This window comes from Labrus bergylta, chromosome 18, assembly GCF_963930695.1.
Source record: "Labrus bergylta chromosome 18, fLabBer1.1, whole genome shotgun sequence".
Classification (NCBI taxonomy): domain Eukaryota; kingdom Metazoa; phylum Chordata; class Actinopteri; order Labriformes; family Labridae; genus Labrus; species Labrus bergylta.
Genome location: NC_089212.1, coordinates 1,687,117 through 1,975,474, shown reverse-complemented (window position 1 = coordinate 1,975,474; position 288,358 = coordinate 1,687,117). Strand labels below are relative to the sequence as shown.

The 288,358-nt window shown below is 39.7% G+C and overlaps 1 protein-coding gene across 4 annotated transcripts; it reads left to right on the top strand.

The window, feature by feature from the left end:
• The first annotated feature begins 92,054 nt into the window (after positions 1-92,054).
• Positions 92,055-233,647, top strand: lrfn5a (leucine rich repeat and fibronectin type III domain containing 5a). 4 transcript variants are annotated; one of them, XM_065966414.1, is made up of 11 exons: positions 102,723-103,709; positions 147,239-147,324; positions 163,551-163,664; positions 203,329-203,552; positions 206,204-206,332; positions 206,492-206,672; positions 207,227-207,382; positions 208,013-208,272; positions 209,500-209,967; positions 229,205-229,478; positions 231,629-233,647. In XM_065966414.1, exons 4-11 carry the CDS (start codon positions 203,356-203,358, stop codon positions 232,553-232,555), a joined length of 2,592 nt encoding a protein of 863 aa, XP_065822486.1. In that variant the 5' UTR covers positions 102,723-103,709; positions 147,239-147,324; positions 163,551-163,664; positions 203,329-203,355; the 3' UTR covers positions 232,556-233,647. The 4 variants fall into 4 exon arrangements, with proteins under 4 accessions (XP_065822487.1, XP_065822488.1, XP_065822486.1 ...); XM_065966415.1 differs by lacking the exons at positions 102,723-103,709; positions 147,239-147,324 and adding an exon at positions 92,055-92,175; XM_065966416.1 differs by lacking the exons at positions 102,723-103,709; positions 147,239-147,324 and adding an exon at positions 93,495-93,514.
• The last annotated feature ends 54,711 nt before the right edge of the window (positions 233,648-288,358 follow it).

Below are 288,358 nucleotides of genomic sequence, written 5' to 3'. Positions count from 1 at the left end.
AAGACATATATCAACATTCCATCCTTCCTATATTGTCTTTGGCACTAAGCCCAAAGCCAACTGGCTCCTTCTGAAGACCCAATTACGTAGAAGTCCTCCCCTGTGTACCCTCAATAAAATATATATTACTTCTTAGGTAAGGGAAACACTGAGATTTGTCTAAAAGACTACAATTCCTCAGAGTCAAGTCATACAGCTTGATACTGAATGGCGCCATAATTGTACTCTTTTCCGTTTCCAAAAAAAGGTTGTAACTAGGATTATAAAAGGCTTACAAAAGATATATTCACTGAATATGTCACAGATCATAGTACATATATGATCTATGTTAAAATAAAGTACATATATCAGTTCATTTCGGATATTTTGACTGTTATTCTAGAAACGGGAATTTTGGTAGTTATGTCTGGCGTTATGCACAAAGGGAACATAATTAGGGTTGTAAAAAATGTATATCTACCCACTATATCAAATATTTACTGAAGCCAAATGGGTTTTGTAAAATAATCTAGACTATATATATATTGTAAAAAAGTGGTCAAATCAAACCTGTTTTAAAAGATAGTATTAATCTGTCAGGATTATTTTGTTAAATAAAATCATATAAACCACACAAACTGTACAGTATTGTCTTTATGTATTGTTACATGTTATAGTTTATAATGTTGCTAATATGCATTGATCTGTTCCAATAGTTTTATTAAATTTGGTTGTAATGAAAGACATCCATAAAAATGTAACAGAAATCATTATTTATTGCATCGGAGTTTAGCTTGATGTCTAGGGTCTGATGTAACCCGTTTTAAACATAGACTGTAAAGAGCCGCGAACTGAACGTCCACTTCCTTCCGGTTCGTTGTTAATAGCGTCCATAGCGATCACCATAACAACAGTAGAAAACGTAATAGTCCAATGTTTCTTTAGCGAGACCTGAAAGAATCTTAGTATAAATGAACAAACTAAAGATCATAAACAAAAACCGAACAAAGATTATGAAGATACAATTTACATTTGTCGCCAGAAAGATTATCTAAACGACACTTAAGCCTCAAATTATCTTAAAATATTGCATTTTCCACCGAAAATAGAAGGGATGTCTGCCATGGTTTTTTTTTCGCCAGGGGAAAACTGGGCAGTCACATGACCTGAGGTATGCCTATACAAAAGAATAGGCAAAAGGAAACGTAGGCATGTCACAATTTTAGAGCCCTTATTGTGAAACTACTACGTTTTGCGCTGTGGACCAACATAGGTATTACACATTTCGACATAAGACTGGGTTGCCAGGTAACATGAAAGTGATTCAAAGGAATCATGTCCTTGCAGTAGTGGTACTGCAGCTGTAGACCAAGAAACTGTTCCTTCGACATTGATAGACGCGGAGGTGTTCCAAAAGTAGAATTATTTTCAATAGAGAGCATTCATGACGGCACACTGTGTTACACACACACACTGGGATATTCCATTCTGTTTATAACAATTAACAATACAATATTGTCCTAAATCCTCAATTATGCAAAAACAATATGTCTCACTGACAAAGGCAATACATTGGAATTTCTAACACACGCGCACACGCACACACGCACGCACGCACGCACGCACGCACGCACGCACGCACGCACGCACGCACGCACACACACACACACACACTCAGATGCAGGACACTCACACACACACACACAAACAGAGAGACAATGATGTATACACACAAGTGCACACATTTTGCTGCAACCTCTCACTCACGGCCTGTCCCCCCTTTCTATCCCAAACACGCAAACACACACACATTAAAACACACATGCTCACAAAATGACAACCTTGGCCCTGGTCAGCATTGCTCTCCTAGTCTGGGGCTCTGTGAAATTATCCAAGCTTGAAACACTGAAGCATACACACAAGTTCTTAGGTGTGTGTGTGTGTGTGTGTGTGTGTGTGTGTGTGTGTGTGTTGGCTGGTCGGTGACACACAGTTTGTTTGCAGGATTAATGCTCTGTCTCCTCAGGCCACTTTTTCTTTCCTCATCCTGAGAGGTGAAACAGTGTGTACATACATGTGTATGTGCCATGTCAAGGACATCTTAACAAAATTCAGATACACATTACCTTTAAGATGATGTTAATCAATTATTAATCAATTTATAAATATTAAGTTGGAGACATTATTTTTACCTGTTTGGACTATACCTTGCAAATTCAACTCACTGAAACTGGACAAATGCCTTTATAAAACTCCACATGTAAACTGAATTTTACTGACTGTTCTACCTTACTGTTTCATTAACAATGTTTAAAATACAGCCTTTCCTGTAAGAACATCTAGTGTTATATTTTCAAAGTATGTTTTCATATCACCATAATGTACTGTATGATGTTTTCCTTCTACCTCTCACACGACGGCTCAAATTGTTTTTTTACTGTCTTTTAATTCTAACAGGCTGACTTGACTTCATTTAATGAGGTCTACTTGGTTTTAAATATAGGAAATATGTGCTGTATTGCACATTTGTAAAATGTAATTGACATGTAGCATTGTGTGAATAGATAAGTAAGTTCCATCATTCTCATGGATCTGTTTCACAGGTTTCCTTCATCTAGAACATAGCCCTTAATTGTTCTCATCTCAATGAGAGATTGAAGCTCAAGGAGCTACTTTTCCATAAAGTAAAGGTATCAGGCAGCAATATATGCTGAGTCATCACAGCCACATTTGCCTTTTGAAACTTTAAACTATTCATGGTGCTTTAGATAACTTTTTTTCCAGATCTGCTGGATGCCTATGGCGGTGATGAACCTGTCCAGAGCCATGAAACATGCAAAGGATGCTTCTGCCTGCATGTTATTCCAGTGTGAGTGTGCATGCATATGCAAAAAAAAAAAAAGAAAAAAAGAAAAAAAGATGGATCAAATGGGGTTGCTTGATTTCTGCAGACTGATAGCCTTATCCTGACAGATCTGCTCATATTTGCTAGAAACACACATGTTCTTTCAAGGTCAGATTGCAGGCACTCAGCACAAGAGACAAAGAGGTTAAGTCATTTAAACATGAACTGAAATGTCCAAACATTCTCAGTCTGAGGCTCCTCCAGTTTGAGGATTTACATGATAAGGTTTTTACACAGCTGATTGGTGAGGGTCTCTCGTTTCCTGCAAACATGCTTGTCTTTGAAATACTTTTCCTAAATTTAATGGACTTTATGTTTTGTGGATAAATGTATCTGTCACATATTTTGTCAAATAAATGTACATCACAAGCCTCCATCTGCCCAACACAGATGAAGCAAATGTTTTTATTAATTCTTGAAGGTCATCGTGTTATCAAGCAAAAAGCATAAATGTCATCCTATAGCAGAGTGAATTGATCACACATCTTGCTTTTAGAGACTTCTGTTTTAGCAATATCCAATCTTCTATGTGTTCAGAATTTCAAAGACAGTAGGGAAGCTTAGAATGCAAATGATCGCTGGCTATTTTTAGCATGATCTCGCTGTGTGTGCTAAAGCACTCAAACACATGCACATGACTGCACACACGCACGCACACACCCACACCCACACATATGCACTGAAAGCAAAGTCTGGCATGTCCTAACAAAGAGGAATGGCTCCAACATCTGTGTGAGTGTGTGTGTGTGTGTGTGTGTGTGTGTGTGTGTGTGTGTGTGTGTGTGTGTGTGTGTGTGTGTGTGTGTGTGTGTGTGTGTGTGTGTGTGTGTGTAGGTGTGTGTGCTTGAGTGTGTGTCTCCTCCTGTGTGTGTTTGAGAAAGATGCAGTGGGAGACAGGAACAAGAACAGGAGAAGGTGGTCGAGATAAAAAGGAGAGGACGAGGATAAAAACCCAAGATTAAAAATGTTCTGCTTGTAATTTGAATAGCAAAAGACAGCATTTTGACTTTGTAATGAAAATGTCATCTGCGGCTGTTTCCTGTTTCCATCAAATGTTATTTGAATTTCAAATGAACACCGCGACTTATACAAACCAAGTCACACATGCAACATTATAGTTAAATCAATGTTGGTGCTGAATATCAAATACCACAGTTAGACGTTGTGTTCTTGTAATTTGTCAATATTGTCTAACCATAACTCCAGTTAGTTCACTCAGGGCCTTCTTTGCACATGCAAAAGGAATAATGCATCCTTGAATACGCTACAGAGCAAACTGCTCTGTGCCCGGGCGTTGTGTGCGAGTATTAAGAGTCAGTATGCAATATCTTGTATGCAAATTAGCCTCATTGCAAAGAAGAACCATGCCAAAATATTTATGTCACGTGAAATCTTTTCATTGTAAGACTTAAATATAAATCATCTAGAAAATAGTCTTTACATATTACATTGGCATTACAAATATTATAAGAAACAGTGTTTTTCTAAGGAGGTGTTCACACATCTCATAAGGTAGGTGCGTAGGGCGACAAACTATTAATTGAAAAGAAAAAACACTGCACACTACTCTTGCTAAGTATCATCCATTTATTAGAAAAATCACAACATTTCGGTCCCTCTGAACCTTTATCGTGTGTGAAGGTTCAGAGGGACCGAAATGTTGTGATTTTTCTAATAAATTGGTGCTAAGAAACAGTGGTAAAATCAGTCCAAGGATGCCAGAAGCACAACCCGCACACATATCCAAACATTTTGTCATCCTGTTAGGAGATGGTCTGGGTCATTATGCAGGACAGGTATGGGAGTGTTTTATTTTAATTTTAACTGGACAATATGCTCTCGCTGGCTCATTCCAGGTAAGAAGCATTGTTAAAAATGTTACAAGGTGTATCACATCTGTATGATGCCTTCTCCCTCAAGCTCATCATCTATGCACAGCACGGCTCTGTGCAGCAGAGGAAGGAGCATCTGAGGGCTAAGCTACACAATCATACGCACAACAAGAACAAACTGAAGAAAGGCCTGATTCACACAGCAGGTTAAATGCAAACCCTGAGTGTGTTTACCCTGACATGAGGGAAACTATGGGTTTTCCATATCAAGAAAAGGAGGTACGTCAAACCCAAGAAAGAGGGGTACTTCAAGTCCCTTTGAGAAATAGAGGTAACTTGAAGGGATACTTCACCCATTTGCATATATTTTGTATCATTACAAACCTGGTAGTATTTTTGAATGGTCTTGCATCCCGCCCTCTTTTTCCCCTGAGATTGGAAATCTTTGTATTTCTGAGTCTGATAAGGAGCTTCCAGTGATGCAAAATGACAATTTCTGCGTCACTGGAAGCTGTTGGGGTTAGCGGGGTGAAACTACAACGCTAGTTACTCATATTTGAGTATATTTGTACTGAAGCTACAGACCAATCACAGATCAGTGGGTGGGAACTCACTCCCAGAATCAAAACTTAACGTCCGCCATATTGCTTGAAAGCTATGCTAACAGGCTCTACGGAGAAAGCTGATAATGGCGAAAAAATGTAAATAAAGCGGAGAGACGGCTGCTGCTGACAGGCCGGTCTTGTGTTCTGGCTGCTGCGGGGCTGGCTGGGCGCTGGTAGCCGGCCTGTCGGCAGCAACCGTCTTGCTGCTATATTGCCGCTGCCGGCCGCTGCCAGCTCAGCAGCAGAGACATGAGGCCTACCTGTCAGCGGAGGTGAGGACGAGGAGCTGGGGCCGGCTCGAGCTGGGGCGGACTGGTAGTGTCGGTGCTCTCACTGTTTGCCTATGGACACAGACATAGAGTCTGTTTTCTGACAGGAATTTCCAAGATCAATTCTGGAAGAAATTTCTGAATCAGTTGAGGAAATGGTCTTATGTGTTGAAGGAAATATGTCTGTAAATGTTTTTAGTAATATATTTCTACTGCTATACTGTATATTTTTGAGAAACTGTAACGATCAAATTTCCCTCTGGGATTAATAAAGTATTTCTGATTCTGATTCTGAACTAGAGGACCTTAGTGGGAGTGGCCTGCGCTGCTGTGCATTCTGGGATTTGGTGTCTTTCATCCACATGAGCCAAAAAGACACTTTCTGCCTTTTCTCGGTCAAGAAGGCACCAACTTCAAAATGTATTTCACATTTCTACATATATGACCCAATGTCAATACAGATTCATGTTTCAACAGGTGAAGTATCCCTTTAAGGTTTAAGTCAGTCATACATCATCATATTTAGTATGGTTACTATGGTTACTGAGTCTGTAAACCTGGAAGGGAGAAGGTTTTCTTCAATAAAATCCAGGTTTCTCTCCATCTCCTACCTTTTACAGAGCCAGAGACATGGTTTCATTTCCTCATTCATTCATTCAGTCCGTATCATACATGAATAATAAAAATGGCTTGTTATTGCTCCACAGGAAGGTGCATTTTTGTCAGGAGAGGATTTTGAGACCTTGGCTAGATGTGATATCATATCCAGGTGACATTTGAGCGTTAATATTTTTCTTCACACTCTATTGTATTTCATCACCACCACCAACCTGAGCAGTCAAATAAAGACAAATCAAATGAGTCACTTTGAATTTGTTCCTCCTTACTTCCTACAAATAGGCCTACAAAAGCAAAAACTGTTTTTTAATTGTTTTACTAATTTACACAATCCACAAGTAATAATGCAACCATCTCTAACTCTTGTTTCAACATTTACGTTTCCAGGTCTGTCTTCTTTTTGTTGGCTGTGGAGGTTGTGAATTGGGCCTTAAGATGGAGCAGATAGTGACACAATTGATGCGCAATTCCTGGGGTTACAAGGGGCCACAATTCTTTCTATGTGAAGGGTTAGGGTTCCCCCATTGGTCTGGAAGCACTGCCTTCAGTCTTCCATTCAGCAAAAAGCATGACAGCCAACATGATTAACAAACAAATTCAGAACAATAGCCTGTTAATGGAAAGAATTAAGAGGAAAAAGATAGCATACAGTGGTTTTAATGCCCAGTATGTAAAGGTTAGCATCTCTCAGGATTGTGACTGTATCTAACCCTACAAGTTAAACTTTGACATACAAATTGAATCATGACAGAGCTGACCTTTCAGGAAGCAACCATGGAAGGTTTATTTTAGGCTCTTTCACTACATCACTTTCTAAAAACCTTGATGTGTAAACTGTTCCAAAAAGGAGACATTCTCTTGCATAAGCTATTGGTGATCTTATTTTGTGAGGATTGACTAAACTAACTCTCTTGAAGTTGACCTGGACAGCTTTTTGTTCTGTTAAGGGTTTATTTGTTCAGCTAGCAAGCCCGTTCCAGTTAGTTGTCAAGTTCGCTAGCACCACCAATTACACAAGCACATGCAAATGAAGTCAAGTTGAGTAGAGTCAAGGTTATTTATTAGAGCACATTTTAGCAAAAATAGAATTCAAAGAAAGATAGAAAATCCAAAAGAAATACAGAAAGACTGATATTAAGTGAAATAAATACATCAAAATACAATAACCTCAAATTTCTAATGGTAATGTTATATCGCTCTAAAGTCCCCATCTTAGAAGCTCTGCACGCATAAAGATTCTGGTACTCTGAAGTTGAATTAATTGAAGCCTTTGGTGTGGGTCTGCGCCATTAAAAAAAAATGTCACCAATTGCACCACAACTTTATAGGATAGGGGTAAAGCTTTTCAACATGTGTTTGCACACAAGTGTTTTGTGTGCAAACAACAAAGAGATGATTCATACACTCTTGTAGGACTTCTGAAAGAAACAAAACAAAGTATTTTCTCACCTGTTCGTGAGAGTAGTAGAGTAGAGTGATTACTTTTCATCATACATCCTTGACCGGTGTTGCAACCACGTTTTCCCAACCATACAGCTTTAATGAAATGTAATGCTGCTTGTGAGAAAAGTAAAAGTGAAAAAAATAAATTATTACATTTTTTAATTTGGCCTTTTCAGATGGCTAGATAAGAGCTCTACACCCTGACTGAAGTAGTTCATGGTTTTACCTACGCTGGTATGTTAGGCTCCAAACAAGAGGGATTCTAAAAAGAAACGATCTACAGGTACCTTATTGAAACATCCATTTAAAGGGATACTAATCATCCATTTTATTTACAATCATGTATTGAAAAAACTAAATGTACCATTGCATCCTCAATTTGTAAAGCCCCAGGTCCCATCATAAAGACACATTTGCATACTGCAGGAGAGGATTATGGAAAATTACAGTAACAACACTGGTATAACTAATTAAGATTATACGTAATTTTCAGCATTATGTTAATAAGTCTTTGCTTATAATTTCATTTTAAATAGATTGTTTCTGATTGATTTATCTGGCATGCAGGGATGCTATTGAAATGGCTCCTGGAGAACACTTCATAATACAAATATGCTAAATATTTAATTTATAATTATTTTTTCACACACACACACACACACACACACACGCACACAATAAAGACACACACAATAAAGACAATAAAGTTGAATCTCATCTCATTTTAAAAAATATCTTCATGTACCAATCTGTATTGTAAAATGAAATGAAATTTTGAACTGAACTGACGATGCTTCTTTAAAGGGAGCTTCACAGGACTTTATTTAGCCGAACATTAAAACACATATCCTTTCATGTGCATATTGATGTTGGACTAACTATGAGCGTCCACTGTGTGTGTGTGTGTGTGTGTGTGTGTGTGTGTGTGTGTGTGTGTGTGTGTGTGTGTGGTATAACTTTTTTATGTTTTTAAAATGACCAGAAACACAAGGCCACACTTGGATAGTGTAGACTGATAGTCCCCTCTTAGTAAGGTACGCATGTGTGTGTGTGTGTGTGTGTGTGTGTGTGTGTGTGTGCGTGTGTGTGTGTGTGTGTGTGTGTGAAAAAAGAGAGACATATGAGGACAAAAAAACAGTCTTCCAGTCCATCTCTCTCAAAAGCAGAGACAGTGTTGTTGAAGACAGGAAATCACAGGAGTACATCATATAAAAATCAGGTGCTTATTTTCCCTTTTTTAATTTCCCTCTCACATATTTCATTTTCAGAACATTGTCTTGCTGTGAGCACTTGTTTACAATGATCGCTGACATGAGCACCAAAATAAAATGGTAATGACTAAATGACATCTCCAGCAGTGATATTGATAAAAATCAAGCATTGTTTTCTTCCCTCTAGCTTATTATGTGTCATCTACTCCGCTGATGTGCCTCCTCTTGAAGTGGAAAGTGAAGCACGATGGGAATATTTTACGTAATTCCCATTTGTAGATCTTTATCCACACTCTTATGATTGGCATCGTTTTGAACTAGTTTTTCTACATTGGTAGAAGTTGAATTCATGCAAGTGTATCATTTGTTCTTTTAATATCCTATTCTTTTCATTTTAACACACAATCATTCAAGAAGATGCCTCTCCTACTTTGCCTATAGAGCAATAAAGATACCAAGTGTTCATAAACTATAAACTTTAGATCATTCATCTACACTGATCAACCGCCACACAGAAGATTTTACATTTTTTTACGATGTAGCACCCACCCGAATGTTGTGGTCATCTCCTACCGTTATGCTCCCAGTTTAAGTCACCTTAACCTCACAAATGTGAGCAACTGTTTCATTTCAAAGCTTCCAGATTGATGAGAAAATACAAAGCCATTGGATACTGATGAGCCAGAGCCAAAACAGTTCAAATTATGAGTTAACAAAACATATTTAATAACCTGTTAGCTACAGCTAACGTTAGCATTCAGACACTTCCTAGTTAACATCAGGGGCGATTCTCGAGTCTGTCAAAACGTGAAATTGTTGATCAGCACTCCAACACAGATCATTCCTCTTCTTTTTCCTTCGCTATCTTTCATCAACAAAATTTGGTTTGTAAATGCATGAGATGCTACCCAGGGCGTGGACAGGGAGTGATGTCAGATGGGGCCACTTTAGGGAGGTTTTCTGTCATGAGCCCCTGCTGTGGAAGATTTACCTCCAGAGAATCACTGATATAGTGAAACCTGCATCTGTCCGGCACTCTTCTGTAAACAGTGTATTTTTGATTTGAAAACGAAAATATAAAATCAAATGTAACATTAAAGTCACACTCCCCCAATGTTATTTTAAACAATCTGTTATACGCCCCCAGAACTGGACAGATAACCTTTAAGAGAACATCTTGGTTACACACACCACAGGTGTACTGAGCATGCTTAACTCCCTTATGTAACTATGGTCATTTAAAATTAAATTGGCAGTTAGTGTGTTTTGAGTGTGTTTTCCTTCTTATTTCTGAGGAAGTGAAGACTGAATTGTCAGATTTGTTTTATGTTGGCATGATATTCATTCATTGACTGTATTTGGACAGACCATCCAGACATTTATTGTTTGCTTTTTGAGTAAGGGGCAGGCAAAACAAGATTTATTCTTCTCCCTGCTCCTTTCTGTACATGGGATAAAGTGTGAATTGTTTTATTTCTTTTTCTGTTGTGTGTTTTGACATGTACTGAAAAAAAAAATAAAAAAAATAAATGAAGGTTTTGAGAAGAAAAAACACCCGGAATCACCTGTGAGCACGATACACCTGCGGAAGTTTGTTTGAAGTGGAATCTAAGCTTCTCCGACAGAATCTCTGCCAACAGTTGAGATGAAAAAAGAAAAGCATTTACTCAAAATGAAGCCACAGCTAATGTGCCAAAGCTGTGAACATAATGAAAGCCCTGGGTGAAATAAATAACGTTTTCCTTCTGCCAATGTCCATTAGCTCAGTGCTTACCTGAGCAGAGCACACTGCGAGCTGTGCACCCCATGTCATATTACTTATCACCTGGATGAGAACACATCTACTCCCTGTAGCAGTCTACGTTTACCACCCACACACACACAGTGCCTTGGAATAATTATACATTTAATTTAATGTATTTATCATATCATGTAATAACACTTTTAGAATAAAGAGACTATGATACTGTGAGGGGTGTTATTTTGTTCAGACAACAATGCCAAAGATGGAAAAGGATTGATATTTTGGACTGCTTATATTTAAATTAGATTAGATTAGAAAACTTTATTGATCCTCAGTGTGGAAACTCATTTGTCACCTGGTCAGTTCATAAACACAACAAACAATATCTACAGTACATCACAGTACACAACAAGTAAATAAATAAAAAACACCACTGAAACCATTTGAATAATCATGTACAGCCATGAGTCAGAAACACAAGTCAAAATGTTCATTAAATATCGGACTGCTGCAGGAACAAAGGAGCTCCTAAGCCGTTCAGTGGAACATTGTGGCATCACCAATCGAAGGAGCTTCGAAGTCCGTCAAAAACACTGTGTAAAGGACGGCCTTCAAAGATCAAAACAGTTTTCAGTTTGGTCCTCATTCTCTTATGATGTGACCTCAAATGAGTCTGGGGTAATGCCAATCACAGAGCCAGCTTTTTTAATCAGCTTATTGATCCTGTTTTTATCATCCACACAGATGCTGCCACACCTGTCCTGTTACTGTCCAGGAAGACACCAAGGTATTTATAAAACTGGACAGTCTCGATCTGCTGACCCTTAATGATCACTGGGGAGACCTCGTCCTTTTTTTTTCTAAAATCTATCATAAGTTTCTTTGTTTTTCCAACATTCAGTTTTAAGAAGTTTGCATCACACCAGCTGACCAAAGAGTCAATCTCTTTTTTGTAGGCAAACCCACAAATGCAGTATCGTCTGAAAACTTTTGAACATGACAGGACACCTGACCATGCCTATAGTCAGCAGTGTAGAGTGTGAATAAAAACAGAGATACGGTGCCCTATGGAGCTCCTGTGTTAGTGAGGATAATGTTTGACTTTTTATTATTAAGCATGACAAACTGAGGTTCAGATAAGAGGTAATATAAGACCCAAGAAATAGTTGTGTTGTGTAATTTAAAATATATTAATTTGTTTGCTAAAACATGTGGTTGAGTGGTGTTAAAAGCACTCGAAAAATCAAAGAACATAATCCTAACTGAGCTAGCTGTTTTTTCCAGGTGACTGTAGATGCTGTGCAGGGTTAATGCATCATCAACCCCCACACCTTTCCTGTAAGCAAACTGCAAGGGGTCTTGAAATACTGAAACCTGTCTAGTCAGGTGACCCAGGACAACCCTTTCAAAAAATTTCATAATGTGTGAAGTCAGGGCTATGGGTCTAAGATTAGTAAGGCAGCTGCTTACATTTGATTTTTTGGGAATGGGCACAATGCAGGACATTTTCCATATTAATGGAATTTTTGAAGAAGACAAAGACAAAGAAAAAATTGCATGCAGGACTCAACACAACTGGTCAGCACACCATCTGGGCCTGCTGACTTGTTGGCATTAAGGCGCTTTAACTGTTGTCGAACCTCATCCTTAGGTCCCATATTATGCTTTTTCTGGTTTTATATTCCTTTAGTGTGTTTTCCAAGTGTCCTGTGCATGTTTAGGCACATCTTTTTGCAAAAATTCAAAGTCCGTGGAAACGCGGCTTCTCCTACCTCCTCCTGTTAGCTGTAGCATTAGCCGCATGTAACGCTCGGTTCTAGCCCCCCTCGATAAAAATGTGTCAGTCCGGCGTCATTGTCAGTGTGAGATCACTGATCTAAGCCCATTGGCTCGTTGTGGCAAGCCCAGCAGATCATGTTGAAATTTCAGAGACGCGTGCTGAGCAACTGACCAATAATGACAGAGCGGATTGGCAGACCAATCAGAGCAGACTTGGCCTACGTGGGGTCTAACAGTGGGGGCACAACAGAGTGTAGCTGACGGACTCAGAGCGGAGAGGGAGCAAAGAGGAGCAGTACATGAAAACAGACACTTTTTTCAGACTTTAGCTATTGTGAACGTACAAAAGTAGGTACATAGATTAAATATACGAACCCCAAAAAGGGCATAATATGGGCTCTTTAATAACAATAGCTGAGCTACAGTCATCTGGGGTTAGGGTTAGAGCTGAGAGGACGTTTTCATGAGCAGAAGAGAAGTCAAATTCATCAAACCTGGCAAAGAACTGGTTTGCCTTATTTACATTAATCTCTGACCCAAGGAAGCCAGAGTTCCTGGTCCCATAGCCAGTGATAGATTTCATACCTTTCCAAAGGCCCCTTGTGTTACTATTAGACATCCGTCCCTCTACCCTCTCCTTATATTTACACTTACCTTGTTTGATCAGTATTTTCAGCTCCTTTTGAGCAGTTTTTATGTTCTCTTTGTCACCAGTATAAAATGCATATTTTTTCCTGTTAATAGCAGCTTTAACCTCCCCTGTCACCCAAGCTTTGTTATTGGGGTAAATGTGTACTTGCTTGCAAGGGATGACAGACTCAGCACAGTAATTAATATAACAAGCGACCTTGTCCGAGATACTGTCCAGATCATTGTCCTCATCAAAAAACACAGACCAATCGGTACAATCATAGCACCCTCTTAACATTTCACATGCGTCCTCTGACCACTCACAAACAGATTTCATCGTAATCGGCTGTATCTAGGATGTCTGTAACGTTTCATTCATTTCAAAGATATGTTCTGGTAATAACTTAAAGAATGGGACTTCAAACAGGTGAGACAATTGAAAATGATTTATTAAAATAGATAACATGGAAATGTGACTTGACAGATGGTCTTTGGCATTTAGACTCAATGGGGTGGTTGATGTGTCAATTCTGTGCGGCAACAGAATAAACCCACCCCATGGGGTCCAGACACTGGTGGTGGTGAAGCCACTTGTTGAGACCATAGACCAGGGGTGTCCAAAGTGCGGCCCGAGGGCCATTTGCGGCCCTTGAGGGGATTTTTTGCGGCCCGTGACTTCAAATGAAGAATCAGAAGATTTTATTGATTAAGATTGGCACGTTATCTTATTTTTCATGTTAACAAGGGCTGAACAATATTCCTAAAACAGAAAATGTTCAGTAACATGTATGTTGTTGTTTTTTAAAATTTTTTTGTAAACTATGAAAAAAAAACGTATGCAAAGTTTTTGCAAACAAGCGGACTGTTGTTTAACCATTTAATGACCTGAGCTGAATGAACCACGTTACAGGCTCTGAGAAAAAAACAAATAAAGTAGAACGAAGAAATCAAAATATTTGATTTCCTTTTATTAAAGGGTTTCTTTAGATTCTGATCTACAAAGCCTTACTATTTTTTCAACTATATTTAAAAAAAAAACCCAAAAAAAACCATGTGGCCCGCAAGTGTTTCTAACACGACAATTTTGGCCCGCAAGAAAAAAAGTTTGGACACCCCTGCCATAGACTGTATACTGTATTGATGGACAAAGCCTGAGTGACATCACTCATCTCTAAGGTGAGGGTTCAGGAGGCTCATCTGCAGCAGCCGCCATGCTGGAAATCCTGTCTCAGCTTAACTTTCAGTCAACCTGACAACAGGCTGAAAGCTGGAGCTGAGGCAGGTCTTAAGCGTTTTGACAAACCGTGACATCACGGCCAGCTACACACCTAAAGATGGATAACACGTATCTTTTATAAAATCAAAATATAACTGTTTTAAAAATATTTAACCCCCCCTTCCAGTGAGTGTCTATGATGACAATAACTAATCCGACATATTTAGTTTTTTGTACCAGGCTGTTAAAATGTATGCTGTAAAAAAGGGCTTTTTTGACTGTGTCATCCGCACTGGCTTCATTTATCAACACCAGAGGTTGTCTCTTGGTTGAGACCTGATTGGTGGGGGGCTGATGGATGATGATTCTGCTTAGACCGGCGGTGATGGGGAGGTGGAGGGGCACACAAAACATCAGCATGAAGGAGCTAAGGCTTGAGAAAGAATCATATTTAAAAGGGAAGCAGAAGGATGATAAGCAGACCATGAGGGAGAAACGCCATGCGATTGGTTAGATAAGTACGGCTGACCGAGACAGCTGAATGACAGCCCCAGAAAATGACAGCTCAAGAAGGACAGCAGAAATGGAAGTGAGCGTGCGTGAGACGGATGAATGAGTGATAGACACGATTGTGAAGGCTGATATTCTTTAAAACTGAACTAACGCCAGAGCTTCATTTAATTTTTTTTATTTAATTTTTTTTAAACTATTTGTAAATGTTCTAACATATTTCTACAAAGCCAGTTTAAAAACAAAACACGTATGCTGTCATCACTCTGTTGTTTTGATGTGTGAATGTGTTTCTGATAAGGAGAGACATTTCCAAATTTCCATAATGCTGTCACTTTAAGATTCCTGGAAAACAGGTTTTAAGGAAATGATTCAGCAGTGCTCTTCATCTTAAAAGGGAACACAAAATAATCAAGGCCCTCTACACACAAAATGTGAGTGCCACACAGAATTAGGTTGTCATAGTACTTTGAAGATCCTAGGCATGCTTTTACATACATCTGGTGCCATACAGCATGGCCTGCAGTAGTCGGTTAATAACCAGCCATAATATTTTTGCTGTGAAATAATTAATTCGTTCATTTGTCTCTGAATGTCTCGACATGTCTTCCTCCTTTTTTTTCTGTTTTTTCTACTTATGCTTTGATGTTAATGAGTGCCTGAGCCTGGAATCATACATGAATGATGATCAGTGGTTGCCGGTCGAACCCCTGCGTAACACAACACAGGACGGGAACAATGGCCGGAGGAGGAAAAAGCACCGCGGAAGACGAGGTGGTGTCCGAAACAGGCTAAGAACTCAGGCCCACCGCCCACCCCTGCCAAGCATCCTTCTTGCCAACGTCCAGTCCCTGGATAACAAGATGGACGATCTTAGGGGTTGTGTAAAATACCAACGGGACATGAGGGACTGTAACATCATCTGCCTGACGGAAACATGGCTCACTCCTGTGGTGCCAGATCAAGCCATCATGCCATCGGACTCGTTCTCTGTGTTTCGCAAGGACAGGACGGAGGAATCTGGCAAGTGAAAGGGTGAAGGGGTTTGTTTTATGACCAACAACAGCTGGTGTAACCCACAAAACATTAAAATTCTCTCCAACTCCTGCTCTTTACATCTGGAGCACATAACCATCCTGTGCCGTCCATTTCACCTCCCCCTGGAATTCACTTCGGTCATCGCTACATCTGTTTACATTCCACCACAAGCAGACATGGACACAGCTTTATCGGACCTGCATGACGTGCTGTGCCACCAAAACAAACATCCGAACGCTGCCCTCATCGTGGCTGGGGATTTTAACAAGGCGAACCTGAAGAAAGTTATGCCGAACTTTTTCCAACACATCACTTGCTCCACCAGGGGCAGCAATACACTGGATCATTGCTACACGCCATTCAAAGAGGGCTACAAGGCGATTTCCCTGCCCCCACTGGGTAAATCAGACTATTCCGCCATTTACCTTTTGCCAAGGTACAAACAGACGATTGTACGTGAAAAGGTAGTGACGAGGCAGTTTAGGCGCTGGAACGACCAATCAGAGGCTACGCTGCGAGACGCTCTGGATGACGTCGACTGGGGCATGTTCCGATCCAGCTCGAGTGACGTAGACGAGTTTATGGAAGTTGTGACAAACTTCATAGCAACGCTGGTAAACAACACCGTTCCCATGGTGTCTGTCTGTTTTCCCTAACCAGAAGCCATGGGTGGATAAATCTATCCGCACCGCTGTGAACAAACGGACCGCTTCATACAACTAGTCACTTCTCACCGGCGAACGGAGGAATACAAAGCGGCATCTTACAGACTGAGACGAGCAGTGAAAGACGCTAAGCGGAGGTACAGGGACTAAGTGGAATCACAGTTTCAGCAGCGTGATTCAAGGAGCTTGTGGCAAGGACTGCAGACAATTACTGACTACAGGAAAAGAGCCCATGTCTCGGTGAGTGCAGACGCTGCTCTGGCTGACGAACTTAACGACTTTTATATGCGATTCGAGGCTAGCGCTAGCACCGCTAACATTAGCATGCCAATTGATGCAGCCAGCAGGATCTCCGAGGCCGGAGCGGCACACTTGCACCCGCTCACTGTGTCAGAGCACGACATGAGGAGGGCACTGAGAAAGGTAAACACCAGGAAGGCTGCTGGGCTAGATGGTATTTCTGGAGTGCTGAAGTCCTGTGCCGACCTGTTACTTCCAGTGTTTACCACCATCTTCAACCTCTCCCTGAGTCAGTCTGTGGTCCCCACATGCCTGAAAAATGCCACTATTGTCCCTGTACCGAAGAATGCCTCTCCAGCTTGCCTTAATGACTATCGCCCAGTAGCACTCAACTCAGAAGTGATGAAGTGCTTTGAGAGACTCATCAAGATGCAAATCTGCTCCTTGCTCCCCAAGTCTCTGGATCCACTTCAGTTTGCATACAGACTAAACAGATCCACAGATGATGCTGTCTCCCAGGTACTGCACACCACCCTCACCCATCTGGACAGAAGGAAGGGGGACTATGTGAGACTACTGTTCATTGATTTCAGTTCAGCTTTCAACACCATAGTCCCCACCCACTTCCATTCCAAGCTGATCAAACTTAACACCTCCCTGTGTGCTTGGATCCTGGAGTTCCTGACGAACAGATCCCAGGTGGTCAGAGTGGGCAGACACACTTCCAGCCCCTGCACCCTCAACACCAGAGCACCACAGGGCTGTGTCCTCAGCCCTCTGCTCTTTACCCTGTACACAAATGACTGTGTGGCCACAAGCAGCTCCAACATCATCGTGAAATTTGCAGATGACACGGTGGTTGTTGGTCGCATCAGCAATAATGATGAGCAGGCGTATACAGGGGAGGTTGGAAACCTGTCACAGTGGTGCCAGGACAACAACCTGCTCCTGAACGTCAGCAAAACCAAGGAGCTGATTGTGGACTTCAGGAGAGGACAGCAGAGGGATTACACCCCACTGAGAATTGATGGGATGCTGGTGGACAGAGTGTGCATCTTCAAGTACCTGGGGGTGCACATCTCTGAGGATTTAACATGGACAACCCACATAGACAGTCAGGTGAAGAGGGGGAGGAAGCGCCTCTATCACCTCAGACAGCTGTGGAAATTCAAAGTCTCTGTGAAGGTCCTGAAGACTTTTTATTCCGGAGCAGTGGAGAGTGTGCTGACTGGAAACATCACCCAGTGGTACGGGAATAGCATTTTACGTGAACGAAGAGCCCTGCCAGGGCAAAGAGGATCATGAGTGATCCCCACCACCCAGGTAACGGACTGTTTACATGGCTACCCTCTGGCAGGCGCCTTCAACACATCAAGGTGAACACAGAAAGACTCAGGAAGAGGAAGACTCTCCTCAGTTAAAAACAAAACAGAACTGTGACTACACACACCACACATTCCAATCTGCACATTGCACTTTGACACCCTGGACACTTTACACACTGACACTTTACACTGTTTACATTATTCTGTATTTTATATTTTGTACATTCAAGTAATCCTTTTTATTTTATTTTTACATTATATTCTATTTTACTGGACCGTGGACACCCTGGACACTTTACACACTGACACTTTACACTGTTTACATTACTCTATATTTTATATTTTGTACATTCAAATAATTCTTTTTTTTATTTTTTACATTATATTCTATTTTACTGTATATATATATATATATATATATATATATATATATATATGTATTAGTAATTTGAGTGTTTATTGCATGGCCTTGCGGAACAGTCCTTACATTTCACTGCACATCTGTATGACCATGTGACAAATAAAAATCTTAAAACTTGAATACCCTTTGTTTCACTAATACACCTCGTCTACCTTTCCTTATTGGCAAAGACAGACAAGGCAGGAGATAAGCCTGGTGGCTTCAACAGCAAGACGGAAGGAAATGAAGAGGAAATATTACTCCTCTGGGGACCTGCTGTCCTCCCAAAAGGCTGTTGCTGAAATTGATGAAGACTGGAGTCAAAGAGCTTGAAGAGCATGCAATATACAGTGGGTACAGAAAGTATTCAGACCCCTTTACATTTTTCACTCTGTTTCATTGCAGCCATTTGCTAAAATCAAAAATGTTCATTTTATTTCTCATTAATGTACACTCAGCACCCCATCTTGACAGAAAAAAAACAGAAATGTAGACATTTTTGCAAATTTATTAAAAAAGAAAAACTGAAATATGACATGGTCATAAGTATTCAGACCCTTTGCTGTGACACTCATTTAACTCACATGCTGTCCATTTCTTCTGATCCTCCTTGAGATGGTTCTGCTCCTTCATTGGAGTCCAGCTGTGTTTAATTAAACTGATTGGACTTGATTAGGAAAGGCACACACCTGTCTATATAAGACCTTACCGCTCACAGTGCATGTCAGAGCAAATGAGAATCATGAGGTCGAGTCATGTGGCAAGGCACAGATCTGGCCAAGGTTACAAAATAATTTCTGCAGCACTCAAGGTTCCTAAGAGCACAGTGGCCTCCATAATCCTTAAATGGAAGAAGTTTGGGATGACCAGAACTCTTCCTAGACCTGGCCGTCCAGCCAAACTGAGCAATCGTGGGAGAAGAGCCTTGGTGAGAGAGGTAAAGAAGAACCCAAAGATCACTGTGGCTGAGCTCCAGAGATGCAGTAGGGAGATGGGAGAAAGTTCCACAAAGTCAACTATCACTGCAGCCCTCCACCAGTCGGGGCTTTATGGCAGAGTGGCCCGACGGAAGCCTCTCCTCAGTGCAAGACATATGAAAGCCCGCATAGAGTTTGCCAAAAAAAACATGAAGGACTCCCAGACTACGAGACAGAAGATTCTCTAGTCTGATGAGACCAAGATTGAACTTTTTGGCTTTAATTCTAAGCGGTATGTGTGGAGAAAACCAGGCACTGCTCATCACCTGCCCAATACAATCCCAACAGTGAAACATGGTGGTGGCAGCATCATGCTATGGGGGTGTTTTTCAGCTGCAGGGACAGGACGACTGGTTGCAATTGAAAGAAAGATGAATGCGGCCAAGTACAGAGATATCCTGGAAGAAAACCTCTTCCAGAGTGCTCAGGACCTCAGACTGGGCCGAAGGTTCACCTTCCAACAAGACAATGACCCTAAGCACACAGCTAAAATAACAAAGGAGTGGCTTCGGAACAACTCTGTGACCATTCTTGACTGGCCCAGCCAGAGCCCTGACCTAAACCCAATTGAGCATCTCTGGAGAGACCTGAAAATGGCTGTCCACCAACGTTCATCATCCAACCTGACAGAACTGGAGAGGATCTGCAAGGAAGAATGGCAGAGGATCCCCAAATCCAGGTTTGAAAAACTTGTTGCATCATTCCCAAAAAGACTCATGGCTGTACTAGCTCAAAAGGGTGCTTCTACTCAATACTGAGCAAAGGGTCTGAATACTTATGACCATGTGATATTTCAGTTTTTCTTTTTTTAATAAATTTGCAAAAATTTCTACATTTCTGTTTTTTTTTCTGTCAAGATGGGGTGCTGAGTGTACATTAATGAGAAATAAAATGAACTTTTTTGATTTTAGCAAATGGCTGCAATGAAACAAAGAGTGAAAAATGTAAAGGGGTCTGAATACTTTCCGTACCCACTATATTTTAAGCAGTTTGACATGGGAGTAGATGATAATACTGAGGGGGAGGGAGGAGGAGAAGAAAAATAATAAGATGACAGCAGAGGAAAAAAACATGCTGAGGACACTACAGTATGTTATGCGGTTGAGCAGCAATGCCCAAAATAATATTTCAGCTGTTTGGCTGTGGCTCCCGAGGCTCAGGGGATTTCTGCTGTGAACCTCCGGTGTTAAAACAGTGCTGCCGGCAGCGGCGCAAAGATAAGCGATCCTGTGTCGTTGTTGTTGTTTACCGGATGTTATGAGGATAAGCAACCATTACAATTCACAACAATATCACAAAGGTAGAGGTGAATGTGTGAGTGGGATTGTTTTTACAGAGCCCCCAAGCGGAACTTAACCTACACTCCCACTAAGGCTTTATTTCCGTTTAATACAATGCTTTATCGACCAGAAAGTGTACGTCACACACACACACATACACAAACACTATCGGGATGCTTTGTTAAGGATCCTAAAGAACATTGGAATCACAGCTTTGATGACATGCACTTTGACCTTACAGGACATCCGGATAAACAACAATCAAAAATCTGAGATTGTTTTCCTGTCTGCAGGAACAATGGCTATAGCTCAGTTTCAATTATCAGTGTTGCGAAAAAGTAGGCAACAAGGATGGTGAGAGGTCGGTGATCTGAAATAGGACATGGTAATATCCTTCTCTCTCGCCAGTGGATTGATAAAAGTCAGGTTTTTTGGAAGGCGACTCTCCTGCAACATGGAAACCTTGAGCCAATCAATGGCTGGAGATCGGAGTGTGTAACTTGAAAGAAGAGTGGAATGTCAAAACTCAGCATACAAATAATGTGTGTTGTTCATGTTTGTGTGAAAGCAAATTACCTTTCTGTTGTACAGTATTTGTGCTACATTGTGGAAACATGTTTGACACTGGGACTACCCCATGAGAAACTGGTTGGTTATTTTAGTTGCTGTGAAAATGTGCCTAATGCCTCTAAGGCCCCATGTTCACGTAGCGTTTGTTTCTGAGCGCCAGCTTTTTTTTTCAATTGTTTTTTCAATCGAGGCGGCTGCCTTGAGAGAAATCACACAGCCAAGCATCTTTTTTCCTCAGCTGCTCTGAGCGCTTTGGGTTGAAAATTGTTTTACTTTTCAGAAAGGCGCTGTTGATGTCACCTGCAATCCTTTCAAAATGTATGGTAATCCCTGTAGTTTTGCCTCCTACGGATTGTGTTTTGTACCCACATCATCATGTTCAGACTTATGGATCAAAGTCATTGCAGACTCTAATTCTCTCATGTTACATGTTATAGTTTTAACTCACATTGTAATCTGTGATTTATGTGGCTTTGTAAAGATTATGAAATGAGACAAACTCTACAAATAAATGAGTAGTTTCTCAAACTCCAGCCTCTCCCAAACAACCAGAGCTCCCACCTCCACCTGCCGCTACTTCCCGACCACCAACCTCCTGAGCCTCCGCCTCCAGTCATTTCTAGCAGCCAGCAGCCAGTCTAAACCTCTGTCTCCAACATTTTTCAGAAAAACCTTCTTTCTGCATCCTCCCCCTGCAGCCTAATGCTAATGACCATTGGTTTTCACCAGGAGCCTCCTGGAACATCTGAGAGCTTCCTGAAGCTCCACCTGCAGGTCTTCCACACAGCAGCAGCCATTCCTTCAGCTCTAGCCTCTGACTGAGACTATGAGCGTACCCTTTACCTACAGCCTTGAAAAAGTTGATTCCACATTTTAAACAAAATAAATAATAACTTAGGTTCACCTTAACAGAGGATAAATATAGGCCTACTACAGGACTGCATATGCCTGAGGTATTTTTAACACACGCACAAAGAAAATAACAGCGGCAACACAAACTACAGCCTTGAAAAAGTTGAGTCCACAATTTGAAACATTTTATTTTTTATTTTTTTTGAAGATTTATTTTTTGGGCTTTTCGTGCCTTTAATGCAGAGACAGGACAGTGAATAGAGTCGGAAACCAGGGAGAGAGAGCGGGGAATGACATGCGGAAAGGGGCCACGGGTGGAGGCGAACCCGGGCCTACCGCTCGAGACGAGACTCTCAATGCATGGGACGCACGCCCTAACCATTGTGCCACCAGCGCGCCCTGATTTGAAACATTTTTAACATAATAATAATAATTTACTTTAATAGCCTGAATAATAGTTATATTAATTACCTGGGCAGATACTTGTTAAGGAATATCAGCATATTCACGTTGTCGGGGAAGAAGCCGAGAGCATTGCTTGGACACTAGTAGGCTTGCAGCGGAGAAAACTCTCTCTGACGGCACTGAAGTAGCCGGAATGCTCAGAAACCTTTTGGCAAGCCTGGACATTACGGTATATTGCTTTTAAATTGGTTTTCCATCATGCAAGGGGGTCTGTGTCCAGGTGACATGCAGGGAGGGAGAGATACCTCTCTAACTCTGACTCGGGGTTCTCCTCTTCCTCATATGATGCACCTAAGAGGAAGGCCATGGCACTGCTTTTCTTTGGTTGTTTTGGAGTTGTAACATCGTCCCTGCTCTCCTCATCCTGCTCTTCTTCTCCTCAACTTGCCCTTTCCTTGTCCTTTTCATCTTCAAAAACCGCCTCCATGTGGTTCTTTGCCGCAGCTCGTATGTCAGGTGACAGAAACCTGAGCTTCTTGTGTCGGGGGTCGAGGACTGCAGCCACAACAGCAGGCTTTGATGCAGTCATAGTGTCCCACGGGAGGAACCTTTTGGCCAGTGATTCTCGCACAGTGTTCACAAAAGTCACGACTTTTTCATTACCACCTGATGGCTGCAAATGTTCATTCATCAGGCCGCACACCATCAGGTAGACCACTGAAAGTGAGACCGCCTCCTCACCGCAGGTCGCTGTGGCCATCGCCAATGCTTTCAGGACAGGATCCATCTCCTCCATGAGTCTCCAGTAGTCAATACATGGGCCTGCATTTGCAACTCCTGGTCTATATAGTGACAGGTTACTGTCATATAAGTCGTGGTCAGGGATGTCCAGCAATTGGTTGTAAGTGCGACATAGATGGTTTGCTCGAGCAGGCATTTAATTTTGGCCGAGCAATCGTGGTATAGCTTTACAACCCTTGAAGTAACTGGGCATTGTGTAGTGTGGCTCAAGAAAACTGATGGACCCTTCATCCTCAACTACTGACATTGGTTGCATTTCAAGGGCCAACCATTTCGCCAATTCGCTCCGTCCCTTCTCACACTTCATTAATGCGAATTGCCGCATGGTCGTCTGTCGTGCCCCAGAACCGCTAGCACCGACATTAGCCCCATCACCGGTCTCGGTTTTCCGACCACCTTGTTGGATGTTTCCAGCGCAGGTGATTATTCATTGATCCTGTGCTGTTTTTAAAAGCCAAATGTACACCACACAGTGTACATTTGCATTGGTCTCCTTTCTCATTGTCTTCAAAAAACCTCCATACCGCACTTCGCTGAGTAGTCTTGGCTGCCATCGCAAGTCAAAAGTGAAACATACTTGTTACGTGACGTAATGCCCGGTGGTCAGTTATCCAACATTTATCACGTGCATTTGTGAGCGCAGTAACGTTATCAAAGTGGAACATTTGTAGCTTTAATCATCTCTAAATAAATAGTATGTGTTATTTTTGATCAGTGATGATTGAATGCGTGTCTCTAAAACATTTTAAAATAATTAAAACAAAACAAAACAAAAAAACACTGTTTTCGTTTACTGATTTGTCCTAAACGGTTATGATTTACTAACCGGTTACACGTGTACACGTGCACACCCCTAATGCAAACTGGTTGGATTAGCTCCAAGAGGCTCAGTGAGAGAACAATTAATGAAAAGTCTGATGTATGTCATTTATTTATGGTGTTTCATTTCTATCGATAGTCTTCATTCATGCTTCGTCATTCATCTTGATAGTGCACACATTCTTAATTATTGTAAGGATTTGAAAGTGACATCAATGATTGTTTTCTGTTTTTTTTTGGGCCAGCTTACTCTATTGATACCGTTACACCGCACCCGCCTGTCAAACTGGTCAGCTACACGCCTTATTGTGAATAACTCTTATCCTTTATCAAATCAAACGACCCCCGTACAGTGTGTGTTGATAGAGACATGAGCTAATCACACCTATTTGTTTGTTTTGTACCAAGCTGTAAACATGTTAATCTCTGCTGTAAAAACAAGCTTTTTGAATGTGGTTTTTCAGATTAAATAAATATTTCTATATAAATGCACTCCTTTATGTCTACTTATGAGTATACATTTCAGATTTGAAATGACAAGACTAAAATGTGCATTAATGCTCAACTCAATAGCTTAGGGAAGGAAGTCTACTTTTACACAACTTTTTATTCTTTTGACATTTTTTTTTTTACCAAATACTAATGTAGTTAATTTCTTGGAGTCATTGCAAAATTTGCCCTTAAACACAGCCCCATTCTTAAATCAAGATACACCGAGAGTAAATAAGATCAATAACTTGTGAATAAAAACACAGTTAAAAATGATTTAGAAATGTAGTCTTCCCTGATCAATATCACATAATATCAACTTCTCCCATCTAAACTGGACAAAGGGTTTTAAAATGGGAAGAAAATGGTTTGAAGCATGAATACAGTCTTCCAAGGTGCAAACTCTCCTCCTCCTCCTGAAGCTTGTGGAGCTCCTTGATGTACTGCCGTCTTATCTGCTGGCCATCTTCTCTCACCAGAACTTTGACTGTTGAAATGTCATTCTAAAGAAGCTCGAGCATGTGACATGGATCCAGGAGAACATGAACTTTTAGTGAGGGGTCTTCAGGATGGCAAAGAAAGAGAGAAAATATCAGTTATTCATTAAATCATTTTTTTGTTCTCATCTATTTTTCTGTATTCATCTGTGTGTAAGAGCACATTTATAAATTCAACAGTGTACTACCCAGACAACAAAGGTACAGTATTCAGGTAATCAACGTCTATTTAAAGTTAAGAAGATAAACATTATTGTAATCATGCTGTTTTCAGCTCTCTCACTTGCACAATGATATTCCACATCAGATTGTCTCAGATTTTGTGAGGAAAAATGAAGCAGTTTATTGTGGATAGTACTTCATCTTAACATGAAACAAATACAACCTGAATTATTTAAATCATTAACAGGTCCCAACTCTCTGTGCTTTAGTACAGAACATACAGTAACTTATTTATTATTAACATGACCTCAGTACAAACTTCAAACTATTTCTTGTACTAATTGCTTTATATCTTATTTTCATTCCATATGTGATTTATATTTTATATTTCTACTGCTATATTCTTTGTAAGAGCATCTGTAACAATGAATAACTATATTAATAACAATATTAAATTTACCTGAACTCGTAAAAAGTGATTTTTTTTAAATTTGGTAACAGTTTATACAAATCTTAAGACACTACATCAACCATGTAACGTTAATGTCATCCTCTATAACCTACACAGCATATTAGGTTCAGTTGAATTTAGTTTGAGTATTACATTCATCATAATGTCAGATAAACATATTTACAGTCTGCTGTTAACCACCGAGGTGAACCTTTAGCTTCTAACATCACACAAACTCATTATTTTTTACAACAAACATTTCTAAACCATTGTAAATAATGAGCTATGTGGGCTACACTGAGTACAGTTAGCCGACTGGTTTACAAGCTAACGCTAAACAAGCTAGGTCCGTAAATATAAATACCGACACATGAGTATACAGTAAATATAACACTACTGTATCACTTACCGAAAAAAACTGAAGCATCAACTTCTTGGATGGTCTGTTAACCGCACAGCAAGCCATGTATGTTGTCAGATATGTGTTAAACAAACTCTTCAAATGAAGTAAAAAAGAGAAGAAATCAGACGGATCAAGCTGTTAGCCTCCTGACCTGACCTGACAGATGCAGCGCGCACAGCTGTCAATCAAATCTGACATAACCAAATATGGGCATAGCCGTTTTCCTTAATAGAATAAAATCCGATGAGTTATAAAAAAATTCACCCCCCCCCCCCCCCCACAGTGTGAGGAGAAGGGGCCGTCAACTTATCAGATATATCTCGTTTTTTGAACCAGGCTGTAAACATGTTAATTCCTGTGGTAAAAACGGGCTTTTTTAGCTGTGGGCTTATGGGACTTCCTGCGCTTCTGCAGCCAGCCTCAAGCGGAACCTCAAGGAACTGCAGTTTTTTGTACTTCCGCATAGGCTTCATTTTTCGAGACCGGAGGTTGCCCCTTGGGTAGGACACAGAGCAGGGGAGGAGCGGGCACACGTGCCAATCGTGTCCACCATCAAGGCAGGAAAGTAGCTTCCACAACAGCACAATGTATCGGTCCACTATTCAGAAGAAAGCCCTTTCTTCTGCCGAGGTGGAGGAAATGAGCAGCAAATAAGAATAGGGTTTGTGTTCATGAAATCCTCAGGGAACGACAGGATTCTGGGGAGTTAAAGTTTGTCCAGGTGCTGCAGCTCTTCATCACTTCACAAGCTTGCCCAAACTGTTAAAAATGTTCTTTCCAAACAAGAGCTTTCTTGCCGATGTCCCAGTAGGTCTTTAAACTGGTATTATATAGTTCAGGAAAGTGGGACACTGTACTGTATGTTGTGATATGATCCTCCCTCCTGTTGGATGTGCAGAGGTGTTGTCAAAGAGCGCTGCGCCCAATGTGATTTTTGTTTTTAACTTCTGCGCAGCGTGCACAGAGAGCAAGCGCAACCTTAAGCTGCACTCACTTCTGCAACACACACCCCACATTGCGTTTCTTGAAGATATGCATGTATGCGAATAATCATAGTGGAATTTATTTTATTAACTCAGACAAATAAAGAGTGTAAACCAATCACAAATTCATACATGAAATGAGTATATAAAATGTGCCTGAAGGACACTACAGCTTCTGCGAGAAACACAACAATCTGCTCTTTATTCTTTGTTTTTACCCCAGCTCCTGTTTTCCACTCATTCCCTGAAGAGATGAAGTCTGTGTTCTGGAGCTGGTGCATTCATGTAATTCAGTCAAAATGTTCCCCAGTTGGAGTATCTCAGGAAACCAGTTCAACCAGTACAGTAACTGAGACAGACGAGAACTTTTTAAAAAAAGCATTCAAGCTTATACATTTTAGAATATGAAGAGGCTCTGTAGTATCAAACTATCCTGTACTGTTGTATACTGCAACGTGTTGTAAATCAAACATTATGATATTCCTGAGTGCCACTTGTGTTTGTTTGTTCCATCAGATAACTCCACATAACTTCGGTTCTGAGCAATACAAATGTTTGTTTTTTTCACAATACTGTAGAGTCTTCCATCTTGAACTCATTAAATAGTTGATGTGATAGTGGGTGTACAACCAGACTATCTCCAAGACAGACTAAAAATGAATAAGGTTAGTGCTATGCAAATTCCTTTTTGTGCAGGTGAGGTAGGCCAAAAAGGGGATTGGAAATATTTATAGTTAATATAAAGACATGATGGAAAAAGGAAAATAAGCAAAACATTTCATCATCAAGTATTCTGTGTGATTTCGGGCTGCTTTAGACCTGACTTTGTTTGTCATGCAGTCTACACTGACTGAGCTGGTCCGATCAGCTGGTTCCGACCAATCGGAGGGTTTTCTGGCATGTTGAAGATTTTGGTCGTACGACTGCACACAGTGTGATCAGAGCCAGAAGCCGATTTCCAGACTCCCCTGATTATACTACTCCCCTGATTATACTACAGATAAATGAAATCATCATCTGAAATCACCATGGCAACAGCAGACACACCTGTTGAATCTGTTTTCCCCTCATATCATGAAAGAGACTATGGCAGGTGACTGTGGACCGCCAACTAAAGGCATAATTCTTATGATTTAGGTGCTAGTCAGCTTGTGTTTGTTTGGGATTCAAATCACGTGTGAGAGAGAGAGAAAGTGAGAGAGTAAGAGTGAGAACGTTTTTGCCGGTGTGTAGTCAATTTTAACTTGTAAGACATCTGAAAGCAAACCTCTATCTGTGGGAGTTATCTATCGACAATTGTCAATGCTCCATCCGATTAAACTGGTACAGCACGAGCACAGAACTCTCGAGCTTTGGTTGTGCATCGTAAACGATTCAGTTGTACGGTGTGAGCTGACATTCCACGACTTTTCTACAATCTCACAGCGTTTGTTTTGCGATTGATCTTCACCTCGAGCCAAGATTAGGGAGGACTATATGAAATGTTCAGTGTCTCCAGTCATTTGTCACCTGATCCTCTGTGCAACACTCTAGATAACAAGTAAAGGTCACAAAAAACCATTACAGTTTATCTTCATTTAAACATTAATATGCAAAGACTTCATGTGACATTTCCACTCAGTGAGAAACCCGTAGTGCTCAGGGTATTTCTGTGTTTTCTGCTCCAGATCTGCTGCATCACTCCCACATGAAAAACGATTGTTTTTACCAAAGTAAGTACATTTACCTAATGGGCAAGCAAGTTTTGTACAAACATACAGCTCATCATGCAGCATTGAAATCATTGAATGATCAGCTAGATGTACTTAATGTGTCGACAATAAAAGTACACTGAGGTACAACAGGTGCACACAAGGCTTGTGTTTAATTTCAGATGAGGAGATGAGCCGTCAGCATAATCCACTCTCTGCTCTCTTCCAGACAGAGCTAATTTCTGACAATTTACAGATGGTGTCCTGGATGGCACACACACACACACACACACACACACACACACACACACACACCTTTTTTCCGGTTTAATATGGAGCCCAGACTTGACAAATGTGATACACGTTTCACAGTTTATAAAAGCTTCCTCCCTGGAGCGGAGTTAGCAGCAGCAGCTCATCCAGATAGTCCATCTCTCATGTCCTTCTTGATTAATGCTTTCAGACCATCTTCACACGTGTGGGGAAAGTGTGCACCTTGTGCCATGGTTGAGCCTCAGAGAGCCCTGGATTTAATCTGTGACATAATTATCATGATGTCAGAATCATTTATACAGACTGTATTAACAGACAGTCTATTTTTTGGTCATGATCACTAAAAAATCAGATCATTACACTTCATATAATCAGCCAAAACTACCACTTTAAATCTATGGATGGTAGTATTTTCACTCTAAGGGTGCATGGATAATAATTCTGGGTCTGGTTGTCACCAACAGGTCTTAATAACAAAGACTTGTGTTAACTCCAAAGTCAGTTTTGGTTAAGACCAGTTTTAAGAAAGGATTTTAAGTTGGTTGCAGCAGCAGAACTTAATCCTAGGCTTAACTACGCCCAGTCTTAGCGAATTGCACGTTCATGTAAATGGCCATATTATGGATATGACCTAGCAGCGAGCATTGATACGCTCTTGAATCTCGCCACAGCTGGGTTGGTGCCAGTAGCATCCTGCTGATGGCCTAACAGGTTGTGGACTTGTAGATGCTTATCATGTCTTCAACATTGTTTTGAATAGCACAGTTTGCATGAAAACAAAGTGCTATCAGAAGCTGAAGCACTTTTGCCCATGTTACAATGCATTAGCACTTTGTATGTTTTATAAATTGGCTGTGCTTCATTAAGTATATGTGACTCTTTCTGCAACCAAATGAACCTACTGTTACACATAAAGTGACCTGAACTGATTCTCTTTCAGTAGAGCCCCCTATGCTTCCATCCCCTCATGTAGTCATCATTGACTCAGTAGCTTTACTCAAAATAATACCCTTAACTATACACTATTTTTTGGCCCCACTGGCCGAGTGGTTATTGGTATGAACATAGGCTATGATCCTACCTACATCCTACATGATTGATGACTGTTATGACTTGTTTCTTTCCAAAGGATAGTTTAGCAGGGATCGCAAGAAAGACCTTTAGAGCTTTGCAAATGACTTCATTAGCTATTTGTAATGCTAAAAAATGTATAGTAGTATGAAGTATAAAGTAACGGCTGGAAACATGAGAAAAACAAACAAACAAATAAAACCCATTTTGGACAAAAAACATGTTGGTGTTTGTCCATGTGTTGACATGTTTTGTAGGCAGAACCCAATTGTTGGCAGAGAGTTTACTACTGGTAGCACTTATCTGGACGCCCTTTCCAATTATTTTTTATGTTTGGCAGCGAAGACAGGCTAACCGCTGCCGATTGGTTGAGATGTCCTGACCCGTACTCACTGTTGGGTTAGTGGGTCAAAGATTAAAAAACATATTCCTACTTTTTTAAAGAATAACTCAAAGTATTTAAAACTCATTTCATACAATTTTGCACTCTGTGGTCATGTCCAGTTTATTATATCAAGATTTGTCCGATGTTACTGCAGCAGCAAGGACATAAAAGCTATGCAAGAGGGGCCTATCATAAACAAGTTAAAAAAAGGGGGCTACATACTGACAGTGAAATGCATTTCTATGGCTGGGTAAGGATTTACTCGTTTTACATTACTGAATCACTTATTTAATGTATGTGGGAACAATGCAAATCAGTAGAAGTACTGCTTATCCGTGTTTCTCTATAATTGCATCAGCTGTTTTTCTTCCACTGTGATGTGATGAAATCGTGAAGTTTACTCCAAATTGGTCATTAAGCTCAGTTGAGGCATCGGACAGTATGTGCTAACTTTTTCAGTGTATAACAAACTGAACTTTCCTTGAACTTGGCTGAATGATATCCCTTACATATCATCAGGGTACTGAGTGATTCAGTACCCTTAACATGTGAGACCACAGTCCCCAGTGACATTGTAAGTTAAAGGGGCACTACGGAGTAGTGTTAGTAGAGAATGTGAAACTTGGAGAAGTTTAATGATTCTGTTGTATATGTTTATATCTCTGTACACAAACTGTCCACAAAAATTCTGGTCCCTGTAACACTGTTAAAGATAAAATGCTATGCAAGATGTTAAGGTGGTATGCCCACAACAGTGAAACTGTAACTCTCCTGGTAAATGGTAAATGGAGTTTATATAGCACTTTTCTAGTCTTCAAACTACTCAAGGCGCTTTTACACCACATGTCACACCTACACATTCACACACTGATGTAGTATCATCCATCAGAAGTAACTAATGCCATTCATACACCACCACCAAAGTAGAGGGAATTTGGGGTTAAGTGTCTTGCCCAAGAACACATCAGAGATGTTGCCCAGCTGGGGATTGAACCCTCAATCTTCTGGCTGAGAGGCGATGACTCTACTAACTGAGCCACAGCCACCCATATGTAGCTGGTAGCTTTTTAGCTCCAGTGTTCCACTAGTTTGTGCATTCAGTTCAGAAAATATAGTATAGAATTGTTTCACTTCTCTAACTTTCAAGTTTCACTACCAAATCTCCATAGTGCACCTTTAACATTATCCTGTACAACCAGCTGAATACAGGCCCTGACGCAGAACACAGAATCAGAGGTGTTGATTGTAATGAGGTTTATTGCAGAGAAATGGAGATGGAGATGGGCTGATGATTCCACAGATTTGTAGAGGGAAGGGGAAGATGATTGTCCAGGGCAGGGCTGTGAATGTGGCTGATGGAGAGGCTTTGAAACCAGCCATCAGGTGAGGGAGTGGTGAGCATGAAGAAATATGGATAAGAATCACAGCAAAACTAACACAAAATCCTCTTTAGATTATCAGCGTGGTCTGCTGCAGTAGCTAACACACCGATCTGCCAATGAGTGGCTGCAGAGGCAGGGTATATGTACTGCTGAGTTGATGAGTTGACGGTGAGCAGTTGTGCAGGTGTCACAGCAATCAGAAGTGAGCCACATGCCCACACACACAACAACTTACATTCCCACAGACAGACCAATTGAAGCAATATGACCTGTTGAGAAGGCCAGAGCCGTGACACTTTACCTTCAATATATATTTGTTTTTAAATATTAAGCAAAACATTTTCATTGCATTGAGTAAAATTTAAAAGACAGGTTTGCAAAAATAGTGGAAAAAGTCGTATAGAACTAAACTAATCAGGTCAAGTTACATTCAAGTGTGTGCTGTATTAGTTTACTTTACTGCCATGACCAAAAGCTCAAACAAAACTTACAATGGAGATACCCTTAGGCTTCTTTATGTAAGAAGTGGTTTTCATTCTCTATATTGCATAATGACCTTTAAGCACGGGGAAGAAAATAATTGTTTTTTTCATGATGAAAGGATCCATGGTGACAAACCGGTTGTATTTTCACACTTTATGCCTCCTTTCTGAAATGGTGAAAGGACACATTGGTACCCCACAATAAACATTTATTTATCTGTTCTTTTTTTCTTGAAAAAAATACATATCTTTTTGTATTCCTCGGCTCTATGTTTTAGTGCATGCATGCATGCTGAGGTCCCTCAAGCAGAAGATTAAGAAAATAAGAATACAGCGTCTTCACTCATGCCTAAAAAGCACTGTGTTCCTATGTGAATAAACAGACATTTGGACATTTGGAGTCAGGTCTTTGCTTGGTTTGAAACTTTTATTAGCAACATACGCACGCACGCACACACATATACATATACACAACAAATATAGAGACACAAACGGTGACAAATTGTCACAGTCTTTTCCTCATGGAGGATTGCCACCTCCATGTAACATCGCAATAACACAAAAGTTTATCCGGAAATAACTTTTTCCCTGTGTTATGTATTATTTGTGTTCCACTTCAGTTCACATGACTTGCGATATGGGTCCGGTGACTCGTGCTTCCTAAAAGATCTTCTGCTTGAGCTGTGTATTTGTCTCAACCTGAACTTTCTTTTTTTTTAATATGAACTGGGTTGAGCTGTCCAGTTGTAATCATACTATATTTGTGTTACTATATTCTGTTTTGCATCCAAATGTGTGCATGTGCGTGTGTGTTTGCCTGAGTGCTCCGTTCCAGGACAAGCAGGAAAAAGCCTGGTCCCTCTTTTCATATTCCATTCAACAACTTTTATGTAAAATGCTCATATGAAAGTCTAAGTGCTGCGTTTATGTAAGACTCAACAGGCATTTATGGGCTTCAGTGTGTTCTAGTGGGTTGTGGGACATGGGACTGTGTGGTATTTGGCATTTCTTCAGGCTTCAGATGGAGATTTGTTTGCAGTTTGTGTCACTGAAACACCCTCTATTTTCATCTGTTTATTGTACAATCCACTTCCCTTTTAAAGCTGGTTGCAAGCCATGGACTAAAAAATGTCAATGTAATTATTTGCCTTGATGTTCAAGGTTTTGTTCAAAGTTTTTGAAGTTGAGATTTATCACACATACAAATAAGCATTAGCCTGCCAACCTGCAAGCACACCCAGGGTGAGTATGCTGCTTGGTCGAGATATAGAGGAGGTATGGCCACAGACAATGTTTTCCCAGCCTTTGTGTTGGCTTTTCAGTTTCCTCACTGCTTTATTTTGCCATTTTAGTGGAATAGAAACAAGGGAGACAGATGCACAAATTGAGAAAAGGGAACATTTGTTGACCATTTTACTGGTAAACATTGAAATAAAAGTGAGCAAAGGAAATGTTTTAGTTCAATCAACATTGAAATGGCAATGCACCCAGTGGTGGGCTTTTTAGTGCAGCCCCTTGCTGTGAATTTCCAAACAGCCCATGGCTTTTTTCTGTTTTGCCTTGGGAGGCTTTGCAACTGCAGGGGGTAAAGTAAAAGCAAATATCAGAGAGAGGGATATAATCAGACCGGAGAAGTCTAAGTACTCTGAGAAAATCAATGAGGGATGATATGAGGTTTATGTGTCTTGACAAGTTCATCGTCTCTTAAATTGACAACGCAAATAACCACTCCAAGTATAGACACCACAACAAAAAGTGATGTGATGTGAATACAGCGGAAAAGCGATTCCCAACCTTCTTTGGCAAAGCAAAGATTTTATATTCATGCAAAACTAGTGGTTCACTCACAGATTGAAAATTACATCGTTTTTAAGGCCCTAATAGCTACATGTTTTCAGTTCTATATTTATAAAAATAATTTACGCTAATTAGTCCTCTCATGGACTTATAACATTTACATCCAACAATAAGTTGTTTTTGACTTTCTGGTTGGGGACTGGTAATCTGCCACTGGTTCCCCATCCCCCAGTGTATCCACATCAAACTCCTCATCATCACCAAAAAACCCTCCATACCTGGCTCCCCCTTACTTGTCTAAGTTCCTCCACCGGCACAGTCCCTGTGGACGCAAACCTCCTGGGATTAGTTACTTCTGATGGCAGCCTAGACTAGTCCATTTACCTTTTATTAAACCAAACTGCTCTTAAAAGTAGATGCAGACAGCTGCTTAACTTTCAATCTGAACTGGACCATCAACAGCTGCTTTCTGCAAGATCAGCAATTCCTAAAAACTGGTCAGATACAAAAAACAGATCAGAAACTTGTTAGTCATGATAGCTGATCTTTGAGGCTGCATGTAAGCCAAGTGTTGCTTAAGCTTTATCAATAAAACCAGTCTGATGTCACTCCAATTGTTACCCACGATCTCTAAAAAGCATTTTATGTTAAGCATTTCTCACGAATGATAATTTATCTGTGTTACTACAGACATTCAATTCATTTATTTATGTTGTTCTTCTTGTCGACTGGCCAAAAAAGAGCTTGTTTTTTTTTACTTCACACTTTGTCTTTCATATAAGTGAAATTCAAAGTATTGGTGCCTTGCTTGCAAAGTGATTCCCACCAAACAAAATGGGGCAAGCTGTGCTGATGCCACCATTCTGCTCTCTTGACTGAACATATTGCAACAGTGGGCGAATAACAGCTGCTCTGCTGGTCAGTCTGAGTCCTGAAATGCAGAGCTGTTCCCCCTCAAGGTTTAACAAAAGTGCAAGCTCGAAGATCCTCTCTCCCAAACGGTAAACCCACCAGATGGAAACAAATCCTTACAATCTGCCTGCTGTGGTAAAGTTAAACTGTCCATGGCTAACAAGTTTTACCACTGTTTCCACAGCATTGATCAGGCAATCACAGGAATATATACTAGTGCTGATAATCCCTCCTCTTGGTTTAAATAAGGTTATTATTTTTTTTTAAAAAGCTCTTTTGTATACCAATTCAACAATAACATGTTCCATTGAGATCATTAGTGATCAGCCTGCTCGCCTGCTTGCTCATATCGACCCACCACACAAAGAACAACAACTTTAATTTGAGTGTTAACACACCAACCTTTTTGGGCTGTATATCGCTGTGCTGTGTGGATCATTATTCACAGACTGTTAGCCATGCATTGAACATCTTCGTCAATAGCTGATGAATGCTCTTGAGAGAACAACACACACTGAATCATCAGAGATGGTACGAAAGCTTTAATCATTTGCTTCAGTAACCATGGAAAAAAACCATATTAATGAGTATATTTAGTCATAAAATGATGTTACCAATGTTAATATCTCACACTAATTGATTTATTGAGAACACTGACATTATGTGAAATGAGCATTGCATGATAAGAAACAGTCCAGTCATAGTGGTGCAAAATCCTATCTGTCTATCCATCCATCAATCCATCCATCCAACCGTCTATCAGTCCATCCATCCATATATCCATCAATCTATCCATCTATCCATCTGTCTGTTTAATTGTGAATTAGAAGTATTTCATTGCCTGATGGACGATAACCACATCATACTGGCATTATATTAAATATTAATCTGATGATACCCTAAAGTAATACCACTTAACCTTGTTGGAGATAGAAGACTATATTCAGATGGATTAATGCTCAGCTGTCAAGTTATAATTACAGGGTAAGCTTTATCAGGTGAAACAAAATGTCAACTGCCTAATACAAGAACATCTACAACAGTGTGTTTGACTGTGAAAGGATTTGATTAGATAATAAGCAGTTACTGATTTTGAATGTACATCAGCATGGAAACCATTTCTATAGGTGTGTGTGTGTGTGTATGTGTGTGTGTGTGTGTGAATGTGTGTGTGTGTGTGTGTGTGTGTGTGTGTGTGTGTGTGTGTGTGTGTGTGTGTGTGTGTGTGTGTGTGTGTGTGTGTGTGTGTGTGTTGTGTGTTAAAATCATATGAATCTAGAAATTACAATGAATTCGTTGATTGAAGGGAATTAAATTGGAGAGATTAGGAGGCAAGAGTGGAGTTAATAAGATATGTTGGCTTGGTAACCAATCATTCTTTGGTAAAACCTTGAATATAAGTAGCTGAATCAAATTTTTCTTGAGGTATGTGTCTATTTTCCAGAGCTCAGTAATTATTTTGGGGTCGGATGATGGCCAATAGGCTACTCTAAAAACAAGATACCAATTTGGAACCATATTTATTTGAATACGTTATTCAGTCACAGCTTTTTTTTATTGCTGTAAGAAAATAAAAGGTTTCTCCTCTAATATTTGTGATTTCGTCATCAAATTGACAAGCTTGTTTGTGTGTGTTTTGTGCTTTGTTTCTTCAGGTGATGACAACTACAAAGAGTATGTACATGTCTAAGTTTTATCACATCAAACTTCTTCCAAAATCTTCACTGAGTCCCTGTCTTTAGTCTATCTAGAAATTGTTAATCTGAATCGTTTCTAACAGATTGTTAAAATTGACAAAACGCTTCTTTAGCCCTCCTCATGAGAATGATTTTGTTTGGTGGCCCACATATCTTCATAATGAGTCAACTTCAAGCAGCGGACTCACTGTTTTCTGATTCAGTTATAACACATTCTTTATTTTTGATTCCAATCCCTTCTACAAGCTTTCTCAAGAGGCATTTGTGTTACTGTAAATACGGAATTGCTTGTCAAATTAAAACTGCCCTACCTTGTTCAGTGAATGCTTAATAGTTCAAATAAATAGTAAAAGAAATTAAATCATCAACTCTTGAGCTAGTGTCTTTCTTTGTTATCGTGTGAAGTGTATGATGTCTGAGCTGTCCAGAAAAAAGATGAAAAGAATCTTGGATGAATAACTGAGTGATTGTAATGAGCAATGTGTGACGTTTCGGACAAAGCTTTAAAGTAAGACATACCTTCTCAACACTCTTTTCTCCACAGCTTGCATTTAAGAAGCATTGCATCTGATTGTTGTCATAGTGTGTGGCTGACAATTGCTCAGACATTTCCAGACTTGAAGGTATAAGAACGAGCATGTATGTAGGACAAATGTACAAATAGCAACTGATCTGTATACAATTTTCTTTCTCTTTTTACCAGCTCTGTATTATTACAATGTGGGTAGGGGGCTTGTAACTTGTGTTATGCCTACATCTGGAGCAATCAGCTAAAAAAGGTAGCAACTCACTTTTTTTCAGGCTTTAGGCTGTTGTTTGCATGTGTTATAAAACATGGACGTAATCTCAGTGATGTCACACATTGGTTTCTGAAAGGGGGGGAGGGGGGGGGGGGGTTCTGAAGCCAGAGGACAGCAGGAGCCATATTGGAAATTCTATCCGCAGCTAGGCAACAGGCAAAGTTGTGATCTGATCTTCCCTCTAATTGGACATGCGGAGTGGTCCCCACGGAGCACTGCACCCATGTTCAAAATGTTTTAGATGGAATTGAAAGAGGCGCAAATCTCCCACCACATCCTATCTGAGCCCCTTCTACCCACCACAATGGCCAATGGGCATATTCACCCAGCAAGCATTTGGCGGGAGCAGTAAGGCCAGTGCTGCTGGGGATACAGTTAAGCTTAAACACTAAGGCTAGCTGTGAATGGGATAACATACATTTATGTTGAGGGTCTTCATTCTCTTCCTCCACAACTTGCCTTAAACACTTGTCTGAATTTATACTGATTATCTTTGTAAAATTTTGTATAACAACGTATCCTGGACCATTAAAAAAATGATCTGATATTTAAACAAAAACTATGATGAACATGCATTCAAAAATACTCTCAGGGACAAAGAAGAGTGAGAAAAGAGCACATGTCACTCCGCTGTTCATCTCCTTACACTGGATCACAGTTACTGCTCACATCAAATTTAAAACTCTGCTGCTCACTTACAAAACAGACACAAAAACATCTCCTCCTCACTTTAACTCTCTCATCCAGGTCTACACTCCCTCCTGCCCACTACGCTCTGCCAATGAAAGGCGTCTGATCCAACCTTCACAACAGGGTCCTAAGTCTCTGACTACACTTTTCTCCTCTGTCGCCCCCCGGTGGTGGAATGAACTTCCAAACTCCATTGGATCTGCAGAGTCCCTCTGCACCTTTAAGAAAAAGCTAAAGACCCAGCTCTTTCATGAATACCTACTAACTTAATGATGATGGTCTCCATATTATTGATGATGATGATGGTAATGACGATGGTTTTTGTTTGATAACGACAACTTATAAGATGGTTTCTATACTGATTAGAGCTCTCAAGAACTGCCCTCAATGTTGTTATTTGCCTCTGGTCACTTCCTGTCAGCACCTGTGTGTCCAATCAGACTCAAAGCTGATCGTTTGCTCTTACTGACATTGTTCCCTTTTTTCTAGATCCTTGCTTGTGTTGTACTTACTCTCTGATGTACGTCGCTTTGGATAAAAGCGTCTGCTAAGTGAATTGGAGAATTGTAGATAAATAAATCATCTAATTAAAGTAGCAGAAGTATGGGGCATCTTGAAACATTTCACAGAGAGCTCAACTTTCCATTAATAAGGTCTGAATCATGGTATACAGTTTGTCCTCATTTTTAACTCTCCCCTCTAATTCCCCTTAACAAACTGACCTTGCGTTGCATTTTTCAGCACATACATGCTGTCCTCGTCTGTAACATAGTGCAGCAACAAACCCAGACCATCTGTACCGACATGACCAGAAGCTCTTGTTCTAATTTGTTTGCATCCAAGACGCTGAGACACGCACACACAGCATGACCTCAAGGACTAAAACATGAAAGAGGACAGAATCCATCTTTTGCATCTCATTAAATCCGATGTTTTATCAGTCTCTTATAACTGCTTCTCTGCAAAATGCTGAGAAAAAAATGTGTCATCTGCTTGTTCTCACCTCCTTTCTTCCCTCATTAGCTTTGTTTCCTCCTTCATCCTTCTTCTTCTCACCCTTTTCTCCTCATTTATCCCCCTCCTCCTCCTCACACTGTCTTTATTCTCCTTTATTTACATCAACGCCCCGTCTCTCATCTTCCCTCTATCCTCTCTGCCCAATTCTCCCTTACTCTCATCACCTCCCCGCTGCTGCACTTTCTTCTTCTCCTTCTCCAAAGACTTGTGGTCTTGGTTAATAATTGATTCTGGCTGTCACAGTGTGCTGACAAAGACAACAGCAGGGCCATTAAAAGTTCCTCGCCTGTTCTTTCTTCCTGTTCCCCCCCCTTCACTTAACAGACACACACATACACACTGACTCGCCCCTCTCCCTCTCCATTTTCTCACTTGGTTCAGCCTTAACCCCCCTTTTCTCTCCACCTCCTTGCTGCTTATCCTTCTGTTCTGGCTAAGTTGACTTCTCTCCTTCTCCTTAATTTTTTCCTACCCTCTTACTTATCCTCCTCCCTGCTGTTTATCCTTTGTTTCGTCCACTTTCAATCCCCTCTGTGTCACATTTCCCTTGATGGGTACATTCCAAGATGATACCATTCATTCTGCAATAGCTAAATTAAACTGGTGTAACAGATTATTCAAGTGTGTCATCACACTCATGTCATCATCTATACAGCGTCACTGCTCTTCTCTAGCATTTAGAGCTGAGCACTCTGGGGGAAAAGGAATGATTCACATCACTTTCATATAATTATCATTCAGTGCAACAGTGATTCTAATGTTGTGTAGATATGGAACAGCCACTCTTCATACCTATATTCTATCAGACTGAATCATGTGGCTCAGTTGGTAGAGCTGGTCGCCTCTTGACCAGAAGGTTGGGGTTTCAATCTCAAACTCCTGCAGCAACATGGCCAATGTTAACCCCCAATTACTTGAATGGGATTAGTCACTTCTGATGGTTACTTCACATATCAGCCTCTGCCATCAGTGTGTGAATGTGTAGGTGTGATATGTTGTGTAAAAACAATTTGAGTAGTCAGCAGACTAGAAAAGCGCTATACAAGCTCAAGTCCATTTACCATTTTAACATTTAACCATTGCCTGTGTAATTGAACATACAGTATCAAAATGTTGTTTATTGCACATTGAAAGCATATCATACACAAATCATGCTTTATCCTTCCAAAGCTGCCTCAAAGGTGGCTCTGTGCCATGCTTGTCCTAAGGGACCCAGACCCCAGATCCGAGTACACTTGACCCTAAAGTTCCCTTCGTTTGATCAGTGTGAACATAAGCGTACCATACTCTGGCTCCATGCCAGGGTCCCTTGAAGAGGTGGTTCCCGGGCACGATTCACTGTGTACATGGGTGTTGGGGTTGTATCAAGTCAACTTTGGTTATATTCTTTAATAATTATACTTAATTATTAATAATATAAATAAAATATCATTAAACTATATTTAATCTCGTTTTGGGGCACCACCCTGTAATCAGGTAAATATAACCAAAATATCACTCAAATCAGTCTCAAATTAGTTATTTAATTACTAATATTATTAATAATGAATAACTATATTTAATAAATTGAAGGTGTGAAATCCGTACACAAAGCCTTCACACCCAGCTTATATCACAATGCAAATACACCAGTAATCACAAACAACTGCTCTCTTAAATTATAACAGAATTTATTTAAACAAAGCAACATCAATCCAAAATCAATGAACTTAACCAAACAAATAACTATTATAAACTAATCTAAGCAACAAACATTATCAAGCAAGGCTTGTGGATGAGGTGTAAATGTGTGTGTGTGTGTGTGTGTGTGTGTGAGAGAGAGAGAGAGGGGGGGGGGAAGAGAGGGGGGAGATTGCTTCGTCCCACGTGGTCGCCCTTCCGATGGCGCACACCTAACAAAGACCTAATGTGGCCTTAATGTCTAAAAGAGACCGAGTTCGGCCCTACACGATCTGTGTCTCTGAGGCGTCTGGATGGCCGTGAGTGTATAGATCTGTGTGAGTGTGTGTGTGTGTGTGTGTGTGTGTGTGTGTGTGTGTGTGTGTGTGTGTGTGTGTGTGTGTGTGTGTGTGTGTGTGTGTGTGTGTGTGTGTGTGTGTGTGTGTGTGTGTGTGTGTGTGTGTGTGTGTGTGTGTTAGTTAGAGGAGGAGAAAAGAAGGAGAGAAATGCGTGCCTGAAGAGGCCGGATCACAGTCCGACTCCCGCGCCACAACTCGGAGTAATTCCCTTCATTCACAGAAACAAACTAATGGCCGAATTCAGGTTAATACGGCTTACACTGGCCTTTCTGATCAGAAGAGTAATACCCGGTTATAACGCTGTTACGCTAAACACATATAGGACGCAGCGGTCCGAAACGGGAATAACAACAGTTTTAAACAGTTAAAACTCAGGACGCAGGTCCAACAAAGAGAAAAATTACTGTTTCCGCATCAATCAAACAATTGTTAAAAACACTCTCTAAAGCTAATTCTGCCCAGACCTAATTAAGCCTCACTTAAATTGCTTATAAATAAAACAGATCAATAAAACAATAAAACAGATAAAACAGATCTTCTGTCCGTCCTGGTGCAGAGGTGTCTGATGGCAGCGAGGGTCCCTTACGGCGAGAGCGGCTTCGTTGGTTCTCCGTCGAGTGGAAAGATGTCCGTTGATGTCCTTTCGTTGCAGGACGGAATAAGACCGTTATCTTTCTGATAATCTGTTATAGTCTGACGCTCTCCGAGAAACTGAGATGCGTTCACTGGACAATCCGAGCTCCGAATTCAGAACACTGCCGGCCACAGATTACCTGCGCGCCAAAACTTCAAACAAAGGAAGATTGTTGCAGAAAACAGGAGGTGAGCTTGTGTCTCTGAACACTTGAAGTCAGCGCGTGGAAAGAGAGAGAGCAATGGAAGTCTCAGAGTTTTGTCACCTGGCTGCCTTCCTGTGGGGTCTCCCTCAGGTTCTGGTCCCCCCTTTACGTAGGTGTGAAGTACTGCAGGGGATTCTGGGATTAAGAGTCCTTTTAGGCCTCTTTGTGATCTCCGTGAATCACTCAAATGAGGCTTCTCACAGAGGTGCAGGCCCAAGTCCATTGTTTGACTGTCCTAAGTCTGCGTGGCCCAACATGGGGGATTGTGCTCAGCATGTTAGGAAACTATCTTCATCCATTCCAATTATCACCCTGCTTTCTTTTAACAGTCAAATGAATCACTCATCGCAAATCATTGTCGTAAATGTAAAATGTAAAGCTGTTGGCAGCAATCACTGTTCTTTCTGATGGTCCTATCTATTCTTGTAGTTCATAAAAATGCATCAGTATAAATTTCAGTCTGTTTATTGACTAGCTGGAGTTTACAGGAGCTTTAAGAAAACCACACATTCAAATTCTGCTCGTACTTTCCCTCCTGCATATTTTAAACCTGCAATGGTGGATTGTATGGCAAACAAACTCTGGAGGCTCAGAGCAAGATACTGTGTAAGGGAACATGCAGACGGACTGACAGATCACTGCTCAGTGCAGCATGGACAGGAATCTAGTGCTGAAAGTCAAACCTACCCAGCCATGAGCAGCTGATGTCACATCCTTTTTTTCTCAGCTTGAAAGAAGATGAGCAGGGTGGAGCTTTGACAGCCACTAGAAAAACTGGCATGTCCCTTTGAGAGAGTCACTGTCTGCATGGGTTATTGTGTTTTACCTGAGCTATGTCTACTTCAAGGTTTCTGTGTGTGTGTCACTGTTTTCCCCTAACCCTGTCCACACAGTTGATATTGGTTGTCATCCCTTAAGATATTGTTAAGCTATGAATGCAGCATGTGTATTGTCTATGTGATACATGTACTGCCTCTAAAATGTATAAATGTTGATGTACAACATGGCTTCTCCTCAATAGGTTGGCGGGGCTTGCAAACAGCTCCAGCAGCTGCATGTTACTAAATCTGCAGTCGACCATTGTTCTGCATTTAATACTAGGTGCTGGTGGCACTAGCATAGGAGAGCAAGGTCAGAGTTTACTCTGCTGTGTACTCAACATTGCACTGAACTGTTTTCTGTTGTATTTTAAGTTATTTTATACTCTACATGAACATTTTCTCCTCACATCAGTATATTTTTTTATTGAAATGTGTGTATTTTACCTTTCAGCAATTGAAAGCAGTATTTTCAAAACTTCCCGTGAATTAAATTATTATTGTAATTATTTTTTTATACAACTCTTTTCATCTGTTGAGTCCACAACCTCAGTGTGCTGGCAGGATTTTTGTTACAAAATTTCAAGCCAAAGCTTAAATGACTCGTTAAGAGCCAATTCATTCATAGAACCATTTTGATACTGTACTGTATGCATAAAGGTTGATGTTTTGCTAAATGCTTTGATTTAAAAATCATTGATTTTACAATTCCTTTTTACAAACATTTTTTTTTTACTTTGGTTCATTAGATGATTGATTTACATTTTTCCAATTGACGATTTGTCCTCTTTCCCCATAGCATTTATTTCCCTGCAGATCCTCCCTGTTGTCTTCAATTCTCACCTGTTGCATGTCAGTGTAGCCCCATAACACTGTCTACACATTAATAACCTTTAACATTAACGTCTGCTATGATCACAAGTAGATCTAACTGTAGCATGCACTAGATTAAACACACATCTTTCTCTCTTTCTCACAACCAAATGCTGGAATGCAGATGCAGACTGGCACTCACACACACTCCCCCCACAGTTCAGTGAGAGGTGTAACAGCACTAATCTGTCACGCTCTGTCTCTCCCATTCATTACTGGCACTATAATCCAGCACACCTCTGATGTGATCAGCCTCCAATTAGAAATCCATCAAGCCCAAGGTGCGTTTAATTGCCCTGTCGGCACCACACTTCCCAAACTGCCACCTTTCTCCCTCCCAACTCTTTGCTTCACCTCACACTGTGGTGCTCTCCTCCCATGCAGCAGGATGTAATTTCACATCAACAGTGCAACGCTATTTGCTGACAACAGTTGTACCAACAGATTCCGTACAAAAGTCCTCATAAATGAGCTCATTGATTGAAAGAGTGTTGCACAGTGGTTTAATCAGTCTGAATGTTTAATGTAACAGGGCTTTATGTTCAATGTTTCAGTTCCCTAAAAACATTACTTTTGGGCAATATTTGGTATTTTTGATTGTTTGAGTGCTTCTTTAAGAAGAATGACATTGGATTTTTAGGCTGGAAAAATGATCTTTTAGGTTTTTGTCTGGCCAAGGTACCTGAAAAAATATTTTTAGAACATTTTAAAACATTATGTGTTTGTGCCCCTAACATCAAATGCTAAATGGACTTGAGCTTGTAAAGTGCTTTTCTAGTCTTCCGACTACTCAAAGCTCTTTTACACCACAGGTCACACCTCCCCATACACACACTGATGGAAGAGGTTTCTATGTAAAGTGACTATCAGATGTAACTAATCCCATTCATACACAATCACACACCAGCGATGAAGCAGTAGGCGTAAGTGTCTTGCCCAAGGATAAATTGGACATGTGGCTGAAGGAACTGGAGATTGAACCCCCGACCTCCCAGTTGGGAGACAACTCTACCAGCTGACTCTACCAACTGAACCGCAGTTGCCCCCACATCACAGAAGTTTCCATCCAACCTGAGTCAGATCAGGTCAGCCATAACTGCTAATCCAACCACTGAACCACTTACAAATGGTAAACTGACAAATCACGTGACTGTCTGCAAACAAACCGTATGCATCTACAAGAAAATTATATTGGGGGTTAAACCGTATTATAAACATTAATACGGCCAGTGGCGATTCTAGAGTCTGTTGGGGCACTGGGCAAAAATCAATTGGGGGCCCCTCCAACCAGCGTTCATCCCCATCATGTCTGCCAGTGTCTCAGTGCTTACTTCTCTTCCTCTTCTCTCCTGTTTCCTGTTACTCTCCTATAGAAAGATAATTCCTCTTCATCCTTCTCTGTTGATTTCATTGACCATCTTTGGTTTTCACAGCAAGCATACATGTGACGCTTGGCAGGGCAACAAGAGTAAGTGCTGTCAGATGGGGCCCCTTAGGGAGGTTTCCTACTGTCGTTGCAAAATTTAGGGCCGCTGCTTTGGTTTCAGTTTGTCAGCCCTCATGGGGCCCCAAGCAGTTGCCTGCCGTGTCTGTTCATAAGCAGTGCCCCTGGATACAGCAGATATATAGCTAATTATTTTTTGAGTAATGACTTAATAAAAAAGAGTGAAGTCAAACTCCCTTTTGGCTTCTTGTTCTCAGATTTGTGTTTTCAAACTGACCTGAGAGTGCTTCCTTTAGTTCCCCCAGAGGCTCAAACATGTTTCCTTCATGTGGACCCCTTTCCAGTCCAGCTCTCATTCAGGGACGCTGTTTGTAAAGTCACAATGACGGTGTTTTATCGCAGGAGTGCAATTCAAGGCGACCCAACAGACTTTTCAACCAGAAGAACATACTTTTTCAAAGAAATACGAACAGAACCAACGTTTCGCTGTATATCTCAATAGAGATCAGTTGTAGAAACTGCACTCTAGTGGTCGGAACACTTAAGGAGGGGTGGTGGAGGAGGGGAAGCAGTGCGCTGAATGAACAGCTTTGTTTTGGTTTGAGAGACTTGTGCTTAAGTGCTACAGGTACTGGACATCTATTGTCAAAGTCACATACTATACCTTTTAAACAATTCACACTGTTGAAGTCAAGTGTAAGTTTTAAACATTTTCTCCATGTCTTTTTATTTTACTTAGGGATAGAAAATGTTACATGTTACATTTTCCCCTTATGCCGGGAGACTTTAATTAAGAGGTCTGTTTTCAGTATTACCCTGTTTTCATTACAGTGATATACACATACAATCTGACAAAGACAGAATATAGTGTATCAGTGTGATACCATTGTGAACCTGTCAAACAGTCCAAGTTTTGCAGTGTCTTGATAGCGCAGCTCTCTGACCGCCAGCCCTGTTATGATCTTAGACAGTTCAATCAATACTTTAAAACATGAACAAGCCTTTCCCAAAGCTAGAAAACCCTCAACCTGCTCTGTCCTCAAATACCACTTTTTCTGCTCCTTTGACAATGCACAAGAGGCTGAATTTATGAACTCATAAAATGTTTGCTTGAGTATTTACACCCGAAGGAGCTTTAGATCATAGTAGTGCTAACGGTTATGGTTGAGAAAATGTGCTCATATCCCCAGAAAATAACTCCACCACAGTGTCCACAAAGCCGCGCTTCAGAAAGCATTGCTTGATTATATAAGCCCCAATTCTCATATTTTTTATCCTTTATTTTCTCCATTTCTCAAATCCTTTTGATGTTTAAGCCTAATGTAATTTAACCTGGGTAACCTGATTGCAAGCTTGAAGACCTAATACTGGTACACAATATGAAAAGCACATTATACATTATTAACAAGTGCAAAAGGTCATTGGTGTCGCCTGAAGTTGCATGCCTGTTAAATATGCATAATGCACACCAATATGATGGCATCAAATACGCATACACATAGGCATAAAAGCTTTCTCTAATGTATGCAGCCTCACATGCAAAGATGTGGCTCCCTGGGCCTAAATGTACATATTGACAGTGCTATGCATCAAACGAGAAAGAATCTAAAAATGAAATGCTGCCTTCACAAATTATTTAAAAATATATACCTAGCTGAGCCTGAAGGCAAAGTTCTCGATTTTACCAGTCAATCTACATTCCAACCCTCACACATGTTCGCGAGCTGTGGGTAATGACCTGAAAGAAAAGCGGATACAAGCGGCCGAAAGGAGTTTCCTCCAAAGGTTGGCTCGGCTCAGCCTTAGAGATAGAGTGAGGGGCTTGGACATCCGGCGGGAGGTCAGAGTAGAACCGCTGCTCCTTCGCATCTGAAGGAGTTGGCTGAGGTGGTTCTGGGATCTGATCAGAATGCCTCCTGGTCACGTCCCTCAGAATGTCTTCCGGGTACCCCCAACTGAAAGGAGACCCAGGGGTAGCTGGAGGGATTATATATCCCTTCTGGCCTGGAAGCGTTTTAGTATCCCCCAGGAGGAGCTGGACAACGGTGCTGGGGAAATGGACGTCTGGGGCATCTTGCTTAGCCTGCTGCTACCACGACCCGGCCCCCGGATGAGCAAGATGTTGGATCGATTGATGGATAAGCCCCTTAATAAGTCCAATAGTAGTGAATTAGCAGGGGTTCCCAAACATTTCAGCCCGTGACCCCCAATATAATGGTGCTAGAGACTGGGCACTCCAATTGTCCCTGGAAGTGCTTAGAACATTTGACATTGCGCACAGCGACGCACACTATAAGGCCTCTCCAAACACAGGCATTAGAACACCACACAATATCTGAAACAACATCATATTTGTTTGTATTTTAAAATTAATGGTTGAAATATGCAATTTTAAATGTTTTTGGAAGGAGTCTCGCAACCCCCTAGGGGGTCCCGACCCCCACTTTGGGAACCATTGAATTAAAGTACAAGTTGAATTAAACTACTTTATACAAACACGATAGCCTAGCCTGTATGCCATAGTGAGACTCCACCCCAACTTTTTAGTTTAGGTAAAATCAGTGACTGAATATCTAAACCATTTCGCTTGACTGCTTTCAAAGCTGCAACACCTGCAAGTTTGTCGTTAGCCTGACAAGCCAACTTTTTAAAGTATCTGTGCTGTGCACCATACAAAATAAGCTTACTTTCTCTCTTCTCACTATTCTCTGGTTCTTTACATCAATCAGGAAACAAATTTGTTAAATGGGTTCAAAAAGAAAATCTCTTTGATTTCCCACAATATCACAAACAGACACAAATGTACAACATCTTATCTTACGGAGTGATTTTTATTTACCTAAAACACAGAGCGGCCAAATTCCTGGAATAAATTGATCTTAAATGCCAGTTAGGGAACTCCTAATTGGCTTATTTGCAATTTGGAAGGTAGAGCTCTGTGAAATCCCAACAACACCTCACACAGCCAAAAACAACAATACCTCCCACAGCATGTTCCCTTAATTATGTTTCTGGATTATAGACCAGGCTCAGAAACCTTATTTTTCTTTACTTTTTCTTTGAAATTCACAAGAACCCCCTTTTATTTATTTTTTTTTTTTTTGCAACATTTTATTTAGTCATGAAGTATTACTGAGTGTGTCATTGTATGCTTCTGCTTTACAATTGGAAAGTAAACAGTGATATCTGTAATAGTTGGCTTGTGAATGATTTTCCAAAGTAATTATTATAAATTCATACTGCCCTGTGATTGACTGGCCAACAGTCCAGGGTGTACCCGCCTCTCGCCCAATGACAGCTGGGATCGACTCCAGCCCCCCTGCAATCCCTAACAGGAAAAGCAGTATAGATAATGGATGGATGGACTATAGAAATAATAGTTAGGGTGTGTCCATATATTTAAATTTAATTTAATTTAAAAAACACCAATTTAAAACACAATTATATTTTAACCATTGACCTTGCATTGACCCACATAGCTTCATGGTGAAAATTTAAACTGCAAAAATTTGACTTATTCACCACTTAGGACAAAACAGAGTCAGAGTCAGTCTGTGTGGGGAGTGAGCTGACTGACAGTAGCAGGGATAAAATGCCTTTGGGGGAAACACCTACTCTGCTCAGTTGGCCAAATTGCTCTCTCTTTAACATCTTCTGGGGATTGTATCTGGTGTGGAAGCTCAGTCATCTCTGACTAATGTCTACTGAGTCCCTTTACTCTGATCTTTATAATGAAACATCAGTGTATATCTTTTTTTTTTTTAAACACGCACTTAGATTCTCCTAAACTGTTTTTATTTATCCATACTAACATATTTTTTTATTAAATGGAGCACAGTAGGGTTATTATATATTTCAAGTGTCTTATAGGCATAGTATCCCGATCAGCTTTTAAGGTCCCCGATCCCGATCCGATTTTTTTATATTGAGAATCAACCGGTACCGTGTCCCGATCCGATACTTATATTTGCCTAGATAAGAGATGGTCCACATTTTTAATATGACAAAAACAATGTTTGTAAACATTAAGTAACTACAAGATGTCTTCAGCTATTACATTCAACTTAGTCCAGCTGGTGTTGTTGTAAAACTCACATAAAATCAAATTTCTACTCAGAATGGTGTAAAAGCTTTTACCTTTAATATTCAGTCATGAAAACAAATGACACATTCACTTAGTGCTTAGTTAAATAACAAGTACACTTAAATATAAATTGTAGATCCACTTTAAAGTGGCATAACAGCTTGGCTGTAATAGGCACAAGTTTAACAAAAAATGAATTCTATTAAAACAAATTCAAAACATCTAATTTCCACATAAAAGTGGTGTAAACAGTTTCACTTGAATAGACACAAGTTAGAGAAAACATGAATTCTCTAAAACATATTCCAAAAATTACAATTCCTTATATAGCATCCTTAAGTCAATAAAAAACATAACTTTCTGTAGAAGTATTACAATAAAACCGGAACATCAAAATACAAGGCACTCTTAACAAAACAATTTCTTAAAAGTGCATTTGAAGCTTCTACAATGTTCTTTAATCTATTCATTGTCACTTCAAAATGAAATGAAGGTTCTTGTTTAAGAAAACCAGCATCTCTACCCTGTTGGCAGAGAGGCGGTTCCTCTTCTCATCAATGATGTTGGAGACAGCACTAAAGAGTCTCTCACTGTCCACACTGGTGCATGGGGCACATAGAAACCTAACTGCAATAGCAGCCAGTGAGGGAAATCGTGCAACATTTGCCCTCCAGAAATGTAGTGGATTGTCTGATCTGGGGATGGTTTGCTCTGTGAGGTAGGTCTGCACCTGAACAATAGCTGATGAGGCAGTCACAGATCCAATCTCCAACTCACTCTCTTTTAATATCTCATCAAAGACAGTGCCCAGGCTGCTGCTTTCAGTGTTTTGACGTGGTACCTTCTCCACAGGCTCTGCCTCGTCTGGCACATCACAGACAGCCGTCCTTACCACCATCTTCTCCACCTCTTTAATTAGAGCATCCTTGGCAGGCCCCAGGTTATGTGGATTTGTGAAGTATCTGGAAAAATAGACAAATGGTTTGTTATTAAATAAAGAAGTATCCAACCATTAAACTAAACTACATAAAAAAAACAGGCTTGCATGTATTTTATGAAATATGGAGAGATTCAATGAAACAATACCAAAAGGAAGTTAAAGACGCAAGAGCAGCATTTTATTCTAATCTGATTTTAGTCAATCATTCTAACCCCAGAATTGTATTTAAGGTTTTAGAATCAATCACCACCCCCTCCCCTTCTTATTTTACTGATCCTTCTCAGGATCTATGTGAGAAGTTTTTAACTTATTTTACTAATAAAGTCAAGGACATTAGGCAACAAATCTTCCCCCCAGACCGTATTTTAGACACCAGCAGGGAACTTAACAGTTATTTTAGCAGTTTTGAGCCGGTGTCCTTGACCTTTTTATCTGAAATTTTAACCCATATGAAATCAGCTACGTGCAGCCTTGATTTTATTCCCACAACATTTCTCAAAGAGGTTTTTAACACAGTTGGACCCAGTATTTTATCCATTATTAATAGTTCCTTGGCGGAAGGTGTAGTCCCCTCTGCTTTTAAACATGCTGTGGTCCAACCACTTTTAAAGAAACCCAACCTTGATCCCACTGATTTTAACAATTTTAGACCAATCTCAAAACTTCCATTTTTAGCAAAGGTTTTAGAAAAGGTGGTTTCAACACAATTTTTATCTTTTATGACTGAAAATAACCTCTTTGAGAAATTCCAATCCGGTTTTAGAGCTTGTCACAGCACAGAGACTGCCCTCCTCAAGGTAACCAATGACCTTCTTTTAGCAACAGATAGAGGGGAGGGCACAATTTTAATTCTTTTAGATCTTAGCGCAGCTTTTGATACTGTTGATCACACAATTTTAACTGATCGTCTCAGACATTGGGTTGGTTTAAAGGATACTGCGCTTAGCTGGTTTTACTCTTATCTTTTAGAAAGAACCTTTGCGGTCACCATCGGTAACTACTCCTCCTCTACCTCTAACATTACCTGTGGTGTACCGCAAGGTTCGGTTTTAGGTCCCATTTTATTCTCCATTTATATGCTGCCTCTTGGCCAAATAATTGAACGCCACAATGTCTCCTTTCACTGCTACGCAGACGACACACAGATATACCTTCCTTTGAGACCTGAGGACCCTAGGAGCCTAGCTGCTGTCAGAAACTGCCTAAACGATATCAACTGCTGGATGGCACAAAACTTTCTCCAACTGAACAATTCTAAATCTGAAATCATAGTATTCAACCCGCCAAACACCACTCATATCTCAAAGAGCAGCCTCGGTCCCTTATTCGCCAATGTCCAACCCACCGCCAGAAATCTAGGAATAACATTCGATTGCAATCTCACCTTTGAATCCCATATCAAAACAGTTGTCCGATCAAGCTTCTTCCATCTATGCATCATCTCCAAAATTAAAACAATTCTAACCCAACGAGACCTTGAAAAGATCATCCACGCCCTCATCTTCTCCCGACTTGACTACTGTAACTCCCTCTTTTCCGGAATCACAAATAAGTCACTGTCTCGCCTCCAGCTAGTCCAAAATGCAGCAGCTAGGCTTCTTACTGGTTGTAACAGATGACATCACATCACTCCAATTTTAGCTTCATTACACTGGCTTCCTGTACGTTTTAGAATCGATTTTAAGATTTTACTCATTACTTTTAAAGTACGGACGGGGCTGGCTCCAAGCTATATAACAGAGTTACTGACACCATATGAGCCAGCCCGCAGTCTTAGATCCTCAGGTGGGGGCCTCCTGGTCGTTCCGAAGTCGAGACTTAAAACTAAAGGTGACCGGGCCTTTTCAGTCAGGGCCCCTCGACTTTGGAACGACCTCCCTGAGGAGATAAGACTTGCAGATTCCCTCAATTCTTTTAAATCCCTTCTTAAAACATACTTTTACAGACTTGCTTTTATGTGATGTCGTCTTCTTAATGTCTTCTCTTACTGGTTTTACTATTTTTATCTTCTTTTACTTCTTACTGTCCTTTTATTTATGGTCTTATCTCGTATTTATGCTCATATCTTAATCTCCTCTTGTGTTTTAACTTGGTAATTTCTTATCTTACTTAGTCTATTTATGTTTCATATTTATATTTACTTTTTATTTTTATTAATATTATAGTTTTGGGTTTTTTGATCCTTTAACCACTTGTTTTTATTTCTTTTACTGCTCTTACCTTCTTATTGCTTTTTATTTGCTTTTATCTCTTAGTTTCTTACATCTTTTTAAATCTTTGGTCCTCTTGGTCTCAGCTCGTGTTGTTGGGTTCTTGTGTTGCCTGGGTTCTTATGATGGTTCTTATAATGGTTCTTGTGATGGTCTGGTTGTATATGTCTGGTTGTGTATCGTGCACTTTGGGTTCTTTTCTGTTGAATTGTATTTAATTATTCTTAGTATTTTGCATCTGTTATATTCTTACTGTTGTTAATGTTCTTCTGTGTTTGGTTTAGTTTGCTTTGTTCTTGCTGTTTGTCAAAGCACTTTGTAAACCTGTGTTTTTAAAAGGTGCTATATAAATAAAGTTATTATTATTATTATTATTACACAAAAAGAAAATATTTAAATATGCTAAATACTGCAGACTTAAATTTAAATCAGTATAAATTATTATATTTATTAACCATGAAGCAAAACAGACTTAATACGGTATTCAAAAGGTACATTATTTACTGGACTTGCCTGTCTTTGTATCTGGGATCCACCAATGTCGCAGCGTCGTATGCTGCAGACCACAACCTCCCAGCTACACTGACAGTAAACCAGTGGGCACTGATGGAGAAGGTTTTATCTCCCTTTGAAGAGCTGACACGGGTTGTGAGTGCAGAGACTGCAACTACAGCTGATGTGATCCCTGCTCTAACAGCCCTGAAACGTGTTCTTTCCCGAGAGCAGACCACTGACCAGGGAATCAAGATAATGAAAAGCGCTCTGCTAGAGGCAGTGCAACGATGCTGACGTAAAAGATCGGGGTGAGCTGATCGGCCTCAAATTCCCAATCACCGATCAGTTAATAAATGCCCAAATCGGCTCCGATCCGATAGTTGCGATCGGGATCGGGACATCCCTATCAGATACACATTACTGTCATGGAGAGATGAGGAGAGTATAATGACCGACGCCAAGAGCAGGTGCACAGACCAGTTAAATCCACTGCTTGAGGTGTAATACCTACTGGTCACATCCAAGTCAATCCTGTAATGACACCATAAGCTTATTAGCAGTTAAAGCCTTTGTAATCTTGACACACATGCTGGCTCTTAACCAGTGTTTCAAGGCTCAGGAATCATACACATCGTTCTTCTGGACAGACAAAAAGAGAGCTAATTCATGATAGACAATTCATTTGGGCCTTCTTTGATGAGGAGCATACACAGTATATTCGCATTTATGGAACTTGATAGGTTCTCCTGCCAGAGACAGGTTGTCTTTAATTACTTCAACAAAAGGATAATGTTGGCTTATTAAACTTAAAGTCAATAAGACAAGAACCAAGCCCAGAAAACAGTCTGTTTTATAGGTGAATTTGGAATCTACATAGACCATTTTTAGCAATGTTTTTTTTAATTACTAGGTTCCTATAGGTACCAACTTTGGTGATCTTTGACTTGTGAAACTGCTGACCAATCAGATACAAGAGGACAGAAAGCCAGAGATCAAAAAGATGGGTTCTATGTTAGCATTGTAGCTGTTTTGCACCATTTAGTTATGTTTAAACTCCTCTTTGTATCTCTTTGAACATTGTCCTTTTGATTATGCAAACTTGTTACAATATGTAGGAATTTCGGTTTGGTGCTTAGGTGCCCAACTATAGTTTTTATGGCAACTGCACTGTCATATAACACAGAGCTGATATGGCTCCCTTCATAGTCAAGCAGAGGGGTGGTGTTGTTATAAGCCAAAAGGCTCATGTCGACTGACAAGGTATGGTACTGTTACCGGATTTTGCACAAATAGCGTCTACATGGTGTAAGATGAATTTATTTATTTACTCAAATGCAACTCAACTTCCTACAGCTGGTGAAGCTGCTAAACATGAGAAAACAATGACGCAGATTACGATGCGGCTTAGCGTTACGCCGCAATCTGTTATCAATAGTATCTGCAGGGATGTAAACTTAGCTTCCTACTTGGTAACTGTCACTTTTTCTTTCTGTCACCGTCCTCTTCTGCCTCAGCCATTGAATCAAACAGAATCGAGACAACTACTGGCTAGCACTGTAACTATGATCCACTTTGAAACCAAAATTATAAGATGGACAAGTTACATATTGTTGCTTTAACTATCAGATGAAGACAATGCTATAACAGTATTGCTTAGTCAACCTTTGTTAAGTCTCAGTGAGATTTATTGTTTTCCTCTTAATTATTTTTTATTAAACAAAGTGGTGCGCAGTGATGAAAGAAAGGAGAACCTACAGGATGGTGTTAGCTACACAGTCATTTAGCTAAACCTTAGCTTGCCACCTGTAGCAGCTAACTATAACTAGCACTGGGAGTAGCCAGGACACCACAGAGGTTCCTTACCTTTTAAAATAAACAGGTGGTGTAAGAGCAGCTTGAATACAGATTTTATTTTTTGACAGATTTTCGAAACTGGCTCCGAGGAAATAGTAGGAAATCAAGACATTTGTTTTTTATTGTAAAATTAAATATCCAGTGACGCCTAAGTACTTTGCCCTTACAACTATTTAAATTGTCACCATTCATGGAGGTTGTCGGAGCTACGGTGAAGCAGTGACAATATTTGTGTCGAGTTCAGTTTCTGCTATATATCTTTTGGATTTAGTTATTCATTCATTCATCATGGGCATTAAGTAATCGCATATAGAGATTGGTGCATTTCTGTTCTGCCTCCATCTCGTCAACAAGAAAGAAAAGAAAATCATTTTACAATGGACGTCAGTCAAACTCTCAGTGAAGTTTAATTCTTCAAGAAATAAAGACTAACGACAGGGAAACAAAGGGAAAAGGAAGGTGTTTGAAAGGAGACGGGTGGCGAGACAAATGAATGATGGCTATAGAAAGAGATGAGTGGGCAAGGAGCAGACTAAAGGGACTGGTTTAGGAAAGTGAAATTATACAACTGCGTCATGTTTGAGAAAATCTGCTTGAGATGGATTATGCTTGGTTCTACAAATACAAATCTGAACACTTTTTTTTAAAAAAGAGCAAAACAATCTTGGGAATCAGTGCAAACAAACATCTCTATTGGCAAGTTTTGAGATGTTAAATCAATCAATCAAATCTTGCTTTTGTCTCAGTTAAGTTAAATAGAAAAAAGAAGAGGACAAACATAGAGACCAAACAGACAAAAAAAGCAAAATGCGAAACAAAAGCTTCCCTTTTTTCCCAAGTCTAAAAACAAAGAATATCAAAGTCCAACATAAAATCCAAAAGAAGGAACAGCACAGACCATGTGTCGGTAGACATATGAACTGACACAGAAGAAAAAGAACACAGAGGGTGCGTTCTAATTGTCCCTCCTATCTCCTTTCACTATCCACTTTACCTTAACCCCGGAAGCATTTAAGTGGCGGCCATGATAAGAGCCGCTCAAATTCTCTAAAAGTTAAGGAAAGGTGGGTCAATGCTTCCTTTATAACCTCCTTTAGCATAGGATGCACTGGACCATCCTTTACCAAAGGAGATGAGATATGACGTCCCACAATTCCTTGCAGCCGCAACATTTAAAGCGACTCGCGCATCCGACCGTTCACGAACATTAACAATGACAGAAAAGCGACACAGATCATGTAAGTTACCGTTGCAATAATATGCCTTGAACAACTTTCAACACTCTTTAACCCGTAGGCGAACTATGAACGTTATGCTGATGTTGTAAACGATCAAAGTGAGTTTAACTTTTATTGCAGCCTATGCTCAGTTTGCATTCGTTATTTATACACTTTGAGTGTTTTGGCAGCCGTAAGCAATATCATAAATAATGTTAAACCCTTGCCTTGATTAAGGTTCTTGAGATATTCTGCAAAACCATATAATCAGATTAGAATCACCATAAAAAACATGACCCTGTCTTTCAGGTAAAAAGGGATCAGAGACATTTTTATCAGATGATGTTTTATTCAACATATTTCATTCAATTCAGAATGTTTTGTGCATTTCTTCAGTTGTACATTCTTCTCTTGCATAAATGTAACAATTAATTTCATACTTATTTTGATGTTGATTTATGAGTGGACAGGAAGCTGATGGTTTCACTTTTGTTACTTGTAGCCTTGTAGTCTATATTGCTTTTATTTCAATCCCAACCTTGTGGTGATTAAGATTATTTCACTGGTATGAAGGCACAGGGGAAAGTTTTTTAGATGCGTTTTTTGTAGTCTATTTTCTGAACATTGTAGTTTCAACATGGTGAACCCACGTCATTAACCTCCGCCGACCCGTTGCATTTAATGACGTGGCCTAGTGGAAAATGTGGTTGGACTGTCAGAGCAACGAGATCGCCTTTCCTTATAAAGTCCTTTATGAATTCTCCTAACATCTTTCCTTAACCTCATGACGTTTTCCCCGGGGTTAACGTAAAGTGGATAGTGAAAGGAGATAGGAGGGACAATTCAAACGCACCCAGAGACTAAATAGACATGGGGTAATCAGACACAGGTGAGACTAACAAGACACAGGTGAAGACAATCGGGGCAATCAAAATGTAGAGGAACCAGACAAAGGGAGGAAGTATTGCTGCATTCATGTGCTGCTCGAGTGGTCCAAGTTTCCGAGTTGGGAAGTCGTTCTCCCGACTTCAGTGTGTTCACGTGATTTCAGTTCGGAAAGTCAGAATCTTGTAACAATAGCACAAAAAAGCATTGATGCTACGAAGATCTGTGAAATGTAACTGTTAAAAGTGATATTTGAGCAAAAAGTTGATGTGCAATACGTGAATTAATAAGAAATATGTTAACATTGACAAAATATATTTTGTCCCCATTTGACGACAATTCTGATGTCAAGTTGGGAAGTCGGGCACCTCTAATTCTTTTCCGAGTGTCCGAGTTGTTGTTCCGACTTGAGCAGGTGTTTATGTGCGTTTTACAACTTGGAAACTCGTTTTTATGTGTCCGACACCACATGAATGCAGCATAAGAAACAACAAGAAACACTGGGGACAAGAACTACAAAATAAAACAGGAAACACTTAAGGCACACAGGGAACTCGAGAATATAACTATTTACACTAGGACATAGAGAAAACCAAGGATAAAACAGGAAAACACAAGTAAGCAACAAAAACAAGGAATAATCTAACAGAATCAAGATCAACTCGTGACAACTTTTGAATACTTTCAGCTTCGTCAGGCTGCATTTGTCCAGTTGAAGAGCTTTCAGGTGGATATATTACAATATTGTCAAAAAATGTAAACATTAAAAGATGTGCAATGTCAAATTATAAAAAGATAAAGGCTGTCATCTCCATATTGCATCAGAGACAGCTGAAAAATGTCAACCTTCACTTGGCACTAGGGGAATTATGAGGATTTACCCTCTGGGAATAATGACTGACTGTACCTGTATAAATTACAACAATCATCCGATAGTTTTTGAAACAAATGTCACTAAAATCTATGATTTCAACCAGATGATGGAGCAACAGAAAAGTTTTAGGGTCACTAAAGTCAGAAGGGCAACTGGGAATGTTCTAACAAAGAATCATGGAAACTCACACAGGTGTATGATGCTGTAAAAAGAAAAAAAAACAAGGTGGAAAAAAGGCAGCAGGCAACAAAACTGGGCTTCAGTGTTAGTGAACCTTTTCCCCTAAACTACACTCAGCTGGATGGTAACAGTCACCAATGTCAATATTTTTGTAAACATGACACTGACATCATTACATTGACACTGTCTTTATCATTTTCAGATGTCAGCCCTACGGGAGTATTATACCGGGGAGCACAGCACAAGTGCAAGACTGATATATCTTACTTTATCATACTATGAAGGCACTCTCGATACAATTCTCAGAGGAACTTCCCTAACAGCCTGTTGAAGAAATGCGTTGAATAATTCTGATTGTTCTTCTTTTTTTTTTACTCTCATAGTTAATCCCTGTGTTTCCTGGTGCGCTATGGCTTTAAGAAATGTTTTCTCATTGTTTTAGACATCTGGTTCTATGGTGCCCTTTTTTTCTCCCCTTTTGACAAATAAAACAATTACAACGTACCTCTTTGGTAGCACTATACATAAAGCAGACTATTCTTGTGAGAACATTGATAGGTTTTTACATATTCACTTAAACACTGGAGGTGAAAACGATACCTTTTTTAATTATATTGAAGCTACTTATAGAAGTTAAGGAATAACTGATGCGATAAAGGTCCTAAAAAGTGTTTTCTTGTATTGCTTTCCGTTGCATTGAGTTTTATTTTGTCCCTTAAGGCTCACTGTAGCTAAGCCACCGAACAGACAGCAACATCTCCCCGTAGGAACAGTGATGGAAAAGAACAACACCTCACCTTTTGATATCTCCTTTCACTACAAAACAAACAATACAAACTAGATGGTACAGTTGTCAAGTCAAAAGTAATATCCGCCATGTGACATCAAACGTTTGACTTTTTTACTGTCCTCATTGCATTTACATTTAGATTGGTGACACATTTCTATTTTCCACGATAAAGTTAATGTGGTTTCTGTTGAAGACTTGACTCCATACAATAAGACTCAGTTGACTCAGATGGCTTACGTTGATGAAAGTTTACACATGAATACTCATGAGGAGACATGATTCAACATCACACTTGTAGCGCCTGCAGAGTCAGAATCCCCTTTGTACACACCTCCATTCATTGCTTCCTCCGTCATCCACCCACATTCATCTCACACTCCAATGAAAAACAGCCACAGTGCCTGCGAAGTCTGAATCCGTCCTCCAGGAAGGACATTTGTAGAGGTTCAAGTCACATGTGATCGGGGTGGAGAGTCTTTGAAAAAAGTCAGTGAAGGAGAAGTGTTACCTCGGCATAGAGCGTGTTTGAAAGTCTGTGTTATATCCGTTTGTTAAAATCTTCATCGCTGGAGGTCTGTTGCTGTCAGGCCGATTACCTGTTGGATTTGTTTATTTCCCTGTTCCTGGCAGATCAGCTGTTCCCTGGAGTCAGGAGATGCTGGTGGAGCAAAGCCCAACTCTGACTCTGACTACTGATTGACTTAAAAACTTCGGTACCGTGAGTACCTGCTGTGTCTTTTGTTTCTTTGTGTTTTGATTGACGCTGGCTTTCTTTTCAGTTTGTGTCCTTATTTGTTTTCGAGGCCGTGGTAAAACCCAGAGCGGAGTTTTTGTTTTGTAGTTTGAACATTGACCTGAAATGGAAAGAGACTGAACTTTGATTTACAAACAGAGACTGTGAACACGCACACACAGTGTGCACATTCATTTTGTTTGCAGTGTGGTTGATACCTGTGAAAATATATATTATTGAAATCGAATTGCTGTTTTGTTTGATTGTTTTGTGGCTCTTATTTAATATTTTGTGCAGGTTGACTATTTTTTGTTTGCATTTAATTTTTATTTGTCAGACTTGACTCTGACTGGCACCCCAAAATTAAAACCTTGTCAAACCCGCTACACACTTCTGTTCTCGTGTCTTGCTCAATCACATCTGCCAAACTTCTCGAAAGGCATCGCATGTATCCATAAAGATATTATCATTATCAGGGTCATGTCACATTGACCCACCTAGACTAAACTGTGACGTCTATAACACTAGAGCAGACAACAAGTCTACCAAACATCCTTGCAGATATCAGGAAGAACAGTTGACACTCTCTAAGCTGTACTTGGTGTTCTAATAACAGCTGAACTCTGTCAGTTCTGACTGACAATAGAGAACAGTGAATAACCCTAGTGACATCTGTACATTATAATCTAAATAACTACAGAAAATCCATCACAGTTTCCTTTGGTTTACCACAGGTTCCTTATAGTCTTTCAAAATAAAAGCAGGCATCCAAACAGGAAGTGAAGTAACTTAAGCTTGATACAGTACAAAAATACAAAACGAAAACATTTTTGAAATAATCACAATAATTAACTGTTGAATTTCAGCGTTTAATTGCAATTTTAAAAACTTTAATCGTTTGACATCCCATATTTAAATCAATCAATCAATCAATCACATTTATTTATAAAGCACATTTAAAAACCAAAGTGCTGTACATGAAACAAGAGAGCAATACAAACAAACAAAAATAACAAGGCAAAACTCACACTTAAATGTTTGCCTACACACATGCACACAGAATACTAAGAATATAATTAGACAATAATATTGTAAGACATTTGATAGAAGTACATTTGAAAGAAGCATAAGCAACCTAACTAGGACTCAATGGCCAACGTGTAGAAGTGTGTTTTGAGGCGGGACTTCCCCTCTGTGGGAAGATTCCACAGAGGGGGCAGACCTCACTGAGGGAGGAAGGCTGTTCCACAAGCGAGGGGCTTTGAGCGTAAAGGCTCGGTCACCTCAAAGTTTATAGTGAGAGTGAGGTACAGCTAGGAGGCCCATGTTAGAGGATCTGAGGGGCCTGGCTGTTGTGTAGGGACTGAGGAGATCAGTAATATAAGAGGGTGCCAGGCCATTTAGTGCTTTAAAAACAAACAATGCAATCTTAAAATCAATTCTGTAATGAATTGGAAGCCAGTGAAGAGAGGCTAAAACTGGACTGATATGCTCCCTTTTACGTGAGCTGCAGCATTTTGAACCAGTTGCATTCGTGATAGGGATGACTGGCTGATCCCCAAGTACAGGGAGTTACAGTAGTCGACAAGGGATGAGATAAGCATGGATTATTATTTCTAAATCATGAAAGGAGAGGATAGGTTTAAGATGGTTCTTAGCTGAAAGAAACTGGTTTTAACTACTGATTTGATCTGGTATTCAAATGTGAAGGCGGAATCAAATATTACTCCAAGGTTCTTAGCATGTGGCTTGATGAGGGAGGAAAGATGACTTAAGCTGCTTGGGACCTGTTTTATGGCTTTGGAGGGGCCAAAAAGAACCACTTTGGTTTTGTTCTCATTCAGCTGTAAGAGATTCTGGGCCATCCAGCATTCGATGTCTTCCTGTGTAAGAGAATTAAAGTCTGATTGATTTTTTTGGGGTTTATGGGTAGGTATAGTTGGGTATCATCTGCGTAACAGTGATAAGAAATGATTTTCCCAAGCGGGAGTATGTAAATGGAGAAAAGAATAGGGCCTAGGATGGAGCCTTGAGGGATCCCGCAGAACAGATTGGCTGTAGAGGAAAAGGAATTGAATGTGTTCACTGAGAACGTTCTAATTTTAAATAGGAGATGAACCAATTCAGGGCGGAGCCTCCAACACCAACCGTATGCTAAAGGCAATCAATTAGAGTGGCGTGATCGACGGTATCAAAAGCAGCACTCAAGTCCAATAAAACCAGGACAGCACAGTTTCCTGAATCGACTGTGAGGAGGAGATCACGGACTTTTAGTAAGGTGGGACTCAGTACTGTGAGCTACCCTGAAACCTGACTGAAATTTATCAAGTATATTATTTTGGTGAAGGTCGGGCAAAAGTTTGTGCAGAACAACCTTTTCTAGTATTTTGAAGAGGATAGGTAGTTTTGAGATGGGTCGGTAATTACAAAGCAGTAAGGGGTCCAGGTTTGGTTTCTTTAACAGAGGCTGCACCACAGCATGTTTAAGACAGGATGGGACTTTGCCGAATGCCAAGGAGCTGTTTAAAATTGAGAGGATACTTGGCCCAATGGAGTCAAAGGCCTCCTTAACAAGATGAGTAGGAACTATGTCATGCGGGCAGGTTGTAGATTTCATGTTAAAAACAGTTTCTTTAAGTGAGGCTAGGGAGATGGGCTCAAACCAGTTCAACTGGGCAGAGCGAATAAGAGAGACAGAAACATCCATCGTTGGTACTTGAATGCTGTTTCGAATGCTTTCAACTTTACCAGTGAAGAACTTCAAGAAGTTGTCACATTTACTTAATGGCACACCTTGGGTGATTCTGGTAGACGAACAGATGAGAGAATTTATGGTACTAAAAAGGACCTTAGGGTTATGGTAGTTCTTTGAAATAATGTCAGAAAAATGTTTTGCTCTTGCTGCCTTAACTGCTTGCTGGTACCTTAACAGCTGGTCCTTTAAGATATCAGAGGAAATCTGGAGCTTATCCTGCTTCCATTTCTGCTCGGCTTTACGGCAATCGCTCCTTAAGGCTCTAGTTGTGTCAGTGAGCCAAGGTTGAGATTTTGGTTTAGGTTTTGTAAATACATCCTCTGATCACCTTTTATATTTGAACAAAAGGGCAATCAGAATCCAACTTAATATCCTTGATAAGATATTTGAGTTTGAACCGAAGTGTTCTGACTGATCAACAGAGCATGATTACAACCCCTGGAGCCATGCTGCGAGCAAAGAAACAAACTTTAAAAAAAGATCTAAAAATAGTAAGAGCTTTCTGTCTTGCCTTTTTTGAAAGCACAAATGGGAAAAAAAAAATTGGATTTTTTTCCTTAGACATTTGCGATGCATGCCACTATTGTCATTCACAGTTTTTATTTGTTATATCTTCACATCCAAGCTGCACCACAGGTACCGCTCAGTCAACACATTTAAGCTGTCAAGAAGGAAGAGGGAGGCCTTCAGCTGCAAAACCTTGAAGCTCTCACTCCCACTGTTTTTCTCTCCAGTTTCCTCCTCCTGTCTGCATCTTCTGTCATTGCTTTTCATCAGGTATTGTCATTCTGTGATCTGCAGTGAAGGGAGAGTAGAAGACTAACCCCCTGCTTGTATCATCTTTATAAAAGACACAATACATTTAGAACAGAAAAGATGGGTCATTGAATGGAGCTTTATTTGCCACACCTTTCTGCAGTGCGGGTTGAATGTAAATTTGATATCAGATTTGCAGTGTGCCTCAGTTAACTTTGTGACAATATGTCACAATGACATTTTCAGTAAATAACTCTCACTGTTAGTTTCCACAGGATCTGACTGCAAAGCATTCCTCACTCAGCACACTGCAAGAGCCGTGGTCGTGGTCGTAAGTCTATTTTTGACAGAGCCCGTTGCAAACATGCGCCAAGCCGAACAGAGCAGATCAACCCAGAGAGGAAATCAAACAAGGGAACACTTAGAGATTTCCAGTCAACTTCCAAATAAATCACAATATACAGACTCTCGACTGTATATACCAGGGGTTCTCAAACTTTTTAAGACCATCGACCCCTTTCAGGTGAGACATTTTTCCAAGGATCCCCCTCATTATCATAACGTTGATAAGCATATATTAATGCTATGATAATGTACTATGTAGTACTTTGCCACATTAGAATTAGGCTACATTTATACTTTCCAAGTAATTCATTTTAAAACTTTGAGAAAATGTTGGCTCCGAGGTGTTCTTTGTTTCAAGTTTTTTTTTTTATTGTTACGCAAGTGACAGACACGATCACGATCATATCAGAATTGATCTAATGGCACAAAACTAAAGTGGGCAGTATTTGACAAAATAATTTTTTTTGGTGCAAGAGGTCCCAGTTTGTAGATATGCTTTTTCAATGAAATAGCACACTTTTATAATTGTTTGTAAATTATTCCACAGACTCCCAAGCTATGGTTCGCGGACCCCCCACTTTGAGAATCACTGGTATACCATCACTTTATCAACATGACATCAAAACAGACACCAAATGAACAGCAAATCAAAGACGAAGAAACCTTATGCCTGCTTGTTGTTCTTTTTATTTCTGTGATTTTGTAGTTCTCTTGTGATCTTGAGTGTCTGGGAAACCAGCTGCCCATGGCTGCGCCCCTCCAGGCTTATGAGGACCCAGTGTGGTAGGGCACCCACCCTGGATGGAGCAAAGCCACGGCGGAGATGGAAAGTTTAGCACACGGATCCTTTGTAAACCGCAGGTTATATGTTCTTAATTTTCAGTTTACCAAAGGATCATTGAGATAACACAAAATTAAGTAGCATGGCATGCATTTAGTAAATTTGGCAAAATCATAACAACGCACATTTAGATTTAGATTTCCAAGGAGTAGCTTCCTGACAGACCCTGTGCACTATGCTGTGAGATTACTGGTTTGCATGTCTTCTAGGGGTTTCAAACTCCTGATATTTCCAGAAGGAGCTGTATGTGTGAATGCACACAGCCACATTTTTCTGCTGCTGTGAGAACTAAATGAAAGTAAGTAAGTAGTAAAGTAAGAGTTGTCTTATACATCAGTAATTACACTAAATAACCCACGGGTCATTAACATTGATATTTCTATTACCTCTATAATCAGCTGGACTAGTTGGTGATAGCAGTAGTTTTATTGTCAACTCTTGGTTGTTACTCTTGTCTTAAAGCTCACTGGATAGAGCACGCTGCTAAAAAAAAGGCAGGACCAATTTACTTTTAAATCACTTTTCAACAAAGAGGCAATCCAAAATGCTTTACTTAAGCCATAAAAAGGTAATTGGGAAAGAGAAACCAGGCGAAATAACAAGGCACCATAAAAGGAACATTGAATAAAGATTTCACTGAGTAAACAAGAAGAACAGATGGGATTAAAACATGATTAAAAAAACTGAAGAAGATAGTGAAATAACAGGGTTGAGCAGAAATTTAAACCAGTGGTCAATAATTTTTTTATGGAGAGGAGCAAACAAAGAGGTAAGAGCCAGTAAGTAATCTCAATAATTTAACAATTAAAGTAATGAATAAAGCCACAACTGATTATACATTTAGCATGGTAATGCAGTGGTCAGCACTGTCCCCCTCAAAGCACCAAGACTCTGGGTTACTGGGACAGCCAGCTGGCTGGGGCCTCTCTTTCTTCCTTTTTCTTTAGATTTATTTCCGGGATTCTCGCCTTTATTCGAGAAGACAGTGGACAGAGTAGGAAATTGGTAGAAAGTGGGGAATGACATGCGGGAAAGGAGCCAAATAACATTAGGTTTTTACAATTATTTTTTAAGTGACTAATTTATTCATTACTTTTTGAGATATGTAATTAGTTAGGATATATTAGCCTAAAAAAGGTTTCAGGTTGTAGCATTACTGAAAGCAGCAATGCGTATGAATGTTGTTAGTTGCACATTGGCGCCCACAGAAGGTCTCTGAGTGCAACTGCAATGTCCTAAAACACACAGTGCTGTTAAGACGACCCCTCATAGACCTGCAGGTGATGTGAAGCCGGCAAAGATATTGTGAAAAGCTCAAGCTGTTCACATTTAGAGCATGTGGATGTTTCTCACTGTTCACATGATATGTTTGGCCTTGGCTAAATGGCTACATTATATGTTATTATGCTAGTTGAGATAGGTTTGTAAGATTCCAAATGTAAAAAGCTAACTTGAAGATCAAGAAGGAAAAAGACAGTCTTTGGTGTAAAATGGATTTATTTTCTTACTTTCTATACATACCTGAGACATAACTTGGGTTTGCACCTGGTAAAGCTGCTAAACATTAGAAAACAACATCGATCATGATACAGCCTAAGGTTAGGTCGTAATCTGTTGTGAATAGTAACATCTGCAGGGATGTACACTCTTCTTTCTTGGTCACTCCCCCTTTTTCTCTTCTTAGCTTAATCTGCCACGTCCTCTTCCGTCTCTTAGCCTCATCACATTAAACTGTACAGAGACGAGCTCACTAGATTCCTTTATAAATTTGAAGACCAGTGTGTGAATAAGTGCCGTACACACGTTTTTATAGACGACCTCGGCCCGCTTCCAATTACATAGGGCCGCGCTGTGAATATGGGGGAGACGCCATTCTCTCTGCTAAAAGTTATTTTACGATACGTATTTTGGTGCACTTAGCAAATAAAGATTGATTGATTGATTAATTCATTGATTGATTACCAAATATTTGAGACCCACCATTTTCTTGCTGATAGCACATGAAATGTGCAGAACTCCTAAAACACTATATTTTTGTGGTTATTGTAAATGGCAACCGATTTTCAGATGATGGCGCGTCGATTAAGCGCTGATCTACTTAAGTCATGGTCAGTAGCGGAGCGAGTGTGGGGGCAGAAGGGGCCCACTTTGAGCCAAATTTAACATGCATTTTTGTTATTTAGTTGAATTTTCTAATAAAGTTAGTTTGACTAGGTCTGAGTCTCTCTTTTCCTTTTGCCGCAATCAAGACACACAATGTATTTTGTAGAGCAGAGAGGGGCCCCCCCTCCACTGCCAAGGGGGTTCTCAACTTTGGCAGCAAACAGCACCAGCAGGGTGCTGTGGCCTGTTTGTAATGTCATTGATTCCACCTCTTAGCACCCCCTTTGCTGGGGCCCCCGCTGCTGTCTGGAGTTTTAAAAACCTAGTCGTCTGTCTGCTTTATTTCTGTTTACCTCACTGTTTTTCGTAACACTAAAAGTGTAAAAAACTAAATAAAAAATGTTTTGTCATTGACAACTCAACCCTCAACAACTCAACCTGGCAAGTCTCCTCCCGTTGCTAGCTCCACTAACCTAAACGCTACTAACCAAGCAAATAAACATGTTAGGAGGAGCACCTAGCTAGCTCCATGCAGGAAAGCAACAGTGCTGATGAAAACTTCATTGGTAAGTTGTTTCATCATTATTTGAGATTAGATGCTGGTCTTTTGTTTGTGGGTGTATGTGTTGTAGACCGCCGTGTCTGCTTGGTTATCGTACTGTATGAACGGCAGGCCATTGCTGTCACACTGTTTACAAAGTTTGTTGTCGTGCGTGGGTTGATAATGTGTGGTTTTATTGTATTGTCTGTTTGGCTGTGTGGCTGGATGAGCGTCCAACTTCACTGAATGTCAAACTGTAGTTGCCTTCTATCTTTGGTTTCCCGTCCGGCTAATGAAGTCTGCTTTACTTGTTTAATCGGTGGAACATGCACACAGACATATCAGCACTTGTTCTGCTTAAACATCAGCAGGTCACTCACTGATAAGTCCCTGTCACTGTAATAGCACCCTTTGTAATCTGCAGCGGCATTTCTCTTCGTCCCGCCCCGTCTTGTATCCCCATACAGCCGATATTATACCATAAATGCTATACTATATTACTATATAGGCTACAGCATATGCTATATAGCCTATAGACAGTGTAAGGGCCCACTATTGGTCCCCGCCCCCTCTGCAATGAGCCATAGGCTCCGCGCCTGGTCATGGTGCATTTCTGTGTGAATTTCAAAGTTTTCTCACGGTGCTGCTTCACAGTGGAATTCAGTGAAGTGGAACAAAAGCTAATTGACTTGTAGTTGTGTTGTAGCTCTCAGTATGCAGAGCTCTGATTGAGATGAGTTCTATAGGCCCCCTGTGGCTGCACTCACGGTTCTATCAGTTCCATATCTACAAATGCAATATTCAAAAAGTCAGGCTATTACTATACTCTAACTCTTGTGATCTTGAGATAAAGAAATTAAATACACAACCAGTAAACATTACAGAAAGTACTACAAGCCTAGCATAGCATCAAGACTGTAGAACAGACTGTTGTAGACTGTGGAGAAAACAGATATCTGCTTAGCAGCTCAGCTAAGCCTTGCTTCCAGATTTGCCTTCCTGGGTGAATGGCTTTAAGCTGAGCTCCCCATAGTTACAGGCTAAACAGTTATGAGTGTTGAGGAGGAAAGGCCATTGAACCGTATGCCCTGCAAAGTCTAACTGGCTATGGCTCAGAGGTAGAGTTGGTTGTCTCTTTACTATAAGGATGGGGGTTCTTGTGGGTTCATGCTCCTGCAGTCACATTTTGGAGTGTCCTTGGGCACTGAAGCCCAAGGACGCTTGGGACCAAATTGCTCCAGCTGCAGTGGCGTGTGATTGCGTGTGAATACTACCATTTGTGCACTTTACATATAGCAGCCTCTTTCCATCAGCGTGTGATTGTGGTGTGAATGGAAGAATATGAGTGTTTTGAGTGGTCAGAAGACTAAAGAAGGGCTCTTCAAGTCCAGGTACATTTCCCATTCCACAAGTTCAACACAACACAACACCAAGACACACAACTCTCCTCTGAAAAGAGTCAACGTTGAATAAAATACATTTATTAAAAAGGACTCTTCATGGAAACTATTTATTCTCATTTCATCATTTTTTTTTATTTTGTAATTAAAGAATACAATAATTACATTTCCTAAATGGTAGCATATACTTTTAATAGATGCTGTGATTGGTGATTGGCAACATTGATACTGGATGATTCAAATGCTTACAAGACTGTCTGCCGAAATTAGTATTGGTCAGGCCAACCCTGTCCAGATACAAGGACATCTTTGAGAACCAACTAAACAGCCAATTTTGTTTAAGCCAATTGTCCCTTGGAGGAATTTGCTCCCAATCATTCCATACCTGATTAAGAACAAAATGGTTTTAATTACATTTAATACCAGCACTCAAATGCAGACACAGAAAAAAAACACCCACTCTGGCAAAGCCCCACACACAAATGCATCAGAGCAAGTTTAATTTGACTTAAGGGCCTGGGGGAATCTTTTTGAGTCAGGTTATTCAGCACACATCCCTTTTCATGTGCTCGAAATAATGATTGTAATAATCTGAAACAAAATGATTCCCTCTGCCCAGTGGTTATAAAAGGTTGTGTGTGTGTGTGTATGAGGGCTTGTATATGTGCATAAGGTTTAAGTCAGAGAGGTTCAAAATGTGATATTTGTAATCCCTAGAAGCTCATTTATATCCAGCATACATTTTGAGATCAGGCATTCTGGTAAATTTCTCTTCTGTGAGTATCTTGTAAACATCTCACCATGTCCTGAGGGCAAAACAAGTGCAGAAGACTGCATATGCCTACCTGATGACCATTTTAAACCGCCTTAGCTGAGCGCATTACCACTGCGCGACTGGTTGTTATTCTGTGTCATCCATAGGGAGAGTTTAATGATCCCGCAGCAGTATAAATAGTTTCTATAAGCACTGATTTCTATGCAGGAATGTTACTTACACTGCATGAAGACAGGAAGCTGCTGTAGTCACCTGCTCATTGCTATGCTGATAACATGCAAAGAGAAGGCTTATGAGAGAGTAATATCTCCAGAAAACACATCATTTGGTGAATGCTTTCAGATTGTGTGCCTATATTAATCCCAACATATGGTTTTGGGTGAGTGTATTGCTAAATGGTTCAGTGGACCATTGCTGAACTCCCTATGGTGCTGGAAAAAACATGCTGGAAAACATCTGTAATTTTTTATAAAGTTCTAAACAGATGCTACATAGTTCAGACACTATTTAGCGATGTTGAAAATGAGCAGTGATTACAATTGTTTTTACCCTGAGGTCATTATGAAGTCACTTGAGTAATTTGGGTATGTTTGGACTCCAAAATTGGATGTTTGTTGTTTTCTCAGAGACCAGCTGTAAGTCATCTAATGATAGAGGTACTTAGTTTACTGGTGCTCTTTCCTTTATTTCATTAAAAAAAGTATATATTCAATATATATATTTTTTTACTTTTCAATAAATATGAAACAAGAGCCTGAAGGTCACCAAACAACTTAAGCATAACAGCATCGGGGAAAATAGTTCGGCTCCCTGCGGAGCTCTACAATATTCACAACCAGCACCTCAGTGTGCATTTTAAATCTCATAACCAAATGGAAATGGAACAGATTTTTCTTGGCACGATGCAGTTTAAATGTATGTAAAACTATAACAGCTAACTATAATGTTCAGTTATTTTAAGGTAAAGATGTTAAGCACTGCTGATACATTATGACCTAATTTAGAATTAGCCAAGAATCTCCTCATAACTCAATTTAAACTCACAAAATGGCTTGTTTAAGTTGATTCTGAAAATAATAACTCCTCAGAGACAAAGGGACAATTTGTCAGTGTAATATGTGTTAATATTTTTACAGTTCTTGTAGAACATAAAATACTTGTGGTGTGTTATGCTCTGTAACTTCAGCAAAAGTCTTAGTTATACAAAAGGTAGGTTCAATGTTATGTTAAGATAAGACAAAACTTTATTGATACCCCATTGGGGGACATTTCGTTGTTACAACAGCTCACAAAAAACAGGAATAGAAGCAGCAAAAATAACAAAAAGTTAAAAAAAAGAAAAAAAAGAAACATGTTTACATTAATTAAATATAGGAAGAAAAAATACTATACACAATTTACACTTCCATTTGTGGAAAGACAATGCTACACACAAACAGTGTGTAGCATTATTGATTTTGATGAACATAATTACAGTCACATGGTGGTGGTGCTGTTACACAGTCTGACTGCAGATGGGATGTTGGGTATCTGTTTACTTCTACTTACATATAGTCTGTTAAATGAATGTGGGTGTGATCATACAGTTCAGCATCCATTTGAGGTGTTGTATTGGACAATATCAGAGAAAGCTGATTGTGCACCAGTGATAGAGAAAAGTGGAGATTGACAGTGGAACTGACTTTTCAGACCGACTCAGACAGCATGGCGTTGGGATTTAAATGGGGGATGCAACTGAAAAAGACACGGCTCATGTTCATGATGTAGTCATCTACCACTAGAGACACTTTTACAATACATGTTGCATTTACAGTTTCAAACACATTGACAAACCGATGGCAGAGGCTCAACTGCAAACGTGCAAAAAAGACATAAACAAATATTGGACGGGTTGTAATATATTTATTAGCATATTAGCATCACATTAGTAGGCTGATTACAGCATTCATCTTACAGCTCTGCTGTGACTAAGTACCACCACTCATTGGTATGACTTGATGTTCTTTTATCTTTCCCAATAAGTGGGAACACAAATTGCAAAATATCTGCATGCTTTAGAGTTAAAAAAAAAGACACTAGGTGCTCATATCTATGCCACTAAATTGATTCAAGATGCCCCAAAGTCAGTTATCCACACCTCTTATGCTTCCATTTACTTCTTTATTTGTATGTTCCCTTCTCTTTTCCCCTCCATACTCTTCATCTGCTTGGATTTGCAGATAAATGAAGCATGGGGAGTTATACGACCAAGCTAATACACAGAAATGCCCTGAGAAAAATGGACAGGAAGTCATGAGCAGACTTATAAGCAGCTTTACTTGACAAGGACACATCCTTCGCTCTACATCCCTCCCTTCTATGTCCTTTCCATCTTTCCTGTGCCAGATTATTTTTTCAAGAAATAGTCAACTAGATTTTGGTTGACTTAAGGCTAAGCGAGAGATAGAAGACAGAGGAGAGAAAGAAGAAGCCGAGAGGGAGACCTGAGAAGGTGATAAGCAGAGAGACAAAAAAAAAAGCAAACGACTGAAGCATTGAGATAAAGAGTCAAGTTGCCTTATCCTGTCTCTCTCTCCACTCCCTCTCTCTCTCCACTCCCTCTCTCTCTCACCGTCTGTTGCAACATGAACTTGAAGTGGAGTCTATTATGTTTCATTAATTGGAGCTGTTTACCACACTAATGCTAATTACAGTTCTGAATGTATTCTTTTTTTAGCTTTAGTGGGAAAATATTTTTTTACTTCACCTAATTAAATACTATTTCACATCACAATGCCAAATAAGACCAAAAGAAGGCACCTTCATTTGCACCTGTTTGAAATTGTTACTCTATCACATGCTAAAATAGAAAACCCTTCATATATATATATATATATGTATATATATATATATATTTTAATTATATTTTAAGAGCAAAAGGGCTGTCAAATGATTATTTTTTTTTAATTGTGATTAAACACTGAAATTCAATGAATCTTTACTTTGTTTGGATACATTCCTGCTTTTATTTTGAAAGCAAATTACCAAAGATAACAACATTAACTACCCACGGAAAGAGGAACTGGTTACGGATATAAAAAGTAAACTGAATTAGCTAAAGAGGACGGGAAAATGTGATATTTGATGTCACAATGTGAATAAACATTTTCAGCTTGTCAATTGAGCTGCTTGGAAGTTTTTTTTTTTCCTGAATGAAATGAGCCATTCAAAGGTGCAGAGCTGTCATTCTTTTCCCCCTCTTTGTGGCCACAGGCTGCTGTCTGTACGGTTGCTTAGCAACGGTGCGCCTAAATGGAAAATATAGTCGTCTATTAATAGGCGTTTTCTGAACGCAGAGACTTTTTCCTAGGAACTGTTGGAACCCTTCCCATTTTTTTGTTGATTCTGCACTGCAAGAACTATGAACTATTTTAGTTCATAGAGGAACTTTTTTTCCGATACTCTCCCATTAGCATGGCAGTACAAATGCAGTCAGAAACATCCTCATGGTGTGTGGTTTTCAGGGAACTCCCTTGTGGATAGTTCCTCTTCAAAAAGTCCCTAGAACAGTTTGGTCTGAAAAACACAGAATACTAATAAAGAATTGAATGTATTAATTTTGGACCTTAATCCCATTGTCATTAATGTGTTAATGCTGAGAGCCCCCATTTTTTATGAATATAAATTCTGTGCTTGGGAAATCATCAGCATGGTCTTAAGAAAATAGAACCCAGACCAGTTTTAATTATCCGTGCTATCATCTTAATGAAATTGAGCCTGAGTGAACTTTTCAACTGGTAAGAGCATATTCAACTTAAGAAACTTTAACATCTGGTCTTACTTTTACTTCATCTTTGAAAAAAAAATGTGTTATCCAATGCAGAAAATGTGTTCCTGTAGATGCAATATATGCTATTTCCTATAACACAATATAGTAAGATATGACTCTGCATGAAGAAAAAAACAAGAAAGTAGATTGGGAAGGGGTTAGTCTCCGTACCTTGTACTTGTATCAGGCGCAGAGACAAACCTTCATAATTGTCCTCAATCATTTGAGTGAAGATTGTCTGCAGTCAATAACTATTGGATAAGTAGGACAGACATTCACAGAGATGGGAATGCTATTTTTAATTCAGTTTCTAACATAGTACTGCCTCCACAGAGAATTGAGAGTTGATATTGAATAAAAAGCTGAAAAGAATAACCTTTCATGATCATATAAGACAGAAATTAATTGTAAAATAACCTTTGTTATGTCTTTGCTTCTTAACATACGTAACATCTAACAAAGTCTTTCCACGGGAATGGAGGGATACACACCTATTCTATGGGTAAAATGCTTGATGAACTACTTCCTTTAGTCCGCTGAAGAGGGAAAAGCTGCAAGTCATCCTTATCACCTTATTGAAGAGATGGCTGAATTACCGAGCCCTACTGGTAAGGAGCAATACTTCATATACACAAAGTGATTCATACAAGGATAGGATTGGGGAGGCAGTAGCTCAGTCTGTAGAGACTTGGGTTGGGAACCGGAGGGTTGCCGGCTCAAGTCTCGGTGCGAACCAAATATGGAAGTTGGTCTGGTAGATGGAGAGGTGCCAGATCACCTCCTGAGCACTGCCGAGGCACCCCTGAGCAAGGCACCAAACCCCCTCCCCACCACCAGCTCAGAAGCGCCCACTGTGGGCAGCCCCCTCACTCTGAGACCTCTCCATTGGTGCATGTCCATAGGATCCTGTTTGTGCATGTGTGTGTTGCATGACTTACAGAGTGTAAAAACAGAATTTCCCCTCGCGAGATCAATAAAAAAGTAAATTTTAATCTTAATCCGAGCTCATGATTTAGAGCCGGAGAGGGTCAGGAAGCTTAATATAGGACCGGCCTCTGGAGAGTTAAAGATGAACAACAGTGTGTGGGTATCCTACCACAATGTTCTCTATGTGACAAATTAATTGGTTAGAAAGGTCACTCCCTCAGTGCTAACTACAAAGAGGCTCCTAACATTTAACCTGAGATATCTCTTCTCGTCACTTGTTATGTTTTCCAGAAGTCTTCAAAGTAAGATTTCCCGCTGAGAGTTGGATGTTAAAACCCTGTAAGGTCAATGGACTTAATCAAAGACCAAACTTCTATCAGCCAAATTAAAGGTACATTAGTCCACTGTTATGACTGTGAGTCACATGTGTATTAAAACGTGTGCTGTGTTTGTTATCATTTGATACGCCTTCATGGGGTTTTGTGCGATTTTCTTGTTTGTGCTTCTGTCTGTCTTTGGCTGATGTTGAGCGCCAGCAGCTGATTGGACGAAAGGTAATTGGAAGGTGGCTGAAGGGGGCCAGTTTTAAAGTGAGCTGCGGAAACTGGAATCCCACCCACCTTCTTCCTCACCTCCAAAGACAGACGTGTGGCGAGAGAGAAATTGTGTTTTATTTAATGAGATTTATTGTTAGAACCCTTTTTATGTTGTGCAGTCCTGGTTAGGTTGTAAGCAAGAGTAGCTGATCTTATCTCCTGTTTTCAGTAAGAGAAGTAGGTAAGATGATTGTATTTTCATGTCGGTATTTTTTATAGCTAACAATGACAATAACAACTTTATACTGTATATATATATATATATATATATATCATGTTTAAAAACTCATGTTTACAAAGTGCTTTGACATTCAGAAAAAAAACATTTGAAGAGCCCATATTCTGCCCTTTTTGGGGTTCGTATATTTAATCTATGTACCTACTTTTGTACGTTCACAATAGCTAAAGTCTGAAAAAAGTGTCTGTTTTCATGAACTGCTCCTCCTTGCTCCCTCTACGCTCTGAGTCCGTCAGCTACACTCTGCTGAGCCCACACTGTTAGACCCCACGTGGGCCAAGTCTGCTCTGATTGGTCTGCCAATCCGCTCTGTTGTTATTGGTCAGTTGCTCAGCACGGTTCTCGGAAATGTCCCGCCTCTTTTACCATTGAGAATGCAGCCACTGGCTCCGTCTGAAGGGAGCATAAACATTAGCACCTTAGCACTACTGTGCTACCGCAGGCTACGGCATATCGTAAGCGTGCTACAGAAGTTAACAGGTGTGCAACATGAGCTGCTGGGCTTGCCACAACGAGCCAATGGGCTTAGATCAGTGATCTCACACTGACAATGACGTCGGACTGAAAAAAATTTATCGAGGGGGGCTAGAACCGAGCGTTACATGCAGCTAATGCTACAGCTAACAGGAGGAGGTAGGAGAAGCTGCGTTTCCACGGACTTTGAATTTTTGCACATAGATGTGCCTAAACATGCACAGGACACTTGGAAAACACACTAAAGAGCATACAAAACCAGAAAAAGAAAATATGGGACCTTTAAAGAGCAAAGGAAAAGTACATAAAAACACAGAAGAACATAAACAACAATAAAAGAACACAAAACAAAAAACCCAACAAAGATAATTAACCCAACCATCACAAGAACTTCTTATCCAACCAATAGCCCTTCACCAATAGTGGTGGAAAAAAGAAAAACCTGCTCACTTCATTCATTGGCATTGTTCATTGGCAGAGAGTCATTGCAAAAGTACAACCGAAGGAGAACCAACTACTTTCTAAATTAAAGAAAATACTTTGTTTTGTCCAAAATCCTTCAAATAAATAACCACCTGATCATCTGTGGGATGCATACCAGAAGGGAGAACAATCCTACAAATAGCTGAACTCAGTTAGAACACTAAAGGAGAGTTGGGGGAGGAGGAGAGGCGTTGCGCTGACGGACAGAGGAGGTATGGCCGAAGAAAAGTTTTGTTTTGCTATGTGAGACTGGTGCTGAAGTGTAATATCTACTGGTCATCTCCTCCTAATGTATAAAATACCTTTAAGAAAAGAATCTGACTTTATCTACCACACTCCACCCAAGTGTGAGACAGCATATGCATCTTGGCAGGATCTAATGAAGATGAATAAAATACACATTAGCTGTAAAAAAAAAAAAAAAAAAAAGGAAATTGAGATGGAAGGTTGGGATTTAAGAAGGGTCACCGAAAAGGAGATGAAAAGAGGAGGAGAGGGTGGGGAGAACGGGAGAGAGAAAATCAGAAACATGGAGGACAAGCAGAGAGATGGAGTGAGTGGTTTGAAATGTGCCCCATGCAGAGTTTGTGATGGACTATTACAGCACGGAGCACAGCTTATGCTTCAGGCAGACACTGAATCGAATCCAAAAGTCAATGTTACCGATGTAGCTTCCATACAGCTGATTCTTTCTTTATCAACACTTTGAGGTTTTCATTCAACTCACAGTTACAGACTGCATCATTATTTTCAGTTGCAATGATGTTTTTCTTTTTCTCAAAAAGAGTTCCTCCTTTTATCACCAATGCCTTTCAGGTCAATATGTCTAACTCAAGGCCTCAAAACATTAGTACAAAAAAAACAATGGGTGAAGTAACTGGTGACATCCACTTAGCTGTGCAGTCATTGCATTGATTTTGAAAACGTGAGCAAAATTAAAACATACAGGAAACAGAGAGCTATTCAATTGGAGCCTTCTTTAGACAACTTACTGGGGCAGCAGTGGCTCAGTCTGTTGGTTGCTGGATAAGTTCACACCCTTGGCAATGCACTGAACCCTCAATGGCATTGCCTTCTTTGTTTGCAGATATCTTCACATTAGTGAATATCCGTATGATCCTGTCAGTACATGGTCATATGTTTCAGCCTATATGTGTCTAGCATGTTTCAACAACGGATTGAACAAAAAGGAATTCCCCCTAATAAAATAAATCTTCTTCATAGGTCCAGTATTCAGCTCTGCTGCTGTACTAATGTCTCTGACTTTAGTTGCTAAATGTTGACTTTATTAGCTACCCAGTCCCTATCCCTGTCTGCTTGATGTTGGTCAGGATCAGAGGTGCTGCTTGTCAACTGCTTGGTGCCCCAGACCCCTGAGAGCTTACAATCTTAAACCAAAGCAGTGGCCTAAAATGTGCAAATTTTGCAATGACAGTAGGAAGCCTCCCCAAATGGGACCCCATATCTGACAGCACTCACTCTTGTTGCCCTGCTAAGCATTGCATGCACTATTGCCGTTAAAACCAAAGTTTGTCAAAGAAAAATGAAGAGGAATGATCTGTCGATAGGTGAGAAAAAAAGAAATGGGAGAAGAATTAGAGAAGGAGTAATAGCTGACTGGCAGACATGATGGTGATGAACGCTGGTTGAAGGGTCGCACAATTGATTATTGCCTGGGGCCCCCACAGGCTCTAGAATCGCCACTGGTCAGGATGTGTTGTGTGGTGCATTTATATGACTTTTTCTTTGAAAACAAAGCATGGTCTGGCTAACAATGCCATTGCAGTGTGAAACAAACAGCATCAAATCTGATTCATTAAAAAAATACAATGAGCTGAAAGAGGCTAACTGTAGGGTTTATCAGCATTTCTAAGTGGTTCTCTAAGAAAGGACAACCCAATTAACCAACTGGAGCAAATGTGGCTCAGGCGGTAGAGTCGGTCGTCTCTCAATTGGAAGGTTTGGGGTTTGATCCTAAGCTCCTTGGCCACATGCCTGATGTGTCCTTGAGCAAGACACTTAACCCGAAGTTGCTCCCACTGCTTCGTCAGCGGCGTGATAATATGTTGTATGTGGTATAAAACTCTATATAGACCTCATAAACACATAAACAAACACACAAACGGTCAGTTTTCTGAACCGTTAAAACAGAGTGTTTTATTTTGAAAATTAACAGGATGTTTTACTGCTGTTTCGGTGTCTGACTTCCCGACCCGCTTGTTCTTTTCTGGGCTAAATTGATGCGTCGGGCTCCGGCATCCAGCAAAAATAGAAACCCTCCTTATCTGTTGCGGAGGGCACCGGACTGCCAGAGCTCAGACTCAGCACAGCGGACCCAGTGGAAGCACACACATTGAATAAAGTAAAACCAGCTCCACCGCCGGAACGGAGCAGAGCGGAGCGGGAGCGGAGCGGGAGCGGAGACGGACCAAAGACACATCTGGTTGAAGTTGGCCTTAGGTATACAAAGAAAAAGTGAAAGTGAAACCTAAACTTGAATAAGGGTGTAACACTACCTACAGGATTTGAGCCAGTTAATCTCATTGCCCCTAGAATCAGTCTTCAGGCCTCTGTCGGAGTGGGTCTAATTGCAGTCAATGGCAGGCATAGAATCCCATGTCTCTAGTCTGACATGGGGGAAACTCTGTTATTCCCTGAATGTGACAGCAGCTTGAGGACAGGGAAAGTCAGGAACATTTTTGTCGATGGAAAAAAAATGATGTATTACCATTATGAATGATGATCAAAATAAAAATAAAAAGTTTCCAAATGAGTTTTTGTACAGTTAGCAGCAGTAAGGTCTGACCCACAAAAACACTTGGAGCAGTGTGGAGAATGACATATGATTTGCCACTTGCACTATTGTTATCTGTCATTGTTGAATTTAAGCATCAGTAAAAGTTTTACTTCAAGAACAAAAATAATTTATTTGTCCAATTGTATTATGCAAACAATGTGGTTAATCAACATTATCAGTAAGAGAATCAAAAAATCAATTAAAATAAAAGTTGACAGCCAAAACAATCAACCCATCTTTGTAGCATGCATGAACTGAAAAAGAACTGAAACGTTTGAGAAAGAAAATAAGCCACTTCCTGCAAAAACTTCCAATTTTCTTTACAACAGTAATAGCAGGGACAACTAAATGCTTATTTTTCTTTTTTGATTTGAATGAAAAATAACCTTGACAGAAGACCATGTTTAATGAAAGAAAATATTTCTTGTGACCTTTTCTGGGGTTTTGATTTCCATATAACAATATCTGTCATTCATCCATTCTAATTGTTGTTTGGGGTTCTGCCTACAGCTCAAGGACAACCCATCAGTTTCAGGTCACTTTATCTGTACCCGTAAGTAAATGTGGCTGCACATATACTCAATAAATCACAGACAAAACATAATACATAAATGCATGGTGCATGGTACATGGGCAAAAGTGCAGAAGTGCATATAAAGTTTGCAGAATCCAGTTGTAAAATTTGATACAGAGGATGATATATACAATTTGCATAGCCTAGAACATAAAAATAGATAAATAAATGTCCCCATTGTTCCCATTTTAACATCAAGCATGGTTGTGCTTTGATTAGTGTATTATTTGGTTATGTCACCATTCTATTTACTGGATGTACATTCCCTTCTGACATTTTTAACAGTGAAAGAAAGCCAACATGTTCCCTTTTAGTCCTTCAGCATTTCTACTTTTATGATTGCTCTAAATAGACCTTGGCTGAGGAATGTGTAAGCAGAAACATGTAGGCGTTATTTGCACTACACTTGACTCTAAAAAAATAAAATAAATGAACAAATGTTGTCAGAGGATATTTCCACTAGTGTGACACCTTTCTCAGTTGTCAAATGTTAGGCGCTGTCACATCCCACTGTTATTTTATTTTAATGGTTTAACAGCTTAGAAAACTCGACAGGCCTGTTGCAATTTACCTGGACAACAACAGCTCCTTATTTTCCCATTTTTTAATCAGTAGACTTGTCAAACTTTCCTTAACTCACAACAAAGTTTGAAAGCACTGTTAAGGTGGAAAAGTTGCTCAGTAACATTGTTCCAGAGTGAGTCAGTTTGTACTGGGTATGCCCTTTAAAAACATTTCATATCTGACCTTTAACAGCAGTATAACAAGAGACAATCGAGGGCCAGTAGGGACTTTATAAGTCACTGAGCAAAATGGCAACGCCCTAACATGTCCTTTCTTGGAGAAAGAGACCATGAAGAACACAAACTGAATTCTAGTGTTGATATTTGAAAAATATCCAAACTGTATTAATCTGGGTTCTGCACTGTGCAGTGTAATCAAACACCTTGGAATGAAAAAGACGAATGGAGAAACGAGCTCATCGAAAGGAGAAAATGTCCTTTCCATCTAACCTGATTTTGAATGAGCACCATTGCTGATTGAGGTGTCAGAATAGTGAGTTAGTCTTTCAAATATGGACAAAAATGTGGTCAAACCAATGCTCTTTATTCTCTTGTATTTCACTGGGTGAAATCATGGGCAGACATGATCACAAGTCCACTCAAAACATTTGATCCACATCTGAGAGCAGTCATACATTTTGGATTGCAGTGATGGGAAGCTGATGCAATGTTTTCCGGTGAAGTTTTCTATGCACAGAAAGGCACCTTATTGATTTTTTAAAAATGTGTTTCACTTATTTTTAAGAATAAAATGCGCAATCAAAAAAACAAAACAGATGCGCAATCAGGACCAATGGGCAAGCATTAAAGGTCACATATTATTCTAAATCTGAGAATTCCCAAAAACATGTCTGTGAAGTATTTTTTGCCAAACAAATCCACTCTGATCCTGTATTTTATCATGCCTATAAGCCCCTCTATTTGAGCCCTGCTCAGAACAGGCTGTTTCTGTGTCTATAGCTTTAAATGAAAGTAATTTGAGTTTGACCGCGCCCCTATCAAAGGGGATGTGGCTTAGGCTTTCTTGCACCATGCCCTATCGTTTACGATGGAAAGGCAGAGGGAGGAACTGTGGGAGTGTCACCCACCTGAGGGAGGGGTTACTGCCCTTTGCCTCTCCTTTGACTTTGTATTGGTTAAAAGAGCCTCCTTAATTGTCCCTGTCTGCCAGTAAATTGACACTTCGCAGCTGCTTCGATGGTGGGTTTGCAAACATGTTTTTAAAGCGCTTTTAAAAAGCCAAATGTGAATTTTGGCATTGAAAAAGAAGCTTCAGCAGGCAGAGTGAACAACTGAGAGATCCAGTAATTTGGCTGGAAGAACCGTATGGATTCAATTAAAGCTATGAAGACCTTGTTTACATATTTGCAAGGTTACATAATGAGCTTTCATAGTAATTTGATAAAATAATTGTAAATACAAATGCATGTAGCTTCTGACAATTCAGTGGCATCATTAGTACAAGACATACTGCATATGGTGGATGCTGAGCATGGACTTTACATTTTGAGTTTGCTAGAATTGTTTGGCCTTTATGGTAGAGATAGGACTCTACTTGATCTGTTGACATGCTGAGATCTGTGGTTATTTTTGCTAACTGCAGGTATTTTGTTCACATTGCATAGTTTTTCCCATCCTGTGTGTGTGGTTTTCAGATTTTAAAATGTTGCGCTTTGCCTCAGTGTACAATGTCCCCATGGTTACTAACAAAGCAGAGACCCAATCTTATATAAAAACATATTCATGCTTATTAGAATAAAGCTTAAAATAGCTTTGAATTGATTGTGTAAATGGCAAATGGACTTGAACTTTTATAGCCCTTTTCTAGTCTTCTGAGTACTCAAAGCACTTTAACACAACAGGTTAAAGTACCCTTGAAAGTGGCAATCAGTATAAAATAATCCCATTCATACACATTTTTACACCGATGAAGCAGCTGGAGCAACGTGGGGTCGGTCACATAAGGCATGCAGCAGCAGGAGCTGGGGATTGAAACACCACAAAGCAGTTTTCAGGGTTCCTTGATGATTGGTCAACTTATGTACACTGAATGATAGATAAACGGTAGCATCACAGCACCAAGGGATAATTTCTCTCTGTGGATAATCTGACTGACAGCTGTCAGTAAAACTGTTTTGATTCCAAAAAATGACACAAACCGTAAGGTAACATTTATGACTGCAGGAGTTGAAGTTCTGAAGCCCTGATATTTTTGATTTAAGCATTTTTGAAAGTCACATTCAATACATTTGCACATTTCCAATAATGTCAGAAGAGCAGATTAAACTAATGCAGCAAATCATCAAAATGCTTGGGGGCAAGAGCCTCCACAATTTTCTGGCAATAAAGATAAATGCATCTTCCATTCTGCTGCATAAAAAGCACTCTTAGGCTTTAAACCACAAGTGTGCACAAGTGTGCTAATCATGCTGGACAGAGGTACTGTATGATAGGGGTTTGTAATGGGAATGGAAAGTAAGCTGTTTAGAAGTGTACCTGTAACAACCACTTCAGGTTCATCATGTCCTCTACGCTGAAATGTACTCATGGTCACGCTCTGGGCTGACAGCTCCATTATCAGAGCCTGGTCTTTCCAATTTATGAGGGCTGTGGTTGGTTTCACTTTGTTGTCAAGCTGTACTTTCATCATTTTCAGGCCATCTGCTAATTATTCTTAGAATCTCTGTGTTGTCATAGACACTGTCCTTGCCAAAATACCCTCACATATACAGTGATAGATGGGTTGCTTTCTAATAAGTTTACTCTGTCCAAATTGCACACTCAGCTGTTGTCATTAATCTCACTAAGGCCCTCCTGTTGAATTGTTCACCCTGAGAGCACTATTTGGGAGGAGAGAAGTGTTCATGGACAGAATATCTAAAACACTTTCAGAAAATTCAATGAGCTTACTACATTACAACCTAAAAGTGCTATTTTTAATATGTTGATTAAACAACCAAGATACCACATGTTGTTAGCGAGCTTTATGGATGCTGCAAGGCAGATCAGTGTACATTTTTAAGGAGCAAGGTTTCCAGTTTCCTTGCTTCACATTTTTAATTTTGTCCTTTAGATATTAATATGGTATCAATCTTCTCATACAGTATTAAAACTTTGCAAGACAATGTAAATGTGTATGCATGGAATTACACTTTACATAGCAGCATTGTGAATCGCTGTCTATGGGTAGGTGTGACCTGTGGTGTAAATGCGCTTTGAGTAGTCAGAAGACTAGAAAAGCACTATATAGGCTCAAATCCATTTTACCATTTATAGAACCTCCCACCTGATGGGCAAGAACGGCTTCCTACTGCTTCTCTTATGCCAATGGCAGTTTCCTTTCTCCTTGACCCACATGCAGTGTAATAAACTGAAGTATCCTAATGAATGATAGTTGGAGATGTTAATTTTGATTGAAAGAGAGGTGGTCGGGTGGAAAGTGATCGCATTGATGATGCGGAGTCTGGTGAGCTGAAGCTGGCAGGTTGGTGACAGAGATGATCCTGAGCATAAAGATGGATAGATTAGTAAACTGACTGCCCAAGAGATGAAAGCTGGCCTTAACATTGTACCACAGAAGAAGACTGAACTAACTGGTTTTTAATGACTGAAGAAACAGGGTATTTATGCACGGCAGGCTGATGACTTGATGTGAGACAGGTGAGCTGGCTGAACTAACTAGCTTATTAGCACTCACCTATTCTTTGATGGGGAAGAATTTCTTGCCCTTCACTCCCAAAATGTCAGCAGTATTGAACCAGCTACATTGTAAACGCATTCTCCACAAGATAGATATAAACGTCGTAGAAGTGAGACTTTGCTGTCTTTAGTGGTCGCAATGGATGTTGGTAAGAGTTACAATTGGCCAAAATTTGAAGTTAGCTTCATATCTCAGCTTTTCTATGGTTGTCATGTGATGTAGAGATGAATCGTTTGTGGAGTTGCAGCATAGGCTTTTTTCATTTGTCCATCTCCTCAGACTTTTTTCTGGTGGCAGCCACTCAACTATGTACACTTTGTGTGAACAATGCATCCATTCTCTGGAGCCCCAAACCCCATCACAACTTTGTCAATGTCTGAATAGCCTGCTGCTTTGCTTTAGCCTGGGAACAGTTAAATTATCTTCAACATATTCACTATCTGTACCAACAAATTATCCCATGAACAGTATATTTCATTGTCCAACAACTCAAAACAAAGGTGCAAGGGTTTCTGTAACAGTAAATATATTTGACAACATAGCTCTGTAGGTTTTTCTGTACCAGTCATGGATGGAATGAGACACCAAAATAACAAGCAATAATTTCTACAAATTTGAAAAGATACTTGGAGGAAACTGGCGAGCCAGCAGTGACAAATGTCTTCTAAAACAAACATAGTGGACCAATTTTCTGTTCAAAATGATGTTACTGGTAAATGTATTCATAAGGCATGATCGATGCTCAACATGTTTTTTCATCTTTAAACTTAGGTGGGGGTGTGTCTTCTGGAATTATCTATTCAGCTGAGGTCAGACAACAGCAACAGAATCCAAATGGCTGACAAACTTTCCATACGAACAGTCTTGCTGCTTATATTCTCTGAGCAGGTACAGCCCATAAATTCCTTTCTGTTCGGGTATGCCTCTAAAAAGCCATGAAGATGACCTTACCCTTACTTGTAAATGCCAAACCTAAATATTCTATTCTCAGCAACCATTTGTTTCCTGGTAAGCGCACAACATACACTTGGCTCCTATCCAAACATAGATCTACTGCTGTAAGACTCTTGCACCTGTTGTTACATCCCTTTAGACCTAAAGGAAGAACATCCTTAGATGGTAGACAGATTTAAAATAACACGCCACACAAGGTGAATGAATACATTTTGTTGATGGATATCTGAATCACCACTTAGAACCATGATACTTACATTACAGGTTTTGTCCAAAAGAGATTTAATGGGACTATAAAGGGGAACTCAACAAGAGCTAGATAGAGAAAACATTTGTTGTGACAAGGGATATTGTTCTCTTCTCTTTTCCTTTGTATACATCCAATGGCTGAGAAGAAAATAGACAATACTCTCACTGATAGAGTGAATAACTTCACAATGGCTATGTCTACTTAATAGTACTATAAAATCAGCAGTGTTCAAAGCTTACATGTAGAATTTGAGCAGTGGCATGACTTCCTTTGATTACTCCATTGTGCCAGTCTTGTGCTCAGAGCTGGCAGCTCAGGAAAAAAGACACAAATTGAAGAACTGATTGTAATTAAAAGGCTTACTGAAAGAAAGAAAAAATCCATAGGCTATGACCATGTCAACCCAAAGCTTTATACATGTTCTTTGTCAATATGCATTTTCTGACAATAACAAGGCAACTTCCTGAAAATCACAGTATTCTTTACAGGTGTTACACTGAGTGTAGGGTAGCCTTCCTTGGCCCCGTAATGAACAGAAGTCTAAATTATTGGTAAAATAACAACAACCAGCCCAATAATGCATTTTATTTATGGGTGCCTTTCACGTCACTCAAGGTCACCTTACAGACAAAGCAGTAAAACAGTGAATAAAAAACAAGAACACAATCAACTACATAAAAACAAAAACAGCAATAGAAAGAAGGGTGTGGTCAGATAGAGTAAGCTATTCTGAAAATATGTTTTGAGGTGTGATTTGAAGGTGGGGAGAGAGTTAATGTCATGGATGGTTAGTGGGAGAGAGTTCCAGAGACGGGGGGGGGGGGGCTGCGCGGCTGAAGACATGAGACCCATTGATGAAAGGCGGGCAGAAGGTGTGTTGAGGAGCATGGAGGAGGCCGAACGGAGGGTCCGAGAGGGTGTTTAGGTGTGGAGGAGATCAGAAAAGTACAGAGGTTTGAGGTCATGGACAGCCTTGAAAGTAGGGAAGGAGAAATTTAAAATCAATACTATATTTGACAGGGAGCCAGCGGAGTAGTTGAAGGAGTGATGTGATCTATGGAGGGGAGTTCTGGTGATGATCCAGGCAGCTGAGTTCTGGACCAGTTGGAGTTTATGGAGAAGCTTGAGAGGTAGACCAGAGAGGAGAGAGTTGCAGTAGTCTATACGGGAGGTGACCATGGTATTGACAAGGATAGCGGTGCTGTTAGGTGTGAGAGACGGGCGTAGACGGTTGATGTTGCGAAGGTGGAAATATGCTAGCCGAGTGATATTATAGATGTGGGCTTGAGTGCTGTCGAGGATGACACCAGGGCTCTTTACTTGGGGTGAGGGAGGGACTGTGGAGTTGTTTATTGTTATTGAGAATTGTCAGACTTTGCCAGAGTGGATTTGGAGCCAACCAGGAGAACTTGAGTTTTATTGCTATTGAGTTTTTTGGTCCTTGGACCAGCAGTATGAGTGAGGTTTTCTAGATTAGGATGCACAGAATGGGGGGGAAGATGGTGAACACTTCCCTATCATAGAGTGGAAAGTGCACTAAAGCTTTAGAGAAGAAGAGGTGAGAAGGGAAGAGCTTAGAAGATAAATTCTGCTGGTTTAACTTACTATCTCTTTTATCCTGTAATGACCTTGCAGCCTCTCATAGCCCTGTCAGTTCAGTTATGAATATAGACAGACCTTTAATCACTGCCTTATGTATTAAACAGCACATAACGTTCATTCAGCCGGGGAAGTGATAGCAGAGCAGGGGCAAACTTTACAGGAATACATCCATTTCATAGTATTTCCTGGTTTGCTTCACACTGTCAACTCATAGAGGGCTGACACCTCAGACATGTCTGCCTGTGTTTAAGATGTATGATGGACATGCAACCTGGACTTCGGTCACCTGGTATGGTACTGTGTACTTTTTGTACAAAAGGTATTTTTAAAGCATTACTGTTAAGTTTGAATGTTTTTATCCACATATCTTCCCACTGTTACAGTAAGAGATGCCTTGTCTGCCACAATTAGCCATCAACAAGGCTCCCTTGCCACTGGGGTGCCAAATTGTGCAGACCTAGGCCATTGTTTTTGACGGGCAGTTGCACAAGCTATTGCATGCACAACACTGACTTTCCACCACTTTCTTCAGCAAAAGTTCCACTTAATTACTCTTTGACATACTAATTTTCTAGTCCCTCTTAGACTCTGACATTGAGAGATTCAAGTCATCTTAGCCTCAACAGAAGTCTTCAATCAAATGTCATAGAGGATGAGGTGCTATGCAAGGACATTATCTTTGTGAACATTCAAACGATAGGGCCTTTTGTTAGCATTTTTCCCCTCGCTCCCTTAGATGAACCTTTTGCACTATATCAGGATAAAAGAACAGCATAGGTCAACTCTTGACATTCTCCCATGCAGATATCTAGTATTCACAGTTTAACATTATCTACTAGGTATTTGCTGCTGTGCTTATTGAGGTCCAAAGCAGTGCAAAATAGCATTGCATTGCAATGGGAAGAGAAAGGTACAAGCCTGCCTGTGTTTGTTGGGGTATTTTAAGAAGTTGCTTTCTTTAAATTAATGAATGGGATGTTTACTTCATGCAATGTCATGTCTGTTTGAACTGAGCCTTAACCTCATTAAATAGGTGCAACCAAGGTGAGCGACAGAAGAATACCCCCCCCCCCCCCCCCCCCCTCGAACTGGCAAGAACTCTGAAGGAATTCCCAACAAAGCAGAATACAGGGTGATGCCCTTCTGTACTTCGATTTTATTTACAATGAAATAAGGGGTCCATCTTGTTTATCTCATGCGTTGTAGAATATTGTTCAACCAAACCCTTCCAAATGATGCTTTTTATAGAGAGTAAAGAACATACTCAGAAATTCAAGCTGCCACAGTGACAAGCTCTTTGAAGAATAAACTGAATATACCGCAGAATGTCAAAGTGTCCCCCGGAAAGGCAGTCCTGCTGGGAGGCACTTTGAGTGGAACACATTACCTGTGTAAGTGGTAGTTCAGAAAGAAACAGAGATAAGATGACAAGAACAGAAAGTGAACGTCGAGTAAGGATATTGCTATTCACAGCATTTTCATTGGCACTTGGTGCCGTATATGTTGACATTGTCATTTCTGCTGCTGTACATCTACTTTAATAAAAGAAATGTCTTGAATGCAACTGAATCATAGTGATTTGAAGTTGGCAGTGGCAGCAGACTGAAAAAAAGATTCACACTATTGCCTTTTTTTTTACATGAATTCCCATCATCAAACTAAAACAGTAAATGGATCCAACTTGTTTGGAGGCTAGTTTAATTAATCTATTCAATATTATGTATTCTTAATTCTATATACCCAGGAAAGCATCTCATTGAGATTTAAAATTTCCTTTTTAAGAGTGTTCTGGCCATGACAGGCAGCAGCACAATTAACAGAGTTTCCCTCAAACAGCGAGCAGCCAAACATACAAATACGTAATTAGACATTTAAAAAATCTGAACAGCAAACGTTTGTCATCCACAAACACATCAGGGAAAACATCTACAGCTAGATGTAAGAAAACCTGTGACCTTGTTTCTTTGGGAATCTATCCATAACAGTGAACAAACTATAAACATCTCCAAGTCCAAGTGTCTTCACTTTGTTATATTATTCTGATTTGAACCTTGTATCTCCAACGGTTTGCTTTTTATTTCTCCCTCCTACCTGTCTTTGATTCATTAGATCTATGTTGTGTCTGCTCTGTTGTTGTCTGTACCATTGTTACAGAGTTTCTTACTTCAATGTCTTTTCAAGAGGATTTACATAAAGAAGTAACATTGATGATGAGTACAGTATGATCCAAATTTTCTTACAGTTATCAAGCAAAAGAACAATAGTGGTGCTCTAAACCTCATTGTGCTCTTTTCTTGACATTCATTCATTTGTCTGTGATCTCTCTCACATACAGTCAATGACAAGCAATGGAAGACCCCTCGTTTATAACAGGGTTACACCAGTCTGTCAAACCCGTTTTCACACCTACTTTGGTGCGAAAGACAGCTTTGATATGGTGTAAGGTACCATGTCCAAACATGTTTGAATGATACATTTTCCATATGACTTCTTATATTTCTTCTGCCTTAACAGAAAAAGGGAAATGCTTTCAGGAATTTAGAGAAGATTATAGAGCCAAAGAGCGTTTTCTGACTTTGAGTGCATTCATAAACCACACAACCAGATTCACCATTAGACTCAAAGTGTCTATATAGGTTTTGCTACACATACATCTTCCATCTAAAACAGAAGCATAGTGGGCTGACTCACTCTATCCTGTTCTCCTTCTCCCACTCACAGCCTCCTCTATCTCTCTGACTTTCTTCGTCTGTGATGCCTACTGAAGACATAGCAAGGTTGTGCCTACGTTGAAGCTTTCTGTGGAATCGTGATCGTGCTTGGTTCCTAGCCCTTTTTTTTCACAGGACGTTTGCCAACTCAATGCAATCAAATTAAAGGTGGTAAAACTGAACTGATTTGGGTTCACTTTTTAGTAAAACCCAGAGTACACACTGTAAGCACAATAACAATGTTTATGGACTAATGTGTTTATCACTTTATTGCTTTGACACCAAATGCATTGGATGGCCGCTTATTTCAGCAGACAGATTTGCTCAGGGTTGGCAGTAATGTTGTGGTGAAGAGGGAGCTGGGCCTGAAGTCAAAGCTCTTGACTCACCAGTCAATCTTCTTTCCAACCCTCACCTTTGGTTATTCGCTATGAGTAGTGATCAAAAGAATAAGATTGCTGATACAAGCGGCCTAAATATGTTTCCTCCGGAGGGTGGCTGGGCTCGCCCTCAGTGATGGGGTGAGGAGCTCGGACATTCAGGGGGGAGTTCAGAGTACAGCCGTTAATACTTTGCATCGAAAGGAGACAGTTGAGGTGGCTCAGGCTTCTGATTAAGATGCCTGCTGGTCTCTCCCCTTTGGAGGTATTCAGGGAACGCCCAACTCGGAGGAGACCCCTGGGTAGATCCAGAGCTCGCACGAGGAAAAATGGATGGATAGATTCTCAATTAAACACAAACCAATAGAAAAATAATTCCAATTTTCTGTATCTCTACTATTTCCAATACTGTTTCAAATTGTACATGTGCTATCCCAAAACTGTATGGTGTGTTCACTTTTCTTTTATTTGATCAGAAAATCAGAAACAAAGCTTTTTATTTTTTTAAATTATTGTAATTCATTTTGTCTTATTATAATGGTAGAGGATTTTTTTTATTTTTTCCGATTGGGACAAGGATGATTTCAGCATTCTTGTAGAAGTGTTGATCCTGAGATGTGTCTGATGTCTTTTGGTTGCATTATTGCTTTTTGGCTGTGAGATTAAGTGGGCGAACTGAAGTGAAAACTGTAAATAAATAATAGCTGAAAATCTGACATGTTCATAATTATAATGAAATAATACATGTTCTGAGAGATTTAAATTCTGAATTAAAGGTAATGTAGGATCAGAGGCGCTGCTTGTCAACAGGCAAGGCAGGCAACTGCTTTGGGTCTCAGACCAGTAGGTGGCCCCTGAGGGCTCACAAACTTAAACCAAAGCAGTGGCCCAAAATGTGCAAATTTTGCAATGACAGTAGAAAACCTCTCTAAGGGGGCCCCATCTGACAGAACTCACTCTTGTGTCACATGCAATATTGCTGTGAAAACCAAAAATTGTCTTTGAAAGTCAACACAGAAAAATTAAGAGGAATTATCCATCTATAGGAGAGAACAAAGAAAGTAAGCGTTGGGACAATGGCAGACATGATGGTGATGAACACTGATTGATGGGCCCCCAAATTCATTTTTGTCTAAGGCCCCAAGAGACTCTAAAACCATCACTGTGTAGGATGTGCCATATGGCCATGCAATATGTCAATATGTCCATGCTGCAGGAATCTGTTTTCATCTATATGATTTGTACATGTTTTGTATGATCTCCATTTTTGTATTTTTATTTTCTTGTAACTGCAGGAATGAGTCCAAATCAAATTTCACTCTGGGGACAATAAAGAATAACTTATCTTATCTTAAGCGTAAATCTCATCTTCACAACTCTATTATCCAAAAAACATCTATGTTTGAATTATTGCAAATAAATAGTTACTGTACAAGTTGCTAATTTTGATCCTCATGACAATCCATTCACTGAAGATGATGGTAAAAAACTAACTAGGCACTGTAGCCAACCAATGGCATGAGGATTTTGGGGGACTATTTTCATCTGGATTAATACGCCCACTGTCTAACTGTATGTGTTTTTATGTAGCAGGACCATGTCTGTTCATCACTCAATGCACCTGCGCGCCTCATTAATAGTTTTAGTACATCAATGAAGTTGTGATGATGAGGAATCCAATTTTTCTGGCTTTAGCTTAAAAAATACTTGTAGGAGAGATCGATGCTTTGTTCTTTAATTGTGATGTTAATTATGAAAACTTCAACATATCACCAGCTCTACCTTTGAATTTGACTGGTGTAAAGTCAGCTCTGCTTAAAATCAATTTTACAAAGGCAAAAAGCACTTTACTATACAGCCAGTGTACAGACAGTGTTTTTCCCCACAGAGCCAATTCTGGCATTGAGCCATTGTTTATAATGAAAATATATCAATACCGGAGACTACTAGTATAGCTATGATAAGTGAATCATACTGTTGAAAATGAATGTAAAATGAAAACTGCTCTTTATTACTGTTCATAATCACCATCTTTATTTTGACAAAACAAAATGGAGATTTTTACAGTTTTTTATCAAAAAAAATGAGTGCCAAAAAGTAAAATAAAGAAAATAACACATGTTGTATGGTGAAGAAACATAAAGTGGTGACACACTCCTCCATTAGTCATGGAGTGTTTTTTCTGTGAGTTTGAGCTCTGCTTTACACATTAATCTATCACACTCTCTGCATGTTAACACTCTTTCTTTTACTTTGCCTCTCTCCTCCTTGTTCCTCTCCAGAAATATGAATGTTTTTTCGGGGGGGCTTAGGATGCATCAGCCTTGCCCGTATGAACCTCTTTGAGAAACTCTGAATTCGTTGCTCATATCGGAGCGTAGAAGCTGAGTTTATTAGTAATGCCAGCCTTGTTGTTGTTCGCCACTGAACGAATAAGAGGCTTGCAGGGGAGGCTTATCTGTCAGGGTGCACAAACACACACACACACACACACACACACACACACACACACACACACACACACACACACACACACACACACACACACACACACACACACACACACACACACACACACACACACACACACAGAGAAACAACCACAGACACACAGCACAATACAGAGGCACCACCATCCATACAAAAAAAGGCAAATATGTCTACACACCCAGGCAGCATGTGTGAGCACAGATAGGATAGTTACACACCCTGTGACGCACATATCATACACAATAATGACGACACACTCATAAACATATGTAAACACGAGCGAGCACTCCGGTCATGAATTGTAAACAAGCAAAAGACGGTTTCGGAGTGATTATGGCCTTGTCTTGTTAGGTGCTGCATGAATAAGAGGCTTCCCGGGAAGGCTTATCTGTTTGGCAGAGTGCTCACACACTCTCTCTCTCTCTCTCTCTCTCTTTCACAGAGACACACCAGCGCACAACTACACACTTTTAAGAAGCCTTATCTGTGGCAGGGTAGATAACGTTGCAAGGCAGAGAGTAAGGAGCAGATCTCCTCATAAATGGAGCATGTACCTGGCTTAGGTAAGTATTCACAGAGTCAAGCACACACACACACACACACACACACACACACACACACTGTCACACTACAATGTGAACATGACAAACAACACCAGGAGATATGTATGTACAGAGACAGGCGTGTGGCAGTGCTCACAGATAAAGAGAGAAATGTATGTTGAAAAGAAGAAAATGGAAAAAAAAAAAAAAAAAAACATCACACTCGTAAGATAGCAATCAATTGAAAAAATCTACAGCAGGTACTGCTCGATCAGTCCGTGTTAATTTATTACTCCCAGTGTGAAAATACATATAACATAGGTTTTTCTATTCAACTGAAGATGTAGTTTTGCCAAGAAGTTCTTGTCTCCTTAGTGTAGGTCTTAACATGTGTATTTTTAAGTTCAAATGATTTTTTGCAAAAAGAAGAAATGAATGTTCCATTAACTCACTTTCTCAAAGAAAGTGACACCTTCATTAGTGTTCTCCAGAGTACAGAGCAACAAAGACATTACTGGTAATTCAAGAGGTGCAATATTTTATGTGGTGGCATTCAAAAGTCGTATCTACCTTGACTAAAAGAAGGAGTAGCTCTTCCTGTAAACTTCAAATAAAAGCCAAGTCTCTTTTACGAGGAGTTGCTGCACTTGTTGACATATAAAGCAGGGCTTCATTAGAGCCCCCTTCATATTTAGTGTTGATTCGTTTGTGGCCCAAACATATATTAACAAGGGTGTATCCTTCTCTCCCCCACAGTGCAGCAGGTTGGAATGGATGGGCTGTCTTAAACAATGAAAGAGCAAATCAGTGATTTGTAATTTAATTTGTTTATCGATATCCTCATTTTGTACACACTTAAATGTTATTTTTTGTCTACATTTAGAGTTTTATAATCTTTCCCATCTTTCCTGTTCCTTTCATAGACTGAAGGAAATAAAAACCTGAGCTATTAATTGAACATTTATGGTACTTCCACTCTGGTTCCCTGAATAAAAGCGGTGTAATTTTTTCCTGTAGACAATCTCACTTCTGTAACAGTTAATGCTTGGATCAACACATAACTCTCCCAATTAAATCTAAAGTTCAAAGTAAACCGACTTGATCTTGTAAAGCCCTTTTTCTAGTCTTCTGACTGCTCATAGCGCTTTTACACTCTAAGGTCACACCTACACATTCACAGCCAATCACGGCAGAGGTTGCAATGTAAAGTGTCCACACAGTTGACCAAGCAGCAGGAGCAAACTGGAGTTAAGGGTTTTGCCCAAGGATGTGACATGTGGCTGCAGGAGTTGAGGATTGAACCCCTGACCTTCCGGTTGACAGACGACCGACTCCACCACAGATCCACAGCTGCCCACAGGTGAATATTGAAATTAAATGCAGTTTCTAAAGAAAGCCTGTTGGGCATTACAGCTGCAAAAAGCTACCATGTATTAAATGTAAATTATAACACGAAACAAAGCATATAAATGTGAGGTGCAGACAGGGAAAGCAGAAGATTACAGTGTTGAGAAAAGAGACAGAATGACCTGCATGTGAAATCAATCTATTTTCAGATTTTAGGTCAGTTTTGGAAACCATGACACGGTGTTATGTTCACAAAACTCATGTCAAACTAAATTGTTCTGTACTCACTCCTCAAGCAAGGTTCATCCTTGAAGCAAATGTAAGCATTCGACCTAATGGACTAGTGGATCTAAAGATCAGCACTTAACTTCAAGAATTAAAAATCATTACATAAGCCAAAACCAAGGTTCAGATATTGCAATCAATAGTGGAGTAAGATACATGTGAAATGATGCACTGACAGGCTGATTCAGTAAGCTAACCCTGTGAATGTATCCAGTGAGCAGCTGAATGAGTGAGATGCACTGCTCAGCTACAGACGCACAAAGCACACAACCACTGAAGCCCTGACCGCTCTGTGTGAGTGATTTTCACAACTTACGCCCCCTTCACTCTTGCAGTCCACACAAACCCTTCTTATAGAACGTGAATCAGAGCAGCTCTAATTGGACTCAATACTGCCTGAAAGAAGAAAGGTATATGCACTGTACACAGCAGCTTCATTATGGGTTATGTTGCCTCAGAAGGTGAGGAGAATTTAATTTTCATTCTATGTGCAAAGATAGCTGTGAAGTTTCTGCCATACTGTGTGAGTGGATTTGTGTTTCTGTGTGTGTGCTCTGGTATGGAGAGAAAGTGTTTCTCAACCTTATTATTCTTGCACAAAACAGAATGTGTCACAGAGCTCTCAACCCTCAGCTGCTAATGAACCTCAGACCGTATCTGTATATACCCCTTAAAACACAGATGCATCAGAATCATTAAAAGACAACGTTAGCATGAAAGATCTTCACCACAGGACATTTTTCTCTTCATGTTGTTGCAGTTTGAGAGATAATAGATTCATTTTATATTTTGTAATCATTCAATTCTACAGTTTGAACATTCTGATGTTGCTGACTTTTTTTAACCCTTGAACTTACAGTTTGGTAACACCATCACTAACATCAGGTATATTTTACCCGATATAATTTACCCGATAAAACGTACTTCCCATCAAAATATATTAAAGTATAACAAAACATGGCAAATTTAAATACTCTTCTTTTATTTGCCCTATACGACACCTCATAAAATGAAAACAAGGTATCATGGGGCGACCGTATACAAAGTCTATAAAATTTGTGAAAATTAGGGAATTGTTCACAAAAAATTCCACAAAAAAAAAAGGATGGAGCTGGGAACTTGTTCTTGGGTCCACCTGTTCCTGTGACATGTGAGCCTTGTCCGGTGAAGGCACAGTCTCCCTGCATCACTGACAACTGTGGGAAATATTTTACTCTCTATGACTAACGTTTGGTGAAAATCACCCGAACACATGCCTACTTAAGAATGCCTACATTCAATGACGTCAGTGAGCAGACTGAAACTACACAAGGACCCACGCAACTCAGACAGCAGCAACACAATGAAAATCATGTGACCACAATTGCGTGGTTGAAAATCACCCGACGTTAGCATTTAGTTTGTCCAAGTAATAGGCTCCAATTGTTTTAATAAATTTATTTAAATTGCTCATTGACACAAACTGTTTTATACCAGAGTTCTGTATATCATCTATGATGTTTTGTCATGTGTTTAAGAGCTATAAAAAAGTTACCATACGGAGTCATGCATGATTATTGGGTGTAAGCCTGAATACTGTACTGGGTGGCTGATGCTCAATTTGTAGAGTCTGTCATTTTGGGGGTTGGGGGTTCGATCCCCATCTCCTGCAGCCACATCTCTAACGACACTTAACCTCAAGTTCCTCCCGTTGCTTTGTCTGCTGTGTATGAATGTCTATGAATTGGATTAGTTACTTCTGATGGTCTCTTTGCTCAGCAGCCTCTGGCATCAGTGTGTGAATGTGTAGGTGTGACCTGTGGTGTAAAAGTGTTAGCAGTCAGAACACTAGAAAAGTGCAATCTAAGCTGAATTTTATTTATCATTTATACCAGCTTACTAGCATGTTGAGAAAAATACAATCAAACAGAGTTGACTTTCACCGTTTTGTTTGGTTGCATGTCTGGTTCAATTTATTATTTTTATAAAAGCACAAGTGTGATTTTGATGTCACTCTGCCTCTGTCCATGGTTCTGAACAGAACAGCTATTCTGAGGCTGTTTAAACTAAAACTGCTGAACAGTTTGCTGATGTGAAGCCTTGCTTCTTTTTTAGCACAGCAGGTTTCTCTCTCTCTCTCTCTCTCTCTCTCTCTCTCTGAACTCTCATTACCTAGAGATCCACAACAGGATCAATAAAGGCCATGTGGGATAACTCATTACAGGTACTTCTGTGAAAGTGATACTTTTTTATGCCTAACTATGTCAACGTGTATTTGTTTGCAAAGTATTGTCAATAACCAGAATGTTTAATAGTATCACAACTGATTGCTGTACTGCTCAAAGTTTCATTGAGTACCTGAAAGCATCATGTCTACATGTCTACAATGACACTTCTAAAAAAGAGAGGTCAATTTTATTGTTAAAACTGTGCACACTGTTGCTAAAAGCAATTGTCCCCACCAAGCTGAGAGTACTTCTGAGTTTGCTGACTCTTCTATGTGAGTTTTTTCACTGGAAGCTAAACCTAATATTACATGTATTTAGCAGCTTAAAGTACTTGTGCTGGGCCCCGGTGCAAATATAATTTTTGTTCTCTCCCCTTGCCCCGTAAACCGATGAGAACACTTATTTGCACAAACACACACATGGACACACACAACCACCACAGGTAATTCCAAGTCAGACGATTTATGTCACCATGCAGAAAGACACCATGAAACTGTCATACAAACCGGCCTCTGATCAGCACCACGGACAGCAGCCAGAGTGCTACATTTATCCATGCTGCTTTAAGAGTCTGCTTCAAACCATCTCAGCCTGGTTTTATTAAATCACCTAACATCCAAAATCGCTTCAATAAGCAGCTTACACTGTGTATTGATGAGGATTAAAAAAAGTAGCTATGACTAAAAAGCACAGGCGCTTCATATATGCCTACACATTATGCATGACAGTATATGTGGATACATTAACCTGCAGACATCATGACTCATTAATGGCATGGTGGCTAAATTTAATCACTGACTCACAGTAGATGCACAATTTCCATCATCTGAGAGGTAACAACATTAATACTATATCCTACTTAACAGAGTGCAGACAGACCATCTGTAATTACATAACATCTACTGACAGTTGCTATGGGCACTCCGAAGCGCTTTGGCCCTGGTGTATTGCACTGGTTGCACCATCAATTGTTATGACATTGCATGTATTTATGAGCTTTGATTTAAATAACTGTAGTAATATTTGTTTCTTCAGTTTGTTCTGATCATCTCTTTCATCATTCAGAAGCACAGCCACTGTCACTAGTACCCTAAACACTCACTTTACAGGACTCCATAGTACATTGTGATGATGTGTGACTTCCCAATAAAAATATTTGTTTGGGGATGTGTTGTAGACTCTATAATTATTTTGATATTTGTAGACCCCTCCTGAAAGGTCGATAGCAGCAGCCATTTCCCACAACTTTAATTTCAAACTTGTTTTCAATGTGGAGGGTCACCATTAAAATGTCATGTCATACTCCTTGTGCGAAGAAAATAAAACAGAGTTGTGTGTTTGGGCTAAACAGATGAACAAGTGACCTGTGACAAACCCCTTAAAGTGATGTTATAGGTTAATGTGTTGAGGTGGCAAAGACACCTGGAAAGAATGCAAACTGGACTGGTACGATTTTTTTACTGCTTAGTTGTGACATTCAATTTATTAGCAAGAAAAGAAAATCGTACTCATTTGTTCCTTTTTACAGGAAGAATAGGATAAGACAGTAGCATGGACTTGGGGCGGCTGTGGCTCTGTTGGTAGAGTCGGTCGTCTCTCAACCAGAGAGTAGAAGCCATCTGTGATAACTGTTAGTTTGTAACTTGCATTGCAGAAGTAATGATGTTCATTGTCTGCATCTGTGTGACTTGTGTTGGAGGTTAAATGGATACAATTATGTGAATGGAAAATTGTGTTTTTAGGAATCCAAAGCTATTTCCCTCTTATTTGTTATGTATATCACAGTTGAACATCTCAGTGTTGCAGTGGATGTAACACACTGAAACACGTTTATTATTGTAGTATAGTATAGTATTGGTGTTTATTGGGTCGAGTGTTGAGCGTGGCTTTATTGAGATGACTGGATAGGGACCTCTAGTGAGTCCAGCATTGCCCTGTGAACATTTCAGAACAATTACGAGCTCTTAATGTTATCTCTGAGGCCATTGCCGCCCACTAAGGGAAAATGAATGTGTGCCTAATGGATGCAATGGAAAAAAAAAATCCTGCATTGAGGCTTTAAGTCATTGCTGAGTGTGTGCTTTTCCTGACCACTCATCTGTGTGCCAAAGGATTTCAGCCAATATGACCTGCTGCCGTCTGCAATAGCCATAACAGCTAATCAATAGCTGGATTCACAGTGACAGAAGGTTAAACTTCAGCAGCTTATAATGATACTGACAGTGCCTTTGTGCTCCCATCTTCAGCTTTTTAGATAGAGTTATGACACAAATGATACCCGGGATAGGGATTTTATAGCTCTTGTGGCAGCCTTCTCTATCTATCCCACTCATACGCTGGTAGGTAAAGACAACTGAAAGGATTATCTCTCAAAAGTCCAGATAGAAAAGTACAAGTTATGGGATTGCAGTACAATGTAGAGTCAAAGTGATACAAGCTGTACAAGTATCATCCTGAAGTTATAACAGGAATGTTCAAAAAATGTTCTAAATGGATATTTTCTCTTAAAAGAAACGTTCTATAAAATCAATATCTCCAAATCATAGTTGCCTAACTCAACCTTACAGTCCACTAGACTATTTCTTTCATTTGTTGCTGAATGTCCACCTTTCCTGATCACTGATCCATGCTCACTGACGGGATTTCTTTCCAGGCCATCCAATTATTTCAGTCTTAACACCAATTCCAACAAGGTCCCCAGATGATTAGACAATCAATGCCCTGATCGGCTTCACTGGAGGCCTACAGTTTAAGTAGCTGAGGTTGTCAAGCTTGTTGGTGAGTGACCAGTTGTGACACTGTGCTTGTTAGGAAACAGCTGCCTTTATTATATATTTTACAGCTGTTAGAAGAGTGGGATTTTTGATTTATGAAAAATGACACTTTTTGTACTGATCTGCTGAGATCTTTGGTCATTTGGAAGCCAAGACAACATCGCAATAATCACTTGTCACTTGTATCATTGTCTGCAGAGAAATCTTGTGAAGTCCCTGAAATCCATCCATCAATAAACAGATTTCTCCACGAAGTGGTGTCTCATTGAGCACTGTGAAGCCGCAGCTTGTTAATTTTCCATCTTGCTAAAAAGAAAAATGTTTTCATCACCTGACAGCCACAGAGAAACTGAGATATTCAGATAGAGTAACTTTTGGGCCCAATCTTTAATCTCTAACAAAGCACAATCCTATCCATTACTTCAATTTGATGATTTCTACATCTATCTAGTGACTAATACTTCTTCTTTCACTGCTGTCAGGGTGAAAGCCTGCAGACAGCTTTCTGTATTTTCAGTGAGGTTGGGTCAATAATGCTGCTGTTTGGGAAGTGATGAATGAATCATCAAAGCATAGGTGAGTGCTTGTTAGTTAACTTTAGCTGGTTAAGGTTTTCAGTATCAGAATGTCAGATGTCACTTTCAGTCAGATATACTGGAGTGGTGTTTTTAATCAAGATAAAATATTTTAATGGCAGGCTAAGGAGAAGTCTGTTCTTTTATTCCCTCAGACTGTCAAAACATGTAGTTAGCCACAATGACCTGGCAGAGGTTGGGTCTCCATTGCGTGCTGCAGTAGGAACTATAATTATGGGAAACCTGCCTTAGTACAGTAGCCAAACATTGTTGCTCTGACAACAAAATGAGGCCCAGTTTTTTATGCCAATCATACACAACACTTTTAAATGAGCCAGATTACTGAATTGGAAGTCTTCAGTAGAGCTACAGCTGCTTATGCAATCCCTGCAACCATAGGTGCTCTCCTTCAGTAAACTTACCCTTGCTATTTTAAGACATAACCCAAACCAGGTTGACACATTAACCTACATGTTAAATAAGGAATGGCCTGTTTTGAATTAGAACCAGTGTAAGTGTAGAAGACTGCTTAATAAGCAGCTTCCTGTACATATGTAGAGCTCAAATGTCAAAATTGAAGGTCAAAAAAGCTGCTCATGGTCCAGCAAATGTTGCAATTCTATCAAGCCCCTGCAGACATTGTGGACTGTGTTCACTTTATGCTATGGCACTGTAAAGCAATACAAATGGATTTTTATTACACCCAAGTGTCCCTTAGCTGTAACAAAGTGGTATTACAGGATAGATTTTATCATAGGATTCAGACACAACTAGAAAAAAAAAAGCCTGATTAGGTTTTAAGTGGTTAATCAATTGTCGACTACCCAGATTTATGAGCACCCAGCTAACAAATGAATAGTGATTTCAGCAGGAAGCTATCCCGGCAGCCCCCTGACAATGTCTCAATGGCTTTAACAACTGTTAAGAGATCATCAATAAACTGATTGGCAGTAGCCTGAAGCTTAGATTATGCTGGTTTATTGTCATGGCCAATCATTCTGTAGCACTGAGGTTACCCTGGTCACAAGCTGCAGGACGTTCAACTGTTTAGTTAAAAAAAAGGCCACGCCAAATTTTGCTTTAACAATTACTGATTAATTGGTGATTAAAAAAAACAATCCTAATACTCAGGGGAATATTGTGAACAAGCCAATTCCTCCTGTTTTCCTAACATACATAGCAAAAAGGAAAAAAATATTTTAAAGGAGTGCAAAATAAGACTGCATAATGAATTTAAAAATGTAGCCTTTTTAAGGTGTGTAGTTGAATCATATATCCTGCTCCACACTGAATCAACTGGTCTTATATCTCTCTGGCTCAGACACTCAAGCTGTATACCTCCAGGACTTTGTTTCTGCAGACAACCATCAGGCCTATCAGCCAAATGCAGAAACCTCATATCTCCAATTTAGTTTTATGACACTGATACAGTCTCTTAGATGATAGATCAGATGCATCAGCTCAATAAACCCCATGTGAACCAAGCCTATCTAATATCAGTTGCAAGCTTAATTAAAAAAAAAAAAATCCACACTTGAATCCAAATATCTTTAGAAAATACGAGATGGAGACCCATTCACAAACAGTTTGGACTTTTTTTCCCTTCTCTCCTCCTCTCCTTTAGCATCTCTTTAACATACACACCATTTACAATATCCTGTAGCCCATAACAGCGGATATATTTAGGATTCAAAGGGCAGTCTGACGTCCTCCCCCTTCACACACAGAAACAACTTATCAGCGCCACAGTAGAGAAATGTGATGTGACGTGTGCTTTAAGCTCTTTGTTAGGGTGCTGTATACTTCCAAATGGGACAGAACAGAAGGGAAGGCGAGCGTTCTCCCTTATTCCACGCTTCACTTTTATCGACGATGCATGACTGAGAGCTAGGATATAAGTAGCCTACACTATATCCGGTGGGAGACAAAACAAAGGCCTGCTAATAAAGCTTCCCTAATAACTTGAATATTTTCCTCACAGAGCATGTTGTGGCTTCTATATTACGCGATATAGCAAAATAAGGAGGCTCTCAACAACTTCCATGCAGCGCTCAAAGCTACGTCAAGCGAAACGGGGTTATTAATGCGCAGCCCGGAAATACTGTGATTACTACTTCAAAATAAAATCACCAAGTGCCAATCGCATTTATAAAACAAGGTATGCCTTTGAGTTTGGGTTTGGCAAAGCAAGCTGGGGTAAATTCATGCCACCAGAATTATTTTCTCTGTATTGAAGGTATAACAGCCAAAAAGTAGGAAGTTTGACATTACTGATTTCAAAGCATCATCATTGCTAAAATCTACAATCCCATAAATGTACAGTCTGGCATAATATTACTTCTGCATAATATATTTTAGAGTTGTTTTGATGATGTGATTAAGATGCATGGACCAAGCAAACAATTGCAACAACCCCTGGGGTTGAAAAATTAAACCAATATGGAAATTGAAAAAAACAAACTCTGGTGTCCACTTGAGACTGGATGCCAGAGACCTGGGTGTCCTATTAACACCAATGTTAAAGTCCCCAGTTTGACAGCAGGAACAGACATGTTTACGGTCTGGTGGAAAAATAAAAAACTTTTGGTGGGCAAAGCTCATGTCTTGATTGATAGGCTACACTGTGCCTGGGTTGAATGATTATTATTTTTTTAGAAATGATAATAGTTATGTGTTGCTAGAGGCGTGGCGGTTGAAGTTGTTTACTGGGAGGCTAACGGCATACCTAAGTTCTACCTCTTTTTTGTACACTGACAGAAAGACAGTTTGAGACAGCACTAAAGATATGAAGTCCGCCATTGTTGGGCCTCAAAACTCTACTTCAGAAACCAATGGGTTACATCATGGAGAATATATCCATGCATTGTACAGTCTATAAATGTCACCCTTATACTATGTAAACTTAACTAATTCAGTGCTTCTCGTTAAATGCATGGCTGCAGTACTTCCTAGTTGGGTTGTGGTTCCCTTTTTTCAATGTGCACAGCCAACACCTTCTGTCTTTGTAATGTGTTCATCACATATAGCCTGATGTCTCCATTTATTACTGCAACACATAATATACAAATATATTGAAGTTAAATATAAGCTTAAAAAGTTAAAGGTTAAAAGGTGTGCATGGATTTGTAGGCTATTTGTTGATGCATGTCCTTTAATATTTTTTGCAATGGGCAACATTTTCACATAGGCTGGCTACCCAGAATAAAGCTGGAGCTTCTGTGACACTTTGAAAAAACTGGGGCAGTTTTTAGTCAGACACAGCTTGACTGATTCCATACCCGTCTGGTGTCAGAAACAGGTTCAGGAGTCGTAATTTAGTGACCAACAGATTTGTTTTATTTTGAAAGTAACAGCAGGAAATCAAGGTCTTCTATTTGAGCTAACTCGACGGATGTCCTGCCGGCTGCGCTGTGTGGATTAACGGTACAGCAGAAGCGACCGGTGGGGAGGATTGAGGATCAACGGGACAGTTGAGTGGGGATTTCGGTGTGTGTAACGGACGTCGGTTGTACCGGGATGTTACCTGCTCCTATTTTATTGTCTCTAAAAATTGCGATCTTTTGTCCTGTTACATACTGCAGTGGAGGCGCACGGAGTCGAGTTAACGGAGGGTGAGCGACGTAAGCAGGACACGGAGAGAGAGAAAGAGGGGGGGGGAGAGGTAGAAGCTTGCGACTGTGAAGTGTCTTTCCAAAAAAAAAACAAGCTTCATTTAAAAAGCTTTAAAGGCGTCCAACCAGGAGAGGTGCTACTGTGGATTTTCAGGAGTGTGAATCAACCTTCAAACTCTGCCTGACGCGTGGGGATGATTTGTTGGAATAATTAGACTTTTACGCCCTTTTCATCTGGGATACTTTATCTTTCTGTGGAATTCCTTCCTATTTCACCTGCTGAAGCACAGCGACCGACAGTGAAGGAGAGGAAGGAGACACTACTGCGAAGAAGAGGTGAAAAAGAGAAGACAAGAAGCCGTTAAAGGGGAAGGAGGGGGGGATAGTCTCAGTTTCTCTCGGATTTGATTCTTTCCTCAACCCGCGGATGGAGGGATGAGACCGGGAGAAAAAGACGGGGAGAGAGAGCAAGAGAGAGGAGGAAGAAGAGGGGGATGTAGTCGTCGGGCGCTGTGAGAATGCAAAACGGACGCACCCCTCTGGAAGACAGGATTGAAAAATAAACCCATACATACGGAATTAGCAACCAGGATATTTCCAATCCTTACCTCGGTATATATATGGGGCATATTCTCTTATCTGGAACCTATTTGTGTGGAGTTATAACTACAGTCAACACTATCTTTCTAATTATGGTGTTTTGGAAGACCATTTCGCACTGACACAGTACGCAGGAACCGTGACACCCGGAAAGAGGTAAAGTTTAAACTCCTGTCTATTCATTCGTGCAAAATGACCGATGAGTTTTCTTGTCCAGCTATGTTCTTTCGTTGAAGTCGTCAAATTCTCTCTCTCTCTCTCTCTCTCTCTCTCTCTCTCTCTCTCTCTCTCTCTCGCTCTGACTGTGATGGTGGAGCGAATGAAAGGTGGTTGCTGAGGGATAAAAAAAAAAAACGGCAGGTGTGGAGTTATTTATATCCTCCTGTATAGATATCTAGTCTTGATGTTGAAATGGGGCGTGGGGCGGCAGAGAGGGTGCATTTTTTGGAGGGGTGTGGGTGGGGGGAGGGGGGGGGGTATAAAGAGGGTGCTAATGTTGGTGGTTGCACATGAAACCTATCACAGAGCATGGGCAAGGTCAAAACTAGCCCGGTATAAGTTAAAAGGTCTTTCCCTCGCTCTCTCTCTCTCTCCCTCTCTCTCTCTCTCTCTCTCTCTCTCTCTCTCTCCATCTGTATGGAGGCACACGAGCAATTGAGACGGCGGTTGTTGGACGCTGAGTTCGGCTAGTTTAAGTAGGCTTCATTTCAGCGGCTCTGCACCCAGTTGAGAGCTACGAGTTAACGTCAGTGTGTCTGTGTGCACGCGCGTGTGCACGCAGGAGCGCGTGTTGCCGACGCCAATAAGAAAGAGAACTTAGGTGCGCGCGCAGCATGTCTTCAGCATCCGTAAACCATTTTAGAGGTTCACGGAGTCTACAGGATACATTTAGCAGCCTTTAGACCAGTTGTTAAAGTACTATTACACTGCGCCCACTGCGCCTTTTTGTGCGCCAACACTGCACCTGGACTGAGAGAGCGAGAGAGCGAGAGAGGGAGAGACAGAGAGAGAGACTCGCCAATAAAGCCTGTGAATTTAATAGAGTTGAGTGACAGAAGAGACAGTGTAGTCTAATGTTTCGGTGTGTACCTGTAAGGTATATATGGTGTAGGGTAACAGTTTGCAAGTTTGGACTAAAATTTGAATGCGCATTATCTGTTGACAACATTATATCGCACATGTGCGCGTGCCCTGAACCACTACCCCACCTTGTTGGCACAGTGCCAGACGATGATGATGGCGCTTGTGCATTGTCCTCTAAATTTGTGTGTAACCTTTGTGTGTTCATGCACGGAGCTATACGTTTCAAGTGATGACACTTGTGCCTGTGTGTGTGTGTGTGTGTGTGTGTGTGTGTGTGTGTGTGTGTGTGCGTGTGCGTGCATGCGCTTGTCCTGACATACAATACTGGATATCTAACACCAGTGAATGGAGCAGAGGCTCAGTACATTGCAGTTCCATTAAACAGTCCTCCTAGACTGCTGAACAGTCCACTGTAGTGATTTCAGTCAATACTCTCCATTCAACATCCACCTCCACACTGACTTTGGATTTCTCTAATTTGATATCAATAATGATTTACATATTGCTCCCTTGCTAATTTATTGTGGCCTTTATTTTCCTTTGCCAAATTAACATATTTCATTTACAAATTGAGAAACATCATAAACACCCCTTAACATTTGATTTTGTGTTCTCGCTTACAGGCTGACATTTTTTATCCATTGCAGCTCTTAAAATCTTTGTGTTGGTTGGAGCATATTCTGAGCAATCCTCACTGCAAGATAACTTTGTTTACTGTAAACATTGTATTGACAACATGACTTATTTGGAATCTAGGCAGAAACACCATCAAATAGGTTGAAAATCTGTTTAAACTGACTTCCTTTACAACAGATCGCTCATAGGCAAAATTGGATATTTCTGCCTGTTATTGCCTTCATGGCTTAACATCTCAAAATGATGTTTATATGTTATTATATGTTATTAACTGCTGTTGCCTGCCTACTGCTTATTCTTCTGGTCTTATAATCTATGTATTTTGTCTTCGTTGTTTTTTGTCTTTTTTGTCTCTTATTTGTTTTAATTGTACTCTCGATGTCATTGTAAATGAGGGCTTGCCCTCAATGATTTCTCGAGCATAAATAAAGGTAAAATGAAATATATATATATATATGGACATTTGTAATTCAATATTAAATGGCTGGAAGGTTTAAGCATAAAATTGAAGCCTAAATATGGATGTCTCCCAGAAACACAAATAAATGATTCTTTGATTCATGATTTTGGATTTTACTGCTTGGTTCATTAGCTGTAACATATTCTCTATGATGGAGGCACAACACAGAGATTCAAAATAGCAAAAATGAGGATTCATTGTTTTTTCAGTGGGATATGTGCTAAATATAGACTGATGTTGCTGACCCTCTGACCATGAGATGAAAATGGAGAAAGTAACTGGTCGGGCAAATTGTTTGTCAGGCAGTTAGGCATGTTTTTGAGTGTATAAGATATTTGAAAATGAGCATTGACTGTATGCATTTTCCTGGTCTTCTATCTATACCCCTTTAAATGTGTTTCCCAGAGCACTTGCACTGAAAATAATGACATCAATTTTACATGTGGACATCGAAGTAGGTTCTGTTCACAAAAGTTCTCACAAAGACAAGTCAAGTGTCACAAAGGCATTCTTGTCATAATGAAAACAAATCTGAAAGGCTTTGATTGACTCCCATTCTGAATGTCACCTGGAGATGCAAATAAGTGCAAATCTAAAATTAAAAATTTAAGAAATAATAATATCAGGAAAGAAGAAGAAGCAAAGTGAGGCTTCCTGAATGGTGAGTGGGGGTTAAGGTGTCGGCAGGGAATGTGGATTAGATCTGCTGATCAGTCGGATAGCCTGAGGATAAAAGCAATCCTCTCTACAGTCTTTACCACTCTCTGCAGGCGTCCATGCTGCTGCTGTATCCATACCGCACTGATGCACTAATGTAGCTTAGTCTATATGCTGTATGAGATGTTTTGGTTTCTCAGCAAATGAGAATTTATTCAAATGAATGTTTACTAAATCAGCAGGAAAATGTCTTAATTACAAATTAATATTTTTGAAAGAATTGTCTGTTTTAGAGTTTAATTTGTCTCTAATTTAGGACTCTGACAGGTCATGACATGTTTCCCCACCCCTCTGTTCCCTTGGCGCTATCTTCTGCTAGATTGGAGTTGCATCAGTTTGTACCGGTACAGTGGCTCGCATTGATTGATCAAGGCAATAAATTTATGCACACGAGCCACTCATGCTGGTGCTAATGGCCCGTGGATATGGCGGCATTATGCAAATGCTTCCCTGGCTCTAGAAAAAGAGTGTGGGTGACTGAGCAAGGGAGAGAAACTGGTGATTTTCACTCCATTTTAGTTGCATTTAGCCTCCGATTTATGCCTAAAAGGAGTGGTTTGCCGTGCCATTAGCTACAGGATGAATAGCAGTGCATTTGTTTCACAGATTATTCTTTGAGATTTTAAACTGGGCAATGTAAGACTGGGGAAGAAAAAGGGTTCTATTTTAAAGCTACCTCTGCCTCTCATTTAGTTATTCACATTTAATTTGCTGTAGTGGCATCAGTGCCAAATGAAAAGTGTTGGAAGTGCCATCTGGTCCATGCTGTGACTTCGCTGTGTGTTTGTGTTACTACCCTGATAATGAAAGATCATTTCCTATTCCATAATAGGGTGTATGGTTGGAAACTGATGTGAGGCAGAAGTATCCCACCTGTCCTGAATTTCCACCTATCTCTCATTATTAATTGCCACTCTTATCCCAACAAATCCCCCCCCCCCGGAAAAAAAAAGAAGAAAATCTGAACTTTTATCACACTGTAACACTAGATGGGGGGGGGGGGGGGTTATTATACCTGTCTTTCTTCTTGCCCTCTGTTTATCTTCTCTCTGTGACTTTCTCTCTCTCTTCCACTCTCTGTTAAGCTATCTGACAGAGGGCTGCAGGATCCTGTGGAGTGGGTGGTGGAGCTCTAATTCAATTTATTCTGCTGCTCGAAGACAGACAGAGGGAGCAGGAAAGAGACAGAGAGAGCAAGAGAAAGAGGGAGATAGGGAGGAGGACCACAGATGTTAGGGAGCATTTCCTATTAGCAGTGGAGAGGCAGGCCTTACAGGAGCCTGACACTGTGACTTCTGGATTGATTCTGTGGGTGACAAAAGTGTGTGTGTGTGTGTGTGTGTGTGTGTGTGTGTGTGTGTGTGTGTGTGTGTGTGTGTGTGTGTGTGTGTGTGTGTGTGTGTGTGTGTGTGTGTGTGTGTGTGTGTGTGTGTGTGTGTGTGTGTGTGTGTGTGTGTGTGTGTGTGTGCGTGCGCGTGCGTGCGTGTGTGTGAGAGAGTTTATGTGACTGTGGTTATTATAAAGAAAACAATATGTCTTTAAAATGTCATCACTGAATCTGACACAAAGGCAAATAATCTTTACTTCCTCCATCACTCAGTTATCTGCCAAAACAAGAATTACTGACAACTCAGACTTTATTTAATTGCATTTAGGAAAAACATCATTGGTTGTCACGTTCAATGATTGATTTAGAACAGACAATGACATCATAAAATTGCTCTGAAATTATATTTCCCAAACAACACCAAAAAAAAGTAAACCTAAGCAAGGATTTTAGGATCTTGATCATGAAAAACATCCATCATGGTCTATTCATCGTCATTTACTTGTTTGGATTCAACCTCTCAATCTCAAAATGCTTTATAGGTGCAGAAACCAGCTAATGTGTCCCTCAGGGTTCTATTTCAGGTCCTCTTATTTTCTGCCTGATTTGATAAAGAGCTTTGAAAGGTTGAATTTCTTGTTTAGAATTGACTCTCTTTGATCCACATTTGCATCTGAAAATCCCTGATTTAAGAGTGGAAGATCTTTTTTATGACTGAATTTAACCAAATGCAGTGCCTGCCATAGGTAAAAATCAAAATAACCCCAAATCATGATCATTTGTTTTACTTAATACATTACTTTATTGTTAACTAAAGGGCTGCATTACATAACTTCTGTTGTTTTGATGTAATTTGGAACATCTACAAGCTAATTTTATGTTATGAATTTAATGGGTCTTCCTAGCAACTCATGATATCCATGAATCAGCCAGCACACCTCACTCTCTCAACCCAACAATTTATTTCTCTCCTCAGTTGTCTCACTTCAGTGTCAATAAAAGCAAGAAGGCCTAAAAAAACCAGCAGCAATCTTTACAGGTCAATCTTTTATATGGCCCTTTACTTCATCCACAGTTTCAAATCATATATTCCTAATATGTGTGTGTCATATTCACAAAGGCTTTGGTAATCCATATCACCAAAATATGTTTTTTTTTGTGTAAAAAGACATGGGCTAGGTATAACATTATGATGTAAATTTTTTTTATTCACAAACAGAAACTAGTGCTTCTAGACTCTGTTGCCACTGTTGATGAATCACAATTACTCCAAATACATAGCCTGCCAACACAGGATTAGTCTTTGGCTGGCTGGTAGCTCTAGTTAAGTTCCTGCTTAAAATCCATTACAAGGTCGTTAATTACATTAGAGTAGATTTGTGTTGTTGTTGTTGTGGTGGCAGTTGTGTGCGTGGCATCTTCTTGGAATTGTACCTCATCTGCTGTGTTTGCAGTCCTTTGTGGTCAAAGTGGTGACTTGTATTACTTCATTCTGTTGGATGCCACATGTTTATTTAGTTGAATATATTTGTTGTACTGTCGTCTTTTCCCTTGCTGTGTGAGTTAAATGACTCTCACGCATTCAGTCCCTCGACCAACCCGCCTCTCTTTGCACACCTGCTGTTTCAAAATCATCCGTGACATGTCTGACACTAGATCTCGCTTTAGGATGCCAGCATGGAGGATGTCTGTGTACATGTGTGTGTCTGTGTGAGCGTGATGGTGGGAGCATGGAGAGTGGGTGACATGACAGATGTGAGACATGTCAGCCGATAATGAGCTGTGTTCAGGACAGATAACTCTGGGTGAATGTGACACAATACAGACAGTCTTTTGGCTCTCTGCCCACTCCCACTGTCTGTCCTTATTTCTGTCTATATATGCATAGAGATAAGCAACAACGTCGTTTGTATATTTGAAGATGATTTTATTTTGTCTTATGACCTCGTACAATGAATTTATGTCTTTCTGATTAAAGTCTGAACAGTATTTTGTTGTCTTTCTAGATTGTGTTTGTATCTTGTGCATAAATCATCTCACAACCCCTTAGATTTATCTTGCTACCCTTATTGCGGACAGTGACATCAAGTAGATACTTTGATTGACAGTTATTATTTGTCTGAACAGCAGCCAGTTTCAGTTAAAGTTTGGACATTTGAGAAATGATCTACTTTGTACAATGATGATACAAAATAGCAATATGTATTAGCTTTTTGTCTAATCTCTGCCTTAAAGCTGGAGGCAGATGTAGGCAGCAGTTTTCCATGTGGTTTGCATTGTATGTCTACCATGTATATATATATATATTTATATATTTTTTTTTACATTTGATTACTTTATCCTAACTGCAACTTCAAACAGAAGAAGTTGGAAGTTTTTATTTTATTGTTGTGTCATACATACATTAGTATGCCCAGCCCGCATGCCGTATATGACACCGTGAATTAAAACATTCCAGTCTGAGTGCAGTGATCTATACAATGTCATGGAACAAAAAGAGAAAGCAAAAGCAAGACAAACCCTTAATGAACAGAATATCTTGTCTTATTTCCCAAGCTTTTGAGACAAAATCAACTAGCTTAAACACACTCAAACAGCCATACAAGATTTTGCACAACTGTCCATCCCAATATTTCAGGTTTTTGAGGAGCTCTTTCATGAAACAATACTTCACTTAAATCATCATATTTTGTACAATGCACAAGAAAATGGGACTCAGTTTCCACTTCGTCCAAAATCACACATCTCACAAAGTCGGTTTTCTTCGAGAATGTTTTTTTTATACAGAATACATTTTGATCCAAATTTTGTGCAATGTCTGTGCACTATATTTGGAACAAGAGTCTTGGCATAATATCTGCAGGCATTTATTATAGGTGGTATGAATGCTTTACCAATGAGTTGCATATAAATTACCCATTAAGATGAGTCATCTCAGTTTATTTTGAATTTGTCACGCAGGCTTTCCAGCCGATACAGAACTATGTTCCATTGCAATACTTATAAATACTGTTACCAGGGGATTCAACTATCAGACAGTTAATGCATTCTATTGAAGTAGCCCACCACCCACCACCCACATGAACACTGCTTTTAATAAAACATGCTAACAGCACAGTAGTTTTTCTACAAAAAAAAAAAAAACAAGTGTGCAATGTGTGACACATCAGTTCTAGAGAAAGCTTTTATATGCTGAGAGAGAAGCTTTGTAGAATTATTGAGAAATCCACTTTTTAGAAGAAGCTATTGCAGGATCAGACTGGGGCACAAACATTTAAAAAATACTCTTACACATGTCGACATTATCTTAACTACAATACACTGTTATCCAGCACCATAAGGCGGCCCAGGGTGGCGAACAACAACCAACAAATTCACCCAATAAAGCACATAAAACACCTTAACATAGTCAAAACGAAGGGATCTAAATAAGACATAAATATTACTAAATAGTTAACACAAGTCTAAATCAATAAGACAACATACAATCCCTGACTGAGAGGGAGTCACAGCAGTCACCACTCCAAAAGCCTCTCTCTTCCTAAACTCACCACTGAGACCAGGTGTATCTCATTGAGTATTCAGTAGCTTCACCTGGGCAGAGCTGGAGAAAACAGAAGGGGAGAAGGGACAAGCAGCAGAGGGAATAACATCAGGGTGTAACAAACACAGGACTTGATGTGCAGTGTAAATGCAGCCCAATATTACCTGCACATCCTGGCCTCCCCGTTAGCATACAGTGTGCATCCTTACCTGTCTCTGCTTTCAGAAGAGCTGCAGACTTGCTGAGTATGGGAAACTCTAGATGCCTGTTAGTCCTCAGCCTGGGACAGCAAAGCATGCTGACAATTTGTGTGGTCTGTGTTTCTGCAGAGCTGCATTTGTATGTTGTGCTTAACCAACTTGTCATGTCCATTGTGCATGACATTTTTGTTTTTCTTTGAGGATTTACATAAAACAATCAACACTTCTTTTCCCTCTGAAAATGGCATTGCTTGGGAAAAAAAACCATGACAAGAACATCCAGTGGGAGAGAAAACAACTAAAAATACCTGGTGTGCAAAAGCAGCACAATCCACTGACAGAGAGCACTAACAGACAATTTGAAAAAAAATATACAATGATTATTTCTTTCACATCCGGTCTCCTTTCTGTCTCATTTTCTTCAATCAAGGTAGAATCCTAAAATCAGCCTCATTAAATGTAGAAGGTAAAGACTAATCGTCTGTAGTTGTGTTGTTGTTCTCTACACATACAGTCTCTAAGAAGAAAAAAAAACTCCCGAGGCCATTTCCATAAATAACAACGTGCTCTCAACTTGTCAGGTTAAATAACAAATAAAAACATTTGAAATCAAACATAACTTAAAGCGCACAGCTCTGTTTGTGATGGTTGCAGATTTAAGATAATAAATAAACAGCTATATGTTCATTACAGCGATGGTGATACTTTGATTCATTGTACACATTCTTTAGATTTACACACTGACATTTGTTTAAATATATAACTCCATTCAAATGAAGACATGAAGATTATGGATAGTAAATGAGGAAGCTTTGATTCCCAATGGGTATAATGGTTGACTGCAATAGCAGAAAAATGGCTTTAGGATAGAACATAATGGGGCAGCTTTGGATCAGTGGTAGGGTCGGTCGTCTCTCATTAGGGGGTTCGATCCCCAGCCACATGTCCAATGTGTCCTTGGGCAAGACACTTAACCCCTAGTTGCTCCTGCTGCTTCGTATTAATGTGTATGAATGTGGTGAGTTACTTCTGATGGTGAAGTCCATTAACCATTTACTGTAATATATTGTGTGAAGGCAACACCAAAATGGTATAAGGTAAGATTAAACTTAAATCTGACTGAATATATTTGGAAGAATATGTTTCTGTCTGATCAGTTAAAATTAATTTTAAATGTAAATAATTACAGGGAAGGTAAAATGGTGATTTTGAGCTGTGCAGTATGTGTGTTTGGGGGCATTTACATCCATATCACTATGGGTAGTGCGGTGTTACTAAGGTTCTGGATATGGACCATTGAGTGACAATAGACAAATGATAGTAATCAGCCAAAAACAAATAAAAGAGGACTCTTTCTGTCATTCTAATTACTTCAGCAGTGTGACGTCAAGCCACCAGAATGAGCAGGTCATGAGTGATGAATGGTGGTGTGTTCAGGGGCAACAGCCGGACTGAAAACTAGCGACTAGATTAAATGGTGCATTTAATTAAGAGGCTTGGGATCAGGATGTCAGAGATCAGTCTTGGCCCATGCCAACAGTAGCTACATTTAGCCTAACTTGTTAGTGAGTGCCATCTGTTCACACACAGATTAACGCTACACAGAAGGAGTTATCTTACGGGTACATTGGTTCTGGCTGTTATCAGAAAACCTTCTTCCTTTAGAACAAATTTGAGTCCAGTGATCCAAACTGGGTGGGGGGAAACTTATGAAAGTTCATTATAACCACAATGCAGGGTGTGACTCTTTACATGACTCGGCATTATCGATCCACCTGACAAGGGACGCTTCATTGACAGATATTTCACCCATAACAGTTTATTTTTTCTGGTCCAATCACTAGTATCCAGGACTGTCCGTCACACTAAACCATAAAACACAGAACCCAAATGTACGGCTCCAAACACCTTTAAAGGGGATACAAGTCTGTTTAATCAGAAAAGGGTCGGTATATGGGAATCCAATACACAGGCAGAGGTATCCACAATGGTGGGTAAAAGGCAGGTCAAAAATACGGAAACAGATCAAAACACTTAATGGGAATTTCACTAGAAAGTCTGGAACAAGACGAACTGGCACAGAAGGAGGGGAACCCAGAGACTAAATACTCAAGGGGAGTGAAGACAACTAGATAGAGGTGAGACACATAAGGTGATCACAGAGTCGGGAGACACAGGCGGGAGGGCAGGAAGCTTGTCCTGGCCAAGAGGGGCAGCAGCACAACAAAGAGTTACAGACATAAAACACAGAGTCATTACAAACACAGTTTAACATGTCCTGAGTCACAGAGCACAAAGTCACCTGTCAAAGCATCTACAACCTGAAGCATCTTCCTCACACACCTTCAATCTACTTTTAAAATGATTTAAAGAGACCAGCTCCTCCAGACACAGATCATCCTGCAGGAGATTCCTGAAAGTACCTGAAACTCCTTTTCCCCATTTCAAGACGCACTTTGGGAACAGATAACAGCAACAAGTTTTGTGACTGGGTGACTGGGTTTCTCAGTATACAGGTGAAGTACTAGGTACTTTCATTGCATGCGTTACAGGAAAGCATTTCAACAGTCACACACTATTGACCTGCTAAATGTTCCTCTGATGCTCCAACACTCAGGTGTCTCCTTTGTCATATCTGTCATTTTCATTTCAATATGTTTACGCAGCCTAGAAAAAAATACCACATGGGCCAAAGTTATCTTTATCATGTAATGAACACTTTGCACTAACCACTTGAGTACCATAAGAAAATAATTCAAACAGTATTTGTAAAGGAACAAATCAGTCTGAAGTCGTTGGATCAATATAAGTGGCCGATAGTTGTAAGCGTCATCTCTATAAGTGCTTTCCTTCGTCTACCTGGGAACATTCTCGTTATTCTCATGTTTCTCAGTCGCTGCTCAAGCAGAAAATGAATCATCATGTTGTGAGAGGCCTTCCATTTTCTGAGGCTTGAATACAAAACATGTCAGAGTCTTTGATTTGTGGCTTTCAGCCTGAATGTTACAGCTGTTCATCAATACAAATATTGATCAAGTGTCAATCATTATATTGATAACTTGAATAAAACCCCAGTTATTTGGCTTTTGATCTTTTTTACAGTATTTGATCTTGTTCTCTCTGAATTGTACCTTTTACAACACTGTGTAAGAAGTGACGAGAAACCATCTTAAAATCAATGTGTTGATTGGTTACTTTGTAAAAGTCATGTGTGGATGTTAGCTGTCTCTGGGAAATAAATAAGGTTGTGTATTTTGTTTCATTCAAAGAAAAAAGCTCAGACCACACGTAAGAGAAGTTACCTGTATAATAAGTAAAACCAGTAAAGAAAAATATGACAAAGAAACATGAATACAATGTTTGGTGGGGATTATAATTTGTGATCAAAGTTATGTTTTTAAGTACAGAGCTGTAAATGTACATGGTTTCTTCTATCTCTGAAAGTAGACAAGTTCATGTAAAATGGAGATTAAGTTTATTTTCATAAAGTCTCATTAATAGATCTTTATTTCTCTCAGGTTGAGATGATAAACATTACTTGATTTTATGACTCACTTAATTGATATCAATATTGTGTATACATTGCATACAATTGCAGGTGTAACTGTTTTATATGATGCACTTTAACTTTAAGGTTGCTCATGGTTATGGTTGACGGAGTGATGTGATGTATCACTGTTGTCGTCGTTCAGTCTGTGTACGTCATGCTATGCTACGACACACGCAGCAGAAGTTGTCCCTGTGCTCTTGCTTACATACACCCACAGGTACATTTAGTTAAGTCTATTGAGCGTATAGTTAACAGCAAGACAGCGAGGGTTAACTTATAATCAACATCGCCCCAAGAAATGCCATTACATTAACAACAACGATGTTACGTGTTTGTAACTCCAATAACTTCTAACTTTTGACTGTAATCAGCTGAAGTCCAACACAAGCAAGTATCTAGAGAAGAGGAAACAACGGCTTTAAGTTTGATTGGACACACAGGTGCTGACAGGCAGTGCACAGAGATCAAGCAAAATTAAATTAAAGTTAATCATCAATGACATCATCTGCTCTTGAGGGTTCTAATCAACATCCAAACCATCCTAAATATCATCATCATCATCATCAATATCATTAAGTGCTTAGGTGTTCAGGAAAGAGCTGGGTTAAAGCTTTTGTATAGCTCTGTTTGTTATTAGCCTTGTTAGCTCCATTATGTCATTTAGCATCCATTAGCTGTAAGCACTATTAGCTTTGTTAGCTGATAGCTTTGTTAGCAAAACAAACTGTAGGAGTTGCTTTTCTCCTGTGGATTCTAACATTGATCTGTGGTTCACAGTGTTACATTATCAATGAAAAACAGGGTGTGTCCCAAGATTACAAATCTGAATAGTTTTCCAGGTCTTACCCGGAGTATTCAGCCTATTATAGTTACTATGCTACATACATACATACAGACAAAGAAAAATGTAAATAAATAAAATCCCTGTCAGCCCAGAGGTGTCCAAAGAAAGATTCTGCTCAACAACCACAGCATGGTTGTCTCCCATCCTTCATAAAAGAGGGAATAGTCAACCTTACCACATTAGATTCCTTCATCAGTGTCAGTGTCAACAAGGACATGACACCTTATATTTACTGTAAAGATCATTTTGTCTTTTAATTTGAAGTAATTACTCACTACCTTCCACTTGATAGATAAATTATCATTTAAGTAAACATACAGTATGTAGTGCTGTGTGACTTTGTTTCTTTGAAACATGATTAGTTATTTCTCAAAAATAAGTCGTTGTCATTTAAAAAAAAAAATATTGTTTTTTTTATTCTCATTTGGCATTATTTTTTCATTTAAAAAAACATATTTTGTTAATTTTAGAATTTGCTTATTTATTAAGTCCCAGAGCAGTTTATTTAACCATCCATTCATCTAACTCTCTCTGACACATGGGGTACCCTTAGTTTGTAAATAAAACTCACCATTTAATTAATTAAATGTTGTTTCTGTCTTTGCATTCCTCCTCCTATTGCAAAAAAATAATAATTTTATATATATGTATATATTTATTCTGATATTGATTCAATCATTTCTGTCAAAATGTTTTATGGTCTCTAGGTGTTTTCGTCAAATGTACAGTAGGCTTGGTTCCGCTTAGCAGTCATCTCTAAAAGCATGTTGACCTCCTCCCACAAACCTATCTTTTACACCAAATACAAAAAAAAAAAAAAGCAGCCAGCTAATCCCAGCAGTTGGCGGTATCATTATTATTTTTTTATATTATTTCTTCTTGGCACCAACCTGAACTCAGCAAGCTGCTTTTCAACAACATCTGATGGCCTGATGTTTTTGGCTGGAGGATATGGATGTGGTTTGAGGCAGCATAGGACATTTAGGACATTTAGAGGCTACTCTTATGAAAGTGAGAAACAGAGGGTTTTTTTGGTCTGTAATAAAAAACAACAACCGACTGCTGGGGGACAAAGGAACACTGCTTGAGTGGATTGAAAAAGAAGGATAGTGTGAGGATTAATTAGATCAGAAGTAACTACTGCAACATATCTACAGATAAGAGAATGCAGTATCAAAGTAAAAGATGTGAGACTGTTAGATATCCAGTCTTTGAGTTTCAGATAAATGCATCTGAAGCTTGACTGTTGTGATCCTATTGTTCAAGAAATGTTGATAGTCATATCGCAGAGGTATTTACCTTATCACATATCTACTAATGGGCTCCCTGACCCTTTGGGCCCTAAGGCCTAATCGGTAATCCTTTCATGGTAAAGGCCTTAGTGCTTGGACTAAGAGGTACTGCATTAATTCACTTCATGTTGTGTACAGCAAACTAGGACTTGAGTTTTGACCTGTGTTTAGATTAAACAACATTGGCTTCTTCAAACCCTTTTTAAGCTCATTACAAGTTGGGCAGGTTGCTGAAGAGACGGAATGAAATGTAATTAAACATTTACAAATTAAGGGCCTGATTCACTAAGAATGGACCGCGGCCACCAGCAGCTCCACAAAGTGTGCATCACTTGTTCCTCCTACCTGCTCACTGAGAGGTCTAATTCACAAAGCTCACCGTGCTAATGATGTTAAAGAGCAAACATGCTGACAGAAGTTGTGCTTGTTTTTCATCTGAATTTGTGGAGAAAAGCTGTCTGCACCTTTACTCTGTGAGCTCTCATGTTGACTGAATTTTTCATTCCACATAAAAATGATGAAGCCCTAGAAAAAGGAGGGAAACTTTTTAGAGTTTATTCTGATGCCAGACTTGACATGTAAAATGAGTTTCATTGTTAAGAACAAAGCCTCCTTTGTGAATAGAACAGGCAAAGGCAACTCAAAAAAATAAAATAATAAACTTGCATCTTTGTGCGTAACAGCTTCAGACCGTCTCCCCTGAACAGTTTTGTGTAATGGTATAGAACATATTGAGGTGCAATTTTCTCTGCAGCGCATGGTGCATATTGGTGAGCGTGTTTCGTGAGTTACATAGTATTTGTGCACTCATTTTCACAGGTGTAGTGTGCAGAACAGCTGCACAATCATTTAGAGAATAAGGCCCTAAGTAATTAGAGTACCTCATGGCTTTTTGGTGCACAGTATCTCGCACGTCTTTAAAGCATGTATTCACTAATGCAAACTATGGTTACAGCCATTGAGTAGATGGTCCGTGCATTAACAGCATTTGTAAATTTAAGGCCATAGCTGTCTTCTACACTCAGGTCACCTGGGGACAACTTGTTGGATGCTGAAGGTTCACAAGCAGCATGGCTGAGAAAGTAGAGAGGAGCAATGAAAACACAATGTAACTTTGGCCTGTGATAGAGGAAGGTGTGAACTCCACTCTGTGCATCATTGAGGAAGAAATACTGATGTCTGACCTGCTGTTTGAATTAGCAGGTAACAATTTAACATATTAATGTTTTCAATCAATTCTTTATTTGTCTTTTAAAGCTCCCGTCAGGAACTTTCCGTTTGTGCAGACTTTGGCGCCCCCTGTGCAAACAGCTGTATGTGCTGATCTTGTGCTGTTAATGTGTGTGTCCAGCTGTTTTTTAACAGTCAGATGTAACAATCATTTAGAATATTTGCCTCTAAAATGTAAAAACCTGTTGTTTCTGCAGTGTGCTGTTGATCCTCCTGTCCTCCTGGCTCAGTTGGAGAGTTCGATCCCCAGCTCCTGCAGCCACATGCCCGATGTCCCTAGATGCTGCTTTGGCAGTGTTCAAATATGTGTGAATGGGATTAGCTATTTCTGATTGTCACTCTACATAGCAAACCTCTGCCTCTGGTAGCTCTGACCTGCTGTGTAAAAGTGCTTTGAGTTGTCAGAAGACTAGAAATGTGCTATACAAGCTCAAGTCCATTTACTATTTAACATGGCAGCGGATCCAGGCATTAAATCAATCTATCAATATTTGTATAGCGCCAATTCATAAAAAGTGTTATCTCGAGGAACATTGCAACTAACCCTATAGCAATAACCAGTCTTGATGCTGATAAATGTGTTTGCCTTTCTAGGCCATGTGGGTTTGACTATTCATTTCACTCTCTTTTATTACCCTGTTAACAAAACCCACCAACAAATTAACAATCCAAGTTAAGCAACTCCTGTTCTGCAAGGTAAATCTACAGTTTATGTTAAAGGTGTCTGGTGGAATAAAGGTTGACTGTGGTTTCTGGTTTAAACAAAAAAGAGGTTTGCATTTCCAAAATGTTCTGAGAATCTGAGCCACTCACTCATAAAAAACAATTTCTTTAAGTGGATGTTTTGTGATAGTTTACATTTGCCTGTAGGGATTATTTTTCAGCAATTACATCCTGTTATTGCGCCTGCTTTCTGACGCAATCCTCTATAGCACTTTAAAACTGTTTTGAATGGTGACCCAAAAATAAGCTAAACGATAATTATGATTTTATGACTTTGGATCTTTTTAATCTTACAGCATCAGTTGCATGTTGGGTGTCGGCTGCCAAAATAAATTAATACAATATGATTAATGGATTAGAGACTGAGAGTGGAAGTCTGGATTCACTAACACAAACACCCTTGAACACACAGTGAGGGCTTTCTTTGTGAGCTCTCACAGACTGCAGGAGGACAGCATGCACACAAAACATGTACTTAAGCAGCCAAGTACTTACATATACATAAACACACGCGCACACACACACACACACACACACACACACACACACACACACACACACACACACACACACACACACACACGAGCTGAGCAAGTGGGCTGATAAGAGGATACAACATTACTGCAGCTGTCCTCTGGGATCTAAGATGAAAACATGACTCAACCATTTACCAGCAGCGCACAATGAGTCAGCACATTTACACAAGATGAACAAGTGAGACGTCCATTTAACAATACCTGTACGTATATTTTTGGACATGCATTCAAAAACAGAGTCCAGGAAGTGGTCGGTGATGCGCCACTATGTTGCTAAATTGGATGATATCTAGTTTGATATGTCAAGCTGCTGCTGACACTGGATGTTTTACATGCATTGCTGTACTGCCATCTCTGCATCCAGTAACAGCTGGGTGTGTTCAGGTGTGATACATCTACAGTCTAATGTAAGTTCCTATCGTAGGCTACGAGGCTAAATTACTAAAGCACAAGAGGAGAACCGTTAGTAACCACCAAAGACAGAGTGAGAAAGATTATTGACCTGGATTATATGATTCTGTAAAGAGAAAATTAACAAAGGCTATTTCCATGGCATGGTTGATTTTGGTGTCTATCATAGATTAGAACATATTTAAAATCTGAAATCAAATATTTCAAACATAGATTATAGCTCCCACTTCTGCCTGTATACATGAGCAAATCCAGTAATACTTTACCCCACATCTTGCAGAAAATGAACGCTATGGTTGCCAGGACTTTGCATCCAACATACCACGGGCCAAACTCAAGCACACCATAACACAGATAGGAGAGAGGAAACAAGCACACATAGGGAGAGAGAATGAGAGAGAGAGGGAGGGGAGGGGAGACACAGAGACACAAAAAAATCTACAAAACCACATCTTTCCTTAAAGCAACTTTGATTTCTAAAAGTCAAAGCCCTCTCAGAGGCTGTCAGAAACCAGCAGGTTTAGTTAAAGACTGGCGGTGCAGTTTGTTATTGCTGCATGTATAGAGCCAGCACACCAGCAGTTTTTAAAGAAATTGCTTGACAGTAATAAATGCTCAACAGCCCAACTCCAAGAGAGCTCTCTGCCGATCCTGTGTGCTGGGTATGGGTTTAATTGAGTCCAGGTATATTGCAACATACAGTGAGTCACAGCCTGTGACCCAGTTGAGCTTGGTCGCTCGCCATGACCTCATTCTGACTGCGCAGTAAAAAAAATCCAATGCTACTGCAGCTGTTTTCATCTGGTAAAGCCAAACCGAATGCATAAATTACTTGACCTTTTTTTTATTTCACTGGATTTCACTGAGCTATAAAAGCAATGCTGCTCCTTTCAAGGCTGCTTTGCACTGCTGATTATAAATGCATTAAGTCTTTTTGAGAAATGCAGATGTGGAGTCAAATAATACCAACATAAGAGAACTGACAATGACATGGTGCATTTGTGTGTGTGTGTGTGTGTGTGTGTGTGTGTGTGTGTGTGTGTGTGTGTGTGTGTGTGTGTGTGTGTGTGTGTGTGTGTGTGTGCCCATGCATGTGTGTGTGCATGTGTGATCTCAGGTGATGTCCAGCTTACAGACAACAGGCCTGGTGACCTTAATCCTGCATCAGAACAAAGGTTAAGCTTTGTGTGCGTGTGTGTGTGTGTGTGTGTGTGTGTGTGTGTGTGTGTGTGTGTGTGTGTGTGTTTGTGTGAGTGTGTCTGTGCATGTGGGTGTGGTCTTTTTAGAATGGCATGTATGTTAACAAGACCGCACACATACAAACACACACACACACACACACACACACACACACACACACACACACACACACACACACACACACAGTATATGGTGTGATAAGCCTGTTAGCAAGGCTTTGGCTAAAGGAAATATCTGAGGTGCTTACAGTATCCAAGCAGGCTTTGTTTCATTTCCTTTGTGTGTTTGTATGTGGCACTGGGTGGTGTCAGACTTCAGATTTCACAAGATGTCACATTAAAGGTCCCATATTCTTCTTTTTCTGGTTTTGTATGCTCTTTAGTGTGTTTTCCAAGTGTCCTGCATGTTTAGGCACATCTATGTGCAAAAATTCAAAGTCCGTGGAAACGCGGCTTCTCCTACCTCCTCCTGTTAGCTGTAGCATTAGCCGCATGTAACGCTTGGTTCTAGCCCCCCTCGATAAAAATGTGTCAGTCCGACGTCATTGTCAGTGTGAGATCACTGATCTAAGCCCATTGGCTCGTTGTGGCAAGCCCAGCAGCTCATGTTGAAATTCCCGAGACGCGTGCTGAGCAACTGACCAATAACGACAGAGCGGATCGGCAGCCCAATCAGAGCAGACTTGGCCCACGTGGGGTCTAACAGTGTGGGCTCAGCAGAGTGCAGCTGACGGACTCAGAGCGTAGAGGGAGCAAGGAGGAGCAGTTCATGAAAACAGACACTTTTTTCAGACTTTAGCTATTGTGAACATACAAAAGTAGGTACATAGATTAAATATATGAACCCCAAAAAGGGCAGAATATGGGCTCTTTAAATGTTTTTTTAGCATGCTTATACAAGACTTAGTTAGTGTTCATGGACAACTTTGTATCTTATACTGTAGAATGCTGTAAAAACATGTAGTTGAAAGCAATGCATTGCAAAATATACTGCTAGCATTACACATAGCTGCTAGCATTCCTGCATTCCCTTTTGTTTTGTTATTCTCATTTGGTTATGCAAATAGCCAGGAAAGCAGTCATAAAGAGAAAGAAATCCAAACAAAAGCTGCTCTTTGTGTGCATTTTTGAGCACTTGTGTGTGTTTTAATGTCACAGCAATCCATCAGAGATCAGTGTTCAGTCTTACAGTAGTCATGTATCATGTCCCAGCACAGTAGCAAACCTGATTTATTCCAATAACTTTCAGAGTGTCATGTTGGTAAATCTCCTGCCTTGTTCACAATCTTCTTAATCGTAATGGTTTCTATCCCACCTTGTACTACAGGGATCGGGATAGTTTTGGCTGTGTACCACTTCCAGCACTCCTTGGAGGACCAGCTTTAATCTTACTGCAAACTGCTGTTGATTAGCCTCCCACTAACAGACCCTGAAGCTGTCAAATATACAGTGTATGGATTACTGCAAATCAGGAATATGAGTAGCACCAGTTTATAAGCAGTCTGTTTTTGACGGGTCTCCTTAAAAAATACTTAAACTGTCTTCCTGCGTGGAGATTTCCATTGCATTCAGAAAAGTCCAGGATGTGAGGCTGTGTAGCTTTTTCATGTACCATCTGTTTTCTGGATGTGGATTTTTCAAGCCTACCAGCTACCAGTAGCAGTATCAGAAAGTTACAGTTGAGCTCTCAGGGGACGGTAACATTGACAGTTGTAAAGTACAAGCCATGACCGATTTGACAAGAGTCACTTTGTCCTCTGTTGTCTTTAATTGAGGAGTGTTTTCAATCAAACCAACACTCCATAAGAAAATGTGTAAAAAAAAAAAAAAAAATTAGATAAATGGTGCTGTGGGTGATGGTGGTGACTGTACTTGTGGTCATGTCAGCTCATATCTCTAAATTTAGTCAGCGCCACGTTTTTTCTCCACTGGACAAACGGCGTGCGTCCTGCCCCACTGGGTCTAATTTTAGAGTTTGAGGGCGGGGAATAAAGATAAAAATGTCTGTTTTGACTTAATGCTGATCAAGTGATGGGAATACTATCGTGAATCTGGATATTGTGTTTTATTTTGAAATTGACCGGACGCTCTGTGCGTTTCCTTTCTTGACCTTCCTGTCCTGCCTGATCTATTCTGTGTTTTAAAACCGGGCTCCATCGAAAAATAGACACACAGCGTATTTTAAACAGAGCATTGTGGTGAGTAAGTGAAAATTGGCAGTTATACCGATATATTGGTCACACTGATGTACTTTATGAATCAACCGTAATTTGTTTATTTCAATGCAATATTTAATCGTGTTTTTCGGTCGTACTTTCTGTTGCTGTCAGTATTTAATCCCCATTTAGGATTTTTTTGGAAGCTTAATTCTTCTCAACTTTGTCTTGATATGTGAGACATGTGGAAGAGAGAACAGCATCACAATGCATGTGCTTGTGTGTTGTCTGTTCCTTTGAGAGTGTGTATGTGCATGCATATATGTGTGTGTGTGTGATCATCATGTCGTGATCTGAAGCCAGCTGGGTTGGCTGGCTCATTTGCATATCTGGTGTTAATTATAAATATTCATGACCAGGATCTAAACTGGTTTGAATATTCATTTTGCCCTCCGGCTGTAGACGGTGGAGTGGCAGTGATTCCAATCAGCACAACAGAAAATTAACTCAACCTTTAGTACGGTGGACGAGAACACTTGATGATTGCTCTGGGCTCTTCAGTGTGTTTGACGAGTGCGTGGTTTGTTGCATTTCTTTAGTCATACGGCGGCCATATTCTCAGTCAACATTATACATTGGTAATGGTGCCTGCAAGACACAGAAGCAGATGGAAAGAGAAACAAACTCAACTTGTCTTGGGACAAAAACTAAAAATTTCTCTTTGAAATGACCGAGAAGCTGCAGGGCAAACGATCCACCACAGTCCAATTCAGAAGCTGCAGCAGCAGGATAAAAAAGACCTGTGGTGATGTTGTTGCCTTATGTGTTAAACAGGCTAACCAGCTTGGCTGAATTTTAAATTTCTTGGTAAATACTATTAGTCTAATGGTTTGTTTGGCAGTTTACTCCCTAAAGCTATTGTAGGTTCAATTGAACTCTTAAAACTGTCACTGAAGCTGCTACCTTCTGGAAAGATTATCTGGATTGATGTTGAATGTAAAGAAATACATCATGTAATATGAGCATGAAGACATTGACAGATACTCTTGTGTTTTATATCTGTTGTTCTGGTTTGTCATTTGGACCTTGACCAGCTCCGCCTATCAAATATCAAAAGAAAATTAGCATCTGTATTATGTTTGTTTTTTGAATCCAGCGTGACTGATATGTCTGTCTTTGATGTAATATGTGTGTAGTTTGTTGCCCTCTAATGACGTTGGACTTATTCTCTTTGCATTTGCCTTTGATGAAGTTTGAAATGACAACGTGATGAATAATGTGATAAATGCGTGTGAAAATAAGGCAAGCAAAGCTGGGCTGGTAAGATATCACTCAGACGTGCAAATCCTTAATAAGCTATTGAAAAAAACTAAATCTATAAATGCAGTTTTTGCAGACACCCCTCAAGATATGACTTTGAAGTCTGAACCTGTGCCCCACCCCCCACCCCCACAGTACAAAAAGCTCCTCAAGTCAAGTCAATGTACTTTATATATTGTGTCAAACTGAAAAACAGATCTAGAACAGGTCTCTCATTTTATTTACAGAGACCCAACAATGAGCTGGCACTTTTCAGTAGTAGCCATGGGAAGAAAAAGGCTGAAACCATGAAACAGAATAAGATTTTGGTTGTGCGGGCATCTGCCTTGACAGGTGTGCTTAACAACATAAACACCAAACAAAACAAAATGCAACCACATCTAAATTACTTCATTCTGAGTAAAAGTGGCTGAACGTTAGCCAGCTGTATCGGAGAAAAAAGAAAAATGTTAGAAAAAAGAAAAGGTGCAACAGAGACTGTAATAGCTACTTTAAAGGTGGAACTTTTATGCCATTTTACTCAGTGCATGATTTGATGTTTTGAAACAATCAACACACCTGTAAATGTCAAAATAAATCCTTCATCAGTTCCACCTAGAATATGCCACCTTTATGGATTAAAGAGTTAAAGTGGTGGAGGCTCCAGCTGCGCTATAACTCCTCTGAGAAACAGCTAAGTCATGCTATTCCCACGATGACAGACTGTGACACATGATGGAGGTTGTAGGGACAGATGGGACGGGCAAGATGAGGAAGAGAGGGTGGTATGTAAAATCTTCCACACTATAAAATGCTATTGAGCCATTTGGACAATTTTTAACCAACAAATTAGACAACACGTTTCCGAAAATGTAATATTTTCTTGACAAAGTCCAAATTCCAAAAAGTAACAAGGTCCAAAGAAAAGTCCAAACACTGGGAGAAACGTAAAGACAATGGCACACAGGTGATTTGACCAGGAGACTCTGAGAAGGTTTGACATATGACAAACTGTCACAAGAGGGGAATGAACACAGAGCTTAAATAGACACGGGGTTATCAAACCCAGGTGTGACAAACAAGACAGATGAAACTGATGAGAACAATCAAACCTGAGGAAAAAGTCCAGGAGGTAAAACTAGACATGAAACACTGGGTACAGAAAATACATCAGCAAACACTAAAAACTAAATGTAGGATTATCAACAGAAAACTACACATTAAGACATAGAGAAACATGAGGATACGAAATTACAAATTAAAACAGGAAACACTAAAGACTAAACTAGGAAAGAAACACACAAGGGAAACAAACAACACCAAAATAAAACAAGAAAATTTAAACTATGAAAATGTACAAAACCAAATGATAACATTGTCGATCATGAAGGGGTATCTTCACCTGGTCCCAACATCTTTACCCATAGTTTATACTCTTTTCTGTACTCATTTTCTGTTAAAAGTAAAGTCTTCCTGCCTTTCATTCACCATGTTTGTTTACTCTTATGTTGCGTTTGACTGCGAGACATTTTACAAGATGGTCAGTTTTGAGAGTCAGGACAATGGTTGTTGGTGAACGGCATTTGTTGTGTGTGTGGCAGGATAGAGCCAAACTATTTAATCTATTTGTCATCATGTGTGGGGTCTCTCACATTTTCAGATTTTGAAAATATTTTAGTGTGGGACAGGCATAAGAGTAAAGCTTCAAGTGTAAACCGTAGCCAACACAAGTCAATATATATGTTGGAATGGCTGACCTTAGAGAGGAGCAGGCCTCAACTGGTCACAACTGCACCTGTACATGGGGATAACATCAAATGAAGCTGTTGTGTAAATTCAGTCAGGAAGATTATGTTCTTTCTGCAATTATGCATTTTGGGTTTTTGTCTGTTTTTCCTGCTGTCCTTTTCTGGGGCTGTCACCAGGAAACCATTATTAGCTGGCCTCATCTAACCAATAGGGAGGTGTCTCAACCTCTCTGTTAGCCAATCATGTTTCTGAGTCCTTATCAAGGAAGTTTCTCTCCTGCCTTTACTTCCTTCTTGCTGCTGTTGCGTGCGCTTTTCAGCCTCACTGTTTTCACTGACTTATCATCCATCAATTCATCATCCATCTGGTCTCAGCAAGTCATCAGCCACTACCTCCACCAGTTTTTGGACTCTACACAAGTGATGTGTGGACTTCTGTCAGCACGGTGGATACTGATAAATTGGTAATTTTAGATTTTCCCTCTGAGCAAAGAAGACAAAATATACATGTTAAGTGCTTTGACACTTCTAGTTTTTTGACTCTACATAATGGTAAATGTATGCAAGCACAGAATCAGAAAAGCACATTTCCTAAAGATACATAAATTATATACTTTATTGTCTGACATGTGGCACGTTGGAACACAAAAGAGGTGCAGGAACCTGTTTTTGGCCCTGACAGTTGCCTTTTGTGTCTTTGCTTGTGAGTTGTCAGCATTATTCATTTGTGTGTGAATAGAGAGAAAGTGGAAGACTCTGGGATGAGCTGAACTTCATTGAACCACTCAAATGCTGCACACATACACGCACGCACACACTATCCCAAGTGCTTTAAAAGAAAACACTGGGGGGTAGAACAAAGAGCCTCCTTGAACAAAAGACATGAATTATTCACTCCATCAGATAAGAGGACAGAGAGGGGTAAAAGAGAGAGAGATGGAGATGGAGGCTGGGTTGATATAGGGAGGAGACGGACAGATGGATTGACAAGGACAGCAGAGGTATTATATTGTATTAGCTGACAGACATTGAGATGGTCCCCATGAGCTTTTAACATAAAAGAAAACAACATCTTATAAACCATGTCTGGAAATCCACAGGGTGTAAATAGACCAAAATGAATAAATAAAACAAACTTCTTCACCATCAGAATACATGACATTACTTATCAGTAGAAAGACAGACGCATGGAAATTAGTTTTTTTTTCTGACTTGAGGGGTGTTTTTATTGCCTCAAGCAAGGAGTTTATCCTGTGAAAATCCTCAGCCAGCAGCAGCTAAGCTGCAGCATCTGTGCTGCCTTCCACCCAGATTTCCTTTATTAGATCCAAGTACCTCTTTTGTATTCTAGTAGTGACGCTGTGATGCCGTAGTGCATCAGTAGCAACAGATAATTCAAATCCTTTCAGCCCTGTTCAGAATACTATAGTATCTTTAGCTGCTTCAGAAACTTAGTTATCTTCCTTCCATTTGCGTGCTGTTTATTAATGCAATTAAAGGAAACCAATGTTGAACTTTAGAGACAGGTAGTGATTTCAAAGTAGAAGTACTTGTCAGTTATCAAAAGCGGACGATAAAGGGATTGGTTTTGGATAGGATAGTGGATCGGGGCGAGAGAGAGTGAGGAATGACTTGTGGAAAAGAGCCACAGGTGGGATTTAAACTTGGAGGATTCTAGCCACCGTACATGGGCACACTAACCACTACGCTCTCAGCTCCACAAAAACACTGATAACAATATAACATTCTGTAGTTATCCATTGATAGCCGAGTGTTGTTGGATAACTGTCTGTTCAGCTGCAGTGTTCTGCTACAATGTGCCACAGACAGTGCTGAGGGTATTTTAAGTTGTAATAAGTTTTCAAAGAGTGGAGAGCATTTACAGCAGCAGGCGGCCGCCGGGAGAAAAAGCCCACATTTTGTTTGTGCTGCTGCTCCAATTTGAAAGTCTTTAAGAAGCCTTCCGAAAGGCGCTGTTGACTTCACCTGCGCTCTTTTCCAAATGTATAATATTCCTCATATTGTTGGTGCCTTTTGATCGTGTCTCGTACCCACACACCCCCTGCTCCATGTCTGATTGGGAAATAAACAATGTAGTAAAAAGCAATGTCGGTCATACAGCGACCGTTGTCAACCGACTGTTGCCATAAAGACAGGATGGATGTGAAACACTTTTCTTCCAGCACTCAAACACTTCATACAAACGTACCACCTCCAGAGTGCACAACCAGCTCTTCTCTGCCCAAACAAAAAGCATGTTCATTTTTGGACATGGGGCCTTGGTAATTATATTCTACTACAGTTCTACAATTCACTAAGCAGACTCTTTTATCCAAAGCGACGTACATCAGAGAGTAAGTACAACACAAGCAAGGATCTAGAAAAAAGGGAACAATGTGAGTAAGAGCAAACGATCAACTTTGAGTCTGATTGGACACACAGGTGCTGACAGGAAGTGACCAGAGGCAAAGCACAACATTGAGGGCAGTTCTTGAGAGCTCTAATCAGTATAGAAACCATCTTATAAGTCATCGTTATCAAACAAAAACCATCGTCATTACCATCATCATCATCAATAATATGGAGACCATCATCATTAAGTTAGTAGGTATTCATGAAAGAGCTGGGTCTTTAGCTTTTTCTTAAAGGTGCAGAGGGACTCTGTAGATCCAATGGAGTTTGGAAGTTCATTCAATTATATAAGCAAACACCTGAATAAACCATCATGGAAGTATCATTTTGAAGGCATTGTTCTAACTGAGGTTATAAAACACTTCACACTGCTCTCTACTGGTGTGGTAAATTCAATATTTTGCAAGACCCCCCCCCCCCCCCCCCCCACTCTTATCTCTATGTACTGTGGATGTTTGTTGTTTGATCTTGATGCAAAAAAAGTGGAGTGTTTAACTCAGGCTATAAAAATGTTCAGAAAAAGGAATACTAGTCTTGTTGTCCTGTATTTGCTGAAATTACCAGGAGGTAAACAGAGAAGAGAAGAAAAAAACATGAAGACAGATAACAGGACAAACAAGTGCAAGAAAAACATTGCAATCTTATTCGTTATTCAATTGCAGAGATAAGAATGGGAGACAGTTACACATGCAGCAAATGGAAAGGGGAAACAAAATACTGGCGTGATTGCAGAGCCAGATTGAGTTTCATCATTTATTCAATAGTTCTGGAGAATGAGAGAGATATGCGGGGAAGGTAAAGTGAGAGGGAGAGAGAGAGAGAGGGAGAGAATGGAAGGGCATGGGAGGCTTTAAAATACACTGTGAGAAGTTTATTATCAAGTTTTTCTAATCGTCTTTCTCCATTTCATCCCATAACTGTCAGCTCCTCAGCTGGCAGCAGTTTGTTTGGGAAGGCGGGTCATGTAGTACTGCAATAAGTACTGATCCAACCTTCACAACAGGGTCCTAAGACACTGACTAGACTCTTCTCCTCTGTCGCCCCCCGGTGGTGGAATGAACTTCCAAACTCCATTGGATTTGCAGAGTCCCTCTGTACCTTTAAGAAAAAGCTAAAGACCCAGCTCTTTCATGAATACCTACTAACTTAATGATGATGGTCTCCATATTATTGATGATGATGATGGTAATGACGATGGTTTTTGTTTGATAACGATGACTTATAAGATGTTTTCTATACTGGTTAGAGCTCTCAAGAACTGCCCTCAATGTTGTGCTTTGCCTCTGGTCACTTCCTGTCAGCACCTGTGTGTCCAATCAGACTCAAAGCTGATCGTTTGCTCTTACTGACATTGTTCCCTTTTTTCTAGATCCTTGCTTGTGTTGTACTTACTCTCTGATGTACGTCGCTTTGGATAAAAGAGTCTGCTAAGTGAATTGGAGAATTGTAGAAGTCGAGTTGCATTCACTTGAGCCATTTCTGTCCCTCGTTACATATACAGGATATAGAGGATATACAGTATAATGATGAAATCACAAAGGATTTTTGGCATCATGTTACAGAGAGAGGTTTGTATTTCTTGTCAAAGATGATGGATTGAGAAATGTCCCGAGTGAGTAGCTCTGTCTCTGTTCAGATCCCCCAGAGGTGACTTTTTACATACGCTTTTTTTAAATTCCATCTTCATCCCAAAGCAAATCAACTTGAACCAAACAGAGTTAAACATTTCACTCAAAATATTCAAAATTGCTGAACTTCTGCAGCAGTTTGATTTGAAGTGACAGTGAAAATACATTTACTGAGAGAAGTTGAAATTGGAGTTAAATTGGAAGTGCTGAAAGAAATTTAAGTCATAAAAAAACGCCCAAGCTCTGTGAGGTTGACCCCGACAATTGTGACTGCTGATAGAGCTGATGGCAGGCAGGCAGGCACTCTAGATAATGCTTGTGATTCCAGTGGATGCACCACAGCGGGGTTTTCAGAAGCATCCTAGAAGTGTCTCTTCATTGTGCTCTGCTAAAAATATGCACCTTGTCTATTTTAGACGCAGCTGTTGTATGGCTGCATCAAGCTGAACACAGCAGAGGGAAGTCAGACACAAGGAACAGATAATCCAGTTAGTTAAAAAACAGTCTAATGATAAAATAACAGTGAAAAGCCCTTAAGGTATAAACATCTGATCTAGTTTAGTCCTCGTCTTTGCTTTTGTTGTCTTCTTGTGTCTCCTCAATTCATTATTGATGCAAATGTCCAGATCATATCTGATGTGGTAGGATTCAGCCTGGATTATGTTTCTGTGTCTGAATGTTGAAACACCGTTTAAAACAGCTTCCCCAGTTTACTCATGCAAAAGAAAAAATATTGTTGCCTTAGCTGTTTTGTCTGGACACATATTCAAAGGCCATTAGATACATGGATGGATTGATGGACGGAGGGATAGATGTACTTTATTGATCCCAAACTGCTGTGTAGATCCAGCGATATGTTAAATTGCAAATAAGTGTGCAGAAATGTTATCAGCTACTACTGTGAACAGATGCAATAATGAGTGGATACACTTATCAAGTGAACTTGAATGTGCAAGGATAATGATAATGATAAAGCAAAGTGGACATGAGTAAGTCAGCCAATACACTGCCGACTACTCGCCAGTCGTTGTTAGTGTATCAGACATTTCTCAAAATCAAGATGGCCGACAGAAGGTCAGAATTCCTGTGCAGCCAAGAAACATCTTTAAGATCCTGCTTTTTCAGACAGGAGATTTTTTTTACAGTTTTTTTAAAATTAGGTATCAACCACAAAGCAATATAATTGGTGACATTTCCAAATATTGTTTAAGGTTTAAAAGTATTGTTAAAAGCTTATAAAATCTTGATCTGGAGTAAAAACATTTTTTTAATGTTTCTTTTGGTAGAGCCCAAGTCTGATTTCAATCCATACTCCCCCATATGATGTCTGCTGTTGTGCTGTACTGACAGCCACCAAGCAAAAACTGCGGAGGTGGTTTGATCTACTGCAGCATATACTTATACTTCTGTATAAGGAAAATTCAAAACTCAATGACAAAAAACCTTCAAAACTCAAATTCAATAACTTTATGTGTATTCATTCCAGCAGAGTAAATAACTGCCTGCTGAACTAGAGTTGTATGGATGAATGAACTCCTCATAAGTTCATTGGTAGAAGTTAAAAATAATAAAAATCCACTTTAGAGTGTCTGATAATCTCAGTAGATGTTTTATTATTAAAGCTCCTGTGAGGAGTTTTCAGCTTCACTAAACTTTATATGATGCCTCTTCATAATTTAGAAATGCAAAAAAATACCAACAGTGACAAGGTTGATCTTTTATATGTATAGTTCATTTTAAATGTATGTAGTCTGGCTACAGGGCAGGTGTCAAACAAAGTGAGGTTGAGATTTTGTTTCCATTTTCCACAGCAAACATTCACAGTGAGTGATATGATTGACTTTTAAGGAAAGATTTTTTCTCAGAAAGCACTTCAGACAAGACCAGCAAAGAGATAAGAGGTCCAACTTTGTCTGCAAACGGTGCTAACACTGAAGCGAATAATAGTTTCTCAGAGGAGCTTTAATCAGACACTTTACATTAACAAATACGTGAATGACTGTTTAAAAATCTACACTCCCCCCCCCCCCCCCAGCCTTCCAGATGTGGCCATTTGTTTCAGATGGAGCCCAGGGTGACACAGGAAAGGTCCTGACTGAATAATGTGACTGCTTTCCTAATTTGTCTGCAAACCTGTGGGGAAGCCAGCTTCTTGTTATCTGCTAGCAGCTGCTGCATTCACACTGACAAGAACCCAATGCAGCATATCCTAGACACCTGGGCACCTGCACGCACACACACACAAACATACACACACACACACACACAAACTTACACACGATGGGCCTGGCTGCCAGATGCTGTCCAGACAAGGTAATTGAGAGGAGGACACAAGGAGAGAGAACAACAAGGGGAAAAGAGAGAGAAGAATAAAAAAGAGGCAGAGAGAGGGAGAAGGGGGGCTTGTTAAATCACAGTGGAGAGGAGGAGGGAGGAGCAAATGGAAAGAGGAGAGGAAACAGGAAACACGAGAAGAGTCACATTGGTAAAAATGTGAAGGGATGAAAGAAGGGACGGAGTGACTGAGGAGAGGAAGTGGAGTACTTCCACTTCCACGTGACATGGATAGAGAAATGGATTTGTGAGGAGGAGCTGTAGAGGTCAAATAAGAAACAGTGTACATCACAACACATCAGTCAAGGAGGGAAGCAAGGGGACAAATAGGGACAAAGAGTGTAAGGGAAGGAGAGGAGAGGAGAGGAGAGGAGAGGGAGGAGGGATGCAGAAACAGCACAAAAAGAAAGAGGAAGGACGGAGGAAGGCATTGTTGTTTTGTTTTGTGTGTGATGCAAGTTTGCAGAGGACATATTTTCAGTTGATAAAAAAAACAACAGCGGCTGGGTACATTTAACTCAGTTTTCTGCAGCTGTGAGTGACAGCAAGGATTGCATCAATGCTTTTCTATATTCTGTCTGTTTTCACACAAACATACCCAGTGATGTAGATGTAACTTGAACTGTTCATTAATTTACATCTATCTACAAATGACCAAAACGTATTCACACAATGTCACTTAACTTTCTCCAGGCAGCAAGACTCATTCTGAATTTAACATAAACTGTATAAGAGTTGCAGATTAACAATTATACTTGTAGATTACAGCTCTTTACACATTTTGAATTCAGAGATAATTGTTACTTTATCCATCCACACCTGAAAGTCTCTTCTCTCTCATGTGTTTATTCCTGCCAATTTCCACATACGTCTGAGAATTAGGCGCCCTACTTGCCAACTTGACGTCATAATAATCATCAAACAAAAGTGTTTTGTAAATGTTAGGATATTTTTTGTTAACTACAGATCTTCTTCGTAGCATCCATGTTGTTGTTTTCTTTTGCTGTTGTTGCATCGTTTACGACTTTCCTAACGGGAAAGTTTGTGAACAGACTGAAACCAGAAGAGCGACTTCCCAACTCAGGAACTGGGACCATCCGAGGAGTACATGAATGCAGCATACCTGATGATGTCATGGTTCATGTGATGTAATAACTAATGAAACTCCAAAGAAATGGAAAAGTGAACTTCAGTTTAAAGAATCCTTTTGAAGAAAGAGTTGAATCAGAGGACAATACAAAATGCATGCTGCTTTAGTCGTCATTCAATTGGCCGTGCCCTATAAGTTTATATGTCCCCATCTGGCCCTCTGAGCTCTGATTGGTTAGCTTTTCCAAATGATGGAAACAGCTGTCAATAAGATCATCGGGATTATTTGAATTGATTAATCGGTCTTAGATTGATTTTGATTGGTGACTCAATGGTCTGGAACCAGGCCAAAGGCATTAGCAGTAGCTTAGCATTAAAACAGGAATATAGCCATCAGGCTTGGGTCAACTGTTGCACATTCACAGAGAGAAACACAACTCCTGCTAACAACTGCACCTGAACACAACTGAACAAAGATGTTTTTTTTTTTATTTGACATGTGTGTTTACTGTATGAATATGATCAGGTGTAAATGTTGGAATAAATAAGCATCTGTAGTTTTTAATTTAACTACCGTAAAACTTCAAGTAAAAGCCCATCCCAATTCCATTTGACTAGCTTGGTTTTGCCACATGTTTGGACAAATAGGCAGGTCTCATTAGAGGCCCCTCTGATTTTAGTGTTGAAATAGTGATTGGACTCACAATCAATCAGTCAATCAATCTTGATTTGTATAGCGCCAACTCATAACAAATGTTATCTCGAGACGCTTTACAAGAAGCAGGTAAAAGACCTTACTCATTGTTATGTTACAAAAAAAAGTGGGATAGGGGAGATTGGATAAGATGCAGGAAGGATTTCTCCTTTGTATTCCTTACGTTCCTGTTGTCCACACTTCCTTGACGCTGAGGTCGGAGCAGGCCGTGCATGACTGAGGACGGATTTATTTAGTTTTTTAATTCACTGTGTAAAGTTAAAAAAAGACAGGGCAATTAATGAGCGTTTTTTTCACCTCTTGGCTTCATTTTCATGAACAGATATGAGAATGATTTATCTTCTTCGGTTCATATTTTAATTAACCATTAAAGAAAAGAATAAAGCCAAGATACAAAACTACACACTCCAGTGGTCTGCATCCCTTTTTCCTTCAGCCCTTTGTGGTTTGCTGGATTCTCTGTGGATGAGTGAAATGAAACAAATGTTTGATCCAGTCTTGTTGTTTCAGATTTTTGAGTCTGAATATCAAACTTTGGGTTTTTCAGTATAACCCTGGCAAGGCAACTCAAGTTTCGTTCTGCTGATTGATCCTGGATAAACATGACAGATCTTTTATTTGAAAGAAAACAAAATGTTGGACCTTGCACACACATAGTTCGATTGCTTCACTCGTCTTTGCCAAACCCCTGGGCGCTCACTCTGCTCGCTATTTGTCTTTCCATATTCCTTATTTCTCTGCACAATTTAATTCCCTCACTCTCTATCTCATACCTCAAACCCTCAACTCTGTCTGTGTAAATCTGCCATTTCTCTCTCATCTCATTGGATATCCAGGACTCAGCACTACTGTGTCATATTTGACTGAATTCCAAAGAGACCAATCACATGTACTCACACACACACACACACACACACACACACACACACACACACACACACACACACACACACACACACACACACACACACATACACACGTGTACATTAGCGTAGCTGTTTAAATGTTTTTTGTGCAGCTCAATTCAACTCACAGTGGGCAAGCTGGGAGCGGCTTCACAGCCAATTCTCTAAGTACCCCTTCTGTGTGTGTGTGTGTTTGTGTGTGTGTGACTGTTGGCTAATGGGAATATGGCAGTGGGTTAACTTTGCATGCAAGCCTCTTCATTTGAGTTATAATGATGCCAATTGAGAGACTGATAAAGACAAAGACAGAGTGAGGAACAGAGTGTAATAGTGTTACTGTCAGTCTGCTTTTACTCAGATTGGAGGGAGGGAGCATCACCAATACCGGAGGAAAGAAAGTGAGGAATGCCAAAGAATGCCGGGGGCCTGACTGTGAAGTTTTTTCGCTTTCATTTGTATTTCCCCAAACACACATACATGTTAGTGCACGAACATCTAAAGACACTCACACGCAGCATCATCTGCAGACACTCTTAGATTTTTGTATTTTATTAAATTTCCCCCCGCTTGATAATTTCATTATGATTTTTTTTAGGGAAATCTGATAGAAAGCTCAAATTACCTTCCTACAATTCCCATGGTTAGTCCTGAATTAATTTGCAGTTTATGGCTTAAACAAACACACACACACACACACACACACACACACACACACACACACACACACACACACACACACACACATATGCATTAGATAGGTCTTGGGCTTGGCAGTTAGCCATGCTTCTGTGTTCCTTGACAAACAAGGGGCATAATGGATCCCGCATAACATCATCACACACACTTATACACACAAGTGCTCACACAAGGGAGAACACATGAGTGAGTGGGCATAATTGATATGTTCCAACATGAGACAGGGGAGGGGGTTTAGCATATGATGACACATGTACAAATCCAGACAAACAAACGTATTAAACACATGACCCACCCATGTTGAGCTTTTAGTGATCACGAGTTACATGAACAGTGGATCGGAGGGATGTCTAATGTTTCTCCAACATCTTTTCTGACATCAAACTAATACAATAGTTTGTTGTATGCCTCCACATTTGCATGAACCATGTTGTAGGAGTTAATAAATGAAAATGATGACGCCATTCTTTTTTTTTTACTTGTGCTGTCAGCGTTTACTCACATTACACATTCAGAGCTTGAATATTACATTTGTATCGATTACGCAGATTTTCTGCAAGGTGATTTGTTTGACAAATGAGTGTGTTTGCTGAGCAGAGTGTCTACATTTTTACTTTTCCTGTAATCTGTTAGATGAGCACAAATTCACTTATTGTGCTTAGCCCCCTTAAATTATGCAGGGTGGTCTTTTTGATGTCACAAATATATTGAAGCCTGTGCTCACAATTTATTTTATTTTTTTGCAAGTTATTTTGGACTGTTACAATTTTGAGCAAAGCGGTTATCTTGCTAGAAGGTGTTATCTTGTTAAACCAGATGTTTTCTTTTGAGCACAAGTCTTTATTTTTTGGCTCATGAATATTCTCTACCACCTCATGTTGTTTTTTTACACATGGCATTGTGTGTAGACGTTTTATCAAATTTCAAGAAGTTATCATTGCTTTCTTGCATGGACATTAAATTATTAAACAGAAAAAAACATTTCTGGTGCCAAGTTCGGATCCCATCGATGGACAGTCAAAAAAATGTAGACTTTATTGATCCCAAAGTGGGGAAAATGCTGGATCAGGTCTTCTGTCTTGTAATAGGTTATAATTTGGTCAGAACATAATATTCTCTTGTGCAAACATGATACAAACATGCTTGCATGTTTTAATTTATTTTTTTATATCTAGTGAGCACAACATATAACATTTACAAATGTTTTATTATTCACACAAGTTAAAACACTGTGCAAACAAATATTATATTATGCAAACATGTTCTTGTATTTTGTGCTTTTTGTAAAAATCCTCAGCAAACAAATTACAACTAAGATCCATAAAGTCACCTTTTAAAACTAATTCTAAAAGTATTAAATATATCCCTTTCTGTATTCTTAATTGCATAAAGTTCCATAAATAAAAGACTCGTTTGGAAATAACCTTACCCCTAAAGACCTGTGGAGCCCTTTAGAAGACCCTTGGGTGGCCCAGACCCTTTTTTTAAATTTCAAGTGATTAAGGTCACCACTCCCTGCAGATGAGGATAAATGGAGAGAAAGGAGAGCAATAACAAGGTGTGTATGTAAAGTTGACAGGTGTTAGACTTACAGGGTCATTACCTCCTTAATCAGCCGGTAATGACACACGGGGAGAAGAGGGAGCAAAACACTTCCTGCTCCTTTTTTTTCTCTGTCTCTATTTAGCATCACCTCTTCATCCAACCTTGCATCCATCAATCAGTATTTGGCACATTCCTCACTGATTGAAAACCTTGTAGATATTCTTTGTGTGGAAAAAGATCTGCTGGAAAAAACACTTTTTAGTAGCTGTGATTTTTGTGCTGTTTGAAAAGTGTGTGTTCCGGTCCATGCGTGAAGAGTCAAGAGTAAAGTGGTTGTGACATGTGGCATGCTTGGTGGGCAGCAGTGTGACGAAAGTTGCAGGGAAGCAGAAGACACACACACACACACACACACACACACACACACACACACACACACACACACACACACACACACACACACACACACAAGCACAGTGAGCAACCTGTCACCATTGCATTTGAAGCTTTTAGCACTTCTTAGAAAAGCAGTCTTCCTTGAGACCGTGAAAAGACAGGTCACACAAAAACACACTCAAGCTGGAACACACACACACACACACACACACACACACACACACACACACACACACACACACACACACACACACACACACACACACACACCCCTGGGGAAAAGAAGTTGATTTTTTCAGTTGGTAAAAAACATGCAAACTTCCCACTCATACAGATGGAAAAATAAGTTAAGGTCTAACTGGGCCTGGATTGATGCTTACGGTGATGCCAAATGAACAGTTCAGCCTGGAAGCAACACTTAAGAGCAGCAATGAAGAATTGTGCAGAAAATATAGTCTTAGAAATGTATCCTGTGAACTGGTGAGCAAAGATTTGCTAATTTTCTCAAAGCAGTTATGATGCAACATTAATTGCATGGATTTCAGCTAAGTATTAAGTATCTTTAAGCTTTGTTTTAAGTTCTTTACTCCTGAGATAACTATCTGTATCTTTATCAGATAAAAGCCCAACCACTTCAGGGGGAAGTAGCTAACTGCTGTTTGGTGCTGAGCATAAAGTGAACCATTGAGAGCTGTGAGAGTGAAACCAAACATGAAAGGTGAGGGTCAGAGAGCTTGAAATAAGGACACTTAGATGAAGAAAATAATGGTAAAAGATGGAACTTTTTTTAATAGCCCAAATGATCACTTTAAGGAAGAACATGCAACATTTTACACATAAATATAGCAGAAATCAAGTTAGTCATGACTGTCGACAAAGAGTGAGAAGCGTGAGTCCCGCTGGCTGTGTTGTTGTGAGAGCCGTGTTTACATCATGTTTACATGGACTGGACGGCCAGCTCCTCCCCTTGCATATACAATCTGTTTTAGCCAAGGACTAGAGAGAAGAAGAATCCCATAACCTACTCACTGCTTATTTGGATCCCAGGTTCATATTTTTACATCAAGGTCATACCATGTCAATTTATATGCAATTTGTAGCTAAGAGCAAACCAAAGTGTGTTAACATTAGCCTGCTAACACAACAATGCAGGCCACAGGCAATCTGCAGCTCGAGTCTAGGAAAAAATGTTGCCCCAACTCCTTCGTGTGAATGCGAGTGTAGGGGGGTTGGAGGCGTGTTCGCTGGAGGAGAGTGGGGGCTTCAGAATAGTGGAGTTGTTACCAGACAGCAGTTTGTTTTGGTTTCATGCTGGTGCTCAAGGACGACATCTACTGGATCAAAAAGCCTCACAATCTTCCTTTAAAGATTTTTAAGAACTTGTAACCCATCCTAAAGGTGTGCAATCCCTTGTTTACCAGCAAGGAGTGACTCACTTCAGTCAACATCTAATGCAGCACCTTCTGTTTCCAGGCGTAGGACACCAGGGCAGACACAGGGACCTAAACTGAATATGTACATGTAAGAATTGCGTGGGCTGGTGCATGAATTTTTTCCTCATGCTTAAGAATACCTGTCAGCAAAAAGTGATTGCCTGAGGAACTGTGTTTTGTCTGTCAATCCTAAATGTACCACTTCAGCAGGAAGACTGACAAGAGTTAGTCGCTGTGTGCACCAACAAAGGTAAACTGGGTTATCTTTTTGTTGTGCCTCTGAGAAAATAAAGAATGAGCCTGGGATGACAGCTGCATGTTCGTCTCTGTTTGCATAAGGTTATTTTTTGTACACAATCACGATAAATATTTAAATTTAAATGATTTTCGATGTTTGATGTTTTCCAAAATGACCTTGAACTTTATCTGTACATCCTCTCAAGGCATTTAAAATCATAAGCTTTAGTCCTGCTGTTATCCAAAAATGTAGTAGAGAACTCTCAGCTTTGTATTGAATCATGAGGCACCTGGTTGGTTTCTGATATACCTGGAGCCTCATTGCAAACTTTGAACCAAACAGAGAACAAAAAAATGAGGCTGAGTTTCTTGTGCCAAGAGAATGCTTTAGAGAGAAAAACAGAGACAGGATGACCTATTTTAAGAAGAAAGCCTCCTGTCACTGGTGTATGAGTAAAGCAAAGTAAAACCAGGGAGTATAGCTTCCATTGAAGCCACTTTGACAAATCACACTAAAGTAGAGAAGGAAATGATGAGAGAACACCAAGGTAGGATTTTGAATCCAAAGATCAAAAAAACAGGCTGTACTGAAGGATGTCACAGTGGTTACAATCTTTGAATTTTTCAGAAATATAACCCTGCTGGATCACCATTCCTTTTTTCTCTATTTATCTCCTGATGTAGGGGTTCACCAGGGTCTATGAAAATACACACATCAGGAAATAGTCTCTTTACTTCTGCTAAAAAGTGTCTCTGGCCTCATATGAACATCAACATTTTAAAAGACTTGTTGCTATGTAGCTATTTGAATGTGAAAACTGAGAGATTAACTGAAAAAAAAGTATTAAAAGGTCTAATACGTGGAATTTTTACACTAAAATATCTTAATTAATTAAAAATTGACCAAACAGTTATATAATATATATATTTGTCTTTGAGTACTTACATTATATTGTATTTCCAGGTATCAAAGCCAGAGTAATCCTTCATTGTCCTAGCGGCCACCATGACACAATAGGTTTATCGTTACCATGGAAACACCAAAAGTTACTTCAAAGGCCGCTTCATAAGGAAGCAGGAGCTTGCTACAGAAAGTGGCCGTACTAATTGCTGTATGGGCTACTGTGATAAAAACATCATATAAATGACACTTGGATACATTAGCTCATCGATAAACATATTCTCTTCCTCAGGTCGGTTTTTCCCGTTCATCTTGACTTCAGTCAACTCAGTGTTTGTTTTCGAGGTGGGTTAGAGTAGCAGTGATAATCACTCCCATGATTCCCCGTCAGCCTTGATGTTATCTTTTCTTATTGTTTTGATTGAGAGCCCCCTGGTGGCGGAATTTAAATAACTGTGCTGCCAGTTTCTATACTTTCATGGATTTTTTGTTTTTTGTTGGGAAAGGTTGTTTGCATCTTTTTTGATTTTCCCAACCAATGTTTTTGGTTATGATTCACACTACCTTTTTCAGCGACAGCAGGAAAATGTCCCTGACGATCTGGTAAACGTGTTGACAGATATTACCCACAGATAATGTTGGAGATCTGTGACCTAACAGCAAAATGTCTCCTCATTGTGGATTTAAAAGGCTTTAATGTCTGTGCTTCTGTTCGTTCTTCCCATGCCTCGGGCTTTGTTTTCTCACCTAATGCGACTGGAAAAGATCCGCCTCCACAATAACAGTAAAAATGAATTGAGTAAGTGGAAAGATGAAACACATTTGAGCTCATATCATTCACCAGTGTTGTTTTTGTGTTGTTGTTTTTTACAATTTGACAATTACCTTTTTCTTTCTCTTTCATCTGATCTCTGTGTGATTTTGTCCAAATACACATCCTGCCCACAAAAGTATTGTCTTGAAACATATCACCTCATCTGTTCCTTTCCAAAAATATCTGTTTTCCATTCACTCTTCTTCCTGTTTTAGCCAGTACACTGTGTGATCTGAAATACATACTCACTGTAACTGTTCATTGTCCGTACTTGATCTTTTTTTTGTGGCCAAATGTGTATTCTGTATTTTAGTGTATTTCTTACTGTCCATAGAAGACTTGTTTTCTGGTATTTGCGTGAATGTGGAGGTGTTTGTGTGTGGGTACATATGGGAGATAATGTTGCTATGATATATTTTATTAGCTCTTAAACATATTTTTAACTGATTCATTGTGTATTTTGTATTGTGCATAGGTTGTGTGTCTACCTTCCCAGGGACTGCAGATGAAATCTAGCTAATCAGCTAAATCTGGTGCAATGCAACTCGTCTCATTATTTGAGATTAATGTTTTTTTCTACATCCTTGAAGGCACACTGCATTAACAATATTGACCCGGTTGTGTCTAGATATTTCTGCAGTGTAGTTTCCATTGCATGATGGTTGCAGTTAGAAGAGGAGATGAGTTGCATTGTCGTATGCTAATGTCAGTACCAAACATGGACCGTACATGAATATGGACAACATGTCTCCTTCAGTTGTGCAAAATTGAAGCCAGAATATCCAATGACATTACATCAAATGAGATGGACATGTTGAGCTGGTGATGTCATTTGGAGCGAGAAGATACCTGCATGTTGGCGCCACCAATTTCATGTTAAATTTAACTATTCAAAGATACCGTTAACACAGCAAATATTCCTCAAATCATTACAGTCTACAAGAAAACACATTATTTTGTCCATTTTTTTAGACACTTATGGTTATAGAAAAGTGAATGACTTGGGTTAGTGTATTTACATTATGTCTCCCTGAACACAGGGAGCTGCATTTGTCTTGAGAGCAGTCAGTTGTGACAAAACATCTACCCTTTTTCAGATCAAATTAAAAAAAAACAAAAAAAACTTAAAAACTAAACTTCTTAGAAAGGTTCAAACTTAAATATAAATTAGGATGATAAAATCTGATTATGACGACAAAAACTTGTTTAAAAAAGTAATTTGACTCTGACTTTTACATTTTAAGAGTGCCCCATGTTCCATCTGTTAACATGGAAGTGGCGGGGGTCGATGTATGGTCTATAATTTAGTCAGTCAGCAGGGAAGCTCAAGATATATTGGCTTCACTTCCCTCTAGCTCTGGTGCTGTCCATTCTTCATACAGTCTTTGCATACGCATCAATCATGGGGGGACAGGGGTGGTCTGGCTCCTTCCATTCCTGGAAAAACTGAAATACATAGTACAAAAGTGAAGTGAGTTATCGGCCATTGAATCTATGCTACCAAATCAAATGTGATAGGGTTAGCATAAGAAGACAATTAGATGCCCTCATTACTGGTCTACCATCAGCTTGACAACTTGCTGATATCACTTTTTTTATTTATATCATGTAGAGATTGAAATGATCAAAACTGACGGCCGTGACAAAATGTGAAGGCAAGTTTAATGTCAGCGAAATCCTCGCAAGCCTTCAGTGTCCACCTCAGTGCCAGAGCGACACAGAGACAGGGAGGTGGAGAAAGTGTAATGTCACATCCGCAAGTGAGAGAGGCGAGGGCTATGACCTGTGTATTTCTCACAGAGGCTGACAAAATGACTGTTAACATTATAATTACATCACTGTCTGGCAGACAGCCCAGCTCCGTGTAACTCAATATGATACAACCAGCTGGGTCAAAGTGAAGTCCAACAACAGCTAGAACCGACACAAGAATTCACAGCACTACCTTAACCTATACTTAAAAAAAAAAGATGACTTACTGTTTTGTGGACTTTTGAATAAGGTTTCTTAAAGTACATGATATGAGTCAGGATATGTATGAAACTAAAACAGTCAGATTATTCAAATTCAAATTCAAAAAAACGTTATTTGTCCCCGGGGGGCAATTCAAATTTATTATTATTTATTATTTTGGTCCTTTGATTAAAAGCTTGAGTCCAGAAGAGACAATGACTTTGGGACAACTCTTCAACCAAACTTGCCTTAAGTTTTTAGCAACTTGAAGCAACACTAATATAAAATATCACATTCTTAAAATCTGAAACAAAAAGTTCAATTCTTTAGCTACATTTTAGCTACGTACTTATGAACTTCTTGCTGGTTTTAACAGGCCTGACTGTTGATGTTGATTTGGTGTGACCGATTAAACATTTTCTTATTTAAACTACTTTATAAATCACATCTTTTTACTGAGCTTATTTTGTCAGTTTCAAACTAACTTTAAGCGAGGTTGGCGAATTTAGATAAATTAGGGTGGAATAAAAATCAATTCAATCCACCATTGTCCTATCATTGCCAAGTATGTGCTGTTTTAGTTGTAGTTAAAGAGTGTGCGACTTATTCTGCAACCTGCAGCTTTAACAATTTGACTGATGATGATCATGGTGATTAAAAGTGAAAATATTTCCCAAATAACCAACGAACAGGTTCACGTGTTTTTTTTCTGAGATGCTGCAAATTGGTAGAGTCGGCCATCTCTTAACCGGAAGGTCTTGGTTTCGATCACCAGCTCCTGCAACCACATGTCCAAAGTGTCCTTGGGCAAGACACTTAACCCAAAATTAATCTGGAGCATATGAATGGGCTTAGTTAATACTGATGGACACTTTGCATAGCATAGCAACCTCTGCCACTAGTGTGTGAATGGGTGTGAGTGACTATGTGGAACCTGTGGTGTAAAAGTACTTTGAGTAGACAGAAGACTAGAACAGTGCTATATAAGCTCAAGTCCAATGACCATTTAACCGTGGAAGATCTACATATTGCACGTTAAATTTGGTCATAACTGTGGCAAAGTCAGTGTTGGGTGAAATCGACACTCTGTGCAGAGAGAAGATGAGCAGTGCACATGAGGTGGGTGACTGCTGTTATAAGGGATCAAAATGATTCAAAGGAGCTATTGAAAGAGCATCCACATTTTCTACAGTTAAACATCTCATCATAGCCCTCTTTCTCTGTTTTTTTTTCACATGTTGTCAGACAAAACATCTGCTGTAGTCTATATCCTCAGTATTTAAATGGCTCTCACGTAGAGTCCCATATGTACCATACAGATGTGTACAATGAACAAGGCTATATGTGTGTTTTGTTCTGTACAATAGCCTGGGAGAAGAAACGTTGGCTCTAATTGGGTTACACACACTGTGAAGCATTATTCAATATGATGTAGTGTATGGAGTTTGGCTCAGACCAGAGGGTGGGGTTCAGGTTTAATGGGGAGGGTTGCTAATGCCATTCTACCCAGATGGTGGGTGTATCATGATTTTATGTAATCCACATATAGGTAGTGTAGGCCTGTATTATGATGCAATATTATTTCATGGATTAAAGAGTAATCTCGAAGAGACCCTGTCATACTGGGGTATGTTAAAGGCATTATGGGAGCTTAAAGAGGCAAGAAGAACAAACATCAGACCAGAGCAAATCGTATAGAACGTTATTTATGCACGCAACCAGCTTTTAAAGCAGCTTAGCGTAGCTGGTGTTTTTTATTTTTTATTTTTTATTTTTTTATCTATTCACCTCAAAGAAAAGACAATTGGTAGAAAGCCTCAGAAGCTGGTATCCCAGCTTTTACATTCAGCTGAACGAAGGCTGGAGCTGGAAAGCTGTGAAGAACAATCTCTTCATCATAACACTGTGTTGTGTTCAAAGGAGCATCGTTTCAGACTGTGAGCATGATAGTGTTTTTATATAATGCAGCTGCATTCGACTGAACACATGAAAACCATGAAACATGTACCTGAATTAAAATGGTAAAATGCACATATACATATAGGCATTTGTCTAAACACGTGTGTCAACGTGTGAATTAAGTGGGTGCCTGTATACATAATGTATAAATAAGCATACTTAGTGCAGCAGGGCAGAGCACAAACCTCCCCCGGTTCAGTGGGTTTGGACTCGCTGGGGTCGGCCGTACTGTACATATGAACAGTCCCCTGTGAACCAGGAGCCACTTTGAAAAAGCCTTCACTCAACTGCTTTGCATACAACTGGTGCAGTCTGTAGATGTTTGTACAGCACACTTGCACTATGATGCATGACATAAACAGAAATCTGGGCGATCAATTTTGACATAATAAGACTTTTTTTTTAATGCATTCACACCTTGTTTGCTTCAGTTTTAACTCTTTACATGAGTTCAGTGACACAGATCTAACACATCCATTCTGGTTGTGTTTTTCTCCATATGCCTGCAGTCAGTATAGCATAACTAAATGTGTGAGTGGATGTTAATTAGTTCAGAAGCCAACCGCTCAGGCTGAACAGGCCACACATCTCACACCATAAAGGACTGGAAACTAATACCAGATTGCACCTTGAACGGGAAGGTTCCATTAGCTGCTCCGATTAGTTTGTAAACGTAAACAAATTGATCCCCCTTCTTGCACAAATGTTCCCAAATCTCAATCCAGTTTTTCTGAGATGAATATGACTAACTGAGCGAAAATCTGGGGTGAATTCCTCCCTCTCGAGTATTTTAATATGTATGTGCCGGCTGGTTTATCAGGCAAGATGCAAATGCGTGTGGAAAGCAGTCAGAAGCACTTTAACTGCGAATGAGACTTTTAGTATTGATACACCTCTCAAATGTTTGGAATTGATCTAGGCTTAATAGTTTCACTTTTTTTTTCAATGCTCCAGGAGTAGAAACTTTTTTTTACTTCATTTGCACAATTTCTACAATTCTTCTAAGTAATATCAGATAACACACCGATGTGGTCGGCTGCTTTATGGATTATTGAACTGAGTGAGATGGAAGGAGTCAGTATGTAAGGAATAGACTAATCAGCCTTTGGACCCCATTAGAAATTAAAAGAACACTATGGGCGAAAATTGTTTTCACTTCCTCTTGTGTTGTTATCTGTGTGTATATTGCTGTTTTTTCTTATGTTTTGTATTCTTTTATTTGGTCTTTTATATTCGGTTGGTTTGTGTACAATGTGTGCATTCCCACCTGTATGTCTGACATGAGTCAATGCTACACATTTGTATCTCTATCCAAAAGTTTAAGACCCCCCCACACACACTCACACATAAAGACACACACACAAGTTCACGCACACACAACTGCGGAATACATTCTGGCCTATTTCATACAATTATGTGTTATACAGTGTTTGCCTGCGTGCTTGTCCGATGTCCTTTGAAGTTGGCTGACATTTTGTAGAGAGATGTATGATTATTATGCACACACTCATACACACACACTCATACACACACACACACACACACACACACACACACACACACACACACACACACACACACACACACACGCATACATCCACCATACGTGTGAGCATGTGCTGGTGTATGCTGTCAGATCAAAGGCGTTTGTGTCCTTGTGGTGGACTTTCTCACTCTCGATTCCGAAACTATTTTTGTAATTTATCTTTCAAGGTCTGAGGAGATTGTTTTGGTTGAAGGCCGGTGCTGTCTCCAAGCTGAGTCCAGAATCACAAGCTACATCTACATTAAAGATGCTGGTAGGAGTCATGATCATTGTTTTGATGGAAAAAAGACAATGTTTTAACACTCAGGCCCATTGGAGAGCTTCTTGTTTTCATTATATTTAAGGCCTTTTTTTGTCCCTATGGTAACAAGAGTTGGCCTACTAGTAACCTAAACATTTTCATGGATGCTGTCTGAATGCTGAGTCGGATTTCAGTCCCCATCGCTTGTTTTAAATCGCTAACTCCCTGTTTTGATTGTAATCCTAATCCTCATAATGTACTGTCTGGATTTTCAGCAATTGTAAAGAATAACAGACATAAATTGATGGCTTGTGTTTCATGATGTGTGTATTACTGTACATCACATATATCCTTACATATAGATAATATGGAAAAATATGTGACTGTAATTTGGAATCAGAATTTGGTTTACTTCCAAATAAATTGACATACAATGAATTAACATTGGGCAAAAATGAGAAAAAAAAGTGCAAAGCTACAAAAAGAATAGACAAGAATATAAAAAATTTGCAATGCATGTTCAAAAGGTACAATCTAGGAATATACTCCAGCTTCTATATATGATAAATGGTGAAACATGTGAAAAGGTGAGGTCTTGAGTATAATACCAATCTGCTCTTGGTACACATCGAAACATATTCAAACTGATATAAAAAAACAATAAATACATAAATGGATCGAGCTGATCTTTTATACAGTGCGAGAAACTGATGATTCAGTTAAAAAAAAAGGACCGCACTGTGTTGTCGGAGTGGCTATTTCAGGACATGTACTGTGAGAAATGCTTCAGTGATCACACCTAATCTCAGGAAAAGAAAAAAATGGAGGCACACTTGGGTCATCAGCTTGTGTAGTATGAGGTTTTTCCACTGAAAACTTACTAAAATGTTCAGTTTGAGCTGCATGTGTGGACACAAAAAGCCAAATTTTCACTTTGATGTTTTGTATTTTTCCTACCAGCCCCCTAGTCAATGTTCTGCATGAAGATTGATGAGCTGATGTCAGAAGGAAATAAATTCAGAGTGAGTGTTAGGGGGTGATGATGTTAATATCCTGGGACCAGCGCACAGGATATTAACACAGTTATAATTTCTGTGCATGTGGTGAAACAGCTTTATTGTCTTCTCTGTTGGTCAATATTTCCTACTCTGCTCATTCGTTCATACTATGAATATGTCAAATTACATGTAACATTGATATAAAGTGAAAATGGTCATCATAGCATCAGACCGACTTTCTTCATCCGTCCCTTCTGTACCATTATTTTTATATCATGTCCAGCCTCATGAGACTCCCTTTCCTAAACCCGACAGAGATAGTGTCCAGTTGTGAGGTGCATGTGTGAACAAGCAACTTAAAAATTCAAGAGTGGGGGGTGCTGGTGGCGCAGTGGTTAGTGTGTGCGTCCCCATGCATGGAAGCTATAGTCTTCCAAGCGGGCGGCCCAAGTTCAAATCCAACCTGTGGCTCCTTTCCTGTCCTATAAAGGTTTAAAATGCCCAAAAGAAATTCGTAAAAAACTAAAAAATAAAAAATAAAAAAAATCAAGAGTGCATGTGTGAAAACAGCTTTAAAGCTAATATTTGCACAGTGTGTTCATTACCATATGAACGTTTCTACTAAAAGGAATAACCATAGATAACTTCACAAACTATATCAGTATATAATTCCTGCCATTCTGATGGCAAACATTTGTAAACTGCCTTGACGTATCACAGAAATGCAGCTCAATGGACTTCACAGTCTGGAACAAATAATAGTATTCTGAGTGGATTACACTAACGCATGCATGGACCACCTGTTTCATAAAATCATAATAGCATAAACCTAAATAAATTAAAAGTAAAAGGATGAATAAAAGTGCATTCCCCTGCAGGGGATTAAGCCTGTGTTGACTTAGTGAGTAAACTGGGGGAAAATACCAAACAGCTGTCAGGTTGGCTGTGAGGCATTTTTGCTGTTTTAAAAAAAAAGAAGGGGATGTTCCTGTCAGAGTAACCTCTTCAGAATCTCAAATGCTGCTAAAGACTACTTGCTAAGAGAACTGTTGTAATCACGCTGGATTGGCTGGCTAACAATTTCTGCTCTGATTCATCCATGCTTCAAACGAGTCTGCGGCAATTTGAAGACCAGTGATAAGTTACTCTCTGGCCAAATTGTGCTGCAGGAAAATCATTCTGTTAGATCAAAGTGTAATTTAAACTGCTTATGTTTCACTGGGGTTTTTTAGATATAATTAGCAGATGCAGAAAGCTGTGACTCTGAAATTCATGCAACATGAAATACATTTAAAGTTCAGTGTTTTTTTTGTTTAGTCTTGAATCTTCACTGTATTGCATTTGACGGCCTCATGCAATCAATATAAAGTCCAACAACCTTTAAATTGTTTCTAGTCAAGCTTTTTCAGACTGTCCTTTTACGTTATGTCACTTCTCACAGCAGTTGTGTTCAAGGCATTTTACTTCAGAAGTGGTTTGACCAAATATATCATTACAAGCTGTGATTTGCAAGATATGGTAAGATTCTTTGATATTGCTTCAGACCTCTCTTTGAATCAAACATCATATTTGGGAGTAGGGCATGAGGATGCTAGAACTCAGTAGGGCATGCAGTTATTTGAAAAATAAAAGTGAAAATGATTTGTGAGTGCAAACATGGAAAAAAAAACAACAGTCAATGCTAGCTAAAACTTTGGTAAACGTGAAAGATTTTATGCAAAGAAATGCTCGATGTTGATGAAGATTTTGCAAGGATGTGAACCAGTTGCTGAAATACTGTAAGAAGATCAAATGATCAGAGTAAGACAATATTGAGTTTAAAAATAGAGGAAAAATAAATGTAAAGAACCTTTTTACCTTTTTTGTCAAATGTTCATCAAATGAAGTATGAGCTCTGTAAAGCAGTGCATGGTCGTTCTTGGGATGTGAATGCTATCATTCAATTATGTTATTGTTCATCACATTTAAATACTGTTGGAATTTATAAATGGTTAATGCACTTGAGCTTGTATATCGCTCTTCATGTCTTTTGAGAGTGCTTTTACATCACATGTCACACCTTCCCATTTACACACTGATGGCAGAGGCCAGTATTAACCAATTCCATTAATACACATTCATATGCTGCCGTCAAAGAAGCAGTGAGAGCAACTTGGGGTTAAGTGTCTTGGCCAAGGACATACTGTATGACTTCAGGAGTGGGGAATCGACCCCCTGATCTTCTGGTTGAAAGACAACCGGCTCTACCACTGACCCACAGCCGTTATACATTTAATAGACATAGTGATTTCCAGAAAAAAAGTTTTATGATTCCTTGACTCTTCCTTCTATACAGCAAAGTTTATATTAACACCTGCAGTATTCTCCACAGAAATGTTTGTCTGGTATAAAAAGCCTTAAAGCAAGGTAGCTATTAAAAGCAGAAAAAAGCGGTCAAACACCTTAGTGGGAGTTTTTCTTCCAAAACAGTGAATATTCAATGGTGAATACGTTTTTTAAAAACTCAGCACTTGGCCAAGAAATGGCTGTGTCACAAGTATTGATCAGCATTTCCCCGCACCCCACACATTATTGTGATCATTCTGTGCGTATTTCAAAGAAATGTGCATCTCTGTCAACCAGCATATTGTGAGAAACCTTTTTTCCAGATCAAAATGCTCATGCATGATGGATGGGATTTTATGTTATTTCATTAACATCAAGATTAAAGTCAATTTAATAGACTCCACTGGTGATGGCTACCCCAGAAATGTCAACATCTCCTCCAAACTTGCATTCATTACTGATAGTAGCAAATAAATAGACAGGGCACAGATAAATCTGAGCCCCAGTAAGTAATTCAAGGAAAACAAGATCAACCATTTACTTTGTATGTGATTTGATTAGCTGACATAAAACCAACATCTCTGAACCTTTTCAGCGTTATGAAAGGTTCAATATGCAGTAATACGCAGGGGTGACCTGAAAGATGATATGGATGATATGAAGAAGTTGTCTGATTCTGATTTACCAGTTACTTAGCAACAGCTCTGGGTTATTTCAATAACATGCTGCCATCAAATATTAAAGGCTGACCTGTGATCTGCAGTAATCACAAATCCTTGAACCTCACAGCAATGAGGAAGGAACCAGTAAAAAGCCTGAACCGTCTTGTGCAAAGAAGCAACCATATTACCGCAGAGACACTGAATGTAGGATCATTCTGAGGGATTCAATTGTTTGTTCTCTGAGTGTATGTTTGTGAGTGTCCTGATGCTTTGAGCTAGATTACTGTCAGTCCTATACAATGTAATATGTTGTGATCACCTTGAAGAAGGTGCTTGGTGCTTTAGACAAAGACACAACAGGAACATAGGCACATCAAGACCTACTGTAAAAGGCATAAATCTCTGAGATATGCTGCAGAACTGAATCTGAAAGAAAAACACAAGCCGCATGAACCTTGCATTCTTCACTTTTTTTACAATGGCTCCTTACTGACAGGCCCTTTGTGCCACAAATCCTCCTCAGTGAACGGCCAAACATTGAGGAATTCAATTCAAGCCGACTACAAACATCAGAATATGTTTCAGAGGGTTTGACTCTAAAGGCTGCACTTCAAATCCAATAGTCCAGGTTTACAAGCGACAGGTGTCTCATCTTTTGTTGTGCGAGTTGTGGGGTTTTTCAAAAGGACATTGTTAAAGGCTCTGAAACCAGCAAGGTGGCCTTTTGCAGTGTGTCTTTTTTAGCTGCAGTTTGCTGCCTCTGTTAGTGTGAAAAGAGCTTAAGTGGAGCTAAGACGCTAGCAATGGGATTTTAGAGAAAGCCATGCTTGCACAGAGTACTTTACTTTTTGTGTCAGTGCTGAATGTGCATTTCTGTACAAGTGATGTTGAAGTTTTAAGGAGTTGGCCACTCACTTTCTCCCTCCTGCATTCTGACATTCTCATTCTCTGCGTTTGATGCTTTTCTGAAGCCAGGTGAAAAAGGGAGTTTGGTGACCTGAAGGAGATGCCCTCATTGTTGTGGAGATGGAGGGCGGGTCACACTCATTGATGCCGAGCATGTGCTAAAGCAGAACTGAGCAGGCATATCCACAGAGCTTCAAGTATCCAGTGAGCAGATAACCTTTGCTACCATTGTGTTTCTAGTCCTGATTATATGGATGGATTATGTGCTTAAGGGGGCACTGGGGGAAGAGATTATTTGTCTGGTAGTGGACTGGAGCAGACCGCCGACAACTATACATGATCATCTATATGAACACTGCTGTCAGGTTTAAATGATGAAGGCGTGATTGGACCCAAATACAGAACTAAACAGAAGAGATTGATTTGAACAAGAATGGCAAAATGGAAAACAATAAAGGACTTTTTATAAGAAAGAAAGTTCATCAAAATCCAACAAAAGATTCACAAGGAGAAAACAAAGAGTCACAGGGAAACACTAGGAACTCGGGTAGATAGATGTAAGACCACTGGTAGGTAGACAGAAGAACTGACAAGAAGACTGAAGGTACACTGAAACTAAATAGACACTGGTGAGACTAATGACACAGGTACCATCAGGACTATCACAATGGAGGGAAACCAGACAAAGGGAGGAAGTAATAGACAAGACCAGAAACACTGGGTACAAGAACTACAAAATAAAACAGGATATACTAAAGACACACAGAGAAGTCAAGAATGTAACAGTAACAATAGACACAGGACATCGAGAAACACAAGGATAAGAAATGACAAAGTAAAACAGGACACACTGAAGACTTAACTATAGGGAAATGCACACACGAGGAAAAGAGAAACAAAAGGATACAAATAAGAAAATGAACAGGAAGCACTTATACCAGAGATTTACACCGTTATACAGCGCTTAAAGGCAGTAACCATAGTACATATTTAATCAAATAATTTAAAGGCCAGAATATGCTTTAATTAATCAGCTTTATTGTTGAATAAAAAATGCAATAAAAATGTATAATTTGGTGAAAGCGAAATCTATAAATCATTTATTACATCTACCCAAAACCAGACTGCACTTATTCTTGGCTGTGACTGAGTTTTGCATGCCACTCGGCTGCAGTCACTGCTCTTTCACTTGATAATCCATTTTACTCTAGAGCCCCTACATTTACTACACTCTCTGTCACAGAAATGGCCAGTTGACAACTTAAGTAAGAGAGCTTTAATTTTTTTTTAGGTCAGAATAGCCGAGATATACTGTAGCTTTATCAAGTCGGGGCTCCAGCTCGTACTTCTTGCTTGTCTGTTTCTTTGTAATTCTGTTCATTGCTTCCACTACTGATGAGGAACCTAAACTGATTCTTGCTCAAAGCAAAATAATGATCTGAGAGACCAATTTCTCTGTCAGTTAAATTGAAATTGAAATGATAACTAGTGACTAGTCTTGATCTGAAATCACTCAGAAAACAGAGGAAATTAAGCACAGTTAATTTAGCTTAACATTGTCCAAAACCAAATTGGATGTAGCCTATTTAACTGCTATTTGAAGTAGTTCATCTCAATCATAAACAGCTGAACTGATGGCTATTTACACACTTTGCGATTTGAATTACTCCGAGGGTAAACAATGTCAAATTGATTTGCATGGTGTTGCTGATGTTACCATTGCTAGCGCCGCCAGCCTTCGGTCCTCCTTGCAGGTAAACGTCCACATGACCGGCCTGAATGTGGTCACACATCCGTCGGGTCTAGTGTTTCTTTTCCAGTTTACCTGCGCTGTTCCAACACGATGGCATCTAGCCCTTGTGCAGGTTTACATCCAGGCAGTGGAGTCGGAGAGCAAGCCCATTAACAGGAGCAACAGCCCCAGCTATTGGCGGGTGGCTGCATTACAGCTTAGACACAACATTTAACCAACATTGTGGTCCTACATTGATACAAATATTAATTATTACTTTAACCATCTAGAAATTATTTCAGAGACTAGCGAGGGTGATGATGTTTACCATTTAGCTGACAAACTGAACCCATCCCTACTCAGTTGAATACAATACAGTTCAACACGTTACATATTTTGTAAGGCAGCCTAAACACTTGATTTGTTAGTGACTTTGACAAACAGGCAGCAAAAACAGTGTTTGTGTTCCTTTTAATGCACCCACACACTCTGTTTACATCTCTCTCCTTTCATCATGTTCAGAACTGTAATCCATCCCTTCTTTGTTGCGAGGGAATGACAAGTTAGATGCATTTGCAGACTGACTTAAAGAGACATTTACATCTATAACAGCTGTATAAATGCTTGAACGCTCTAAGTGCCTTTGTAATTTGCCATTTGGGAACTGTAGGCTTCCATCCTTGTAAAATAAATTGTCAAGAACTCACTTTCTGATGAAAACATATAAAAAATAATTTCATGAATGCTACACAGTTAGTCGTTTAGAACGGGTTTAAATCAGTGACACATGCGATACAAAGAGAGTTTGATCTTCTTGTTCCGACACACACACGGTGTGAGTTTCCACCCAGACGGTGCTGCTAATGTGCAGCGAGAGAGCCAGATGTACTGAGGGCTGATGGAGAAGGGAGAGGGTAGAGATGGATGGATAGATGGATTGGAGGTGGAGGATGGGTGGGGGAGAAGTCACAGAGATGGAAGGGATGAGGTGTAAAAGAATGAGAAATGCAGAGATGACAGATGGTGCATCTGGAGAGTCCTTCCACACCCCCCAAAACACACACACACAGACTCACAACCAGGATATGTTGTCATCTGGTGCTTACATTTTTATACTGAGATGTGTGATATAGAATGAAGTGTGAAGCTGTGAATAATGGACAGTGACTCTCAGATTGAGACATCTTATCACTGCTTGTTTCTTTTTTATCTTTTTGCTCAAATTTATTGAGGAAGCTGGACGATGATTCAACCTTAAAAAAAGCAGTTTGACAAAAAATGTCTGGGTGACTTTTCATTATTTGTGCAGAATAGTACAAGATAAAGAGAGATTTTTTTTATTAAAATATACCTTAAATGGACCTGAACTTGTAAAGCACTTTTCTAGTCATCAGACTACTGAAACACATGACACTGCATGTCCACTCATTTACACCATGTGCACACACTGATGGCAGAGGCTGCTATGTAAAGTGTCTGTCAGTATTAACTAATCCAGTCAGACACATTTACATGCAGCTGATGCAGCAGCGGGAGCAATTAGCGGTCCAATGTCTTGCCCAAGGATACTTTGGGCATGTGACTGCAGGAGCTGGGGATCCAACCAGTGAACATTCATTTGAGAGACTACAGACGTCCCAAGACAAGACAAATGATGCATAATGTCTTGTATAGTCTTGCATGTGCAATGTGCTGTAAAACATGCGTGGTCTTTGTGAACAATCATTTTGGCTTTCGTTATCAACATTTTTGTTCAGTGAAAAGAAATTATAATCAGCATAGGTAGTAAGATATCGAATGGTAATATTTTCCTGTCAAAGCTGTTTGTCATGGCAGCCCGTAGCTTAGTTGTTAGAGGACTATAGCCTCCATGTACAGAAAGGAGGTTATAGTATAGTCGGCTGTTGCTCAGTTGGAAGGTTGGGAGTTCAGTCCCCAGCTCCTGCATCAACATGTCTGCTGTGTTTTTGGGCTAGACACTTAACCCCAAACTACTGCAGGATATGAATGTGTATGGATGGGATTAGTTACTTCTGAGGGATACTTGACACAGCAGCCTCTGCTATCAGTGTGTGAATGGGTGTGAGAGTGTAGGTGTGAAAGCACTTTGAGTAGTCAGAAGACTAGAAAAGAAATATATTAAAGCTTAAGTCTATTTACCATTTACTATTAGTCCTCCAAGCGGGCGGCCCAGGTTCAAAACCGACCTCTGGCTCCTTTCCTGCATGTCATTTCCAACATTGTCTGTCCCTGATTTCCAACTCCTATCGCTAATTAAAGTCATAAAACCCCCAAAAATACCTTTAAAAAGCGGTGACAACCCTGCTAGCTAAAAATAAATCTTGAAAGGCATATCATTGAGTTTCCATGATCACAACAGCTGGAGGTTGTGTTGAAAGGGAATTGGCAGTTTGGTGTAGTAAGAATAAACTTTCAAAATATCAAAATAAGAGAGACTGCACTATTTTCTGTTTTCTTTTAGAATTAGAAGATACAGATTACAAAATACTGCAAAGCCAAATACAACATCAGTTGTTGCCAAGTCCAAACTCGTGCAAAACAACTCTCGTCTGTTTTCAAATCTTAGAGTCCCCGTTTCTGTTTCTGTATTAAATCAGCACTGAGCCCATTGAAGTGAGCCGCATTTCAACGTAGCCACATCTGGTGTTTGTTGAGTAGTCTACACTCCTGTCATTTTTGTTGTTGATTGTGTACGTTGCTGATTGAGCGTGTTGCTTATTTGCTTTGAATTGAGTTGCACAGCTGGTGAAACTTGTAGCTTCACAAAAGCGAGCCAAGTCACACTCCGATCTGCACGCCAAAGTTCAATCTGCTTATCTAAAAGGAATGAACACTCCGAGTTGTGTAACCACGGCTGATTGATCACACCTCAGTTATACAACTGCTCTCTGTTGAACACTAGCAGCTCTGGAGTGTGTCAGAGTGACTGGGTGAGTTAATGTGATAAAAACGCGTGGGAGCATCCATACTGTGTTCCAGTGGGTTTGACTCGAACATACCGCAGCAATAATTAGTCTTACTGATCTCCAACTCAGGCAGAATTTTCCTCTTGAAATACAATGGAAATATTTGTAATAAAAAAAAAGCTGAGTCAGTAAGATCTTTAATATCACAGAGGGGGATGAAACAACAAAGCACATGTGTATATTGGAGAGTAAAACAAAGGAAAAGAAGTTGGGGAAATATGAATGCAAACAAAACAAAACAATCTTTATCATGGAAATGAAACAACAGTGTGTAGGCACAAAATCTGCAGATTTGTGTAGATTGTATAGGCAAGGAAAACTGTACATGTGATTGGACATCAGAACAGTGGTCTGGTCTGGAGAGGTTCCAGGTCTCTGGCATGCTCCCTGTCTAGCAGCCTCACTCTCTCCATTAATGCATGTCCATAGCTTTTGTTTGTGTATGTTGAATTCGGGCGTGTGTGTGTGAGAAGCATGTCTCTTAATAACAGTGTAAGAATAGAATTTAAGATTAAAAAAGTATTTAAAAATTAACCTGATTTTTTTCCCCAATTCATGAAATGGGTGTTTTAAATCCCCCTTGGGGGGTGCCCGCAACCCATGAATGGAGGCTGGAGTCCACCAAGCGGGCAGAATGGGTTCAAATCCGACCTGTGGCTCCTTTCCCTGCATGTCATTCCACATTCTCTCTCCTGATTCACTTGTCCTATCTCTTTAATAAAGGCATAAAAAAGACCCAAAAATAAACCTTGAAAAGAAAAAGATTCTAAATCCCCTTGTGCCTACTGTTTCAACAGACTAATGAAAGCATTCATCTTAAAATAGAGCTGTAAGCCTTTTTTTCCTTTCCATTAAACTGAAACACGTCTGTTTTTGCGGATTTGCACAGATATTTAAGGCAGATTAAACAAATTGTGAAAAAAGATTTTTGATAATTATGAGCCATGCTGTTATGATTGTGCTGGGTAGATAATATGAATATAAATAGAAGGACTGCCTGCAGATTTGACTTAGCCTGAGTCAATAACAGTTTCTACATTCTAGGAAATTATTTAATTATTTCACATCTTTTATTATTTTTTTTTTTTTTTCCATATTTCCGATGCAATAGACGCCCTGTTATTATTTTATTCCAACACTGAGAGACTAAGTATAAGGCAACGTAAGGTAAGACAAGTTATCAGGAGAGAGAAGTGAGTGATTTTGAAATGGATTATTATTTTACAGAGATGGTGTGATTGTGAATTAACTGTTAGAAAGTCATTGGCGCTTGAACTCTAAAGAGTAATCGTAGGATGTTTGCCCTGAGCCGCAGCAAAAACAAAATAATCTGTACCCCCGTGGAGTTTTCTGCCTTTTAAAGGAAGCTTTACCCATGTTACTTTTCTAAATGTTGCTTAGTGCTCATGATGGATTAATGCACGGTGGTGAAGTGATTAGCACTGTTGCCTCACACCGAGGAGGTTCCGGGTTAGAATCCCCGTCAGACAGGAGTCTGCATGTTCTCCCCGTTCATGTGTGGGTTCTCTCCGGGTACTCCGGCTTCCTCCCACAGTCCAAAGACATGCTCGTTAGGTTAACTGGTGACTCTATGTTGCTCGTAGGTGTGAGTGTGTCTGGTTGTCTGTCTCTATATGTCAGTCCTGCCTAATGCCCCATGACAGCTGGGATCGGCTCCAGCACCCTACAAACAAAGACACAAGATAATGGATGGATGGATGATCATGTGGGATGGCAACAGCTGAGAACTATGGGAAAATATGAGTGAGCATGCATACTATGCAACATAGTGTGAAAAATAAACAATCAAACCAGCATGGAGAATATATGCTAATATATATATTCATAGTCTTCTGGATTGAATTTTTGCCACAGCTCCATTTGTTAAACAGCCCTTGTGCTTGGCGACAGAAAGTTCCCCTATTTTTTTTGAACGTACCGATTGCACGTTTTGCTTTTCAGAGTCAGAAAGGGGCAAGTGGTGCATTGTTTTATGCAGACATTCTAAAGTGCAGCAACTTTTGAAACATCTGCTCCACTGGTGTGTTAAATAGCGAAGCAGCATAGATTACAAGCTTTGTCTCCATTCCTGTTCTTTATCACATCGTGGATCAGGGATGCTTCTGGACTTTATTCTGCTGCACTATTCATTCTAGCCTGTTTTTTTGGTTTAAGAGGATACTGAAAGAGAAGAATAGAGTGGAGCTATTCTGGAGCGTCTTGCAAACACGGTCTTTTTTAAGAAATATTTCATAGCAGTGATAGTTCCACATATTTTTCAGTAAATTATAGATTACATTATATTTTTCTTACAAATGATTGAAAACCCTTGAAGCAGTAAGGAAGGCTTTTAAAACACAATATGTGCACTACAAGTGTCAGTACAAAAAAGAAAAAGCTACTTCACACTGCTCCTGTTTTCTATTCATAAGCTCAGGAATGTATAGAAAGCAGAGCCAATAAAGCCCACTATACAGTCCTGCATAGAGCAGGGAGCTTAAACTGAGAATCTGCGGTGCACTGCTGTACACAACACCAGACAATTGCAAACACACAAACAGGCACACACACACACACACACACACACACACACACACACACATACACACACACACACACACACACACACACACACACACACACACACACACACACACACACACACACACACACACACATACAGATGCTGTTTTCTTCCTGCTTCCTAACCTCTTTCAATAATTCAGAGGAGTGACTTGCTGCCTGGCTGGCAGTGTGCTCTATCCATGGACTCGGTCAACCGTTGCGGACAACCACACCCCCCCACTCATATGAACAAAGTGTTTGCCATGCTTGGCAGTGTAACATCCATGCAGCTTTATACACCAAACCAGCTTCTGAGATTTGTTTTCATTAGGATGTGATGTTTCTTGCAACGGGGGGGGGGGGGGGGGGGGGGGGGGGGAGTATCTGCAGTATGCAGTGAGTGTTAATATGTCTGCTGTATGTTCCATGGAATATGTAAATAGATCGTGGAGCAATGACTTTCTAAAAAAGTGTGAAGTGAAACTCCCTCTGGATTTGTTATTCTCAGCTCTGTGTTCCCATGGACGGCACAAAGATAATGTTATGCTCAGAGGCTGAAACGTGTTTCATTTGTTTTATATTTATGTATTTAACCTTTATTTAACCAGGAAAAACTCTTATTGAGATTAAAAATCTCTTTTACAAGAGCGTGCTGGCCCGAGACAGGCAGCAGCACAACTACAGGGTTTCAGACATAAAACACTTAAATATAAGAACCATTCATCAGAATCTGTCAGAAGTCATCAGCAACAAAGCGATCAAAAAGGGCAATACGAGTTAGTTAAAACATCTACAGTCAGATGTTTCTGCCTCCAGATCATTAAGACAACCTTTAAAAACATTCAAAGAAACCAGCTCCTGAAGATTTAAAGCATCTTGCAACTGATTCCAAGAAGAGGGAGCAGCATACTTGAACGCCCTTTTTCCTAATTTAGTACAGGCTTTAGTGATGGCTAGAAGAATCCTGCGAGCGAAGATGGTAACTTCCATTACTTTTTTGAAGTATGTAGCTCTGTAGGTAGGATGGAAGCAGACTGAGAAAAACCCTTATGAATAAGAATATGCCAGTGGTTTAGTCTACATGCAGACAAGGCAGACCAACCAACCCGAGCATACAAGGAGCAGTGGCGAGTAAGGGCTTTTAGATTGGTGATAAACCTCATTGTGCTTTCATTCATGTGAGCAACCCCTTCTCCAACCATTAGCTCTGCCACCTAGTGGAGGAGAGAGATAGCCAAGCCTACGCACTGTATTAAGAGGCACAATGGCAAGAGTACAATTCAAAGAGAACAAAAAGAGGCAAACTGAAAACTGACTCGAATACACTTGCAGATGAAACATGTGTGGACAACGAGTGGAGACAGGAGGAGAGGGGGGAGCTTGTTAATACACCCCAACTTGACCAATTAATTTTTGGAAGTTTTAGCTCTTGACTTGTTAAGCCTGAATGTGCAAAACTGATGCTCAAGAGCACCTAAATGTAAAGGCTCTGGAGTAATGATCTAGCTGCCGTACTTGGTGAATTGGAAGTATGAACATAGCAGGAAGGAAACATGGCACAGTATACGATCACTGCGATTCCTCTTTACACCGACCAATTCATGAACTCTAAAAACAAACAGTCAACAAATTGTAATTTGGCAGACTTCCTGTGGCTGTGCAGCCCCTACTATAGAGCGTTTCCTACTTTGAACTTATGTAAGATGTTGAATAATTGAAAGTCATTATTTTTTAGGAGACCATTTTTCCTGTAAACAAAATGGTGATTCTTGTTCCACATTTGGGATTTGTCAAAGCGTCCATCATCCTCAGTCAACCAATGTTTAGTAAACTTCACTTTGGCACATCACCACCGGTTTCCTGGCTCATTAAAGAATGCAGGCACTTTTTTTGTAAAGTCCAGAACGCCTCGCCCGAGGGATGCAGGCTCATTAGACTGCACGAGTTGTCTTTTTTTCGCTGTGAGAATCAGCAAGAAACTAACCACTGACCCACGGTTTATGTAATGCTGTTGTCTGCTGCAACTTTAATGTGTTGTGCTGTAATGGATTTCATCAACATTTAATGCTGCAGCTGCGTTCTGTGCAATTGTCACTGAAATAAAAGTTTGAAGATGACTGGCACAAGCCTCTTAATACATATTTTATAAGGATACAAAGGCTCTTTTTTTTACGAGGGTAGACGTATAAATAGTTTATTTTAAGCAATGGCAAGCGATATACACGAGTAAGAAGTCTTATGTCTGTGTCTGTAAGTAAAAGGGGTAACAAAAGGTATGTTGCAGTACATATCTGGACTTGTTTCTGACTTCCAAGCACTTTGGAGACTTTGCTGTGATACTTGTGCTTCTGTCTTTTTAAGAGTGGAACATCTTGAAGGAGCTCATAAATAAACATGTGTTCGAAGAGGGAAACAGACTGTTATTAGTTCATTAATTAGATCATTCAGTATTTAGTGATATTTGGTTGCAGTGCATGATAAAAAAAGAGAGGGTTAATAAGCAACGTCGAGATGCTGATTGAAAGATTTAGTATTTGATTTGCCTTTTCAATCCATGAGTGTCTCACTCCCAGTGGATTTAAATGCCTCGTTCAGTTCGAGGGGCGTGGTCCTGCATATTAATCAGTCGGTCACATTTTGCTGTCACGGGCACATTTATTCAGACAAAGAAACGTCTCATTTTTTCCAGGTCATACTGAGAGTTCAGAATTAATGAATCACATCTCTTATTCATCATACTCTTAGACTTATACATCAGGATTATGAATTTACTTCTTCCTTCTTCCATCACAAATATTAAAGTTCAATATGTTGTATGAAAAGTCCAGTGTTTAAAGGTGCAACTTGCTTGTATCAGTATTGAAATGAATTTCACAAAAAATGAATCACTTGAGGTCAAACTGATTGGTAACGATCTAAATATTGTTTGAATATATGTTGAGTTATCTGTGGAAGATAATCTCCACAGAAAAAGATGGAGTGCATGTGTGTTTTTCTGCTCCAGGCTGATTTTAGTACAGGCTGTGTGTGACTCTTTGTGTGTTAGTATTTGTGTGTATGTGTTTGTGTGTATGTGTGTGTATGTGTGTTTGCGTGTGTGTTAGAATCGACTGATATTTGATACAACCATTCTGTGCAATCTCCATCTCGCCCCTGCATCTTTATCTCCTTCTGACACATTCATAATTATTTGTATTATTTGTCATAAATTTTTTTATTAAGATGGGGGGAGGGGGTCATTTACGTTCCCTGTCCCCATCTTAATTCTCTTTCCACTCAAGTCCTTCTCACCCTCCCCTCTCCACCTTACTCTTTACCCTATTCTCTCTCCTTCATGTCACTTTTTAATCCCTTCCTCCCTCCCTCCCTCCCTCCCTTCTTATACCTCTCCCTTCCCTTCACTCTTCCTGCCATCCTGCTGCCTCAGCTGATACAGAAGCAGCCTTTGTTTCAGCTGCGTCCTCTACCCTTTGAAGGAGGAAAGCTAAAAAGCCAGAGAGAAGAAGTGAAGCATGGATAGGGTGGAGGAGAGGAGAAAAACTCCAAATGGGAAAATGGGATAAAAAGAAGAGAAGCGTGAGAGGATAAATAGAAATACGGGGGGATGAAAAAAGAAAGGGGGAGAGGGATGACGGAAGGAAGGAAGAGGGATAAGTTTGGATCAATGGCCAGGGTTGTTCAAGTCATTGATATCCAGTAGAAACAGCATGTGAGGGCAGATTTCCTGTGCGGGGGGGGATCAACCTATAGGACGTGCCTTCGACTTAGCACACTTCCACTTGGTTCAATTGTGCACAGTTGAAGCACTTTAGTTCACAGTTAAAGGCCAACGGAGCAGTTTATTGATAATTAAGCCCTTTTGAAAAACCAGTCAATGGTGGAGAACCCTTTACATCTTTACTGTGCTGTAGGCCAAGTACTGTTGTAGTCACTACAAATACACTGTAAATGGTGTGGAGGCAGAAAAGTGATTCACACTGTCAAAAGATTTGTTACTTCATTGAACTGTTGCCTCTTGAGTCCAAAACACTCATCCATTTTCATTTCTTTCTTTCTTTTGCAGAGAGAGTGAAACCAGAAAAGAAGATTTTGGACTTCAACCCTCATCCATGATGTTATAGCCATGGTAACATGTGATTCCTGAGGCAGAGTGTTATCCACTTTTACATCTCTAAAGGTAAGGTCCTCCTCTGGTCTTTCAGTATGGGCCTGCTCTGAGGAGTAGCATGTCCTTTTGGGAAATATACATTTGTGCTTTCTTTTTTTACATGTCAAGACAACAGCAGATAAGTTAAAAATATGATCAACTTTAACTACTCTTTATTCAATACATTCTAGTGCCAGGTTGCTGAAGAGTAACAGTAATAAAATAAGAGTAACAGTACGCTAATTATGAGCTACTGCCAGTAGATAGTTACCTGATCTTGGTGTAAACACTGAGCAGGGGGGAAGAGCATGCCAGGCTTTGTTCAAAGGTAACAAAATCACCCTATCAGCACGCCTGAAGTGTGCTGTATTCACATGTTAACTCCATCGACTGTAAATATTAATGGACAAAGCTTGAGTGACATCACCCATCTTTTTGGACATATTGTATCTTCTCTGCTTCATTCTTCAAGGACTCAAACCAAAATGTACATTTAAAGAAAAAATGTAAAGTAACGTCTGCACACTTAAAAACTATAAGCTGCCTGTTGCAACACAGCCTGAATCTTGGATTTCAACATAAGTCCCTCCTCTGGCAAGGCAATTAGCCAATGATAGACAAGGATTTTGGGGTGGCACTTGGGGGTTGCCAATAAGATTTCAAGGGGGGCCCATGCCACCCCTGTTTACCCATCTGGATGCGCCCTTGACGACAGGCCAAGAGCTGGAGCTGATGCGGGCTTTAAGCCTTCTGACCGTTACATCACACCCACCCCCCTGTACAGTGTGTGTCCATGAGGACAATAACTAATCAGACTTCTTTTGTTTTTTTGTACCAGGTTGTAAACATGTTAATTTCTGCTGTAAAAACAGACATTTTTTTATGTGACTTACAGGGTTTTTGGAGCCAGCCTCAAGCAAGAGCGTACACAAACTGCAGTTTTTTGCACTTCTGCGTTGGCTTCATTTTTCAACATCAGAAGTAACTACTTAACTAGCTCATCTGTTTAAAGCTCTGAGGTTGATTATTTAAAGAGATGAGAAAATGATTTTTTTCTAAGGAAGTTATCCCATCAAGCCCAAAAATGAGGTCCAACACATAAGCGCTTGTATGCAGTAATTGAGGGAACTTCAGTGATGCTGTCATCAGGGTCTATACCAAAGAAAAAGATAATAATTCCGCTAATAGCCAGTTCCAATGTTTTTCCTTTCATTACTCCTCCGTCGTATTCTTTGTGGCATTTTATCAAATGAGCTGTGAGTTTGGAGTATTTCAATTGTTGTTAGTAGTCTCTCCTCTTTTAAAGGCCACTAGTGCATCTCTTACAAACTGCATGAGACAGTGTAATATTCCTACACTCCCCACATTTTCATTCATGTGTGGCCCTGAAAACAAATCAGAGTTTTTCCAACAGGTGACTTCCTCTGCCTAAAAGGAAACACCTCCTCTGAATCAGCAGCTAGGTATACTAGCAATACAACAGATCCTCATTGGCTACTGACATACTGTAGGAGCATTCTGCCGTATTTGCAGGTAGGCCAATGTCTGTCAAAGGGGGCACGATCAGCTGACACTGTTCAATTGATACTCTGGTGCATGCCTTCTATGCAGATGATGTCGTAACCTATAGATAGAGCCAGGTTATCTGCTGCTCCCTATTTTCAGTCTTTATGCAAATCTAAGCTTATCTCATACATCTAAGTGCTATCAGTAAAACCTGCAGCAGGAAAGAAGGAGTAGCATCATTCCCCGAATGTTGACTTATTTCTTTAATAACTCTGCACCGCAGGCTTCTAATAAAAGTTTTCACCTCTTGGGACCAAACTTCTCCAAACAGAGTTTTGGCATTTTTTGCTACATTTTACATAGTGACAGGAGAGAGCGAGACAAGAAAGGCATGGGATGATATGTAGCAAAGTGCCTGGGGCTGAAATGAACCCAAGGCTGCTGCTTTCTGTAGGGACTCATAGAGGGTATACACTAAGCGAGGGAAGCTACCAGTGCCCTCCCAAAATAGACATTTTGTTATGAAGTGCCTCTATGTAGGGGCAGCAGAAACCAGACTCTTGTCCTGCAGGATTTGAATCATGAGTTGTTGAGGTAAGTTGGCTAAATCAAAGCAGAGTTCAAGGCTTCTGGTTACATGGCTACCTAGCTTTTTTGTAATTAAATTCTGGTGAAATTCAAGCGAGCTGTTTGGCTACATTTGACTTTGTTGGCTACTGTAGCGGTCACCGGAGTGGTTTGTTCTGTGTGAGTTTGCTATTTTAATTGGATTAGCTCTGGTGTGTCCTGTGGTGGACACCAGGCTATCATGTTTTTACTTAGTGTGGTTGTTCAGTTGAAACCAGGCTGGCCAAGTTTGAGCCCGTCAATGCAACCAGGTGTTGCTTGTAGCTGCAATGGAAAAGAATTTGACCGAATTCAGACAGTCCCTTAAGAATTAGTAATCTGATGCAGTCTTGATGCTCTTGATTTAGCCCGTAAAGCTAATCATATATTACATATCCTTCTTTTTTTTATTCCTCAGCATCTCTTACTGTACCTCCTCTTCTAACGCTCCCAGGCGAGGATATGGTAGCTTGTCATCTTCATACAGACTTTCTCTGTCAGGATTCCACCTCTAACCTCTTTACCCCCTGAGACTCTGCTGCTGATCTCCTCTCCCCTATCCCCCCCCCCCCCCCCTCTCTCTCTCTCTCTCCCTCTCTCATTCTCTTTTCCCAAGCCTGCTTTTCCTTTTCCTCTCTTCAGCGGGCTGTTAGATCTACACTTCTAACCCCGATATATCCCTCTGGGATGTGGCTGACTGCTGAACTCAGCTGGAAAAAGAAGGAGGGAGAATTGAGGGAGGGTAGAAAAAGCAGGAAAGATAGAAGGTGGGCTAATGAAGCAGCGGTCCAAAATCTATCAGTCCGTCTATCATGCTATGTGAAGCATGTTAATTATAGCTTAATCTATAAGCTTTGTATCTCTTCAACCTTGACACTCTGTTCTCCAAAACCAAGTGGATTAACCAAAGCAGATATAGAAAATGAAATACAGGCAGTGTGTATGTGTAAGTGTTGATGTGTGTGAGTGTGGTGGACATTTATAACTATACCTCAGGCAGGTGTAAAATAAGCTCTGACCTTAACAGTTCTCACATTATATATAAAGATAAAAGGTGCTTGCTGTGATATGATCATAGCTAGAGGAAGATTTTCACAGCATTAAAAAACATGGCTCATGGGCTTGAGAAACGGATATATGTATGAGAGTGTGTTAGTGTGTTTTCATGAATCTTATGGATTCTTCAACATTGTTCATCCACGTTCTAAAAATAGCATCGCTGTCCTAAATGTCGCTTTGTTTCTCACTAAACCAAGTAACATTCTAAACTGTCTATATTGTGTTTGTGGGTTATATTTCAAATTAAATGCTTTCACATACTTAGGCTATTCGGTGCTATTTCTCATCCTTATGATTCACATGCTCATCATGAGGATGTAATGAACAGGTTTAATCTGCATGATGTGTTATATTGTATACATGCAGGTTATGGTTAATCTCATACATAGACATTTGCAAGGGACTTGAGCATGTTTGAAAAGTGGGGGACTAGTACCTAGTAGGTTTTTTTTGTATGTTTTTTTAAAGTTGAGCGCCTGTAGCATATTGGTTGGTGCACATGCCCACATGTTTGAAGGCTTGGTCCTTTAGACAGGTGGCCCAGGTTTGAATCCGGCCCGCATTTCCCCAATTTCTGACTCTATCCGAGACATAAAAAGCCGAACAAATCAAAAAGTAAAAGAAGTATGTATCCCATAATGCAACTTTAATAGCATCTATGATAAGACAGTCAACTATGTGTTCAGTTTGAAAACAGAAAGATATATGGCTACTTGGCAACAACTTTGGGGGGGCAGAAATGCTTACTGAAGTATCCCTTTAACTGTAACAGCAGACACACCGCTTTTTTTTTACTTCTTGGGGCCGTCTCCTAAAAACCTCTACGTGTCTCCACCTCACCGCTCTCATCCTGATACACCAATCGGATGTCCTGGAGAGATGGGGGCGTGGTAATATGCTGACTGCAGGTTGCGGGCACGAGCCTGATGATTTAGAATGATTCTGATTCACTATCATACGCATGGTGGTAAAAACAAAATTGGCTGGTACGTTATTTTGCGTATGAACTTATTTTATACGCAGTGTGAGAACATTTCTTCGCACATGTTAGTGAGTGAGGCCCGTTGTGCTGGATAGTCTACTACTTTATTGACTAGAAAGAAAGAAAAATAAGTAAATGTCTTTTGATTATCATGTGAAAGTCCAGTTCATCAAGTTTGGATTCTGAGACAAATCAAGTAAAAAAAAATTTAAAAAGTGAATGAGTGGCATGGATGAAATGAAAAAAGTGAGAGTGCAAACAGTCAAGCCCACGTACTGTTCACTGTGTGTACTGCTTCCTACTGTGCGTATGTGTGGGTTGAAGTTCATCTAGTTCTTCTTTTTCCTTGTGCCTGTCAGTCATCCTCTGCAGTGAATGTGCAGACAACACCAAGGAGAGACAGAGCTTCTTTTTCAGATTTTTTAAAACTTTTTTTCATAGCTTCAGGGAGTGATGTATTGAGAGATGCAGAGACAGACACGGGGAACGATGAGAGATCAAACAGCCGCCTCTGTTTGTTTTATCTTTTTTAATGAACAAAGTGCCACACATTGCAATGCTTTGGAGTTCACTCGGAGGCCTGTGCGCCGATGGGGGGGGCTTCAACCTGCAACCCTCCAGCTTCTGAGAGCAACTTGAACTATTGCTCTCTCTTGAGCTGGATCATTCTTTTGTGTGTGTGTCCATGTACATATATATGTGTGTGTGTGTGTGTGTTGAAGCCCTTAACTGCTGAGCAAAACGGATCAAAGTCAAAGTCAAGTCTCCCTCTGTCCCCTTCTCACTTTGATGAATGGCGGCCTGGGTGGATGGATAGCTGGATGAAGGGAATATAGAAGGGAGGAGATGGAGAGAGAGAGGGTGAATGAGGGAGTTCAGGATGGATTGATGGATGGGGAGAGAGGGGGGTTAGAGAGAGTACGTGAAGTGGAAGTAGATGGTTGAAATGTGAACGGATGGCTCTGACCTTTCAATCACCCTCTTGAAGGCTGGAACCATTTAGAGATTTTAGTCACTTTTTTCGCTTTCGCTCTGTTTTCACTTTCTCTCTGTTTTTTGTCTTCTCTTGCATCAGTTACTTTATGTTTACCATCCTCTGTTTCCTCTTTTTTTACTCAAAATTGCATTTAACATGAATCCTATTTCTCCTCTGTTTATACTCTTCTTCCTTTACCTTGCTTTAAACCTTCCATATGTTATTTTTTGTGCCCTTCTTTTTCTTAAATCAATCATTTATTCCTCACTTATGATTTCGCCTCCCTCATCTTCACTACTCCTCATACTTAATTTAGTATACTTTTACATAATTTTCCCTTTCCCTTATCAGACCTGTTTTTTTCCCCTCTTCTCTCATATCCTGCTTTCCCTCATTACCCTCCTCTTTACCTCCTGCTCTGGCAGCTTGTAAGTGTGTGCATGTGTGCCTGATAATCCTTGCCAGGTTGTGTTAATGTGTGTATCTGTGTGTGTGTGTGTGTGCATGATTTCTCTCCCAGAGAGTTAAAAGACTAGATGGATCCCTGGGGGAAGTTTGGCAGCAGAGACCTGTCCAAGGCCAGCCGTGTAGGCCCGGGTCACCAAGCTAACCTCTTCCCCCTGCCTTGCTTCTGGCTCTGTGGGATAAAAGGTGTGAGGAGGTAGGAAAGGAGAAATAAAAGAGAAGAAAGCAAAAGGGATGAGGATAATTCATACATGAGCGGAAATGCATACATAAGACACACACCTCTAGGCATTTGGTTAGTCATGCTTGAAGTTCCCTCACTCTCTCTTTTCCCCCTCTGTTTCTCTTATGTTTTCCTGTTAGTCATGCTGAACATTCCAAAACTATCCTGTTCTTAATCCTTTTAGAGTTCCCTCGGTCAGAAGTAGCAGACAAACACTCTAAGCTGATAAGGTTTGGAACAATGAAATGGACAAAAAGTTTAGTTCAGGCTGATTTGTTTTACACGTGTGTAAAGAAATCGCAGTGATCAGGGTCCAATCAGAGATTCTTTGAAGACAAAGTATTTCTGGAAGAAGTGGGGCATGTTCTTGTTTCTCTGAATACTCGTAAAAAAGGAGATGTCTCACATCAAACAGACACAGCTGCTCATTTCCCCCTTGTTTCTGGTGTCTTAAGGGCATTTTCTTCCTGCTTATGAAATACAATAGTAATTCACAAAGACCCCCCCCCCCCCCCCCCCATAGGATTTTGTTATCTCTGCATAGGAAGTGAGCTTCTGTCTGTATCACCGCACATGCTCATAGTACTTCTGACTTCCTCTTGAATTCCTGGTTGCTCTCTCTCTATCTCCTGTTGTTTTCTCACCGTAGGCAGCGGTAGGAAATGGAGTGTGTGAAACAGGATGTGAGGGTAGCCATACTTGTTTATTTTGTTCTGAAAGCCCACAGCCTGGCTTTAAACCTCCACTGAATGACTGAAATGGACAGAGACAGTGAGGTTAGGGACACAGACTGAGGGTGGGTTTTGTCTTCCATCCTGTGTTTTTTTGCAAGCTTCTTTGTATTTTTAAACCACAGAGTGCAAAAATAACACAGTGTTAGTATTTATTTATGTGCACTGCAAGAAAAAATACATATATATAACAAATAACAAAATAGACAATATTCAGTGCAGGAAAAGGCAGAAAACTCAAAGAGCTTATTTGAAGCCTCTCCTAAATAATGTTAAAATATCCCCAAATTAAAAAACAATAACAAAACAAAACACAGTTAAGATGCAGAAATGAATATGTACATGATGTATTAACTGAATACAGTGAAAGTAATCATAGTTACATATTTTTAGGTAAAGACCCCCCCCACACACACACACACACACACACAAATAAAATGCTTATTAAACTGAAAGTTGGCTCGAACAGCATCTATGTCAAAGGAAGTGTAAGCTTTAAATGTGAAGTAAATAAATATACAAGTTAATTATTGTATATTTTGTTAAGTTAAAATCAGTGTAAAATTATTTTTGTGAACTATTTACATAATTGAGTTTATATTGGTATATTTTCATGATTAGATATTCTCAATTGTCTGTGGCCACAGGATCTGGGGATCGAACCCCAACCCTTCAGGATGAAAGAAACCGACTCTGTTGCCGCCCTCACAGGAGCTCGTAACTGAGACCAAAATACTTTTTAGTTCCCAAACACATTTAAAGCGTGTGAGGAACGTTCGGTTTGTGTTGATATTGGCCCCACGTGTAAGTAGTACCGTCTTTTAGTCAGTTTTATCACTCATGGTTAATGTACAAAAAGGCCATTTCTGCATTGTGCTGTCAATCAGTGCATGTGAAAGCTTCCCCTCAGCAGTGGGTTCAGGCATTAAAAACAACTGTATAAAAATAGTTCTTTTAGTTTGCTTTATGGGTCATACAGAGCCATTAGTAAGACACTGCATTGCTTTTAGCTAAATACTAACATACAGTAAATGGTTCTCTATAAGTGAGTATCTGATTCATACACTGACGCATGCAGGTAAGACGACTTCTCTAATAAACGGATGACACATTTCTCCAACAAAAATGTCAAATAGAATCTTTACTCAATTTGCCAATAAAATCATCCAAACTATGGCAAAAATATTGTAGAAATACTGGAAATAGACACAGTATGTCTGATTTCTCACAAACTCTTTTGTGTAGCATTTAGAATGCAGCTCCCTTTCCCCTTCCCATTGGTCGGGGTTGTTAAGCGTTTACATGTTGAACTTCTCACTGTCAAATATCCAGGAGACTTTTCAAACAAGGACTTTGTCAAAGTTTAACTTTAACTCCCCAGTCGCTTCTCTTCCCTTCAAACCCACCACCTCTCCATCTCCTTTGCCTATATATCTCCTTCTATTTCTGTATGGATCATTCAAACTTGATTTCCCTCTGCTTCTGTCGGCGTCATATCACTTTGTCTTCTTGTCTGAGGGGGGATGCTCGTGAAGTGAGTGCATCTCATCCATCTCTATCACTGCTGCAGCCCTATAAGTGGCTCTGTGTTTGCATCTTGAACACCACCTGTATTTTCAGACTGTACGACTTTCAGCTGAAATCTACAGTTATAACAAAGTACTTTTATATGTTTTAAATATGTAGGAAACTAAAGTAAAATGCTGTTCAAAATCATTGCCACACCCTGTTCCATTAGTTCACCCTCTGCTGGTATGAAAACACTGTGTCACATCTAGTTTGCATAGTACATGAGGCATGTAATATTTGTGCAACATTAGTGCTATAAAGACTCATAATTTAGGACATTGCTTTGGGTGAATTTGCATTGTGGATATGCAGCTATTTATTCAAAATGCATCTAATATATTCCCCCTGTTGTGCTTTTTCATTTAGCTTTTTCATTAATTTACATCAATCTCTCCACATTTATGTTCCCTCAGTTGGCCCATTTCCCTTCTAAAAGCGATGTGCTCAGCCAGACAGCTTGCAGATGCTATCCCTCCTTCCCTTAAGCCAAACATGTCTCTACCAACATGTCTGCTGCTCTTTTCATAGCTGCCTTCTCTGTTATGCACACTTGTTTTTCCTCCTCTTAGATTTCCCCACTCCTCTGCTTCCTTCTAGGTAGATCTTACCCTTTTTTCTCCCTCTGTCTCTCATTCTATTTCCGCTCTCCGCCTCCCTCTCTTGGCTTTCTTCTCACCTCATTTCTTATTGAGCACCTTGGTTCAGTATTACAGGGTTTCATTCTCTCTCTCTTTCTGTCTCTGCATCCTGTGTCTTGGCTTTGCTTGTCGATGTGAGTCTGGATTCCTTCCCTCCCTCTATCTGCCCCTCTGTGTATATCTTCACCTCCCTGTCTTCACAGTGGTAAAAATAGACGCTCCAGCACATCCTGAATTCCTAACAGAGGGGGTGTGGAGTGCTGGATCGTCGGAAATGCAGCCACATGTTTTGATTAAAGTATAAAATCTGGTTACGTTTGGGTTCATTTTCTGGTCATTTGCTGTAATTAAACTGTCTTTTTACCTAGAATACTGCATTGCTTCATTTCTTAATATGTGCAGTGTTATTTATTTTCTTTGCTGCAGAGCAACATAATAGTAGAAAAAGTAATTCCAGAGGCTTTTCTACGCTACTGATGTGTGAAATGCAGGCCTGAGCTGAGTAGATAACACTCATGTTTGTATCTGTATGCATGTCCAGAGGCGAACTGAGCACATGATCACACAGCATCCTAAAATATCAAATCAAAACAGCTTCACAAAAAAGAAGAGTGTTCTGATGCAGATTCAACTGTAACTAGACTCAGGAAGCCTGCATAGCTTTGCATGTATCAACATGTTGAAGCAGTGTGCATGAGGCTTTAGATAACCCAAACACTAAACTCTCAACAAAAGAAACTTGAATTGAATTGTCACTAGTAATAGGCAATGACATTTTCTCTTTGTATGGCTTACCATATTTACCTGAAAGAAGATAAAGCTGTAGTTTTTACACTCCTCTTATTATAGTTCAACAAATGTTGACGTCCTTAATTCTCTACCTGATCCTTTAAGCTCTATAAGCGTACACTGACTGTATGATTGTGGAAAATGTTGTGCAGGAATGTCAACTTTCACTACACAAGGGAATCGTTTATGACACACAACCAAAGCTCACGACGCACTCACACCGCTCATGTACATACTCATGTGATACAGGGTACCCCTAGGGAGGAACAACCGTTTCAGAAATACTTTTGTTCCCTTGTCCATCAAAGCCCTCAACAGTACCTAAGCTGTAATGTGTGTGTATATGTGTGCATGTATGAGGTGGTGTGTGTGTAGATGTGTAGCTGTATCTGCATTGTTTATCACTTTTCTTAAGTATTACATATTTATGGTTTTAGTAATTCACTTGTATTGAAGTTAAACTGACATGTTTTACCGACGAGTTAATGTATTTTGGTTTTTTTTGCTACTGCATGAGAGCTCTGTGAAGTCCAAGACAAATTTCCCACTGGGACAATAAAGTTAATCTTAATCTTAACGTTGCATCAGGACATACATTTGACATTAATGTGAATATAGCTTCCTTTGAAAACTCCCACATATGGACGTTGATTTAAGTCAGAGCAGAAGGAAGTTGTTTATGATCTGCTATAACTATTTAGGTGATAGTTAAAGCATAATTGTATATATTTTTAGCATATACATCTTATCTCCACATCAAGCCGGATGTCGTCATGGTGCTGTCATGATGCTGCATGTAATATTGTGCAGCTCAATCAGGGGGAAAAAAAAACCTGACGTTTTGGAATCATCTTGAGCTCTCTGCTTTCATTGTGCAAAGGTACGCATTCTACCGACTAAAATGTACCAGATATTCATCTGAACAGTCGGGAGCAACTGATTGTGCTGCGATTGGCCCAAGTGACCCCGTGAACACTGCATCACAAACGATGTGTCATAGAGCTGCAGCTCGGCTCAAACATTGGGTCAGAAACAGACTTAATGTGCACTGTCTTTTCCCACCTTCTTCCTACGCTTTATGTACAACATCAGGCAATCAATTTGATGTTTAAACCTTATCTTAAAGGGCTCTCTTAAGGTAAATTATCTGAATATTAATACAGCAAAAATCAAATATTCTCTTTGTAAATATATGGTGGTGTACTGACTTCCAAAAAAGAGAGTGCAGTGAGAACGCTAAATATTCAAGCAGCCATTTTTAAATAATCTAGTCAAGTTAGCAATGACCTTTCAGACTTCAAACGTAAGCTTTACTATCAACTACCAGCAACTTCCAAGGTTTATGAAGAGTGAAAGGCTTGAAGAGGTGAAACACTCCAGCAACACTTGCAGTATGAAGAACAACGTAACAACAGATGCATTTGGACAGGTGTGTTGGTCTAATTTGGTTAAATAAGTTGATCTTCATATTACCTTTGAGAATCTTTCACAGTTTGGATATGTTTCCACTATATCTGAAGTTTCTTTGACTTAATGGATTCAGTGACATAGCTGCAGATTAGACCGTGATCATGTCCATATGTGGATTTAATTTATTTCATTATTTCATTGCAAACACTCTTGTACACAGACACACAGGGCATAAAAAAAACCTTATTTAAACTTCCTGGCACACTACTCATGATAAGACAGTGTGGTTTTATCAGTAATGAAAAGGAAAAGGGATTTTCAAATACAACAGACAGCAGATAAACACATAAAACACACAAAGAGGTGGACATTCAAAAAGTGTGTTTCTGCTTCCTTGCATCCCTGATGTGTCCTCTCCTCCTATTTCTCTCTCTGTCTCTTTCTCCTCATCCATCTGTCCCAATATGCCTTTGTTAACTGCTGATGTATGTGGAACGTTTGGACAGGAAGAGCACTGCGGTTGTCCAAATATGGACAGATGACTGTACTCATCGGAGAAATATGTTGTCAAGTCCCTCAACAGGAAATGTGCTGCCTACGCCTTCTTAATGACTTTGTGTGTGTGTCTGTGTGTGTGTGTGTTTGTGTGTGTGTCTGTGTGTGTGTGTGTTTGTGTGTGTGTCTGTTTGTGTGTGCGTAAATCAGCAGCTGGCTAAAATGAATCAGTAAAAAGGGCAAATCTAATGAATAAAACACAAACAGAACATGATGTCCCCTTTAAATGGTTTATTAAAAGGGTGCACACACGCTTTGGAGTAACGCTGTAGAGCAGGTAAACTTAAACAGTATGAGTCAGACAAACAGCTTGTCTGCTGTTAAAAAGGCGAACACCTTTAAAATATGATCTTCATGTTTTGGCTCGACGTCTCCTTCTTTACTCAGTATGGCCCCTCTGTTATTACTTTATGTGTATTGACCGACCTGTTAATTCCAATACTATTTTCAAACATTCTGTTCAAAGTATGACTATCTCATCTGTAAACAAGCAAAGCTGATGTCGTGGGCGGTGAGAGCCCTATGTCAAGTTTTTTTTTTCTCTGCCAATTAGAGCAAATTGTTTGTTTTGAAACCACACAGCTCCATATGTGGTGCCAAGGAATAATAATGAAGGGGAAAATATTGCCACAACCCTCCACTTAGTAGAAATCATTGTAGGTGTTCTGTTGCTGGGCAATTTGACCGGAATAAACATTTCAAGATTCTGGTTAAAATCATCCCAACACATTGGCCTTTGGTCATTATTGATCCATCCAGCTGGGTTTAGACTTTAAGAACAGAGAGAAAAGGAAAAAAAAGGCCAATTTTCCTGTTGATTTGAGATTCTGCAACTCTACTATCTGTCCCGACCAGGCATGGTGGAGGTGATAGAATTAGAGTAAATGAAAGACGGATAGCAGCATGTTCCAGAACTCCAGGATACTGATAGGATGGGCTACTCCTCCGCCCTGTGCGCCCTCTTCCATCCTGTCAGGGAGTTATCTACCATCACTGATTGGAGATGCATCACTGACTCTGCTGTACTTTCTCTGCCAATTTTCTCTTCGCTCTCCCAGCAGCATCAGGCTAACCATAACCGCCTGAAGGCAACCACTGTGGCCCATGGGGGTCTGCTCAGGCCTGGTCTTAAATCCCGGAGGCACGTCTGCAGCAGGCACATTTTCTCTAGATCCAGTGCAATAGCCTAGACAGATGATAGTAGAAGGCCCAAGAGACAGCTCAAATTTATTCTTGACCCCAAACTTTAACCCAACTGGGAGAGTGGGATCATCTCCTCTGCGTGCAGACCAACAGCTCAGTCAGGGAATCAAAGCATCATGACCAGGAACTGCATCCCCTGAGAAGTCTCCAGCCTGCCTTTGGGGCATTTGGGTGGCATGTCTGGGAGCTTGAAAATGTCCAAAGATAGAATTGCAAAAGCCCCAAAGAATGGCTTTAAGAGTCAATCTTTTACAACTCCTCTATTGTCATTAACACTGCTCCTCCTGTATGTTGTTGTTCAACTTTTTCGCAACAACAAGAAAGTTTTGATTGAAATGCACATTATGCATGTCAGAGAAATCTGCATTTTCGTAGTCAATATAAGGTTTACTGACAAAATGTGTATTTATTTTTCTTTCCAAATAAGCAGTCATGTCTCACACTTTTAACTTGTGTGCTTTTATGCCTTTATTTGAGAGGATAGTGAGTGAGAGGGAGTGATGAATGACAGGTGGGAGAGGAGCCACAAATACTTGAACCTTGGCCCCACTGCTTGAAGGACTCTAGCCTCCGTACATGGGGTGCAACTTAACTGGCAGGTGCCTCACATTATTGAAAATCATGGTTATATTATATAAAAGAAAAAAGGCAGCAGTGACCACAATTGTTCACCATAAAATTGTTTTATTTATATATCTCTTATAACTTAAGATACGTGTGGATAGTGTGGATATTAAAAAGTGATATAAGGCTGAGCCTTTGCTGCTATTTTGATACACTCACAGTTCATCTCAGTTACTTCAGAATAATCAGGGAATAAAGACAAATTAAGTGTCACATCCTCTCCAGAAAAAGGTGTCAATGACCATGATCTAGTTAGGTAATATTTTGTCTGCACTGTAATTGGAAAAGCAGCTTCCTTTAGACAGAGGTGTCATTGACAAGCCTGGCATTACATGCAGCATCCTCACAGTTGTCACACTGTCTATATATACCATTAAGAGTGAGAGATGTTCCTCAAATAGGAAACAGTTTCTTCTTTCTGCAGTCTCCTTGTCCTATGTTGCACTTCCTATGGTCTGCTAGGCCTGGTCTAAGCTTTATCTTCAGCACTATTGGAGAGCTCCTTCATGCTACCACACGGTCTCAGCAGTCTGTTGAGCTTCTGTTAAGACAGTCATGTGGCTGTTCAAGCAAAAGTCATAACAGATTTAAAATGCTTTGCACACCACGGCTGTTGCAGTACAACAGCATTTATCTTAAAGTACAGCACCACTGAAATACTCATTGTATAACTCCTTGATTTTATTTAGCACTATTAAGCATGCAGCACCTCCTCAGCCTTCAGTTCAGTGACCAGCTTTCAGAGACACCGTGTGCCAATCAGTAATTGTTTGCATCTTTCTAAGGTCAACAAATTCTGTTTTGAGCTGCTGTTGAAGAGAGTAAAAACAATCAGCATTCATCTGGATCGTTCCCAGAACACGCTTATCTCTGGGGAACCAGCCTCGTTTCGGTACAGCTGAGATTAAACATTGGTTGGCTTGTTGACCCAAAACAAATTGACAACTAGCAAGTGACATTATTTGGAATCAAAAAAATCCCTCCTAACACTGTTTGATTTTACATTTTTTTCTAAGGTGCACAAGAATAAGTTCCATTTGTTATACTTTTAAAGGAACATACAGTGGAGGGGCCTGTAGTATTCCCATTGTCCCGTTGTTTTGGCATTATCAAAGAGCCTTTTTCTAAACACAAACACTGAAAACATTGCTCCACAGTACTAAAAGCTTAAAAAATATATATATTGGAGTTAAGGGAAGTCTACTGATGTTCAAATGGTTGTTTCTGAAGGTAAATATGGGATTTTTAAAGTTATTTTTGGCCCTTTTTGCCTTTAATGGGTAGGGCAGCTGAAGAGAGACAGTATGATCACAATAAAGAGTTGTGGATGACATGCAGACCCGCAGTTGCTGCAACGAGGACTAATAGCCTCTGCACATGGTGGACGCGACATGCCCTCTAGGCTATCAGCGCTCCCAAATAGGGGATTTTTTGTGTGGTTCTCAGTGTTGATAGCAAAACTAATCAATTCAAGCAGTCATTGTATACTATACTGACCAAGAATGTTTCCTTAACCTGCTCACAGTGTCATGCCACAGTGTACCATAATGCATTGCAGTTCTGAAGCTGCAGCCACGTCCTTGCATTACTTCATTACTCCAGAGCGATTATATAACGCTGATTTTCCTGTGAGTCAAAACACTGTCAAATGTATCCGCCCCTGTAACATCTTTATTCCTAACTCAGATTCAAACGTGACACTGCTTAAATATATGCTTAGATATGACAATTACCATTAAATTGTCATATCTGACAATTTTAAACATTGGTATTTGCGGATAAGACTGATTAGGTGCTTTCTCTGATTACACTGCTTTTTATTTCCCAAACACAAGTACTCACAAAAAGCAGTATCTCTCACAGCAGCCAGTGCGTGGTTCTGTGACTGTGAAGTGACAAGTAGCTTTTGATGGATAAATTTAGATTAGTCACAGTCCCCAGTATTATGAGGTGATCACAAACAGTGACGTGCAGGTATTGTTATGCAAGGGCTAATACACACTCGTGTTGTCAAACCATACACACAACACTCATAGACACACAATCACACTGTAGCTACACTTAGCCCTGTCATTGTGTCTGTATGTCAGTATGTGCACACAGAGTTTCAGTGTGTGCACATTGGCGTATAGTAATCTGTATCTAACCTTAGATACTGTTGTGTTTAGCAAGAGACTTTTGATATATTTCATTAAATGCAACACAACACATGCATATATGAACTCAAACACAAATATGAAAACACACTCAGGATGACATGAGAACGAGAATGTATACAACTACATGTAGAAACTTTCTATATGAGTTTGGTGTGGTACACTGCATCAAATGAATGTATTAAAGTGCACCTAATTAAAACTACTCCCATTAAAATCAGTCTCTTGTGTTGCAAACCTCACACATCCACCACGTCACCCAAATGTAATTGAATGATTTAAAAAAATAAGCACGCTTTGACAACAAAATCAAATGCCAAGAAACTTATCTGAACAGAAAAGCATGACATTCAATTGCATAGTACATCACCCAAAGGGATGTGGATGCACTCTCGAATCAATCTTTTTTTTTTTTTTTTTTTAATTGAGAAGCAAGATTTCATATTTATATGTAAAATTCCAGGAAACTGTCTGATATAACAAAATCTGTCTTAATTTATCAGCACAAGGCTTTTGACTACATTTGCTGGACCTGTGTTTCAAGTTTTGCAAAATAACTTCCGACCGATCTGAGCAATGACTTTTGCTATGTATTATTTTATTTTCTGGACATTTTCATATGCAGAATGGTTATACTATGGCCAGAGTGGGTAGGACAGGTGATTGTGTGGTGATAATTGTGGTTTTTAGCTCAGATGGAGGGACTGCAGCAGAAAGAGATTTAAAAGATCCATGTCAGTTGTGTTACTGGTTTCAGTAAAGGCAGCTTAATGTTTAGATTACTGGAGTCAAAGATAAACTTCCCCAAGGAGCCAATAAAGTGTATCTTGTTGTAGTGTTGTAGAACTCCAGACCGACCTTTGAAGGTTTCATTTTTACTCTGTCTTGGTCTCGGACTGGATGGACACCGGATATTAAATCAAGACCGGTCAAGACAACCACTGATAGGATATTTTTTCCACATAATTAATCTGATTGGAAGGAAAACTTCTGTTTCTAAAAGAACAAATAACTTCAATTAATTTAGATTTTTTATTCCCCAGTTAAGGCCGCAACCTTCCCCGTGTGACGGTCTAAAGGACTGACACGCCCCCTAAACACAAGATGAAGATTTTTCTGTGATATTTATGGTCTTGGTCTTGGTCTTGACTCGGTCTCGATCCCTAAATGTCTTGGTCAGTGTGGTCTTGAATACATCACTATCATATTGTAATGTGTGTATCAGTAACGTATCATATCAAACAGATTGTATCTTATCTTATCAAATGGAATGGATTTGAATAGTTTTGTACCATACCATGCTACTGAAGGAAATCAGGTGTAAATTTGCTAGCATGATAAGCGCTTTTTTTGTATTTACTTACAACATGGGATCTGTGCATTTAAAGTGAGACTGAAGAGCAACTCGTGCACGTCTGATATGACACAGCTGATTAATCATGTATATATATATATGTTAGCAGAGCTGGATCTGACAACAAGTTAGAGTATATTATACACCATCACACATCATGAATTTCAAAGGAAGAAGTCACCTCAAGCAGTGGATCTCTGTAATGTCTTTTCTCGATTAGCGACACTGCACATTTCGGTTCGGTATGCAACTTGAGTTGGTGTTCCTCTCCAAGCCCGTCAAGGGAAAGGCACAACTGAGGCTTCATACACTTTTCACTTTTTTACTAACAATTGTTTTCCTTCATCATTCACTTTACCATTGTTTTCTTACTCCCAATGCTCTCCATGTTTATTTGATCATTTTTGTTTTTGTTGTACATTCATGAATAATTTTAAAACTGTAAATGCATTTATTCATGCTCCTTTCCATGTCTTACTTTGATTCACGTTCATGAAAATCAGCACTCACTTGGTCACCTCAAAACTACCCAGGACTCTTCATCCAGAGTCGGCTACTTTTAGCTTTTTAGCAGCTTGGTTAGCACTGCAGCCTGAGTCTTGCTCAAGGGCACCTTGGCTCTAGCTTTGGACAGAGAAGAGTCTTTTTTACTTGAGTGTTTTAAATGAACATTCTAAAGTAGTTCTCCATGTAATGTATGGTGGGTCTTCTGGGGGAAAGAAAGTACTTGCAAACATCACTTGACCTAAGGACAACTCCCCCCTGTTCACTCTGAAGTACTATTTATATTGCTATGACACGATGGGACACCACGAAGAAAGGAAAACATTGAGAAAAAAGGTTTATGCAAGTTTAATATCTCCCCTCCTACCTGCCTCCTTGTACTCAATGTGTCTCCTGCTGTGATTCACCTTTTCTGCTTTCTGCCTCCCTGTTGTTGTGTACGTCTGCTTTTCTGAAAAATGTATGCTAATCCTATGTTGAATTACTTTTGACAGAAGTTACATTCAGTTTGGCATTTGTGAGTGTGATTGTCTATTAGATGCAGTGCTGGTAAATAATGAAAGTGTGTCCTCGCATTTGGATCATAGTAAATTATTCAAACGAGCCCACACACACACACACACACACACACACACACACACACACACACACACACACACACACACACACACACACACACACACACACACACACACACACACACACACACACACACACACACACACACACTATCCCCTCCGCATACTTTAGCATGCTACAGTTCTACCTGTCTCTTACCCTCTCTCTCTCCTCTCTTTGTGTCTCATTTCTTATTGAGTACCTTGGTTGAAAATTACAAGATGAAGACCGCTTTTTTTTGGGAAGTAAACATCGCAGTGGGTTGGCTTGGGACCAGTAGTTTTATAGTCAGTTTCAAAGTTGACCACGTCTTAAGTGCTTCCTCCACTCACAGAGGAAAAGTCTTTATTTAGAAACTTTGATACGAGGACAGAGGATGCTTTAGGAGCAGGCGCTGTGGAGGAGTTAAGCACAAGAATCTGGGTCTTTGTATTTTGGCTGTGTACTTTCATTTATATTTTAGACATTTTGTTGGCTGTCCTACACAGAGGCACTTTTTCTTTTTTTTTCTTTTTTGCTCGCGTTCGTTCTAATCAGAGATTTGGTCCCTGCTTCCAGATAACAATCCATCTTCGAGGGGTTAAGAGTGTTTTTCAAAAGACTTTCTGTGAACACCACATTCTTAAGCATTTCCCAAAGCAGCATTGAGACAGATTTCACCAGCAGAATTTTAATGTTGGCTGTCGCGGTTGCTGATGAGAATGTGGAATGCACTTTGATGCTGGATGCATTTAACTGACCTAGGAAGCTGTGCTTGTTGAAGATGTACGTGGAAAAAATGCATAAATTACAAAGTCGAAGTGTAAAGTGAAAAGAGTATGCTGCTGAGGCTGAATCATTCAGTATTACAATGAAGCTAGATGTGTAACCAAGCCAAGAGCTAGCTCCCATCTCTCTCTCTCTCTCTCTCTCTCTCTCTCTCTCTCTCACTCTCTTTTGATTCACATTGCTTGATGGAGGGAAGCTTGACAGAGAAAATGTGGTTGTATCTCTGAACTGTAGCTTTTATGTCAACTACAAATTAAACCTAAAAATAGTAATAATAGTAGTAATAGTAATGATAACACATTAAAGTGAGAGCAGATAAAAGTTAATATACATTAGACTTGTACAGTTGTCAACATGCTGCAATAAAAAGACAGAGCATGATAAGTATAAAGAAAAAGAGGATGGAGAAATTTGAAACACATCCTGTAGCTACAAAAAAAATTGATAACTGTAAGTGTAGAGTGTCATTTTCTTTACATTTCTCCTGCCCACTACACTCTGCCAGAGAGAGGCATCTGATCCAACCTTCACAAGACCCCAAGTGTCAAGCTAGACCTAGTGGTGGAACAAACTACCAAACTCCATGGATAAGTCCCTTTGCATCTTTAAGAAAAATCTAAAGACCCAGCTCTTTCATGTGCACTTAAAAACTTGATGATATTGATGATGATGATGATGGATTTTATGATGATGATGATATTTCAGATGGTTTTGATGCTGATTAGAACTCTCAAGAAAAGCTGTCAATAATGTTCAGATTTAAAGCGGTTTGTTACTTATTTTGTTTTCACTTACTGACGTTGATTCCTCCTCTTCAGATACTTACTTGTGTCGTACTTACTCTCTGATGTCCATAACATTGGATAAAAGCGTTTGCAAATTAAATTGTAGTAAAGGCTCTAGAATATAATTCTGTTGATCGACAGTTCCAATAACAATCACCATCTTGACCATCTTTTTCTTCATGTTTTACCAGTAAAAGTCGATTTTTTTGAATGCCATTGTCGAAAACTCTCTCCACACTCCTGTTTGGACAATTCTAGCCATCCCCATTGTCTGCTGTCTAACAGTGGTAACACAGACTCTCCTGAGCCCAAAATTGAATGTTCTTTGTGGTGCAAACAAACAGTATTGAACGAGCAAGTAGCCAGATTGTTAAAAAAAAATACTAAGAAGGTATGAGTGGAATAAAGATAAGCTTCCCTTGTCATCAACAAAACAGAAAGTAGCAAGTGTTAAAGGTCAGAGCCTTTTTAATATGCACTGATTTGCAATTATGTACAAAAGAAGAGATGGAAACGTTGTTTTTTTTTTAGAATATGTCATGTATAAGATGATCTATTCACCTCGAAGAAGGTTAAAGTGAAATACTTCTCAACCTTGTCCCAATGCTGAGCTTTGACTGTTGATAGAGCTGTCATAATTGTGTTCTGGATGACTTCCCCTGATAACTATAGTAACATTACTGCACTATAATTACTATTAATTGGGAAATAATGGTGGTAATTATTGTAGCATATGCAAATAAGTAGAAGGCACCGTCACTGGTAACCTTTTTTTTTCTGGATGAGAAATCAAGGGAATATGTGAATGTCATCACCACTGATTGTGTTATAGTGAGTGTTAATGCAAAGTTTATGTTATTCTGATCTTTGGAGTCCAATGCTCAGGGGAACAGGACAGAGCTGACCATGTAAAGGCCCAGTGCTGCAAAAGAAGTGATAATTAGAATGAGGAATACGTTTGGAAAACCACTGCTTTAAATATTATCTCTCTTCATTTTCAACAATAAAACATTAAAGGAAAGACTATATGAAAATGTTTGGTAAATTTCACAACTAAATTTCATCATCTCAGGTCTTTTTTAATCAGTCAATCAAATTTATTCATACAGTGCCAAAAACCCAAGTTATCTTATGTCTCTATACATAAAGAGAAGGCCTAGCGTTTCTCCTCGTTATATTAAGGGTGGCAGTAGTTCAGTCTGTAAGGACTTGGGCTGGGAACTCTGCTCCTTCAAGTACGGGTACAGACGTAACAGCTGCACTGCACAAGTTTATCTTGGGTGGGTTAGTCAGAGTTTTTGATTCTGAGACAGACTGAGCTGATCGATAGACTCTGGATCATTGTTCCCAAAACTATATCAACATTTAGAATCAAAGCCTATTGTAAGATCCCACAACTCCTGTAGAAATCACTTGGAAGCCATTGAAACAAGTAATGCAAAACACTCCACGTATCCATGGACGACCGATATAAGGTGAAGCACAACGTCACAAATGTCTGAAAGACAAGCCCTGTGGAATCCCAGTGTCAAATAACTACCGTATTTTCCGCACTATAAGGCGTACCGGATTATAAGGCGCACCTTCAATGAATGGCCTATTTTAGAACTGTTTTCATATATAGGGCGCACCGGATTATAAGGCGCATAGAATAGAACGTGTTTACAACTGAACAAGGCTGGGAGATATTGTGAATATATAAATATAAATACGTATAAAACTACGTTTTATATGTAGTGCATTCACAATAACTCAACGTTGTTCAAACGTTAATGTGCATATTCACAATATCTCCCAGCCTTGTTCAGTTGTAAACACGTAAAAGAAACACAGTCTGATACCGCTAATTCAAACGTTAGTGCAGGGGTGCCCAAACAGTCGATCGCGATCGACAGGTAGATCGCTGACTGATTCTCAGTCGATCGCGAGATGTTTTGTCAATATAAAATACAATTGTAAAATAGAAAAGTGATTTCAATTTCATCTCATTGCACTGTTTCCCACACACGATACCTGTGTTGGGAGCCCAAGTATACTTCCGACCTGTGTGTATTTAATTTTTCATTTATTCATGAAATTGCCGCGTGCATGAGAGAGCGAGCGAGAGAGCGAGCGGGGGAGCGAGAGAGAGAGCGCGCAAGAGAGAGTGCAGGCATGCGCAAGGACGTGCAGGTAAAACCGGGGGGGTAAATGTTTTACCAAAAAGTCTTATATAGAAACTATGCTACGAGTATTAAGCGCATTTGATGAAGCTGCAGCTACTTTTCTCTGCTCCTCTCTGCTGTCATGACTGTGAGCATCGCGGGGCACGAGACACACCAACAAACGCACACGCACACGCGCACACACACACACACACACACACACACACACACACACACACACACACACACACACACACACACACACACACACTTGCACTGGAGCGCCAGCCACCACGCGAACCTTTTTACTTTTAGTGCTACAGCACACAGTTGATTCCGTACGGACCGAGGTGGGAACACACGTGACCCGGTCAAACAGTCGGTTGGACTTTACTCCGTTCACTCTCACCGTGTCTGCAGCTAATTTAACAAAAGCAAAATCATCTCACAGCAGCCTGCTGTAGTCTGTAGTCTGCATTATTTTTTACAGAACTCTCATTTATTATTTTCTGTTTGTTGTGTGAGTATTAAATGCGTTTGTAGGCTGTTGGTAAAGGCTATGGCTCACTATGTGGACTGGTAGATCTCGGCAGACTGGTAACTTTAAAAGTAGATCTTGGTTCAAAAAAGGTTGGGCACCCCTGCGTTAGTGCATAACTCAACATTGTTCAGTTACGTATAACACGTAAAGCTCACTTTTTCAGTTCATTCCCCGTCCACGAATCCCTCGAATTCTTCTTCTTCAGTGTCCGAATTGAACAGTTGGGCGAGTACGGCATCCAACATGCCCGGCTCCCTCTCGTCATTATCCGAGTCAGTGTCGCTGAGCGCCGTGTACAACTAGTATGGATCAACCAATTAACCAACTGATCCATATATAAGGCGCTCCGGATTATAAGGCGCACTGTCGTTTTTTGAGAAAATTAAAGGCTTTTAAGTGCGCCTTATAGTGCGGAAAATACGGTACATTGTTGCAAAATCAATGTGTCAATGTAAATAAAATGCCTGGTTTGGATCTGGATATGTAATTAGACAAAAATATATATATATTCACCATATATATTGAAGGTCACATGTAGAACTACAAGTATAGTATGGGAGTTTCTGTAAGAGACTGCAGCTGTTTAACTGCATCTGAATCAACACAGAAAAATAAGTCAATGTGTATGGGGAACATTCTGGAGGAAGGAGCTACTCCTCCTGTTAAAAAAATATATATCTTTGTTGAGATCTGGCATGCTCTGGTTTCCCACTGAGAATTTTGGCTGTTTCATCTCTAATTGTTTGGAGGATGAAAGATGTTTCTGTTTCTTGGATATATCCTCTTATCTGCAGTCTCTCTCTCTCCCCCACAAATCAAATGTCCTACTGTAGAAGCCTCCAGTGCAGTACAGTAGCAAATGAGATGAGAGACAGAGACAGGCGTTAAGATGTGAGAGACTTTTTCTTCCACACACACACACACACACACACACACACACACCTCACTCTGCTTTCACACATTGACTATTTTCAGCTACAGCAAACAAACACGTGAACCAATAATGTGTCATTACAAGCTAATGTCATAATATGTTTGCCATCTCCTCCCACAATGCTCTGCTCTGTAGACCAACCCCATTAACTTATCTACAAACAAACAAAAACATGCCCTGTGTGTGTGTGTGTGTGTGTGTGTGTGTACAGAGATGCATACAGTATGTGTGTTCTGTGTGTATTCTTATGTAAGCATGCGGCCTCCTCTTGCCTCGAGGTTGATGATGGAAACTGTTTGTCATCCTCCCACCTCTCTTTAACTCCCTCCCGCTCTCTTTCGTCATCCATTCAAATCAAATGTAGCATAATATTGGCATAACAGAGACGTTTCCAGGCTAGCGTAGCTGAGTCGGCGTGCACAGACAGCTAATTAATTAGGAATTGTGTATGCATATAAACAATTATGTATGCCGTAGGTATTTGTAATCGAACAGTGTCTTGCAGACGTTCCCCACAGACCATGAAGCTACAATCTGCAGGATTGTAGTGGAGGCGAGTGAATGGCCCTACAGTACAGTCTGCTAGCAGAGACTGCAATACCTCCAAACAACCACTGGGGGAGTAAAAACACTCTCTGAATGAATCAAGAAATGAAGGAGGATGTAACCTTAGGTCTACCACAAGCAGGGGCATCGTAGTGGGGGGAAAAGTGGGACTGACTACCCAGGGCCCCAGTGGGGAGGGGGGCCCTTCATGGGCCTGAAATAAAAATATATTTCTTATTTCGCTTTTGTCTCTTATATATAATATATATAACCGCAATAAGATCACTAAAATTGTCTGAATAAATAAACAAACATTCAGAATTACTTTCTGGAAAAAATGTGGAGTCTGTCTCAAAGGCCCCTCTCCCCCCTAAAGCGCAGAATGGTTTAGTCCGCCCCCGCACCTCTCCACTGGATTGAACTGTCGTCGGTCAGTCGAGTCAAGAGTGAGAGATGTGGCAGGCTGCAGATTAAACCAGTTGTTAGAGGAATTCCGCCAAGAACATCGTTTGGATCATATTTGTGTTTTATGTGTCTTTCCCAGTGAGCTACAGTGACATATTTGATATCAACAGATTCCTTGTAAACTGTCAATTCATACAATGTCAATGCTGTTGCCCTAACATCAAAACTGAGTCCGCTACTTCTGCCCAAAAAACAATATTTTTAACGTCAGGTGAGACAAATGATAATGCAGAAAAGAAGAATTAAAGTGAAGTCAGAACTATGAAGAACTACAGACTCATTTTAAAATCATGCTGACAAGTGTGGTGGAATCGAATTCAGATTTATTGTTTGTTTACAGTTTATCATTAATGCCAGTAGAATTTTTAATTTCATAAGCTAACCAATAAGATCACTTTAGACAATAAAAGCCTTTACAACATTAACGATAGAAAGTTAATAAGTAAAATAATGCTGCTGGAAATGCTTCAAATGTCTGAAAGGTGCAAATATTACAAAGTTTAAGTAATCTTTAAACTATGAGGAAATATTACAGTGATTATTTATCTTCCTTTTTCAGGGTGTAAAACAAAGCTTTTTATGGGTCATTTGTGTGATGGAGGTGTGGCAGTAGAAATTTTCGGGGTAAGTTCGGGCCGTGGTAAGGGCCCAATGTGATATCTTTTCATGGGGCCCGGAGTTCCTAGCGGCGCTGCTGACCACAAGTTCCTTATTTTCAGTTAAAATACAAGTAGGTTTGAATCCAAACAGGAAGTTAAGTACCCTCATCTTGAGACAGTACTAAATTACAAAATAAAAGCATTATAACAACTTTATTTGAAATGCAAAATAATAATTGGTATTAATATGTGTAAATTGTGATTAAGTATTACATTTAAGCAATGAAACTAGTTCAGACAGCTCTAGTAAGAACAAGTGTGTAGGCCTATTCCCTTGGGATTTCAAAATAAAATAGTGTCAGCCTTATACCACAAGGGGACATTTATCAATGCTAAAGGTTCTCATCAAACAATCTACTTTGATATTCTTTGATGACAAAACTATGTTATTTTTTAGATTCCGGGAGGGCTCAGCATTTCTGATCTGAAAAGCAGAGAAAAAAAAGTTTAGAAATTAATGTCTACATTTTTGTGCTTTTTGTCTCTATTAGCCATATGTGAAATAGTTTTCACTCTATGTATTTTGGTCCTTTACTGTTACCGAGTGTCTCACATTTTAATCTAAAACATTATTTTTTAGACAGTTCAAATATAACATTCATTTGCCACATATACCTATTCACCCTTTTTTAAGAGAATGCCCATGATCAAAGTAAATCTTTCTGGGGAATTTAGATTTCTCCTCATCTTTCAGTGATTTCCTTTCTGATCTTCTTTTCAGTAATCTCAGTCATGACTTTCTTTCAAGCAGCGTTCATATTTTGTCAAAGTTTCATGAATTTCACTGAATTTCATTAACTTCATAACTTTCGTTTTCCACTTTGGCATTACATGATAATAAATATTCAAAATGGTTATTCTGCAGCTGAAAAGAGTGTATGCAGCTTATGAACATGGGTGTTAAACAACAGGAGATACCAAAGGTAATAGTCTGTTACTGTCTCAAGTTATGGTAAATGGCAAATGGACTTGAGCTTGCATAGTGCTCTTCTAGTCTGCTGACTACTCAAAGTGCTTTTGCACCGCATGTCACACCTACACATTCACACACTGATGGCAGAGGCTGCTGGGTAAATTGGCCATCAGAAGAAACTGATGCCATTCTTACGCATCCATACACCGCTGCAGAAACAGAGGGAACAACTTGGGGTTAAGTGTCTTGCCCAAAGAGACATCAGACATGTGGCTGCAGGAGGTGGGGATCAAATCCCCGACCTTCCAGTTGAGAGACAACCGACTCTACCCACTGACCCACAGCCGCCTTTTATTTGTACAATTAACATTACAATGCTCACTCATATAATGAATCCAGAAACACACAGGAGCAGATTTACCACTCCTTCTTTCTGAGTTTGAACACACATTGAGATGTTGTGAGGGTGTATGTCTGTGTCTGCTCGTGTGAAGCAGAGTGTGTTAGGCAGATCTGCTCTCAGTATGGACTCCAACCTGATTGTTTAAAGCAGTAAATGTACATTTGTGTTACACTGTTTTTCCGAGTATATCTGCTTGGTGTTTTCATCTTTGTTGGTGTCTGGGAGAGTAAAGGCTATCTGTAATGACAGGACTTATTAATGGGATTTTATTCATTGTCAGAAATGCTTCTGGCTGGGAAACGTAGCCAAGCATTGTGGCAGATCGGGTGACAGGGTAAAATAAATGGTGTCATTGTATTAACATCAAACACTTGTGTGCCTCTCAGAGGGCACATACGGGGAAAGTAAATTAGCACTTGTGAGCTATCTTTTTGTTGCATTTTAGAGATTCTGTATTCTGTGGTAGATATACAAAAGACACAGAGGCATTGGTTTGATCAGTGTAGTGTTATAAAAGACATTGCTGGAGTGTAACCGCCAACCCCTCTTAGCGGGTTAGTTTAGAATGTAACCCTACAGAAACAGACATTCAGCGCCTGCAGGAGACAGTTGCTTGCATAATCTCTTTTTAAACATAATTAGAATAAAACCACTATAAAAGACAGAGCCTTTATTCTCTCTGCAGCCGAAAGCTTTGGACTTCTACCTTTTTGCATCATGAGATTGAACGTTTGTTATTGAGGTCATTTTATTCCATTATGAGTGTTGAAAAATTGAATTATGACGTGCTGGTGAAGGCTTTGTAAGACCTTTCTTGTTCTAATGAAACTATTGAAAAGCCTTAAAACTCAGCTGACAGAAATGTGCATATTTCAAAAACAAAAAAGCTCAATGTCTTTCGCATCAAACAAACAACAACAAATCAACCTCAGAAAGACAAAGTAACATGTTTGCACGTTTTACTGATCGTGATCTTGTAGTTCTCCTGTGATCTTGTAGTTCTCCTGTGATCTTGTAGTTCTCCTGTGATGTACAGCTGCTCCGCTGCACTGATGTTCAAGAAATAGATCCAGTGGAGCAAAACCGTGGTGGGGTTACTTAGTCCCAACAGCAGTCAACAGCAGTGTACTTCTCAGCAGTGAGCATTGTAGTTACTCTTGTCTGTTTCACCAAACTCAGACCATGGCTGTGTGTGAAATCACTCCCCATCCACTATATAGTGGACACGCCATTTTGTAATTCTGTCCAAATTCTGAGTGAGCATGGTCATACCCTATACAGTCCACTCAATGTATCCCACAATGCATTTTGAAAAGTAGTGTATGGGGTGCGTTCGAATTGTCCCTCCTATCTCCTTTCACTATCCACTTTACCTTAACCCCGGGGAAAACGTCATGAGGTTAAGGAAAGATGTTAGGAGAATTCATAAAGGACTTAGGGAAAGGCGATCTCATTGCTCTGACAATCCGACCACATTTTCCACTAGGCCACGTCATTAAATGCAACGGGCCGGCGGAGGTTAATGACGTGGGTTCACTGTGTTGAAACTACAATGTTCAGAAAATGGACTACAAAAAACGCATCTAAAAAACTTTCCCCTGTGCTTCTTACTGGTGAAATAATCCTAATTATCACAAGGTTGGGATTGAAATAAAATAAATATAGACTACCAGGCTACAAGTAACAAAAGTGAAACCATCACCTTCCTGTCCAATCAGAAATCAACATCAACATAAATCTGAAATTAATTGTTACATTTATGCAAGACAAGAATGTACAACTGAAGAAATGCACAAAACATTCTTAAGTGAATGAAATATGTTGAATAAAACATCATCTGATAAAAATGTCTCTGATCCCTTTTTACCTGAAAGACAGGGTCATGTTTTTTATGGTGATTCTAATCTGATTATATGGTTTTGCAGAATATCTCAAGAACCTTAATCAAGGCAAGGGTTTAACATTATTTATGATATTGCTTACGGCTGCCAAAACACTCAAAGTGTATAAATAACGAATGCAAACTGAGCATAGGCTGCAATAAAAGTTAAACTCACTTTGATCGTTTACAACATCAGCATAACGTTCATAGTTCGCCTACGGGTTAAAGAGTGTTGAAAGTTGTTCAAGGCATATTATTGCAACGGTAACTTACATGATCTGTGTCGCTTTTCTGTCATTGTTAATGTTCGTGAACGGTCGGATGCGCGAGTCGCTTTAAATGTTGCGGCTGCAAGGAATTGTGGGGCGTCATATCTCATCTCCTTTCCTAAAGGATGGTCCAGTGCATCCTATACTAAAGGAGGTTATAAAGGAAGCATTGACCTTTCCTTAACTTTTAGAGAATTTGAGCGGCTCTTATCATGGCCGCCACTTAAATGGGGTTAAGGTAAAGTGGATACTGAAAGGAGATAGGAGGGACAGTTCAAACGCACCCTATGAGCGATGGTCACTATGCAAGCAATATATCCCATCATGCATTGCGGTTCAAAAGATTTATACGAGCTGAGAGAGTGGCGTTCGACTCCGCTGCTCTCAAACGGACAAGAGGAGCGACCAGCATGAACACAGAAACTCAATAAAGTTAATATTCAGAGCGTTTTACTGAAATCTATGATCGGTTTGAATAAAGACTTTAGTGATGTTAGTTTGTCCTAATGATGATGACAGATGAGAAACCAGAGTCTTTGAGCAAAAATAAATTAGTTTTGGTCCGAAAATATGTCTCATTATGTAGTATTTATTATTTGTAAATGTTTCATGAAAATACACTCAGTATAATATGAGTTATCACTGAAATTCATGCTGTTATTTACTGTTGTTATTGATCCTCAAACGTTGTTAAGCTGCGCGTTTCAGTTACAATGACATCACAGTCAGCAGCCGGTGAGTGAGTGAGTAGTGTCTGAAATGTTTTTTAATTTTTAGAGTGAGTGCACTATATAGTCCACTGCATTAAACTCCCTATATAGTGAATAGGGAGTAGGGAATGAGTGAGTGATTTCGGACACAGACCATGTCTAGAACTCTTTTTCAAAACCAAAGAGCGGTTTGTTTTAGTGTACGCAGTCTCAGTTACCACACCCACTACATTTCTCTTGTAGCTGTCAGTGTGAGCCACAGCAGCAGCAGCAGCAGCAGCAAAACACAGTGACATTAAATAAGCTTTAAAGGAAAGGGAGCCACTGTGTTGGCTTTAGAGATTGTTAATGACACTTTCTTTGATTTTGTTACAGCAGCTTTAAACGCCTGTAAAAACCCAATATCCCTCCCCTGACATTTTCAAAACCCACAAGTGAACAATATGTGCTCGGCTGTGAAGGCTGGCTTGCTTTTCTGTATTGTGTTGGCAAATTTGACCATGCACTGGAGTGTTTTTTTACTGTCTGTGTTTTCAGCCACAATCAGAGGAGGACGCGTCGATTCTGACTTTTCAGAAAATTGCTTTCACAAAAACACTTTGTGTGTTCATGACAGCTCAGATGGACTGATTTCAAATGTAACCTGGAATTCCTTTCAGTTCCTACTCCTCCAGGTCCTAGACTCTTTGATTGAGCCAAAAAAGAAACAACCTTGTATATTTTGCTTAAAATTAAAACTTGTTTTCGCCACCAACCACTTTCCATTGACCTTATGAACTCACACCTCCTCGATGTTTTGCTTTGTTTTCCATCTAAAAGCCCCTTCAAGCTAATAGTGCTCAGTCAATGCTTGTGTGTGTGTGTGTGTGTGTGTGTGTGTATATGTGTGTGTGTGTGTGTGTGTGTGTGTGTGTGTGCGTGTGTGTGCGTGTGTGTGCGTTTGTCTCGGTGAACAGAGTGGGTTTTTCAAGGAAAAACGTTAAATGCAAAAATCCATACCAGTGTTTTATCAAAGTGCATTTCAAAAGAATTTCTGTCGTCTCAAACTTGACTGTTGCAAGACCCGCTACAGTATCTTTTTATCTGAGCCAAAATGTAAAACACAGATGGCTAGTGAAAGAAAAACACTGCACGGCACATCCCTGAAGTATTACTAATGTGCATACTTAGCAGCTATACATGAAAGACGTATAGTTCAGTACTGTGACTGTATGTAGAGATGGAGGATTTCACTGAGTGTATTGATCAGATCTACCCTGATAAAATTGAATCATTTTCACTTACACTTCACTTTACTTATTGATGTATTTTTGGTTGGTCCTTTTTTTATTCATTGTTATTGTGTAGGCTAATGTAGACAGGGCAGTGTATACTTAAGTATACAGGGCTTTAGGAACACTGTTTTTGTGTAATGCTGAAGGACAATGGTGGCGTTCACAATTGTCTTTGAGCAAGATGTTCAAAGCCCTGTTCAGCATTCACATCAGTGCTGTAACACTGAAATGCAGGACACGGTTCATTCATTGGGGACTAGATCTAGACATGACTCGGACTTGAGGTTTCGGTGACTCGACAACTCTGGTTTACATAGTGCTGCTAGTTTGTTAACAGGCGAGGGATACCTACACTCAACAATTAAGGGGGGTGTACGCAAAAATGAAATACTTAAGGAAGCTATGTGATTTCCATGATGCTGCAAACACAAATGGAATGCCGTTATTTGTTTTTAAAAATGGAATCAACTGTAAAATGGTAAATATCATGTAATTTGACAACATTTGAACATGATAAAAAAAGATGAACATTTATCTTTCCACTCATGATGTTATACATCACAAGATGCTTTGTACCAGATTTATTAATGGACACAGTCATTCTTTCATTTGCTCTCTGTCTGCATCATGTATTACCTATAGGGTAGGTCTTATTTCTTCATCCACATAAACACACCCACACGGACACATTGAATCAAAGTATGCACTGTTCAGACCAATTGGAATGAACCGTTGCACTTTCATTCATCCACAGCCTGATTTGGCATTCTGATGACAGGTGAGTTTAAATTAAGAAACAAAGAATTCAGAAATACTAAAAGTATACATAAAATGCTTAGTGGTAAATGGACTTAAGCTTGTTTGGCGCTTTTCTTGTCTTCTGACTAGTCAAAGCACTTTTACACCACAGGTCACACCTACCCATTCACACACTGATGGTAGAGGCTGCTACTATATGTAAAGTGTCCATCAATATAAACTAATCCCATTCATACACATTCATACGCCACCAACAAAGCAGCGGGAGCAACAATACATTGGACATGTAGCTTGAGGAGCTGGGGATCGAATCCCCGACGTTAGGATATAGCCGACTGTACCAACTGAGCCACAGCCGCTTGGTGCAAAGGGTCTTAGGGGATAGTGCAGGTATATTTTCTATCATCCAACTGGCGCAGTTGTTATTTTGGTGTTTTCCTATCTTGGGGACACAAAACTCTACCATTGAGCCACAGCAGCACAGAATTGGGGGAAAAAAAATCTAAAACAATATTTAAAATGTTTCAACATATGCATACAGACAATTTTTTTTGATAAGGGAAATATGCTTGGAGAGGAGCCTGAAAGCTTTTAGGAAAACATGATGGAAAAATCCCATTAGTAAGTACAAAACATGTGGACGAAACACATGTTCTTAAATCAAAAGGGATACAGAAATGCAGCAGTTTGTGAAGTGATGCATGTTTCAAGTGTGATCCTCAAAGTTGTGTGGATTCTATACTTTCACTGGATTGAAGAAGTCAGAAGGGTTCTCTGCACACAAGAATATGTGCACAAAAAATTGATGGAATGAATCTGTCCAATTTCCATCAAGAGACATCTTGCTTTGGACAAAAGTGGTGTACTTAGATTGCCATTCCTAGAGCCATGCTGCTGCTGTGGCACATACTGTAAGGACGCTGCCGGTCATTACCCTGCACTCTATGACTTCCTCTGTCTGTATTGAAGTATTGCCTACATGTGTAATGCACTTGAAATAGCTTCATGCTCTAGATTGTATCCAATAAGCAAATGATGGATGGACTGCTTTACATTCTGAAGCAATGGGTTATGTGGTCTGATAGCAGCAGCCATCCTTGATCCCTTATGAAACTGTAAGCCGAGAAAAACCATCAGGATCTCGAGTGTCACTCACATATGCACACATATGCATGCTGAGCGATAGTGATTGTAACGCTGGCAATGAAGTCAACTTGAGAACACGATATTATCTGATTGCCAGTGATGGATGCACTCCTGCCTGTTTTGAAAAATAGGGCTGTGAAGTAATGGTGTGCGGAAATGGCGTTGTAGACCTGATACAGAGACAGCAGCACCATGAATCAGGCACTTAAGAGTACGGCTGTGAGGCTCTCACCACCAAGATCTCCCATTACACATCCTCCTTACTGTTTGTTTTTCTTTCCCTGCTTCTTTGTCCTTTGCAGTCCAAAATGCTTACGCAGGACCTATGATCGATACACGAATGGTCCATGCATCTTTGTATTGTTACCACAGGCCTACGTCTAAAGTATACTTTATGTGCATTACAGGCTTTTTGTATTTGTAATCACGTGTGAGTCTTTGCTTATTTCACCTCTATCAGACTGACCTTGCCGATGATGGTGTCGTCTTCCTGGCAGCTCGTCAGCTCCTATACATCATCCATCTGGCTGTAACAGACATTCATTGGTTTGATTTTCATCCATTAAGGCCAATTCAGTCATGGAAAGGAGACAGTGATGTGATGTTTAAAATGACTTGCAAGTCAACATAAACACAGTGGATGCATTGGAATCGACTGTTTGCTAAACCCGTCCCCTGAAGACCTATTGTCAAATATAGGTTAGCAACTGTGACAAGGCATAGGAGGTCTGTAGAGCATTGGAATAGATGATGAGCCAGTGTGGATGGACTGCAGTAAAAGTGATACTCTATGTTTAGATTTAAGAGTGAGTTTTCTCACTGTTTGGCCTTTTTAAAAACAGAAACACAAAAGTGAAAGAGCAAAATATTTTTGATCAAAGGTGTGGTTTTTATGCTGTGTTAGCGTGCCATGCTAACAGAGGCCTACATTACTTATTTATAACTGCTACAGTAATGTTACAAATAGATGACATCATGGTGATCTTACTGAGAGGATGCTTTGACTTGTTGCCAAGGACAAGAAACCTTGCTCACGATCTCGCTTGATGAGATGTATAAATCCATTAAGGTGACCTTAAAGACTGTTTTTTTCACTCTACCTGCGCTTGGCTTTTAGCGGCACTGTTTGTGAAATAAACATTTTTTTGCATTACTATGATTTGCATCAAAAGTAATGCCTATTGACTCATGCAAATATAGCACTGGAGCAGATAGACGCTATTTGCTCTGCATATGGGAGCATTTAACCCTTTGAATGTGTTATTAAATTACATGGTTGCTTTTATAAATATGTGCACAAAAGTTGCACAACTTTTTTGTGAATCAGGTGTTCAGGACTCTCTTTTCTCAACATGTCCTGTTAGGCATCAGAAATCAGAAATGAGTCAAGTCTCTGGTTGGGATCATTTCACCTGCCTACCTGTCTGTGCTGGGCATGTCTTCATGCATGCATTGGTAGTTTGTTGGTAGTCAAAGACACATTCAGGGTTCCTGTAGCTTTCCTTTGTGTGTTGTGTGTGGGGTTCGGCCTTGCTCAGTGCAGCAGCGGCAGTCTCAAACTCCATAAATTGAATAAAGAGTAATTGTGATGTGGTTAGGCAGCTGCTGACCCCTGTTGTTCATGTGGGTAAAGCCATTAGCTTAAGCATAAAGTTTACGCTATTTGACACACAGAAAAACGGAAGCCAAAGAGTGGAAGCAAGAGAACTAAGCAGGGTTAGCTAGAGTTTAAGGGATTGGACATTGGTGCATATGTGTAATACATCACTTGCTAGTACAAAAATACTAAGAAACAAGGTACAAGCTTGAAGGCAGAGGAGCTCATATAAACAACTTCTTCCCTGGCAGAATGGAAAGCAGGAGCTAAAAGGTTTTCCAGCAGCAAAGCAATACAAATATCTTTGTTAAAGTCAGAACAACTGGTACAGAAATGGACAAAAAGTACTGCCATTTTGCTGAAGCTTTATCTTAATTGTCTTAATCTCTCTCTAATGTGTGCTTTAATTGAGGTTTATCTCCAGTCAATACCAATGTGTAATGATATGTAGAATGGAGTTGTTGGAGCACAACTAAATGCATTTTTTCACCTCAGATGTAAATTGTCCCTACATATATTTTTATTTTCATAACTTTAACTCTATCTGTTGATGAGAATTGTTAGATATTGCTGAGGCGGACCTCATGCATATCATATACTGTCATTACATCACTGAATGAATTTTTAAAGTACATTATGATCAATTCTCCGTATTACAACATGAAAGTCTGTACATTATCTTAATCTCTCTATAATATTTTTCATAATGAATGATTGAAATACAGTTGAGCAAATGCTCCATGTCAAATGGAATGACTGCGATATGCATTAGAATAATCTCCTATTACTACATTCTGCTGCTGCCAGCAGGAATCTGTCAAATGAAGGAGAAATCTGCATAAGCTTTTTTTTTTTTGCACAGGCTTAATATCTGTGCAGCAATCTAAGAAAAAAAATCTCAGACAAAGATTGTTATGGAATCTCGTCTCTATATAATCGTCTAATTGTCTGTGCTACAATAATCTTTCGAGGTTATGAACTGTGGAACAGTAGGAGATGTTGGAGTACACTTCAACACATGAAGTGTTTTCCTAACTCTGACATGACTAATCTATTTTAACAACACAAGTACCGTAGTAGACTACCTGACAAAGGTACTGCAAACAGCTGGATGACACTTTAGGATGACAGAGTAGCTTTCTATGTCTAATGCCACATCCACATCATGAAGTAAGGACGGAGGCTACAAGCTCAGAACATCGTACAGTACAGTCAGTGGAGGATGAATAACTGCAGGAAATGTACTGTACATGTTTTCTCTTTAATACCTTTAAGGAAAATACAGTATCTCTGTTCACACCAAGTACTATAGTCATAGTGAACAGGTGGAATCTAAAGTGGGATGCAGCTGTACATTCTAACATCCCCCACCAAAAAATAAATAAAAACATGAACTTCTGTTGCAATTACGTCAAATATTTTCTTGATTAGCAGTTTATCCTTGCAGTGTGGCCAGAAGGAAAATACAGCCAGACGGGTCCTACCCCATTAAATGGCAAAACTATGCCCTGCACACCACATTAATACAAATGAACAAAGGAACACACTATTAAAGTGTAAATTGTTTGCAAACTGCTCCGTGTCTAGCCGCTGTGCAGCTGAGCTAGTAGCATCTTAAATTGTTGTGACGTGTATTTTTCTTCAGTCTGTCTCACATTACGAACCACAGGCGTGAGCAGGGCATCAGTTGATGATCTGATTGGCATTTTGAGCCTGGCAGTGTTTCGATGTCTGTCTCAGTCATGCTGATGTGATTGGTCGCTCTCAAATCACATACAATGTTTGTTATGGGGACATTGAAATTGTCAAATTATCGTACATTTGGCCTTTCCTGCAATTATTGATCGTACATCGTACAGAGGGCAAAATGATGGTACAAATACGATAGTTATCGTCTGGTAACAGTGAGACCTCTTGGTCTATACATCACATTCTTTCAGATGAAAATCACTGAGAACATTTCGGTGAGAAGTGTCAGTTTAAAAAAGTTACACCGCTGAGAGTTAGAATATTATGATATTGTGATTTTTAAGATTGTAAGTAATAAGACCACTGTCTTATTACTTACAATCTTAAAAATTACAATATAACAGGGAAGCAACTGTTCCCGTAAGCTATACAATTTGATCTACACCTTGCAAAAGAGGATTTGAAGCACAAAAATCTAAATGAACTCCCTGTTTTTTTCTAAATGTATGGCCTCATTGGCTGTGCCGAAAGTGTAAAAAAAGCTGATCAAGGAGCAACAAAAGTCAAGAGAAATCTTCAATCGCTTCTTCTTGGCATCTTCAAAAGAGTTTGAATTTGTGATTACTTCCAAGCCGTCGCTTTTTTGGCTGCCAAGTTGTTCTGCTGGTTATCCGTGTGAGATGTAAATTTGAATGCAGAGCCGTTTCAACACATGTAGCATGTGGAGAATCCATTTGAGTTGTCCATGGCTGAGCAATGGGCTTTATGGAAGACCTTCAGGGCACTATAGGGTGTTAGGGTGAAAGGCTTTCACAGAAGTGAATAAAGATGGCAGCGTGCATACGGGAAACAGAATCCTATTTTACACACCACTACAAACAGAGCTTTAATTTGTCTTCCCTACCCATAATCCCTTTGGTTAATTCATCATTCTGTTTGATCCAAGTGGTCGTACATGTCACCTCCAGCTACTCAGAGGATCTTACACTGTGTGTTCATAGAGAGGAGTAAGTGTGAAATTGAGCTCAATTTTGGCTTTATCTTTTTTTTCTGCATGTGTGACAAACAGGTGACAAGTCGTCATAGTGCATCCTGTATGGTTTCGAGTGTTGCGTACAAGCGTGAGAGCATAACAATGCCATCCTATTCCGTCTCTTCTCGCTAAACGAAATTCGTCCTCTTCCCTCTTTTCCCTTTCACAGCTCAGCACTCATTTTAATTAGCTCGCTGTCTGATCTCTCTTTCTTCCTCTCCCTCTATGATAACTCTCCCTCGTTTCCTTTCCATTTCGGTGTCTCTCTCACTCTTTCGCTCTCATTACAGTCATTTCTCAGTGTAATTAATGAGCTGATATCTCGTTTTGTGTCACGAGGGTCACGGCTCTCTCTCTCTCTCTCTCTCTGTGTGCGGGGCCAGTAAATGTGAGTCATGCGCCAGCACTCTACTTGGCCGTCGCTCTGTCTTCCTGCTCTTCTTTCTCTGCAGTTAAATAGCGAGGAAAAGAAAAATCAGGGATTGTGTGACCTACGACATTGCAGCAGATTTTAACTCAGCAATTACACAGAGAAATGAAAGAGATGTACAGAGAGAAGGACCACACAAGTGGACTAGACAAAGGTCTTAGCCCCGGGTACTGATTTGATAACATGAATATGTAGCATTTATTCTCACCCAGAGGAGAGCTTTATCGCACTGACTCCTGTTAGATGGTGTCAAATTCTGAATCATATACTACATTGAAATTCGAAACCGACCCCGTCATTGTACTTTCTAGAAGTTATCGACGAGTCCTTTGACGCCTATAAAATATTAAACCATGACAGCTCCTGAACTTGTCCAGATCAGGTTTCCTGGAAGGCCGTTTCAGGGTCAGCCTTCAGGGGTATGGAGAGTGATGTCGATAAATCCCTTGGAAGACCAAAACTAACAGTAGACTGGTTTTAGTAACTGCCTTTGTGTTCAAAGCCTGATTGGTCCTGCCTGTGTCAGTTCTCCATTGTTGTTGCTTCTTTATTTACTCATCCCATTAACATGCAATTTGTGTCTGGATATATGACCTAAATAAAGAACAGTGCACATCATACTTTGTTCCAAATCGCAATCTAGGGATTCAATGCTATGTCAAAAATAAAATCCACCTTTGTGCTGAAGGTTCAAGCATTTGCTGCAACGTATACTCCACAATCTGAATGAATGATGCTTTTCTTTACTTGGCTGTGTATGTTTATTAGCAAGCCTCCATCCCCTATCATGCTAATCTGTTTACTGAGCTCAGAAGCATGTTTAAAAGTGCACTATGGAGTTCAAACAATGTTTGAAGATAAAATCGCTAAATAAAATGTCAACACCTTAACTGTACACATAGTGAGGGCAAATCACAGCCATCTGAGAAGAGCTGTTCCTTTCCAAAACCAAAACGTTTTGCAGCTTTTCATAGACTATCTAATTTGTATTTTACACCACTGTATCATCTCATGACATGAACACAGTAATTAGGATAACCAACTGAAATAGCTTGCTTTGCAAATCATGTACTTTCCTTTGGATTAGATGTGGGTTTCTTTTTTTTGGGGTGGCAGTTCGGCTCAGTGGTTAGAGTGTGTGCCTCACGTAGAGAGGGTATACTTCTCGTTGCAGCAGCTGTGGGTTCAAATCCGACCTCAGCCCTTTGCTGCATTTCATCCCCAACTCTCATTTCCTGTCTCTCTCCAGCTGTCCTCTCCATGAAATAATGGCCCCAAAATAACTTCATTCTTTTAAATTCCTATTTATTTTCCCTGAAAAAAACATGCTGTTTTATTTCCATTGGTCCCTGATTAATTATTTACTTTTCACAACTGATCAGATTATTGATAACAAATCAGTCAGTGTTCAGTATCAAGTGTAGTGCTAATACATGAAAAAGGCCTTATTGACAATGTTTTAAGAATTAATTTGAGTCATTACTAAGAGCAGTTTGGCATTTGTTTGTTTGTTTGTTTTTGTTGATATTTGTAACCATTTCCTCAGCCAGTGTTTAGGCTTCATTAAAAATGCACAAATGTTTTTCTTCCTTTCAGGCCATCATTAAGATTTTTTATTTTTTTTAATTAAGACAAAGAAGCAGAAGAATGAGAAACACAATAATAAAATCCTGTTAAGGGTTATAACTGATGAATAAAGCAACCATTTTATAAAAAGAAATAACTTACTCATAATTTAATCTTTAAAAAAAATGATTATTATCATACATAAAACTTTTGTAGCACACTCTTCTTCACTGACATAATGAGTCACTGGATCCAGCTGTGTTGTTGTGTGGGTGAATTAATGAGTATTAGCCTATTTCTGCGTAAATGTGTGTGTTTGTGTGTTCTAAGGTATGCGTGTGTTTGCACTGTGATCCCTTTAATCCTGATTCTCCCATGTCCTTCAAGCCCCAATCAAGGTTGGCATTAATGAGCATTTTCTCTCTCCCTGCCGCACCCTCCCTGCTCTGTCTCTCACTCTAAACCTTTCACTAATTAACTTCAACCACTGCTGCTTACTAATGATGACCGAATGTGTGCGTGTGTGCATGCATGTACACTGCTGAACAAATGAATGATACTCCTCTGGTTTGATTAGCAATGCCTAGCAGATTCGGTTCTGATTTCAACTCAGAGGCCTTTGGGTTCCTCTGTTCATGTCTGGTGATTAAGATTTTTTTAACTCCATCGGGATCAAATTAGCTGCTGGTGTGAAGTGTAATACGTGTTTTGGAGTTATTCACTGATGTGCTAAAGTACGCTCTCAATGCACCTCAACACAATGCCTTGACAACAGGCCCTTTAAATGTGCAAGTCATTCCCCATATTTCAGTTATCATTCAACCCCTTACACTCAACATGCCATCTAGCTTTCTGCTTTCAGAGTGTCATCCAGTTTAGTTGATAAGGAAGCAAGTACAGTGGGTGTGAAGTAGTCTATAAACCCAGTGTACCATGAGTAATACTCAACACTGGAGAAGTGTGAAGCACACAGGCTCTGCAAACTGAAGATATCACAAACACACTGGGAAGGTATCCAAAGACAAATGCTTAATTATTCCCATTAACTTAATTAGGTAATGAAAGCTATATTTCTGTCTGTCTGTTCCTGTATTATATTTCCAGTATAGTTATACGATATATATGCCTGAGTTCCTATTGAGCAAACAGGTCTGGTGTCATTAACTTCTCAATTTCTCTCTCTCTCTTTGTCTCTGTCTGTCTCATTTTACAGGTGTCGTGTCCAGGTGGGTTGGTAACCATGGAGAGGCTGTTGCTGTGCGTGATGCTGGCAGTTGCCATGGCGGTGCGGGCACAGATCTGCCCGAAGCGCTGCGTATGTCAGATCCTGTCACCCAACCTGGCAACCCTCTGTGCCAAGAAAGGTCTACTGTTTGTACCGCCTAACATTGACAGGCACACAGTGGAGCTACGGCTAGCTGACAACTTTGTCACAAGGTAACAGTCACATCCATACTGTTACCTGTTGTTACCTGTCCTTCCTTCCAGGGAAAGCATTAGATTGTAGTGTTAAACTTAAAAAAAGAAAATCTAGATAATGACATAATGACAGAGGAACCAATCACACAGCTCTCTGATAGGTTTCTTTCCCGCTAAATAGCCAAAGGGTGATCCTTAGAGGTGAAGCCATGTTGTGTATAGGTATTGGCAGAACATTATATTCAGAAATCCATTTAACTGTAATTTTGGAAATTATGAGAAAAGTCCATCCTCTCCATCTTTTTCCTGCTCCACTTTTCAGAAAATGTGTGCTCAAACAGGCCGTTTTTGAGATTTGTATCTTTGTGACATCACAAAGGGCAGTAACCACTCCCCCAGGTGGGTGGCACTCCCACAGCTAGGTGTTTGTTCTGCCCTCTCTATGTACCATCTCACCATACACAATAGGGCATGGAGCGAGACAACGCAAGCCACCCAAGCCCTTCCAGAAGAGCTTAAATACAGGATGGAGTGGATTTAGATAATACAACTTCACAGACTCGTTGTGGGACACTTATTTAAACTTTTTTTAAAAGAGTATAATATGTGTCCTTTAAGTCTTCATACTCAAATTTGTTTTTGTCTGATCACCTGCAAGTGCTACAACATTTCCACTTTCCAACTTTTAGTTACAAATATGATTCTCTTGGTCTCGGCTATTGTAGCATGCTCTTACCAGAACTGAAATTGGTATCACACCCTGTGCTGCCTTAGAAATGGGTTTAAATCTTTTATCTTTACACAATGTGTCAACTAAACTGTGCTGAATTTTATGTAAATAATGGTTACAAAGAAACTACTAAATGTGAAGGTGAAGAATAGATAAAAGAACAGCGAGAGAACATCACTGGAGGGCATCTTCTCCAAGACGAAGTAAAAGACACTTACTGCAACTGGCAGATAACGAGCATTTTATTTTCATTTTATATTTCTACCTCATGATATCAACCTATATTAGAGCATGCACACATTATGACTGAACTTTTTATTAACTGATGTGTGAGAATGAACAACTTTTTCCCAGAACTGGAAATAGAGACGCTGATCTATGATGTCATCAGGCAACAAAGCCTGCAGCATCTCCGGCACAGATGAATAATCACAGAATTTTTGGACAGAATGGCGTTACCCTGGGTGCTTTTTTTCGCTGATACTAGAACAGTATCCCCTGGCAGTGCGATGAAATAAAACTCATTTCAGTGGTTAAAAAAAACACATTCTGTGGGGCCCCAGAGTAAGTCATAGTCGGTTCATATTCACTGGAGCAGCTCAAGGCTGTCTCTTGATGGCAGTGCAGTTTAAGACCACAGTTCTTTGGTTTGCAGTCTGTGGGAGAGATGTTCAAACTTACAAATATTGAATGAGCTACCCAGGAATAAAGGAATGTCTTTTTTTGAAGGAATTTCTCCTTCTAAATATATAAAGAACTTTTTTAAACACTATATAGGGCTTCAGGGTATGGCCATCTTGGTTGCATGTTGTTTGTGGAATAGGTGGGTTTCTTGCTTAAAGCTAAGCAAGTCACCTACTTCATCTTTCTCCCTGGCCACTGCCAGGAAAAGATAGGAATGTGCTCATCTCTGTGATACAAGATATTTGCTTTTGGAAGCATTCTGTGGTTTTTGTTGTCGTTGTATTGGCCATTATTATTTTACTATCATTATCGAAGGCCATAGCAAATAAGTGGAGAGATACCAAAATAACTTTTAATTTAGCTGATCGAGTTATAATAATTATATATATTGTAATTTGTGAAAGAGATCAGGTTTGGTCGTAGGTAGAGTCAGTAGTGTAAGTAAGTGGGTGGGTGTGTGTTGAAAGTGTATGGTGCACTTGTTGGATTCAAAAACATGAGGTACCCAAACAAGATGCATGCAGAAAATCTCTCTGAGCAGACTAAGGTGGCAGCTTTTATAATGTGTGTGAACAATGGACCCAGGTGCTCTCAGTCAGGCTGATTGGACAGCCACACCTCCCAATTACATACAGTATATTGGCTTTGATTGTATGCAGGACAATGGGTGTGGAGGGAACCAAAGATGAAAGCATTGGCACAAATGTATACAGGGAAATGATTGACCTTTTGGATTAACCTTTTTAATTAATTTATTTCATAGACATCTGCATCTTAATACAGACATTGATCTGGTTGTGGATTTTAGGTCATTATACTTCATCATATCAGCTGTTTGATTGAAATATGAACAGCACATTTAAACTAAGTTTCGGCCCAGTTATTATTTAGTTGTGAGAATTTCAACCGCCACATCTGCTACCAGAATCCCAGAAATATTGGCCTTCACCTGCATAAGTTAATTAATTGACGATGAGAGCAGATCACTTCCAAGACTTGGCCAGTGTTTAATGCTAAGAGAAAAGGCATACATTATCTATGGGGACTGCTTAGTGTAAGTGACTGTAAGGTTATGTAGGAAGTCACTCAAATGATAAGAGAGCTGCAAGTGCTTGAGTTAGACTTTTTGGTTTGAAGGTATGGGATTGTAAGTATACTCCTGGGAAAAGAATTACTAGTTGAGCTAGAGCAGCACAAACACACTCCAGCTGTACAGAACTGAACAAAAATCTTCTTTACCTTCATTTATCCACAGTGTGAAGAGGAAAGACTTTGCAAACATGACACGGCTGGTGGACCTTACATTATCCAGAAACACCATCTCCTACATCACACCTCATGCCTTTTCTGATCTGGAAAACCTCAGAGCGCTACACCTTAATAGGTATGGAATCATATAACACTGAAGATCTATATTTGTGTATTTGATATAATTTGTATTGTTTGGACAAATATTTGGTAGTAAGGTTTCCCAAATGTTACAAAAGTTGCATTTTGACAAAGATTTTGGCTTCATCCATCTCTCTGCTTGTTCTATCTGCAGTAACCGTCTGACGAGGATAGGCAATGATACATTCAGCGGGATGTCAAAGCTCCACCACCTGATTCTGAACAACAACCAGCTGGTGCTCATCCACCAGGGAGCATTCAACGACCTGCTGGCTCTGGAAGAATTAGACCTCAGTTACAATAACCTGGATTCTATTCCTTGGGAGGCCATCCAGGTCAGGATCTCTTTATACTGCAGCAGCCTTGGCAGACTACCTGTAGTGCTAGAGGCCCTTAAAAGAGTCGATTCCCCCAACACAATAAATTGTCCATAAAGATTTTGGCCATTTATATAAAATTCAAATAAAGACATCTTAGGGGCTTTTGGCTTTAAGTGCTCTGTTCATTAACTCCGTCAAGAGTTTCTATTGATCGTCTCACTGAAGAAGATTTTCTTTCAAAGAATATTCAGTGCTGACACTTTTATTTTACCTGTACTCTTACAAACGCCAACAAACAAGTCTTTTTTTATGTATAACATTGTGTGGGCCCCTGTGGATCTGCTTGGTGAAGTGTTCTGGAACTCGAGATGAATAAGATCCAATTGTCTTGTTTGATGAGTTTATGCTGTATGAAATAATTTGGTTGACTTTCATTAACATCATGTACAAAGGGTAGCAATTAAAACTGTATTATTCCTCATCAATAGATTTTTAAACTCTTTCAATAACTTAAGGAGTGCATTCTTCTAGAAGGCTAAGTTCTTTGCTTGTCTTTGTTGTTCCCACAGAAAATGACAAGCCTCCATACTTTGAGTTTAGACCACAACATGTTTGACTTCATTCCAGAGGGAACATTTTCCCTCCTCCAGAAGCTCAACAGGCTGGACGTCACTTCTAATAAACTCCAAAAGCTGCCACCAGACCCGCTTTTTCAACGAGCACAGGTACTGTCATTGATTTCCCCAACATTCAAATCCTTCAAAAACTTGATGGTTGAAACTCCAGATATGAATGACAGGATGATCTGACGTCTTTAATTTATTTAATTACGTTTAGACCCCTCGATGTGTGTGCAAAAATGAAAAGTTCTTACCAGCTATGAATTGTATCACTGTGCAGGAAATATAATAGGCAACTTGCAGTTAACGGATAACATACAGCGAATACACATTATGGAGCACTACACATAGATATACAGTATATCACATATATATCACATAAAAAGGGCTAAACATAATAACTTCACTTTCTGACAAGCTGATGGTTTTAATTGTGCCTGATTTAACTTCCTGCATCCCTGGTTTAGACCCACTTTTCTTATTATTTCTTCTCACAACATATTCTTTCACGTTTCAATAAGTTCCTAATGTTAATTGCTTTGCCAATTGTGAGACACATGACACCACGGGTTAGAGAATAATTTATTTTAATAGTCTTTAGTCATCTGTTAATTGGAAAAGGGGCCAGGTAGCAAACAGTGAATATGTGAAACTGAGCATGAAGGAATTTTTTTTTTCCTGCACAGCAAATTTGAGCTCAACTAATCACATTTTGAAATTGTTTCACACTGCCAGGTCTTAGCCACTTCAGGGATCATGACCCCCACTTCTTTTGCGCTGTCATTCGGCGGGAACCCTCTCCACTGTAACTGTGAGTTACTGTGGCTGCGAAGACTGAACCGGGAGGATGACCTGGAGACGTGCGCTTCACCCCAACACCTCTCCGGTCGATACTTCTGGTCCATTCCTGAAGAGGAATTCCTTTGCGAACCTCCTCTCATCACCAGATTCTCCCATGAGATGAGGGTGCTTGAAGGGCAGAGAGTTGCACTCAGGTATTTGTTTTTTAAACTGTGAAACATAAAAGAAAACTATTAAAAACACAAGTAATCTGTAACTCTTTCAAAGTTTCCTCATGAGCCTAAAAACACTCTTTGCTCTGCAACGATTTGCTAACACATACTTGTGTTCTAATTGTTATTCAAATTCAGTAATCAGTCTTCAAGCTGCTTAAGAATACAACAAATACTTTCCAATATTCAATGAAGCACAAGACAGGGGCATCACACTCAAATTTTAAGCAGACTGAAAGTAAATGAAGACACCAACAGGTCTGAGATATGATGATTATTTTATTTGCATATATATTGGTCACACCCTTCCACTCATGATAGATGTTATTTTTACAAACATGGAATAATAATGAAATTGGGATGGGGGGGGAATCAATGAGATGCTATTATCCTGTTTCCCTTATTGTACCTCGTTCTTAGACTATGTATGGAAGGGTTCAACGTCAGCATCATTTTCATGAGTTAAACATCAAGAAGCCATGGAAATGCAAGAAGTCATGTAAAGGTGTTAATGACACATTTTTTAAATCTTCTTGTCCCTTCTCACAGTAGCTTAAACTTTACATAAATTGAAGCGTGCTTGTTCAAATCAAAAATTGAGGAGGAGGAAAACAACACTTAGAGGATTGGTTATAATTTTTCACACTGGCCTCTTGTCTTTCAAATGTTTCTAATTTGGACAACTTCAAAGTACTTTATAATGTCAAATTAGCTTAATTTGTGGATTTGTCACTAAGAGTTGTCAAAAGCTGTTTTCAGCACCTTTGTTGACAATAAATTACTAAAGTAATTTCTGTTGACAAAATTTCTCAGGTTGTGGCATCTCAGAGGTGAAGCTATAATTGTTTTCTTTGCCATCTAAGAAAGTGAACCATGCAATATGGTATTTAAATTAAAAACCAAAGTGCACCCACGTTCTCTAAAGCTCTTTCCCTTCCTAATATCGACCATGTCCCACTCAGTACTGGTAAGAATATTTGGTGGCCAACACGTTCACAAAACAAATCCAGTGTAATTAAAATGGTTATTGTAAGACTCTAATGTGTACGGTGGACACAGCAGATAATGATCTGTGTTTTCCCTCTCAGTCTGGGAACGGTTGGTGGAGAGAACCCAAAAAAAGTCCCTCAAGCAACACTCTTCTTCTGCACACTTGACCCCATTCTGTCTTGTTTCTGACATATTCTATACTGCTTTCATTTCTGACAGGTGTAAGGCAAGAGGAGACCCAGAGCCAGCTATCCACTGGATTTCTCCTGAGGGCAAACTGGTCTCTAACTCCTCCAGAACGTTGGTTTATACCAACGGGACTCTTGACATCCTCATCAGTACTGTGAAAGACACCGGCTCCTTCACCTGCATCTCCTCCAACCCTGCTGGTGAAGCCCATCAAACAATAGACCTGGTTATTATCAAACTCCCACACATCTCCAACAACACCAACAACATCCAGGAGCCCGACCCGGGATCGTCGGACATTTCCACGTCGACCCGAGGCGGAGCCAATGGGAGCAATGTGACGGGTGACGTGAAGGGTGGGGTGGATAAGCGGGTGGTGACAGCTGAGGCCACTTCATCCACGGCTCTTATCAAGTTCAATTTCCAGAGGAATATTCCAGGCATCAGGATGTTCCAGATACAGTACAATGGGAGCCAAGATGACTCGCTGGTTTACAGGTAAGACTGACAGAAACGCTGCATCACCCTGAATTTTCACACAATGGAATCATTAAGGTTGATGTGGAGGCAGAGCATTACCCCAGTCTGTGTTGTTCAGATTATATTACAGTAGATTAGATGAAACTTTAATTATCCTGTTGGGATCTGTTCACTATGAGAGCACTTTATGAGCTCCATAAGGGTTCTACAGGAGCAGTAAAAGGGGAAACAATAAGGGCTATAAGGGTGCTACAAGAGCACTAGAAAGGGTGCTACAAGGGAACTAAGAGGTTGGTATGAGGTAACTATAAGGGTGCTGTGAGGGTGCTGCTGAAATGCTTTGCTCCTGTACTTAAAAATAGGCTTCAGGAAAATAAAAATAAACTCTATACATATGCACAATACCTAAAATTAAATCTGTCCATCCCAGCTGTTATTGGTTGAAAGGCATGGTACATCTAGGCAACCGATAAAGAGTGTATCCCTGCCTCTTGCCAAAGGAAAATGCCAATAGAGTTTAATTACCATATCCTTGCTACTGATTGCGTCATTCTTAAACAAGCATTGGTGAAGACTACAAGAAATGTTTTTAGGCATATGGTATTTGTCATGGTTTATTGCAGTCCAACAAGTACAGCTGCTAGGACAGCTAACCCTAACCCTAACCCAACAGGATGAATGACATCAGCACAGAAATAAAATCAGGATGGAAAGCAAAGACGGAAGATAAACATCGATGTGAGAAAGTTCATGATCCTCAGGCAAACCCGACAAAACAAGGCAGCAAAACTCTGTGCTGCTGACTCACCAGGACAGCCTTGACAGGGAGAGCTCCGCTGGTCCTTCTTGACTTTTGCTGTTTGCTCTGGATTACACAGATTACATCGATCTCACAGGGAATGATTGTTATTTGAGCTAAATATTTACTCCGGCGAAATGGGGGAGAGGGAATTAACAAACACACAGAGGCTTTTCGTAGGGAAATCTGCCAGTATTATCTGCCTTTCATATCATTGCTAATCCCCTTTATATACATACTTCATCATCATCATCAAGATCTGAGGGAGCATTGAAATTGACCGTCTGGGTCATGATGATGACAATGCTTAAGGTTGTTATCAAATCATTCTCTGAAGATTGATTTTATCACTATGAGCTTTGAATTTGAATTTCCCTGATCTCTTACAGTGGTTATCTCTCTGTGAAGATACCAATGTATAATTAACAAAGTGCCATCTTTCATGGAAAAATCGGTTGGTATTATTATCCTTTTTATATTCATTCAAAATCTCTGCAAATAATTCACCAGCATTTAACCCCCTGATAGGATTTTAAAGATGTCTGTCTTTCAGATATAAAGTTTTATCTTTTCAATTCAAGATAGCTTCTCATTCTCTTGTACTCTCTTTAATTAACAAAGGCAGAACAAAGCCTTTGTACACATCTTGGATTATTATTAAGATTTAGGGTAGTTTCACATTAAGGACCAGGGCCCGGATACGAGTGCGCTTGACCCCAAAGTCTGGTTCTTTCGGTTTGGTAACTGTGCCCGAGTCTGCTTGAAGATGGTGCTCTGGGGCCAAATCATGTGTACTCAAGTACGGTCGGCGGGAGATGTGAACACAACCGTGCTATATTAGGGAAGGCCACTATATGACATAAGTCCAAACCTTTGGTGGCTCCTATCGCTTCAAAAAAATTTCTTATCACAGCACAGGCCCATTTCGTCCTCTGAGCTAAATGATTGATGTGGAAGTAGAAAAAGAGTCAATGTTGGCGTCTCAGAAATGACTAAAACATCCACAGTTAGCAGGATGGACTCCGCCCATGAGTGGTTGCCATGGTTGCTTCTACTTCTTTCTGCTTTTTGGCGGATTTGCAAACCAACTACGAGCTGTGTACATACATAAGTGTACTCGGGTACGGAACGATGTTACTAATATGAACGCAGACCAGCAAGGGAGGGGGAGAGCAATCGTGCTCGGGCACTCTAAGAAACAATCGTGAAAACACCATTAAAGATTCTGGTTGGAAAGAACTACGTTGTAAAGCATGGTGGCCTAAAAGAATCCTGTGTGTCTTCCTGTCTTTTCATGCCCCCTCCTCTTACTCTGGCTCCCCTGTCCTCTTCTTTCCCCCCCAATATTAAGCACCGAAGTCATTTGAGTTTCTCTGTGTTATTTTGCACACCTCTTGTCTTTAGATAGCCAATTGATTTCCATTCAACACCTCCACTGGCAAAAAGAAATGACCCATTGATCCGTTGTTTTGTTTTTTTTACATTCAATAACAGAGAAGAGAGGCAAGAAAGGACAGTGATGGAGATAGAAAAAAGAAGGAGGGGAGGGAAAATATGTGTGGGAAACATTAGGGGGAGAGTTCAAGGAAAGGGAAGGAGGGAAATAGAAAGGTATACAAAGGGAAGACTGGTTGTATTGTCGCAAACAGGACGCTTACATTCAAGTTCAGTAAGAGTTTATTGATTTGGTGCACATCTCTGCAGCACCCCCCCCCTCCTTGTTCAGCACGATGCTTTGGGTCTAGGGAGGGATGCTGGATGTATTTTCATTTTTCAGCTGTCTGTGTAAACAGATGAGTGTGTGACAGTTTAAAGCTTTCACAGGCATGTCCTTCCCATTATGTGAGCCTATCCTGGATGTATAATAGGTTGCACATCTCAATTGCAGCAGTAATATAACTAGATTCTGTATTGATTCCAGCAAAGAAACCCAGCCCACCTCTGCTCCCAGTGGGAGGTCAGTGTCAGCTACAGAGCACAATGCTGCATGCAGCTGGCAGGGATTCTGTGTCTCAAGGACACCTGAGACAGGCAGATGTTTACTGATACAGTGCTGATGTTTTTCACACAGGTTCTCCTGCTTAAGTTTTGTCTTTTCTTTTCAGAAGGCAGGTCTTATAGCCAGTTTGTCATAGCAGTATACACCCCTCAATATAATTAAAAAGATAGAAGAAAGGCTGACTAACTAATCATTTCAATCTATTATTTAAACTGCTTATTATTTAAACTGCTTAACTGTCTTAATGTTTCACAGGCTGTCAGAATGTTTCAGTCAAGCATCTTCAAGGCCAGTCATTTTTTTTTTTTTTTTAACCTTTATTTAACCAGGTAATGACCCATTGAGATCAAGATCTCTTTTACAAGAGTGACCTGGCCAAGAGGGCACCTTTTAAGACCTACAAAAATGTGAACTTACTTGTATTATGAGTCAATAAATGTAGGGTTTATTTTTCGTTATCTGTAACAGGTGTCATAAGTACAATCTAAATGACAGTTGTTTTCTATGTTCAACAATAGGGCTACTTAAAAAGATATAAAGTAATATTAAATACCGTCATATGTGTCACACATTAAGACCTGATGATGTACTGTTTGGTGTTTCATTTGGTACTGGTCCACTCAAAGGACAAAAGTGTGATGCAACAAGTTAGTCGTGAGCCCTGCAAATAAAATGCAATCAAAATCTCTGTTATAATCACAAACTTTCCCAAAATGACTCAGCCTTTGTGAACTTTGTGAACTACACAATGACTACCTCTAAGTCCCTCATTCACAGGGAAAGTAAATTTGTCTTGTTCTGTGGCTTCTTTTCGAGAAAATATATGATCGTAAATTGAGTTAAACAATTTTTTGTATTTAGTTGTGTCTACAAGAAGAGATTTATGGAGCACTGCATTTTCATATTCATTTCTGCACTACAAACATCCAGCTCGTGTTACATGTACTTTTATACAAATGCCTCTCATCCATCTGAAAACTATAAAACCAAAGATATTTATTTTATCTAGCTTAAAGAAAGCAAACTATAAAGGATCTCGATTAAGTCAGGTCAGGTCAAGGAGATAATGTTCTGACCTTTCACAGCAGAACTCTCTGGCCCCTCACACCTCATTGGTTTTTATTGAACAATGAAAGCCTTGTCCATGATGATAATAAAACTCACTGGCAGCATCTACGACCATAATGCGGCCACAAAATGGAATGTGCTCTTATTCAGATGTAGACCAAATTAGTGCACTTACTTAAGGGTTTGAATGAATGCAAGTCATTCTGGGATTAGAGAAAGAATGACTTCCAAATGATAGCCTTAATACACATCTTGTTTAGTAAATAAATAAAAAATCATACTTAAGTGTTTGTTACTTGACTAGAGAGACAAAAAATAATTTTATTTTTAATTAGTGTAGTAGTATATTAGGTAAGTTTCAACATTACAGTCTGCAGTTTTTCCTAGCTAGCTATTCTGCAAGTGCATCTTCTCTGGATGCCAGAGTTTGAAGAAAAGCTATGTTTAGCTTTTTTAAATTCACTAAGGAAAGAGGAAGTCAGTGACCTAAAGTTCTGAAGTTGATTCTAGCTTTGGTGGGTCAAACATGCAGGGATGGACAGGTCCAAATGGAGCAGCCAGATGAACCCTCCATTAGCCGGTCGTATCACTTTTTGACAGTCTTTCCAGCAAGCATGTTTTCAGTGCATTCAATGGACACGCCCATATCATCCCAGAGCAAAGATTAGTGCGTCCATGATTTTTCCTTTTTTTTTCAGTACTCAAATTTGGCCTGGTGCTTGATAATGGTGGATTCTGTAGTATAAAAACTTGAAATACAGGTTTTATTGCTTCACATGGACTTTAGACAAATGCTGCATGCCTAATTCAGTGAAGAACAGACGTAGAATTCATTATTTTTCCATCCTGTTCCTCATCTCATCTCATCTGACTTCTGTTCTGTTGCTTTTTTTTCCTCATATGTGCTTTCATTGGTTGTTTTCCACTCCAGTAGATCCATCAAGCTACAGGGGCTGGTTGCCATTTGCCATCAAGCAAATTGTGTGGCAAGCTTTTTTATGAGGCAACACAACAGGGGAGAGGGGCGGGAGGGAGGGGGGTGAATTTAGGCCTTTAAAAAGACAGAGTCTCTCTCTCTCGCTCTCTCTCTGGTGGGATGCAGTTTATCCTTGCCAATGGTCCCTGCGGCCCAGGTATTACACCTTGCTCAGTTGTGCTTAAGGGCGTGAAAAAACATCTGCCTTTATCCTGCCATAATGTTCCAACTCTGATTTTATAGCAACATAAACACATAGCGGGCCTAACATTACAGTGTTATTGTTGTAAGTAGTCTATGGGGTTTTAAACACGGACAAGGAGTATAGAGGAAAATACCGCAGCAGTAATGATGACTCAGGAGGGAAGGAGGAGCGATTTTAAAAAAGAGTGTCAGCAAAGGTAGCAAGGGAGGAAGGAGGGATAGGAAGGAACAGTGTTAAGAGAGTTAACATGGCTCTCTTCAATCAGATGAGGGAATTCAAAAGAGGGAATGAGAGAAAGGTGAAAAGAAGGAGGAAGCGAAAAGGAAGAAAGTGTAGTGCAGAGGAACTGTAAGAAAGGAAGAAACAAAATAAGAGTGTATAGGTCATAAAAGAAGTGAGTATTACTTGGTAGGAAGAGGTTATAGAGGGGAGATTCAGAAGACTGATACAACAAGAAAAGGACAGGCAATATGGGGTCATATGTTAGCAGGGTTAGAAGAGGTTAGAATGGAAAAAAAATGGAAAGAAAGGAAGAGGAGAGCGATCAAAAGGAAGAGAGAAAATGGAGCAGAAAATCATACGAGAAGGAGAGTAAGAAAACATGATGAGAAGTATCAAACAAATAATGCAAGAAACTAAAAAAAACTAACTCCAATGTGAAAGTAATAATGAATAACGGAAGCAAGCATGGATGGAAAAGTAGGAGGAGCCTGCAGCAGCACAGAGAGAAATAAAGATGATTCAGCTAAAGTGGAAGAATGGAGCTGAGCTGGGTAGATGGAGGTCCACACCCAGCTTCAGATAGTGCTGAGACGTCTTCCCCGCATCTGGGACAGCTTTCGTTGCACAGCCCTTTGACATCGACTCTGCTGGGCTTGTTTGCACTGAGCTCAGCAGGAAAATGAGATTCTGCCATCTGTTTGTTATCAAAATTAGGAATAGAGGAATGTGAAAACTGGGGCCTCTGCTGGTTGTCAGATGTAAGGATAACTTGGTGGGAAGAAGTGATAGAGGGAGGCTTCAGAAGAAGGAAAAAAAAGAAAAAGAAGGGCAGTATAGGGAAATCTAAAAGAGTATAGAGTATGTTTGAATAAGGACGTGAAGAAAATCAGAGAATAATGATTAATTTGTGATTAATATCAGTTTCACAGTCAGGCAGGTTGGCATTAAAGGCTTTATATGTGATTTTTAGTTCCAGCAGATGTCGCCCTTGAGCACCAGCATGAAACCAAAACAACTCGCGCTGCATGTTAGAATGCTAATGCTAGCGATCTTTATTATGCTCGTATCATCACACTGCATGTAAATTTACCTGAAATGAGTGTGATCTAGAAACACAGTTAAGCAGTGAGTACAGTATGTTATTCTTCTTTTCTCTAGTCCCTCAATTAAACAACTTTTATACACAAGGGGAGGAGTCAGCCGGCCGTCCCGACGATGTAAACAAAGTGAAGATAGGACTCTGAAAACTCTGAAAACATCACAGACAGTGGGACTCGGGTGTTACACCCATTGTAGACAGTCATTATTTTCAGAGGATATACTTGATTTCTGCTACATTTAAGTGTGAAAAATCACATATAAAGACTTTAAATTAAATGTTATACCTAAATCAATTGTCTGTTTGGGTGTGTGGGAACTTTAATATTAAGATTAAGATTAAGATTACTGACATATAAAGTCACTTTATGAAGTTTAAATGCAACACTTGTAAGCAAAACTGTGTCTATTTACGTGTTCACTAGATAGAGTACAATTTAAGTATTACCTATCATGTTTTAACCACCTACTAGCTAGCAACTCTGGGGAGAAAAAAATCCTTTTAGCTGGGTAGACAGTTGCTAAGTTTGTCTGTATGCAAAACATAAATGGTAAACATTAAATGGACTTGAGCTTGTAGAGCGCTTTTCTAGTTTTCTGACTACTTAAAGCAATTTTTACACCGTAGGTCACACCTACACATTCACACACTGATGGCAGAGGTCGCTAAAGTGTCCATCATTATTAACTAATCCAGTCAGACACATTTACACTCCACCGACGAAGCAGCTGGAGCAACTTGTGTGTCCACAGACACATCTGACATGAGGCTGCAGGATCTTGGGGATCGAACCCCTTACTGTACCTTCTCTCTGAGCCACAGCTGAGTCAGTTTTAAGAGATGCATTTGCATGTAACAACTTCCTGTCTGGAAACAAGGTTGATAAGAGTAGTGAAAGTCAACCATGACAACGTGTTGTGATCCATCAAACCTTAAAAATGACTTAAAATATGAACCTGATTCGTGTAGATGAGAGAGACTGCAGTGTTTGTTGAAGCCTTTGCTGTTCATCTTTCTATAAAACAGAGTCATGTCATTCATTTTCAGTATAAACTTCACTAGAGCAGCTTTAAAGCTTTTGATTATTCTGTGTAATTAAACCTCTTTTGACTGCAGATTTCAGCTGCTAGAGCCCAGTTTGATCTGCCTCGTTAGCATGCGACTCCTGAGAGGAATTTGATATTCATTAAACACATTTCCAAAATTATAATTCCTTTGATTAGATCTTTTATTCATACTTCTCTCTGAAAGTAGTAATTAATTAACACATAATTCCTTAAAAGCCCAAAAATGGCGACTCCTCTACGCGTCACCTCAGCAGCCACCTGTTTGCTGTTCTTTCTTTCCAGTTTCACTAATAAGAGAGACAATTTTAAGAGGGAACATTCAGACATAATGGAGCTGAAGACTCTGCTATTTCTCTTCTTTGAGTTTTTAATTGTAGGGTGGTGATTGTGAGGAAAAGAGAATCAAAAGGTGTGGATAATTGTAGTTTTTTTACTCAAGCATTTTAAGTGTGCAAAAATATTCAAAACATCCGAGTAAGTCTTTAAAACTGGTGTGAACAGTTTCATTCCATTGCAAACTATAAAAATCATTGCTAGACCACCTGCAACAGTGACTTTGTCCCTGAGACTGACTTTGAACGGGGTTTCATGGATCACATTGGATGGGGAGGTGTTAGTAAATCCCCCCTGGCCCGGGCTCAAACTTCCTGTTCCACTTCAGAGTACAAGCTGTGTGCATGCCCGTTAACCATTAGCTCTGCCATCAGGGGCAGCATTAAGCATGGTAAAACAAAGATAAGAAGCTAGCTTTTGCAATGTTTTCTGTCTGTGTTAGAGACTCAGAGCATGGCATGTGCCATCTGCTGTGTAAAGCATATTAGCTTTGAGGTCAAGAGTAATGGGGCAGGAGTTGAACCCCCATTATTCCTCTTCTCTTTGTGCTTAGAAACCAGTTATTCTTAAATGTTCTGATCGTACTGTTGCCTTCAGTACAATGTGATGTTCTGTGAGATAGTCCCATTAGTAATCAACAAAAATTAGCATAGAAAGGTGTGTTAAATAAGAAAGAAAGAAAGCTTGATTATGCTCAGTTACCATTAAGCACACACAAACAATTAATTAAACATGTTTTAAAAGTGCAATGTTAAGGAAAAATGATTCCTTTTGCAGCCTTTGCTGCTTTTTATTTCCCTATTTGACAAAGTTTTCATGTTTCAGGCTTTTTAAATTTAGACCAGCTTGCATAGCGGAAGGCTTTAAGCTAGAAGCACTGAATACCATTATCTGAAATAATTGGACATCCTACACTGAGATAAGCAAGCCCCATATTTGGTCCCATCTCTTTCTTGGCATCACTATTGTTTTTTTTTTTGTTCAAACAGTTGTGTTCTGAGTGTTATGGAGTAATAGACTTCCAGATTCACTGAATTTGTTCCTACATAAACTAACTAGCTGAAAAACCTTTGCTGTTAATGTTGCGGTGTGTGACATCAAGGACAGCTTTCCCCCCATGTTATCAGTCTTTATGCTGAGCTAAGCTAAGCTGCTCTAAAAAAAAAGACAAGAAAGGTATCTTTTCTTATCAAATACTCAAAAAAGTTGCATGAAAAGTCCAGCGACTATTCAACATCACTCTGCTGAAGCATAAAGCGTGCATCTAAATCTTGCATTTTGATTTAAGAAGTTTAAAAGTTTAACCAGGTGCAATGCTGGTAAGTTTCCAGAGGCCTGCACTACAAAGTCAGTTCAACACAACCAGGGTCTCTTTCAGTAACCTGGCTTCCCTAACCCTAAAAAATGAGATCTCACTAAGCAGATAATCAGGCATGGTTAGCACTGCAGTATATGACCAATCACAGACATGATCAAGTCTGCCAACAGCAGACCGTCATAGTCTATAATAGATCAGACTTTAATAACCCCCGTTTTTTTGTCCTTAAAGTAATTTTTTGCACAGATATATGCATGCTGCATGTTTGACAGTTGAAGATGTAATATTTTAGCTGCAGTCTCAAAGGTCACTAATGTAGCACTATGGAGCTAAAGTGAAAGTATAGTATGCTTGACAACTATCATTGGTACAATAACTTCAAGGATCCAGTGTTTTTCAGTCTCTGTTGTGGGATGATATCAGTGAAGCACAAATAAAGAAGTTCTATTCATAGTCTATATTTCATATGTAAAATCATATGTGACACATAACCTTCTCCGAAGCAGGTGAGGTGTTCGGCAGAACACCTTGGTGATGTACTACGGTTATAAATGAACAAGCTTTGTAGTACTAAAAAATTAGTTAACTAAAGAGTTAAGGCTTGTGTACTCAAAGGCAGTTTTTTTGTGATGGCAGCGCCCATTGGCTATTTTTCTCGCTGCGCTCACATCGCTTTCAGCTGATAACAGTTCAACTTTTGGAACACAGTTGTGCTTTTTTCAGTGTCACTGCAGTGACTAATCAAAATCAAGAAGGGCGGGACTTCTGATATCAGCTTTTGTCTACAAAAATGGAGGAGAGAAAACTTATTTTCAAGGAAACAATTTCCAGTTTCACAGCTGCTGCGTATGCCAGGAGAGGATTTAATCACATTGTTTTCATGTTTTCTTTGTATATTCCCTTGAATGCATGGCAATATTAGGCACACAGAGCTTTTTAACACAGCCCTAATGGTCACTGCCAAGGAAAGCAGAAGTTAACTTTTGTATCCTAGCAACAGCGCAAAAAAAAGCTGTTAATAGACGCATGCCTTTAACCCAGAAGTTTCCTCGCTTACCAAAAATTCCTGATGAGCAGTAACCCCAGGTGTCCCTCAGAAATCTCTCTAAAAAAAAAAAAAGGCCACAATGCATGAAAAATAAATTCAGTGTTTTTTTCCCCAAACAGGACAACTTGAACTCCCCTTATGATTTGCAAAAAAACAATATTCTCCGCAGCAACATGAAACTACTAATGAGCTAGCCCAAAGCAGTTGATATCATTTTAAAACATTGGAATTTGTCACACATGACCAGGCTGGGCTTTGCTGCTGGGGCAGCTGCTGAGGGATGACACACAGCTGAGTTATTAGGAAGCCATGGCCCCTTATCGCTGTGCTCCAGCTCGACCTAGAAGCCCTGGTCTTGTGTGTTGGCCTTTTCTAACCCCCCCCCCCTTCTGGAGTAGTGCATGTTTGTGGCCTGTAGGCTTTGTCCAATCCGTAATCAAGTGAAATGGCCTGAAACAAAACAATCTGGTATCATAGTTCACTGTTCTGTGCATGGAGGCAATCATTTGTCTTGAGTCAAAAAGATGAGAGGGACTAATGGGGATCACATTGTCCAACTGGCTTTGTCCCGGCTGGAGTGAGAAAAGCTTAAGTTGATTAACAGACACACGAGCACACACACATCTCTGCACAGACACACACCATGCACACACTGAGGGTTGACCAGCTTGTAGTGCTGTATCAGTGATGGATGTTGGCAGACAGCCAGACTCAGTTACAGCCACTGGGAAGAGGAGGCTGCCATGGGAGGAGAAGATTACTATAATGGAACTCACACACATATACTGCAGACTCATATAGACATGTACACAAATGCAGACTCAGAGGTGCACGCACATAGACACTGGCTTTTGTGTGGTAAAAGTGTAATGAAACCCTTAAAGACATGCACACACACACACACACACACACACACACACACACACACCCACACACACACACACACACACACACACACCCACACACACACACACCCACACACACACACACACACACACACACACACACACACACACACACACACACACACACACACACACACAGGCTGAGGGCTTGGCAGAGCAGAGTAGATAGATTAGTGTAATAGTCTCGGCCAAGGCAATCATCTGCCCACTGTAGGGCTTCAAATACTGGCAGCAAGATCCAGCTCAGACACAAAGAAATTAGCCACAATGAATGAGTCAGTTTGGATGAGTTCATGATGCTAACGGCTCACACAGTCAAGAAATAATTGTATGCAACACTAGGAAAAGAATCCGCTCATTTGCAGAGAAAATGTATTTTGTGAACTCAGCATGAAGCACAACTAGGTGCCCCCCCCCCCCCCCCCCCCCCCCCCAACATTAAACACATGATCTATACCTCTGGTGTATCTATGAATTATAAATGATAACATCTTGGCTTACATGTTGACGATGAAAAACAAGCTATGCAACATGAGTTCCATTGGCTTGAGTGGATGGATCTAGTTTAAATACACTAGTGTCCAGGAGGAGTCATCTTGAAGGCAAAGGTTTCTGCAGTGGGGCAAAGAGAAAATGTAATATTGACTTGTGTAAATGGGTGAGCAGCAAACAAACAAACAAACAAACAATTTAATCCCGAAGGTGAAACATGGAATTTGTTGTTTATAATGCCAGTATATTTAAAGCATACAGCTATCTTTCTAAGTTGTTCATCATGACTGAATTAAACCGACGGTGTCAACAACACTTTGATTTAGCACCCGTTTAGTAAGACTTCAATCTGAGGCTTTAGTACTAAATTTACATTATATGAAAAATTATGTTTTGAATTATCATCTCAATAAATATTAAGTTAACTTTCCATGACCTTCTGAGAAAGTTTCCTTTTCCCATGTGTTAAGAGTGCCTTTATAGTTTCAAAGATTCTCCCTCATTCTTAAGAGAGACGCAACATTAAATAGAACACTGCGTTGGCAGAAATATGCTTTGTTGACGTTTGGGAGATAAAAGGTTTTCACGGCAGTAGATTATCTGTTGAAACCACTCAGTCGTTACCTTCATATTGTATTTTTTTTATCATATGGTATCAGTATAATATTATCGGGGGAGTCAGTCTTTGCTGCAGAGGCTGTGCAGAGCTGTCAGCCAGTCATTTGTCAAGGCCCTGCTGCTGCACTCAAACACAGGTCCTTATATAACCTTTTATTACCAACAATACAATCATTATTTTACTGTAAAAGAGGCACTTATTTTTTACTTTGAATTTTAATGAGTGATTTTTTTTTTTTTGCTTGAAAGAGGACATGTTCTATTTTTGGGGGGAAATTAAAGCAATCACATTGGTTTTAATTAATTTTCAAATTTTCATATTTTTTTCTTGGTCTGTGGATTGGAGTTGTTTTAGCACTTACATAAAAAAAGATATATAAGAATCTATGAAGGAGAGCTGTGCGTGCAAGAGGGTTTCATCACTTTAAAGGAGGGTGTGAGGAGGAAAATGGCGGCAGCTGGCAGGACAGGTGTAGTTGGAGCTCTTTTGGTATATGTGTTGCTAACAAGTATATTGAAGCCTATTGACACCGGGCTATTTTTAAAAGATCACAAATATTTCAGCGATGCTAAAAAGCCAATCCATGCCACTGATCTGAAAAGCCTCCACACAAGTCAAGTAAACAAACATTTCGGCTTCGGGAGACGCGTCATAGCCATGACGTTTGTTTACCCGTCTCTCTACAACCGGGTAACAAAACCCGCCAGGACTGTGTCCAAACAACAACAAAGCCACACGCTGATTATTGCCATCTGCCTCTTACTATCTGGAGACATTCATCAGTGTCCCGGCCCGCTAAACCAACCTGCAGAAGATGGTACCTGCAGCGCTTTCACAACTAGGAGGAGTAACAGCACCTTCTACCTGAGTGCCATGGGGGGCCTGCAGTCTGCCAGGAACGTGGCGTCCAGCGTTGCGGGGATCTCGGTGAGCGGGGATGACGGTGTGTGTCCGTGGATCGTACCAGGTGTGCTGGCGTCTGCACCAGCGGGGCAGCCGGTGCTCTGCCCGGGAGCGTCGCAAGGACGGCGTTTCCCCGTGTTTCTACCTCGGCAACAAAGATCACGGGGGCTGTCTGGCAAGGAGGAAGAGGGAGAGCCACGATCGCTGAAACGGTGTACATCCTCGCTAATCCCCGGGGAGGTCGCACAGCAGCAAATCCACCACACGGACGACTCCCAGGTCTTCCCCGACAAGGCTCAAAGAATCTCCTCGTCAAGGGTGATCATTGCCCAGTCCCCAGGCAACACACAACCAGTCGATCTCAAACCAACAAACTCCATTCTTCCTGTCAACACTCTCTACGGTGGTCCAGGTAAGCGTGGACCAATCAAAAATCCTCTCAGAAAAGGAGTCAGCGCTACTCAACGGAAAGCCGCAGGATTAAATCCAGCAATTAAAAAATTGCGAAAATTCAACCTTGACAATGAACAGTGAACAATGCCAAAGTGCTGTGGGACCCTCAAGTTAAACCCAGTGGTCTGCTGGGGGGGGTCACTTGAATATCCGCAGTTTTGTTCCCAAAAGTGATGAGATAAAACATATTCTAACGGACTCTAACTTGGACTTTTTATGTTTGTCAGAAACTTGGCTGAATAAAAACTCCCCATCCTCAGCCCTACATATTCCTAATGCTTTTAGGAAAGATAGAGCTGTTGGCAGAGGTGGGGGGTTACTTTTATACATCAAAGACCATATATCATGTAAAGAGGTTCATTGTTCAGTTGAGAATGAGCTTGAGCATATTTGTCTTAATATTAGCCTATCACCACAGATGTCTTTCATTTTCATTGGAGTGTATAGACCTCCATCTGCAAAAGCTATTTTCTTTGACAAATTTGAAACTGTGCTAAGGGAATGCAGCTCAGGGCAGGAAATACTAATAATGGGTGACTTCAATGTTAATTGGGAGGACAAAGGCACTAATAAGGCACTGCAACGGGTCTCAAATAAATTTGATCTCACACAACTAATTAAAGGGCCCACTAGAATAACCTCATCCTCAAAAACTCAAACTGACTTGATATTCACCAACAAACCTGAAAGGGTGACAAAATCCTTCAATATGGTCACTGGTCTGTCTGACCATAACCTTACTCTTATAGCCAGAAAGCTCACTAAATCTCGCTCCCACTTGAAACCCAACACCAAATCTAGCCAATTAAGAATACCTATCCTGATATTGATGAATTTGAAAACATTAACTGGAACCAAATCATAGCTGGTGTAGATGTTGATACTGACACAAATGTCCTCGTGTCCACAATCCAAAACATAACAAAATGATTCCTTAAGAAAGGCAAATCTAAAGGGAATAATAGATACACCCTCCCCTGGATTTCTAGTGATATAAGGAAATTAATGAAGGAGAGAGATAATGCTCTGAAGCACTCTCTTAAGTCCAAGTCATTGACTGACAGGCATATATTTGTGTCCTTTAGAAACAGAGTAACAAAGGAAATCAGAGCAGCTAAATCTAACTTCTTTGTTAATCTTATACATGACGCTAAGGGAAATCATAAACAAATCTGGGACTGTCTGCATAAACTAACAGGGGAAGGAAATAATATAGTAACAAAGCAGCTGGAGATCAAAGACAATGGAACCCTGTATAAGGGACCAGCAGAAATAGTGACTGTTTTTAATAGCCATTTTGTCAATTCTGTGAGGCTGACTATACATAGTTCTCAAAGTGGTCCACTATACTCACCACCAATTGATATTACACAGCCAGTTTTAACTCTGACAGAGATTTCTGAATCCAAAGTTAAGTCTATAATTACTTCTATTAACAATTCCAGATCAAAAGACATATTTGGATTGGATTCTATGTTTTTAAAGAAACATGCTGCCTCTTTCACAGGGCCAGTAACTAAAATCATTAACACCTCTTTTAAGGAGGGAAAATTCCCAAAGGACTGGAAGTCAGCCATTGTTGTTCCAGTCTATAAATCTGGGAATACAACTGATATGAATAACTATAGGCCGATTAGTATTTTACCCGTCATGTCTAAGATCTCTGAAAAATGTGTGGCTGAGCAATTGACTGAGCATCTTAACAGTAGTCCTTTTACACTACACCCCATGCAATTCGGCTTTAGAGCCAATCACTCCACCGAGACAGCAAATTGTTTGTTTGTGGAAAACATCAAATCAAAAATGGACAAATGAGGCATAGTTGGAGCAATTTTCTTAGATCTTAAAAAAGCTTTCAACACTGTCAATCATCAAATACTCATTCACAAAATGTGTTATTTTAATTTCTCAACCAATTGACTGGATGAGATCATATCTGTCAAATAGAGTTCAGTGTGTAAGGGTTAGTGGTGAGACATCACCACCCCTGAGGAATGAACTGGGTGTACCCCAGGGATCTATCCTGGGCCCTATTCTGTTCAGCCTTTATATAAATGACCTGCCATCAGTCTGCACTGGATGTGAGGTTCAGATGTATGCTGATGATACAGTAATGTATGTTCATGCAAAAACCAAAGCCCAAGCTGCTGCCAAACTCAGAGACACAATGGTACATGTACATAAATGGCTTGCTCACTCAAAGTTGTATCTCAATGTAAAAAAGACAGTCTGTATATTTTTTTAGCAAGACTAACACTGTATCTCACCGTGAACCCAAGGTCTATGTGTCTGGGGAGGTCATTCAAACAGTTACACATTTTAAATATCTAGGTATTATCCTTGACACTATTCTATCCTTCAAAAACCAGGTGAGCAATGCAAATAACCAAATACAACCTAGCCAACTAAGAGGGGACTGTGTAGTCCCTCTTAGGTCCAGCTCCTTTGGTCAATTATGTTTCTCTGTGAGAGCCTCTAAATTATGGAACCAATTGGAGATTGCCAGTGGAGATTAGAAATTGCACCTCCCACCATACATTCACCCACCGTCTTAAGGACTGGCTTTTAAGCAATCAAAAATGTGAACACCTTTTATAGTATTTAATCTGAGTGCATGTTTGTGTGTTGCTGTGTATTGTTGTAGCTGTGCTGTCAAACCCATGGTGGTTTTTATGAATGGTTGTATGGTTATATATTTTATTACTGTTTTATTACTGTTGTTATCTGTTGCTGTGTGTATTCTTTAACATGTTTTAATTGTTTAGCCAACCTGTGCCTAACTTAACATCTTGCCAAAGGACTACAGTTGAAAATTATCCTGCTGGCTAACACTGGCACATTTACAGAAATGTTGATTAATGTGCACTGTCTTTTAAATAAATAAATGAAATTAAATGAAATTTATTTGTGATTTTTCACACTTAAATATAATAGAAATCAAGTATATTCTCTGAAAGTAACTCTGAGCCATGACTGTCTACAATGGGTGTATCACCTGAGTCCCACTGTCTGTGATGTTTTCAGAGTTTTCAGAGTCCTATCTTCACTTTGTTTACATCGCCAGGACGGCCGATGACTCCTCCCCTCATGTATAAAATTTGTTTAATTGAGGGACTAGAGAAAAGAAGAATAACATACTGTACTCACTGCTTAACTGTGTTTCTAGATCACGCTCATTTCAGGTAAATTTACATGCAGTGTACAGATACGAGCATAATAAATAGCTAATAATAATAATAATAGCATTAGCATGCTAACACAACAATGCAGCATGAGTTGTTTTGGTTTCATGCTGGTGCTCAAGGGCGACTTCTACTGGCTCAAAAAATTGCATATAAAGCCTTTAATGTGTGATTATGTGTCTGTGCATGTGCTTGTACCATCTGCAAATGTGTGTGCACCTCTGGTGTTTTAGCTCTTTCTCTCATACTGTGTCTGTTGAATATTATAACTGTGTACTTATATAAAAGCATAGGCCTTATAGACATCTAATATTAATGAGCTAATAAACAGCTGTGTGTGTGTGTCTGAGAGTGTGACCGTGTTTAAGCCTGCAAGAAAAAATAATAATAATAAGATGATCTCAGAATGTGCAGGCCAACCAGTTACAAAACAAACACATTATTATCAGCTGAGATTTACATGCCTTAGTGGCTAATGTGACACAAAATCACACATGTACATTCATTCCCACAAATGAAGCCCAAAGCCCAAGCAATAAAAGGGGAATTAATCTCTGTTCGTGTATATATGCATAAACAAATGTAGCTGCTTGTATCTGAGCGTGTAGGTGGCAGTGACACTCGCTCCTATCATTCACCTACACTCTTCAATGTCACTCTGTGTGTGTGTGTGTGTGTGTGTGTGTGTGTGTGTGTGTGTGTGTGTATGTGTGTGTGTGTGTGTGTGTGTGTGTGTGTGTGTGGTTCTGTTTGTGTGTGTTTGGGAGGGAAGGACTTTGGTGATAAAATCATCAAGAGAAGCAAAGGGGAGAACAGTCATGGTCAGCCAACATTCAGACGGTCCTATTAGTATTCATAGGGTCATACAGATGCTCCCCCACACACACACACACACTCTTGAAAGCCTTGTGCTGTTATTCCACAGAGAGCAGGCTAATGACCCAGCTCTGCATTCACTCCCTTGCTCTGAAGACCAACCATTAAACCGTAACATACCTCCTAACCTTCACTTAACTTGAACTCTAAACTAGATGCTCCACCTGGCCTAAAAAGCCCTTTGCTCCTCTCCGTGCGCATAACACCACGAGACGCTCTCTTTACTTTTAATGAGGAATTTCATTAGCATTTTAATGAGAAAATCCTGGAAAGCTGACAAGCCCTTAAAGGGAAACTGAAGGACAAGTGTGCATAGTTTAGTCAGTGTGACAAGTGTCCAGTGAAGAATTACCAACTTCAAATCAAACCGGAAAACAACCTTTCTATTTGTTTAGTTTATTATCTTGATTTGACTGAAAGCCTTGTGTGTGGAATATTTGCATACCGAGGAGCAGCATCTGCATTAAAACAACCATGCAGTAAAAAATAATTTAATTGGTCTCCTGTACTGCTGATGTCTTCTGTTTTTTTTTTTGTATGTCTAGGATTCAGCACCAAGCTATACACCATGGAGCTGAGTGTATTGATTATTTCACATTTTCATTCTCCCAACCCTGTGAAGCATTTTATTTTTAGTTCTTCATCGTATCTAGGTCAGGATTTAACTTATATCATTTGAACAATGTACTATGTTTTTTTTCCATCCTTCTCTGGAGGATGGTTTTATAGTCCTTTAGAAACTAAGCAGAGGGACCTTTTGTTTTAATGTGGGCTGTAAATTGTAATAGGACTGAACTTTTATAGGGCCATTTCTAATGTTAAATTATTGGACATAAAACATATACAGAAAACATAGGAGGATTTTAGTGTAACCCCTGTAAAACTTATAGACAAAGGATCCATAGATATATAATAGAGTTGTTTCTAGCATCAATTATTGTATTTATTTTTATTGCAAAAGTTGGTAAACATGACTGTAAAAGTCATTGCTTGAAGGTGTGCACCCAAAGACATTTCTATAGTAGGATGTGTCTTTAAGCCTCTTTTAGCTCCCGTTTGGTATTACAGCAGCTGTTTGCAGAAAGATAAAAGCTCCATATTTAACCAGTTTGTTACCTGTTGTTGAACACACTGAAACTATGAGCTAAGAGGACACCAGAACAGATCTTAAAAAGGGGTTGTTGTTGTTGTTGTTACTGGACTTACATTCATAAAGACACTTTTCTAAATGACGGCTAATGCTGCTAACTGGATGTGCAAGTACATGGTTTGCCAGCATGGTCATTATATGACCAAAACGTTTTTTGTAAATAATTTTCTATGTTTTTTTTTTGCCACATCCAAAATGGCTGAATATTCATTACGTAGGTTTAACATTTTAAAAGGGCAAATTAGAATAAGTGAGAAACTATGTTAATGTTTAACTGTTGATAGACTATTATAGGAAGTAAAAACTCTTTGTCCATAAGTCAATGCTTAAGGAATATCAGTATTTTAGCTGGAAAAGAGCAAAATGTTATTATTCTTGACAAATACAGGAAGTTGATACCTTATGTCAACATGCTCAATTGACACTTTTCGTTTTCAAAGTAATATCTAGTCGTAATTTTTTGATGCTGTTAAAAAATAAACATTTCCTTTCCTCTCTCTCTCTCTCTCTCTGTCTGTCTGCCCTCAATCTTTTACCACAGGATGATTCCCCCATCCAGCAAGAACTTCCTGGTCAACAACCTGGCAGCAGGGACCCAGTACGACCTCTGTGTGCTGGCCATCTACGATGATGTCGTCACCTCTCTGACAGCCACACGTGTGGTCGGCTGTGTGCAGTTCAGCACCGAGTCAGAGTACATGAGGTGTCATTTCATGCAGTCTCAGTTCCTCGGTGGGACAATGATCATCATCATCGGAGGGATAATAGTGGCCTCTGTGCTCGTTTTCATCATCATCCTGATGATACGGTACAAGGTGGGTCTCTGTCTGTCTCATTTAATCCACTCCGGCCATAAAGGAAAAAGAATAAAAGGAAAGAGCTTTTCATTATGGCAGAAGATTGACATTATTCACATGGTGGCTGTATGCCAGTCTGGTCTCATTCTGATGAACTGAATTACAGTCAATCAACGTTTTTGCCCATTTACAATTCAGTTCATCTCAGCTTCCAACCAAATCCTATCCTGTCTTTACAGTTCTACATTACCATGTCTCATTGACGGCTGTGAAAGCCCATTCCTAGTAAGAAAAGTGTTCAAATTAAAATTGCTCAAGGTAAATTACATTTAAAACGTTTCATTCTTAGACAATATTCAAAAATATATTTTTCAATCGAATACATCTTTATTAATTTTACAATGTTTAAAGTAACAATGTGCCACTTTTTGATCCAGTAGATGTCGCCCCTTGATCACAAGCATTAAATCAAAACAGTGTGGCAACACCTGCGCCACTCTGAGTCTTCCTATACCCGCAACCCCACTCCCCTCACCCTTACACAAAGGAGTTATCAAATAGGAACGCACATTAATTAAGCACTAAGCGCTAAGCACAAGCGGTGGACAAAAAGTGCCTCATCTCAAGCTGCAGTGTTGTGTTAGCATGCTAATGCTAGCTCACTTTACTTAGCTCTTAGCTGCACATTGCATGTTAATATACACGGAATGACCGTGATCTAAAAACTCTAACGTGATGTTCAAATAAGCAGAGAGTACAGTATGTTATTCTTCTTTTCTCTAGTCGCTCACTTAAACAGCTTTTATACGCAAGATGATGAGCCGGCCGGCCGTCCCGTCCATGTAAACACGATGTAAACACGGCTCAGACAACATCACAGACAGCAGGACTCACGCGTCACTCATTGTGGACAGTCACCACTCAGAGAGATCTTTACAGAGGATATATTTATGTGTAAAATGTTGCACATTCTGCCTTTGCAGAGCCTTCTGTTTCTCCTGATTTAATACATCAGGGCCCATATTCACAAGCATTCTGAGAATCCTCTCAGAGAGGTCCTAACTTAGCTTAACAATTCCTAGCAAGCAGTCTTAGCCTAGGAGTGATTTATGAACATTCTCAGAGCAACTCTGAGTGAGGAAGAGGCAGAAACTTTAATCTTAGTGAGGAGGCGTGGTCGACCCCATTGCTAGGCATAACACATTATTTCAGATGCTGTGATTGGTTAATCCAAAAAAACATGGAGATAAAGAGTCAAACATAGAATCTAGTCAGACATTGTGTAATTATGAACACTTTGAAATGATCATCTGTGTGATAAAAAGACGTTCTTTAAAAGTATATAGCCTACAAGATGTTTGAAATCACATGCTCACTTGTGCAGCAGCTTCATCACATGCTGATAGTTAGGTTACATCAGCAAGTAAAGAGTCTTAATGAGTGATTGGATGTACCTGTGGAGGTCACCACATGTAGAGAAACTCAACATGTCTCACTTTGTACTGAATAAAGTCAGAGATGGATTGAAATGTCTGCACAAATATTTTTTGTCTGTTCTGCCCAACTATGAGTCAAAAATATTCTTCATGTAGTGTTTGGAGAACATTTCTCCATTTCCTCCTCATCCTGTTAAAAGTCCTCCTCACTACTCCTCTAGTCCTAACTTTGAGGGGTTAATTCTTAGAAAATGTCCTGATTCTAAGAATTCTGTCACTAGGAGCAACTCTTATTACTTAGGAGGATTTTTGAATACGGCCCCAGATATTTTAGGTACATTTAAGAATTCCTTGGCAACAAATATATCCTAAATGTAAAAACCATATGACTATTATTCACTCTGATCAGGTATTGATATCACTACAATCTCTATTTTCGGTGTTTTTTGCCAACTTTTCTATTTAAATAAATGTGACGTGAAAAATAAAGTATCTTAACAGTGAAGTGTAGATTAAATCAAACACTAAAAGGTTGACATTGTTTGTCATATAAAAACATATTTTTGACAGAATAAGAATTGGATTATATATATAAAACTGACAGCAAATGCCATTAAAAAAATATGGTTATATATTGTGTCATTTTGTCCAGCCCTTTATTAAATAGTTCTTGTTTAAAATGTAAATAACACATAACATTAACACCACATTACTTTCGTGTTTTTTCTTCAGGTGTGTAATCCTGGTGAGGGAGGGAAAGGCGTTTCTCTGTCTATGACCAATGTTCACTCACAGACCAATGGCTCGCAGTCACAGGGATGCACGGTGACTCCCAGCGCCTCTAAACACGGCTCAATCGGATTAGACGACCTCTCAGTAGGCTCAAAGAAAAGGAGCGAAGCAGGAGGGGGAAAGGATACAGTGATTCAGTCCTCTGACTCTTCCCTGCCTGACTGCTCCACAGCTACGTCCCTTCTCAGCCAGCCCTGGGCCGCCAAAAGCCCAACCGCTGGAAGCGGGGAGCGGGAGAAGGGGGGTGAAGAGAGAGCTAGCATCTCTTCGCCCACCACAACCAACGGTTCACTATCTAAGCCAAAGCGGAAGCCGGCCCCAAGTAAGCCGGGCTCAGTTTGCTCAAACACCTCGGCGACTCCTGAAAATCTCATCTCCCCTTCCCCTCGCCCACCTTCTTCCACCTCCTCGGCTCTTCTCCCTTCATCGATCCCTCTAGAGAATCTCAACACCAACCGCAATAACTCAACATCTCTCAACCAGACCCCGCCCCCCTTTGCACTGTCCACGTTCTCCAGCCCTCACTCCACCCCGAGCCCGGTCCCCTCCATCCGCTTCAGAGAGACGCCCATCCTGCGCAGGGCTCCTCGCGCTGTCCCCTCCGCCTCCACCTCCGTCAAGTACAAGACTCTCCCGGTGGAAGAGGGAGGGAGGAGCAGGGCGAGGAGGAGGTACTCGCTCAGTGAGGGAGGCAATTCAAAGACTCACTCGCCCCATCAGGGAGCAGGAGGAGTGCCCAAATTAGGCCGTATAATGCGGAACAAAAGGAGCCAATCAATGAGCGGGATGCTGCTCCTGAAAGACGGGGATGCGGACTCAGACAGAGGGCGGTGCGAGTCGGACTGGATTCTAGAAAGCACCGTCTGAACTCAAACGGGTCCGCAACCATCAAACAAACTTTGGTTTAAAATCATCCACTTTTGTATGAGTGTGTGTGTGGGGTTATGTGTGTGACTTTGTGTGTTGGTTTGGATTTGTTTTGAGGTGTGTGAGAAAAGGTTCAAGTGTGTTGGCAGCACTTGAATCTGTGTGCTGTTTAGAATGTGCGTTTTCAGTGTGTGTGTGTGTCTTTTCCTGTTGGAGGCTTTGTTTATAGATGTGTGTGTGTGTGTGTGTGTGTGTGTGTTTCGATGACTGCGTGTTCCTGAGTGAAAGAGAGTGAACTTTTTTTTTCATTTTTTATCATTTTCATAACTTTTCTCCAAACTCTTCTGTTCCATTTACAGATTTTTTCACTTTGGCAGTTTCCTATCTGTTTTCACTGGATCATTCAGCGAGCGGCTGACTCGCCTTGTCTCGTAGCGTCTTCAAGTTGTCTCATTGATTCCACTTATAGCACAAAAAGAAAACAAGACAATGGGTTTGCCACGTCATTTCCAGGATCACTGTCACCTTATCTGAAACTACCACAAAAAGGGAATTATTACAGGAAATAAAAAAAGACAAATAAAAAAAACTGTAAAAGAACACCATTCTTACATTCACACGCCCATAGGAAGTGTGTATCAATACGGTGGCAAGAAAACAGCAGTCGGTGCCTTCTTTTGCACTAACAGACCCTCTGACAGATGAAGAAACCAGACTGAGGATTCCATACAACCACGAGCGGGGGATTGGGATGGAGGGGCCAAACAAAGAGGAAGAGAGATTTCACTAATAGCCTTTCTTACCTACTGAGGAGTACATATGTTTCCTGACATGTAGACCAACACAAACTGAGACAAAAAGTAACAAAACAGGTGAAGACTTTAACAGACCTCGTATGAAATTGATATTTTTTAAAGGGAAGAATGAAAAAAAAAAAAGAAGATTAAAAAAAAAAAAACCCTGTGAGCTTTTCACTGACATTGGTATACTGCAGCCTGTGTTCATCACAAGCTCCTGGAAAGCTTCTGTACAGAAAAGACAACATGTACTGTGTTGTTATGTTGTGTAAAATAAAAAGGGATAAAATGAAAACTGGAATTGTGAAAGTGTGTTTCATGTGCATATTATGTTGAAAATGTAATCCTATAAGGAAGTTGTGTTCATGTTTGCAGGCCAAACAAAATGTTAAATGTTTTTTTTTTCCACACTTCATTCATCTTTTTTGTAATTCAGTACACAAATTTTGATCTAAAAAAAAAAACTTAAACCGATATACAAACACACACTTGTCTGAATGTTAATTAAGAGAAAATTATCTCGTTCCAAACCTCCCACTTTCCCCCAATTACAAACAATTCTAAAAGAGGGCTCCCATGAGGCCTTGTCAGTTTGCAAGTAAATACAGCTCATGGGATATGATGTTGTTTATTTCAAAATTATGAGATATTGCAATGTAGAACAGTGTAAGAAAAAAACAAACTGGTAACCTTTTTCTTGAGGACAAACTTAAAATAAAATCTTAAAAATAGAAGCCAGATACGATGTGAGCGTGGGGAGGTCTTTGGCTCTCTATTTGCTCTTATACAACACTCTGGTTAAGACACCCACACTCTCTGTAATACAGCGTGAATGACAGCACAGTGTGTGAGCCTGCCTTTAATTCTCCAAACACTCAAAGTGGACATAAGAGTCAACTGCTACATATACTGCTTCATCCATTATAAGCCTGAAGAAGCTTCACCAACTGACAAGGTGCATGAAGAGTGAACCGCTTGAAGAGGTCAAAAAGCTCCAGCAACTAGGGTGCTTGTGGGGCAGTGGTTAGTGTGCGCGGCCCATGTGTGGAGGCTGTGGTCCTCAGAGCGAGCGGCCCGGGTTCAGATCCAGCCTGTGGCTTCCTTCCCGCATGTCGTTCCCCACTCTCTCTCTCCCTGATTTCCAGCTCTATCCACTCTCCATTAAAAAGGCACAAAAGCCCCAAAAAATACATATTTTTAAAAAAGCTCAGCAACACTTGTAGTACGAAGATCAACTTTATTAAGAAATTAGACCGACGCGTTTTCGGCTTGTGGCCTTCATCAGGGTCAGCAAGAGACAGATTACAAACATCATTTAAATAGGGTAGGTACGGAATTAAAAGAGAGGTACAAACATTCAAAAAGGTGAAGACAACCAATCAAATACATCCACATACTGTATATGTATTTCAACGCATGCAAAGGTGGGCTGGTTGGGTTTGTTGGCCATTAGAAGCCTGCACAATTTACAAGTTGTTTATATTAAAATAATTCCAAATGGATACCTTTCAATCAATCAGTTTTGATTTGTACAGGGCCAATGTTATCTCAAGACGCTTTACAAAAAGAGCAGATTCAGACAGTAATCTTTATTATATGATTTAGAATTATGCACATTAATCCAACATGAGCACAGCACTATGCAACATATACTGTAGCATGGTAACAGTGGCAATGAAAAACATCCTCATAACAGGCAGGAGCCTTAAAGCAGAACCACTCATGTTGAAAAGCCATCTGCTGCTCCTGTGTTGGTCGAGCAGAAAGAGAGATACAAGAGAGAAACAAACAGAAAATAACAACAATGAATACAACTGATTTGTGGCTACAATGTCAGTAATAATGGTTAAGTAATAATTCAATTCAATTTAATTCAATTCAATTTATTTTGTATAACGTCAACTTATAACAAGTGTTATCTCAAGACACTTTACAAAAAGCAGGTAAAATACCTTACTCTTTGTTCTGGCAGGCCATCAACCAATGATCTTGAGGAGCCTAAGAGAGCTCAAGAGCTCTCAGGAAAGTAGGTGGTTAGTGACTGAGATTTACAGATAGATACATGCAGTAATATGATGTACTGTATATGCACAGAGAGAGAGAGAGAGAGAGAGAGAGAGAGAGGGAGGAGCTCAAGGTGCCAGTTTCCCCGGTAGTCTAAGCCTATAGCAGCATAACTAAGAGCTGGTCTACACCAGCACTAACTATAAGATTTATCAAAAAGGAAAGTTTTAAGTCTATTCTTAAAAATACAGACTGTGTCTGCCTCCCGGACCCCGGCTGGAAGGCGGTTTCAGAGGAGAGGAGCCCGATAACTGAAGGCTTTATCCCCCATAGTACACTTGGAGACTGTAGGTACCACCAGCAGGCCTGCACTCCGGGACCGCAACGCTCTCGAGGGACAGTACGGCACTAGTAGCTCCTTCAGGTAAGATGGTGCCTGGCCATGTAGAGCTATGTAGGTGAGAAGAAGGATCTTGAATTTTATTCTAGACTATATAGGGAGCCAGTGCAGAGAAGCCAGGACAGGAGTGATGTGGTCCCATTTCCTGGTTCTGGTCAGTACAGGAGCTGCAGCGTTCTGGACCAGTTGAAGAGTCTTTAGAGACTTGCCAGAGCACCCTGACAAAAGAGAGTTACAATAATCCAGTCTGGAGGTAACAAATGCATGAACTAGTTTTTCTGCATCATTTTGCGACAGGATATTCCTGATCTTGGATATACTACGAAGGTGAAAATAGGCTGTTCTTGAAACTTGACTGATGTGAGAGCTAAAAGACATATCTTGATCAAAAAGAACTCCTAGATTCCTAACAGTGGTGCTAGATGCCAGGCTGATGTCACTAAGGACAGTCAAATCACTAGAAAAAGTCTCTCTGAGGTTCTTAGGGCCTAGCACAATAACTTCAGTCTTGTCTGAGTTAAGTAGCAAAACATTTCTGGTCATCCAGGTCCTAACGTCCTTAAGGCACGTTTCTAGCTGACATAACTGACTGGTGCCATCGGGCTTTATTGATACATAAAGCTGAGTATCATCTGCATAACAATGAAACTGTATGGAGTGTTTCCTCATAATATTTCCCAGAGGAAGCATATATAATGTAAAGAGAATTGGTCCAAGCACTGAACCCTGTGGGACTCCATGGCAAACTTTAGTGTGCATAGAGGACTCATTATTAACATGTACAAACTGAGATCGGTCTGATAAGTAGGATTCAAACCAACTGAATCAGCAGTCCCTGTAATTCCAAGCAAATGCTCCAGTCTGTACAACAGGATCCGATGGTCAGTGGTGTCAAAAGCAGCACTAAGATCTAACAAGACGAGCACAGACAGAAGTCCCCTGTCTGAGGCTAAAAGTAGATCGTTTGTAACTCTAACTAGTGCAGTCTCAGTGCTATGGTGGACTCTAAATGCTGACTGAAGCTCCTCAAATAAACTGTTGTCATGGAGAAAGTCACACAGCTGTTTAGCTACCACCTTCTCCAGGATCTTTGAGAAAAAAGGAAGGTTGGGTATAGGCCTGTAGTTAGCCAGAGTTCCTGAGTCCAGAGTAAGCTTTTTAAGTAGAGGTTTTGATTTGGAGAGAGGATGGGTCTGTGAGGAGAGAGGATGCGTCTGTGAGGATAGAGGATGCGTCTGTGATCGCGAGATCTGACAACCGGTGCAAAACTCAAGATGGCAGCCCGCTGCTAGATCTAAAACACAGCTCTTACCACTCTTCTGGCTCAAAACTACTTTTTTCTGCACCCCAAACCCGGATTTACACCATTGAACGACCTGGAGGATCTAGAGGAGTACATTGATGAATGCTTCACCTGACTCTGCATGAACGACACCGATAAAATTCCCAAAATGGACAACAACAATCCCACCGAATCCGACAAAAAACGAAGCCGCCAGTCCGACTCTTTTCTCAACTCTCCCGAAAAACACTGCTGCATTGAGGTCAGTGAGATCCTAATGTCAATCAATAACAGTCTGTCTGGTCTTGACACAAGAATCGCTCTTGTTGAAGTTCTGCACAAAGAATTCCAACACATCCGCGACAGCCTCAAATTCACACAGGCGCAACTTACCACACTCACCAAAGATAACAAATCCCTCCAACACTCTGTCACCTCACTCACAACACAGCTGGAATCAGTCACCAAAGAAAATAAACAAATGAAAGAATCAATCCTCGACCTTCAATCCCGCAGCATGAGAGACAATCTAGTCTTCTCCGGTATACCTGAACAACACAACGACAACCCCTAACAGTTAATACAGGATTTCATGACCACCCATCTGAAAATACCCCCGGACACTGCAAAGGACATTATATTTCACCGTACACACCGCATTGGACCCAAGAACCCTGCAAACAAACGCCCGTGACCCATAATTGCCAAATTTGAGCACTACCAACAAAAACAACAGGTACAACGACACGGCCGAAATCTTAAAGGCACGGACTTTGGCATCAACGATCAATTCCCCCAAGAAATAATGGACAGGCGCAAAACACTACTCCCCATCCGCAAAAAGAACATACAGGAAGGAAAAAAAGCAATATTCTCAGTCGACAAACTTTACATTAATGGACAACTCTACCGTGACATAACAACAACCCCCTGGTTATTTTGAATATCACTCCACTCGCCATACCCGCTCCCTTTCACCACAATGACGCTGATTTGAATTGAAAATATGCACCTTAATTTCACCATGTACTGCACTTTTGCTCTTTGGTCTTGTAGTTTCTTTGAATTTAAGTGTTTAATGTTTTTTACATCTTGCTTGTTTGTTTTCTGTCTGCACACTGTGTTCTTTCTCCTTCTTTCCCTCTCTATTTCCCAAACCCTTACTCCAAACAACATTAACCCCTTACAACTTCAGATCACGGAGAGGAATACTAACACACATACACACACTTACACACAAGTCTCAAATAAAACACACAACACACTCTCACACAAACATAATCATAGGCACCCGCATTCTATCACAATGAGTTCACTTAAATTTCTTACTTGGAACATTCGTGGAATTGGTGCACAGGCAAAAAGACTTAAGGTATTTAACCACATAAATAAATTACAACCAGACATATGCTTCTTACAGGAAACACACACATCTGAATCTGATCAACATAAATTAATAACACCACAGTTCAATAAAGTGTTCTCTGCCCATTTTAACTCCAGACAGAGAGGAGTAGCCATATTAATACACAAGAAAATCTCATTTATCCATAACAGCACAGTAACAGATCCTGAAGGAAGATTTATCATCATAAACATCTCCATAAATAACACCCCCATCACTATTGCATCTGTCTATGGTCCAAATAATATTGATCCTTCTTTTTTAACACATTTTTTAGCTCTCTCTACAATATGTCTGACTCCCCGGTAATTATTGGAGGAGACTTCAATACAGTCTTAAACCCATCACTTGACAGATCTAACAACTCAAATAATATATGTAACTCCCAATCCACAGAAACAATTAAACAGTTCATGAGTGACTTTGGTCTTGGCGATGGTTGGCAGCTACAACACCCAAACACCAAAAAATGTACATTCTATTCTCCGGTTCACCACTCCTACTCTCGCATTGACTTCTTCATTTCTAGCAACTCAATTATTTCCAAAATATCTGACACACAAATACACTCCATTACCATCAGTGATCATGCTCCTGTCTCCCTCACCTTGAATACTACCCACGCTCACAAACCACCCAGCAGATGGTGCTTTAACCTATCACTACTCAATGACCCAAACTTTGACAGTCATATCAAAAGAGAGTGGGCATCCTTTCTTGAAATAAACAATTCACCCGAAACAGCACCATCACTTCTCTGGGAGACAGGCAAAGCAGTGTTATTAAGAGGAAAAATCATTTCATATTCCACATACAAGAAAAAGAAAGACAGTGAGGAGGAAAAATTATTAGAGGAAAAAATTAAAGAATTAGAGAACATAAACAACCCCACATCAGAAACTGAAAACGATTTAAAGAAATATAGATTAAAACTAAATGACTACATCAACAGTACAACTGCATTCCTCATACACAGACTCAGACATGAACACTTTGAACATAGCAATAAATCCGGCAAATACCTGGCAAACCAAATTAAACGAAATGTTGAAAAATCAACAATCAGGGAAGACCGTATACACACCAGAAGAAATAAATAAAACATTCCAAGAATTCTACACACAATTATACTCATCAACACACCAGCCAACTCCAGAGGACATTGACACTTTTTTAAGAGATATTGATTTACCACATTTAGATGAAGACCAAGCAGTTACTCTTGATAAACCATTCACAACAACAGAATTCCATAATGCATTAAAACTCATGCCAAACAATAAAGCTCCAGGTCCTGACGGCTTCCCTGCTGAGTTTTATAAACACTTCTGGAATATTCTAGCACCCATTTTCAACAGATTAACAGCAGAAATCAAACAAACATCTAAACTTCCCACAAACATGAACACTGCTTTAATATGCCTCCTACTCAAACCCGATAAAGACCCCACCTCCCCATCAAACTACCGTCCCCTATCCCTCATCAACACAGACACAAAAATTATTAGTAAGGCACTAGCATCACGTATAGAAACAGTAATTCCATCCATCATCCACCCAGACCAAACCGGCTTTATTAAAGGAAGACACTCATCCAGTAATCTACGAAGACTCTTCAATCTAATCCAATATACCACCATCACAAACACACCAACAGTCATACTCTCTTTGGACGCTGAAAAAGCATTTGATAAAGTCAATTGGGAATTTTTTTTGCTGCACTTAAAAAATTTGGTTTTAGAGATTATTTTATTCACTGAGTGAGGGTTCTTTACACAACACCTATGGCCACAATCACAACCAATAGAATCACTTCACACCGTTTCACTTTACACAGGGGCACGAGACAAGGATGCCCACTCTCTCCTTCACTATTCGCTATTTTTATTGAACCACTTGCTGCAGCCATCCGCCGAAAACAAAGCATCACAGGAATCAAAACACAAAATATGCATCATAAAATCAGCCTTTATGCAGACGACATTCTCCTTTATCTACAAAAATCATCATCGTCCGTACCTGAAACCATTAATCTCATAAACACTTTCTCAAAAATCTCAGACTACACTATAAACTGGTCCAAATCAACTATTCTCCCTCTCAGTCCAAATAGTTGGGATGTGGCAGCGAAAACATCACCAAACTCCCTGCGCACTTCTAACATCACTTATTTAGGAATTAATATTTCCCCCAGGCTGTCAGAGTTAATTAGTCTCAACTTCAACCCCCTTCTCAAAACAATAAATGATGAACTCCACCGCTGGATGACCCTACTGCTATCACTCATAGGTAGAATTGCTACAATAAAAATGACCATATTACCCAAAATTAACTACCTCTTCTCTATGATCCAAACAAAGCCCCCACAATCCTGGTTCAAATCCCTTGACTCCATCATTACAAAATTTTATTGGAAAAACAAAACGGCCAGAATTAAATTAGAAACACTACAAAAACCCAAACCCCAAGGAGGTCTACAAGCACCTAACTTTCTCCACGACTTCATTACCCACCAACTACAATACATTCACAAATGGACCAATCCCATTGAATCTGACAACTCCTGGAAAAACATTGAACAAACATTATGCAAAGAAATCAACATCTCAGACCTTCCTTTCATTAGCCCCTCTATCAAACGCCACCCCTGTTTTAAAATCCCTACCATAGCAACATCTCTGATAGCCTGGTGGAAATTTCACCAAATAACTAACACCACTATTTCTTACACCAAACAAACTCCCATCTGGAACAATCCGGACTTTACAATAAACAAGAAACCACTCCACCTCTCAGCATGGATCACTAAAGGCATCACACACCTCGAGCACATTTTTCATAACAAACACTCTTGCATCATTCCCTCATTTGATTCAGAAGTTCGGCATTGGGGAACAGCACTTTTTAGAATATCATCAAATTCATTCCTCTATAAAAAGCAAAATCAATATTATCACATCCAACTTTGAACTTCCACCACTAACCACAGACATAATCAATATTAAAACAAGGAAAAAACTATTATCTAAAATCTACAAAATAATCCTGAAATCTGACCAAACAGTATCCGTACCTTTCACAAAATGGGAAACTGACCTCCCCCAATGCCGACTTCTGGACCCAAATCTGCAGAAACATATTCTCCATATCAAACAATACAAACCTACAACTCATACAATACAAGATTATTCACAGAGTTCACTACACGGGTGAGAGGATGTTTAAAATGGGCTTCACTGATTCTAAATTATGCTCACACTGCTCACAAAACGCCACAGACGGATACCTGCATGCCACATGGGACTGTACACCAATAAAACAATTCTGGCATGACATCACTGACCACCTCTCTGTAACTCTTTCTTCCTGTGCACCAATCACACCCAACACACACACACAAACAAACACACACAATTTATAAGTGACTGCATTTTCATACACTTTTATTTTTTCTCAAACCAACCCCAAAACCCCGGCTACAGTCAACTTCCACTAAAACATAATCATTACACAAACTCTCACCTCTCACACCACAACATTGTTTAACATCAACATATTCAACACATACCACTGCTCAACTCTTCAACTCTCTTCCACCTCTCAAGTCCCCCTTACTAAGCACCTTATCTCCCTCCCCTTCTCGCTCTCTCTCTCTCTCTCTATTGCTTCTTTCACTTTTTGTATCCTTTCTTAGGTATTTCATATAATTTTGTAGTTTTTCTGTTCGTAGTATGATGTGTGTCTATTGATGTCTTATTTTGCTATCTTTATTTGTCTCATTTTTTATTTTTTTTATTTTACTGTATTTTGGAGTCGTTGTCCTGACCTTGTCTGTTTGTTTTTTTGCCTCTTTTGTATATCACCAGTTTGTCACTTTATTGCACCTAATAAACATTTTTTTTTAAAGTAGAGGTTTGATTACCGCTACTTTAAATGCCCGGGGTACATAGCCTGCCATTAAAGACGAATTGATCATATCTAATATAGAGTTGTTAACTAAGGGAAAGACTTCCTTAAACAGCTTGGTTGGGATTGGGTCCAAAATACAGGTTGACGGTTTCGACGCAGAAAAAATGGAATATAGCTCTGAAAGGTCGATTGGAGAAAAACAGTCAAGACTAATATCTGGTCCTGGAACTGTCTCTGCCGTATCAGACGTATCCACATCAGGTAAGGGCAGGAGGTTACCAATTTTGTCTCTGATGTCTAGAACTTTGTTGTTGAAAAAGCTCAGGAAGTCATTACTGCTGAGGGCTAGAGGAATACAAGGCTCAATGGAGCCATGACTCTCTGTCAGCCTGGCTACAGTGCTGAAAAGGTATCTAGGATTGCCTTTGTTTTCCTCTATTAGAGAGGAGTAGTAGGCAGCTCGGGCGTGACGTAGAGCCTTCATATATCTTCTATGACTATCCTGCCAGAAAAAACGAGATTCTACCGTTTTGGTCGAGCGCCATATTCCTTCAAAATTCTGCGACGATTGTTTTAGAGTACGGGTTTCTGAGTTAAACCATGGAGCCACTCTCCGCCGCTTGACAACCTTCTGTTTCAGGGGAGCAATCGAATCCAGAGTAACTCTCAACGAATCCACTGCACTATCAACAAACTGGTCTAGCTGAGAGGGACTAAAGCTATCATAAGAGTTTCCAATTGGGTTGAAACACGGTACTGAATCAAAAACAGCTGAAATAGCTTCCTTAAATCTAGCTACAGCACTATCAGATAAACTTCTAGAGAGCACACCTCTTCCAGGCAGAGGTAATTCTGGTAGGACAAAGTCGAATGTAATAAAAAAATGGTCTGATAGCAGAGGATTTTCTAGGAAAACTGTAAGGTTATGGATTTCAATTCCATAAGCTAAAACAAGATCCAGGGTGTGGTTAAAACGATGAGTAGGTTCGTTTACACCCTGGGTGAAACCAATAGAGTCTAATAGTGACATGAAAGCTGTGCTCAGGCTATCATTATCAACATCCACATAGATATTGAAGTCACCTACAACAATTATTCTATCACTGTTCAGGACTGAATCTGATAAAAATTCTGCAAATTCAGATAGAAACTCAGAATATGGGCCAGGAGGACGGTAAACTACAACAACTAGAACTGGCTGAAAGGTTCTTGAGACTGGATGTGAAAAACTAAGAACAAGGCTTTCAAAAGAAGAAAAATTAAGTTTTGGTCGAGGGTTAACTGGAAGTCCAGAATTAAAACCCGGTGTCTCGAGGTATATGAGTACTAAAATGACTGGGAGGAGTGGAATCATTCAAACTAACATATTCATCTTGACACAGCCAGGTTTCAGTCAAAAAAAGTAAATCAATATGCTGATCTGATATCAGATCGTTCACTAAAAGAGATTTGGATGCTAAGGACCTAATGTTCAAAAGTCCGCAGTGAATCTTCTGATTTTTTAGCAAAATCATATTCGTAGTCTTGATCCTGATGAGATTTTGACAATTTACGCCTTTTCTTTCTTCGTTTGGATGACTTGGTCTGGGCCGGGGGACAGACACAGTACCTATAGTATAACTACAGTTCGATTCAGAATTACAGCTATAGTGACTGGGAGACAGATCTAAGGGAGGCGCAGAGAAGCGTGTAAGACTGCAGCTCTGCCTCTTGGTCTGAACTCTGTGTTGTTGTCAAGGTTTTGGACTAATAACCTCTGCTATGTTTCTAGATAATAGAGCTGCACCGTCTAAAGTGGAATGGATGCCGTCTCTAGCAAGCAGACCAGGTTTTCCCCAAAAAGACTGCCAGTTATCTATGAAGCCCACATCGTGTGCTGGACACCACCTCGACAGCCAGCGGTTGAGTGATGACATGCGGCTATACATGTCATCACTGGTTTGATTTGGGAGGGGTCCAGAGAACACTACGGAGTCCGACATCGTCTTAGCAAAAGTACACACCAACTCCACATTAACCTTGGTGACTTCCGACTGGCGTAGTCGGGAGTCATTAGTGCCGACATGAATTACGATTGTATCAAATCTACTTTTAGTCTTTGTCAGCAACTTTAAATGAGATGCGATGTCGCCCGCTCTGGCCCCGGGTATACACCTAACTATGCCCGCTGACTTCGCTAGCTTCACGTTTCGAACTGTGGAGTCTCCAATAATCAGAGTTTTATTCTCAGCGGGTGTGTCACTGAGTGGGGAAAATTTGTTTGAAACGTGAAGTGGTTGGTGGGGAACCGTGTGCTTCGATTTTCGACTATGCTTCCCTCGGACAGTAACCCAGCCACTGCCTCCCGGCTGCTCTGGAGCTACCGGGGGGGAAGCCAAGCTATGTCGGCCCGCACCGGCTACAGGTGGCTGGCTAACTACTGCTGCATACGATGACTCTGACTCAATGGTGCCTCTCTCAACCTCTCTAACTCAGACACACTCGCCTCCAAAGCTAAAAATAAACTACATTTCTTACATGTATCATTATCACTAAAGGAGGACGAGGAGTAACTTAACATCTGACACGTAGAGCAAGAGAGAGCAGGAGAGGGAGAGACAGAAAAAGAAGCCATTGTAAAGCTAACTGCTAAGCTAAGCTAAGAGTAGGTACACAGTAACACAGTACAGAGGAGAACAGAATAGAAAATGATGCAATACGCTCACCCGCAGTTCGCTGCTCGGGTGCTGCTCGCTGCTCTGCTCGGGTGCTGCTCGCTGCACGTTGCTTTGGATAAAAGCGTCTGCTAAGTGAATTGTAACATTGTAACACTGTAAGTATTAGCGGTAACAACAAAGTGTGATAATCAAATATCTGTTAAATATAAACATTTACGACTATAATGACAAAAACATGGGGAGGATGGTATCTTTATAACTATTATTTTCATTGACTGCACAGGAGGAGTAAGCATATCATGAAATGGAAATATTCATTGAAAGTATATATAACCACATGGTTTGGTTCAGGTCATCTGTGCCCCAAAAAAACAAGTGATGTCCTTAAATTCGGCAGTTTTACATTGAACGTTGCCAGGGGTAACTACCCACCTTGAAATCTGAGAGGACTAGTTCAGACTGTAGCTTGAGCCCATACTTTATTGATTTCACTATGATGGACAGGTTGGACAATAGGCAGGTTGTGCACACAATGTTGGGGTAATACTCTCTCAGTCAATATGCCAAAATACTAAGCTTCTTTCATTTTCTAACTGCTTAAGCAAAAAATGTTTTAAAAAAAAGTATGGGCTTGCAATAATGTGTGATACCAGAATTACCAAATAATGTAACATACTGAACAGAGATTATAATTTAGTTTGAATTCATTCTAAATTCACAACACATTACATTACACTTCTATTGTTGGTCTGTTTCCTGCCAACACCACAAATGAAAAATCAGCATTTAATAAGATAGAGGCCCTCGTTTTCACTGTGGCACACAGTTTTTACAACAGCCTATATGAATCCAACATATCAACACACGGGATTGGTGGCCTTTTCAATAAGTGTTCTTCAACACTGTCCACTCCTGCATGTTAGCGCTTACTCATTTTGGGTCTGAAAATGTCAAGTTTGGCAGTTATTTGGATCATTCAATAGGACAGGCTGATTACTCAGATTCAATCTTTCTATGTATTTTCTGGTGTTTTTTTAGCAAGGATTTTGAGATAACTTTCTCAAAACCAAAAACTAAAGAAAATGGAAAAATGGAAAATGAACCCAAGTTAGTTTAGATTAGAGCAAATAGGTTAGTTGTGCAATACCGAAGCCACATTATCCATTTTTTGTTTTTGTTTCTTTTACTCGGTTTCCATGATACATTTCTGTGGTTTTCTTGAAATCGTTTTTTTCGGAATTCGATTTATCTTGTTATCCCAGTGTAACAACACAGGTTTCCCATAATAACAAGTTAATTTCTCAAGATCTGGAGTAAGCAGCTAATGTACCCATTTCCACAAGCAAAACAGAGTTTAAATGTATTGATGGATGTCTGCGTAAAGCTTCATTGTGAAGGCAACATAGTTTAACATGTAGCACAGGGTATAAGTACCAAATTCAGACATCTATCATATCCTGCTATTAATACTCTTATTACAGCAATATGACACACTTGAACACCACAAGATGCTATCATTAGTCCCGCACCTTGGGTAACAAGGCAACCTGGGGGCCACTATGGGTGAAGTCACTATCACTTAACATCAAAGGAGGAAATTGATTCACTTTGCAATGAAATTACTGAAAATGATTTGAGACGAAACAGTTCTGACAGGCTATTGCAAATGGATGTTCTCACTTCAATTATCAGACATTGCTGTTTTAATGGAAGTAAATTGAATTGACTGAACTGAAGGTGAATCATTGCTGACCTTAGTTACCGTATTCCGGTGGTCATTCTGGGTTTTCAGCACAAGTGGACCCTCACTCTGAGTAATAAATGATTAGTAATGAATTCCACTCATAAACCACCATGTTGAATCCTGACAAAGTTATTTAATTAAAAAGAAAGAGATACAGACTCAAGCCCTGAGGAATTTAAATTGAAATGACCCCCCCTCTGCTGCACTCTTTTCACATTCAGGTTCTCTCCCTGGATTTAAATTTCAATAGCTGATGACGCCAGCAGACATCAGGTGAATATTTAAACAGGAAGCCGAGCCACTCGAGAGTCATACGAGAAGACAAGAGGGGAAATAATTCTCCTGGTTTAATCCTTGTTAAAACGCCACTGCCTCTGCACGATAGCGTTCCTATTAGGCTACAGAAGTGAGCTCACACATCCGCAATCCTCCTCACTTTACAAGTGTGCCAGTGTTGTCCTGGTTAGAGACTCCTTTACTTTCCAATGCCTTGCTCAAAAATGGGGTATGAAATTGAGGGTTAGGTGTGGCAATATTTAAACCAACAGCAAAAAAAAAATACACCCCGCCATTTGGACGGCCCCCTGTGAGTCTCTGCCTTGGGCCCAAACAGACTCCAGAAACGCCAATAGCCAGGGAAACAATTCTAATACCTTGTTTATAACAAATATTGTGGCCACATTCTGAGCATTTGTCAACACTGTATCAGATAATGATATTCCTTGTTAGCATGGATGTTGTTAAGATAGATTAGTAGGTAGCCATGGACAGAGGTCAGGGTTGACTCCCTTAACCTTTCATGTTGCTAATTCCTGGAATAGTGTTGTGTGGCAATGGGAGTATTGGATTAGAATCTCACATCCCACCTTTAAGCTGTAAATGCTTCATGGTAAGAGGCTTTGGAGTATAAGATCCCTCCCTTTTCCTCTCATTCCTTATTTTCTATAGCACCTTACTCTTTCACTTTTCCCTCCTTCCATTCTGGGTTTCTGTCATTTATCACTTTGTATTTGTTGCATATATTACAGCAGCTTCTGTGCAGTCTGTGTTACTTTGTGTAGCACTAGAAGAAGCTGAAATTAATTCTCAACATTTACACTCGAAACCACTAAATACTCCTCCACATTGTGAATAAGGTGCAACAAAAAGAAATTGATGAGTAAAGTTTACCTGGAAACTCCAGAGACACATGATCCATGACTGGGGAGCAGAACCTGGCAGAGCACTCTAATGGAGGCCATCTGATCGAGCCCCAGCAGAGGTTTGAGTCATCTGGTGCTAACAGGAGCAGGATGGCAGAGGAGCCCGAGAGACAAGAAACAAAAAATTAGGAAAACAGTGTTTGTTTCAAGAAAAACAGGTAGAACGACCATGGCTGAAAGAATGTAGTGTTTAAAGGCATGACAGAGCAGGATTGAGCAGAGCCAATGTCGTACTACAGAAGTCCAGTTTTAATGTTGCTTACTTAAGTCAGTGCTGCATGATCCAGATTAGTTTTAGAGTAAACAAAACCTTCAACAGGAATGTTTGTTTGAAGATTGACGTCTCATGGTGAAAAAAAAAAGTCATCAGCTCTTGGCTGCTCTTTGGATCCAGGTAAAGTCTCCATCTGTTGCAAAGTAAAGGCTCAGACACCAGCTTTCCAAATCCTCAAATTAATACATTTCTATGGAATTGGTTTGGCACGAGGGGAAGTCAATTTGTATGCATTCTTTGTATTGTTGCACTTCGACATATAAATGCACACAAATTGCAAAAAAAATCAACCTCTGTAGGACACTGAGGTTCCCTTATGCCATCAACAGACTGGCACATTTTACAAAAAGTTATGAATCTATGGGAAATGTTTTGTTAAATAAGATACATTTGGCTTATAACCAGTTGATGTTTAAAGAAAGGACATTAAGGGCCGTATTGTACACTTGGTAACTGGTAAATGGACTTTAGCTCGTAAAGCGCTGTTCTAGTCTTCTGACTACTTAAAACACTTTACACTGCAGACCACACCGACCCATTAACATCCATTCACACACTGATGACAGAGGCTGCTATGCAAAGTGACGATCAGAAGTAACGCATCCCATTCATACACCACCAACGAAGCAGGGGGAGCAACTTAGAGTCAAGTGTCATGCCCAAGGACACATCGTACATGTTGCTGCAGGTGCTGGGGATCGAACCCCCGACCTTCTGGATAGGATTCGACCGACTCCAACAACTGAGTCACAGCCGCTCGGTGCAATGGGTCTTAAGGTGTATCGCGGATCTCTTTGCTATTTTCCAAATAGCGCAGTTATAATTCTGGTGATTTCCTTGGGGACACAGAAAAACGACTGGAGATATTATCATTTCTGAGGTTAAAGGCGGCGGCGGCGGCAATATAGCAACATAGCTGCAAGATGGTTACTGCCGTCAGGCCGGATTTGTGTTGAGGCCAGCTCGGTGGCCGCAGCAGCCAAAGCACAAGACCGGCCTGTCAGCAGCAGCCGTCTCGCCGCTATATTTATATTTTTTCGCCATTATCAGCTTTCTCCATAGAGCCTGTTAGCATAGCTTCCAAGCAATATGGCAGACGTTAAGTTTTGATTCTGGGAGTGAGTTCCCACCCACTGATCTGTGATTGGTCTGTAGCTTCAGTGGTCGAAAATATGAGGAACTAGCGTTGTAGTTTCACACCGCTAACCCCAACAGCTTCCAGTGATGCAAAAATCGTAATTTTGCGTCACTGGAAGCTCCTTATCAGACTCAGAAATACAAAGATTTCCAATCTCAGGGGAAAATGAGGGCGGGATGCAAGACCATTCAAAAATACTACCAGGTTTCTAATGATACAAAGATTAATGCTAATGGGTGAAGTATCTCTTTAATGTTACACCCAAAAACACACTTATATATGATCAAGCAACTTGACCAAACTAATATTCACTCTGCGCTCAGATTGTGCAGCGCATAACTAGCAGAATATAGAAGGACATGCCCCAAATCCCTTTTCACCTTGCTTTAAACACCGTGCTTTACACTGTCAGGCCCTAAAGCTCCTATAAGGAGGATTTGAGTGAGTTATGAAACAGACTTAAATCAATACTCATGTCTCCATATGACCTACAGAATCAAAAGAGACCATCAACCTACAAGATTGGTTATTTCTATATAAAATGACTTTTAATACCTGAAAGCACTGCTGCAGGGTAGGTGTCAGTCAAAGAAATTATCAGCAAGCTGCAGAAACAGACTGTTCTTCTGTACTGCAGCGGTGATTAATAATTTAAAAAATTTATCCTTTTTGCATTAATGTACATGTCATAATTTAATTGAATTCATTTGTTGGGAGTTTGCCAGCTGTTAAATATCTAACTGTCCCCATAGGTAGTGGTAAATAAGATAATTCTTCCCATGAAATTATAAATGATAAGTTAGAAAAAAAAAAGATAGATTTTTATTTTAAACTGTAGGGGATTATTTAGAGTATAGTGATTGATCACTGTTATTAATGAGTAATGTTTTTAATGACTGAACTTGAATTACATTCTTTAACAAAGACATATGACTCTTTGGTGTATGTGTGTGTGTCCGTGTTTCAGTGTGTTTCTGTGTGTGTGTGTGTGTGTGTGTGTGTGTGTGTGTGTGTGTGTGTGTGTGTGTGTGTGTGTGTGTGTGTGTGTGTGTGTGTGAGTCAAATTATTCTGCCCTCATCTTGTTGTCTTGCATGCCAGAAGAAATGCCAAATGGGTGTGTCAGCATGCACCGGCTAACTGTGATGATGTGCTTGTGCATGAAAATAAGAGTGCATCAGCATATATGTGACAAAGGAAGTGAGTATCTGTGACCCAGTGTGTGAGTGTGTGAATGTGAGTTAATGTGTTGTGGCAGAAATGAACATCACCTCAAAATCCCCTTAAGTGGAAACAAGGAGATTCGTATTTCGAAGGCTATTCTATTAAATGCGCTTAAAGTGTCAAGTCAGCAACAATGTTTTTGTGTTAGGCAAATGGACTGAACAGGGAACAACAGAGGCGCTTTACATCTTGTTTTGCTGTAGGCTTTCAAAGCTCAGGGCATAATAACCAAACCCCTAACGGGAAAGAAATCTGCTGTAAAACTTAAACAAAATGGATACAACTATTGACTTTGTTATTTCATGTGTCTTTGTATTTAACCTTGTATAAAAAAGCTTCTTTGCATATATTTACCCACGATGTTGAATGCCATGACAGAAAGGAGTGACGATCAACACTAAAAATAAAATACCCTTGAGAGAAGGCGGCTTACGTAAATGGTTGTATAAGTGGATCTGACTTCATTTATTGTCAAGGAGTCTGTTATGTTTAGCTTTGTGTGATTTCTAACCAAATACATGTACTAATGTGTTGGTAAGAAATGGACATGGAACAAAAATAGCACCTCATTGTTGAAGGAGGTTGTGACTGTTTTGCCGTAAAGGCGGATAATCTGCTTTGTTACACTGAATCATCTGACCTTGAATATTCAATCCACTTTCAAGGTCTTGTGTTTTGATGAATGGTTTTATTTCCATTATGTGACAAATCTCAAGGCAATGTTTACATTGTTTACATGTTTACATACTGCTGTTAACCTTTGTGCTCATACACAGGATAGTAGAACCTGCCTCTCACAATTCAATGCATTTAGCAATCACTGCAAATCAAGAACAGTTACATACATCACATGTACTTCACTTAAACATAATTCTAGAAACAATATAACTACAACTGGGCCTAATGTTAGTGCACCCTAAAAGTTGAATCAGAGCTAAAGGATGAAAAAAAGCATCAGAAATGATACAAACAACACTTAACTTTCAAGTTGAGTTGGAGTCCTCTGTGAAACCAAAAGTCAAACTTAACTTGTAATATGAATTCACACCATAAATATAACTTAACTTAACCGTGTGGTGTCTTTGCTTCAACCTATCCAAATAGTTTGTAGTAAAGTGGCTGCTCAGGGCTGACTCCCAAAAAAGTCAGTCCCCTTACAGGCCAATATTACATGGCTCAATTTTACAGCAGAGTTAAGTACAAAATATGCTTTTGGTCTATAGGTTATTTCTTCGATGGATAATAACTTCATTTGGACTGAATTTTTCTAAAAGGACAGCAGCCAAACTCTGAACTTGAGGGTTTAAGTAAGCCATGTGTTATAACAATGGGTGACATCACGATGGCATAATCCTTTTTTTGGTTAACCCAGGATGAGATGGCATCAACCTAAGAGTTGTAAGGTAGGTGTCTAAATGGTCTATTAGATTAACTGGTTGTGATTGGGTTGGGTTGGGTTGGTTAGTGTTGGGTTGGGTTGGTTAGTGTAAGGTTGAGTTGGTTTGGGTTGTGGGTTGGGTTTCAGTTGGGTCGGGTTGATTGAATTGCTTTATTTGTACCCATAGGTAGTTATTCATTCATTTTACAGTGAATGAGTCTGCCTCCTTTTATACAAACAAAAAGTACAGGACAAGACATGGCAGAAAAAGTTATGATAGCACTAAAGACTAAAAGGTAACCCTGAGGTATAACACAAGAGAAACAATAAGCCATCAGTAGAAACAAGATGAATGGAAACTAGACAGGAATACAATATACCATCATCAAAAAGAAAGATCCAGAAATAGTCAATAAATATATAGAAGTTTACTCCGCAGTATCAGAGCTGTATTGTATTGACTTGTTGATTTCACTGATGGCTCCTGGGACAAAGCTGTTTATGTATCGCTTGGTAATATAGGATGGTACTTTATACTCACGTCCTGATGGGAAAATCGGAAATTCACCATTGAAAAGGTGGGAATCATCTTTTAAAATAGAAACAGCTATCCTCTTCAACTGTCTAGTGTCCAGAGACTCTTGGTTCAGCTGTGACTCTCCAATCAATCTACTGGACCATTTTATCATTTGATTCAGACAGGTCCCCAAACCATGACACAAAGCAAAAAGATAACACGTTGTGAGAATATAATGGTGTCAAGTTGTATCCAATCGAAGCTTTAAATTTGCCAATGAACTTGATTTATAATTAGACTAAGATCTTGAAATGACTACAGGGGTATTAGAATCAGTTCTTTGGTTTGCTCATTAGTTTACTTTTGGTGTGTTGTCTGATCACAGCAGTTGTATGATGTTGTTAGCTCATGGTGTCAAATTATGGCAAAGCTGTGTTTGTTTACCCTCGTTAACAGAAAATATTAAATGTCATTTCTGTTTAATTAGATGCAAAATACAGTTTGTGAAGTGTTATTAATGTACCTTAAATAAAAGGGCTACTAACTACTTTGTGGTTGGAAAGTTATGTGTCAGTTGTAGTTAGCCTGAGTGTTTGCTGATTGTTACCAGCAAAGTAATACTACAACAGAATTTAATTTTGAAATTACATTATAATAATAATAATAACTTTATTTCTATTGCACCTTTTAAAAACACAGGTTTACAAAGTGCTTTGACAAACAGCAAAAACAAGAATAAAGTAAACTAGACCAAACACAGAAGAACATAAACAACAGCAAGAACATAACAAATGCAAAATACTAAAAATAATTAAATACAATTCAACAGAAAAGAACCCATAGTGCACGATACCCAGCAGACATAACCCGACCATCACAAGAACCATCACAAGTACCCAGGCAACACAAGAACCCAACAACACGAGCTGAGACCAAGAGGACCAAAGATTTAAAAAGATGTAAGAAACTAAAAGAGCTCAAAGCACTTGGTATGGAAACAAAAAAAGTAGATGAACTCTCAGTCCCAGACGTTAAATTCAAGAAACAATCTTACATATACAGGCATACTGTATTTCTGGACTTATTGTATTCCCCCTGCCTGAAAGTAGCTGAAAACTTCTCTGCCTAACTTCTCCTCCAAGCCCTCAGCAGTGTTAAAATAAGCTTTGTGAGGGTTGTCACACGGTAGCCAACAACAGGATGACAGTATAAAGGAGCGACTGGCTCAGTTGCAGATAGTGTTCTCTTGAAGCTCTTCTGAAGGCTCCCCGGAAACAAAATACACACTGTTGCACAGAGTTGCCGTTGCCTCTTACATTTTTCTCGCTAACCAATTAGTCACACAGCTCACGCGGTAAACAGAGTTTGAACGGGTGAAATGAGAGAACAAACACCTTCCTGCAGCATCATGCTGTGCGGAGGATGTCTGGCTTGCTCATACACAGAGAAATGTTAAAAAACAGTGGCAGAGCCGACTACACTTAAGAGGCTTTGGGAGGGTGAGAGAGCTCAACGGATGGATGAAAGGACAAGGGAGGTGTTCCTACAGCTCTCCACCACTCTGTCATCCATTTATCCACCCTTCTTCCCAAAGCACCTTAAGTGTACACTCCCCTGCAGCAGTTCCCTGGGGGACCATTTGAATACTTCACGCTATCTGACTTTTTACATATTTTGGTTCCTTTTTTCTCTTTAGTGTGGAAGAAGGCAAGGGAAGGATGAAAAGAGGAGGGGCATGAAAAGGAGGGATGATAGCATGGCAGAAAAGGGAATTGGGATAAGGGAAGAAATAAATTAGGGGGTTTGAATCCATATTTATTAACCGGGGCAAGGATGGTGAAATGGAAAATCATCCATGCTGCTGTAAATGATCCGAGTCAACATGGTGTAGTCAAACCCTGCACATGTCAAAGCTGCAGCATGCCCATTGCATACAGTCCAATCATTTCTGCTGCAACATATTAAGTCAGAAAGCTACAAATGTATAAAGGGCTTGTTTATGTTTCTATTAGTCTTGATAAAATCCCTTTTTAAGTAGTTTTAAAAGCACATTTACAACTTTAATTCAAAAGACATTTTATACTGGTACACCTGGGTGGCAATACATCAAAATTAAACTCTTCTAAATGTCAAAGAACAGGACAAATAATGTGAGGCAATCAGGGGAATTCCTGTTATCCTGATGTTTTGTCTTGATATGTGTTTAAATTCCCAACAAGGTGAGGGGGATATAGAAAACATTTACAATATTAAGATTTAGAAAAAAAAAACACTGCCAATAAAAAGAAAGGTTGGCATAAGGCAATCATTTTTGTTAATCAGTATCAATAGATCATATAAATGATAACACTCAAAAATCTGCAACTTAATATGAAGTGATGGTCAGGAGATGGTTGGCTTATTGGCATAATGACTGGAAACAGGTTTGCATTAATCTTTGTATCATTAGAACCTGGTAGTATTTTTGAATGGTCGTTCATCCTGCCATTATTTTCCCATAAGATGGGAAATCTTTGTATTTCTAAGTCTGAAAAGGAGTTCCAGTGACACAAAATGACGATTTTTGCGTCACTGGAAGCTGTTGCGGTTAGCGGGGGGAAACTGGTGGACTGGTAGTGTTGGTGCTCTCACTGTTTGCCTATGGACACAGACATAGAGTCTGTTTTCTGACAGGAATTTCAAAGATCAATTCTGGAAGAAATCTCGGAATCAGTTGTGTAAACGGCCTTATGTGTTGAAGTAAATATGTCTGTAAACCTGACCTTAGTGGGAGTGGCATGTGGTGCTGTGCATTCTGGGATTTGGTGTCTTTCATCCACATGAGCCAAAAAGACACTTTCTGCCTTTTCTCAGCCAAGAAGGCACCAACTTCAAAATGTATTTCACATTTCTACATATATGACCCAATGTCAATACAGATTCATGTTTCAACGGGTGAAGTATCCCTTTAAGTTGCCAATGTCATGTTAATTGATCAATTTGATAAAGAAATTATCTGAAGCTGATCCCTGCCGAACTATTTCTTGGTTGGGCCAAGTAGCTACTCCTTGGAGTTATCTGTATGTCTATATAAAGTCATGGTGATATGTCACCTGTGACGGCCTCAAGCTTGGCCTCTTTGGTTTGTTTCCCTTTGCTGGCTGTGTTCTCCTTGCAGGTAGATGTGGGTGGAGTCAGGAAGGACTCTAATGCAGCACACCTGAGCTGGCTGGTTGGGGAGACTACAAAGCAGACCCTGCTCAATCTCCTCAAGCCTCTTCTCTCCTGAATACTGCTGTTAACCTTTGTTTGTGCTTTGGTTGGAGTTTAATACTCCTCACAGATCTAACACTGTTTAATTTACTAATTTAATTAAACTCCTTTGAATAATGTTGCCGACTATGTGTGGTCTCCCTCTTTTGTCACTGCTATGGTGAGCCAGGTTGTGACACACCTCACACTGTACGACTGACTCGTTTACACTACACAACCAAAGCTCAGGATTTATGCGCCCCCACTGTACGACTTGAAAAAACTCCCTGAGCCGGTGAATCAGCTTGTGGCTGACTGTGTGCAGTCATTTGACCAAAAAATACAAACAGGTCAGAAATTCATCCGACCAGTCCGGGAGCAGCTGTTTAAACAGTGGTGTGCTGTCGTGCCTCAGCGTACACTGCACAACAGATGCCGGTGGTCTAAATTCGCCTGAAGTTGTATAGTGTACAGCAGGGTTTAATTGACACTCTCCTCATTATAGATAGACTATATACTTTGTTGGTAGAGTCGGTCATCAGTCTGATCCCCAGCTCCTGCAGCCACATGTCTGATGTGACTTCAGACACTTAACGCCAAGTATCTCCTGCTGCTTCCTCGGCCAAGTATGAATGTGATGAGTTACTTTTGATGGTCCCTAAACCATTCACCATCAACACACTTTTGTCTACTCTTGAGACAAACCATTTACTTATAATGGCAAATTCTTACCTCTCATTTAATCCCTTAGTTTGACAGTTGATCCCACAGAGGTAAAGCAAAGACAATTAGATGGATAAAAACATATGCTCAAGTTTGCACATAGTCTGAGACACATACACTGTGGAATAATTAGTGTTCGCCTCATTATACAACACCACAGTCCCTGAAGGCCCAGATAATTCAGACTGGGAAATCTACTGCAAAGCCACAAGATATTGTGTGTGTGTGTGTGTCCGTAACAAGATCCAATACTAGACCTGGTTGGATACTCGTATAACCTCATGGATAGTCTAAGAAGGTGGGAGGAGAAGACTACCTGATACTGTGATGGAGGAACTCAATACACAGCAGACAGGCGCACTTGGCTGTTGAAACGCAAGCAAGTTCAGGATTTACTGTACCGAACTGTACCACACTGTACTGAACCAAACCGGACTGCTTGGTGGAAACGGGGCTCTAGCAACCTGTGCCATCAGTGTGTGAATGGTTGTGAATGTGTAGGTATGACCTGCAGTGTAAAAGCACTTTGAGTAGGCAGAAGACTAGAAAAGTGCTAAACAAGCTCAAGTCCATTTATTATTCTACTTTATATATACATATTTATTATTAACCATCTATCAAACATTTAAGGTAAAGACACAATTCAGCATTTCCCAACATTTTTAGTAGTTTTATGAATGTGTGAAGACACCATTAGAAAACATTATTGCCACACTTTATTCTAGAAGTATCTAAATTATTATTATCTCGTTGATGGTTTTGGTTTTCTCATACACCCTTTGATTGACTTGAAGGAAGAACATATTGTATTAAAGCTGACTTATTCTAATTAAAAAACTTCCATTATCATATGCAGGCAAAACATCTGAACAGACTGAGGATCTCTCTTCCTTTTGGAAAAGTGGTGAATATCTGGACAAAATTTATTTATGTTTACTTCCACCTTTGCTTTGGATGTTCAGAGATGGAGGTAAACCCGCCGGGAACGAAGATGAAGAATGTATTTTTTTTTTACTACAGTTAAGTAAACTTCCATTGAGGAGATGTGAATTGTTGTTTTCAATGCAGTTTCTATGTGACAGCCTTTATTACAATCCAGCCTCAGTGTCACAAAACCAGCAGCAAAAAAAAAGCATCAAGAGTTTTACCTCACATGGAATTAGTGAAAGGATAACGTTAATAGATGGAAAATATTTATCGGAAGTGTTGATACTGGATCTTCAAAAACATATGTCATGAAACATGGAGAAAAATCAATGACAAGGGGGTGAAGAAGATAAAGAAGGGAGAGGGTAAACACAGGTATAGTCTCTCCCTTTCCATTCCACTTCTGCTGTAATTGTCTTTCTCTCCCTCAGCCCATCTCCTCAACTATTCGTTGCTTCACAGTACTGCATGCAGGCTTTGCCAATTTACAATACTCTACTATGAGACTATGCCCTTCAACCCCTCTCTGCAAACGGATGGATGAATGGTAAGTGCAAAGATATTCAAACAGAGAAAAGCGGGAGTGGATACAATGGTAGGTTGAGAGGGAGAGGAGAGAAGGCTGAAAAGATGCATAAATGCATGTGATTTAAGTAGATGGGAGGTTGATCAGGGAGGGGTAGACAGGACAGCAGGAGAAAGAGGAATATATGTTTTTTAAACTCTGTAGGCACTCAGCATGAGAGATAGAGAGAGAGAGGGGGAAAAGAGGTCAGTTAAAGAAAGGGACAAAATTGCTGGCTATTGGTACCATTCAGAAACCAGAGACATTGACAGCCCAACAGTGACTTTTAGCTCTTAAATAGTGATATGTGATTCTTCAGCAGATGGTTTGAAACAAATGCCTCCTAGATCTGTCCTCCTCTCGACTCCTCAAGCTCAGCTTAAAGTTTCTCTAGCTTCAGTGAGTTATACCTGCCTTCCCCCTTTACATAACAACAAAACAACATCAGGGTTCCTCACAAAATCATTAACCTGAATTCCAATGGATTTTGGAAAATAAGGGCTACATTCCAAGGGTATAATGTAATAAGCCTAAAATAAAAAAGTGAATCACGCTTAGTGGTCACTCCGTGATACTTCAATTCAGCAAGTCAACCCCGGAATATCTAATGATGTATTCAACATTAGAGGCAAACTCTGGTATTGAAAAATGAAGTCATAAATTCCGCTTATCCTCGACTGTCCACTCAAGCCTGGCTGCAGAAGCCCCAAAATTCTCATACACACACATTCAAAATTTTCAGCGTCCAGCTTTAATTCTGAATTCACCTCACTAACAGCAACTATTGCTTCCTGTAGGCCATGGACATGGTCTTGGTCTTGACTCTAATGGATACCTAAATGTCATGTCTTGTCTCTCAGTCTTTGGAGCACTCTAGTCTCGGGTATGTCTTGGTCTGGGTTAGTGTGGTCTAGACCAGTGGTTCCCGAAGTGGGGGTCAGGACCCCCTGGGGGGTCGCGAGTTGCCTTCCAAAAACAAATACAAACTGGAAATGACTTTAAATTACATATTTTACCTATTATTGTGAAATTACATACAAAAATGTTGTTCAATTAGTTTAAGGCTGCTGTATTTTTTTATTGTTGTTCTAATGTCAGTGTTTGTATTGGCCCATTAGTGCGTGCTGCTGTGTGCACCGTTATGCTTTAACCACTTCCAGGGACAGAAGTCCCCGGTCTCGCATCGTTATTGGGGTCCAGGGATGAAACAGTTGGGAACACCTGGTCTAGACTACGACACTAGATGCCACATATCAGTTCTATGGAAGTTCAACATCCATATTCACATAATGATACATTTCATGTGAGCTGGCTGACTTAATTTCTATTAAATGAAAAGATACTAAAATGAATGGTAAATAAGTGTGCACTGCATTTTGCATTCAGTGCTTTTAAGAGTGAGACTTCTGTTGTTAATTCCCGGGCACATGTCTCTTTAAATGTCTGAGCTATAGAATGAATAAACCTTCAGAGCAAAGTTGTTGAATAATTACAACCTAAACACATCCTGTCAAATTCATTACCAACCACAGGTCATAATTTACCTGATTTTCTATTTGTACGGGAGTGACTTGGTGGTCTTAACGTAAAGGAAACAGAGAGGGAAGTGTAGCGTGAGACTAACCGGGTACGAGAAAAAAACAGATGGCAAGATGATAAGGGAGAAAAAAGAGAAAGACATGGTGCAGAGAGAGAGAGAGAGAAAGAGGACAGGGAGAAAGATGGGCCAGAGTAGCTGCAAAGATCAAAGTGTATTGAGTTGGCTGTTTGTTTTATCAATCCAATATTTCCTGGTACAACACATGAGGGAGTGCTGGAGGAACAGAGGGAGAGAAAATTCACACGATCAAAGCAGGGCAGTTTACTGTGTTTTGGTGGATATTAGGTGTTATTGCTCTTTAAGAGTTGAGAGTGTGTGTGTGTTTTATACAAGTGTGTGAGTGTTTGTTATGAGTGTGTGCGTCTGTAAATATGTTAATAAAACCTTTGACTCTTTCTATTGAACATCTTTGCATGATATCATTTACCTTTGGAAGATGATATGATGTTTTCAATTGATCAATCAGCCATCGTGCAGATCACATCTGAGTTGGAGTGTCGACAGGCGAGTTAATGACGCCACTTCCATACTGAATGAATCAGACAAAGTAGGAACAAATATCAGCCTACTGTACGTGCCTACTGAACTGAACTGATTCACTGTCTACTGTCACATTGTAACTTTAAAATTCAGAAGCACCCAGTGAGAATAAGCTTAGAAATTATGATTTAGTCTACTGACCAAGTTTGACAGCCTGAGAAAAAGCAATAATAAAACTTCCATAAAGAGCGCATGGAACTTAAAGAGGACATAATATACCCCTCCTCCACCTTTTCAAACAGTCCCCTGTGGTCTAAATGAAACATCTGTGCTGTGCTTTGGTCAAAATATAACATGAATCAAGCACCAGAGGAGGTTTGTGACCCTGTATAAACCAGCTCTCTCAGAACGCTCTGTTTTGGTGTGTGTGTCTCTTTAAATGTAATGACCCCCCCTGAGTTTTCCAGGTAGACATCACTCCTCTGTAGAGAGAATGAAAATGGCCCTGCACAAACGTTTTGCTCTAGGCTGGGGGTGGAGTCCATGGGTGGAGATACCAGGGGAGAGGAGGGGATTTGTTTTACCAGAATCCCACTGTGACATCACAAGGAGAGCAAATTTGAAACAGAGCATTTTTTCTCTGTGTTATAACACTTATGCAGACCACAAACAAAGGACTGGATGGGTTTATTTCACATTTTGTGGGTCAGTAGACACTCAGGTTACCCAAATATATGTTCATAAACACTGTAGAAGTGGATTTTTCATAATATGTCCCCTTTAAGTGCAGATATCGGCCTTTTGACCAGTTTGAGACACAAAAAAAAGAGCTAAAAGAGGACAAATATTAGACTTACGTCATCAGGTAGACAGAACTAGACTGCACATGAATGGAATTTTTCTGTTCAAAATATCTACTGCTTGCTTTATGCAATGTTACATGAATAAATATTGCATAATTTATTGTTCTTTTGACAGAACAATAGCAAGTGTTTTAGCCATTTCAAGGATTTTTTTAATAATAGGAACCCATTATGCCTGCGTGTAAGTTAATCCTGCAAGAAGCAGACAGTGACAGGAGCTTTGAAGTAAACACAAAGGAGGTTCTAGACTCTTCACAGGCTTTATTATCTGAATACAAAAATATATACCAGTATGATGCTATAAACCAGGTCATCTATTTTACAGCTGCGCGGCTCATTTGTGTGTTTGTGCATGTGTGATTTCTGCATCAGTGCATTGACAGTGATGTAATTACAGCTGTTGGCAAACAAACAGAGGAAGACAGAGTCTAGATAGATGAAAGCAGACACAAGTGAAGAAAGCAGAAGACAGAAAAATCCCTTTCCCGACTGAGGAAGCCTCACTAATACTCAGCAAACACAGCCGACTGTCCAACAGCCACAGACACAAAACTAAACCCACTGTTTGTGTTTGTCTTTATGTTGATATCTTTGTGTTCATTATGCATTTGTGTAGTCTCCTTCTTGTCTAGTCATGGAAACTATTTCCAAACCTTTCTATTGTAATGTAAAATATTGATTAATTTCACTTTAAAGCAATTACTGAAGAATTATTGAATATTGTATCTTCTTATCTTTTACAGTTTTTGGCCAAATTTTAGGCTTTCTCTTCATTTTTTCAAATTATTCTTGAGTCTTTTCATCTCTGGCTTTCTGTTCTAAAACAACTAAATGAAAAGGTAACCATGTTTACCATAGATACGAGAAGGGGGGACACGCTGCCATTTAAATTGAATGTATTTGGTTTTGTTATATTACATAAAAAGGAGGAACAGTAATTGTTACTACCTCCTTAACCAAAATAATTCAATCTGTAATGCTCAAAGCATGGAGACCAAAAACATATAAGGACACCCCACAGATTTAAAGTTTTAAAATCAAAGCTTTATTAGATGTATATACCCCCCTAAAATAATCAGAGAAAAAATTAGAAACCAAAGAAACAAAGCGGGAATGGAGACCCGGCCAAAAAGAAGAAAAGATGGGAAGGTGCCGAGCCAACCACGTAATGGGTCGCCGCTCTTAGCACCACCCTCTAAAACTACCAAAGAAGAAAAGCTTGACCTAAAGAAAACAAAAAAACAAAAAAATAGGAATACCAATGATCTCCAGCCCAAACTAACAAAACCCAGAAATGTTGACATGCCTGGGGAAAAACAGAAACCTAGATAGGGACAAGTATAAATGAGGAACAAACGCTCCTCACCACCTCGCTGCCCACAGTGTGTGTGACCCAGTCCCTTGTTGGGCCTCAGCCATGTGCATGGGACAAAGGACTCAGGCCTGTATCGCAGTTCTCAAGCCTGACTAGAGTATTTTGGAGGGAACTGAACAAAGGGGTCTTAGCCCAGCAACCCCCCAACAGAAACCAACAAATAGGTGTGAAAAGTGGGGGTGGGGGGTGTCTGAATTCTCTATCCTCATTGGAGGAGGCCTGAGGTAAACCCACAGGCAGCTCCAGTCTTTAAAAGCAATCGCCAGGCATCGCTTCCTTCTCTTCAAGTGTGGTCTGCTGACACCAGAGGATGCCCTCTCCAACAAGATGGACTCCAGCATTCGAGACAAAGCTTTTCCTCCTCTTGGCTTACATAGGTTAAAACTCCAGAGCAGAGGTTGCTCAGTCTAGGTAGCTCTTCACATGCTGAATTCAAGCATCAGAGGATTCAGCTGACTACTTCCACGGCATATTTTTAGGAGTTTTGAGCGCAATCAGGTTCGAGCAAAAAGAAGAGTTTCTTTCCTTTGATTTTTCGTAAGACGTCATTGAACGCAACTGGACAAGAGCGCTGAAGGAAGCCCACTGATCCCTGAATCCACAAGGACACATAAAGAACTCGGCTCCTGCAACCAGAAGACCCTATAGAGCAGCGCTCTGGTCGAAGATCTGAACCCTCCTCCTACATCTGCCACGAAGGAACCCTGCCTGAATCTGTTGATTCAACATTCAACAGAGTGACGATCTAACCAACTTTGCAACGATCACCAGGAGTTACCCCAAGTAAGAGCTTTGGTCTGGGCAGAAATAGTTTCAGAAATAGTTATGTTTCTTTTATAACCACTGATAATTATGCATCATTGTTGACGACACGTCACATTCTGTTTATTATCTGTTGTAAGCTGCTGAATTTGGTTTTATTGTAATGAACTGCTGTGTTCGTCTATGTATGTAATGCTATGCTAGTCAACGGCTTTCACACTCAGAAAGACCAGTGTACCCGCCGTTGAATCAAAGTCCGGCCACTGGCTTTCTGGTGTTTAAGTAACAGTTACTGAACTCAGCTCAGAGAGCTCAAACTATTTCAAAAGGTAGCCACACGGCTTCCTTTGTTGTCCACCATTTTGTCACCATGTGACGAAGCCACATGGTGCATTGTCTCTCTCCACCATCTCTCTCTCTCTCTCATCTACATACACACTCATCTACACACACACACACACACACATTTACACCTCATCCACAAGCCTTGCTTGATAATGTTTGTTGCTTAGATTAGTTTATAATAGTTATTTGTTTGGTTAAGTTCATTGATTTTGGATTGATGTTGCTTTGTTTAAATAAATTCTGTTATAATTTTAAGAGAGCAGTTGTTTATGATTACTGGTGTATTTACATTGTGATATAAGCTGGGTGTGAAGGCTTTGTGTACGGATTTCACGCCTTCAATTTATTAAATATAGTTATTAATTATTAATAATATTAGTAATTACTAATGGTAATTAGTCATTAGTTAGTAATAACTAATTTGAGACTGATTTGAGTGATATTTTGGTTATATTTACCTGATTACAGGGTGGTGCCCCAAAACGAGATTAAACATAGTTTAATGATATTTTATTTATATTATTAATAATTAAGTATAATTATTAAAGAATATAACCAAAGTTGACTTGATATAACCCCAACACCCTTCTACAGGGCTCCTCTAAGGGTGCGTTTGAACTGTCCCTCCTATCTCCTTTCACTATCCACTTTACCTTAACCCCGGAAGCATTTAAGTGGCGGCCATGATAAGAGCCGTTTGAATTCTCTAAAAGTTAAGGAAAGGTGGTTCAATGCTTCCTTTATAACCTCCTTTAGCATAGGATACACTGGACCATCCTTTACCAAAGGAGATGAGATATGACGCCCCACAATTCCTTGCGGCCGTAACATTTAAAGTGAGTCGCGCATCCGACCGTTCACGAACATTAACGATGATCGTAAAGTGACACAGATCATGAGATAAAAGATAAGAGACATTTTTATCAGATGATGTTTTATTCAACGTATTTCATTCACTTAAGAATGCTTTGTGCAGTTGTACATTTGTATGCTTAAAACATTATGTGTAGGTTATATCTTGTATAAATGTAACAATTAATTTTATCCAATCATATTTATGTTGATGTTGATTTCTGATTGGACAGGAAGCTGATGGTTTCACTTTTGTTACTTGTAGCCTGGTAGTCTATATTTATTTTATTTCAATCCCAACCTTGTGATAATTAGGATTATTTCACCAGTAAGAAGCACAGGGGAAAGTTTTTTTAGATGCGTTTTTTGTAGTCCATTTTCTGAACATTGTAGTTTCAACACAGTGAACCCACGTCATTAACCTCCGCCGGCCCGTTGCATTTAATGACGTGGCCTAGTGGAAAATTTGGTCAGACCAACGAGATCGCCTTTCCCTAAGTCCTTTATGAATTCTCCTAACATCTTTCCTTAACCTCATGACGTTTTCCCCGGGGTTAAGGTAAAGTGGATAGTGAAAGGAGATAGGAGGGACAATTCGGATGCACCCTTTACCCCCTCTTCGTTCTCCCTGAGTACAGATTGCACTCAGGTGTGCAGCAGGTAAAGGAGGAGGGAGAATCAAGGAGAGAAAACAGGTGTACAGCAGGTAGAGGGCTAAACAAAGAGAGAACAGGGCCACACCAATAAAACTTTATGAACACATATTTGAGTTCACGTTAAGAATGCTGGCTTGATATTTGTGTTAAGACAGCTGCAACATGATTCATGGTTGATGTCAGTATGTTGGCCAGACTAACTTTTTTCCCATTTTTTGTATCCTGACCAGGCCTTGCTGTGGACAAAACTCCATGCAGTATTGGCTTTAAATGTTGCTCACGGCCAAGCTTAGAGTGAGCATAACCACATGGCTCACAAAACTGGTTCTTTTTTTATTTAAGTCCAGCTGAGGCAGACGGCCGCTGCCCTTGGTTCTGTAAGTAGGCCAGTATAATCCCAAATGTGGAGATCTCTTCCAGTAACCTTTACATAAATTGGAATGGAAACATAATAATAATAATTTACTGCTCTAGCCAGGTGAAACAATCGTTTATTCTTTCATCAAATAAGTCGAGAGTGTACTGAGACATGGTGAATCAATCAGCACAAGGTTTGAGATTGATAATCAGTGACCAACAAAGATTAGTGAAAATCAATGAGGCTGTTCAGTGTAGTGTAAAACACATTACAGAAACAGTGTTATCTAAACTGACAAATGACAACACACATTCAACGAGATGTAGCTATTTAGAACATTCTACCTTTTGTATTCAAAAGTGAAAAATCAACTGCATAAAAAAACACAGAAAATGCTTTTGCTTGATGAAGGGACATTTAAATGTTAGAGAGAGTTAGAGATTTCACTTTTGGCACCGTGACACATTCCGATAACAAATTCTAGTCGTTGGTCTCTTTTTGCCATGCTCGTCACTATACACTACGGGGACTCTGTCGCTGTGTCTGCTGTGCTTAGAAGGTATCTTTTGTTCATTTTCTTCCAGCTACACATACTTTAAGCTCTTTCTGCGAAAGCTTAACTGAGCAGCTGTCAGTGTATAACACGCTGCAGTTGACAGAAGAATATGAACAAAAAACTAATTAATGATTGATTTGGAAATGTTTTATTTTTCTTAGACGAGTTTATTGGCTGATAAGACAAACAAAAAAAACTGGACATTTGTGCTGTTCAAACACGAGTGATTTAGAGTATAAGCATGTGACATTGTAAGGCTCTGGACCTGAGGGTGGTGCTCTTGACCCCAAAGTCTGGTTCAGTTGATCAGTGTAACCACATATGCAACATAATCGTACCGGACTCAGGTACTGTGCCCCAGTATGCTTGAAGATGTCCCGGGCATAATTCATGTGTACTCAAGCACGGCCTGCAGGACAATGTGCACAAACCCGTGCTCAAACAAGGAAGTGGACCGCTATGTGACGTAATATTTTAAGTAGCATCCGCGCTGCACAGCTCCATTACATCCTCTGAGCTGCACAGTAGATGTGGAAAAAAGGAACAGGGTCATTGTTGGCATCTCAGAAATAATAAAAACGTCCACAGTTAGCAGGACTGACCCTGTAAATGGTTGCCATGGTTTCTTATTTTTCCTTCTTCTTCTTCGGATTTGCAAACCAAATGTGTACATACTGCCACCTGCTGTATCGGACTGTGTGCATATCCTAGAGTACTTGGATACAGAACAATGTTACTAATGTGACCTCAGACCAGCGGGGGGTGGGGGAGATGTCCTAAGGCTCTCTCCACCTGCACAACCCTCCTCCTCCCTCAAACCCATAGATGAGTGTGGTTTACATGCTTGCCAGCAGATGTAAGTGCATGTGACAATTCATCATCACCTTTCTGTTTGCCTCTAGGTGTTGTGATGTGCAGTAAATAAAATGTCTGTCCTGCATATTTGTCATCAGTCCTGTGCTCATGCTATTCAGGCAGCATCTAGAAATATTACTGAAAGAGCAGTAAGAGGGATTAGAGGATTAAAAATAAGGGATTACAGTAATGCTGATTATTATGTGGATTATATGAAAAGTACCTGTATTCAATACAAAATCATAAGAACAAAATAATAGAATGAATTGGTTAGGGATGTATTTTTAAAGGTTTAAATTAATATGATTTATTAGCACGCTTGCGGTTCCTTTGTGCCTGATTAAGAACTGCTTTAAATCTGCAGTAGGCAAAATCCAGACGTTTATGAATAGCAGCTGTTAAGAGTTATTTTGTTATCTTGTTGTAGATGATGAACTTCCCCTTGTGCAGTGACCAGAGGAGTCTAATATGTACATACACTTTAAATAAAAAAGGAGTTCAAACGAGTTGGACATGCATGGTTTTGTTTCCACGCTAAGACTTAGATGAGAAAATTGAAACCTCTCTCGCCTTTTTGCTTAAAATTGAACAAAAGCTAACAGTTGCAATCTAGCTCAGCTAAGCATTAAGACTTGAAAAAATGAGGCATAATCCTTCTCAAACCCGAGCATGGCAGTTAACAGTGATTGTTTTAAAGAAAAGAGATAGAACTTGGTAAATGTTTAGTTCTACAAATATTGATATGTTAGCTTAAAATGTTATGGTGCCATCATTATTGGAAACTGCAGTAATGTACCGCATGTTATGGCCCAGTCCCTTTTACGAGCCTAGTTACTGCACCTTTTGACAAATAATGGAACGTCTCAGTTAAAGGGGACCCTGTATTTAATGTTGATGGTTTGCTAAAATGAGGAGAAGAAGCAGCAAGACATGAACTTCTACATCCGTCCAAAAAAGACAGAATAACACTTCAGTGCATCCACATAACACAAGCACGGCCTCTCAGAGTCTTCTGCATGAATATCTGGATAAAGATTATAAGTGTCACAGTACCTGCTCCTTGACTCCAGTTTGCATGAGGTGTGTGTGTTTTTTATTTATTTCTGGGCATTTTGTGTGAGTGCTGAGTGCTTGGTGCATTTTGTTTTCCCCTCCCCACTTCCACTCTTTCCTCTTCACTCTGCTCTGCATTGGATCTTCAATCAACACAACTGCCAGCAATCATCTTCACCTACAAGAACCCTGCAACAACACTCACTGCCAGCCAGCCAGCCACCTCCAGCTCACTGCCTCACCCCCAGCCCTGGACACCTCCCCCCTGCATATTCCAAATAAAACTCTTTTTTGACACCGTATCTGTCTGGTCTGCATTTGGGTATAAGTATATTTTAACCTGAGTGAGTGACAGGAGGGTCTGTAAGGACGTATGCTGCCTTTAGAGATGGAAATAAATTGTTGAAATTATGAAAAAAAAAAACAATTACAGACATTCATATATGCTTCCACAGCTCCATAGGCCAGTATAGCACTTGTTAGTGATTCTTTAAACAGGCTTCTCTCTCTCTTCCCTCCACAGTACAGCAGGTTGGCATAGGTGGGCTGTTTTACAAACCAAAATCAAATGAGTGATTTGTTATTTTATCTGTTATCGATATTGTTACTTTGTACATGGTTGAATATTATTTCAGTTTTTTTTTTTTTTGCTGTGCAAGACATTTGTGTGAAAATATTTGCAGGCCTTCCTCGTATTGACGCCTGTCCCAAATAAAGGCAGCACCATTTCATAGACTGAAGTAAATAAAAGCCCAGGCTAATAATTAATGTTTCATGGTTCATTTAAAAAAAAAAAATCAACTTTTTCTTTTTAATGTGTGGTACTGTTAATTGTTGTTAATGTTGTAGTCATCTGGACACCATATAATGCACGATACCTAGAGAAGTACTTTGGCTTTTGGAAGGAAACATGCTCATTGAATAAACACTCAGTTTAAAGAATTAGAATGAGGAACATTTGTATTTCAATGATCTTTTCAGAAAATGTGCATGCGAACATGAATCAAGGCTCAAACTCAGCTGAAAACTGCAAGAAAACCCACCCACTGATAAGCAGGGCTGAAACTGACTGTGGTCTGTGTAAGGAACTTTAGCCAGTTAAACTCTCAGACAGTGACCCCATTAGAAGTTTATCCTTTGGAGACATTTGGCCTGATCACACTGGGAGGAGTGTCTGAACTTTATATTTTATTTCATGCTATCAGGAAGAGGTTGTGCACTGGACTTGTGGCTCTCTGATCCTATTTTTATACGACATTGTTTTTCTTTTTTTTTACTGAAGTACCTCTGCAGAACTAATGCCCTTATCTGACCCACTGAGGATTACTCAAGTGGAGAGGCGAGACTGGTGAATACAGGGACTGTGCAGTGTCATCTTCCAAAACCTGAAATGTCAAAACTCTGTCGAACCAACATGTGAAGTTGGCTGGAAGTAACAACTAATTAAACCTGATTTAACTAATTAAATCAATCTTTGTGTGCTGAGATTAAATAAATATGTGGCAGATATTAGCTTTGATTTCAATATGGCTTACAGAATGGAAATCAAATTAGCATGTAGCTGTGAGAGAGAGAGTAGTATGCAAACAGGAGTCTCACATGTAAGACATGTTTGATAAGCAGAACAAGTGTTATAGCCTGATAAAGGTGATTTACTATAGCATCATATAGTCATGCAGGTGTGATACAATCTGCTTTCCAGTGACATCCTTAAATCCACATGCATTGCCAACACAGATTGATGCATGTATTTCTGCATTTATAGAAGCATGAGACGTTTACTGAATACAGTCCTCAGTGCTTCATCGCCCTTTAACTTCATCAGAAACGGTGCTGGGCCAAATGCTACGCTATGAGAATCAATATTCTTCTCACATCACTCCATTTTTTTAACGCCCTTCACTCTCTGGCCTTGGCTGGTATCGGCATAGCAACATTCCACTTCCTTTAAATTACAGTGTGGCAGCCAATCAAACACAAGCAGTGACCCTGGAGAGGCAGCGATAACAAATCAGCTTCAGAGAGGAAGTGCGTGTTGATGTGTGTGTGTGTGTGTGCGTGAGTGTGTGTGTCTGTGTGTGTGTGTGTGTGTGTGTGTGTGTGTGTGTGTGTGTGTGTGTGTGTGTGTCAAAGTCACTGTAGGCTGATGTGCAGCTCTGGACACTCACATCCTCATGTCTTGTTGAGCAGAGACCTTTGACTTGAGACTCTCAGATCTGTTTCACTCTTCTCTAAATTCTCCTCTTCTATTTCTTCACGTCTTCTTGTCCTTACACTCTTTCACCAATCTGGTAACATCAGTGTCTGCCTCCTGCATCACTTAACATTTCATGATGTAGCTTACTTTCACATTTAAGGTGTACCTTGACTTTAGCTAAACTTGCACAGAAAGTTATGCCACCCCCTTTTTTAACACAACATGTGCAGACTATCTTGTCTTTTAAAGAAAAATATGTCTGGTAAATCTCCTGTATAGACATGCAGCTGCAATAGCATTTTAATTGCCTCAAATTTGTATGCAACTGAAGGCAAATGAACATATGATTCACTCAAGAACTTACACCATAGCAGTGATGCTGATGTTTCCACCTCTGTTGTGTGTATTAAAAACTTTGTGTTGGTGACAAATTGTGTTGTCAGAGAATCAATTAATTGATTGATAAATCAAATCAATTTTTTTAAATTTGGTTTTATATTTTGCTGTGTTGTCTGATTTTTTTTCAATTCGTTTTGGTTTATGTTTTATGGTGATGTTGTCCTTGTGTTTCTTGTCTTCTGTGTGCTTCTGTTGCAACACAAATTTCCCCTTGTGGGACAATAAAAAAAATCTGAATCTGAATCAATTGAACTGCGTGCTCCCTGGTGTGAGAATGTGTATGAATGGATTAATTACTTCTGATGGTCACTTTACATAGAAGGCTCTGCCCTCAGTGTGTGAATGGGGAGGTAAATGGAATTGAGCTTGCAACGATTTTCTAGTCTTCTGCCTACTCAAAGCACTTTTACACCGCAGGTCACACCTTCGCATTCACACACTGATGGCAGAGCCTTCTATGTAAAGTGACCGTCAGAAGTAATTAATCCAGTAGCTTCTTAATTAAAGTAATTAAAGTAGCTTCATGAGCTGGGGATCGAACCCCCCGTCCTTCCGGTTGAGAGAGACGACCGACTCTACAAACTGAGCCACAGCCGCCCTCTGTGGTACATGTGGTGTTAAAGCCCTTTGAGTAGTCAAAAGACTAGAATAGTGCTATACATGCTCAGGATCATTTACCATTTAATTCATATACAAATTAAAACAAAACATAAAGGGACCATGAAGTCTTCAGGAAACTTTGTTTTTTAATGTGACTTGAAACTGGAGATGTGTTGTCAAAGTAAACACCCCTGTATTCTGTAATATTTGTAAACAGAAGTTTTGATATTCATTCCTTTAACAGACAGATTTAACAGTGGTTTAGACCAGTGGTTTTCAGCTGGTGGGTCGGGACCCAAAAGTGGGTCATGGAGTCATTTCCAGTGGGTCGTAAAAGTCTGCCTAGGGATACAAAGTGCCGTCTGAGGTTCAAAATGCACAATTTTTATAAAACATATCTCATAAGTTGAAAAATATCCACAATTTAGGTTGCAATTTCTTATTAGGATTTGATGGTGTTAGACCATTTGAGAACCACTTTAGACCATCGTAGGAAGACCATCAGTGGTTTCAATATTTCCACTCAAATCCATATAAAATGTAAACCCTGGGATAAAGAGAGGAGTGTGCTGTTTTTCTCTTCTTGAAATTCATTTCTCAAGCTTTTTGTCAGAGCATGAAATAGTCTGTGTCTGCTCTGTAGGAGTCTCTCACTCTGAGTCTTCCTCTGCCAGTTTTGTCCTACTTTACTCATTTTAGCATCTGTCTCTGTCCCCATCTGCTCTATGTTTAATCCCCTTATGGCTAACAACAGCTAACCTGCTGGGAGTTGACAGCTCTCTCTTTCCCTCTGTGTGTGTGTGTGTGTGTGTGTGTGTGTGATAATGCCTGAGTCTGAGTGAGTGCTTCTCTGCCTTAAGGACATAAATGCATGGTGCTATTTGCAACTGTAATCTGAAGAGGAAGCCCAAAATAAAGGAAATTTACATGCAAATGTGCCATCAGCATGACACTAAAACATAGCAGTGAGAGTGTGTTGGGTAAATATGATGTGTTTGATGAAGCTTTTGATGGCACTATTACATTTTGTTGGAGTGAAGCTGTACATAATTGCCTCTGGTTTTACTGCCTTTCTCTTGCTTTACTTATTTTGTCTGTTGTGAGTGTTGTATGTATGTCATTTTTGTTTTCTCTTGTTCAACCCATCATCTCTTACTCATCTCCGTCTATAAGTTTTCTATTTCTGTTCGCCCTTTTTCTTTCATCTTCTTTAGTGGCATTTGTTTTCTCAGGTTTGTCCTCCTGGAACATTCTGACTTGTATATGTTTAATGTATGTAGTGTATGGAAGTAGTGTTTAAATCAGACCAAATGTTCCCCACAAACTGTTGGGCTCTTCATCAAAGTTTTACGTGTCATTGTGTAATAAAAAAAACAGGGTTTTCTTTTGAAAAACAGCTGATGTTTATCATCATTTTGAACACAAATCTGTATGTATCGTGCATTTCTTTTCTTTTCTTCTATAGCTGTGCGATGGTTTGTGTGGTACTGTTGGCTGTAAAGCAAATTGACTCTCAGGGACAATAAAGAAATCCTTGATCCTTGATCCTTAACATTCATAATGGACTTCTGAAATTATCTGAAATATTATGAAATCAAACCTCCAAGACCAAACAGAGCTCATAATGCTAAAACACTTCATGGTCCCCTTGTGTATAGCCATTATGACGTTGGCCACCCCCTTTTGGATTATATTTTGGTCAGCTTTTGGATTATAGTAAAGCAACTTGTCAACTTTTAAATGACCTAAACATGGTACACAGATGCTTTGTGGCTGAGGGGAACTTGGATGTTCCACTGACTTTTCATCGAGTGCAATCATCAGGCAAAATCTCAAATTTCTTCATAGCCAGTTGCAGATTCTTGAATATCAATCCCACCACCTTTGGTGAGACTTCAATCTTGAGGTTGACATTGGTGGTTTAAACCAACACTTGTTTGAACAACATTCATGATGAATGAAGCACCTTGGTGGTCCCTTTACTTCCCATCTAGTGCAATTATCAGGTCAAACTGCATAGTTTATGAACGGTTTTCAAAGTTGCCCCATCTGCACTTTGGGCTTGGTACTATTTTACAAGGAGACTGGCTTTTGTATCACGGGAGTAAAATACTCCATGCATTAATTTTCTCGCAGACGTACTGTTGTGCATAGCTTTAGCCTCACAGGTGGTAATAATATAATTCTTCTGACAGATGATGATGATTCATCCCTTTGGTGAGGCTATAGTTAGAGCCCTTTTTTATTGCTGTGTTTTTAAATATCTTTCTAACACAAACCCTCCCCATGTGACTTGCCATGACAAGAAATAGATAACAGGAATAATATAACAAAACCCTGCAGAAGTTCAAAAGTCTGTCAGAGTGTATACCATTCATTTAGAAAGCTATTATCTCATATAAATTCTACTACGTCTTTCTAATTTCCTCAAAACACAAATAATCGTTCAGAGTGGACAGCTCTCTTGTATCTGACTGTCAGCATTCATTTTACTCCTTGTTATCCTTCTGCACTCTACCACCATAACCTTAATGTTTTTCCTTCAACAGACATCATCAATGTATGTATTTGTCTGTTATTCTATCGATTGATTTGTGCAGGATTTTTTGATCAGTTTACTGCTGCGTTTGTTTGTAGTGTAGTGGTGCATAGAGAAGGCGGTATACTCCTCATTTTTACCCCAATTGTTTGTTTTTAAGTATCCTGGCCAGCAGAGGATAAATCTTTTATAAACAGTAACATTTAAGACTACTCTTGAATATTTTGTGTATTAACCAGTCAGAGACAGAGAAGGGAGGGTCATCGCTTCACCATCCTATAGGAAAACAACTTGCAGAATACTACTGAATATTGTCAATCAATCAAAGGTGAGGAGATTCAGAGGTGAGTATACACTACGCAGACTAAAAAAAACAAGTGGGTACACTCCGTATATCTGTGTATTCCCTGCACTACACCACTGGCTATATGGTAGATGTGGAAGCAGGAAGAGGATTGTTGTTTAACAAACACATCCACAGTTAGAGTGGTTGCCATGGTTTTTGCAAACCAACTGTTCGTACCGCTACCTGTTGTATCGGACTGTAAGAGTACTCAGGTATGGAACGATGTTACTAATGTGAATGCAGACCATGCAGGGAAAGTGACTCCACCTAATTATGCAGTATAAATCTAAGGTCTGTTTTTCCTGGTAAGTGCAACAGATAGTGGTCAAAAACATGACATTTCTGTCATTGTCTGACAGTCTGATTGCCCAGCTCAGCAGGGGTTTCTTGGGATATACTTAGACTTCTGTGTCTTCATTTAATGAGGAGAAAAATCAATATAAGAGCATGTAGACATCTTACATAATACAAAAATTAAACCTTTGACAAGCAGCTGTAAAACAAAGGAAAACACTAAATGAAAAGCTAGATAAAGTTCCTTCATAAACATTTTAACAGGCTCATATTCCCTGGAGATTAATTATAGTTTACAGTTTGACTGATTTGGCTGCTATAAAAAGTACTCTCTGTGTTTTGGTGGGTTTTTTTTTTAATGCAGTTGCTCTTTGAGTAATAAGAAAACATTTTATTTTAGGATTTATTTTGGCAACCACCAGAGAAGACCAGTGTTGTTTTTAATATATTAGGGTTGAGATATATGTCCCCCAAACAAACCACAGCTGACCAGAAGTTCTTGGACTATATTAAACTCAGTGTTTTGTGTCTTTGTATTACTCCAGTGTGTCGGGAAAACCTATGTTTTTTCTTTTTTTTTTTTGCTCCAGCACTTGATGTGCATCTTTCACACACTTGCAGTTCAGGACTTTCATTCCACTAAAGTCTCCCAAGACCTGGGCTGATAGAGGCCAAACACATACAAGATAAACCCCTTCATCATCCTGTCATCTGCTCCTGTGAGGAGAAGGAAGTAACTCCTCCAACCTTAAATATTACCCCTCAGCTGGTCTCCTGGCCACGTCTGAGTAAAACCTTCTATACTGTATGACTGACTTCAACAGTCTTTGGACTGCACGTAATGCACCACTCTATTATGTTATCTGTAGATTCATCTAAGTATTACACTTTTTATTTATAATTCTTAATACTCTTTATACTCTTAATAATCTAAAAGTATCCACTTTAAATTAACTTGCTATTGAAGACAATTGTACAGTTGTTGTCACCCAAAATATTCAACTTCATTTAATAAATGCATTATTCACATGGGTTTTAATTGTTATAATTGTTGTTTTTTACATACTTCATTAATCCCTGAAGAAAATTCTGGTTTACACTCAGTTATTGTGAGACTTGCTTCTCACACACAGGCTCCAACACATGCACAAACAGGACCTGTGGACATGCATTAATGGAGAGATGTCAGATTAAGGGGCTGTTACACACTGCTACACATGTAGCATAAGAGCGCTGTTGGGGGTTTGGGGCCTTTCTCAAGGGCACCTCGGCAGTACTTGGGAAAGTGACTTGGAACCTCTCCAGCAACCACACCAACTTCAGTATTTTTGGTGAGCAGCAGGACTTGAACTGGTGACCCTCCGGTCCCAACACCAGTCCCTAGAGACTAAGCTACTGCCGCCACAAAACAGAGGATGGTTGGACCCTCAACGTCTTCGTATTGGCCAAGCACGCTTCCGCTGTGCCAATGCTTGTATGTACAATATGGATAATTTAGTTAGTTTACAAAGGAAAACGTATCGACTGAGAGTAATAACTAAATTATGAAAATATTTAATTGACCGGACTCAAATGTTTTGAGTTTTTGACGACTAAATGTAGAACAAAACTTTAGAGGGCAAAAATGACTCAAATGTTACTAAAAGCTAATAAGCATTTTTGTCAAAAGACTATGACTAAATCCTAAATAGCTTGCAAAATTAGAATTACTCTTCGGGGACTCATTTTAGGCAGCAAGGAGGACACACTCACAAACTGAACAGTAACCTGTTTGTCCTGCTAAAAACAATATTCTACATATAACAAAATATTTTTTTTTATCCACAAAATTTGAAAAAGTTCTTTCAAATAATCTTCTATTCTCCTGAAGAAGTTTATCTATGAATCAAGCATTAGTAGTCCGTACATGTTTATTTCATTATTTATCTTAATAACATAATAATGAGACTATTTTAGTCATTACACTGAATACTCGAACCCTCAAATCAATAACAGCTACCTGCAAATCAGTTCAATCAGGAGAGACTTAATTGAGAATGAACAATTATTTATTTACAATAAATGTGCAACAATTTAATTTTGAATGTGCAAAGTCTTTGGGGGATTAGACTCCATCGTGACGATGTCACACTCGGAAGGTAATGAAGCCGACAGCAGGCTAGGAGACCCCCCTATGGAGTCTAGACACTGGTGGTGGTGAAGAGGAATGGAGGCTATGATGAGCCTGAATCTGGACTCTGCTGAGCTGGAATGAAGGTGTCTGGGCCGGTGGTGGGTTGCAGCGGTTCCCCTGAAATGACAGAATGACTGTGGTAGAGAGAGAACTGTTTTAGCATTTTGCCGCAGCAGGATGATTGGTTGAGAGAGGTTGTGCCCGAATCTGGTTGGTTAATTACTTATAGAATAAACGTCCATTATCAGCTGATCACCAGAGAAGGGAGACAGAGGAAGTAGTAGGGGGAGTGGTTTAGGTTGAAGTGAAAGGATGAATGAATGAGTGGAAGAATATAACCAGTCTTCCTGTCTGAACTTAAGCTGAGCTCCATTTATAAAGGTTTTTTTTTAATGAATAATCTATGACCTTTAAATTACTAAATTGTGCACTTAAAATGCAGTTTATTCTCAGAGATGAGCTCAAATTACTGAAGCCATGCTAAACTCATGTTACAGGTTGTGGTATTTTAGGCAGTGAGTAATAGAGAACAGGCAGCACTGATGCAGTTTGAAAACTGTTCTTTTTGTTTCACATTTTGGAGGAAAGAAATACATGGTTAACTCACATAAATAGAAGTTTATGTGAGCTTCATTCTCTTCTGTCAGCATTGTTCTTTTTATGTGTTCAATCCTGAGTTGAATGCTGTTTCATCACTTCTTGTTGCCCCGTAGCTAGCTTTGGATATTAAGAGTGAAGCACAAAATCCTTATTTTTATCGTTGTTACAGGATGTATCTCTAGCAGCTGCAATGACAGGACCGCCAAGACAGACACAGCATGTTTATGTTGGGTCAAAGACCGCTACATGAGAAAGCAGGAACTACTACAGAAAGCTGCGTACTGTTGCTGTATGTGCTGCTGTGATAAAAAAAATGTCATGTAAGTCATACTTGGCTACATTGTGGGTAAACATATTCTTTCCCTCAGGTCAGTTTCATCTTGTCTACGGTTAGCTCGGAGTTCATTTTCATCGGGGGTGGGGGTGAAGTAGCAGAGAGAATCACTCCCATGATTCCCCGCCTCAAAGTCATCTTTTGTTGTTCTTTTGATTGAGAGCCCCCTGGTGGCAGAATTTACATACTGTGTGTTTAAATCTATTAGAATATTTATTTTACAAGTTTGATATTTAATTACAATATAAAGATTATGTAATGCTTTGTAACAAAATGCTAAATAAACACAGCTGTTAGAATGAAAAGCATTTTATACCAACCTAAATGATCAATCTTTAACTGATTAAAAGAATATATTTTTCAAACTAATTTTTGCCTTTTCAGATGGTAAAAAAGTGGCCATGACATGTTTGCAGAGGGCTGAATGTGTTGTTTAGCAACACAATGTTTCTCCAGTCATGCCTACATTTCTTTAGCTTGTCAGTGACGTTAAATCCCTGCTCAAGGACACAGCTCAGTCAAAGTCAAATACTTCTTTATGACAGTTTAAATGTGTGTTCCAACCCCTGTGCCATCTCACATTCTGCAGTGTACCAGAAGACGTTTTTATTTAACGCATGAAGAATACAAGGTGACAACCACAGAGGGAAAAATTCAGCTTGAGTAGTTGAAAAGAGGAAGAAGAAGAAAAAGAGAAGAGAGGAAAGTAACAAAACTGCCCATAGAATAGCATGTGCCTCAAAAAGAGAGAAGAGGGAAATATAGATCTGGACGATGGATGTCATCCCTGTAAAAGGTAACAAGGTGCATTATGTATACACACACACAATTATCTCTGAGAACAACATTACTGAATAAAATGTATCTTCGCCCTGAGCCCTGAATATATACGACTTTTAAAAGAAATGTGCACAAAGCAAGGCAACAGATGACAGGTAAAAAGGAAAAGATTATTCCAGTATTCCAGCACATTGACTACAACTGACTAGGTCCTCCATCAGCTTGTTAATATGTTGATCCTAGACACGTTGCATAGCAAACCACTGCCACCAGTGTGTGAATGTGTAGGTGTGACATAGTAAAAGTGATTTGAGTAGTCTAAGCTAGAGGAGGGAAAAAAATGTATTTATGTAAAAATCGAGATTCTTCTCTTCTAAGATTCAAAATCGATTCATAACTTACAAAAATCTATTGTTTTTTTGGGCTAATCAGTCCCTCCCTGCTAAGTGCTAAAGTCAGCTCTTTAACTCAGTAGAATGCCAAATAGAGTAACAAGAAATTCATCCAGTCTCACAGATGACTGGAGTAGATCCTGAGGTATGAACTAATTCATAAATAGACTTTGAATCCATGGATCAATCCATCCAGAATTGTTTTGAATCGTTTTATACCACAAGAATCGAAATCAAATCGAATTGTGAGACACCCAAAGAATCCCAGCCGTAGTCAAAGCACCATACAAGCTCAAGTCCATTTACCATAATGGTTTAACCATATGAGGGCGGGACAAGTGAAGATTGGAGAATTTAAAGTTAGTCACATTTTGAGAAAAAGACCTTAATTAGAAATTAGATGAGATGACAGCAAGATTTCGATTACGGTTCCAAACCAGGCCCTTTTTTCTTATCTTATACACGTGGTTTATTGGTATCTATAGTATTGATCTGATCAGTATCTCATCCCTGAATAAATTCTGTGTTCATCTACACACAGAGATTGTTATTGTTTTTCTTTTAATGTCTATTAAGACGATCGCTAATGGTGGCCACAACACCTTCAGAAGCTTGGAGGGTGGGTGTTGGGAGAGTTAATGTTTTTATTTTTTTATTTTTTTTATTTGGTTTCTTATGTTTCCTTCCTCTATGCGGACACTGATGAAGACATATTTGGAACAACTTTCTGTAGGGTCTGCAAAAACCATTAAAAAAAACAACACACAGGGGCACATTATTAGCTATACCCTGTTTAATTTATTGGGGTACAGTCCTTTCTGCAGCAGCCTGGGTTGCTAAATACTCAATAATACAAGATGGCCACACACACACGCACGCACGCACGCACTCACGCACGCACACACACACACACACACACACACACGGCTCTGCAGTGAGAAGTTGATGCACAAGAAACTTCAGGAAGAGAATGGAGAATCTATTACAGAAGTTGAGTCGGTCGGTACAGTACCATATGTTGGTCGTATAGAAATGTCATCACCATGGGGAGTGATACTGTAATTAGCAAGAGTAGACAATCAACCATGCAGGTAGAAATAGCATCACAGCTGGAAAAAGTGTTGTCATCACTTATATAGCCACTGCGGCAATAAACTAAATGTACCATCTTTTTAATCTCCTTTTAAGTCGTGTACTATCTGCTGAGGCCATATCAAAACCATTGGTCTTATAGTATGTATATAAAATGTACCTAGAGTTTCTTTGATATAGAATTGCATTGCACTTAACAAAAAAGATGAAAGTATAAGGTTCCAATGCAGACCATTGTGCAAATAGCTATAGAAATAAATAATTAACACAATGCAGTTTTCACACAGAACATATGTCTTTTCCCATGGCGGTGTTTGACTGACAGGTTGAAATTCTGAAATGACAGTTTAATGGAATCCGTTGCTAAGAAACTCACTTCAACTTTACAGTGAGCATCTTAAAGGAAAAGTGTCCACTACAACTTTAAAACATAATAGTTGGGAAGAATATAACCGACAATATCAGACGTCCCCCCCCCCCCCTTTCTAGGATACATAAGTGTTTCTTATCAACTGTTATAATCCAGGCAAACAGCTGTGCAACATTTGGGATGTCCCGTGGTTCTATCAGCCTTGTTTTCCACTTTTAAAGGGAAATCTTGTGAACAAGACGACACAAGTTATCTTGAATAGTGATCACTTTAGTCAAGGGAAAGTTAATATGTATAAATATCATCTATGATAGGCCCAATTGTTATAGGCCTGTGAAACCTACACTTTCTGTTTTGGGGTACTTTTAAGCTGCAGTTCATTGAACTTGCACTGCAAACAGCTTTCCTTTTTGTTCATTTTTAAGATCTTAAGCTTTGAATTCACATTATCTTTTGTTTTTTCTCCATACCATAATCACCATGTTGTTAGGCTGCTATTTACAACAACAACAAAAAACTATACAGTACACAAGCCAACAGGCAATTGGCAACAAGAAAAAAATAATCGACTGATTGGTGAAAATAGTGGAGCATTTAGCACGTCTAACAAGCTGATGTCTTTGTCTGGTCCCAAAAGACCAAAAGACAGAACTCCAATGAAATGACCACAACAATTGGGACTGCTCGCCAACTATTGCTGCACTACTATACTATCCATAATTTAAAAAATGTGAAAGAAATGTTTTTGTCTGTCATTCTGTTTGGATATTATTCTGCTTAACACACATGAAAGAATGTTGTTTTAAAGGTCACTTGAAACTGATGAAAACAGACAAAACAAACAGAAAGTGCTGCAAGTCTAAAAAGATATCAAAATCTATATAGCAGTAGGAATGGAGACAGAACTAGGGAAAGGGTCCGAAGACGAGCTGAAAAAGGAGTAAGATGATGGAAGATAAGGGTCAGTCACATAGTTTGCCAACGGACTACTTCGACCTCAGTCTCTCTCAGTCCCATGTGACTTTTATCTGGATTAGTGCCAAAGGTGATTGACAGACCCACTAATCCAACTGGGTGGTCGACAATCCGGGATTTAACACTCGATAATTAGCCCAAAGCTTGAGCTGTTGGACTTAAGGGGGTAAAAATCCACCGGTGACACATATAGAGAGTGGGGCGACATGGGAAAATGTGTGTGTGTATGTGTGTGGGGTGGGGTTATAGGGGTCTTAGCGAGACTGACCAATGACATGCAGTATTTTTTGTTAGACTTGTGGCACACTGTGTACGAGTGAGAGAGTGGTCAGGTTTGTGGCCCTACGTGTGGTAAAGAAGGTTGTTCTGCTTGGTTAATATGCAAGTGAGCACAGACATAATCAATATCAAAACAAGGAAAAAACTATTATCTAAAATCTACAAAATAATCCTGAAATCTGACCAAACAGTATCCGTACCCTTCACAAAATGGGAAACTGACCTCCCCCAATGCCGACTTCTGGACCCAAATCTGCAGAAACATATTCTCCATATCAAACAATACAAACCTACAACTCATACAATACAAGATTATTCACAGAGTTCACTACACGGGTGAGAGGATGTTTAAAATGGGCTTCACTGATTCTAAATTATGCTCACACTGCTCACAAAACGCCACAGACGGATACCTGCATGCCACATGGGACTGTACACCAATAAAACAATTCTGGCATGACATCACTGACCACCTCTCTGTACTCTTGAGCTGCCACATCCCATGTTCACCCACACTCTGCCTACTAGGAGACATATCTACCATGAAATTAAATATCACATCCAGCAAAATACTCCTCATAGCCTTAACCATCGCCAAGAAAACTGTCCTCATGAACTGGAAGTCGAGAAAAAAATTCAACATTGCACATTGGAAAAACTTACTCACCGAATATATATCAATGGAAAAACTAACTGATTCACTCAGAAATCAAACTGCCGAATTTGAATCTGTCTGGAACCCAATAATCAACAACTTCAACTCATAACTACCCCCACAACATCCCACCCATCAACTCTTTCTTCCTGTGCACCAATCACACCCAACACACACACACAAACAAACACACACAAAACACACACACTTTACAAGTTACTGCATTTTCATACACTTTTATTTTTTCCACCTGGCCCCATGCTCTCTTATCCGATTCTCCCTTTTCTCTTTACCTTTCTTAGCCGTTCACCTTACTTTACATAAAACCAACCCTCTGAAATATAATTTTACATTTTCCCCAATTAGTATTATTATAATCATTATTATTACGTTGCTGAATTTTGTCCTTGTTTTTTTTTCTTTATTATTATCATCGTTTTTTATTTTTATTTTACTTTTATTTGTGACTTCCGTGGATAATACATCAATAGTCTCTCTCAACACTTCTGCCTTATTTCATTTAACACCCTGTTATATTTTATCTTTCTTGAACTGCGACATACTATTATTATTATTATTTTACTTAATTTCATTATAATCATTATTAGATACGAAACATAGAATTTTTATTTTCTTGTCATTTACATCATTACTTTTTGATTGATTTTTTGCTCTTTTTGTTTGTTTTATTTATTTTGATTTACAATGTTATTCCTTTTTTCCTTTCGATATAGATCAGGCATCATATCATCTGTTCAAATTCAAAACACCATCATGCTAACTTTTTATGTTTTTTCTTTATTTGATTGTTTTTTTCTTTATTTCTTCTTTTATTTTTTTGTTGCTTTTCCCTTCTTCCAAGTTTTCGGCTACATGTTACTTCCAATCCATCATAAGACATATCATCATAATTAGTATTACATATTTATTATTATCCCTGTTTCCCCTTTCTTTTTTGTATATATATATATATATATATATATACACAGTATATACACTGTAAACCCGAACAAGTTGAAAGTACTCAAAATGTTTGTCGTAACTGATTACCTCAAAGTTTTTGAGTAGTAGAAATAAAATTTTTGAGTAGAAATGAAATTAAAAAATATAATTTCAGTTCACTCAATTGTTTTCTTATTTTATTTTTTATTTTTTAAGTTTTCCCAACTCAAATGTATTACTTGTAAAAAATATATTTTTAAGTTATGCATACTCGCTTTAATTGATTTGATGATACTCATTCAAATTAAATCCAACCAACTCTTCTACTCAATAAATTTATTTGTGCTCAACCCAAAGCCTGGGGGAAATCTAATCAAAAAATTCAATTGTGCTAAACTTATACATCGAAGGAAAAAGATAAACAAAATAACTTCTCATCAGCACAAATGTACAAGAAAACCCTCATTTCAGTGTCAATTGTTAAAAAAATACTAATACAACTCACTTTGTTCAGTTCACCTTTTTTATTCAAGTTTAAAACAGTCTATGAAACTTGAAACAACTGGAATGGTTTTGTAGATCCAGTCATGTGCACTGTATTTTAATGGAAACATTTACAGTGTTTATTTTTACACAGGATTTAAAAAACCTTAAACTGTGCTACAAGGTGCAAATTAAGGACATTATTAGAAATAACCAATACATTTAAACAAAATATGAGAAAATAACTTTTGTGGAATCAAAAGCAAATAAAGATCCAATGATTTAACATAATGAATCACACATATCATGTGCTGAGGTAGATAAGGAACCTTATAAAATGATTACCTTCAGATAAAAACCAACATTATGAAAATGTCCATCATCCAACCTGGGGAGACCCGTCACATCAAGGTCTGCTTCAATCACATCAGAAATGCTGTCAGGGTTCAACTGGATGGTACCAGTGGAGCTGTCATGACCACAAAGAGGAGAGCTACAGGGGTGTCTTGTCAAAGTTTGGCTCATCGTCCCACTGCAAAAATAAAAGGAAAAAAAGATGGAGATAATCCCAGTAACAAGATTACAAGTCCTGCACAGTAGGCTCTTGCTCCTCACACAATTAAAAACATCAGTAAATATATTTCTGTCTTGACACAACACTCGCATGTAAATATGCATGTTGGCAGTTACTGGCGGTCACACTTTTTTCTCTGTCTATACTGTCTCTATAATACCTGTTGAATGTGAGCCACTGAAAGGGTGAAAGGACAAAATTCAAAGTCCTAATTCTGTTTTAAAATGCGACCTAAAGTCCATTATTATTACGAGGCCTCTAGAACTCAGACTTACCCAAATCACATCAAAGATAATCATGCTTCCTCTTCCTGCCACTAAAAAAGAAAATCAACCAATTCTTGTTTTTTCACCCCTGACTGCTGAAGCACCATTTTAGCTTCAGCCTAACTACGGGAAGATTTTCTTATGTTCAACAAGGATTGAAAATGTCTTACAGTTGGACCTGGCCTAATACAATATGCCTCATGGAGTGGAAGAACAATAACAGTCCTTATACTCTTTCACTGTAATTAATGTGAGCATTATAATTAGATAGAATATAGAAAAATCTAAACCCATCTCTTCTTCTATTAAAGTCTGTAAAATGCAGGAAGTCACATTTTACTTTACAAAAACAGTTTACACTAGTCATTGATATTTACATTTTCATAATTGCACAATTGCACTGAGTACATACCCTGCAGGTCTTGAAGATCCCCTTGTCGGTACAATGGGAGGGTATGAAGAGCCAGAGTGCTTCTTGTGTACATCATGCTGTTCCTAGGCCAAAAAAGAAATTCCTTTTTAAATTCTCATTATGACTATAAGAATAAATAGTCATTATTAACCTTAGCTGCAGGTTAAAATGATTATTCTTATGTATGTCATTTACCTACAGCTTATAAATCCTCCTGCAGCGCCTGTCTCTCATCTCGCTGAGGCCTTCTGCCTGTATGCTGTTGCAGTGTGTGTGTCGGTCCAGCTGGCTGTAGAATGTGTTGTGAAGGTTCATATTTGTGATGCAATGGAATTCAGCAAACACCTGCAGACCTACATAAACACAAAAGTATATTGATGAACAGTTTTTAACTGTAACACTGAAAATAGATTATTTGTAGTTTTACTTAATATTCAGTTTAATCCAAGGGAAATAGATTCAATTAGCAATATGACATAATTTAGATTATTCCAGTTCATCATAATCAAATGCTTATGTTTATTTTAATTTAACATCAAATCATACTCACCAATACAAAGGTTGATATGCAGTGAGTCAGGTGACTGGGGGGGATGATGAAATGCCTTCAGCAGCTCTCCCTTAATGAGCACAAATGATATGAAAACAAGCTAAGATTAGTTAAAAATATTGACCCTGTGAAAAACTGCTTGCACTATATACTTGAAACTATTTTCTAATGTTCTGTTGAACAAAGACATGTATGTTTGTAAGGCAGTACAGTTCATCACACCACAAATTACAGTTTCAACAAACAGCCCTCACCAATATGAAACTTTTGTCACCACAGTGGAAAATGTCCCTCATGTTATAATGCAGTAGACCATTAAAGATTATCACTGTACTGCTGGGGCAGACAGAAGGCTGTGGGTTTACAGGTAATAATATGAAAAGTTTAGAAATGGCTTACTTCTTACCTGATGTCTTTAAAGCTTGAAGTTCAGTGCTCTTCCTCCACTTCAACTTGATGGAAAAGATCAGTCACATGTGATATTAAAACAAACCACGATCACTCATTAAACATATTTTAGTGAGTCACACAACTCTCTATTTAACGGTTAATTCAAAATTAAATGTATTTTTTATTTATTTAAAAATAATTTACGTTGCGTTCCATTCTTCTTTGTCCTGCAGTCTGACAAATGATTACGACGAAGAACATTATATTTGATCTCAAACTACTTTCAGCACAGCAGCTTACCTGCCTCCACAGTAGGGTCAAAGTTCAGCTAAATAACATTGCTGCAGTTTCAACAACAGTTAGCTCAAGATATTAGCATGCTAACGTTATAGCTTCTGTTAACGTTATACACCAGTAAACAGACATGAGAAGTTTGAGAAACTTTTTTACTCACCACAGCAGATGACTTAGAACAAGGAACAGCCCGAGACTTGAAATAATGCCAGTCAGTTGAATGATAGTGGCTTCAGTCACTGGCACACCGTCATGTTGATCTTACCCTAACTTTCAAACTTGTGGCGCTTCTAGCGTGGCCGTTGTGAGTTTTTCAAAAGCGTGAGTGAACGTAGCGACATCGATGACGTCATACGCTGCATCCCTCTGTTAACTCAAATGATATGATTTAGACATGGATATTAACTCAAACACATTGATCCATATTAAATTAAACCACATCACTAGTCATAGTTTATTGTTTTGTTAACTAATTAGCTGCTTTTACGTTCTGTACCCTTAATGGCTTTGAGTTAGTTGTACTGTTCGGGTTTACAGTGTATATATACTGCTCTTTCCTCACACACACACACACACCCACACACACACATACACTCTGTCACACCACCCAAACAAATCACCACAGAGCTGTTTTTGTTGGGGAGGATGCTCAAGAGGGAGGGGCATGACAATAACAATACAGGGGGGGTGGGGGGGGCCTTTAAGGTGTGGCGGATAAATACACAAAATAAAATGATACGACCGGCATAAAAACTGTGGTATTTTCTAAATATAATAATAAACGTGAATCCACTGTGTACTCTTATGCAACTTTATTAGCAGCGCCCTCGTAACATCGCGCCAACAACATAACATGAGTAACATCCTCTCTGCCCCCTAACACTCTCTGGTCGCTATGGTAACGTTTAAACATGCCTTCAAAATAAGACACAACACAAAAACAAATATAAAGTGCATGAAAAATACAACTCACCATATCGCTAAATCAGTGGGAGCCCTGAGCTTGTTTCTCTGCAACGAGACGGTCCCATCTAGGAGTAATGGGAGACAATGACACCCGAAGTGTGTTGCTTATGTCCAGTCTACTCCGTAATTTTGTTTTGGTTGCTGTCACTGCAGAAAATCCCGCTTCACACAAATAGGATGTCGGAAATGGCAACAGGGTTTTCAGTGCTGTTGTGGTGATCTCAGGGTATTCTGCTGTGACTTTAATCCAGAACACCGGCAGAGTTGTTGTTTCGAACATACTTTTAAGGCCGCCGTCATTTGCGATCTCCAGCAGGTGATCTTCTTGCATAGACATGCTGGATTCCCCTGGTTTGTTGACAAATGGGTCGCGGATCCATTCCTTGGCAGTTCGTGGGTCTTTTGTGGTTGGGAAGTAGTGCTCAAACTCGTTTAAAAGCAAAGACAGGTGATCGTGCACCAGCTGGGTGAATGAAGGCTCGGGCTCAGTCTCTTCCAAAATCCCCGCCAATGTTTGAAACATGTCAAATATACCTCTGTTCAATCCAGTTTGGCTTTAAATGCAGCTACTTTATCTGCCAACTTGAAGACAGTTGTCATTTTCCCCTGAAGTGACCGATTGAGTTCATTGAGCAGGTTGAGTATGTCGCACAAGTAAGCGAGTTTTGCGACCCATTCCTCGTCACTGAAATGTGCTGCCAGTGGTGACTTTTTTTCAGAGAGAAATCTCTGCAGCGGCTCTCGTAATTCAAACACTCTGGCCAGCGATCTCCCTCGGGATAACCATCTTATTTCTGTGTGTAAGAGAAGGTGTCTGTACTCCGCGTCCATCTCCTCACAAAGCTGCTCGAACAGGCGCGAGTTAAGGGTGTGTGCTTTGATGTGGTTAATAACTTTAACCACATCATTCAATACGCTATTAAGTTCCGGTGGTATTTTTCGGCTAGCCAGCATTTCCCTGTGAATGACACAATACGTAGACTCACATTCAGGTGCAGCCTCCTTAATCCGAGTAGTTAAACCAGACAGCCGGTCATGGCAGCAGCTCCGTCTGTGCATATGCTGACACAAAAGGACCATTTCAGTTTTCCTGATATATAATCATCCAGCGACTTGAATAGTTCTGCGGCTGTGGTTTTGGTTGGCAACGATAGTGCACATAACATATCCTCATGCACATCCTCCTGATAAAGATATCGCACATAAACAAGTAGTATTGCCTTGTTGTCAATATCTGTAGACTCGTCAACCTGGAGTGCGTACCACGGTGATGTATTAATCCTCTCCAACAATTGTGTCTCAATGTCCTCTGCTATTTCCTCAATGTGCCGAGTGTCGGTGCTAGCCGAAAGAGGCACCTGTGCTATCTTTTTAACCGCAGCCTCTCCTAGAAGTTCACGGCAAATGTCTTTAGTGGCGGGCAGGATCAATTCTTCACCAATGGTGAATGGCTTCTTAACCTTAGCAATACGATTAGCCACCAAGTATGATGCTCTCAGTGCACTCGCATTTGTTGATGTGGTGGCCCTCAGTAATTGCTTCTGTCCTTCTTGTTCATGCTTTTTTCTTTCAAAATACTCCGAAGGCTTGTCTTTTAATGCAGGGTGCTTGGTCTCCAAGTGGCGAAGCAGTTTTGAAGGCTTCATTGCCTCATTAGAGAGCCGTTCGCCGCATATTATGCAGAGCGGGCTTGGTGCGCGGGAATCACCTGTTGCGATAAATCCATATTTTAAGTAGGACTCCTGGTATTGTCTGTTAAATGCAGCTTTCT

What these genes read in the sequence shown, in the direction of transcription:
- lrfn5a (XM_065966415.1), top strand. Translation starts at nt 203,356, where the DNA reads ATGGAGAGGCTGTTGCTGTGCGTGATGCTGGCAGTTGCCATGGCGGTG. An exon ending in AGAGCGCTACACCTTAATAG is followed by an intron (nt 206,333 to 206,491) that starts GTATGGAATCAT and finishes TTCTATCTGCAG; the next exon opens with TAACCGTCTGACGAGGATAG. An exon ending in TTCCTTGGGAGGCCATCCAG is followed by an intron (nt 206,673 to 207,226) that starts GTCAGGATCTCT and finishes TTGTTCCCACAG; the next exon opens with AAAATGACAAGCCTCCATAC.